Source organism: Aptenodytes patagonicus, chromosome 1 (assembly GCF_965638725.1).
Source record: "Aptenodytes patagonicus chromosome 1, bAptPat1.pri.cur, whole genome shotgun sequence".
Taxonomy (NCBI): domain Eukaryota; kingdom Metazoa; phylum Chordata; class Aves; order Sphenisciformes; family Spheniscidae; genus Aptenodytes; species Aptenodytes patagonicus.
The window spans coordinates 225244698-225531743 of record NC_134949.1 but is presented as its reverse complement, the minus strand read 5'-3'; the positions used below and the strand labels follow the sequence as shown (position 1 = coordinate 225531743).

At 46.7% G+C, this 287046-nt stretch overlaps 4 protein-coding genes across 4 annotated transcripts; 3 read left to right on the top strand and 1 right to left on the bottom strand.

Annotated features, from left to right (window-relative positions):
- Positions 1-7364: 7364 nt before the first annotated feature.
- MAP6 (microtubule associated protein 6) lies at positions 7365-54562 on the bottom strand. Its single transcript, XM_076328492.1, has 4 exons — positions 53803-54562; positions 22546-22759; positions 20637-20833; positions 7365-7640 (listed from the first exon to the last, which is right to left on the bottom strand). Exons 1-4 carry the CDS (start codon positions 54525-54527, stop codon positions 7571-7573), a joined length of 1206 nt encoding a protein of 401 aa, XP_076184607.1. The 5' UTR covers positions 54528-54562; the 3' UTR covers positions 7365-7570.
- Positions 54563-67183: 12621 nt separating this feature from the next.
- On the top strand, positions 67184-95563 carry MOGAT2 (monoacylglycerol O-acyltransferase 2). Its single transcript, XM_076332181.1, has 6 exons — positions 67184-67277; positions 79474-79652; positions 91490-91694; positions 93186-93360; positions 93519-93718; positions 95232-95563. The coding sequence occupies exons 1-6, from the start codon at positions 67184-67186 to the stop codon at positions 95384-95386; spliced, it is 1008 nt and encodes a 335-aa protein (XP_076188296.1). The 3' UTR covers positions 95387-95563.
- Positions 95564-118603: 23040 nt separating this feature from the next.
- DGAT2 (diacylglycerol O-acyltransferase 2) lies at positions 118604-145192 on the top strand. Its single transcript, XM_076328491.1, has 8 exons — positions 118604-118734; positions 127153-127272; positions 129185-129292; positions 130166-130236; positions 137094-137298; positions 141401-141575; positions 142745-142947; positions 143769-145192. Exons 1-8 carry the CDS (start codon positions 118695-118697, stop codon positions 143921-143923), a joined length of 1077 nt encoding a protein of 358 aa, XP_076184606.1. The 5' UTR covers positions 118604-118694; the 3' UTR covers positions 143924-145192.
- A 16870-nt stretch (positions 145193-162062) lies between these two features.
- On the top strand, positions 162063-261827 carry UVRAG (UV radiation resistance associated). Its single transcript, XM_076328490.1, has 15 exons — positions 162063-162158; positions 178593-178710; positions 180166-180200; positions 182551-182712; positions 184531-184605; positions 190544-190629; positions 204270-204375; positions 207255-207381; positions 208336-208420; positions 208901-208988; positions 209576-209636; positions 211775-211940; positions 228083-228161; positions 245578-245669; positions 258120-261827. Exons 1-15 carry the CDS (start codon positions 162078-162080, stop codon positions 258820-258822), a joined length of 2064 nt encoding a protein of 687 aa, XP_076184605.1. The 5' UTR covers positions 162063-162077; the 3' UTR covers positions 258823-261827.
- The last annotated feature ends 25219 nt before the right edge of the window (positions 261828-287046 follow it).

Below are 287046 nucleotides of genomic sequence, written 5' to 3'. Positions count from 1 at the left end.
CCTCAGCAGACTTGTTCTCCAGACCCCTCACCAGCCTCGTTGCCCTTCTCTGGACACGCTCCAGCACCTCGACGTCCTTCTTGGAGTGAGGGGCCCAAAACTGAACACAGTATTCGAGGTGCGGCCTCACCAGGGCCGAGTACAGGGGCACGATCACTTCCCTACTCCTGCTGGCCACACCATTTCTGATCCAGGCCAGGATGCCATTGGCCTTCTTGGCCGCCTGGGCACACTGCCGGCTCATGTTCAGCCGGCTGTCGACCAGCACCCCCAGGTCCTTCTCTGCTGGGCAGCTTTCCAGCCACTCTTCCCCAAGCCTGTAGCACTGCGTGGGGTTGTTGTGGCCGAAGTGCAGGACCCGGCACTTGGCCTTGTTGAACCTCATACAGTTGGCCTGGGCCCATCCATCCAGCCTGTCCAGGTCCCTCTGCAGAGCCTTCCTACCCTCGAGCAGATCAACACTCCCACCCAACTTGGTGTCGTCTGCAAACTTACTGAGGGTGCACTCAATCCCCTCATCCAGATCATTGATAAAGATATTAAACAAGACCGGCCCCAGTACTGAGCCCTGGGGAACACCGCTCGTGACCGGCCGCCAACTGGATTGAACTCCATTCACCACAACTCTCTGGGCCCGGCCGTCCAGCCAGTTTTTGACCCAGCGCAGAGTCCACCTGTCTAAGCCGTGAGCCGCCAGCTTCTCGAGGAGAATGCTGTGGGAGACGGTGCCAAAGGCCTTGCTGAAGTCCAGGTAGACCACATCCACAGCCTTTCCCTCATCCACTAGGCGGGTCACCTGGTCATAGAAGGAGATCAGTCATCCCTGATGATGGTCATCCCTGGTTCGGCTCTCTGGAACGTGATTCATCCAAGCTATTTTTACCATATCCCTTAGGACGAGATGTGTTGTCTACTGGAAGTGTCCATTTCTCTTTCTTTGGCTGTGAAGGCGACTGGAGTGAACATCTCAGATGGTGAGGGCTCGTGTGCTTCGATAAATCCCTCCTTGCAATTTCAAGCCTTCTGCCCTTCCCTTCTGCTGCCTGTCTCCCAGGTCACCACCTGGACCAGTGCCTGGGCCTGCTGGGCTGTCTGTCTCTCTTTCCACCTCCTAGGGGAAGGTTGGACCGGTCACCCTTTCAGGATGTCCCCAGTCACACTAATTCCGTGAGGTTCAACAGAGGCATTTGTTGTAAACCTAGAAGAAGAACCTGAATAAAACCTGGCTTTTGGTGATGGTCTCACCTCCTGGCTGCATCTACTCGTGCATGGGGGATGGAGACCAAAGCCCACGTGTAAGTGGGGAAATGTGGGCTAGAGGGTAGCGTGCAGGGGAAAAGGCCATTCAAACACTTCCCTGAGGACCATCTTCAAAATTGATTTAGGAGCCTACACGCCCCTGAAAGCAGTGCGATTAGCACTTGAAGACCAATGGAGATTTTAGCTCTGTTCATATGACCGTGGCCCAGAAAAGACAATTCCTTGTCATACACATCTCCTGTGACAACCCGTGAGGGTACTTACAGTTAAGCCGGATTTCTGGAGAACCTCCTTCTCCTAAAATGCACCCAATCTAAACACCTTGCCGTGAACTTTGTTTGCGTTTTATTAGCTTGCCTTGTTTTGAGAAGCTTTCTGTTTTGTCACTGCTTTGGCTTTTGTTTCCTGGGTTGAATAGCTGGTTTATCATATTTCTGCTAGACATGAATGAATAACTGAGTTCTTCTGTAATGATGCTAACTCCTACTGGACAATAATGGCTATCCTCAGTGCCCTGTGTAATACATTAATGCTTAATATAAAAATAGCTCACCCTTCGAAAATGTGCTGTTCTGGGAGTTGTGATTGTGCAGTTTCATAAATATATATTCATCTTTCTTCCTGAGGAAATATAAACAAGGAATAGTTAATCAGAAATGCGCTACGCAGAGGACAGAAGAAAATCAATTATGTTTTCTTGAGCTGCTTTATTCAATCACTTCTATGAAGATTGATATATTCACACGATAAATACTGAGGAACCAGGCAAAAAAGAGTCATTCCTTTCATGTTTACTTCCATGCAAAAATATTCCTTTATGTTTTTCTCTTAGGGTAATTTAGGAAATTATTTTTAAAGGAACGTTTATTTTTGCAGCTGCTAGACACAGTTGGATTGGTAAATACCTCTGCTTCCATTGGTTTTAAAAAAAAAAGTCATTACAGAGAAAAGCTTAAAGAGATGACTGGAGAATAAAGGATGAAAATACAAAAAATAAGCCAATGTCAGCTTTAATTTAATTATTTTTTAATACCTTGTGAACTCTGTGTGCATGAGATAAAACGTTTAAATATTTGGGGATTTGGTACTTCTTTGAATGAGGCCCTCCTGACGGATGGGCTCCAGCTGCCGAGCCTGGATCCAAGGCTACGTTATTCCATTGGACAGGAGAGCTGGGATCTGGCAGTTTGGTTTTGCTGAATGTTAGGAAGGAACAGGCTGCACCCTTTGGATCTGAGGTCTGACATCCCCAGATCCTCTGCTGTGTTAAGTCATCCGCACTCCTCCAAAGCCAAGGTTCAAAGCAATGTAACGGTGCCGGTTTACACCAGGATTTGGCCCGCGCACTTCCCTGTCATGTCATCTGAAAATTAAGAGGATTTTGGTTGTACCTTATAATTGATCGTGCCTATTAATTACTGCATGTATGCATTTGACTTCTTAATTAACCCATCCTAGGGCACTGCAAGGATCTGGACCAACAGCCTCAACCTGATTTGGAGCAGCAGTTGTGATCTCGAGAAAACGTCCTCTCAAACCCTTGTTCCTCTTCCAATAAAGGATAACACAGCTACCAACCTTGCCTCACAGGTATCCCCAGATCACCAGGACTACAGCAGCCCTCCCACCACCATGAATTCATGATGTGGTGAGGGCCATAAGCCTCAGTTACGCCTTGTGATCCATTTTGGACCACAGCGGGGAAATCTGCAGCTCAGGGAAGGTAAGTGATGGAGTGGTTTTGGTATCCCGAGGTGTGTGAATACGACTTTCTGGGAAGGATATTTTGGGTCTTGCTGGTTTTGGTGGTTCATCTCCATGCTGGTTAGCTCTGAGCTAAAGGCCACCAGTGAGAGTATCACGATGGTTCATGTGACTCCTGCCGTTTTGCACTATAGGCAAAGACAGGTCCATTCCTTTCTCTTCTGATCCGGACCCCAAATAATAGCATCTTCTCAGCTATTTCAGCTTTCTCCTTCCCCTGAAACTTGTGGCTTATCTTGCACCAAAATACCATCTGGGGACAGTACCTTCCAGCCCGTCCCTGTTCCATCACCCCATCGCGGAAAAGCCATTTCAGGATGGTGATTTCATTATACATCATTGATGGGGGATAAATTATTAAAGCAGATTCATAAAAAATGAAAGACATTTTACACAGAGAAGGAGTCTTGACAGTAACCTAGATATGTCACAAAAACTGATTGCCACCACATAGGAAAACCTGCCCCTCTCCAGAGCAAAGAGGGGTAAACTATGAAAGATGCATGAGGGTAGAAGGAGACATGAAGTGACTGGAATGACGGAGTGGGAGATAAACACATCAAGGCAAAGGAAACAAAAGAGAAAAGACAACGGAGGAAAGGGGGAGTCAGTAGAGGTTAAATAATTCAGGTCAGGATTTTTAAGAGCCTTGAAGAAACAAGGGAGCGTAAGTCATCTAGGAATCACTGGGGGGAGGAGGGAAACAACCAAACCAACGTGCTATTCACAGCATGAAAAAGAGCTGTTGGATTTTCTGTGCCTTTTGGACAGACCTTGGCTGGTGTAAATCAGCAAGGAGTCAATTCAGTTGCGGGTATTTACACCCTTCCAAGGAAGTGGCCCGTAAATCAGAAGGGCAAATCCAACACGTGCAATTCCAGCAGTTTTGGCCACTTTACACCATGGATGCTGTTGCCCTCAAATCCTAATTGAATCCCTCCTCAGTTCTGCCCTGGTCCTCGGTGGATCTGTCTGGGAGCCCTCCCCAGCCACCAAGCTCCTTCAGTCACTGCCTCGTTTAATGGAAATAGCCCATCAGATAAGGAGTTTTGCAGCATTAATCCATGTTCATGCTGCCAGTGCTGCTGGTGGGCAAAGCATCTGCTGTGAACTTTACACGTTTCCTCAGCCCTGGGCAATGCTTCTCCCTGAAAATCAGCAAAAGTCCTCAAAGCTGTGAAGCCCGGAACCTACAAAGGGTGAAATCTGGTCTGAAACACCCTCCTGAACACTTTCCTCTTCTTTTCCAGTCCTGCTGCTCCTCTTCTTTAGGGGATACATCCTCCCTGGACCAGTTTTATTACCCAGATCCTGGAGGGGGGAACAGAAAACTTTGCCTCCTGCCTCTATCTGCCTCCATTGCATTTAATTTCTGATCTGGAAATATTCCTTTTCTTTCCTTGCTCTAATTTCTGGTCTCCTGTGTCGCTCCGATTTTAGCCTTGGCTTCGCTTGCTTGGGGGATTCCCTTCTCAGCCTTACAGATTTGCCCCACTGCTGATACAAAGCACAGCCAAAGCTGTAAGGCTGTACCGAGTACACGGCAGATAAAAGCAGTCATGCAAAATTCAGCTGCATTGAATTAGTCTTGCTGGTGGGAGGATAATTCCTATTAACCACGTCTATTACAGTAATACCTCAGGATAAGCGAAAGACAGGCAAAGCAGTGAATAGCACAAAATGAGGGAAACTCCCAGCCCTGAATGCTATGTAATCTGAAAAGAGAAGCACGGTAGGAAATATATAATGCATCGGGTGGGCAATACAACAGTTGGTAACTCAATTATTTTTGAGAGTGCGTGGAACCTGAGTGGGACATATTATGTAGAGGAAGAAAGGCTAAATGGAAAGAGAAGTGGAAGGAAGCAAAAGTCTGAGGATAGCAGTTGACACCAGGAGGAAGGGGAGGGAAATATTAGCAATGGAGAACAGAATCTGTCAGGATATAGAAATTATTACCATCTCTTAACAAACAGTAAATATTCCAGCTTGTGGCAAAGCGAATATTTTGGGATGACAAGGGGGAGATGCTGAGTTAAATCAGACCATTGCATTTCTATATGGGATGAAATTTGAATTTTTTTTTTTTTTTGGTAGGTCTGAAATATCGTACCCAGTCTGGTGGAAAAATATGTGGTTATTTATGAGCTGCATAAACATTTTCTAAAGTGGGCATCTTCTGCCTTGATTTGGGTCAGCGTTTCAATCGACTCCGCCATTTCAAAACCTACCTCTGTGAAATTTCACCTTCCTCCTTTGGACCCATTTCCCCGCAGTTTCCACAGGTGAAATGAAAGTTGGTGGCCACTTGTTCCTGCTCTCACCTTGTGCTGAGCTGCTTCAGGGAGCTGAAGAGGCAGAAAAAATGTCTGTATTTTGGTGAATGTTAGGGTTGGCTTTTCTGCCCCTCCAAGCCAGCTCCCTGAAGATCGGATACTGATGGGAGAACAAGGATTTTTTCTCATGTTTTCCACCACGGATGTCTGGGTTACCACAAATAATTGTGTATAGATAAGATCCTTGGCTGAGTGGATCTATGCTGCCTTTTTTCCTTGGGTGCATCTGATTCAGAGACAAGCGATGGGCCCCGAGACATGAGAGAGCAACAGCCAGGGGCCTGCCAGGTCCTGCTTCCCCGGGACTCCAGCAGCTCCAGGGATCTGGAGCAAAACCTCCTGCAGGCCACCGACGTCTGGCGCTGGAGCTGTGGACTGGGTTCCTCTCTAAAAATTGTGCAATCGTGGTAATTATACACAAAAAAAGTTAATTACTTAATCATGTGTAACAAGGACCCTTCAGCTACTGAGCGAGGCACACGCTCGGCACAATTATTCACAGGCATGTAATCTACTTCCCTTTGTATTGAATATTTCATTAGTTACTATTCACATCTTCTCGGAGGTGCTTTGCAATGGCTCAGTGATTGGATTTACTCTAATTTCTTCTTGGCTTGTACAAACGCTGTCGCTACAAATATTCCTCTGTATTTTATCCCTGTAACAAGGATGTTCTTTCCAACCTTCCTGTTGCCAAAGAGAACTCACCACAATGTGAACATCAGGAGCTTGAGGCAATTTTAGGTTCCTGCTTTGCCTTCAAGGTCCTTTGGGTGGATCCCCATGTTTCTGTCCCGTGTCTGTACCGCTCTTGGCACCCTTGGGATTTTGGCCATCACAGGGTGCCTTAGCAGCGGTACAATATGAATAACAAGTAGCAGTAGTAACCAAGGGTCTCTGCAAGTGAAGGAGATTGGCTCTTCTAAAACATTCACTCATTTTAAAGTCGGTCCAGCCATTGCTGGAATCACTCTTAATTTACTCCTGCACAGAACAGGGGTCTGCATAGGAGGAGTACTTATATAGGAGGAGGTGTATCATGGACTTGCATTTTCACTTTGAAATATTTGGATGACTTCTCCAAGCCCAAAGCAGTTTCCTTCTGAACCAGACCCAGCAAACCAGACCCTCTGGTTTTGGAGGGCTTTGGAGCTTCATGGAAGCTGCCCAGCTCTCCCCACCTCTGATGAAGTAGCTGCCTTGCATAATTAATTTGGGAGGGAAGAGCAGCCTTCTCTTAAAGTTAGCGCTTGTGGAAAGTAAAGCAAATCCCGGCTCTCAGTGTTACAACAATTCAGCCTAAACCTAGAGGTATTTATTGGAGCGTGCTGGGCCAGTGCCTTGCTGGAACTGCAGTCTGGGTACTTCATGCACTTGGCCATCTACAGGGGACAGGCTGTAGGGCTGGCCTACATCTCCCATCATGTGCTGCATATGACATACGGATATAGGGAGCCTCGCTCAGAGAAGATGGGCATAGAGAACAACCAGACCTGCTAATCCCGTGAACCAGCTGCATTCCTCCTACAACATTTCCAGTTTGTGCTTTACAATTTTGCAATGAAACATTTTTTGAAAAGTGCTGAGAAGAAATACTCATTCGCCAGCATTGTCTTGTCCAGCATTTGCCCTAAATGGCAAATTGAACAAATTGAATGTTAACAGCCTCAGAAGAAGGTCTGAGATGTTCTTGGCTAACAACGCAATGACAAGAGGATCTGCCAGATGTTGCACAAGGTGTGCTTCACCTGGCGACATCCAAATGTGAGTTCCTGACAGTGGTTAAGAATTTATAGTGCATTGAATCTTCCAAGGATTTTTGAAAAGAGCTGCTGATCCTATCAGCTAGGCTTCCAGGATAATCTCTGAAATCCAGTGTGATGCTTCCATGAGTTATGGATGTGAATCTGATCTCTCCGTTGCCCGTGTAAACTAGAGAGACCACTGAAACCAGTGCCGTTTCACAGCTATGAATAAAGGGAGAATTGGACCCATTTTCTTTCTCTGACTTTACTGAATATAAATCAAGGCACAGACATGCTAACTGCATTACACAGATCCTGGTGACAGTAACTTCTCAGTGCTTGAGAGACAAGAGAAATTGTCGTTCAACTCTGATCATCAGCTTTATTGTATGCCAGCCAGACGATACACATTTCATGCAGACTATACGTTTGCTCCAATCGCCGCTCAGAAGAAAGTGCTCGACTTCATGTGCGTTGGTCCTGCACTAAGGTACTTGGTTCTTGGTCTGTAGCACCAGTGTTTTTGTCAGGGGTCCTGGAAGCAGAGAAAGAGCATCATTGCAAAGCTGTCAGAGCCATCGGCTGGAGCACGACAACAAAATGCCACCCCCCAAGTTGGAATTTACCCCATGACAAGTGGCTCTGCAGAGCGCTCCCCAAGCAGCCCGCACATGTTGGGTATGTCCTCAGGCTGGTTGGTGAGCCTGGTCCTGGTCCAAAACCCATGGATGTCCACAGAATTGGGAGGGCTGGAGCTCTTGACTTTTTGACCAGCCCCTGGTTCAACGGTGACCAGGATCAGGCCCACCCATCAGCTATGAAAAATGCTTGCCAATTGATTATAACCTGCATCGAACGAGCACCTCGCTGTAAAATTGTCTCACAAAGAAGCAGTTTGTTTCCCTCAAGGCGGATGGTGAAAGCCCTATAACGCAGGGGAGCCGAGCTCTTGTGCTGCTCAGGAAGTACCCGGTGCCTGTTAAAACAACCGACAGGAGAGCAAGCCCAGCTAACACCTGCTAACCCCCGTTTGAGAGCACCCCTCCTCCTCAGTGCCCCCAGGAGACACCAGGAGGTGATGGCGGCACTGAGGCGTTGGATCCCTGTTGGGATGAGCTCTGGGGCCAGCTCTGTCCCTGGGGTAAAACAGCAGAGGTGCATCAGCCTAAGCACCAAGTTTTGATTATGCTTCCCGTGTTACGGGCAAACTATAGCTCCTGTAGAGTGGATTTGGGGTAGTCTTGGATGGGAGCATAAGAGAACAAAGCCCTGGAGTGAGGGTAGATGCTGCCAGGAGAAGCTCTGGACAGGTGCTGGAGGGAAGGTCGGGTCTTGCTGAAGCGCAGAGGGAGATATGGGGAAGGAAAGACCTGTAGGGAACGAGGGAATCAACCCTCATTAGGAGACAGAAAAAGAAGGAGGATCTCCAGGGATGAGGAGAGATGCGTGATGGATGGGGAGGGATCTGTGAGGCTGCAGAAAGCAGATGGAGAGGCAGGAGAAACCTGCTCAGCTTTAAAATGGGCAGCTTTGCACAGCGGTTGCATTAAGGGACTGTGGAAATCCCCTTTGTCCCCCAGCCTGACGTTGGCTTTGCGTAGGGAATGGTTCCAGCCCGCAGGTTAAAGGAGGGAAGGAGAGGCTGACACCAGGGCTAGGAGGAGAGGTGCTAGTTACCATCTCCTTGGTCCATGAAACCAGCCCAACCCGGACACGTGAGACTAACTGTCCCTGCGTGAGAGGCTCATGGGGCAGGACCATGTGGAGAGCCCTGGCAGGACAGCTCTTGCTCAAATACTTACCCTCGGCCTGCCCTTCATGCTTACAGTAAAGAGACATTTGCTGCCAGAAGCTGTTGGCAGAGGTTGTCATGGCCTTTCCCCTGTGTCTCCAATGTAGGAAAACTGCCGAGTCCTTCCAACCTACCAGTTCCCATGGGAATGAGGTGAGCCCAGCATCGTAAGTCAAGGGTTTAGGGGAAAATGCAGGGCAGCTCCTCTTTGGAAAGATGCCCCACTGTCAGGTCAGACCAGGTCCATACTGCTGATGTACAGACATCTGCTAGGACAGGACCTGTTGCCTGGTCTCCAGAGAAGGCTGGAGATGTCTGCACTTCTTGCCAGCGAAGAGCGTGCCCAAGGCTGCCAGCAGCTACTCCAGATGCCAAGCCACCCCCTCTGAGCACGTCCTCACATCTGCTCTAGTAAGGGAGGATGCAGTAACTATGGAGCCCGAGCTCATGTCTTCTGTGCCAGTGTGCATGTGATGCTCCAGGTTGTAGGTGGGTCAATGCCAGACTAATCCCACCTCTTCCCTGGGCTTGGTGTCCAACCCTGCTCTTGCTGTTGCTCTGCATTTCAGAATAGCCAAATTTCAAATGCCAATTTGAATAGCCAATTTGAATGCCAAATTTCAATAGCCAATTTCAGAAAGCCAAAATAATCTCTCCCTGGAGGAACACAAACTGTTTGAAATCACCCTCCATCAACATTTCCCTTAGCCCCTGCTAGAGTCACCAGGGGAATTCACCCTTCTCAGCAGCCTTGGCGTGGTACCTCTCTGTTGGGGCAGCCATGAAAGCTGGTGCACGCGGTGCATGTTTGCGTGGTGGATACCTCCTTCATTTTAATCTGTTGGCTCTTTTCTCATGACTGTGTGCACCCTTCAGCCGTGTACCGCAGCCTGGCTAAGACCCAGCCTCTTGGAGGAGAAAGAGGCTGTGTCCCATCCCCATCCCCTGGCTTCCTCTTTGTTTGCATCGAATACAGATAATTGTGTGATTGTCCTTCCCAGTAAAGCTCATTCTGAACCTGTTTTAAACTGGAAGGAGTGTGAGGGGGAGGTAATCACATTATTTTCCCCAGGAATTGGTATCCCGGGACAACACAGCATTGCACAGCCTCTCACCAGGAGGAGAACACCCCTGGCTGCTCTCTACAGGGCTGCACAGCGAGGTCCAGCCCTGGGTACCAGCCCTGGGAAGGGAGGGTGAAAATCGGAGGGTTGAAAGGAAAGCCTGACCCTGAAAAGTAACGAGACCTAACACAGAAACAACAACATTTACAAATGATCTTTGTCTTAGCCAAGCGAGGAAAGGGTTGGGAGATCTTTGCCCTCACGAGGGCTGCTGGTGGCAAACCGTTGCCTGGTGAAACCCATGCGTGTAGGAGAGGTTAATTATGTGATTAAGGACAAGGTGAGAAATGGAGAAGAGATGGATTGGAGGCGACAGATCATTACTTGGGTTACGGCTGAGAGAGAGATGCAGAAAGGGTACGAAATTCAGCAGGGGTTCGTTTCCCAGAAGCAGCACCTGGTGTCTGGAAACAAAGGAAGGATGACCACCATGAGCACACGTAGCACGGTCTCCTCTTCGCTGGTCCTGGTGTAACAGCAGGCAGCACACTGGGATCAGCCAGTTCAGAGCAGTGCTGATGGGTGACATCCCATGCAAGGACTTTGCTCTTGAGACTTGGGGTCTGAACTTGCCTCTGATGCTGATGGGCTGCAGCAACGTCATCCCGTTCTTCACGGATGTGGAGGACCTGCTCACGGCTCATCCCCGTTCCTCTGTGGACTCGGGTCTTGGTATTTTGGTGGCCTCATATCAAACGAGAGCTGATATGGCCTTTCTTTCCCAGAGAATTCGGGTGAGGAGACAGCTCTCCTCTGTGGAGGAACCGATCTTTTGGTTAGGGCCCTCGCCCAGGAGGACAGTGGCAGGTTCAGGTTCCTCAGAAGATACAAACTCATTGATTCCTGGGCAAACTCAATTAACAATGAGGTTATAGGACATGGCGAATGACTCCTCTCTTCTGAATGCTGGATGGCCCTTTGTGCATTGAAGTTTGCTGTCTGTGCTAACAGTGACAAAAATACAAGTCGTCTTGTATTAAGGCCTGGAAAGTGGCCTTAACGTTGTACTCAATATCTGGTCTGTTACACCCCTTGGAAAAGGCAACAGCATCAAATGGTGGGGCTAAAGCTGCAAGTTGCAACAGGGGAATGAAGCATTTCAGCCGGGGCCTGTATCTAAGCAAGCAGAGGGGTTGCTATCGCTTGCGTTAAGTTGGGTGTGCCCTGGAAACGTGCACCAGTTTGGGACCAGCAGGGGCTGAGGGAGAAGAAGGTGTCTGGTTGTGAAATCTGACCTGATGTAGGTGTGAGGTGAGCAGCAAGGACCACATTTAAACACATGTCCACCTGCAAAGCAGCAGATATACATGCACTTACAAAGCCCTGCTAGCAGAAATTCAGATGTTAGAAGACTTCAATGTACCCCCAAGGTCAGCTAGGGACCTCAGTGGCACGCAGGAATATTGTCCTAAATGCCATTCAGTCCCTAAAACTGTGCAGCTGAGATTTTTGGCAGCTGTTTTAGGTTGTTCTAGAGCTTTTTCACTCTTGGAGTTTAGAGTTTGGAGGAGGAGGAGGCAGCAGCACTCTGAAAGCACGGCAGGTGGGCCATGGCGAGACACGGGAAAGGATGCAGGGCATTACCTACACCAAGGGATCTTCTTTCCCACTACCTCTTTCCAGTGTCTACACTGAAATCCCTAGAGCCTGGGGATGTCAAGCACAACCCAGCTGCAGGTCTCGCTTGTTCTAGATGTTCTCCTCACTGTTGTCCTCACTGATGAGGATTGGACGTCCCCACACATTTAATCTCTTCTGTCTGCTCTTGCACAGCATCACTGAAGGAAGCCCAGGGGACCGAGCACTGCTTGATCCTTCTTCCATCCATGTCCACCAACCAGCTTCGGTTTGGCCTTGAGTTAGGTCTTTAGACCTAACTTCTGCAGGTGGCCCATGAAACCAGACTGATGGCCATGCTGTGAGCTCAGCTCCTCACTCAGCATGATAAGGAGTCTCCTTTGCTTTCTGGCAGGGTGGTGTCACACTACCTGCAGTGAGGATGACAGTAAGGGTAGAGGAGCTGATCTGCTCCTGCATCTTTCCACGTGTGTGTGGAGCAGCTGGGAAGAAGCGCCATCTCCATGTGCACTGATAGCTCCAGCCAGCACAGACCAAACTAGCGCGTTCAGGCAATAAATTAGGACAAGGAGGGAGCAAGGAGCCACCTGGGACTCAGTCACAATTGGGTCCCTGCTGTACTCACAAGTTGAAGGGACCACGGGCAAGTCTAGTCCTAGCCTGGGGTGGAGGAAGCAGATGTTCTGGGCACCTTCTGAACCACAAGAAGCCTCCTGGGCATCCATCTCTGAAACATATCCTGCTGCTAAGCCAGATTCTGCTTCTTTCCCTGAGAGGTGCATCTGCTTGGATTCCCACCGACACACTTCTGTATTGCACCGGGAAATGAAGTTCCTTTAACATCGGCTGCTTCTGCTCTGGGCTACGAGATTTCTCCTTCATTCTCCTCAGTTGCTGCATTTGTTGAGCCACCTGGCAGCCCAGGACATCTCTGCACGAAGCTGGAGAAAGGCCAACCTCTTTATCAGGTGCACCAGAATTGCAAAGGACAGAAGGTCAGGCAGCTCTGAATACGCTGGGCTCCAACACAGACAACAGAGCCTGCCTCTGTGGCTGTGAAAAAGAAAGGAAGGTACCGTGGAACAAAAACACGAGCAGAGCCATCCCGAAAGGCTACGGATAGAGCTGTGGCAGCAAGACCGACTGCTGAACTGGCCACGAGGACAGACACACAGTGCACTGGCAGACACACCTACTGAAGCCACACCAAGAAACGAGAGAGAGAAAGGGCAGTCGGTAGGTGAGGTATTGTTTATTCTAAGCAGTGAGCGTTATCACACAGTACAGGCAAAGAAAAAGGCTTACAGTCCAAGAGAGACAAGACCGGACACGAGACAGTAACTCGGGGAGGACGGGAAGGAGAAGGTTCCTGGTAGAGTTGGGTATTTAGGAAGAGCTGGAGGGGAAAGGTGCTGGAGGGGGAGAGGTAGGAGAAAGCAAAGGGTTGGAGAAGCAGCTGTCGGACAGACACTGAAAAGCTGGCAGGGAAGATGGAGGGGAAACGATTTTGAAGGCAAGACGGAATAGCGGCGTGGCGGGTGGATGGGGTCTGGTGGGGTGGCGAGGGCATTGAAGGCTGCGTGGGAAGGAGCCAACAGGGACAGAGAAGTCTGATCAGCGGTAAGACTTGGGGAAAGGGGAGGGAGCAGGGGCAACGGGGGCAAGTCCGCTGCCCTGCGACTCCAAAGCACTATCTATTTCATTAAATTAAAGGTGCCTTGCTGGCTCGTGTCCCTGCTGATAAATCTCTTGGTTCCAAACAAGGCAGCCAGAGCTGAACTGGTCCTCAGTTGGGTACTAAATCCTGAACCAGGCCAAGGAGCAGGTCAGTACAATGACCAAGGACCATTCTCAGGATTTCCCTATCTTGACCATTGGGTACTGGCACCATGAGGTGCTCCTGGGTGCTGTTTAACTCATGAGGACAGACCCGCCTGCTTGGAGGGTCTGGAGCCTGGAGCTCCCCTCCACCACGCACCGTGGAGGGTGCTCCTCACCCTCTGCTGTGACCCAGCTCTCCAGACCTCTCCCAAAGCCAGGCAGGGCACGCAGACCTCTGGCTCCCCAAGGAGATATGGGAAGACCCAGCTTTTCTCAGGGGCTTGAGGATGCTGCATGTCTCAGGCTAGGGTGGGGCAGGAGGTGGGCAGATGACAACAAGGCGGGGGGCGTTCAGAAATGTTTCCCCCTTTCCATCTCTCACACCATTGAACTGCTGGCATTGAAGGAACGGTTATTGTTCCTCAGTGCTCTCACATATCGCCAAGATCTGTCACTACTCCTCATCCGTCATTTTTCCGGTGGCTGGTCCTTGCCGTTGGTTTCCGTGGAGCGGACTCCCTGCAGGGAAAGCTGGCATTTTAGAAAGCATAAAGATGCCTTCAATCCATTAGCGGGCTTTTCTTTTATCCTTGGGCTCACATCCCCTCCACATGACAGTCATGGTTAGGGAGCTGTTTCCAAGGCACCCTGCAACAGAAATTAAGACTGTTTTTGCAAGCAATCCATAGTTCACGATAAACCACCAGTCCTGAAGTACTCAGAGCTCTGTTACCCCTCATCGCAGACCTCTGAGCTTGTGAGTAGACCCAGTGGCATTAGTGGAATTGCTCCCAACCCAGAAAGCTCACGTGAATAAAGGCAAATGGAAGTGGGCTGTCAAATCCCCAACTGGATCAAACTTACCATGGCGCTGCTGGAAACAGGGAGAGCTGAAGCCCATGTCCGAACACCACAATATTTTCCAACTGTGCAAAAGATACTGTTCTTAGTGCTGAACATGGCCATGTCATCATGTTCATACTAGGGAATTTCTTCTTCCCGTACAGCTCCTCTTCTTTATTTGATGCTGCTGGTGCTGTTGGGGATGGTGGTTATTGCTTGGATGCTGGGAGGTACCAGCTATGACAGAGACATCTTCTTAAAAAGTCCCTTTCTCTCCTGCACTGGCACGTCTCTAAATAAACCCTAAATCCAAAGGATATTGCGACACAAGAGGCTGCATTCGTATGAGGGCTGGCATGTCAGCTGATGAAATATCCGTACTCATCCTTTGACCTTGCTTTACCAGTCAGGGATGTAATAATGATAACTGAGGTTTTCAAAGGAAACTGGGTAAAATCAGTAAATCTCAGTCCTGCGCCCAATGCACTTAAGCTCCCGTCTGATGCAGGGAACGGGACGGAGGGATGGAGAGCATCAGGCAGGAACCTCTTCATCCACCCATGCACAAGTCTTCGGGGGTGTGTGCCGAAGCCCTCAGCACACGACGCATTTGAAAGCAGCCGATTAAAACTGGAAACATGCCGGCCACCCGCCCCGGGGCTGCTGGCACCCTGTGCAGTCAAACCGACACCTCTGCAAAGCCGCACTCGGATGCTCTGTTAGAGTGTGAGAAGCAGACTTGACTCTTTAAATTCAACATGCCAGTATTTCCTCTCCCCTCCTTGTCCCCTCACCAGACACGGACAATTAGGACTATTTTTACTCCAGCCAGCGCCTCCACGCTCAATGCTCTTATAAGACAAAGCATTTCGTTTTTAGTAAGCCACCTCCAGTGCTTTGCACAGACATCGTTCTCACAGCAGCGCTTGGAACTAGGCGGGCAGTGCCAGTCACTAATGACTTGGCAAAGATTAAGGAGTGAGTCACTAGCAGCGGGTTGGGACAGCGATGGTTAAAGGCCAGTGAGTCCAGGTCCCCACGCCTGTCATCAGCCCAGTAGGTCCTACTGTCTCTTAGAAATGCATCCTGCCCCGTGGGGTGTTCAGGCTTTGCAATGCTGAGCAAGTTCAGAGCGCAATAGGGCAGCAAGGGCATGTTTTCCAGCACTGAGTGCGGGCAGCTGTGTGGGACCAGATGGATCACCCAGCCGTGCTGCAGCATGGAAAAGACCCCGCACCTTTGTGTCATGGGAGGAACATTGTGTTGGCCAACATGGATTGTCACAGATAAGCCCCATCAACGACCAGTCTTTCAAAAATGAACATTTTCTCCAGTGTGGAGGGGTGAAATGATAAATCCCCAGACCTACAGCTCAGCTGAAACGCTTTAAAGATCATATAGTTACGCGTGATCGATGAATGGATGAAGCTGGTGGGGAAGGGAGAGGGAAGGCAGGGTGATACGGCAGGACATCAGAAAGCAGCACTGTTATTAGCATGTAGTCACAGATGGAATAAATTCAGAAAGTCATTTGTAAACCAGGCAGGGATGAGAAATAGCACCCAGAAATAGTAAGGCAGAAAAGGGTCGGCGCTCCAGGGAAGCCAGCAGAGCTATGTTGGAGGAGAGATTGCAAAATACAACCCCAATGCAGGCAGTTTTCCCCAGGTTGGTGGGGATGTTACTGGAACATCCATTAAAAGAGAAAACATGATTAAAAATAAAAATTGCAGGTAGGAGCTTACAGGCTAATTAAAAGAAAAAAAGAGGTGAAACTAAGATTAGGGTTCACCATTTAAAATAAAATTGTGCCCTCAGCCCTGCTTTCTTCTCAACCGTCATTTTCTCCAGAGAGCAAACACTTTCATTAACATAAAATCAGTGCTTTGCACTTCCACAGACACTGCCAAATGCCTGTTCAACGGTGGCTAGGCTTGCAGCACGCTGGAAGTGCTCAACCCAAGAATTTGCCGCCTCCTTTCAATGAGGATTTATAGCCCCTTGACCCCTCTCATGGGCCTTTCAGGTGGTTTTGGGCCAAAGCAAGAGCTGTAGGCAGTTGGAAAAGGGTGTGTAATTAAGCAGCCTCATCCACAGCACCTCCCCTCCCTCCAGCTCTCGATGGGGCTCGGTTTCTGCTCCCTGATCCAGCGCAACGTGTGGACACGAGCAAGGCGCAGCAGCAGCCTGCGCGCAGGGCACTCACCGCACCAACCCTCTGCTCGACACGCCGTAGGTACAGAAAATAAAAGCAAACTACCTGCTCCGTCCACACGACTTCACTGGCCGTCTTCACATTTGCAAACGCTTAGCTCTCACGTCAGGCTAGTCTGAGGTTAGCAGCCATCTAAAGGGACTCAGACTGTGACAGCTCGGTTGTCCCTACGGCAGGCATGGAAGTGGCGGCTCTAAGCAACACAAACCTGATTACAGTTGGAAGGGCGTTTCTTTCACTTAACTGTGCTTCTTATCGAGAAAACAAGATCAAGGAGGTGGTATTCGTCTTTAGCATTTATTTATCATTGGAAAAAAAAAAAAAACCCTTTGAGCAAGCAAAGATCACAAGCACGTCACAATCAATTGGCTATACATTAATTTGTGTGTGTGTGTGTGTGTGTGTTTGTGTGTGTGTGTGTGTGTCACTCTCATTAGAACAGCAAGAATGAAAAAGCACCACGAGGAGGTGTGCTTAACACATTACAAGAGACAATCTGTGATATGCAACCAAACCCAGGCCACAAAATATTAATTAGACACTTCCTATCTGCCTCCAAGAGGCAAGAGTTTGTGGAATTCATGGGAGCCATGTTTTCACACCGGACGCGTTGCAAATGAAGAAGCAGGTGATCGGTGTGCAAAGCAGTCAGAAAACAGGAGCTCAGTCAGCAATTAGCACCATTTTTGCAGAAAGGAGTAACAGTACAATACAGGGAAAATGAGAAAGCAAGCAATAGACAGCACAGGAGCTTTCACAGGGTAAAAAGCAAAACATTTCTTTTTTTCTTTTTACAAGGAAGGCAAAACATACTACAAATGAGCGGTGAAACAGAATCAGCATTGCGGTAGCTGGAAACATGGAACAAGAGAGCACTCTTTCCCAGTGGGATCGACAAGCTCAGAGTCCAAAGAGAACTTGAAACGGCAGAGATTTGGTCTCCTTTCTGATAAACCTGAGTGGGTTGGATGGGCATAAAGTCTGTGGAAGGTAGAGCAATGCAGGATTTCACCCCGAGGCCTGACTCTGCTGCAGTTCCTGGCATTCAGTGCAGTGCTAAACTGTGTGCTTGGATGCATGCTGAGGACCTGGTGCACCTGGAGCAAAGGCCAGGATTTATATCCCTATTTTGTTGCTGCCTGAGAGGCAGGTCCCCAGGCCCTACCAGTCTCCCAGGCTCTTTCTGCAAAGATTTGAAACCTTCCAAGGATCATTCATCCCACCCAAAGAGAGGTGTCCAAAATAGGTAGCTCAATGGCCCTTGGAAAGTTCCTTCACTAGAGAGGGAATTTAGACCACTGGCTAGCACTTCATACTTAGCTTTGTAGTTAGATGCCACCGAAAACTTCATGTATTAAGGAAATCTAAGGCCATATTCTGACCAGTCACTGTGCATGTTTCATTCAAACAGTGACGGATGCTCTTCATTGAGAAGAAGCAACCCTGAAGCCCTAGGTGATGAGCGGCTGATCCAGAGCCATGGAGATGCTTGCATTAGGTGGTCTGAGCATCTCAATGATGTTCCTTGGGCAAAATTTGGTTACCCTTGAAGTCAAGGGCTAAATTCCCATTGAATTCAAGGTGAAATGGTGGCAAGCGTGCTGCCTCTTTGAATGTGAAGCTTTGGGCCAAAAAATAATTGGGAGAATTGTTTGGCATGGTCTCTTCTTATGTACAGTGGGATTGGTGTGTTGGGCTATCGGTAGCTGTCTGCGTGCCTTCCTGACATGTTCTGCCTGCTGTGACATGTCATCTTCACGGCTGTTGCTATGTCCTGCGATAGGAAAGGACATCACTGAGGAGTGTGAAGATGGATGAAGCATCTAAATGCCAAGGAATCACACCAAGTCTTGGAAGCTCAGGCTTCTCTGGCCAGTTGTCCCTTGTGCGACGGGGTGGGAAGAGCTGTGAGCGGCACTCCTCTCCACCAGCTCAACGCAAGCCTTTCGCCGAGCTGCTCTGGAGACAGAGCTGAGCTTTGCACTCGAGCGGTGCTGCAGGGGCTTCTGAGCACTCAGAAAAGCAATGGTCAATATGGACAGGTCAGCATCTCCATGGAGCATGCACATCAAAAAATGCACTACATTCGCAAAGATTTCCACAGTTTTACTTCCTGGAGGATTTCCCTGGTTTCCTCCTAAACATCGGAGGTTTAAATATATATATTTCTATATATGAATATATATTCTCCACATACACAACCTGACTAGCTCATAGCACACAGTTCTAACACAGCTAAGCTTGGAAATACACCACTGAATTCAGAACACTACACTTACTTATACTCAAAGCTTTAGGCTGTTAGCGCAAGGCAAACAGGACACATCACACAATACACTGAACTTGGCATTTATTCATTACTAAGGCCAGCAAATGTCACTATCTGTATACCACAGAGCTTTCCTCCTCTTTGGAAACTTTCTCTCAGCCTTGTAGCCCACCACTCATTTATGTTTCCAAAAGACCCCAATTCTAATGGGGTGAGACCCCAAGAAGGGGACTCCTCACCCTCCCGGCCCATCCCTTTTTGTGTTAGACAGTTTCACATCTCTAAAATATCCTAGCAGCAAGACTTTCCTCATTCAAACACCTCTACAGCAACACAGTTCTGGTACTCTCCTTCTACACCACCTCCCTACCCTACGTCACGTCTCTCTCTTCATTCTTCCCAATTGTCTGTTGTCTGAAAGTTTCACGCTGGGCTGCGTGTTAGGACAGAAATATTGAGCTGCAAAAATGAAGAAGAACCCTGCATCTTGACTTGCAGCTACTCTGCTACAGGAGCGTTTAACAGCTCAGTTTGGTGGGATCAAGATTAATCCTTACGTACTTAGGACCCAATCCAGGAGTTAGGCACGTAAATTCGGATTGGGACCATACGCCTCCCAGCTCCCATTGACTCAACGACCCAAATTTTGGGGTATGCAATGCCAGTCTGCTGGGCCAGTTCATACTTGCTGACAAACGGTCCCGCTGCGTTTACAGCTTCCAAACTGGTCTTGCTGGGCACAGGGATTTCCTAGAGTAAGCGCACAGTAAATAGGACTGAAACCCTGAGATCTTGCCTGGAGGGAGTCTGGGGATCCCAGCAACTGGTTTATGGCCCTCTTAGGATGCTTACGAGCCAACATGGACTCCAACAGCTGGTAGAGTCAAAACAACGGGGGCTGACAGCTCTAGCCAACCTTGGTCACTTATTTCTTTCTACCCCTTGGAAGGCCACGTCTGCAAACTAAACCTCTTTCTGAAATCTAGCTCTGTCTACTGACACCCCAGAAGTGAAGAAAGCAGACCAAGATGCAAACCAAACCAAGAATAACTAAAAAGATCCATAACCTAGGGAAAACAATAGGGAAGAACAGCCTGCTGATAACCTAGTCTGACCTGCCACATGCTTGGGAAGTCTTCACTGCTCTCTGCGCCTTCCCTCACTCCTTTTTTTTTTAATAAAGTCTTTTGTGTGGTGTTGATGGGTGAAGCTGCCTTGAGGCAGCTAGAACTATCCCCCAGCTACCCTGGGGGAAGATTTGGCCCTTTATTTGCACGGGATCTCCTCCCTTGTTGCTTCTTGGAGCAGAAATCCCACCGGTGTCACCAGGGGAAATCGCTCTTGGCCACACCACTGATTCCAGCGGATTTATGGCAGATCCATGGCACCACGAATGAATCTCTGATCCTCTCTGCCTCCAAAACCTTTCACCTGCTGACACCAGTGGGAGATGACCAAACAACGGCCAACCCCAAAAGGGCCTCATGGGATCAGAGCACAGCCCCTCCATGGCTCGACGGGCACTTCCACGCCATCAAAGCGTTGAAGGACCAAGCCCAAGGAAAGGGACAGGCTGTTGGACGCAATCACGGTTGATCCATCACCTTCATCTCCTACGACCCCACTTGTGCATTCCCACGTCCCTCACTCTGTGCAGAGCCGTGTTGTGCAGGCAAAGCAGAACAACCTGACTTCAGAAACAAGGATTCCCTAATCCTCCTTGGAAATAAAACAGAAAAGCTTCTAATACAATCAGAACAAAAAGCAGATTAGAAGCCTCTAATTAATTTTGTGGCCTTTATTTAATCAAAGAAAAAGAAAAAAAGGAAAGAAAGAGAGAAAGAAAAGGAAAAAAAACGAGAAAGAAAGGAAAGTGCAGTGACATTTACTCTTTTGCCTCAGCCAGTTTATTGTTCATCTCTTTACTTTTCTCCTTGTCCTCTGGCTTTGCTGTGTTGGAGGTGTCGGCGCTCTTTTTCTTGGCAGCCCGGCCAGATGCAATCTGCTTGTCTTTGGCCTTTTTCAGGGGTTTATGGCTTGTTGTGGTCTTTTTTGGTTTGGAAGGCTTTACGCTAGGCTTTTCCACCTGCATGGAGGGCGACATGCAAAACGACAACACAGACATGGAGAGAGAGAGAGAAAGAGAGACACAAGGACAGGTGGAAAACAGGATTTAGATCAGAAACGGCATGAATGTTACTTATCTACTCAGCTATGCCCTGCCCTCTGATTTCAAGAGGGGTTTTGCAAGCCCAGAGGGGATTGTCTCTCTCTGGATTCGAAGCAGAGAAATGATGCTCAGGACAACGAGGCTGGTACAAATCCCCACCTTTCTTGCAGGACGTGACTCCTCAGTCTGCTTGTCCCTAATAGATCGCTACAATAGATTGCTTGGGGTAGCTGGGGCGCAGGACACCGAATTGCACCTGAGCAAAGTCCACAACAATGTCTTGCATCCACTTGTTTCTACAGCTCCCAAAGTAGCGAGGACAGCTTCAAAACTAAGGAGGAACAGAAGCCTTCAGCTCCTCCATGCTGGCCCTGCCATCCCTCTGAGACCTCACAAATCTAAGCACTCACAAACTCTGGGAAGGACTAAAACTGCGCAGACTGACTCCATGTATAGGCAGATCCTCCGCTGCTCCTAGAAAACAGGGCTGGAAGACATTTCAGCCCAGGCCCTTCTCGACACATGTCCTCCATCGTCTGATCAAAGCCAAAACTGCTTACTGTCAAAATCTGTGGAGCGCTCTGAATTAATTGCAGATGAAGATCTGGCTCTTACCAAGTTGTTCCTGGGATAAAGTGTGATGTGGCGTGCCTATCGTTTTGGAGGGAGAAAGAGAAAGCTGTCTAGATAATCACCTGGGAAATGACAACGCAAAAACCTCTTCATCTGGGCCCTACCCTCACTTCTTTACAGTTTGGCGTAGGGCAGCATTGTGTCCAAATTGCATCAACCTGTATTAGAGCCCATAGACTCATAGAATGGTTTGGGTTGGAAGGGACCTCAAAGATCATCTAATTCCAACCCCTCTGCCATGGGCATCTAGTGGATACCTTCCACTAGATCAGGTTGCTCAGAGCCCCGTCCAACCTGGCCTTGAACACTGGAGGGGGCATCCACCACCTCTCTGGGCAACCTGGGCCAGTGCCTCACCACCCTCAGCGTAAAAAATTTCTTCCTTATGTCCAATCTAAATCTGCCCTCTTTCATTTTAAAACTGTTACCCCTCGTCCTATCACTACACTCCCTGATAAAGAGTCCCTCCCCATCTTTCCTGTAGGCCCCCTTTAAGTACTGACAGGCTGCAAGAAGGTCTCCCCGGAGCCTTCTCTTCTCCAGGCTGAACAACCCCAACTCTCTCAGCCTTTCTCCATAGCAGAGGTGTTCCAGCCCCCTGATCATTTTTGTGACCCTCCTCTGGACCCGCTCCAACAGGTCCATGTCTTTCTTATGCTGAGGGCTCCAGAGCTGGACGCAGTGCTCCAGGGGGGGTCTCACCAGAGCAGAGCAGAGGGGCAGAATCCCCTCCCTCGACCTGCTGGCCACGCTGCTTTGGATGCAGCCCAGGATACGGCTGGCTTTCTGGGCTGCGAGCACACACTGCTGGCTCATATTCAGTTTTTCATCCACCACCATCTCCAAGATGGATCCCCAGACGCACCCGCTGGACAGAAATGAAGATTCCCCATAAGGGGAATGACAGCAAGCAGTGTTCAGCCCAGCCTTACTCTGTTGGACACGTCCTGCCAGAGGCAGCGATGGCCCTAGGTCCCTTCTGCCGCATTTCTCACCTTTGGCGGTTCTTTATAGGGTTCGCTGTAGAGAGTGCGTATCCTTCTGCGCTCCAGGAATTTGTTATCAGCTGGAGCAGGCTTACTGGTTTCCCCCTTGAATTGAGCGCTGTAACTGGTTTCGTGGGTCATCTTCTCCTCTGGCGGCTTGTACTGGGCCTTCGCTTTTATAGCTTTCACAGGCTTGACATCTACCCAGGGTCTGAACTCGTTTCTGAAGATCAAAAAAGAAAGGGGTTCAGGAATTAAACCAACAGGAGAGTAATGGTAATGTGGAAACGAAATCCCTCATAGCTCAGCAAGGTCTACTTGGAAGGGCTTTTGCCTCCATCCAGTCAGGTTTACAAAGAAACTGACTCCCAACAGCTCGTTTTTGACCGCATCTAAAACCCCTTGACACATCAGGAGAAGTTCAAATGAAATTTGGTTTACTAAAATCAGGCAGTCCTGGGCACCAGACAACTTGCTACTTGTGTGACAATGGTCAGGTGCCCTCTGAAAAGCTGGCCTCAGATGTGACTGTGATCCTTTTTTTGAAAACATAGATGCTTTTTTGTCTCTACAGCTTCATCTCTGCACTGAAGCTACCTGCAAGCAGTTCCTGACTCTTGCAGTTAGGGTGGAAAAGAATATTTAGAAAGGAACGTCAAAATTCGTATTCTGCAACTCAACACAGGACACGCACTTCTCAGCAAACCTCCCTGCAGGCAAGCTAGCTGGGTGATTCAGAAATGTAAGGAGCCAAGATTTTCTACAGCCACCCCTCACCCATGCCTGTAAGTAGTGAATTGTATCATTTTGCCTATATTGCACCAAATTATGCACAACAGCTTTTGTTAATTCCATAAAGGAACAGTTTAAGATAAAGCTGCCTTGAGATGTAAACTCAAGCAGAGTAGGAAATGCACGGTTTATCAGGTATTGTGAGCTATGGCTTCTCTTTATTGGCTGATGGTGAATTCCCGAGTTACTGGAAAAAATAACACCATCTTTCATTTCTTTTGGACAGAGCTGTGACTTTCTGGAGAAAAAACCCAAACCCAAACACATTTCAAAGATTTTTAGCATCTGCTGGACACGTTCTGGTTCCCATCCACAGCCTCCTTCTCGTGCATTTTTTAGTTCTTCCCAATGCAGCGCCAACATCTTTCTAGTTTTGAAGCAAACCATTTCATTTTCTCTCTAAAAATTGCCATTCATCTGAGAATGGGGATGGAGAAACCACAAGTGTGTTGCTACCTTAGATGGTCATGCTCAGACATAGTCCCAGGCAGTGTTTAGATCCTTAAGGCTCCAGCGCAAGCCAGGAGCTATCCTAACGGTGGTGATACAAGCCCTCCAAAAGGGGTGAATTTTCCTTGGAAATCAAAGCCCTTGTCTTAATTTCGGCACCTCCAAGGCAATGGGACCTCTAAGTTGCAGACCCTGTCCCTCCTGCCCTGTTCCACTCAACCGCCTTTGGGTTGTGTTACTCGTTTTCAGCCTGGTTTATTAAGGAAATGAACTCTGTGTGAGGGTACTGCCAGTCAATCCCTTCCCATAATAGCTTTGAACATCTTAATCAGCTTCAACCAAATTTGGCAAATGGTCATGGAGATCTTCAGCTTTTACTTTTCTGAAGATAAGCAGTTGGACCGAGTCCAGAGGCTCGGGAAAGCTTCAGTATGGACATGCCCACTTCATCGGTCATCAGAGGACCCGCTTAGACAGGGAGGCTAGGCTGCAGAACTGCATCTGTTGTCCTCAGGGACGAGTAATAAACGATCCCTTCACCTGCAGGATCAGTGCAGCTCCCTGCCCGCCCAGTACTACATTTCCCATTCACATAAACCCACTGCAAAGACGGAAAAAAAAACCTTTCTCTTCCAAGATGACTGCTGGTTGCAACAGTCTCCTGGGTGTGGTTCTCCTCCTAAGACACCTATGTTAAGGTCTCACCACATCTGCAGGGTGACTGTGTCCTTGTGGTAGTCAAGGTGGACTGGCCAACACAGTCAGTGGAGCTTGGAGAGCCCTTCCCTATGCCAAAGGATGGGTGACTGCTTTAGGATGAGCTGAATGCCTCTTTGGGCTCTGTTAACTGACTAGATGTCCACTGATGGGAATACAAACATCTAGCACATGTGAAGACACTCACACATACACCCCTAAACGTAGGTATCTTAATCTATAAGCCAAATCCCATCTCCAACTCTCCATCCTTTCTTAGCGCTGATTCTACCTACATCTCTTTTTTATTTTCCCTGTATTTCTTCATTTCCCTCCCCCTCTTTTACTATTCAGCCCTTCTTGGGCTTGGATAATACTGCCAAAGGCCCAGGGACACTGCCTGTTTGAAGGATGCTGTTCTTCATGAAGCTGTTCCACTGAACGAGCAATAACATGAATGGGCTCATCTGTGTCCCCTTCTTTCCTGTTCAGTGAACGTCACCCATTTGTCCACAGGTATTTCTCTGCAGTCCATTGTTAAAATATCCCTCCTGCATGAAGAGTTGAGAGAAAGGAAGAGGAAACATCTTTGAAGAACTGGATTAAAGACATGAATACATTGCTGACAAACTCAAAGTTCATCATAAGCTCCTCAGAAGATAAGAGGCTTCTTCCTAGGATCCACTTTTGTTCCAAAGCAGACTATATATTTTCAACTGCTTTCCAAAAGGAAATAAAATCATGCACTAATTCTCTCTGCCCATGTCTATCTGTCACTCAGATTCCGTCCTAGCAACTTCTGCATCCATTAGCTATTTTCTATCGCATTTGTGGCAGGGGTAGAAATCTCAGAGGTGAAAATCGTAACACCTTTCCTCCAAATCAGTGAGTGGGCACAGGAGGATCATCCAAACGGTGTTCTTCAGCTGAGGGAAAGACAGGTAAAATGCATTTTCTCACTCATTCTAAGGCCAGCTGGACAACCAGCCCACATGGACCACCAGCAACCCAAGCACAGCTTGCGTCTACAGAACCAGAGACAAAGGATGGAGGCTGTAGTACTGTGCACACAGGGGCTGGACTTTAAAGACGGAACATAAACCAGGACTTACTCATTCTGCTGCTCATAAAACGCTGGTTTATATGGAGGTGAGCTTTGAAGCAGCGTGATCGTATTTGTTACCATAGTGCCTGGCAACCTCATTATGCACCGCATTATGCAAACCCACAGAAAGAGACGGGCTGCTCCCTGAAAAGCCTGTGATCTCTGTAGGCAAGGCAGACACACGAGGTGGGGAAAAGGGAGGAAAAAAGCCTCGTGCTACCTGTGGGCTGGCAGGGACTGCATTTCTGCACTCCCATGGGCTGGTTGCTGAAATGCTAAAGCAAGAGATCATGCAACAGAGCTGGGCTGTTAATGCAACAACCGATCTCATCTGACTGTTAAAAATGAGCATGAATGCCTCTGCTCTTCTCCATCCTTGCTTTGCTGGTCTTAATGCAGACGTAACAATTCTGTGAGTACTCAGCTCCGCTGTACTTGGCGACAGGACCCTTGACTACCCCGCGCCTCCCAAGATGAGCCTGGCTTTGCAAGCAAAGGATAGACCAATAGCCATTCTTAGGTGGATGCATGCTGATGCACTATGTCCACCAGCTCTGAAATAGCTCAGCCACGATCTTCTCTGGAAGTGGAGGATAGAAGGCTATTGATCCTGAAATATTTTACAGTGTTGACAAAGAAGTTGTAAATACCAGGTATGTCACACGGATTCAGTGCATATCTAGAAATAACAGGTTGCCCAGAGAGGTGGTGGATGCCCCATCCCCAGAAAGATTCCAGATCAGGCTGGATGGGGCTCTGAGCAACCTGATCTAGTTGAAGATGTCCCTGACCACGGCAGGGGGGTTGGACTAGATGACCTTTAGTGGTCCCTTCCAACCCAAACCATTCTATGATTCTATGGCTCTATTCTAAATCCTTTTCAGGCGAATTGTGCATGATTTCACATCACCAGCTATTACACTAGAGCCAGTCCCTTCAAGCATGTGCGAGAGCATGGGCCACGTTCGTATGGAGACCTACCACACCTGGGATGGACCAGCTACTCCCTGCTGTGACCACGCTCAAGCACCCAGCGTGCCCAGTTCTGCTTATCTGCTCTCCAGAGCTTGCAGAGGCAGAGGAAAGAGGAGAGGAACAGACCATTTACTACAGCTGTGTCTGGTGCAGCAAGCTGATCTCAGTGCCTATTTTTGATATTCAGGCAACACATAAACTGCAAAAAAGTGTTACTAGAATAGACACAGGCTATTCTGTGCCGGTTGCGTCAGTGCCCAGAAACTCAACTTACCATGGTTAATTAGCACAAAAGTACTAATTCCTAAATCTTTCTGTCTCCACCACAGATGAGTGAGGCAAAACAACCTGTTGGGAACTGCCCTTGGAATATGCCAGCTCCTGAACCCAGCCCAACAATTGCTTGGAAAAGTACGAGTTACCCTGGGCCAAAAACGTAGGCAGGAGTGCGCTAGCAACTTCACAGCCTGGATCACCACGTTTGAGTGCCAGACGCATCGAATTTACTAATGCAAAGGTACTAACGAGGAGACAGGTGCCCTACTTGGGGTCTGCATCTCTATTGATTGTAGGGATGGGGGAACGTCTCAGGAAGGTGTCATAAACCCCCTTTCTAGGTCTGGTGACTCTCCGTCAAATGTCTGTCTGATACGGTCCTATGTCACCATGAGCTCATGTTGTCCAAACGGTGCACGGCACGGCTACAACCTCTTAGGGCAGGAAGATGGAACTGGCCTGGTGCTCCAGGATATCAACGTCACCCAGAGACGCTGCTTTATAAATTTATACACTCCTTATGTGCAGCAAAGAAGCGAGACGAAAAGCAGCAGCTTTAAGAGTTGATTTTTTTTTTTGGCATTCCGGTACTAGGAAAAATATCCGTTCTCTAAGGTATCGGATCGGTTGCTCCTGTAACACTAAAACTAACCCTGGCTTGGGGAAAGCCCCTGCAGTTCTGAGACCTCCCTCACTACTATTTAACAGCCCAAGGCCAATTTGTGGGGAAGGTGCCCAAAAGTTACAAATTCTGGCTGCAATCTGAAAGGAGCCCTGAAAATGTTTTTTTTTCCCCTGTTTTGAGAACAACAGGTCATAGCGGTGTCTGGACCACCGCAGACCGCTCCACAGAAAATTAGCTCTGGAAGTATTTCAGGAGCGTGCTAGACCCCATCCTAAAAGAGCTCAGCCTCAAAGCTCACGTAAAACCTGAGCAAAAGCCTTTGCTCACGCTGCGAGGATGAGTCACGAGCATGGACTAGCACCAGTAGGGACATACCCAACAGGCACAGCTTAGTCCAGCTCCGTAATTCTTTATCTAAGGGGTTTTCACTGCTCTTAATTTTGCTGAGGAAGATTTTAAGAATTGCTATCTTGGAATGAAACGGAGGGGTTGAACTGAAATAGCAGCAAATCACGTCTCCTAATTTTCTGCCTAGCTCTGGTCCCAGCCTAACAAAGAATAATTAGAATCAATCGGGAACCCAGTGCTGACCTGAAATGGAAACTGAAATGAAACTCAACAAATAGGAGTATATAAGGTATCAGATGACCTTTTGCAAGCCAAGTCCAACAGGAAAAATTCCCAGTGAAGATAAAGGGGGTTTAGCCATCTACAGACCTGACGAGAACATAGAGCTGCATAGGATGGGGCTGACGTCTTGCAAATTAATAGGCAGCAGATCTTCTTGTAAGATGATCGCTCTCTACAACTCCCTGAAAGGAGGTTGTAGCGAGGTGGGGTCGGTCTCTTCTCCCAAGTAACAAGCTATAGGACGAGAGGAAACGGCCTCAAGTTGTGCCAGGGGAGGTTTAGATTGGACGTGAGGAAAAATGTCTGTACTGAAAGAGTGGTGAAACATTGGAACAGGCTGCCCAGGGAAGTGGTGGAGTCCCCATCCCTGGAAGTATTTAAAAGACGTTTAGATGAGGCACTTAGGGACATGGTTTAGTGGGCCTGGTGGTGTTGGGTCGACGGTTGGACTCGATGATCTTAGAGGTCTTTTCCAACCTCAGTGATTCTATGATTCTCTGATTCTATGACAGTGGCCTGGCAAAGCGGTGGCCTGATCTATATTCATTAAAGCCAAGAGTTGCTCTCCACGTATATCAGTGGATACCACACTGCCCTTGCGTGGGGCTTCATCCACCCTGGTTATTTTATTTTAATTGCATTTCCCCCTTGGCTGAGGATTGCTAAAGGTGGTTGCAGGTGAAGGTGACCTCAACGTCTTCCTCCACCCCAGCCAGGGGACATGGGTTGATGTGAGCTCCAAGCTATGGCACGCAGCCATCTCTGGGGATGCTCCCCAACACTCGCGTAGGCATTGATTGCCTTCATCTATTGATGCCAGAACAAAGCCAAGAGGCGGAAGGAGGGGGAGACGGGGCCAGGTTTAACCACTTTGAAGCTTCCACCTACTCTGAAGGACTTTAAAGAGAGGTTACGTTTGTTCAGAATCAGCACAGGATGTTAAACGTATTTGGCTGACAGCAGTTTTACCGGCACTGAGACAGCCCAATTCCCCCATCCTGATGTGGACATATGAAATAATGAATGGCACAGAAAAGGGAGACCAGGAACTTCATGGTGGAGTCCTGCACAGAAGGGATATTTCTAGCTTAATTTGAAAAACTATGGCTGAACCAAAAATGAAAAATATTCAGATTTTTCACCGGGAAAAAAAATCCTTTACAAAATGTTTGGCCTGAAATGCTTCATTCATTCTAAAATTAAAATTTATGTTTCTTTTTCACTTTCTTTAATTCTCTTCCATCCCATTTTTTCCTTATTCTACTCAGGACAACACAAAAGGACTATCAATCCCCTTATGAAGCAAAACGTCAAACTGCTTCACAAGGAATATTTCAGAACATCTCATTTCTCCTTAATATTCCTGTAAACAAAACAGCAATGAAAAACATTTACATTTTGGCCAAACTAAGTAGCAAATTTGTCTGGGATTTTCAAATTATTTTGCCTTTCTGAAATAGAGTAGTTATCATTTGCTCCCAAATATTCTCCAGCTCCCTTTTCCCTCCCAATGCAGGAAAAGAGGTGTTCAGTGAAATGAAACAGTGGGAAACCCAAAATCAATGATAATGCCTGGTCGCACTCTGGAACTCAATGCCGAAGGAGGTCACTGAAGTCCAGTATTTAATGAGATTTAATTAATGTTTAGATGGATATTGAGAATATTCAGAGGTATCAAAGGAAATTTCAGCAACACATGCTCGAGATAGTCATTAACACTGCTCTTCAGCATTTAGCTGTCCTCTACAAACTATGGGCTGAAGCAGGAGCTATTCCACGCTACAGGAATCTCCTCCAATCTCGCTCCAGTTGTCTGGTCCTGGCCACGATCAGCCAGAAGATATTGGACCAGCTGGACTGCGAGCAAATTCTGCTCACAAAGGATTGCTCATACGAGGAGCATGCACACGTTTTGATCCTAAAGCTGTTCTCTTTTCTAACGTGAACAGAAAAATTCCATTTGGACTCAGTATAAACAGGCTGTGTATCCTCCTGCAAACACGATTAATTTTAAAGGTAAGCCTGATCGATGGTTACTGTTCTGCAAGAGCCAAAACATGACTCCTAACACATTTTCAGCAATAAAGGAACACTGCCCCATGCTGAGGTCCCTCGTGCAATAGTGAACGGCACAACGTGTTCTTGCCTCCCAGACAAATAAGTCTAAAATCCCGGACCCGGATGATTCCTTGCTGCTTCTGACAGCCTGACATGTTACTGCAACACAATATGCCCCCTGCACCCCAAGACACTGGCTTCAACCATTTCACCCCATCTCCCACCCCAGCCCCCTTTGGTTAAAAGGTCAGTTCCAACCAACTCCTATTGCAATGGTCTTGTCAACATACAAAATTTGCCACCACAAGTGCAGGAACTACCCCCTCGTTCTCTGCTGCATCGAGTGCCCTGTCTCCAGCTCCTCCATGGATGCTTAATGACAGCTTTATCTTCTAATGCCCATGCTATTATCTTGTACACAATAATTTACTGTAAAGCTGCACTGAGACTGTGAATGGTATAATGAAGCTCCTGGTGCCCAAGATTATTTTTTCCCAAACATTAATAATCAACCTCTAAGACACGCACACACACACACACATATATACGTACACAGAGCAAGTCAGTTTGGACGAGCCAATATCTAATTGTGTACAAAGGCTAAAACAATGTGATATATGAATGCATGAATTTGAAACTTGGACAATGCACAATGGAGTCAGTGTGAGCAGGATGGGGAGGGACCAGTATCTGCGGGCATCCCTGGTTGGGGCCCATCAAGTACAGCACTGGCATAGAAGAGGAAGAAAGTGCTGAGCCTTCAACAAGGTGACTTTAGCACCGGCCGAAGCAGGCTATGAGCAAGATATGATTAATGTACGGAAAAGGATGAAGTCAAGCCATTTGGCAGAGCAGAACCATGCTGCGATCCATTTATAAAAGTTGCTTGAGTCAGCAGCCCACAAATCATGGATATTGCATTGCCTGAGGGCCATGGAGCATGGCCTTTCAAGGAGGCAGAATTATTGCCCATGCTGTCACGTCTAAAACGTCACAAACACATGACTGAAGGTGACGGTGAACACCGCAGAGGGCCAAGGAGCTCAGAGAGCAACGTAGTTGTGGGAGAGTAACCCCAAGAGTAACAGCCCTGCCACTGCTCATGTCTCAGCACAGAGAAGTAGGAGGGTTGAGGACCATCCGTGAGGAACAGCCAGCCACTGGGATACTGAGTGGCGTGGAGAGGTCCGCGTATGATAGGAAAGGGTGAGAAAAATCCCCACACTCAGACTATGTGGCGCATCTGGGCACCTCTGACACACAAAGTCCACTTTGTGGACCTCAGGGTAAACACCAGCACCCTCATGATCATCTCCTTCCTTCCACTGCTACCTTCACCTTAGCTCCACTCTTCAGCCTGCAGCGTTCACCCAAGTGCCTCTGCTCGGCCAGCCATGGGGAAAGCAGAGTCTGAGCCAGGTAAAGGATATCCATCAGCACCTGCTACAGCCCAGCAGCCCAAGGCCCTCCCTACCTCCTGGTGGCTAAATACCCACCAAAGGGAAAAGCGTGGACTCTGGGGAAGATAACACTGGGACATCCCACTGCAGAAATGCCAGAAACCAGGGAAAGGTCCATCTGGAGATATAAAAAGAGGTTAAACCCAACGGCAGTGAGACCTCAGGAACCCTCCTGGTGTGAATCACAACCCCATGGAGGTTTGCCAGTTTATACTTCTCTGAATTTCCCTTGGTGTTATAAGCTTATGGGCCCTGCTGATGAAGGGACACACGTTGGCCATTCCATACAGAAGCTGCTGTGGTATCTTCGTACATGCTCAAGCCTGTAAAGTGGGTGAATTCAGTGTTGGTGTCACCAATGAAGCCAGTCGATGCAGCCTGTTAGGAAAGCTCCCAGGGTGATCACAACCTGACATTTCTGAGCATGCTTGCAGAAACAACCCATCTGTAAATGTCATGTTCACCCCTGGAAAATGGGTCAGGGCCAGGCCGAAGCTCTGCTAACATCCCATTTAATGGCCTGTATGTCTATTCTCCAGTTTGTTGGAGCAAGAGCAGTGTCTCATTCCCCTTGTCCTCCAAACAGGCAGATGACTAAAATTTGCCACAAGGTTAAACAAACAAAGCAGCTCGTGGCATGGATGCTTTGACACAAAAGCATCTTCATCGACAGGGTGCTGTAGCAAGGTTAGGATTGGGAAGAGTGCTGCCACAGGCAGGTCTGGATGGGCTGCAGAAACCTGAAGAGCATGAGGAGAGCCAAAGTGCTCCTGTGAGAGTTTGCTGGGCCAAAGAGCACCACCTATCTGACTCCCTTGCAAGACAACGTGCACAACCGCACAGCTACATCAAGGTATGGAAGACATGAATTATCTAGGTTCATCCATTAAAGTCCCAGGGGAAAAAAAATGTTGAGAAGAAACCTTCGTATTAGGAAAAGTGGAAGAACTTGCAAAGACAACACAGCGTTGTAAATTCCACTCTTCTTCAAGTGCAAAGATTTTTCAGTGCAATTCATGCGGAGTGCAATGAACTCATTCAAATATCTGATGGGATACAGAGAAACCGGCAGCTGCCTGAGGCGACACTGCGTGCCGGGTCTGCCTCCGGCTAAAGTCTGCCTGCCTCTGCCCATCCCCATGCAAAACAGCACACTGAAGCTGTGCTCGGGTGGTGGCCTCGTGAGCCTTTGGCTCTAGTGGGATTCTTGGTGGAGAGAGGTTTTCAGCACCTCGTTTCAAGTGTCTGAAGACACAAACAAGAGACGAATTAAAAATGCATTATTTCAGTTCAGCAAAACACTTCAGCACATGCACAGTGGCTCTTAGCTGCTCCTTACATGTAAATATGGGCATAAATGACTTCCTGAATCAGAGCTTGGTGGACCACACTGCAAAAGCTGTATGTGAATCCATGACCATAGAATCATAGAATCATAGAATCATTAAGGTTGGAAAAGACCTCTAAGATCATCGAGTCCAACCATCGACCCAACACCACCACCCACTAAACCACGTCCCTAAGCGCCTCATCTACTCGTCTTTTAAATACTTCCAGGGATGAGGACTCAACCACTTCCCTGGTGTCCTGGTTTCGGCAGGGATAGAGTTAATTTCCTTCCTAGTAGCTGGTACAGTGCTGTGGTTTGGATTTAGGAGGAGAACAAAGTTGATAATGCACCGATGTTTTAGTTGTTGCTGAGCAGTGCTTACACTAGTCAAGGACTTTTCAGCTTCCCATGTTCTACCGACTGAGAAGGCTGGAGGGGCACAAGAAGCTGGGAGGGGGCACAGCCAAACTGGCCAAAGGGACATTCCATACCATGGGACGTCACGCTCAGTACATAAACTGGGGAAAGCTGGCCGGGGGGGCCGCTGCTCGGGGACTGGCTGGGCATTGGTCGGCGGGTGGTGAGCAATTGCATTGTGCATCACTTGCTTTGTGTATTATTATTATTATTATCATATTATTATTATTATTATTTTATTTCAATTATTAAACTGTTTTTATCTCAACCCACGAGTTTTTCTAACTTGTGCTCTTCCAATTCTCTCCCCCATCCCACCGGGTGGGGGGGAGTGAGCGAGCGGCTGCGTGGTGCTTAGTTGCCAACTGAGGTTAAACCATGACACCTGGGCAGCCTGTTCCAATGTTTAACCACTCTTTCAGTACAGACATTTTTCCTTACATCCAATCTAAACCTCCCCTGGCACAACTTGAGGCCATTTCCTCTCGTCCTATCGCTTGTTACTTGGGAGAAGAGACCGACCCCACCTCGCTACAACCTCCTTTCAGGTGGTTGTAGAGAGCGATGAGGTCTCCCCTCAGCCTCCTCTTCTCCAGGCTGAACAACCCCAGTTCCCTCAGCCGCTCCTCATCAGACTTGTTCTCCAGACCCCTCACCAGCCTCGTTGCCCTTCTCTGGACACGCTCCAGCACCTCGACGTCCTTCTTGGAGTGAGGGGCCCAAAACTGAACACAGTCACACATGATGTGACTTGTAAGAGGGGAATCTGGTGCAGTAAGATGTGCTAAGGCTGGGGAAAATGAAATGAAAATGAAAATGAAGCTTTTTAGGTCAAATGAAGCAATTGCATTTCACAAACTCATAGTATGATCAGACCACCCCAGAGATCCAGCAGTGGGATGGGGGGGGGGAATCCAAAGGCATCACCTTTCAGCAGCGACAGGCCAGACGGTTACAGAACCGAAGAGCTGCTGCCCAAGCAGATGAAGGACGCTGCATCTCACTGTCCAGCGCTGCTGACAACAGCTCTGGTCCAAATTGCTCCATTCACACCGCGGGGGGTTTTCATGAAGACCATTTACCCTCGTAGTGCTGGGCAGGGACTGCTGGGGAAACCCTCCTGCCCTGACTTTCCTGGAAGCTCTGGTGTGAAGCCGCTTGAGCTCATCGCCAGCTCCTGTTCCCTGGATCCTGGCCCTTCTCCAACCTGGGGATGCTTTAGTGATACTGCAGTTCAGCTGCACAGGAACCGCAAGGTTTGCCCTTGAGGCAAAAGATGGAGACGGGTGATGCTGGGGACGACAGGTAAGATTTTGTCTGAATTTGTTCAATTATCCAAATCACGGATGCAGAAGGATGGGTCTCTCCAAAGGAAGGTCAGGACGTAGCTGTTTGACATGAAATAGCTCTTCTGTCGCAGCAATGTTATTCGACTAGCTGTATTTTTCTGCTTCCTTCGGGGAATCATTACTTCCCTTCTTTCTGTGTTTCTAATGCGGCTCAAAATTAGTGTTGCTCTTTGATTTCATTTCTAGTCTGCATGACAGTGTAATTGCTCATCCTGGCACGGGAGTAGAAATAGATTCAGCAGTAAAAGGGGTAAAGGAGGAAGATGGTGAAACTTAAATAGCAGCTATTGTTTTGCCACTGCATTGATGACCTGGGGCATTATTATTTGCTCCTCACTGTAGTAGCTACTACATGACTGTATCCGAATATCCTTCATACGCTGATTGGGCACCAGGTGTCCTAAAACTTAATTGCACACATGGAAAATGAAGAAACTAGTCACAGTCTGAGTTTCAGCTAATATATGAAAGCAATTCTGGTGTGGGCTTTAATAGAAGACCTAGTCGCCTGATTTCAAAAGGTTTACGTGTCCAAGATGGCAACAAGGCAAATGCTAGGAAAAGGGAGATCATGGATCAGGATCCCCATGAACATTCATGGAGGAGGCATTGAGGAACAAGGACCTTGGCCGCTAAGTAGGAGAACAGTAAACCAAGCCCCATGGCGAAGTTAGCGCCCAGAGTATGCGGTATTCAAGTTCTTCCCTTGCACTGGGCTGGAGCAGTAACATGCTGCTGAAAGCCCAGTGCAAAGAAAATCTTGAATACCACATATTTCTTCTGTACATACTGCCCATGGCAGGTAAGCACATGGTCTAACCCTATCGTCTCCTGGCAGCATCCCCCTTTCCCCCTTCAGTGCTTCTGCAGAGCCGATGGAGATACTGATGCAAGGTCACAGCCTCATTTGCTGCTCACACTGACGGGTATGTCTCCTAGACGCCTACAAGATAGAGAAGCCTGCAGGCCAGCTTAGAGGCCAAGCTGTAACCAGGATGGCCTCTTATTTTCTGTTAGACCGCTGAAATCTGAGTGGAGTAACAACCAAGTACCTCCTAAGTGATCTTACGCTTCAACAGCTCAGAGTCTCCAAGCTAAAATATTGCCTGTGAAAGCAAAGCACGCACATATGCCTAGGCTCCATAGACACCCATTATCCTATTTTAGCCTACAAAGTGAAATATAGAAAATAACATGTAATCCAAATGTCTTATATATACGTGCTTTGGGTGCATAATATCTTATTCTCAGAAAAGGAAAGAGAATTCAAATCCGTGACCTTTTATACATCGTCCATCCATAAGGCATGCCTGCGAGTGGCGTCCCCACTGCACACAGGTTTGTGGTTTCCCACCGACGGGTGCAGATATTTTTTGCCACAACTACTCGGGCAGAAATCCCTTGAATCTATCAGCTGGGGTACCAGATCCAACACGATGAATATTTCAGAGCAAACGGTTCTCTGGCTTGATGAGCTGCATTTCCACTGTGTCCCAAACGTGGAACACAAGCAGGTGAAGTCAGGCGTAGGGAGATGTGCCACACACGACACAGGCGGTGTGACAACCACACAGCCTCGAATAATGCAATACAGAACGTGGATGAATGCAAGGTTAACCTACATTTGGTCCAATTACCCGCCTCTGCTGCGCCTACGTGTGTGTATGTACTTGAGCTTGTGCTATTTCTTTACAAGATTTTATATATATATAATGAATCTAAAGTGTGTTCTTTAGCTCGCAAAAGTGACTAGCCTGTTGCTGGCTTTGACAGAGAGGGCTGAATTCTGCTTTCCATTTTATGCCTTCCTCTGCAATGTACCCATTGAGTCTTTCTTTAGTTGAAATTAAGAGGTCATAATTCTTTTTAACGGGAAGAACCATAATAGATCTGGGTGGGAACTAAGTAGATGAAGGAAGAGAGCTGAGGCTTGAGCGAGGATCTTAAGATAAAGGATTACTGGGCTAAGGGAAAGCAATGAAGGCCTGAGTCGGATTTCCCCCCCACCTTTACCCTTAATACTGTCTTATTTCAAGGGCTGCAAAATCTAGATGTAAATTTGACTTGTGCTGTGGATGGTAAGGCGTGGAGCTCCTGCTCCAGCGTTTGCATGACATATGTAGAATTACTGGGGAGGAAACATGGGGAAATTACACTGAAATTGCCCTGGGTGCTGTGGGGAAGGTTGCTTTGAAAGCATCACAGAAAGACGAAACTGGGCTGACAATTTAGGGGGACAGCGTGGGAGCACTGGGAGGTAGCTTCTTCGGGAAGAGGACAAAGCTTAATATGCCCACGCATCTTTTAAGGAAACCATAAAACACACCACCACAAGTCACCAGGGCTGCACGGGTGTACCGGGGAGCAGAATTAGGTCCATTCAAGCCTATCACTTTTAACAGTGCAATACTCAAGTCCATGCCACTTCCAGTCGACCCATCTTTCTTTAGAAGCTATCCCTGCCTGCAGGAGGCACAAAAGGAGATGAACTGTAGGAAATGAGAAAATGAGTGTAGAAAACACTCTCTGTTTCCCCACTCCCCCCTCTGCAAGCTTGGGAAACCATCAGCATCATTTGTGCATCAGGAACGATGTAATGGGGAGGACCAGCTGATGACTCCAGCTCCCCAACAACTGGATTAGTACCATGGTACCCTATCGGTAAATACTGGGACCATCAAAGCTGTCTCGGGGGAGTCTGGGAAAGAGACAGCACAAGGCACTGGAGCAGATGGCTGTACTGTGAAATCTCCTCCTAATTAGGTAAAACAAGGACCAACGTGAGTGAGCGAAGCAATTACTGGACACGGCTGGTACCACACTGTCCGCATGAAAGCTGTCATGAAATAAAAGAGGGTAAGGAGGACTGTTGGAAAGCTTCATATGGGAAATGGTGAGAAAGTAGGTTCTGGAAGAAGGTTATTTTATAAGTAACTGGCTGTTTTCAAGGCCTTCTCCAGTGTTTGCAAGGAGTTGAAAGCCCTGAAGGCGAAGCACAGACAAAATGGGTTGTGTCTTTACATGAAAGGTGCTCACATTCAGAGGCCCCTCTCTGTGCTTCATCAAAAGCATCGCTCTGAGCACACTGAATCAATCGGGGAAATACACCGTTCACAAGCGCGTGATGATGGCCCTGTGCTACCAAGGCTGGTGCTCTGCTCCGAAGGAGAGGCGTGAAGCCGAAAGGAGCCCTGAAATCAAGAGCGTCTGGAAACGAGAGGCATGGTGCTCAGCAATAAGCAACATGCAAAGTGTAGGATTTACTCCTTTTGGGGGAAAAAGTGAAGTAGAGACGTGGTTTTCCGTTTCCAGACGCAAGGAGCCTGTGTGTAACATGCACTGGGGAGCTAAAACCAAGAAGAGATGAAAGAAAATCCCAGGGTATGTGCACGGCTGCCTGTGCCAGCAAAGGGGATTTAGAAATGCTGTGTGCAGAAAACAAAGCCGAAGAGCTGCACAGGCTGGGACAAAACCCCAGAAGCCTGAGAGACCCAGAGACCGTTCCCGTTTTTGGAAGGATCTTGCATCAACACGGTTTTGGAAGCCGATGGGCTGTTACCACCCAGGGGTCTGATGTCCTGGGGTCTTTTGGCACCGCCAGACCCAGCCTAGAGCATTTGGAGGAGGTTGCAAATGGGCCACTTGCTTTGACACAGTGCTGCACCGATGCTCGTGTGTCCAGAGACACCCGGTCCAGAGGACGGTGCCATCGTAATGAGGCTGTGCAGCTCCCAGAGCCGCTCAGGCTTGTGCCCACTTGGCTAAAATAACCCTAAAAATACATCTGGATCATGGAAAGCCGCTTCCCAAAAAGGATATTGTTAATGTAGGACTGAATATAAAAATACACCCCCCCCCCCCCACTGCAACGCGCTCTGCAAGCATCTGCAATCACAGACCTACCTGCCAAAACCCAAACCCAGCTGCCAGCACACAAAAGCATGCACTGCAATCCCTTTCCTAAAGCAAAAAAAAAAAACCACCAAAACAAAGCTCCCAGGCAGTAAATTTGGGGACTAAAAATTAAAAGCACCGTTTTTTTTTTTTCTTTCTTCTTTCTTTTTTTTTTTTCTTCTGCAAAGAACTGGAAGGAGGATTTGTTATTACTAAGCACTTTTGTGCACGCAGCAAATGTTTACAGCCTCTCTGAGCCATTTGTATCTACTGGGTAAATAATGCGCATTTGGAAACAAGACGATCTGCAAATACTTCTTGCCTTTGGAGCTGCTCCAAGCTTAATCGAGAAATAAAACATGCTGGGGACAAACGTATTAAGCAGGTACTTAATTGAGAGACGAGACGAGAGAAGGCGGCATGGTCCTTGTCTCCCAGGCAGAGCATGCATGTTTTAAACACACTCCTAGATTGATATTTATTGCAACCGACAGAGCAGAAGGGCTCAGAAAAAGCACTCCTTCCCCTCCCATAAATAATTCACCCCTTGTAACAGTTCATAAAATGTTTATATTAAGTAATAATTAAATATTGCATTACGAAAAATAACTAGCATTCCAGCCAAGAGAAAAATCAGCCCGAAGGAGGGCGGGGAAAATGATTCCCTTGAAGCTCTCACATTGGGTTTTCTCTGCTGAGAGCAAAGCTGAAGCAGTTAAAAGGGGCGATTCTTGGCTGCGCTCGATGCTCCCTCTGCTCTGTCAGATCAAATCCTGATCCTGCCCTGAATGACAGGGATTTTTCCATCGGATCTCCATGGAGCCCGCTATCCTGTCCGTGCAAGCTCTCCCCATGCGGTGGTTCTCGGCCAGGCAGGGCAGGGTCAGCGGTCCCATGTTAACCTCTGCCGTCGAGCGATGATGCTTTTGACTTCAAACCATCAGCTATGCACGCATGTTAGCAGGCTTTGAGCCCGCTAACGGGTTATTGGGTCTTGGTTGCAAAGACGCACAAGGTCCAACATGGGATAAGGCTCCAACAGTCGGACCCCAACACAGGATAAAGGACCGGGAGCACGGCAGGGAGGAGAGAGGGTAGTGGGGTAATGACTGAGGATCAGCAGAAGCCATCAAGATAACATGAATCAAATGTCATCACGCATACACCCAGGCATCTTTTATTAAAACTGTAATTGCTTGATCCAACCTGTGCCCTGGGGAGCACAAAGAGAAGCAAGCAGCACCAAGGTCACTGCAGACGGAAAAAATCAATGCGGGGAATGAATGGTAATGACTTATTTTTTTCCTAGTTTCAAAGAGAGGGACTGTGGAGATCTCCCGCTGGCATCTCCAGAGATGCACCAGATCCCTCGGACTTGCTCCAGCAAAGCACTTAGTACATTTTTAACTTTCAACATCCAAGTCTTGCTCCTCTTGACAGTGACTACAGTGGGTTCGAACATCCCAATGGACCATTATATTTTACATATGCGAAGACAATTATCCATTTCTCTGTGGCGCTCTGTTCTCTATCCAAAACCATTCAATACCTTCCAGCTTTCTGCAACGGCCATGTCTTCTGCACCCCTGACCTCTCTAATGGGTGTCCTCAGGACTTCCTCTGGTCCAGAGCTATGCTGAAATACAAAGCCAAAACCTGAATAAAAGAGTCTACCTGAGGCTTTACTAATGCGGAAGGACGTCATATCTTACATGTCAAATTCCTCTACATACATGTCAGTACATTACTTGCCCAAAAGTATTTTTTTTTTATTTTTTGAGTGTTTTTGTTGCTTGATTTTTTTTTAATGAAATGACATTACTGACATGTGATTTGTGATTCACTGCAGAATTGCTCCTGCACTAGCTGTTCCCGTCCGCACCGGTACCACTGATGATTCCTACCCCTATGTCACGCCCCGCCCTCGCCTCTCCTGAACTGCTGCTTATTTATTTCAGGCTGTTTCTCCAATATGTCAAGATCTCTTTGAATTCCAATTCCAGCACGCAAAATGATTTAGCCAAACACAAGCGATGGACTCAGCACAAGATTACATGGATGAAGTACGGCACCGTACAGGCACTCAGACGGGATGGTCCTAATGCCCCTTTCTGCCCCCCCCCCAAATCTCTTAACTGCAATAAGGTATGAGTTACAGCTACAGGAGGAAAGTAGTGCTGTAAATTTAAATTGCCTGGGGGATATTTAAGGCAGGTTGCATCCTATACAGAAGGGACGAAACAGCTCCTTCTCTCCACTGCGCTGTGAGCTTGAGCAGACCTCAGCCCTTCTCTGACCCGGCAATGCTGGGTCCATGTGATGCAGGAGCTAAGTGAGTAGCATTGCTAGCTAAAACTGTGATGTGCATGCAGAACCAGATCCGTGCTCCAGGCTGAGTACAGGGTGGGGTTTTTTACCATTCACTCCACTGAGATTTGAATCAAGGTCTTGGGAGATGTCCCTAGAGCTCCAGAGAGTCCTATCAATGGGCTATCGAGGATGATGCTGAGATCAGTAACCCCTAAGTGATACAAAAGATCTGTCCAAAAATGAGTTTGTAGTCATCAGCTGAGAAAAACCCAGGAGGTGAAATGAGAACTCAAAAGCTGGTGCCCCTTAGCCTGTGCACTGCCCATCAGTGATCCTGGCCAGAGCACCTGAACACGGACATCTCTGCACCTGCGAGTACGGGGTGAGTGCAAACGAATGAAATCTATGAAAGGAAGAGGAAAAGTCAAGTTATTTATATATTTTGTAAATAAACGTCTTCTCCTTCCACACGGTCTTACGCTGAACACCATATATTAATTTCCTATGTTATCATATTTCATGAGCGTATGATCACCCGGGCGTGTTGCAAGCCAGGTGGTTGCAGCACAAGAGCTCTGCTTTTGCCCCGTGGTGCACTGAGGCGCGTTCGTTTGTCCCTGCAGAAGCTTTGAACACATCTGCAGCACCTCTGCAGCTTCCCAAGGGATGTCTCCACATCCGCCAATGCAGCAGAGCGGTGGATTGTGCACGGCAGTTGGGGTCACGGTGATTCCCCTCATTTCACCTTCTGCATAACACGTCCATGCAGTTTCTATACCAAGGGCACAGCCCCAAACCTGGACACTACCAGACTCTGGTCTTGCACCAAGCAATGCTCATATGGGCTGGAACATGGTGTCTGCTGAAATCCAGAATGGGGACCAGCTTAAATCAGACTTGTTCGCAAGCATTTTGAGATCTTAAAATAAAATACATCCTCTATTTCAGTGCTTATAGCTCCCCCTGACATGAGAGCAAAGAGGCCATGAAAGTGGCCCGTTCAGCAGCGCACCACCTTCAGACGTCCTTGCCCTTTCCATGCCATAATAACAACACAAGCCTCTGTTTCCCCCTATTTTGCATCATGTCGAAAGTCTTATGTGACAGCACCCCATCCTCGCTCCCTTCCACTTTTACCCATCACCCAGTTTGACTTCCCACCCAACTTCAGCTTCAAACATCAGTGTGACATGGCCAAAAGCCTGGTTTCCAGATCCCAGCGTTAACTTCTGGGAATATCCCTCCTCCCCAACAGGGTGCGAAGAAGATGATGATGTGTATGTCACCACCGAAAGACTACTAGAGATGCCTGAAGAGCCACTGGAAGACCGAACATTGAGATAGGAAGGGCTGGACAGGCACGCCTGGCTGCAACTCACAGCAACGGCGCGCTGAGTTTAAAGAAACATCTTCCAGTTGTTCACAACCAGCTTCGCACATCGCTCCACCCTGCAAGACCCTTGGTCTACACTGAACCTGAAGGCCTCCCATAACCACTTAACTCCAGGAGCTAGGCTTTGCAAAAGCTGACCAAAAGTGCTACCAAGACTTCAGATGTGTCCAGAGGTACCAGCAGAAGCCCAACCAGAAAACCATCCTCTAAGGCAACAGACGTGCCTGTCTTTTCTGAGGGTTTCCAGCTCTCAGAGCGGCCAAGGAGAGACAAATTGCAACTGGTCATAAAAGAGAAACCTCCTTTTCCTCCATGGACGGGGATCAGCATGTTAGTTAGCAGCCCTAGAACAAGCAAGCAGGAGAATCATGGCAAACGGGGCTGGGGAGAACCTCAAAAAACATCCAATTCAGCCCATGCTCTGGGGCAGGATCAAGCGATGGACCTTTGCATCTCCTCTGAAGCCTGGCTAGCTTTCTGGAGATGCTACAGCCAGTCGATGGCTGAAATAACCCGTTCTATGTCATCCCAGGAATCACACCGGCCGAACGCAGCAGACCCTTCCAGCCTTGTGGGTTATACCGAGCCGTGGGAGCATTTCTATGAGACACAATAAAATCACCTCTCCCCTTATAGCATCCTGCACCGAGCTTTGCTCCAACGCCACTGCAATGCCGCAGTGCTGCCAGAGGCTTTTACCCCACCGATGGGAGAAAAAGCACCACGACTTTCAACGACAGCATCTCCCCCGCTCTCTGCACGATGATGCTGCCAAAACCCGTCCCAGCTCCCTGGAGGGAACACGTGGTTTTCCTTGTGTCCTCCCTCCGCCAGGCTGCTTGCCAACACGTCCCTCTCCGGGAATCCTCCGCGCCAGTTGCCATAGCTACTGGCCGACACCGCGACAAGCTCTGCCGCTTGGCTGAGACCGGCGCGTTCGTCCCCTGGGTGTGCGGGGTACCTGGTGGGAGGCTGTCACCCAGCCATGGCACATCAGCCCCATGCAAACCCAACCCAGGGCTTTCCATACCTTCGTAGGATCTTGCATGGGCAACCTCCGATCTCCCCTTTCTTCCCTCACCTCAGACCTTCTGCACATGCATTTTTATATCCGAATAGCGAGAGCAAAAAGCATGGTCGAAGTCCTGATCTGCAACCCAGCGTGCTGGCCTCCACAAATCCAGCAAAGCGGAAAAAATCAGACCTTTGCATCTAATTCCCCCCTTAGTTTTAGGAACTCCACCGATAGAGAGTTTGCTCTGTTGCACTGGCAGTAAAGCGTGGCTCACGCTGCGAAAGACTTTGCAAGACACCGCGCACCCTTTCAACCTCCCGCTGGGGCTCAGGCTGATGGAGCTCCACAGTCGAAGTGGATGTGGGAAGGGAAAGGGACTCCCCTTCACAGCGAAATGGCACCCTGAAGGCACCTGCACTTCTCCTTGAAGGTCTCGGCCAATAAACCAACCATCAGCCCCATTGCTGCCCAAATCTGGGAATGGGAAAAGTCAGGATTCGTGCCCCTGCCTGTGTTTCCAGCCCATCTGAGCACGATGCACTGATTTTTTTTTAGGCAAAGCTGCCTGCCCAGGAGCAGATGGGCAGCCTCCTTCAAGGTGAAAGGCAAAGGGAAATGTGGGAGGAAGCCGGATGAAAATTCAGCAATCAGGGCTGATCCTGAAGGATTTCCTCCTCCTACGTCTGGAAAACCTCTCCCCTTGCCGTTCACCCAGACACAAAATTGAAGTTTCTTTACTGCAACCCACTGGCCGGGCCAGCTCCCGCCTTGCCAAAGCCAACTTTTTAGCTGATCTAACTGGATTTCTGGAAAACCCAAACTGTCCAGCTCCCCATAAATGTCTGCTTTCTAAGATGTCTGCTCATCTTTGCTGTGGAAGAAACAGATTGGATCCCCTTCTTTGGGAGATGAGCTACCTGCCCATCTTCCCTCCTTCCTATGTGGCCACGGTACCTTCTGTAGCTGATTTAACGTGAAGGAATCAGGAGAAAAAGGACAAAGTGGAGGAAAACATTAACTAATTCACCTAATAATTAATTGCACATAAGCATCATTTAATTGACAGCTAGTCCTTACACACAGGAGTCCCACAAGAAGCATATTGTTCATAACTTGTTCAAGGGGAGCAAGACTGGGATGAGCGTGGAAAAGGCAATCTGAGACATCAGCTCCAGGGCATGAGCTTTTAATCCTACAGGAGAGCAGGGATCCTGCAAGAGGACACGCTGGTCGTGCAGGGCTTTGGGGAGAGAAAGGAGATCTGGTCTGGGCTTTGGGCTAAGTTAAGACCCCAGTGCCAACGCCGGCACTCTTGGGAATAGCCCTATTGATTTCTACAAGCAGAATAACCTTGCCATTTGCAATTAATATATAGCTCCACTCCAGAAGGCCACTGTTTTCTTTAAACAACACCTACATTTTTTCCCCCTTTCTGAGCTAGATAAGCAGGGAAGCACCTGCACAGCCCCACATACCTTCAACCCTTTTAAAGAACGAGAAAAGAAAAGCAGCAAGCCAAGCAACGTCAGCAGGGAACCAGCGACCTTGCAAAGTATTTCAGTGAGAAATCTCTGGCCGCTTTCCAAGACGGCACCTGCGAGGCTGGGCGGATAAACGCGGTGCAAGAGCTACTTGACATGGGGAGGATGCTGCCACGCAGGAGAAAGCCGGCTGCAGTCAGTGGGAGTCCTATGGATGGATGCGGGGCTGCCGGGAGCCAGCCCGCGGCTCACAACGGCCTGGATTTCCTTGCCCGTACAGCGGAGATGGAGCAACCGATGCCGAAATGGTTTGTTTACAGCTCTGCGGTGGTATTTTTAGAGTTAAAGCCAGATGAATGTAAAGCCTGGTGTTAAGCAACCACGCACCAGCCAAACAGCAAGGTTTTACAAATCTGCTGGCAGCAAGGAGAAGCTGGGAGATGCTTCCACGATAATAAAATGTTAAATAGAAATCCCCGCCAGGGATATTATTTTGTGCTCCTGAATTGCAGCCTGGAAGAGGGACTACGGCAAGTCCCTGCAGATGGAGATGGATGGGGATGCTGGGGTCCCCGGGCTGTACCCCAACGCCAGCCCATCCCTGCGCGGGGCACGCTGCTCATCACCTGCTTGTTTTGCACCATGCAGCACCGTCCCCAGCCGCACATCCCAGGCGGGCCGTGAAGCAGGAATATTTGCTTCCCCGCTCCACTGCACAGCGGTGTAAAGTGCTTTCTGAAACAAGCTGCTCCCCTAAGACCACCGGTTAAATTCCCCTCTTCAAGGTGTCTTTTTGCGCAGCTGGCATTCTCACGGAGAGGGGCAGCTGCCCGAGGGCCATATCCTCACCCCCAGGCAATTCTGCTTGTCTTACAGGGGCTGAAGTGATTTTTACCGCTGGAGCCAGCCCCCTTCTTTCCAGGCATGAGCAGCACATCATTTCAGACAACCCCCCCATCAACCTGAGAACATCCCTCAAATGCATCCTCCTTTGCAAAACCGAGTTACAGCTCCACCAAAAAAAAAAAAAAATTAAAAAAAATAAAATTAAAGCATAGGAAAAAAAGCAGCCTCCCCACCTTCCCAGCACCAAAACACCCTGTTCTTGCAGCCAGGCCCCCAAAGCAGCGGGAGCCTCTCCGTATGCACACCGCGTTCGCAAAGTGCCACAGGGTCCTTTCAGGTGAAGGCACCGTTTGAGCAAAAGGAGTTATTAATAGAAAGCAAAATGTGTTTGCTATATAACACCCGCAACGTTGGGCTTGGGGAGGAGATACGAGTTGGAGGTTAAAGCAGTAACTTGGTGAACAGCTCGGTTTGTGTGTCTGCATATGTGTGTGTGTACATATATATATATATATAAAAAAATATATATATAAAGGGCATTGGAAGGATGACATTCTCATCAGAATGCTGAGTTATAAATCAAGAGAAATAAAACTTCCACCCTATAAAACTTTCCTAAAACTGCCTTTCCCCTCCTGGCTCCTGCTGCTGGTCATGCTAGCAGGAGAGCATCCATGCTCTCGCCCCGGCACGGCAAGGCTTAGCTGACGATATCAGCGTTGGTGCTACGAAGACATCCAGCTAAGGGCAAAGAAAAGCAAGATTGACACAGGATAGAGTGCAGAAGTACTGAGAAAGTGAAGGCTTTTTCAGCCAGTAGGAGACAGGAAAAGCAAAGGTCACGCTTTAAATGCGAGAGAAGACAAATTTACAACGGCTGTTTGTGATTTATTTGGCAAAGGAAGGACAGGGAAAGTCCTGCTGCCTAAATTAGCTGATCCCTCTCCTCTTTATTTATTGTTTGTGTTACAAATTGTTGAAGCCGCCAAGTGAAAGTGGGGTCTGCTCTACAGCATCTGCTCTTGCATCCAGGAGAAGCTGGTGGTCTAAAGAGACACGGCAGTGAGTGGAACGGGAGGGGGAGAGATGTTTGACATGTCCTTTGACACGATAACTGACTTAGCAGACAAAAGAAATGTGAAAATCTATCTGGTTTCAATAAAGCATTTGATACAGGGCCACGTGGGAAATTATTAATTAAGCCAGTGAACATGAACATCAGCAGAACGGGAAACCGGGCAAGGGAAATGACAATGGTGAGTGCTGGAAGGCTGAGCTGCAGCCTGGAAGGAGGTTACCAGTGTTTAACATTTTTAAGGTTGACTTTGGCACAAAAAAGTAGGGCAACGCTGATGAGACCTCCTAATGACACAACGTTGTAGGCAGCACCGGTACAAAGGAGGATTGGGCTATCACAGAGGAAGAAAGGGATTGACCTTGACTGCCGTGTTCAAAATGGGATGAAAATTATTAGTACTAAATTCTCGACTCAGTACTAATCACCAGGATTTTTTTGCTATAGGACGGGAGCTCCACGGCTGGAACTGCCTAAGGAGGAGAACAATGTGGAGGCCCTGGTTATCAAAGGGTAAGTGAGGGATTCATAATGCATCTGTGATGCCCACAAACATGACATGGGAGTCTCAGCAAGATGGGGACCTCATCTCCAATGGGCAACAATCTGCATCTGTGTTTAAGAAACAGTGATTTCATCTCGGAAGAGCTGGAGAGAAATGGTTGATGCAGGGAATAAAAAGGACACTAAAAAACTTTGACTTGCTTGCTACAGAGCCAAACGATGTGGATACTGTACTTGGAGACACTGAGCAGTGACCTCCAGATAGGAGAAAAGCACTGAGTAACCCAGTGCCAACGAAACAGCAAACTATAACCTGTCCATTGACTCAGACTGGAAATGAGATGATGGCTGCAAACCATCAGACGCTGAGGGTCTTGGCACACCCTTCCAGCTGGCATCGTGCAACTATAAATTCCCTATTTCTGAGACAGAGCCTCAGGTGTTACTTGTAAAGACTAGATAACAAACTAAATAATTGGACTTACTGGTGCAGAGGGTTCCATCCAGTCCCGTGTGCCTAACGGTCCCTGCTGAGGTGACACAGCTGAGCAGGAGCAGAGGAAAAATTGCTCAAGTACATTGACTCCATCACCTGAATGCCACCTCCACCTCTTCCTCCTGCTCAACCCCGTCCTACGGCACGCACAGCCCAGCTCCAGCTTGCACACAGTCGAATCAGCAAAATTCAGTATTGCCTACACTGCTGAGCAGCTCCCAGTTGGCTTTTGGGGCTGGATGTTGTCCACCTTAATGCGATTCTCTGAGGGGAGACCTCATCGCTCTCTACAACTCCCTGAAAGGAGGTTGTAGCGAGGTGGGGTCGGTCTCTTCTCCCAAGTAACAAGCGATAGGACGAGACGAAATGGCCTCAAGTTGCACCAGGGAAGGTTTAGATTGGATGTGAGGAAAAATTTCTGTACTGAAAGAGTGGTTAAAGATTGGAACAGGCTGCCCAGGGAAGCGATGGAGTCCCCATCCCTGGAGGTATTTAAAAGACGTGTAGATGCGGCACTTAGGGACATGGTTTAGTGAGCCTGGTGGTGTTGGGTTGACGGTTGGACTCGATGATCTTAGAGGTCTTTTCCAACCTTAATGATTCTATGGTTGCAGGGAATATGTTGGCAAATACTCCAACTTGGCGATACTACCAAGTATCTCCAACTTGGAGATGCTACCAGCCTTTCTCAGCTGGTGGACTATATCCAGAGGAGATCAAGACGCAGAGTGTGGCAGGATAGCTGCCTGTCTGCAACGCCCACCTCCATCCTCTTCATGTCTTAGTAAATACAAGGACCGGTCCTTGTGGTATCACCAGATGTCGTGTCTCCTCCTGCTGCTAAAGGTACGTATCGAGTAACTGCTGAGCCAGAGCTCAGCCTTAGCCAAAGCTGCCAAACATCTCTTTGAACAGCCTCTTCTGGATGGAAGAAAACATCCCGTCCCTTCCCTTCCAGCTGAGAGCAAAATTGGATCCATTTGCCTATATGGGTTACTTCAATGGCGCTCTCACCCAAATCGGGAGTTCGTAGCTGAAATGACACTGGGAAATGAAATCTGCCCAGGAATGTTCTCTGGCACTGAGGTCTGGGACAGCCCACACTCATACTGTTAGACCCCTTTAACCCCCAAAACAAGGTGGTTGCACCCAAGCTGCTCGTTGGGATCAGTTCTTGGCTCGTGCCCACTCCCAAACGAGCCTGGGGAGAGTGCTAGGGTCTGTTTCAACAACTGAAGAGTGTAGATGATCATGCCCCCATGTCCTGGGACTGTTTAATTTACTAGTGCAGACCCAGCCTATGGATCCGATCAGAAATTTCAGAAGGCAATGGAAAATTTCCCACCAAGTTTGGCACACCTGACAGCACAAGCAGCGTTACTGAGTGTCTCACCAAGACGGGACATGTCCTCCACCGGAGATTTTCAAGAATAGGTTAGGTAAAATCAACCTAGTGTGGTCTAGATGTATCATCCCCTTCCCCAGAAACGCGATGTGGACCAGATGACCTCGGGAGGTCCTTCCAGCCCTACGTTTCCACAACTATAACGACGGCGTACGAATCCCCCGCCCTCACGTGGCTTGCTCCAGCCCTCCTGCGCAGACATCCCTCCCTAAATTAGCTCCTCTCTATCTCAGAAAAATACACAGCAAGTCTCCAGCACTGACTCATTCATCTCCGTAGCTACTACAAATTCTCATTTGCTCCACATCTTTAGTACCTCCAGGGCTTGAGATGAATGACAATAACATTAGCAACAGGCAATTCATTAATACTAGAGGCAGTCCAAAATTTTCCATTGAAGCCTTTCTTGTTTCCTTTCCGCCGGTAGGGAAGGAAATTGGTGGGGGAAAAAAAAAATAATTGCTTTGATTAAAAAAAAAAAAAAAAAATCACCTCTTTTTGGTGAAGAACTTGAAACCTAGGTTTCACAATATTACTTCTCTGGGGAAAATTCATCACCTTACTACTCATTTCGACAGTCTGCAAAGGGGGTGAAATTTCCCCTTTCCCTTTTGTATCTTTTTTTCTTCAGGGAAAAAAGGTAACAAAAGGAGAAGAATGCAAGACAAAGAAGAAGGAGGAAAAAAAAAAAAACCCACCCAGGAAACACCTAATTCTAACATTTTTCCGTCGTTTTCAAACAAAAATGGAAAACATCCATTCTTCCTTGCATTTTTGCCAAATGTGCTTCTAATCGTTCCACTTCCACCAGCAAATGCCACTGTCTGCACATTTTGTCACCTATTCTCTCTGGTCCCAGACCCCCAGGGTCAACCCCAGCCCCCCCCATCCTTCGGTGCAGCAGGGAGAAGAGCTCTGCCCATCCCTTCCAGCAGTTCAGGGGGCAAAATCCCCTCCCAAGCACTCGAATACCGGGGTCACCAGGGCCACCTCTGTGCCCAATACAGATAAAGCCCTCAGTGATGCCACCAGATCCTCCTACGGGACATCAGAGAATTGAACAAAAAAAAAACCAAACAAAAGGCTCCATCCAGCAGCAACAGCTTTCCAAGGAGCTGAAAAGCCCCCCAGGCTGGGTCCTGACCCCTATCTACAAGTCAGGTGAGCCACATAAACCTAGTATTCCTACCCGCTGAAGGATGCCCTGGTCCTTACTTGGTCCCTCAGGGTCCACAGGCCACCACGAGAAGAAGGACTGCAGAGAAGAAGGGGGTGAAGGGAGATGCAACCTGCCCCTGCAGCGCTGCTTGGGCAGCACGTGCTTTGGGGAGGGAAACTGAGGCAAGAAACACCTCGGTGCTAGAACCTGTGTCACACCCGGTCACAGCGGTGGCTTCCAGCACACCTCGACCCCAGAAGAACAGCAGCAAACAGGAGAACGATGTCCCGGAGCTGCACTCTGACCCCAACCCCAGGCCCGATGCACTATGTAGGGCCTCAGGCAGGTCACGCAGCACCTCTGCCTCAGTTTCCCCACAGCCAAAGAGGAATAATCGCAGGGCACTAATTGGCAAGCAGATGCCGTCACGCACGACTGGATCACCTTCAAACCTACTTGCTATTGATGGCTTCAAACCAGGTCTTGCCATGGAAGTCACTTAACTTTTGGAAACCATTAGGAATGAGCATGTGCCCCCGCTGTTTCCCTCGGGACTTTATTTCGGCATAAGTACATAAATAAATCCTATATAAAAATGAATATTTAATAAATACATAAAAATATAAATACTATGAATAATAGAAATAAATAATACAAATAATATAAATAAATCCCAGTTATTCTGCAGGATCTCTGGGCACAGGCAGCCTCTTGCAGACACGCACAGCCCTGCCACTGCTGCGCCGGCCTCGCTGAAGGCTTCCGAGCTCAAACGCTAATGCAAACAAATCATCCATCCCTCGGGCCGGGAGTAGCCTCCATCCTCCATGGCCATCACCGCCAGGCATCGCCTCTGCTCCGTAGGTCCGGGCAGACCGGGGAGGAGGTCACAGGCACACGGTCTCTGCAATATTAATTTGTCTTGGTATAAAGAGGTTAGAAAAGGGAATTCCTCCCTTTAGCATGGACTTCCCCGACGACCTTGGGCTAGCTGCTTACTCTACCCCATGTTCCCTCACCTGTAAGTAACGCTCAGGGCGACAGAGCGAATTTAAAAACCATTACCAGTCAGCTCTTTGGTTTCACCGAGGAATCGTTTCCCAGCCTTGGAGCATCACATTACGCTGATTTGCGGCGGTGGCGGAGGACTGTAAGAAAATCTCCCCCCTGCTCTCTGCTGCTGGGGAGCCTTCACCCACGCACAAGCGCAGCAAAGGCCATGGAGGACAAGCCCCACGCGAGCCATCCTTGCTCCTGGCTGGCAAAAGGTCACTAGGCGACAATTTTGGCTGCTGTGGAGCAGCAAAATAAATTTGGCCCCAAAGGTTGCCCGTATAGGCTGTGGAGTCTCCATCCTTGGAGATGTTCGAAACCCACCCAGCAGGGACTCCTGAGAGCAGCAAGGTTCTTGATAGTAATAGGGATTTGGAGAATTTGGCTTTTAAAAAGAACCCAAACAAGAAACAACACTTAAAAGATGCCTAATTTGAACAGAAAATGAGAACAATTAGCCACAACATCACTTATGCATTAATGAAGAGGCGCTTATGTTCCAGGGCTGAGTGTCGGAGCAAACACTTCTCTTGCAGTATGCTGCAAGGAAGAAAAACGTGGAAGTGGGAGACCAGATGAGGACCCTGGGGGAAGGAGAAGCCCTAAGGATGTCCTGAAAGATGAGGAGCAACACAGGGAGGGCTGAAGCCTCTTGGGTTCAACATCTGAGCTGATCCAACCCCTTTGCTTGGGGAGGAAACCCAGCACAGCCCCAACGGCGGCCGTATGAATTTGCTGGAGCAGACAGGAGGGATGGTACGTGGAGGGATGGGAGGGTGAGCAATCTGCATTTAAATAAGCAAGTAAATAAGCCTAATTATCCTTTGCACCAGTGGGAGAGCGCAACACAACAGCTCTCCAGCTCCTAGGACAGCTTTCTGCTTTAGTCCTGCCATCACTGACGTGAGCCCAGACCTTGGAAGACCAGACAAAAAGCTGAGTCAAAAACCACGGCTGTCCGAAGCAGATTAAAGGACTGTGTCACTCTGGAAAACCCTTTCCCCGCACCCTCCAAAAATCCCTGGCCAGTTTCTCACGTCTCAGCCAACCACCACCGTCACGCCCGGATGCACCTGAGCCCACAGCATCCCCCGCACCCCCAGCAAGAGCCAGAGCCGACGCCGAACTACAGCAAAAAATCAAAACCTCGCTGCTCGAACCGTTTCCCACCCGGGGGCACGGGAAAGAAGACGATTGCCAGCTCTGCCGTGCCACACAGTCACCGGTGGGACAGGGGAGTCAAACCCCAGCTTCATTTTGGATCTGCGTGAATTTACTACCTGTTTGACGGCAGGGTGTCACCTCTAAATCTCCCTAGGGAAGCAAATCAATCATTCTTGTAGCGGCGTGAACACCTCGGCATTCACATGTACGGGGAGAAGCAAAAAGGCTGCGATTACACTTTTGTCACAACAAACCCCACCAGTTTTGCTCTCTGCCACCTCCACCCCGGCCTCGGCGGGCTCTGCCAAAGAAAGCTCTGGAAAACACAGTCGCAGCAAACCCTCCTTGCAAATGTACGTGCAGGGCAGCCACCCCGTCGCTTTTATTTTGCATTCCCAACACATCCAACCCTTTCACCCAGAGAGAAATAACAGCAGCATCTCGCGGCAAGGAGTTTCGCGCTCCGAATCCCAAACGGGGTCTCTTCCTGGGGTGAAATAAGGGCACCCCTTTCTAGCCCGGGGTGGAGGGATGACGGGGGACACACACACAGAGGGATGTGCCACCCCCCGCCGCGCTGCGTTAAACATGGCAGCATCCGAAGGCTGCCCCACCCAAGCGGCCTAGGACGCACGTCACCCGCATCCCGCCGCGTCCCCGGGACGCTTTGTCTCGGGGATGCTGCCGGCCTGGGATGCTGCGTGGGACCCTCCCGCGCGTGGGGTACCCCACTGGCGCGTGGGACCCCCGGGATGCGGTCGGGATGCTGGTCCTTCGGGTTCCTTGCACCGCGGGCGGGTTTCTGGGCTGCCAGGGATGCGCTTGGAAAGGACCGGCAGCGGCTTGCGCATCCCAGGAAAGCGACCCAAACCTCCCCCTGCCGAAAGCCAAGGCGGTGGGTGTCTCTGAATTTTGGGATGCGAGGCGGGGTGGGGGGGTGGGGGGAGCATCCGAACCTCCTCCAAACCCACTCGGCAGAAAGGACCCGTGGATTCACCACCTGCACAGCACCTACCCACGCCCCATCAACGACACCCAGCCAGCTGGGGAATTTTAAGGACACCACCACCACCACCCCCCCCCCGCCCTCCCGAGGAGGAGACCGACAAACACCCCCCCACCCCCCCTCCCCCGAAATGTTTCAAAGCCGCATTCACCCGACTCCCAGGGTGGGATGTCCCTCCCGGGGGTGGGCAAGAGGGGACCGGAGGAGGGCTGGCGGGGAGCCGGCGGGTTGGGGGTCGGGATGGGGTGGGTGTCTCTGTGTGTGTGTGTGTAGGGGGGGGGTGGGGGGGTGTCTTATCTTACCTGTAGGACGAGCTGACCCCCGCCGCCACCTCCTCCTTGATCTGCCTGTTGAGAGCATCGGCGGCCGCCCTGCCCCTGCCCGCGTCCGGCGGCTGCCCGCCCGCCTCCTCCGCCTTCTTCCGACCCTTCTCTCTCCCGTCCCCGGCTCGCACCGCTTTGGGATGCTCATCCTCCGCCTCGGGGTCTTCCTCCTTCTTCTCGGGACCGGGGAGCACCTTCCGTCGCTTCTCCTGAGCCGGTTTCTCCGGGGAACCGCGGTCCGGGGCGAGGACGGGGGAAGGTCCCGGTTTGGGGATCCAGGGATGGTCGCCCCGCTTGGGGATGGGCCAGGCGCGGAAATCCTTCTGGTACTGCGTCTCCTTCTCGAAGGGTGTATCCGAGGGCTGGTACTCGCTCTTGGGCTTGCAGCTCGGCTCCGGTCGCTGCACCTTCCAGGGCTTGTAGTCGTGTCGCATCACCGAATCGGCCGGGGGAGAGGCGTGCGGGGCCGGGCCGGGTCGGGTCGGACCGGGAGCCGGCTCCCCTCCCGCACCGCCCCCCGCCGCCTCGCCGCCGGGCTGGGTGTCGATGGGGGCGGCGGGGCGCGGGGGAGGCGCGGGGGCGGCGGGGTGCTCGGTGGCCTCCGAGTACTTGGTGAAGACGAGGGGGACGGCGATGTCCGCCTTGTCCAGCTGGTTCCAGAACCGAGCGATGCAGCAAGCGCGGGTGATGCAGGGCCACGCCATGGCGGCCCCGCGCAAGGAGCGCGCCCGCTCCGCGCCGCGCCGCGCCGCCGCCCGCAGGGAGGGCGGGGGGGCGGGGCTTCGCCGGGGTGGGGCGGGGCTTGCCTGGGAAGGGGCGGGGGCGCGTACGGGGGGGGGGGGCGCGCAGCGGCGCGCGCACGTGCGCGGGCACGCAGGCAGAGAGGCCCGCCGAGGGGCGGGCACGCGCGGCGGCGGGGCCGCCGCGCGCCGGCCGGCGTGAGCGCGCGCGCCCGCGCACCTACGCGGGCGCGCGCGCGCAGCCGGCCAGGGCTGCGCGCCCGCGCACCTGCACAAGCGCGCGCCTACACGGGCACAGACAGACCTGCCCACGCGAAGGCGCGCGCAGCAGGCACACGCGCCCGCACACGCGCGCCCGCGCGCGCCCACGCCCCCGCGCGCGCACTCACCCCCGCCCGCCCGTGCGCGCACACGAACGCGAACGCACGTGCGAGACGCAGCCGCGCGCAGACACCGGCACAACACGTATGTGCGCGTGCACACGCGTGTGCACGCCCCAGAGACGCGTGCGCGCGCGTTCGCACGCAGACGGACGCACATACACAAACACACGGGCACAAGGTTACGCGGAGACGTGCAGGCGCCCACGTAAGTGCAGGTGCGGACGCACGCTCGCACACACACCTGCGCACGGAGATGCACACGTACGTACGTGCACCCAGGAGTGCTCACGCGTGCACACGCAAACGCACGCCCGTACGCTCACACCTGTACACGCGCGCACAGATGCCTGCCCACGGACAGTCGTACAAACGCGCATGCGTGCGCGCAGACACGGGCACGCACATATGCACGCACACGTGCGCGCAGATGCAGGCGTGCACGCACGTGAAGACACACAACTGCGCCTGGCTATCCACACGCGCGGATGCACGCACACAGCTGTGCTCACACTTGCACGCACGCATGCGCACGCTGCATGTGCACACGTGCATACACAGACACATGCGCATGCATGCGTGCATATGCACACATCTGCGTGCGCGCACACGTGCACATGCACACACATGATGTGCACATGCAAGCACACGCATGCTGCACACATGCTTATGAACATATGCACACATGCACGCACACGCACATACGCACGCACATACATGCTCCCACACATGTGCACACACATGCACAATCACATGCACATCTATAGGCACAAATGTGGGCAGACACATGCACGCAAATGTATGCACGCAAGTGCACACGCGTGCACACGTGTGTGCACATGCATGTACATGCACACACATGCACGCAGAACTGCATACCTGCACACGTGTGCATGGACATTCACCCGCACGCACATATTCATGCACAGATATGCGCGCACACGCGCACACACACACGCATGCTAATACGTTCACACATGCACACACGAACACACATGCACACACTCACGCACACGTGCACACACATTTGCACACACACATGCACTCACACGTGCAAACAGGAACACAGGCAGGCCCACGGACACACATTCGCATGTACACCAGCACACACACGCGTGCAACATACCCATGCATACGCAGAGACATACATGTGCGCACACAACCACATCCGTGTGCGGGCGCACACGCATGCACACACGGACCTGCACACAGACGTGCCCTCAGATACACAGACACCCCCAGACACATGCATACACATACTTGCGCATAGATGGACGCACGTATGCACGGATACTTGCACACACACGTGTACACGCATGCGCACACATACGTTCTTGCATGCACATTTGTGCCCACGTACATAACACGCATGCATGCAGGTGTTTGCGCGCGCACACACACCTGTGTGCACAGATACACGTGCGTATACCCAGACATACAGATGTGCAAGCGCATACGTGCACACAGACCTAGACACCCAGCCAGCCCCACCCATACACACGTGCCCACGCGTGCACGCACGCGCGCGCACACGGATCTTTAAGGAGCTGTCGCACCGCCAGGCTGCCGAACCGCTTTCCCCTCCCTGGGGGGGGGGGGGTTTATGGGTAAAGCCAAGCACACACGCGCGTCACAGCCGTGCGCGTGCACTAACTTTTATTAATTTATTTGGGCGGGGGGGGTTTGTCGTATTTCATTGCAGCTGCAGAACCAAACCAAACCAACCCAAACCAACCCAAACCCCCCCAAAACCCACTTCTGCGGTGAGGCTGGCCGACGGCTGCCTCCTAATGCTCGTTCCCAGGGTGGATTCACACCCCAAATCCCACCCCACCCTCCTTTCCAGCCTTGCCTCCACCTTCTCTCCGCCCCCCCGACCTCCATCCCTCCGTCCCTCCCTCTCTGCCTGCACTTTCTCTTTATTCTCTTTCTGTATTACTGAGCCCAATAAAGCCCATTTTCAGCCTAATTGCATCCACCTCCTGGTCTAACCCCGTGAAGAAGACCCCGGACTTGAAGCTATCGGGTCTTTAACCAGGACGGCTGCACTGCCGGCGTTTCCACCGGGAACATAACTCCGATAAACCCAGGGATGCCGGCGCCTCCGAAATCCGCGCACTCAAATGCTGAATTACACCAAGAAAAAAAAAACAATTCCCAGCAGGCAGCGACTGCAGCTGCTGGGAGCGCAGTGGAAAGCAGGATTACTCCTGCCGGGATTGTTTCTTTAATCCAACGCTTTGCAACCCCTTATTGAGCCTTGGACCCTGAGGGTTTGGGGTTCGGTGGGTTTGGTTTTGGTTTTTTTTTTTTTGCTTGTCTTTGCCTTGATCGGCAGATCATTCTTGACTGCAGGTAAATTGTGGAAGCCCATTTTACAGATGGGATTGGAGCCCTCGCTGATAAGGATGGCTGAGTGAAAGAGCTGCCTTCGGGGGGGAAAAAAATAAGTTACAACTAGAGGTGTCTACACACAGGCGTTGCTTTGTCCACAAGGATGATATGGTCCCTGCTATTACGTCCACTGCGATTTAAAGGGGTGATTATAAGTAAAGATTTAGGGAGCTCCTCAGTATCTCCCAGGTTGGGACCAAGCCGTAGTTTTCTGGGGCCTCAATGCGCCGTGTATTGCTTTGGTAAGTACGGTGGGTGCTCCTTTGCACCCGTGAGAGATGTGCTCATCTCTGTTTAGGCTGATTTTCACCCTTACAACCGGTATTATAAAGGCGCGTGGCTCTTAGAATCATAGAATCATTGAGGTTGGAAAAGACCTCTAAGATCATCGAGTCCAACCGTCGACCCAACACCACCATGTCCACTAAACCATGTCCCTAAGTGCCTCATCTACATGTCTTTTAAATACCTCCAGGGATGGGGACTCCACCACTTCCCTGGGCAGCCTGGTCCAATGTTTCACCACTCTTTCAGTACAGAAATTTCTCCTCGTGTCCAAAATTTTTCCTCCTGTCTTGCTGCACTGCGCTTTCCTTTTGCAGAAGATGAAACCATCGGCTCATCCAGGTCATGCAGCAAAGGTGGGAGGGTCGTCCTGAAACTCCTGCTGTCAGACCCCAGCCCTGTGTTTTCACGCACGCTGCTTTCTGCACAGGACGGCGGCAAACAGCTTTCTGCAGCCGATGGACTGTGGTAATAAAAAAATAAACAGACAAACGTGGGAACAGCAACGAGGAGAACTGGAAAAGCATCGCCCTACGATGGTGACCCAAGGTCTGCGAGGAAGACGTGCAACCAAAAGATTGCAACGGGATCAAGCTTGTCGGCTGTTGAACCTCAAGGATGTGCTTATTTTTAAAAAGTCTCTGTAATTTCATTTCTCTCAAAGCCGCCACAGTGATTTTTGGGGGTGTAAAACCCATCTCGGTCTGAGATCTGATGCCCACAGAGGCCCCGCACGTGCTCGGGTGTTTCCTGCAGAAAACATTCTGAATTGCATCCGCGTTGCCGTTTCGGGGTTTGCTCCACTAAAAGCGATTAGTGTAATTAATTGCCCTTAATATAACGGGGAGGTAATATGTTAGCGTGCTCTTGGTGGGTGCAAGCCCATACGAACGCGTTGCAACAGCTCCCATTTTGGAGCTAAGGGGTGTCCCAGCTCTGCACCCAGCAGCGCCTTCGCGCCGGGGTTTGCACAGCACCTTGCACCCATTCGGGGACTGGGGATTTGCACGTGCACGAAGTGGTTTTGAACCTTTCCCTGAGCTTCCCTCATCTGCAACGAGCCTGGGCTCGTCTCGCACGAAAATGCTCGGTCACGCGCTACCCATTTTTTTTTTTTTTTTGGGTAAGAAAAGACACGGGCAGAACTGCTCCGTGAGGTTTTGCAGCGTCAGGACACTCTTCGCTGCTCTGCAGATACCAGGCAGACCTGGATGGAGTTAGAAGCTGCAGAATGAAAAAAATTGCTTAGCGTCTCCTGCGGTGAAATACAGAGTCGTATATAAATCCCGAAGCATGGCCGCTCATTCACTCTCAGGAATCAGCTATGGAAATAATTTAATCGCTTACGTCAAGTAAAATCCATTAGCTCTAATCAGCCGAATTGATTTGCTGGCTGCAAACCTCTCTCGGAGAGGGTGGGAGTTAAATAAATAAAAAAAGCCCCTGCGTTTAAATTACAGCTGCTGTGGCAGAAAGCAGGAATAGCTTTCTCCTTCCCCAGCCTCTTCTGGGAAAAGGCCACGGCTGAGGGTGACGCCACACGGTGGGATGTTGGTCTTGGGGATGGCCAAGGACATGGGTGTCACTCAGCATTGGATGGTGCCAGTCTGGGGCTCCATCCTGCCCAAAAGCTTGCATGATTGTGCCCCTGTACTCGGCCCTGGTGAGGCCGCACCTCGAACACTGTGTTCAGTTTTGGGCCCCTCACTCCAAGAAGGACGTTGAGGTGCTGGAGCGTGTCCAGAGAAGGGCAACGAGGCTGGTGAGGGGTCTGGAGAACAAGTCTGCTGAGGAGCAGCTGAGGGAACTGGGGTTGTTTAGCCTGGAGAAGAGGAGGCTGAGGGGAGACCTCATCGCTCTCTACAACCACCTGAAAGGAGGTTGTAGCGAGGTGGGGTCGGTCTCTTCTCCCAAGGAACAAGCGATAGGACGAGAGGAAACGGCCTCAAGTTGTGCCAGGGGAGGTTTAGATTGGACGTGAGGAAAAATGTCTGTACTGAAAGAGTGGTTAAAGATTGGACCAGGCTGCCCAGGGAAGTGGTGGAGTCCCCATCCCTGGAGGTATTTAAAAGACGAGTATATGCGGCGCTGAGGGACATGGTTTAGTGGACATGGTGGTGTTGGGTCAACGGTTGGACTCGATGATCTTAGAGGTCTTTTCCAACCTTAATGATTCTATGATTCTATGATTCTATGATTCTATGATGCTGAGGGCACCGTGGTGGGGTGCGAACCAGAGCAAGCCGGATATTTTGCAGCACCCAAAATCAGCACTGACTTTGGGTGGACCCCAGGCAGTGGTTGCTGGTCCCATCCATGCTGGGGTCTGCTGGTGTGGAGGCAGGGAATAGCTCCAGGCATCCCCCGTGCAATGATAACAGGGATATTTTGGGAGCTGATTAATAGGGGACCTGGTGAATCTTCTCCTGGCATCCTCAGATGAAGCCAGGATGCCCTTCAGTCAAACTTAAGCTACTGGAGACCACCCTGGGGCAGGTTTGATAGTCTCCCCTGCGTTTTGTGATGGCGTGTACAGCATGGTCACCGGCTAGACAATGCCGGCGGATGCTGCCGCTGTAAGAGCTTGCCCAGATTTACGTTTTTTGCTGCTGGACCTGATGATGAAGAGGGATCGGCTTGTTTTCTCGGATCACCAGCTGACATCTCCATCATGTGCTGTCCGTACACGTTTCCCCTCCCCCTGCCCCGTACACACATCTCCACCAATTTTTTGTAGGAAATCATGTTACGGCATTCTAGGAACAGCGAGGCAAAGCTCAGTGCAAGACCTTATAGGAGGGGAAGGTGGTACCCCTATACGGTGGTAGCCATCTCAAAGGGAGGAACCTGGCTCCTGGCTAATCACCGACCTCCCTGCAAGTGTCAGAGGAAGGGGATGGTGGCTCATCCCATTGCTCGCAGGAGATCACCGATAAGAGCTGTAATGAAGTGAAAATGAAACAAAAAAAAAAAGTCTTGACAAGGTGGGGGGAGTATAAGCCCCGTGTCTCCCTAGGAGCCTTTCTCCTCCACTATAGAGGGACCCTGCACATCAGCTTCATGGGCTAAAGGTAGGTGAGACTCCAGCTCCAAAGCTAGACGTGGACCACACCTGGAGACCCCCCCGGTGAAGTGTGTTCAAGTCCCCGCTACCCCCGGTTAGATGTAGGAAAGCTCTATTCACCTACATTTATCTTCAACGGCACTGCTGCCTCTGTGTCCCTGCCACGGCAGGGTTGTCCCAGGCACTCACACAGCTTTGCAGGCGCCATCTCTGCGCCAGTGATGCTTGGCTGAATTGCTCCTGTCCCCAACATGTACCGCCAGGGAGAAGGGGACATGGCAACACTGCGGGTGGCAACTTAACGGGGGATTTTTAGTGGCTCCTCACATCTTAAATCATTTTATAATCACACACAACTGCTGGGAACGAGGAGCTGCCTGGGGTGTTCTTGTTTTCCTTGTCAACTTTGTTTATGATTCATACGTGTTGGGAGGGTGCTTCAGGGCTGTCGTGGTTTAATTTCAGTCGGCAACTAAGCACCACGCAGCCGCTCGCTCACTCCCCCCCACCCGGTGGGATGGGGGAGAGAATTGGAAGAGCACAAGTGAGAAAAACTTGTGGGTTGAGATAAAAACAGTTTAATAATTGAAATAAAATGATAATAATAATAATATGATAATAATAATAATACACAAAGCAAGTGATGCACAGTACAATTGCTCACCACCCGCCGACCGATGCCCAGCCAGTCCCCGAGCAGCGGCCCCCCCGGCCAGCTTTCCCCAGTTTATGTACTGAGCATGACGTCCCATGGTGTGGAATGTCCCTTTGGCCAGTTTGGCTGTGCCCCCTCCCAGCTTCTTGTGCACCTCCAGCCTGCTCAGTCGGTAGAGCATGGGAAGCTGAAAAGTCCTTGGCTAGTGTAAGCATTACCTGGCAACAACTAAAACATCGGTGCATTATCAACTTTGTTCTCATCCTAAATCCAAAACACTGTACCAGCTACTAGAAAAGAAATTAACTCTATCCCTGCCGAAACCAGGACAAGGGCCGAACGGGATGGGAGCCAAAGAAAATCCCTATCGGAGTGCTGCATAAAGAGAATAATTCAAGTGCATGAAAAGAAGAATTCGACTGATAATTCAAGTGCTCAAAAGGACATGAAATTCTGTAACGAAAATCACTGGCGTAACGCAGCCAGATCTCAGAAGAAGTGATTTTGCAACAGGTAGAAGAGGGACTAAAATCTGAAAGACTGTATTGTGAAAGAATTTGCATTAAAAAAATAGCAGCAGGCAGCAGTGGGCCTCTCTCACGCCCATGCTCTTACCCAGAGCTGGGGACGGACAAAGATCGAGCTTGGTGCAATGGTATCAGGTAAGTTTGGTGTGATGGGAAGATCCCCAGCAAGGAGGACCTCACAGGGGAGATACGCTCACTGCTGGTGGAGCGATGGGACTCACAGAAACCACTGGACAACTACCAGAGAGAGACCTTCAGTTTCCTTCTGATAATTTTGCCCACTGGAGGGGAAGTTAGGTTGGTGGGAAGCTCTAGGAGTACATATGAATGGCTGAGAGGCTTTAGAGAAAAAAAGAGAGTTATCTGTGATTAGGAGAGGGGAGCAGTGATCTGGAGAGAGCTTCTAGCTCATCCGCTGGGACACTAAGTCCCATAGGGTCTGCGTGAGGTGGGGCTTCAACAAGGGACTCAACAAGGAACCATGACCAGCTTCTCCTGGCAGGGCAAAGCAGGACAGCTGCGCAGTGTCCTGGCTTCCCCTACGTGCCACTGCGTTGCCCCTTGCATGCATCCCTTCAGGTCCTCCGTCTTGGGCTTTCTCAGCCCTGATCCTGGAGCGCGGCCAGGTCTCCATGTGCAACCTGCTCCGCTCGTGAAGTCTCGCGGGCGCGCCCCACCGTGCTGACTTGCAAAGCTTGGTGACTTGCAAAGCCTACAGCTTGGCGAGCCAGGGCTTTATGGGTTCCTCCTCATACTCAGAGATGGCCATTGATCAACTGAGTCACAAGGGCTGCTGGTAAAGGGATTACAGAGGATGAGCTATTGAGGGATTGAAGGAACTTAATGTTCCCGGACTAAATGCAAGCCACAGGGGATCAGACAAATGACTATGAATACCTGAGAAGGAAAAAGCCAAGGAGAATGTAGTTGGAGGTACATCATGGGCCACATGTGTGCGAGTGCCTGAGTATGTTAGGAAATAAGGAGAAACGGTGAGAAACTTACAAAAAATGGGGAAAAGTGAGGTTTAAAAGCCATGGAGGTGAGAATTAGGCAATAAGGGTAAATTAAACAGCAGCAAAATTTCCCTGGAGGTGCTAACGTGGGACTTGTAGGGATTACTGACGATCAGGGCTGGGTGGTCCCAGAGGTTGCTGCTATGACTGCAGTCACAGCTCAGTGATGATCTCTCTCTGATGCTCCCAAGGAGAGCATCCACCCTGGCCTTCCCACAACTGAAACCCAAGTCGGCAAAGAGAACAAGGGAAGGAAAATGTAAAAGTGACCAGAGGAACATGCAGCTGCAGGAGAAATTAGGTGGGCCTTTTGGTGGGTAGGCCCTGCCATGGAGAGGTTCATCTAAGGGCCAGTGAAGTTTTCTCCATCATTATGATTGCTCTCAAATAGCAAATCATCACCCATGTCCAGACAAGGAGAGCTTGAATGACTTGCTGAAAGTTACACAGAAAGCCAGGGAATAAATCTGTATCTTCTCATTTCCCAGTAGAAATCCTTCCCATCCCATATAATCGCTTCCCCCAGAGCAGGGAAGGTGGGGATTGTGATACTGCAAGGACAGACGTGATGTAAGGTTATACCCATAGCGTGGCTCCTTTCTAGAAGAAGGACACTGCAAGGTGTGGTGGTACCGCACAGACAGAGCAGGATGACTCTTCGCCTCTCCATTTCCAACCCAGACCCGTGTGAAGTCACTCTAAAGCTAAAGTCCTTCTCCCTGTTTTGACCTGATGGGTTTTATACCAGTCTCGCTCCATCACAAGGTTGGGTTTTGGGTTTGGTTATATTTCCTTCCGGTCCTCAAAGACGATCCCATGGCTATTAAGAGTTGTGAAGGATGTTCCAACAGTAGCAAGACCCTTTAGTAAGGATGGGGTTGACCACGATGAGACCAGGACCTACCCGCAAAGCAGTGCCAGAGCTGATGGATGCACCATTTTTTGACAATCACCCACATCTGCAGTTCCCCTGCCAGAATGTAGACAGTGGCAGGAAGAGAGAGCAAGAAGAAAGGAGGAAAGCAGGACAATGTGACTGGCAAAGAGCAAGGTGAGACCTTTCTGCAAAGAAATGAGTGTCTGTCTGAGGCTTGGGTGTAGTCTGAGGTGCTAAGCTGGGCCAAAATAGGCCTTTCAAATTCCTGCTCCTCAACCCCTTCTGCTAGATTAAAGTCTTCCTTGGAGAGATCCCAACACCTGCAGAGAGCAATTTGCCTCTTTCTGAGTTAGACAGCTAAAATACGCCAGATAAATTCACTGTGAAGGTTTGTGTTCCCTGCTGTGACTCTGCAGGGATCCTGGGCTGCGTAACTTGGACTGCGGCATCCAACATCTAGATGCTGAAAGCCAGGTGAGATCATAGAGTGAGTTTGGATGGAAGGGGTCTCCGGGGTCGCTGCTCCAACACCCTGGTCAAAGCAAGGCCAACAAGATCAGGTTGCTCATGGTCACGTCCGGGTGAGGTTTGACTGTCTCCAAGGATGGAGATTCCCCCCTGCCCTCAGGCTCCTGTTCCAGGGTTTGACCACCCTCACAGGGAAAAACATGCTTCCTTGTATCTTGTAAGCATTTCTTTTTTGTCCTAGCTTGGGCTGTCATCTCTTGTCCCATCACTGGGCACCTCCGAGGAGAGCCCACCTCTGTCTTCTCTCCACCATCCCAGCCAGGAGCTGCAGACAGCTGTATAAACCCTCTTTGCCATCACTCCCACTGCACACACCCAGCTCTCAGCCTCTCCTTGCACAGCCCAAGCTCCAGCCCCGACCAGCTTGGTGGCCCCACTGGGCTCACTCCCGTCTGTCATGTTCTGCCTGATACTGAGGAGCCCAAATTGGATCCAGTGCCCAGAGAGGGGGAGGAATCACTGCCCTGGCCATACTGTGGGCATTTGTAAGGCGTGGGTGAAAACAAGCCCTGTCCCAAGCCTGGGAGGCCCACAAAGTTCTTGAGGACAAGAAATATGTTGACCATGGTTGCTTTCTTCATCATTTCCAAAGTATCAGAGGAGGCTGAGGGGGATATAGGGGCCCCGAACGCTTTCCAGGGGTGTGGAGGGAGCAGCTTGGGGCTGGATGGGGTCTGTAGAGCCTGAATGGTTTCAGGATATCTGGCAGCACTCAGTTTTACCTCTTGATTCAACCATCTGTTGGTAACCAAGACCGCTACGTGCGTAAGGCTGAGCTGCTCAGGACGTAGGCTTTAGAGATCAGGGCTCAGTGTTTGGGCTTGTCACCTACTGCTTAGCTACTTTAGTACTTCAGAGACACAGCTCTGCTCTTCCCTAAAAGAAGCCGCAGATTTTAATCTACACACAGTAAGGAGGTGCATCTCTCTCGGCTCCTCCTGACTGCCTAGAAATCTCTGATCCCTCTCTAATTTAAGCAGAAGATTTCAAAGCCCTCCATAAGTAGGTGTTTTTCTCTCCTGATTTAAGGAAGTAGAAAGACAAAAAGCAAATGACATATCCACAGCAGAGCAGGACATAACTATTTATTGCTCAGCTGAGCCTTGCTTCACTCCTTGGTCAGCTCTTCCAAGGAGCCGACTCATTCATAATAAATCCAGAACATGGGGCTTTCCTTGTCATAATAAGCCACAAGCAAAGAGCTGGGACTCTTTGCAATACAACTGCTTGGGCAACCAGCGATACAACTGCTCCAGGGCTTAGCCTGAAATTTCTGGGAGCAGAAAGTGTTTCCCATGTGTCTGGGTGTCCCCAGGGCTCAGGTGTGACCCTTTGCACTAACAAAAACCGAAAGAGCTCCCTGGCATGGGTGGGCTCCAACAAGGGCAAGACTGCAGGATGGAAAACACCTCGAAACATCATCTCTGGACCGGGGATGTCCCTGCAAGGAATTTCCCCTCCTTGGTCCCACCATGCCGCTCCCTGACTGTGCTGGGGGTTGCACAGCCCAGAAAGACCGGGAGCCCTGGACCTGCAGGTCTCCACACAGCATTTTGGAAATGGCTGGTGGTTTCTCACCAGGAAACATCTTGTCTCCAGGCAACAGAGCCGAAAGAGTTAAAAGCTTCCTTTGCTTTCCCAAAGCAGACAGGGTCCCGACATTTGCAGCAGAAGACAAAGGATGGGGGGAGATGCAAGTTGGGGTTTCACCAGAGCGGTGTTGTTTCTAGTGACGCTGGGAAATGGAGTCTGAGAGATGTAAATTCCTCATAGCCCGCCGTCTTCCTAGGGCCTGACAAAGAAGAGGGATTATTTTTCAGCTAACACCTCTGATTTGCTTTCGCCAAGGGTTGCTTTTAGTTTTGTTCTGTAATTCTTGGCCACGGTGGGCTTGGGGATTTGAAATGCCCCTTAGACAAGCAAGCGACGCCTTTGTATGCGCGCCGGTGCTTTAACAGTGGATCAGCTCACTGTTTAATTCAGTCTGTTATTGATATTATTCTGTATCCTGGTTACAACGAGACCTTTGATTTTCTCAGGCCTCCCCCGAGATGATTTCTTTGTTTACCTGAGCGGCTTGCCAGTTCCCTGAGGACTTTTTTCCCCAAATTTCTGAATTTTTTTTCCATCCAGTAAATTGCAGCTCTTTGCATGGGACTAGGCAGAGGTTCAGACCGTTCACTTGCTTGGAGGTAGAAATGCAAAAGGGAGGTAGTATTTCCTTTCTCATACACCCACATAAATGTGTGCAAGGATGCACATGGACACTTGTCTGCCCCATCCATCCATCCATCCATCCATCCATCCATCCATCCATCCATCTCCTGGCAGAGGCGTGAGGTCGCTCGTGTACCCCCGTGCTCAGCAGTGAAACACCCTTGCGTTGTTTGCCCACCTCCTTGGCTGAGACTGAGACCCATCCACACCCTATCACTTGCAAATACAAGTGACCTGCCCGTGCTTGTCCCTTCTGCTTGTCCCTTCCTGCCATGCACAGGGTGGTTTGTAAGGGGAATGGGGAAAATAAAGCCTGGCTCACACACACAAATGCCTCATCCTCTCTGCGAACATCCAAATATTGCAAAATTTGAAAGAGACAGGCACTTGAAGGCGGGATTGGGTCCTAAAGGGAGTTTACTTCCCAGATTTGGGTGGTAAAAGCATGAAATCCTCACCGTCTAACCACACGCTGGGTCAAGTTGGCATAAAGTCAGTGACACCTCCTGGCAGCATCCCTCTCCTCCCCTTACGGGAGGGTGGCTGCGGGCATTACACTGCACTGTACATTGCACAATCCCTTCTACTGTAAGACTGAGTAAATACTGACTTTGCACTTTGCATTTCCTACTTGCGGAGCTTCCTTCTCCTTTCGAGACGCGCGTGCAGAGCCCAAGATGAAGATTGAGTTTGCTCCACTCTTCGTGCCACTACAGAGAAGGCTTCAGACAGCATCGGTGGTTCAATGGGTCTTCAGCTTCCTAGGTCTAGGTAAGAGACATCTTCTTTTCCTTCTCTGAGAAGCCAGAGCAGCTTTTGCCCCAACCCCCTCTCCCCAACCCCAAGGAAGACCTGGGACTGAAGGTCTGGGACCAAAGGAAAGCGGCATTAAAGGCATCTTCTGGGAGCCTGCAGTGAATCCCAGGCCATGTTAGGACAAGTGATTAGCAGCAGCAGACGTTGCACTCGCATGTCTCCGATCATCTTGCTGTATGAAGAGCAGTGTGCGAGGTTCTGTCTCACTAAACCAGTTCTTTTTTTTCCTTTTTTTTTTTTTTTTTTGGTTTCTTCTCGCCTCCTGATCTGAGCACGGTGGCACTAGGGAAGCGCGTGGCTGCGTGGCTCTGCTTGGGAGCATCTACGGGTCTTACGCAGCAGCACACGGGTTTCCGTGTGGGGTTTCAGCTTCTCCTGCTCTTTAGGTTTAGTGTTTTCCCGCTCTAAGGTGCTGCCCTGCTCAGCGTTAGTCGTGAGAAATGGCATTCCCATGCCTGAGGGATGGTGGGATGGGAAGAGCATGGGTGACTCTGCTTTGCAACCCTGGGAACAGCCACTTCACTTTGTACGGATGCCCCTCCACGCCCCAAAAGGGCATTTTTCCAGGAAAACCCAAGCAGGCTGGGGAAGAGACACAGTAGCAAACTGCGACCCAGCACCTCACTACCAGGTGCTGATGAAAATGAGAGACAGTTTTGGATAGGACCCACTGGGCAATGAGGGGATGGGAGACCCAGAGGCGGGTTATCAGAGTGTAAACCGCCTGGGGCGATTTACAGCCCATCAGGAGCCAAGCTGGAAGGTGACTCCTAGAGTTTCCCATTGTCACGCCAATTCTTAATCTCAGATGGGATCTGTGTGAAGCTTCTGCTTTATTGCGGCAGGACAGTTGTTGACTAGTCCCGGTGCACAGAGGCAGCAGATCTTTGTGTATATAAGGGTTCTGGCACACAAGCATCTCCAAAACAATACCTGCAAAGAAAGCATAGGCTATGCTTCAGAGCCTCATTAAGTTTCCGAGATGGCTCCATCCAAACTCTGCTACAGACGTGGGGCTGAATGGCCACCTCTGCACCAGTATCTGGTGGGCTGGAGCACTGGGCCGTACTGGTTCAGACAGCGTAGCTGCTTGCATGCTTCTTGGCATAGGTTTGGCCCATGCTAAGTAACACTTTTCCAAACTACGTGTTGGCACGGTTCGGGCAATGACAGAGGCCAGGGACCATTGCTGGCAGCCAGGATGGGTGAGGCTGCCCTTTATTGGAAGAGAAGAGAATTAGCAACATGGACATGACCCGGCAATGCGGTTCACCCGCTGGGTCAGCAAACGGGCTCTGCCGAGTTGCTTTGGAGAGGTGTAACCAGCGTGGCCCCTTGGGTCGCTCTGGGACAAGCCAGCGGACACCCCTCTCCAGATGGAGGGGAAATCCTGGTGTGGCAGTGGTGGCACGGCCAGCTGAGCCGCCACAAAGCACGGTTACGGCACGGCAGAGTGCAGGGCACTTGGTGCCATTCTGTACTTGCGTTATAAACCCTGGGGCTCTTCTAGCGCAGAAGACGTCCCAGGTGTGATCAACCTTCCCCTGCGCACCGGAGACCACCTTGCAGGAGGAGGCATGGGTGTTGTTCACAGCGCAGGGGAGGGGAGATCTGGCAAAAGCCATGCAGCCTTGGACCCAGGCTGGTCCAAAATGGTTTGGACCCTGGTCCAAATGGCCAGACTGGGACATTTTGGTGTGCTCAGTAGCTCCCTCTCTGCCCCTGCGCCTGGATCTCCGTCCATGGTGCCTGGATGGGATGTGACATAGTAGAGATGTGGCCGCAATGTTAACAAGGGATACAACACATCCCCATTCCCAGCATGGATGCAGCTGGGGCTTACGGAGCTTTAACAGTGTTTTCCAGCAAAACAACTTGTACTTTAGGTTTTTCCCTTCTTGGTATCGGGAGCAAGCAGGCACTTGACTTTTCAGTGATGGAAATGACTTCTGGAGCCAGCAGAAAGCCAGAAAATGGTCAGGAGGGAGGAATCTTCCGCAGTCAGAGGGTAACGTGGAGCTACTCGAAATGCAGGCTCTGCCTCCTGCAGGGAAATGCAGCTTGCTCCGAATGAGGATGAGACCCAAACCCACACCTCCTCCATGGCTGGCCTTCCAGAGATTACTGTCTTTCCCCTGAACAGTTTTACTTTGATTTGGGGTTTTTTTGTGATACAATTTGGAACCAAAAGCAGTTAAGAAATGCTATAAGGAAGGCATTAGAAAGGTGATGACCAAACCTTGTGGAATGATTCCATCTGGTTTGATTCATTTTACAAAGTTTGTTTAAGCCTGGAGCTTTCCACCCAAAAGCTCCCAGTTTAACAACTGTGAAAGCTTAATGCTAAGGGATACCCTTAATTTCATCCCGCGAGCTGCCAAACACCCCGTGCTGCACTCAGTTATAACCCTCAGGCACAGAGATCAGACCTTCCGTGGGCAGGATTTGGCCGCTGGCTGCTCCTTTCTCTCTGAGACAGGCTTGTGCTTCTGCTGCCAGGAAAGGGCTCCCGAAAACACACGGTCAGCTGCTGCCAGACATTTGCACAGCCCTTTGGCTGGAGATCCCAGCAACTGCCGCTCGGCAGCACTGGTTGCAGGCAGCTGTTGCCATGGTTGTGCAAATGCATCCCCTGAGAAGCCAGGGGCTCATTCATTCTCCACAGGGCGCTGGATGAGTGCGGCAGCTCGACCCCGGCGCTGGCAGGGAGCTCTGCTGCAGCATCTCTTGCAACAGGCAGGCATTGTCCATGCTGCCGGTTTTCTTGGGGATGCTCCCGGCAAGGGCACCGAGACAAAAGGTGCCATTTGCTTCAGGTGCTGACAGCTGCTGGAAGGAGAGTGCACGGTACAAGAACGGGATGCAGGGCATGGAGTGAGGACCCCATTGCCTCCCCAGTACTGACCAGTGCCCCCTCCTAATGCAGTGGAGCCAGGCTTCTGCAGGGCACCGAAATCAGCAGGCTGGTGTCCAAACCTGCTGCACCGCTTCCCGCTGCCTCTCCCATTCCCAGTCTCCATGGGCTTGGGCATGGGCAGCCATCCAGACAGACCATGCAGAAGCATTAGTGTAGGGTTGAACCCATGCAAAAAAACCCAGGCCAACTCCTGCAGGGGCAGGAGACCTGTGCACGCTGCTTCTGCAGGTCCAGCGTACAACAGCCAGCCTTTGAACCCTTTCAATCAGCAGGGTTGGCTCAAAGGGCATGTGGTGCCAGCGTGAGTCAGGCTCCCTTGACAGCTGAGCATAGTCCACAGCCTGGGACAGCCTGGCAAGACTGCCAGGCTTGGCTGTGCCGAGGGGCACAGGATCCGTGCAGGCTGTCACTGTCAGGGACTCTAGGCTGGCATTGAGAACCTCAGCAATGTGCATCTTGCAAACCCTCCTGACGACTGCAATATGAGTCTGACTCACTCTGGGGCTGCTGTGATGCCAAAAATCATAGAATCATAGAATCATAGAATAGTTTGGGTTGGAAGGGACCCCTAAAGGTCATCTAGTCCAACCCCCCTGCCGTGGGCAGGGACATCTTCAACTAGATCAGGTTGCTCAGAGCCCCGTCCAGCCTGACCTGGAATGTTTCCAGGGATGGGGCATCCACCACCTCTCTGGGCAACCTGGGCCAGTGTTTCACCTCCCTCAGCGTAAAACATTTCTTCCTTAGATCTAGTCTGAATCTACCCCCCTTTAGTTTAAAGCCGTTTCCCCTTGTCCTGTCGCAACAGGCCCTGCTAAAGAGTTTGCCGTCATCTTTCTTATCAGCCCCCTTTAAGTACTGACAGGCTGCAATAAGGTCTCCCTGGAGCCTTCTCTTCTCCAGGCTGAACAACCCCAACTCTCTCAGCCTTTCTCCATAGCAGAGGTGTTCCAGCCCCCTGATCATTTTTGGGACCCTCCTCTGGACCCGCTCCAACAGGTCCGTGTCTTTCTTATGCTGAGGGCTCCAGAGCTGGACGCAGTGCTCCAGGGGGGTCTCACCAGAGCAGAGCAGAGGGGCAGAATCCCCTCCCTTGACCTGCTGGCCACGCTGCTTTGGATGCAGCCCAGGATAGGATTGGCCTTCTGGGCTGCGAGCGCACATTGCCGGCTCATGTCCAGCTTTTCACCCACCAGTACCCCCAAGTCCTTCTCGGCAGGGCTGCTCTCCATCCCTTCATCCCCCAGCCTGTATTGATACCGGGGATTGCCCTGACCCAGGGGCAGGACCTTGCACTTGGCCTTGTTCAACCTCATGACGTTCACACGGGCCCATTCTCGAGCCTGTCCAGGTCCCTCTGGATGGCATCCCGTCCCTCCGGCGTGTCGACCGCACCACTCAGCTTGGTGTCATCTGCAAACTTGCTGAGGGGGCACTCGATCCCACTGTCTGTGTCATTGATGAAGATGTTAAACAGTACCGGTCCCAATCTGGACCCCTGCAGGACGCCACTCATCACCAACCTCCATCTGGACATTGAGCCGTTGACCACTACCCTCTGGATGCGACCATCCAACCAACTCCTCACCCACCGGACAGTCCACCCATCAAATCTATACCTCTCCAGTTTAGAGAGAAGGATGTTGTGAGGGACCGTGTCAAAGGCCTTACAGAGGTCCAGACAGACGATGTCTGTAGCCCTTCCCGTGTCCACTGATGTAGTCACTCCATCATAGAAGGCCACTAGGTTGGTCAGGCAGGACTTGCCCTTGGTGAAGCCATGCTGGCTGTCTCGAATCACCTCCCTGTCCTCCATGTGCCTTAGCATAGCTTCCAGGAGGATCTGTTCCATGATCTTCCCAGGCACAGACGTGGGACTGACTGGCCTGGAGTTCCCCAGGTCTTCCTTTTTCCCCTTTTTAAAAAGGGGGGTTATGTTTCCCCTTTTCCAGTCAGTGGGATCTTCACCGGACTGCCACGACTTCTCCAATACGATGGATAGTGGCTTAGCAACTTCATCCGCCAGTTCCTTCAGGACCCGCGGATGGATCTCATCAGGTCCCATGGACTTGTGCACCTTCAGGTTCTTTAGATGGTCTCGAACCTGATGTTCTCCCACAGTGGGCAGCTCTTCATTCTCCCAGTCCCCACCTTTGCCTTCTGCAGCTCGGGCAGTGAGGCTCGGGCACTTGCCGGTGAAGACCGAGGCAAAAAAGTCATTGAGTACCTCCGCCTTCTCCGTGTCCCAGGTAACCAGGTCTTCCATTTCTTTCCAGAGAGGGCCCACATTTTCCCTCCTCTTCCTTTTATCCCCAATGTACCTATAGAATCTTTTCTTGTTGCCCTTGTTGTCCTGGCCAGATTTAATTCTCTCAGGGCTTTAGCTTTCCTAACCTGATCCCTGGCTGCTCGGACAGCTTCTCTGTGTTCCTCCCAGGCTACCTGTCCCTGCTTCCACCCTCTGTGGGCTTCCTTTTTGTGTTTGAGTTTGTCCAGGAGCTCCTTGTTCATCCATGCAGGCCTCCTGGCGTTCTTGCCTGACTTCCTCTTTGTTGGGATGCATCGCTCCTGAGCTTGGAGGAGGTGATCCTTGAATATTACCCAGCTCTCTTGGGCCCCTCTTCCCTCCAGGGCTTTGTCCCATGGCACTCTACCAAGCAGATCCCTGAAGAGGCCAAAGTCTGCTCTCCTGAAGTCCAGGGTAGTGAGCTTGCTCTGCACCTTCCTCGGTGCCCTAAGGACCTTGAACTCCACCATTTCATGGTCACTGTAGCCCAGGCTGCCCTTGAGCTTCACAGTCCCCACCAGCCCCTCCTTGCTGGTGAGAACAAGGTCCAGCATAGCACCTCTCCTCGTTGGCTCCTTTACCACTTGGAGAAGGAAGTTATCATCGACGTGGGCATTCCAGGAACCTCCTGGATTGCTTATGCCCTGCCGTGTTGTCCCTCCAACAGATGTCGGGGTGGTTGAAGTCCCCCATGAGGACCAGGGCTTGTGAGCGTGAGGCTGCTCCTATCTGTCTACAGAGGGCCTCATCTGCTTGGTCTTCCTGGTCAGGTGGCCTGTAGCAGACCCCCACCGTAATGTCACCTGTCCCTGCCTTCCTTTTAATCCTGACCCACAAGCTCTCAGTCAGCTCCTCATCCATCCCCAGGCAGAGCTCCACGCACTCCAGCTGGTCATTGACATAGAGGGCGACACCCCCTTCTCGTCTCCCCTGCCTGTCCTTCCTAAAGAGCCTGTATCCCTCCATCCCAACACTCCAATCATAGGAGCCATCCCACCACATCTCCGTGATGCCGATGAGGTTGTAGCCCTGCAGGCGTGCGCACGTCTCTAACTCCTCTTGGTTATTCCCCATGCTACGTGCGTTTGCATAGAGGCATTTAAGTTGGGCCCCCGATTAAGCTGTCTTACTGGCTGGCGTTCCTTTGTGCTGGTCTTCAGGCGCTCTCCTGCTGACCTGTGCTCCTTTTCCAGGCTCTGGGCATCTGTTGCTAGCCCTGGCATCAAACTGGTAGGAGTGGGATGGACTGAGGTTCCCCTCCCCCGGCATCTCTAGTTTAAAGCTCTCTTCACCAGCTTGGCAAGCCTATGACCGAAGATGCTCTTCCCCTCCTCTGACCGATGGACCCCGTCAGCCCCCAGTAGACCAGGTTTCTCAAAGCGAGTCCCATGGTCTAAGTAGCCGAACCCCTGGCTGTGGCACCAGTCCCGTAACCATTTGTTGACTCACCAGATTGGACTGGCCTTTTCAAACCCCTTCCCTTTGACCGGCAGGATTGATGGAAAAACTACCTGTGCTCCCGAGTCCCTTACCGCCGCTCCCAGGGCTCCGTAGTCCTTCTTGATAGTCCTCAGGCTGCTCCTGGCTGTGTCACTGGTGCCCACGTGAAACAGCAGCAGCGGATAATAGTGGACTGTATGAGCCTTGGTAGCCTCTCAGTGACATCCCTGATGCGAGCCCCCGGTAAGCAGCACACCTCTCAAGAGAGTGCGTCCAGTCGGCAAATGGGTGCCTCCATACCTCTCAGAAGGAGTTGCCTACTGCTATCACCCGTCGCCTTTTCTTAGTGGCGCTGGTTGTTGTACGGGGGGGCAGATCGGGCTGCACCACTCGGCTCCAGCGCTTCTCCTGCTGTGACAATCTCTTTCCAAAGGTTGCTGATTTTCCTCCTTCAGGTTGAGTGAGCAAATACTGGGTTAGCAACAACGCTGGGCCCAGCAGCACTGTGACGGGACATGGTCCCTGTTTTGACTTGGCCAGAAAAGTCATCCGTGTGCTTCTAGCCTGTGGCTCACTTGGAGCCCGTGGCATATACATGTGTGTTGTCTGTGATATGCCCATGTTTTCATCCACGGAGGGACTTGCAGCTCACAACAAAACTACTTAACACAAGATACCCGCCACCAAACACTTCATTTTTGCTCTGAGCTTCTTTGAGGGAGCCCAGCCCAGGAAACCACTTGGCCTGTGAGGGGATCCAAGAAAGCCATCGCATCCGCATGGATGTGTCTTCCTCTTTGCTGACTCCCATACGGTCATGGGGGTGTGAGGTGCTGGGTCCTGGATCATGAAGAGCTGCTTCAGGAGCACCCCTGGTCAACAGGCTGGGTGCAGACCTTTCTGGCCCTGCAGTCCAGGACCATCCTACACCTGCTTCACCCAGAGCCACATCTCACCACAGACAACCGCAGAAAAACCTCCCGGCATCTGGCCTGAACAGAAAGCTTAAGTTTTAGGGTCTGTATGGAGCTTTCCTTCTTGTCAAGGCCGCTTTGGTTTTGGTTTTGGTTTGAAGGGGTCTCTCTTCACTTTCCATGGCAGAGTAGGCAGTGCAGCAGATAGTCTCAGCCCAGCCTAGGATTCTCTGGCCATTTTCAGATAACTGAACTGGTGTGATTGCAAAGACATGCATGATGCCCTTAGACCTCCTCTTGCAGCCCATGGTGGTGTCTGCCTTGAAAGGGCTCCGTGTAAGGGCTTAAGCCATTTTATAGCAATTTAGCACGTGCAGTTGGGCTACCTCGCGAGAGTCCAGACCTGCAGAGGGAGGAGATGAGGATCACGTCTGTTTGCAACCGCACCCCCCAAACCTGCCTGTTCCTCCTGAGTGTGCAACCATGGCCTGAGAGGTTGCAGCCTGAGGCTGGGAATCAAGGGAGTTATGGGGGCAGAAAGGTGGAAGGTAGATATTGTAGTGGTGCTGTGGCTGAATACTAAAGGTAATTCTCCCCTCCTTTTCCTTAAAGAACGCTGTAAAGGCAGCGAGGCAGAGCCATGGTGTAATCACATCTCATTGCCATTTGTGTGCCTGATGCGCCTGCAGTCCCCATCCTCGCCAGAAAGCTTGCTCCCATGGGGAGCTTGACCAAGCTGGGGGTTGGAACTAGATGGTCTTTAAGGTCCCTTCCAACCCAAGCCACTCTGATTCTAAGCTGGAGAGCTTGGCTGGCTCTGCAGAGCCCTGGCAGCCGACGGGGTTCAAAGATGGGTTTCTAATGAATCGGGGACTTGCAGGTTTCCCCCCATCCCCACCATGACACAGACTGCCGTCTCTTCCAGCGGCGTTTCCAAGACCCGACAGCCCTTTGCAGGTTGCTTTGTGGGCACAGCGGGTTGTACATAGGCTGGAGTTTGGCCCGAGGAGGGAGGTATCTGCTAAGGTTCCCTGGCCAAGAGCCTAATGCCGTGTTCGTGAGATCCTTTAAAGTGTTTGCCTGGCAGGTAGCCCAGAAAATGACAGTTGTTTGTAGGAAAGCAGGCGCTGAGGGAAATACGGCTCTCATCTGGGTGGCTCTGAGGTGGTCCCCGGTCCAGGGAGGGACAGGCAAGAAACCCTCGTCGTTCCTCATTTTCCTCTTGGGATTCCCCTCAAGGGACGAAAGCAATGATTATGGGGAACAGCCTCACAACCAGCAAATATTCCTGTTTGCCACACATCCCTTCTGCCCTGTCCTGCAGAAAAGAAGCAGAAGGAGCAAGGAGGTGGCTTTAAGTTGTCCTTGCTGCTCTGCCTCTGGGAGGTGACCCGTGGAGGAAGGGGGAGTGTGTGTTCCCCTCCAGCGTGGATTCAGGAAAGACTCGGGATTTGCAGGTATAGAAATAGATCATGGCTCCTGGGGCACAGTCCTTCCCTCTGGCCCTTAGCTCAAATGGATGCAAGATTTGGCCTTTTCTTGGGTAGGGTGTTATTTTTCAGCGGCTTGGAGAACAAGGAGACTCTAAGATGTGAAGAGTCACCTGTGTAACCTAAAAGAGGCCGGGTCGGTGCTGGTGAAGGGATCCTGGAGCCAGGCTGAAGAGCATGAAGTCCTGGGCAGTGGGGCTGGTGGTGGACCCAGCCTGGGGACCTGACATAGTTTTCAGGAAGCAGCACTACCGCTCCGTGGCAAATATCTTCCCACTGGTGGTCCAGAAAGTCTCGGTGCCTAATCCATGGGATCGCACTGCCTTTGCTCTGTTTTCATTCAGAAGTTTGAGGACATGACACACAGCCATCTGCAAGAAAGCTGGAAGGGGGACAGCGATCTCCCTTGATCCAAGCAGCTACGGTGACTTCCCCTCGCACACCAGGCAGCGGTACAGAGTGCCTCCCTCTCGCACAAATACAGCCCACAAATAACCATGTGTCTGCCTAAGGCTGGGATTGGTTTGGATGCAGACAGTAGGATTTAACTGTACATTTTCTGGAACTTCCCTGTCTCTTTGGTCCCATCCACAGCAACTTTCAGACTGAGGGTCCATTCTGGGACAGGAATGGGCTCCTTTTCCACAGCAGCCAGGACACTGTAAGATTTTACAAGCACAGAAAAAAAAATAATCTTAAGATTAAGTGAAGGTCACTATGGGCAAATTCTGCTCTGCAAAACAAAAGTTGAATTGCAGATGAACTGAGGGAGAAATTAATAATTATATCATTGCAAGATAAAGCCTCATTTGGATGATAAGTGCGTGGATTTGGACCAGAGCAACTCCTTCATTTTGCAGAATGTACTTTGAGCTTTGCACGGTGTGATAAAAAGAGAATTGGGCATTGCACAGTTTTGCAGCAGACCTGATGACCTGGCTCCCAGGTGCAGTAGAATCACAGAATCATAAAAATCATTATTAAGGTTGGAAAAGACCTCTAAGATCATCGAGTCCAACCGTCGACCCAACACCACCATGCCCACTAAACCATGTCCCTAAGCGCCTCATCTACTCATCTTTTAAATACCTCCAGGGATGGGGACTCCACCACTTCCCTGGGCAGCCTGTTCCAATGTTTAACCGCTCATTAACATTAACCATTAATCATCACCCATTAACAGCAAAATTGCAACCTCCGCATTGTTCCTCAAGCAGCGTTTATGTGTCACGTGGACCCCGGAGCTTTGCTTCATGCTGGATGCTCTTTCCCTCGAGTTATAAAGACGGCGTCTGTGGCACTTGAAAGGAGTGGCGCCAGGCACGAGCAGTGGTTCGTTCTGACCTGGAGGATGCATCGCGGGTTGGACCTGTTGCTCTGCAGAGAGCTGCAGTATTTCCCCATGCACTCTATTAGTGCCTACCCAGGCACCTGCCTTGCTTTTCTGTTCAAATGCTGCTCGATGCAGTGTCTCTACCTATACGAGGACATAAGATCCCATTTCAGCTTTAAGGAGGTTTAGGATCCTGCTAATTTCCCTCCCCCCCCCCCCCATGGGAATTACCAGTACCATCATGCCAGTGTTTTAAAAAGGGGCGGGGATTTGTTTTTACAATCAAAGCTCTAGGATCAGGGTGACTTATCACAAAAAAACGCTACAAACCAGACCTACTTATTTGTCCTTACACTAATTTCTCCTTTCTACTTTCTCCTTTCTACTTATTTGCTGTTAAAGCAAACAGGAGGTACAAGGAGGTCTCAAATGAGAGCATCGTGTGCCTCTTCTTTGATAGGCCTTAGCTGAGATGAGATGGAGAGGGCAGGTGCCGGGTGACTCCCAAAGATGAAAATCCAGGTCTCAGAGGATGAGGGCATGGATGCATCTATCTCGCAGCTGAAGCTGAACAGGGCATCTCCATCCTCATGTCCTTCAGCCCTGGGTGCCGGATCTGTGATGAAGACCCAGAGAAGAACAAAACATACAGCCCGCCAAACATGATGTAACCCATGAGCTGGGTGAGGCAAAGGGCTTGGATAAATGGGTGGGGTTTTTTTAGCTCCATCTCCTCCTTCCCAGACAACACCAAGGCTTCCAGAGGGACAGATGAAGAGGACACAGCTCTTCCCAGGCACTTCTTAGGGCATCTGCTTCACCAGGTGGCAGCTTGGTGGCCATCAGCGCTTCCCAGTCTCTGTGCAGACAGACAACGTTGGGCTTGGGTGGGATTTGATGTACCAAGTGATGCTTGTTTTGCACACAGACTTTTCTTCTGTTGTTCCCATGCCAAAACACAGGGCATGAGGGAGGTGGGTGGTAGAGGGCAAAGCTGAGCACTGATTGGAAGCAGCTCAGAAAAGTCTTTAATGACTTGGGAAAGTCCCAAGTCATTAATGTCTTAGGGAATGAAATAGAGCATTCTTATAAAATCTGTGATGACACCGAGTTGAAAGGACTGAAAATCCTCTAGAGGCCAAGATTAGAGTTGAGAGTCAACCCGAGAAGTGGAGGAAAAGGTCCAAAATCAATAAGAAAAAAATCAATCTTATATATGGGAAGATAAAAAATTAAAAATCCAAGACACAATTAAAATGGGGAAGCGATAGCTCAGGACAAAGCTATTGAGGACTGTGCAGACAGGACGTAGTGCCCCACTTTGCTGCTGTTGCAAAATGCCAGGTGTCATCAGGGGGTATTAACAGGAGTTTTGGGGTAAAACACGGGCATTATCGTTGCAGAGGTCAGACTGACTCCAGAGAAAAGCCAGACAGCAAAGGGATAGAGATCTGATCCACGAGGACCCTCTGGATGCAGTGAGGTCCATCAGACTTGTGGGAAGAGGGGGACACGGTGGCCTTTGGAGAAATAGGTGGTTGCTGCAAGGATGGTGCTTGGTTGCTCTCTGGGTTCCTGGGGCAGACAGGAAAGAAACCACCGCTTTGCACCAAAGGTGCCTTCACAGTGATAAAATAATTCAGCAGCAAGCCCAGTGAAGGCTTGGGCTCCATCCCGGCTCCAAACAGACCGGGTCCCTTCAGGTGAATCATTCCTCTCCCAACGCCCACCTCACCCAACTGCCAACTCACTGTCTGGCTTTTCTCTCAGCACAGTGCTGCACCGCTGCCTTCATCGCCCTCTTCTTCACGCGTTTTTGGCTGGTCAGTGCCCTCTACGCTGCATGGTGGTTCATAGACAGGGAAAAACCCAGCAAGGGCGGGAGGCGGATCCACGCCATCCGGAACAGCGTCGTCTGGAGGTACATGAGGGACTATTTCCCCATCACGGTAAGTGCCACCGATCCCATCGGCTCGTAGGAGATTTGGGGACCAGCTTTATCTTTGGTGTTTGGAGGTGGGTCTGGGGCCAGCAGTCGTGGCATGAGGTGCTTGGAGGTCAGTGTTGAAGGATTGTCTTCCCACCTCCCAGATTACTGCAAGACCCAGAAAAAATGTAGACCACCGGTTTCACAACTGCATCCTTTAATCATCTGCCTTTTACGCACCCGTTCAACCTTGCTGCATTCCAGCAGTTAGGGAAATCTCCCCTTTCCTGTCTTCCATGTCTATATTGTGACACTCCTGCTCTTCAGGTTGTCCACCCAGTGGACACAGGTCCAAGTTTTGACCAAAATCCAAGAGGTCCCGGCGCCCTGCAAGGTCAGCGTCCCCTTCTGCTGGGGAAGAGGCTGGATGGGTAAAGCTGGGTGTGCACTGGGCAGTCTCACAGAGTCGCTGTTCCCCTGAGAGGAACTTCTGTGACATTTCCAGATTTACTTTAGTGCATGTGGCAGGCCTTTGCCCTTACTTTTTATCTGGTATCCCCTTGGCATGGCATGAATGCATGGACCAGCACGAAGTCCTGCCTCAGAGCCATCACAAGTCAGTACAAATCTGAGCAATGCAGCAGAAGAGTTCATGGGCCATGCAAGGGAGTGAGTTTCTAGGGTAGACCAAGCTATGGGAATTTGTAAGATGATTCCTTTAATGAAACACTGCCCGTTGAGGGAACTCAGGTGAGATACGGACAGCTGTGCCTCATGGTTAGACACAGCCTAGAGTCAGGATCTGGGTGCTGTAGTCCAGGTAAAATGAAGTGGGGAGCCCAAACAGCCAAAGGACTCATCAGCCCAAAGGAAAAACAAGAGCCCGGGTTGAGAGTCCGTCCTGAATAGAGTAGGGCCTGGGATAAGCATTAGGGGGAGCTGGAGCTAAGAGAGGACCAGAGATGACGTGCCCAAGGTCACCCACGCAGTTTGCTGCTCAACCAGAAATGAGAGCCAGCTCTTTCGAATCCCAGCCCTGCACTTCAACAGTAAAACATGAGGTTTCTCTCTTCAGTTTATCAGGGAGAAAAAACCACACATCCCCAGTAAAACACACCCGAAATTTTCAAGATCCTGGAGTGCAGACTGCAAGATTGGTGTGGAAGGAGATTAATTTAGGACAGAAGTCAGGGCTGGGCAAAAAATGAGAAGATGAGGTCTGTCTGGATCTCTCCTACCATTTCTGAGTAGATCTTACGCATACTTGTGTTATAACAACTCAGATGAGCACATCTGCCCCTAAAATGATGGTGCCTGAAATGTATCTTCTGATGTCACATCGTGCCCTTTTGCAGGCCACAACTCAGTACAACATTGACCCGAGTGCTGCAGGTAAAACGGGGGCTTTGCCAAGCCACAACCTGGTTACACAGACAGCGTGTCCCAGCAAACGTTCCTCCTTTTCATCAGAGTGGAAACATCACCTGATGTCAAGGCAAACCGCCTTGACTGCAACACCATGGATACACTTAGATCTGCCTGTAAAGGCAACACCTCCAGGATACCCCAAAAGCAAATGTTGCACGAGGAAAATCGGAGCTCTTTGATTTCCCCTGATTTCCCTTCCTCTCATTTCCATTTTCATCTCGTCCCAATGTGCTTCTTGGGTCGGTGAAGGAGCAAAGGGCAGTGCTGTCTGTGACCGTGTCCGGTTAGCGGCATACAGCACTGTGCAGGCTGGGATCGCCTCTCACCGGACCTGGGTGCAACTGGTAGAGATAGATGTGCTGGGCTGAACCAGGCCATCACCCTCCCTTTCCACTGCTGTGGACAGTTCAAGTAAATCCACTTAATTTTGTGCTGGAAGCTGGCATACGCCAGCCAAACTTCCCGTGTCTCAGCTGGGTGAACTGCATCCCCCTCAGCCTCTCCGGGACCATCGATGAGACTAAGTCTACCTCGCCCGTGTCCCACTGCCATTGAGTTTCTTTGCTCAAAGGCATGGCGGAAAGTGATGCTGAGGACCTGCAGTGAGTTATTTTATGGCTAACCTCAGAGCTTAACTTGTGATTTAAGGGCTTCTGGATGAGCTTCAAAGCAAGGCCCCAAAAAGGTATATCATAGTCTTCTGGGGAGGAATGGGAACGCATCCCAGGAAAGCTCGTGGTGAGTTTTACCATAAGGGACAGGTAATATTTTATGATGTTTAATAAGAAACACCAAAAGGGTTCCCAATAAATTATTCTCAAGGTTGCCTTAGAAAATGCTAGAATTGCCATGAGCTATTTATGTGGCTGTAATGACTGTATGCAATATATATTCTGTAAATTATTTGTGGCCATAAGCTTGGGCAGTGTTGTACCAACCTCCTTGCTAAAACTTAGCTGCCAGCTCAGCCCAGAGACACCTCTTCTCCTCTCCCTTTGTAAGGCCATGCAAACCTCCTCCTGAACACCACACTGCATTGTCCGTCTGTCCTTCCCTCCCTGGGTGCCACTGCCAGGCAGGGAGGACCTGGCAGGAGGACCGGTAAGACCAGTAGAGCTACTGGATTTGGCTGCAGCTCACTTGGTGGAGGCAGGGAGGGTTTGGTGGAGCCTTTCTCCCCGCTGGTCTGGGAGAAGTCAGAGCGGGCTCGGCAAAAGGACAGAGGAAAACAAAAATATAATAAAAAGGGTATTATAAGCGAGCAATCACATAATATTATTTCCTTAAAACATTTTCTCAGTCTTCCACACTTTCTTTGCTCAAGGACTTTCTAAGCCAGAATATAGGATTTAACAGTCCTTGCTGAATGCATCTGCTACTATTTGTCACTGCAAGAGCACGGAAAAACACTTGGCATCCCCAACATCCCACAGCAAGGAGCTCCCCAGGTGAACCACGCAGTGTGAAGGCTTCCCTGCTCCCTGCTTGTTTCATTGGAAACTCCCTGGTTAGCCCAAGCAAATCCTGTCCCACCTACCCAGGCCGCTCCTGGTTTTATACTCTGTTATATCCCCCATCTGCCAGCTTTTTTCCCACCTAAAAAACCCAAACGCGTTTGCTTCCTTGCGTGGAAGGTATTTCATTTCGTACCTCTGAGCACGGGCTGATTTGTTCCTAGCAGCGTGGAAGTTAAGCATCGTAAATATTGCTCTTGCCCTCCTGTATGCTGCTCTCATGAGGAGCTGAGCTGAGCTTTTGGTCCGAGCACGCGCAGCTGGATGCTCCCGTAGACCTCTGACTTGCCCAAAGCCCCAGCCACAACAGGGGCACAAGTGGAGTGGGATTTGGGGAGACGGACGGGTGGACACCCAGCACCCCGGGCCGTATTTATGTGTAGATTGAGTTCATTCATCCCTGGAGGATTAGTCATTCTGGGAAGATTAAATGTGGCTCCTAATCCTCCCAGGTCCTGGCAGCAAACTTAGCGTGGCCAAGCATCAGTGTCTGGAGGCAGGAAGAGCTGCCTGCTATTTTATTTTAGGAAGTGACATTAAATGCTGCCTTTGAAGGATCCCTGGGCATGTTTGCTGTCGCGGAAGCGAAGAAAGTTCGGGATGAGCATCTGTTTTCTGGGGATCTGGGCGGGGTGAATTTGCACTTTGCTGCAGCGAGCGTCTGGCACGTGGGAGCGTGCAGGCTCCGAGCTGTGCCTCCGCAGCGCATGCAAGGAGCACCCTCTGCTGATACCACCCTTGCACAAGTACCGCTTTGCTGCGCGGGTTATTCCCCTTGGAGCTAACTGTATTTTAGTTAGGGGTTTGGGAGCTATAGGGTGAGGCAGGACCTGAATGAGTTTGGGTGTTTTTAAAAGGGGGATGAGAAAAAAGGCACTGAGAATCCAAGGGGGGGTCCAGTGCATCGCCCAGGAAAGTTATTTCTGCTTCACCCCCCTGTATTTTAACCCTGTTCTAGTCCTTCTTTCTTATACGCCCTCATGATAGGCCTGCATTATACGGCTGAGCTCAGCTGGGTCTTAAACTTGCGGAAAATATACCAAGAGGTGTAAAATGAATCTGTTTGGGGCAGGCTACAGTTGAACAGATATCCAGTGATGCCTGCTGTGGGTTGATGTCGCCTCCAGAGAGATTTTGGATACCTTGGACTGCTCTACCTATGCTATGTTCAATAAGAAGCCAATGATCTGTCTGCCGCTGCCAGGTTTCTGCCCAAACCCTTATCTCCATTCGCACAGTCCCTTCCCCATCATTTATCAGCGCATTTTTATTATGAAGGATACGCCCAGCATTACAGTAAAAACAAATTTCTCCATCCCATGGCCAAGCGAACGCACATCTTCACTGCTGCTGCTCCCCATCCCCATCCCCTCCTGCCACTGTAAGACTGCTGTCACCAACCTCCCTCATACAGCCAAGGCGCTTTGGTAACCTCAGCTGAGGAGCACCATGGACGTGCAGAAGGTGAGGACGGGCGTGAAATGGGGAAAGCGTAAGCTTGACAAGACTCATGTCTACCGTAGTCCTCAAGCAGAAGTCACCATCTTTGTTGCTGACTATAAATTGAAGCTGGATGCTTGGCTTAGACAAGGCGTTTCACCTTTAGATCACACAATCTGGGCTACGAGTTAAATCTAGCGGCAGGAAGCTAAAATTAAGGTCTTAGAGGGACAAGTCTTGTCTTCAGGTGCTGCCATCATTCAGAGCAACCCCAGCAGGCATCATCTTACCAGCTTTATTCTGGGCAGCCTGAAAAGTGCCTGCTATGTGGAGGAGGTCCCTGTGGTCTTCACTGCACTGTTTTCCCCTCGTGAAGAGCCACAGGACGTATCTTACTAGCCTTGGGGTTACCTAAGTGCCAGTTGGACCTTATTATCTATAGCGACTGGCAGAGTCCCAACCTCTGTCGTTGTGCTTGGGGACTTGCTGGCGTTACTGTTTTTTTGTTAGCATAACTAAAATGAGTTATTGGAGAATTGACCCCTAGGAGCTATGATTTGGGATGGCTCCATCCCACAGCTCATTCATTCTCATAATTGCATAAACCGTGACGGGGGTTATTTGAGTGTGTTGCGGTTCTGGGGAAGTACGAAGCGTTGCAGAGGCGACAGCCCAAGTTCGCATGAACCAAGCCCTGCCAGGAATATTTTCTTTCTTTTCATAGAAGAGTGGTATCATTTGTAACTTGGGCTTTTGAGTTATGGCCCGTGACGTTAAATATAATTTCTGGTTTCCAGCAGTCTTGGCTGTTCACTTTGCTTCCTTCTGTTGGCTGGAGGAGAGAAGAGGGATTGTTAGGGCAAAAGCAAGACATGGCCAAATGGCCCAAAGCCATCTCTCTCTCCTTTTCTGAGGAACTTCTCTGTCGCATGTCTTGGCCCTCTCTTCTCTGCCCTCGGGTGACCTTAAGTAAGAGAGGGGCCACCACCGAGGTCAGGTCCACCAGAGGACTGTGTCCCACCATCTGCTCTGCCAAGCAACATGCTAAGCCACTGGATAAAGGAGGTCTTACAAGACCCCCAAAAGCAGCATCACGCAAGAGCAAGGGAGGACTTGGGCATTTTGGAGCTGCCGTCCTTACCCAGCTTTGGGAATGAGGGTGATGAAGTTCCATCCTAACTCAATTTAAACCCACCTGGCTGGTCAGACTCCCCGATTCTTGCTGCAAACACAGCTCTGACCTCGCATTGTGGCACCTGGAGAAAACCCCAGTGCCCAAAGCCCTCTTTCTCCAACTGTCCCTCTCAGACTCACACCATTGCTGGGACCTGAATCCCATCTTCCTCGGCAGCTGCTGGCAGTACTCAAATATTTGCCCTTCCTTTGGTCTTCCATCCAGACACCCTTGGGTGGGCTACCCGCTTCTCTTCGCCTTGGCACAATTTCTCCTTCTTCGGCTCTGGCTGGATTTCTGGTTTTCTCTGCTGGGTTTCATCCCACAGAGAAACTGGCTGCATGTTTCATCCTGCAAGAGATGCTCTTTGGAGGTGCATGGGTAGACAGCAAGGCACCTGAGGATTTGCTTAGGACAAAGTTGGAAGGAGGTTTATCCTACTTAAGAGCAGATTAATGAACACAACGTCCTTGGAAACAGAGTTTGGGGCCAGAGAAGAATAGACATACAATAGCAATTCAATTCGGGAGACTTTAAATGAAGAAGGCACAAGCTTGCCGACCAGCCTTCCCGACCACATCCTCCTCTGCTCTGCGAACAGCTGTGGGGGTAATGCCATGCTATTCCCTGTCTCCTACCCCACGTTCATCCATCCCTAAGGATGCAATGTCATGGCATGTCAGTGCTCTCTCTGTCTACCCGTCCCCCGGCACGGCAAGCACCATGCACTGCCCGTACTCATCTCCACTTGACTCGATCTAATTCCTCACTTAACAACTTTTTAATCCCCTCAGCCCTGCAAACAATGCCTGGGTACCGCTTCATCTCCAGGGCGTGCTGGAGCACCCAGCCCTCCAACCCTTTCGACTCAGGGAGTATTTTACTTTCCTCAAATATTAGTGCACCAGCCTTACACGGGGAATCGCCCATCCTTCCTCCTCCCGTGGTTTGGGGCAGGACAGTCCAGTCCGCAGAGGACAACCAGGAAACCCCAGCCACATCTCGAGGGGTGAATTAAAGCAGCCTTGTTAAACCAGTGCTGAACTCCTGTGCTGATACAGTGACTCAGAAGCCCTAATTCCAATTAGCTTAATTCCACTCCAAAATGAATTAAAAAAAAAACAAAACAAAACAAATACCAAACAAAAGCCACTTTAATTCCAGCTAAGAGCATCTGCTTGGGATGTTAATGCGGTTTAACTAATCCAGTTTAAAATTAATTTGCATTAATTTGCTTGAGATCCTGGCCAGTACGTGGCCTCTCATCAGAGCTCCTGAACGTCTGCGTATGCATTTCCCTCACACGGCTGACAGTGCATGGAGCAGGTCTCGCCATGTCTCTGCGGGAGCTGGGGGAACTGGGGCAGGGTTTCACCCATGTCTTGGACCCACATTTGAGTAGACAGAATAAAGGGGGGGGTTCTGCTACTGAGTGATCACTGTGAGCACTGAACAACTGTAGCTATCAAGATATTTCTCCATGAAGGAGAAGCATAAAGTAGACCTCATCCTCCAAAACACAAATTTAAGTTCATTTATTGGGAAGGCCAGGATCACCCCAGATCTGTGATCTGGAAGGACTCATAACACCTTTGACAAGGGGTCATTACCACTGTCAGCAGCCAAGAAACAAACCAGCATCCCGACCGTGCCGAGGGGAAGCTTGGGGAAGCCAGCAAACCCATGGCTCAGTTTGGAGAGCACAACCCTGAGCTGATAACAGCTCCTTGCCTTCGGACCACATTAATTTGGCATCCCTCAGATGCCTCTGAGATGAGAAACTGGTCTTACCAAGAAAACTTCGAGTCAAGCACTTGTCTCACTTAGATGTTTATGCACAGACCGGCTTGGCTGGACCCTTAAGTCCTTCGACAATTATTAAATGTTCAACTCACCCAGAAAGACCAGAGCAGCAAACGCCATCCGGCGGGTGTGGAAATGACAACCCGGCCAAGGCAGGAGGGAGGGGAGTCCCACCCCTCTGCACCTCAACCCCAGCCCCGTTAAGTACTTGGGGGCTGGGGTGCACGAGGGAGCTGGGCTGTGCGGTGTCAGGTATTAACTTTCCTGGCAGTTTGGAAACAGCCTGTCATACAGAGACTGACCTCTGGCAGGAGGAGGGGGAAGGAGTGAATCAACAGTGGGAAAAAACCAGATGGGAGGATCAAGTTTCTGCGTTAAAGAGTTTCCAGAAGGAGAAGGGTGGTTTAGAGTCCAGGGGCCTGACCGACAGCGTAAGAGACACTGCCCAAGCCTCTCCTCTGCTACAGATTTCCTTCTCACTCTTATTCAGGCACTTTGGTTTCTCTGTAATTTCTGGTGATCGTTTTTTTACGATGAGGGTGGTGAGACACTGGCCCAGGTTGCCCAGAGAGGTGGTGGATGCCCCATCCCTGGAAACATTCCAGGTCAGGCTGGACGGGGCTCTGAGCAACCTGTTCTAGTGGAAGATGTCCCTGCCCACGGCAGGGGGGTTGGACTAGATGGCCTTTAGAGGTCCCTTCCAACCCAAACCATTCTGATATTCTATAATCCTATGAAATCATCCAAAAGTGAGTAGACACTGTGATAACATGGGGACCTTCTCTCCCCTCCTTTTCTTATGCCATGGAAGAAGCCCAGTTTACAAAGCGGAAAGAGGCAAATAATTCAACTAAGTCACTAAGATGTGGTCAGTGCTACTGCAGGGGACAGCTCTTGCAGAAACATTGACCAGATCCACCAACTCTTGAATGACCAGACACCTACCTTCTAGCTGCCCATGGCTTAGAGCAGGGATTAAAAAATCACAGAATCACAGACTGGTTGAGGTTGGAAGGGAACTCTGGAGGTCATCTGGTCCAACCCCTTGTGCTCAAGCAGAGCCACCCAGAGCTGGTTGCCCAGACCGTGCCCAGGTGGTTTTTGAATATCTCCAAGGATGGAGACTCCACAACCTCTCCAGGCAACCTGTGCCAGTGCTCGGTCACCCTCACAGGGAAAAAGTGTTTCCTGATGTTCAGAGGGAACCTCCTGTGTTTCAGTTTGTGCCCATTGCCTCTGGTCCTGCCGCAGGGCACCATCGAACAGAGCCTGGCTCTGTCATCTTTGCACCCTCCCTTCAGGTACTTATATACATTGATGAGATCCCCCCCGAGCCTTCTCTTCTCCAGGATGAACTGTCCCAGCTCTTTCAGCCTCTCCTCACAGCAGAGATGCTCCAGTTCCTTTATCATCTTTGTGGCCCTTCGCTGGGCTCTCTCCAGTATGTCCATGTCTCCGTTGTACTGAGGAGCCCAAAACTGGACACAGTACTCCAGGTGTGGCCTCACCAGTGCTGAATAGAGGGGAATGACGACCTCCCTCCTCCTGCTGGCGATATATCTAATGCAGCCCAGGATACCATTCGCCTTCTTTGCTGCGGGGTCCCATTGCTGGCTCATATTCAACTTGGTGTCCACCAGGACACCCAGGCCCTTTTCTGCCAAGCTGGGTGGGCCCCAGCATGTACTGGTGCATGGGGTTGATCCTCCCCAGATGCAGGACTTTGTACTTCTCCTTGTTGAACTTCATGAGGTTCCTGTCATCCGGATGCATAGGATACATAGAGTTGGATATATAGATCATGATCAAGCTCCAAAATGCGTGTGTGGTTTAAAAGGCCCTATCCAGAAGCAACAATAGTTGGTAGGCATTGAGACTTTAGTGGCATTGAGGCCACTAGGGAGATGAGGAATCATTTATCAGTGACAGATGTGCCATCCAGGGGCATCATAAAACACCAGGGGTTGCGTTTGGCTTTGTCTGTAGCCAGAATTAGCCTTTAAAAAACAAAAAAAAAAACCAAACAAAAAAGCCCAGAAAATAATAGGATAATGCAGATCAAGATGAAAAATGCAGTAGCTGAAAATAGGTGTGCACTACAACAAATAAAATAAATCACAAGGTGATCTCAATGGAAAGTACCAAAAGAAGATATGATCAGCCAGAAATAGAGCTGGAAAAATTGCTGGTTGGTGGGTGTCTAGTTCTTTGTAAGGGGACATAACCTCCTTCTTCCCTCACTTCTTATCAGAGATTCATAGAATCACAGAATGTTTTGGGTTGGAAGGGACCTCTAAAGCTCATCTAGTCCAACCCCCCTGCCATGGGCAGGGACATCTTCAACTCGATCAGGTTGCTCAGAGCCCCGTCCAGCCTGACCTGGAATGTTTCCAGGGATGGGGCATCCACCACCTCTCTGGGCAACCTGGGCCAGTGCTTCACCACCCTCAGCGTAAAACATTTCTTCCTTAGATCTAGTCTGAATCTCCCCTCTTTTAGTTTAAAACCATTACCCCTTGTCCTATTGCTACCGGCCCTATTCTTCATTCTTTCCTCTCCTGTCCTCCCTCCCCTTTCATTGGGGTGACCACCAAGGCAGCAGCCGGATGTCTCCTAGGGAGGGTTTTTAAGGAAGTGAGGTGTCTTAGCACAGGAGAACTCTCCCGTTGAAGCATTTTGCACAGCTCAGTGGATACCCTGAGTTCGGCTCTTCATTAGCAAGGAGGGTGGTGTGAGCTTGGGGTGCAGCCAGGTGTTAAGCCTGCTGTCACCCACCTCTTCTTGCTGCCCCGCACACACACAGATGAAGATTTAGTGGTTTCCAACACACCTGAGCATCTCGCCTCCCTGCTTATAAATCACGCAGAGATGAAAGGCTGTTTGGAAGCCGAAGATGAATGCAGGAAACATTGATGCAAGCCGAGATTACTCAAAAATGAGCAAATGGTGGCAGGCGGCCCTGGGCACTTAGTCATTCAGCCATCTGCCCCTCTTCCTGCCTAGGCACCTCTGCGCCCGGGCAGCGGTGGGACTCTTGTTTGCCCGTTCCCCTCATTAGGAGCAGGCGCTTCAATGGGCACATGTGTAGAGTCAACAGTGCCTTAGGACAGATGGGAAATTAGCCACGACGTAAAAAAGTAAAATACACCCTCGTGATTAACCTGCGGCTCTGGCTGCTTCTAGGAAAACACATGCACCATTAGCTGCTCCCCGAGTGCGGATGGGACCGGGGTACTCGGAGGGGCGACGCGCTACAACGCACAGGGCTTTGGTTCTTCTTGAGCGCAAGTGCCTTTGAGCTGTTTGGAAATTCACGGTGGCTCTGTGATGGCTAACCTTGGAAAGGTTCATCCTCCCCCGGTGCTGTGAGCATCCTCGGCACGCACAGAAAGGGTGCAGAGGCATCAGCGTTCAGTTTCGACTGCTTCTGCCTGGGTTACGCACGTGCTGGCTGGTGTTGGCATGGCGGGGTCTTCTCTGTGGCGTAGCTCGAGGGTGGGTTTGTCACACCAGCCCCTCTCCTCTGGGCAGTCCACAGCAAGCGTAGCGCACATAGTCCAAACCCTGGTTGTCCCTTATCCCCCTTTAATCGTCCCCTCTTCTGCTGTGGCACCCGTTCTCCCATGTAGTATCTCCCAGGCTCCAAACCCACTTTCAGATTGGCCGAGTATTTCAGCTAGCTGCTTAGCCAGCCTTCAAGGGCTGGCCATGGGCTGCACTGTATCTGCAACCCATGCTGTCCATCTCTAGAGGCTGGGCATGGGCATTCCCCATTCCCTCCTCCCGGTAAAACTGCAGCAACCTTGGGCAGACACCCATTGCTCTTTGATGGATTACCTGGACACCTAACACGGGCACAGGCGGCTGGGTTCTTGCAGGCTTTCCCCAGTGGAAAGAAAACCATCAACTTGTTCTCTGTTAGATGTCTGGGAGCTGGATCTCACCTTACCAAGTACAAAAGCATCCTTGAATCACCCGACATGTACTTCAGGACAGGACAAACCTTGGGTCCACACTGTGTTGTTGAGCAGGGACGTGTCCCTGCGCCAGGTAGCAGCTTTACGTGGATCATCGCCAGAGGGATTCTGCGCTCCCTTTGCTGTTCTGGTTGTGGGGTGGAGGGGTGGTGGTGGAAATAATCACCCTTTTCTCACTTTTTAGCTTTTTTTCCCCATATTAGAAAATGTATCGGAGGACATTTTAAACAAAGTAGGTTCCCAACAGCATCTGGGCCAGCTCGGGGCAACATGAGGAACTGCGCCATTGGAAATGTCATTTTGGGCCAGTGGGTGGGAGGGGATGGAAATACAGGCAAGGAAATACATCTCAGTGAAAAATGATTGAGTTGTTCCAGTTGACCTCTTCCAACAGAAGGCACGGTGGGTGCTAGGGACCCCCCTCCAGAAATCTCCTATCTGCTCTCCATAGCCAATGCTCCATCCCCCCCAAGGTGACAGCACTAACTCATGGCCCCCTTTTTTGCTCCATCCCTGTGTCCAGCTGGTGAAGACGGCAGAGCTGGACCCTAGGCAGAACTACCTGGTGGGGTTTCATCCCCACGGGATCCTGGCAGCAGGAGCCTTTCTCAATTTCTGCACAGAGGCATCGGGCTTCTCCACGCTCTTCCCAGGCATCACCCCACACCTGATGATGCTCTCCCTGTGGTTTCGCGTCCCCTTCTTGAGGGACTGCCTGATGAGCGCAGGTAAGCAGGGCGGCAGCATGGGCAAGTGGTGGGATGTGTGGGTGAGTCAGATGCTTTTTGGGGGACCAGAGAGTGAAAACACCAGGGAGGCTTGGGAAGAGGAGGCAAGGGTCTGTTTGTCCCCATCTGTGGCCGATCTGATCCCATGCAGGGACACAGCTGCTGGAGGTGGCATCCAAAAACTCTCTGAAGTTAAAAATTGCCCTCCTAGCTCCTATCTATGTTGTTCGACTTCACAGGCCACCGCTGAGCTCAGGGCACTGCCGTGCCAGGCGCTGTGTAACAGCACCATGCAGAGCAGATTGTGAGCAGAAACGCTGAGTCAGTAGAGACCAGCAGGACAGGGGGGTCCCGTATTTCTTTCTTCCCGTGCAAATAACATTCAGGCTGGAAATGGTGGTTGCCACTGAAAGAGGGAGAAAACCTATTTTTCCGAAGCTGCTGCTGCTGCTTGCCGGGAAGCAGCAGCCGGGGAGAGAGGATGCAAATAGCAGCTCGCGCTGTTGCAAAACCCCGTGGCAGGAGAGGAAGAAGAAATGAAAAGGAATAGGTAAGAATTAAATGGAGAGAGGGAAAAGGGAGTCTGGAGAGATTTCTGGAGACCGGCAGGAGATGACCTCCATCTCTCACCGGTGGTCTTGGGGAACGGCCACTTCTCCAGCCAAATGGGCTCATGTCGTAGGCAGGATTCAATAGACAAAACATAGGCATCCAGCTCCGTCCGAGATACCCCAGGGCATTCGTCACCCTGTTTTCCATGTAAACCCTGGCTCCTGCTGCTGAAAAAATATTTACACGGAGAGCGAGGAATCATAACAGTGAGATATGAGAGAGTTATGACCCAGGCGAAAGAAGGTTTAATCGCTGTAATGTGGGAGTTCGGTGCATAGCTCATTTTCAGGTCGATTGAATCCATTTGACAAAGAGGTTTTAATTTGCAAATTATTTCAGCCCCTGAAACAAGGATTTTTTTAAAAAATAAAAAAAACGTTGCTTTGTCATTTCTGAATTAAAGGTTTCTAACTTTTGTAAGTAAATAACAACAAGGGACCAAATTCTGCATTGAATTCCACTTTAAATTAGCAGCATCCACTGAAATTCGTGTGTGTTTTGACCTAAAGCAAATGTTTCACCACTTCTGGAATGGTTCAGGGTTGGACATGGTTTAATTTGACAACAAACTGAAACAGATTTTCCCTGGGGCTTAAGCGCAGCTAGTTCTCAGTTTACTTTTTTCCTCATTTTTTTCCCCGTTTCTCACTTCTGCCCGAGACAGCAAAGGGATAATTGTATATTCACACAGCGGAGCTATGCATGAATCCAGCACCTTTCAGAGGAGCTGGGCTGAGATCGCCAAAGTGTAGGAAAACTCTGAAAATAAAGTGCCTGGCACCCCTCCGGAGCTGGATAATGGGGAAAAAAGATACAGAGCGAACCACAGTCGTGTCGGTTTTACAGATGCTCGTTTTTTTCTTCCTCTCTGCCCCCCAGGCCTTGTCTCCTCCGACAAGGAGAGCGCATCCTACGTGCTGCAGAAGCTGGAGGGTGGGAACATGCTGGCCATCGTCGTCGGCGGGGCGCAGGAGGCGCTGGATGCCCGGCCGGGATCCTGCACCTTGCTGCTGAAGAATAGGAAGGGATTTGTCCGCCTGGCCATCGAGCACGGGTGATGCAGGGGATGGGGTCAAGGGGCGCTTGGGGAGGAATGCTCCGGTCTGTGGCTGGGTAATGGGGTGTTCCTGCTGATTTTGGAGAGTGGGGAAGGTGTTTTGGGGTGGGCTTTGCTAATCTTCATGCCCCTACATTGGGTTTGGCACCCCACAGCACCCCTCTGGTTCCCATCTTTTCCTTTGGGGAGAACGACCTCTTCGATCAGGTGAGAAACCCCAAGGGCTCCTGGCTGCGGCAGCTCCAGCACCGGCTCCAGCAGATCATGGGCATCTCCCTTCCCATATTCTACGCGCGAGGCATCTTCCAGTACAGCTTCGGGCTGGTACCCTACCGGCGGCCCATCTGCACCGTGGGTAAGTCCTTCCTCGGCACGCCGGCACAATGCCGGCCACACTCACCCTGGCCAAAGGGGGGAGCAGGGACGGTCCCTGGGTTGTGTCATCCTCCTGCCGGGCTGGAGCATCATGGCAGAGAGCACGAGATGCGGTGGGCTAGAAATGTGCTGGCAAAGGAGCATCCCCAACTGCTCACGTGTCACGCTAGTTTGGGACCCTGGCTTGGTCTTACGGCAGAGCCCAGGTCATCTGGGCTGTGCTGAGAAAGCCGCAGAGCAAACATGGCCACCCCATCACCCCTGTGGGGTGCAGCCAACCCCAACCCCAGCGCAACCCGATGGTACAAACCACTGCAGTAGCGTTGGGTTAAAGCTAATTTCACAAACACAAGTAGGACAAAACCTACACGGTTTGCAGGTTTGCTCGGTGTCCCGTGCAGACAGCCACAAAACCCAACCTGTTTGCACGTGAACGAGTCACGCTGTTTCGACTTGAGACCATGCCCACAGGAGACTAAATTTCAAGAAAGTCTTTGGTTTTGAAGAAGTTTTGCCTGGTTTCAACAACTCCATGCTTGGCCCACCGGCATGACTGATGCTCTGTGAATTAGTCTAATTAAAGAGGCTGTTTGGAAAGGTCAGAGCTCACCCCACTGATTAGGTTTGACAGCCAGCAATTACTTCTAATTGTTTTACAACCTGTTTGGATTGTCTCAATGGGTTTACGAGCTGTGCAGTATCACAAGGGCTCTTCATTAGTCCGATGAGGAGCAGCGTTACACGATGATGAAACCCTCCGTCACTTGACAAACACAATTTGAGTAAGAGACCAGAGCAAGAGAGGTATCTCATGGACTTCCCTGTCCCCTGCAAGCACCTGGTCCTGCTGCTGGTTGCTCTGGGAGATGGGAGGGGGCTTCTTCTAGTGCTGGGAATCAAATTATTTAGATTTGCCCTTGAAAAAAGCATGATTTTCTAAAGATGAGTGGGTACTTGCTTCCTAATAAAAATCAGGCTGAGGCTGATGGCTGGGGCTTTGATCTGAGCAAAGTGGAAGAACCCCAATCGCTTGTGTATTCAGATAGCCTTGGGCTCCCCCGTGCCTCAGTTTCCCCATTTGCAATGCAGTTTCCCAGGGCCATGTGGGAACAGCTTGGAAAGCCCAACCCAAATATTAGGATGACGTTGTCTTTGTCTGCAGCACATCTGAGATGTTAGGAGCAGCTGTAGGGACTGCACTGGGATGCGGTACTTTTTACTTCAGAGAGCTACACAGAGGGTCTTCGGCATTAACCAACTTTGCAGATGGGGAAACTGAGGCAAGGAGCGATGTGACCTAGGAGGCCAGGATCTGAACCTCCATCTCCCTACCTCCCGGGCTGTGCTGCCTCCCAAACCCCAGGACATGACTGGTCATATGAACCCATCCACCGCGCCTTTGGAGAGGTGGACCCCAGCTCTGTGCTAAGAAGTGTGAAGTGTCCAGAGGGACCTGACACTGGCTCCTCCTAACGCCTGTGCTTGTTTTCCAGTTGGGAAGCCAATTCCAGTGCAGAGGAAGCACAGACCCTCTGAGGAAGAGGTTGATCAAGTCCATCAGAAATACCTAAACGAATTGTGCAAGCTCTTTGAGGAGCACAAAGCTAAATATAACATCCCGGAAGACAGACACCTGGAATTTATATAGAGCTCCTCAAGCAAGGTGAAACCATGGAGATCAAGCTTCAAGTTTTTCCCCACCTCTGGAACGATTTCACAACCTCACCTTAGTCACAGTTAACGTGGTGCGTACAGTGCAGGGAGAAGGACTTGATTTTCCCAGGGTTTGGGGCCAGAGTTTTCATTTTTTCTCCCTGCAGGACACATAAAGAAGAAGGAAAAGAAAAATATATATCTCACCAACCCAGCACTGTTGAAAGCCCCCAACAGAAAACTCACACTTCCCACTCTGGCTTGGAGGCCAGTTTTTCAAGATATTTCCAGGCAAAGACGAATTATTGAAAGTTTCCTTTGCATTATTTTCATTCAGAAATGGGATGATGAGCCATAATTTCTGCTGAATGCGTATGTTTTTTAAATTATAATTTGTCTAGATCAGCAAATGATCATTGTTTGCTTGGTGCTCTTCATGTCTTTGATTGCTCCGGGCTCTTTCCTCTCCACCTGAAACACTGTTTATCAGAAAGCTCATACTCGCAGCACGGTGCCGCGCACCCTCGGTACCAACACGACGCCGTACCCCACTGGGGCGAAAGAAATAAAACCTTTATAAAGGGCAAGGGCTCATCCAGAGGGTTCACCCTACCTGGACTCCAGGAGTCCTGCTTATAATTGTATTAATTTAACCCCGGACACCCCTGCATGGGAACACCTTGGACTGGGCACCAGCTATGGCAGCACCGTCGCTGGGCATTTCATTTTACAAAGGAGGCCAGAGGGGGAAGCACGGCCAGGAGATGAGAGAAGAGAGAAGTGATCTGGGACAGGAAATATGGCCCATAAAGCCACGTTTGGCAGGTGATCAAGGCTTTAAATAGCTGCTTCTTCTTGATATCCAGAACTTTATTAAACTCTGCGCTTAATGGGATTTCACGACGTGGAAGTTTTAGGTGGCAGGAAGCCATCTGCTCGGATCAGCTTTGCATCGCCCCTATAGAGCCCTTATACCGTCGCCGCCTTCTCTCTCTCCCTTCGTTTCTCTCTCTCTTGCCCACGGCCCATTCCCCACCTGCAAGGAGCCACCAGAAATCCTGCAGAGCACATGCCCTTCATTGCACCCGGGATTTTTGTTACTGCAGCTGCAAGAATTGCATTTACCAAGGAAAACACACAGACCTGTTTCTAAACTGACAGTACCAGGGCCATCATTGTGTTTTGTTTTCTTGTCCCTTTCCTCCTGCCCTGATCAAATTACTCCACTGGATTCTTCACCTGAACGACCCGCTGCAAATCCCTCCTACTCCCAGAAAACAAGCAGCAACAGGGAAGAATTTGATGGAGCCCTTATCGACATTTCTAAACACTCCTGTAATCCCACACTTAATCCACTCAAATAAAGCAGGTCACCCGCTATGATTTCTTGCTTGCTTTCTATTAATAGACTTTTTCTTTTGTCCTTAATTAAGGACAGAGGTGCCTAAGCAGGAGGAAGATTTATGCACCAGGAAAATAAAAATAATTATCTCCCACCCTTTTCTTTTGGTGCTCATCACCATCCAAGCTTTACCATAACTCCAGTTGTTTTTTTCCTATCCTTTCCTCTGCCTTCCCTGCTATTCGCCGTGCCACCCGCAGATCCCAGGAACGTCGCCATGACCTTCTGCAAACATCCTGATGGGGATCAGTGCTGGAGGGGAGCGACGGGGATGTCCCCAGGGACACAGCACGGGGTGCTGTGGGGATGGGGGAGGTCTCTAGGGGTGAGGACAAGGAGCTGAGATCTTGATGCAATGGGAAGAGGAGCAAAGGTGCTGCTGTTGGGGTGGAAATCAGCAGTGCGCGAGGGAGAGGATTTGGGGAGATGTCGGATGGGTGGTTGGATGCGGTGATATTGTGGGGACGTAGGAAACGGGGAGGGAGCAGGACGCAAGGTCCAGTCCACGGCATGGACAAGGATGGCAAGTGTTGGTACAGACAAGAGGGGTTGTGTCTGTGGGAGTGACGTGACTCTGCCCCAACCTGATGGAGAAACCACATTAGAAGGTGTGCTCCCCAGTTGTCCATTGGAGGCCTCAGTCTTCCCCTTTGGGGACCTGGCGTGGTGGTGCCTCCGACGCCAGAGACATACCTACTTGGGAGGTGGGATGGTCCATCAACTTCCTGACCAATGATGCCATCCTGAAAGAAAGAAAAGGCAGAAAATGGGTGGTCAGGAAGAAGTCCCAGGGAGGAATGGGGAGGAGGATGCTGGAGCTGTCTGAGGGCTGATGGGGTGGTCAAGGGCATGCAAGACCCGAAGGCAAAGGAAGACCGCCGTGCTGGAGAAGAAGGGTCAGAGGAGGGCGTTGGCTATATATAGTTGGCTTCCTTCGAGGTCAGTTTTATCTCACAGGCTGGAACATGTCCTCGATCCCTCAGGGACCTGTATAACCCAGGAGAGGTCAGTGCCTGGGCTTGTGTTAAATATAACATTAAGAATAATAATTCATAGGTGTCCTTGCAGCTGGGGCTATTCAGGGGGCTCAGCTCGATGAGAGGTCTCATCTTCTCGAGAGGCCAGAGCTGTCTCCGAGCGAAACGCCGTAAGACGAGAAGCTTTTGTGCTATTTCAGTCTCGTGCAGAGCTGTCTGGAGGATTAAAACTCCTCCGATGCAACACAAGGCAGGAGAAACCTTAAGAAAAGAGGAGTGCCCGGATCAGCCAGTCAAACCGAACTACGTTTGGGTTTGGACTCTCTAGCTCGGAGCTGGCTCAGTTGGAGGCACGAATGCTAGGGCTGGGGGACATCCAAGCTGTCGCCTCAAAATAAGGACCATTTAAACCTAAAATGACACGGTATGTTTCCTTCCAGCATGTCCACTCCCTACTTCTGTGACTGGCTTTGATTTGAGAAACAAGCCCCAAGAGAAGTGATAAATTCATTGCCTGTCTTGCAGAAATTTCCAATTTCAGCTTTTTTGGGACTTCTGTGGAAATTCCAAATTGGAAAAGAGGGTAAAAAATAAAAGCGTAGTGATTCGATATTCTCCTCCTGCCCGTCTTCTTCCTCCGACCACTTCCCTCATGATGTCTCCAGTATTTCTGTTGCGAGAGGCTCTAATCTGGATTTGCTTTACTTAGTGGGCTCAGATCATGAGGCTCAGAAGAAAACCTCCGATGACTGATGAATAGAAAATATGGACTAACTCCCCAGGAGGAGGAAAGCCAAGCAAAATGCTTTTTTTGCCCTTCTGTAGCTGTAGTCCCGCAAAATTGTTTTACTGCCCTGGGAATGGGGTTAAAAGGTTGTTTGCTGTTGCAGCAAACAACTAGAAAAATGTGTGGTTTTCTGCTCGGGGAAAGATTTGCTGCTTTTAATTCAATAAAGTCCAAAAATGTGGTATGTTAAACATCCCTCCCTCACGCCGCAGAGCCTTCTCCTTTTCAAGAAAAGAAATAAAATTGCAATTGCATCTGAAACCCATCACTTTGCTTTCAAAACTATTTAAAGCGTTTAAAAAACACAGGTCTCCCCAGGAATATGGGCACTTTTGTTTGGTAATCTTTTAGTTCTCTCTGATTTGAACTCAGTGAGCCACTTTTCTGCATCTCCCATCACCTGAGCTCACCTCTTGACGCAGCCTTTCTGGGAGGAACCATCTGATACAGGATTTTGGCAGACCGCCTTGTTCAGGTTATAAAAACCCACCAGCGGAGAAATAACCTGCAATGACCAACGTGCAGCAGGAGGCAGGAGGGTATATATTGGATTTAAGGAAATACTGGGTATGGTTGATCCATTTTTCAAGCTTGTGCCTACTCTTACTCCTGCCCACGTCCCATCCCCAGCCCACTCAGAGATGCTAAGCCATTAACTCTGTGCCTGCAACCTGCTGAGCCACCACATCTCTGGGGCACGGGGGTCTCGTGCTTCAGACAGCATAAGACCTTCAAAATGCAGCACGCACTTATCGGGAGGGGAAACTTCTGTAAAATCAGGTAGTCATGAGCCAGCATTTTGGATGTCAGGGTACAAAATAGTGCCTGTGAGCTAAATGGATTCACATTTTATTAGATCATATGAGGTCAACAAAAAGCAGCTGAAATCTGTTTTCAACGAGCGACTCAAGTTGCACTGAAAACTACATACGGAAAGCTCTACAAAAATGACTTGAAAACACTTGGATTTATGAAAGGCTTGCAGAAAATGCAGGTGCAGAAAATCATGCACGCACAGAAAAAACTATATGCATAGAAAAAAAAAATAATGCACAGGAAAAAATGCACGCCTCATTCTTGGAGAAGACAGTTTTCTGGGTTACTGATCTGTTCTGATCACCTAAAATTGAAGGGGAACAAACGCAAGCAAGCCGTGCTCTTATCTTCACCACCATCAGCAAGCACAGAACTTGGTTGCTTATTGCAAACAAACGATTCATGGCCAAGGGTACGTGTGGATGCCGGAGGAATTCCCCTCCACATCACGGAGTACTTTGAACTGGGAGAACAACGCTGCATTGCCAAGAGCACGTAAACACCACTATAGGATTCTTCCACCGAGGGGATACCGTAAGGTCAGGATTTTCAGAAGTGTTTACAAAGTGCTTAGCTTCTACCTTCTGAAAAGGAGATCCTTTAAGCTGCTGCACGGCGGGATCTCCTAGCAAGGCTAAGCACCTCATTTTACTCATCAGCAACCCAAAATCTTGACTTGAGAGACTCGGTATCACTACGTGCTCACTCGCTGGAGTCACAGTGTGTCGCTCAGATGAGGGAATGAGCTGCGTTACGGGTTTTTCCGTGCTGTATTTTATATCAGTCCCATGACATTACCTACAAATCCCACGGTGTGCTTTGCTTCCAAGAACTGCCAAGCACTTTACAAGTAAATACGATCCATAATCCCCGGAGAGGTGGAGCGGGAGCTCCTTTAACCCCTCTGTTGATGCTGGGCTGCTGTCAACCTGAGACCGTGAGTGTCACAGGGCCAGAGAGCAAGAATAAGCATCACGCTGTGGCCCAAATCCCCAGTGCATCTAGACCCAACTGATCTGCTGCAGGTAGCAGGAATTCTGTAGCAAAGCTGAGACCTGAATCCCCCATCCCGTGTCCCGGGGTCTTAACCGCGGCACTGCCTTTCCCCTTACAGTTAAGCCCCGAAGACAAGATTTGGGGCAGATATCTGACCCATTTCAACCACCTTTTGCAACCACCAAGGCATCCTTTTACATGTCCTCTGCTCGCTGCTTGCAGAGGGGGAGGTTTAGATTGGATGTAAGGAAAAATTTCTGTACTGAAAGAGTGGTTAAACACTGGAACAGGCTGCCCAGGGAAGTGGTGGAGTCCCCATCCCTGGAGGTATTTAGAAGACGTGTAGATGAGGCGCTTAGGGACATGGTTTAGTGGGCCTGGTGGTGTTGGGTCGACGGTTGGACTCGATGATCTTAGAGGTCTTTTCCAACCTTAATGATTGTATGATTCTGTGATGCTGCTCCTGCCCAACTACTGTTTTAAGGTCTCATCCTGGCAACAGCCGGACAGCCTGGCTCCCATCATTGCCAAAGGATTTGCAGGATTCAGGGGTATCCAAGCTGCAAAGCCCTGACAAATAAACCAGAGGGGTGGGATGAACACTTTTCCAGGTCCTCTGGGTCTCTGGATCTCACCCCCGTACAGGGAGGAGCCCTGAAAGAGACAGAGAGAGGTTTTCTTTTTCAAGCACTCAAGCCAGTGATGGTGCGTCCCAGCACCAGTCACACCGGCACCACCAGCTCCTCCATCTATTAATTATCCGTGGCCAATGCCAGGAACATCCTGGGTGTTTGCCTGTAGAAGTGATGAGTAACCCCTAGTGATAGGAGGAGCTAATCGAATCAGAGGAGCCATCCCGTCCTCTGTACTTGCCTTTAGGACTGAAGGGCACAACACGCACTTTTGCTCTATCTTCACATCGTCGTCGTATCAGCAAGAAGGGGCGTCTGTATGAACACAGCCAGACATGGATTATTTTACACGTGAACCCAGAAGATGTCTTGGTTCTTCTTAAGTCATTATGAGACATCCTGTGGCTCTACAGGTCACACATTGTGGTTAAAGATGGGATGGAAATTCAGACCGTATTTTGAAATTGGGGTTTGTATAATTATTCTGAGTAGAGAGAAGATTCCATACCAAATAATCCTGTGGAGAAAGTATCCCAGAGGCATTTATGTAAGTCCTATAAAAAGGCACGTTCCTGGGTGTAAAGCTGGTTAGAGCAGGATCAGCAAATCCCCTTCTCCCATGGGAGCAGCGCTGTCCTCCGAGGACGTCTTTGCTCCTCACGTGGGGACAGCTATTTTGGCCAAGCTGCACTTGACCGCTCCGAGGACTTGCCCACAGAGGCAGGGAATCTGTAGGGTGCTTCATCCCAGCCTGGTGGGGAACAAGTGTGGTCTGATGTTCTCCCTGGGTGACTTTGGTGCTTCAGGGCTTGGTGTCCTCTCCTGGCTCTTCTTTCTGTCTCGTTTTGTCACTGATGTTGGTTTGCTCCTGGTTTAGATTCCCATTTCCAGTCTCAGCTTGAGTCCTGCTTCAAGTCTTGGCTACAGGGCTCTAACCATTGAGCCAGATGATCATCCAGCCCCAAGACATTAAGAAATCACTCCTCCAGAGCAAAATGAGCTTCTTCCAGAAAAGCATAATAAAGTAGTGTCTGCACACAGGGCTTGCTCAGCCCTGGAAAGTTTGGGTTACTCACCACCTCTCGTCTACAGACAAATCCAGAGGAGGCTCCTGGCACTGGCCTTGGGGCAATCAGCCATTGCGCTACAAATCCTCCAAGGACAGAGACCATCCCACTAGAAAACAGAGGGGCTGCACATTATATATTATTGACTAAACGTGAGTTGCAGTCACTCCAAGGTAGCCAGGATGGAGGTTAATCTATGGTAATTTGCTGAATAATGAGGTCTCCTCTACTTGTGGTAGGCTATCCCCTGGGGTGGAACGCACTCACAGCTGGAGCAGCCTGTAATTCAGATGTTCTCCACTTTCCCAGCGCTGGAAGAGACCTTGGGAGAACGGGCTGGAACTCAGAGCAACCTAAGGGCTGCTCCAAGTGAGGATGGGGATGGATTTGGTTCACAAACACATATGAAGGAAAGCAGCAGCAAAGTAACTTGTGCACCCTCGTGATCCTTTCCTGATCGCTTCCCGAATCTGCCATCTGCACTTCATGTTGCAGGTCTTTTCGGTGATCTGCCACATGAGAAATTTCTTGGCCGAAAACGGACCAGTGTTTCGGGATGCCCAAGAACGGACCAACGGCTTTGGGGTACAAATGGGAAGAGGGAAATACTCCTCCCACAGGCCAACTTCCAACAGCTCTTTTCTGTTGGAATCACTTTGAGATTCATGGCAGTCCTGATAACCCCATGTTCTCTAACTTCCGAAACTGAGATGATCATCAAAATACAGATACATGCACACACATACACATGTATGTACAAGCACCGATACTAGTATAGGTGATTATAGAGGTTTTGCTGGATCCAAATGAAGAAATTAATATAATATTGTCTGCAGAAGTGTGGATTGAGAAGAGGCATGATAATAGAAGACAGCTACAGAGAAGGGAATAATCTTGTCTTCATGTCCACAGTGGATGGGAAAAAAAGCAATGGGCCTAATTACAGTCAGGAAGATTTGGGTTAGGAGCAGATTGGATGGAAAGGTTGTGAGGTCTTCATCATAGAGGATCTTTAAGAGCACGTTAACGCCGTGTCTGCCTGGTGACGTATGACATGGATGGACTTGATCCTCCCTTGAGATAAAGGGCATGGCCCCGCCAACCTCTTAATATCCCTTCCCAGCCCTATTTCTCTATGATTGCAATGCTGGGAACAGTAATATCATCTGCATTCTCATCTCCACTGCTCTAAGAGGATTTCCCCTAGGATGTGCCTTAGCTAATAGGCTTCGGCAGATCTTTCGTGAGGCCAGCTTTAGTCTGACCTGCTAGGAAGTGATCAATACCTCTTCCTTCTTACTGACACCAGCGTCCAATGTTTTTGCCCGTTACTGCGTTTCGTTGCTTCTACTGCTCTGTGCCAGTCGATACAAAAGAAAGTGAGATGGTAGGAGGCCTCCTCACCAAAATAAAGCTTTCAGTGAAGATTAAAAGTTTATTTCTGGACTGAGGTCCAGAATGCAGGCCCTCAGTGCAGGAGGTGAAGGCAGTTGGCTTTGAGGACTTACTGCTGTCTTCATTTCTCCAGCTCTTGGCCCTAAGATTTGGTTGTCTTAGGGCTTTCAAAGCTGTGTTCTGGGCTCCAGCTCTCTGAAGACCACAGAGAAAGTGTCTGGGGTCCAGATCTCTTTTCTCCCCACACTGATGAGCTGTGGGTAGGCCACATTGACTCAAATGCTACTTCTCCAGCACATGCAGAGCATTTCCAGCTTCAACTCTGTCCTCACAAATCTCCTCCCAACCACAAGTTAAGAAGATAGAATAGTTTTATTGGTTCAGAGCAAAGGTCCAGCTTTGCTACTTCAGTAGCATTTCTCCATTGGTGACCAACAGCAGATGCCTGGGAAGAATGGGACGAGCACAATGCAAAGGTCCTCCATAACACTTTCCCAGCTCCCAGCAGTTTGCAGTCTGGGTCTTCCTGACTAGGTGGTATCTTTGTATTTAACAGTAAATCCCATGAATGTTTTTGCCCAGTTCCCTTAGAAGATTTTTTCCAAACCTTTCACCTTCACAGCTGATATTATTTCCAAAGTTAGAAACTTTCACACATCTGGACTTTAAATTTCTTTCACCACATGGGAAAGAGATCTTGGAGTCCTTGTGGGTAGTCCTCTGAAAAGGTTGGCTCTTTCTTAGCACTAGCTAAAACAAGCAAATAGGGTGACATGGATTATTAGGAAAGGAATAAAGAATGAAAAAGAAAGCATCTCTGTACAACAGAATAAACTGTTGATGTGAGTTAATATTCAAACAATGAGTGAAGTTCTGGTCTGAGGAGGACAAAAAAGGACAATCAGAGCTACAAACCTCTTCCATAGATGGAGGCACAGGATAGAAGTCCTCAACTTGGGAAAGAAATGATGGAGGGGATGGCAGCAGCAGTCTGTGAAACTCTGAGTGGAGAGCAGAAGGTGGTGAAGCAATTGTTTCTTGGAGCTCAGGAAATGGGGAACATCCACGGAAATCTTTGGGCAGACAGTTTGGAGCAAACCAAAAGAAGTTTTGCTTTGTTTTCCCTTTTTCCAGAGCATGCTGTCAGCAGAAACTGAGGTGGCCAAAAGTATGCAGGTTCAAGAAGAAAAAATTGTGGAAGGTAAGTCCACTGGACTCCTAAATGCAATACCTGAAATGCCATCTCCTGCTCTCCTGGGAGAGAAAATTACAGCAATGCCAGTCTTCCTCTGTTTTGTAAGTCCCACTGTTGACCATAAGTAGAGACAGGACATGGGTTGACGGACCACCAGGCTGACCCAAAACCTATGTGAGCTCCCATGTCCTTCAAAACACTGAAGCAAACATACCAGCTCCCTCCTCAGGACCCATCACCACTTGGCTGCTTGGGCTATGCAGAAATATGTGAACAAAGAAACATCCTTACATTTGTAGGTTTTCTAAAAAGTAGCTTAAACCCCTTCCCAAGAGCAGTAGATGAAATCAAATAGAGATGATCTAGCATCAAAACAATCCCTTAGAATCGGGGTGCAGTATGTGCAATCCCTGCACAACTGCATCAATATAAATTCCCAGTTTCTAGTCATCTGTCCTCTTTCTTACCCATGCAAGAGCAAACAGTTTCTTCATACATACATGACCTCAAAATGGGTAGCCTGACAACCCACCCAAATAATGAGAAGTGGAAGAGAAGCAGCCAAATAAAATTTTAAATCCCCATAGCAGAGCAAAGGGGAAAGAAAATACCTGGGAAATGTCATGAAATCCACAGGCTTTATGATCTTCCACATCTCACAGGCCTTTACCTTTCACTCAGTTGCCCCGTATTTAAACTTATAATGTGTATTTGTCCCTGAAGACCTTCCAGAAAGGTTTGGAAATGCCAGGGGAGAGCTGCTCCCTGTGGGAACTGTACCAAGTGGTTCATCCTATGGCTGGATACTGGTCTAGCTGGGACCCGGTGGGAAGCAGCGGAAAGCCCTGGGTCAGGCTGGAAAACGTGGCTTTTGGGGGTTGCCATGAAGGAGAGCATTTTCTGACTGGGAGGGAGAAGGAAGCCATGGCCAGGATAGAGTGGGAAGGATCTGGTGCTGGAGAAGGAAATGTTTTCAGCAGAAAAGTCCTTTCTACTGACCCCAGCAGGGACTAGATCTGGTCTGAGATATACGGGTGGCCACACTCTTCCTTGTTTTACTGCTGTGCCACCTCTCCCGCTGCTGCTCCAGCCATGCCCGGCCCTAGAGTTTGGCGAGGGAGAACCAGCAGCACGTCCTGGCATCGTTAGTGTCGCGTACCAGGGCAGCAGTGACCTCTGTGCTGCACACATGCTCTCAGCTAGACGTGAAATCCGTCCCGTCTCAGTCCTCGGCCGAAGGGTGTGGACAAAAGGACATCCTGGACAAAAGGAAGTCTGATACAACAGGATTGCAAGTGTTTCTACACTTGCTGATGCCAACTAGACTGGCAGGTTAAGGAGGAACAAGAGGGGAAACAGAGACTAACAGAGATGGCCACCGAAAGAGGAGACGAGGCTGCGGGGGCTGCTGAGCCACGGGGCTACCATGGAGAGGACTCTTGCTTTATCTCTGTTATTTACACTTTCTGAGGAAGGGAACAAGTTTTATACGAAATATCTGTCAAATCTGGTTATCACCTCTTTACTTCTCATTTTTAAGTAAGAATTTAGCAATTCTGCTTGCTTGCTTTAAAATAATCAGTAATTGCAACTTGTTTGGCCTATTTCTTTCTAGGTTGATATTCCTCCTTCTCCCTTTCTCTATATATCTATACGTATTCATAGAAACCCTTCTTAGACACCCCAGCATCACGGGGTGAGTCGAAGAGCCATTCAGAGGCTCTGTAGAGCGTAAAGACAACCTTAAGGTGACCAGGTCAGGTTTTGTCCTTCAGCTTGTAGATGCCACCAACGAGTACCACCCTTACACTGCATTTCCTGGCCTGATCCTGCAGCTGCGGGGTGCGCAGAGAGCATTTGCAGAAGCAGTCTTGCTGCAGTCAGCGTGACTCCCTGGGTGAGTAAAGGGTTGCAGGACTGGGTCTGTCGGGTGCCTGCTGCCCACATGCATCTGTGGAACGACTCCGCTGGGACCCGCAGGAGTTGTGAAACAAGGCTGGTACCTTTTCCCTGCAGACTTTGTTAATTCCGAGTCGTTTTATATTTGGCTGTGATGCAACCCCCGAAATTTAATACCACGGGGGACTGAGGAACCTCTGGTCCATTGATCCATCACACGTGATCTCTACATGGAGCCCTGCAATTGCAGGGCTGTAAAAAATATTGCAGAAATGATGTGCTTTTCATAGCACATGAACTGCAAGCTATTCTAACACCGTGGGAAGGCTCAGGTTATTGCTCAGATTGCCTGAGCCAGGAGCAATCGAAAGACAACCTCCTGCGGGATGTCCACAAACCCTTTCTGCTGTACGACTTGCAGAGGGCAGTGGGGACGGTTTGTCAGCTGGCTTCCCAAGGGAAGGAGATGAATTTCTATTCCAAGATCCCTCTTCATTCATCAGAGGGAGGCATTTTCAACCCTGCATGGATTCTGGAGACGTGCTTTGAAATTCAAGAGCCAATATAAAATATCCAAGCATGCATGAGAGTCAAAGTCCCAGAGACAAATGCATCTTAGTAGCAGAGCCCTGCCGAGCAGGGTCTTCTGCTGTCTCAGTAATAAGTGCCTAAGCAGAAATCCCAGTAGCAGGACGAGCATGAGGAGAAATGTCAGGTAGGTCCAAGGTCTTTGCTCTAGTGGTTTTATGCTTTTCTCTTTGCAGCTGCATTTCGCATTTTGTACTCGAGAAACTCTTTTCCTTGCTAAAATAACCCTCAGTTTTAATTGGTGCTTACTGTTAATTCACATAAAACTGGTGGCTGGTGAGCACACCTGCTCTAACACAGCAAACTGAGACATTGGTAACAACCCCTAAACTTCCCTTCAGCTATTTCTGTAGCGTAGAATCATAGAATCATAGAATCATTGAGGTTGGAAAAGACCTCTAAGATCATCAAGTCCAACCGTCAACCCAACACCACCATGTCCACTAAACCATGTCCCTAAGCGCCTCATCTACTCGTCTTTTAAATACCTCCAGGGATGGGGACTCCACCACTTCCCTGGGCAGCCTGTTCCAATGTTTCACCACTCTTTCAGTACAGAAATTTTTCCTCACATCCAATCTAAACCTCCCCTGGCGCAACTTGAGGCTGTTTCCTCTCGTCCTATCGCTTGTTACTTGGGAGAAGAGACCGACCCCACCTCGCTACAACCTCCTTTCAGGGAGTTGTAGAGAGCGATGAGGTCTCCCCTCAGCCTCCTCTTCTCCAGGCTAAACAACCCCAGTTCCCTCAGCCGCTCCTCATCAGACTTGTTCTCCAGACCCCTCACCAGCCTCGTTGCCCTTCTCTGGACACGCTCCAGCACCTCGACGTCCTTCTTGGAGTGAGGGGCCCAAAACTGAACACAGTATTGGAGGTGCGGCCTCACCAGTGCCGAGTACAGGGGCACGATCACTTCCCTACTCCTGCTGGCCACACCATTTCTGATACAGGCCAGGATGCCATTGGCCTTCTTGGCCGCCTGGGCACACTGCCGGCTCATGTTCAGCCGGCTGTCGACCAGCACCCCCGGGTCCTTTTCCGCCAGGCAGCTTTCCAGCCCCTCTTCCCCAAGCCTGTAGCGCTGCACGGGGTTGTTGTGGCCGAAGTGCAGGACCCGGCACTTGGCCTTGTTGAACCTCATACAGTTGGCCTCAGCCCATCGATCCAGCCTGTCCAGGTCCCTCTGCAGAGCCTTCCTACCCTCGAGCAGATCAACACTCCCGCCCAACTTGGTGTCGCCTGCAAACTGACTGAGGGTGCACTCGATCCCCTCATCCAGATCATCGATAAAGATATTGAACAGAACTGGCCCCAGTACTGAGCCCTGGGGAACACCGCTCGTGACCGGCCGCCAACTGGATGTAACTCCATTCACCACAACTCTCTGGGCCCGGCCGTCCAGCCAGTTTTTGACCCAGCGCAGAGTCCACCTGTCTAAGCCGTGAGCCGCCAGCTTCTCTAGGAGAATGCTGTGGGAGACGGTGTCAAAGGCCTTGCTGAAGTCCAGGTAGACCACATCCACAGCCTTTCCCTCATCCACTCGGCGGGTCACCTGGTCATAGAAGGAGATCAGGTTGGTCAAGCAGGACCTGCCTCTCATGAACCCGTGCTGGCTGGGCCTGATCCCCTGGTTGTCCCGCTCATGCCTTGTGAGCGCCCTCAAGATGAACCGCTCCATAATCTTCCCCGGCACCGAGGTCAGGCTGACAGGCCTGTAGTTCCCCGGATCCTCCTTCCGGCCCTTCTTGTAGATGGGCGTCACATTGGCAAGCCTCCAGTCGTCCGGGACCTCCCCCGTTAACCAGGACTGCTGATAAATGATGGAGAGCGGCTTGACGATCTCCTCCGCCAGCTCCCTCAGCACTCTCGGGTGGATCCCATCTGGCCCCATAGACCTGTGAGTGTCCAGGTGGCATAGCAGGTCGTTGACTGCTTCCTCTTGGATTATGGGGGGTTCATCCTGCTCGCCATCCCTGTCTTCCAGCTCGGGGGGCCGAGTACCCTGAGGATAACTGGTCTGACCGTTAAAGACTGAGGCAAAGAAGGCATTGAGTACCTCAGCCTTTTCCTCATCCTCGGTGACAATGTTCCCCCCCACATCCAATAAGGGATGGAGATTCTCCTTGGCTCTCTTCTTGTCATTAATATATTTGTAAAAACATTTTTTGTTGTCTTTAACGACAGCGGCCAGATTGCGTTCTAGCTGGGCTTTTGCCTTTCTCATTTCCTCTCTGCACGACCTAACGAGATCCCTGTACTCTTCTTGAGTCGCCTGCCCCTTCTTCCACAAGTGGTAAACCCTCCTTTTTTTCCTGAGTCCCTTTGGTTGGCTCCCAACCCCTCATCTGCAGAAACCATTTGGTCCAAGACCTCAAGGGGCAGCTTGGACAGACTAACTTGGGCCTCTGAGCTACACAAAAAACACAGGTAGGTGGGTGACAGTGTGTCCCTAATCCTGTGGGCAGACTCATACCCTGTGCAATGGGGAAAATGGTACAGCAGATGCCAGGTATTTCTCCTCTTGCACCTTTCCCCGTTGCAAAGCGGCTCACACCAGCTCTGCTTCCACAGACCAAGGATGGGCTGGGGCAGCTCAAGCTGGAAGAAATTCCAGCTGCAGCATTTCGGGGCTGGGATCCCTGCGCTCTCAGGCACATCCCCTTGCTCTTTTCCTTTGAGAGCCACATGCTTGGGGTCATCCACGTGCAGTCTTCATCTCCTCTCCTCCCGCTGAGACAAATCCCTGGATGGGTATACGTACATAGTCTTAACATCAAGGCAACGCTTGTTGCCTCCAAACTGACATCTCCCAGCTTGCAATCCTAAGAAGCTTTTCTTATGTCTTAGAAAGATCACAAGTATCCTCCCAATTTTTAAGAAGCACCAGCTTTTCTCCAGCCAAGGGAAGAGACAAGCAGCAGATAACACGGAGCAGAGACCCACCGGCTGGAGGAAGACAATCTCCAAGGAAACAACCCAAAACCTCTTCTCGTAGAGCAGAGGTACCCAGGATATATTATGGCTAAGCCTTGAGAAACCAAATACCCACGCAGCAGTGGTTAACTCGCCTCTCTGCCCTGTAGAAAGGTGGTCCCTTCTCACCAGGCTACTGCGCAAGGACAGGGCGCATCTTTCCTTCTTCCCTGCTCCCCTAGTAGAAGTCATCCCTTGCTCTGTGTGGGGCTGAAACCCTAAGGGAGGGTTGCAGGAGTCTGGGGCAAAGGGAGGATTTCCCCAGCCTCTGCTTTTCTCTGCGTGAAGCACACGGGTGCTGCTGCCCAAATGTCCCCAAAGGGCTCGGGGAGGTTTGCTACGGTTGGTAAAGCCCTTTGAAGATTGAAAGAACCAGAAATGGGCAAATCCCATGGGGCGACTCTTGGTTACGTCGATGCAAACTGAAGGTGGTTCATAGGGTCAATTTCTCCTGTTTTCATCCATTTTTCCTTATCGTTTTGGGACTGATAGATCCTGCACAGGATTTGGGGCCGGAGCTGTCCTGCCCAGGGTGGTGGAGAGCCCTCCAGAGGTCGGGCTGCCTGGAAAGTCAGGGGGGACAGACGGCCTCAGCTAATAGCATTACAGCCTTCCTCACTGGCCCTGTACGAGCCCGGGGGATGGAGGGTGTAAGAGGCTTTCAACGGGGATTCGCCTGGCGTGAGAACTGATATCGAGGCAGGGAGGCGAGGAGGAGCACTTGCCTTGGTTTCATCAGAAATGCATGGTCTGGGTTTGGATGGTCACCCCTCGAGGCTTTGTGCCTCAGTTTCCCCACCTGTGCTTGGAGGCGGGTGCTGTCCCAGGGCTGTCTGGTTGCAAACACAGAGGTCTGAGGAGTTCACAGGGAAGCCTTTAGGAAAAGGCAGTCTTCGTCACGGGGGAGAGCTGAAAATGGTCATTGTTTTGAGAAATATAACACAAGATGAACGTGATGCTTCCTAAAAGAACATGGAAGTCTCCCACCTTTCAACAAAGGGAAACTATTTTTTCCCTGTTACATTTAACCAGTTTCCCATGCCTCATTCCCCCACACCCTTCTTAACGAAGGAAGCAAACATAATTGAGAAAAGCACTGAAGTCACCTTCTTTTTTTTTTGTGTGTGCCAATTCTTGTTTTGCAGAAACCTTCCAATTGGATAAAAAGTGGAGCTGGTTAACTGTCTATTACTAATTCTCCAGTGCTCGTTCAGCACAGGGACCAAAGTTCTTTAGCCATACAGTTAATTTTTAGGTGCTCTAATTTTAGCCTGTAGCTAAGCAGCTATACCCTGACTTTCTGCCAACAGCCAAAATCTGGCTTTGCTCAGTGACTTGCATAAATCTTCCTATCAGTCTGGTGGGGAAAAGTGAGGGTGGGGCTTTTTAAAAATTTATTTATACGTTTTATTTTGATCTTAATGCCCTCCAGCACAAAGCTCACTGTGAAGTCTCTCTTGCAGTTTTGGCCTGAACTTTGCTTCCACTTGTGAAAAAAGAGGCGCAAGTGCAGCTTAAAAGAACAAGAAATGGCTACATTTCAAAACCTCTGTAATGTTAAATAACTTTTAACTCCGTGAACAAAAAAGCAAGTGCTATGAAAATAGCTGATTCCAGCTTTGGGCTCCAAAGTGGTTGTGTAATTAACCAGTGAGCTGCGGAGGACATGCTCTTTGCCTCAATGCTACCAAAATTAGCGGCTGTGTCTACAGCGAGCATGAGATGGGGGTCTGCAGCATTGGTGCTCCTGCCCCAGACTGCACCCAATATACGGTGAGCCATCAGAAAGGATACAGGGCCAGCGTCCTACAGGTGGACAGAAAAACTGTGGGATGCACACTGGGGTTTGACCCTCTGCTCTTCCCTTCCCTGCACCCGTGGGCTGCTCTTCAGTCAAATTTGCTTTTAACACAGTCTGGATGAATGCACGCTTTGCCACGCTGGCTGAATGCTTGTTCTTTCTTTGCTTCTTTCCTGGGGATGTCCAGATGAAAAACTCCCGGGGACATGTTGATGCATGCCCGAGGTGCCCATAGTACATGCAGAAATCCCTCTGGAGGAAAGGCTTTGCAAAGCTCTGTCTTGCAAACATCCCCTTCCTAAGCAAATTCTTTGAAGGACAAACCTGATAAATGCCTGCGAGATAACAGCTCGGTGTGACACCGAGGTCTGGGGAGGGGAGGTTGTAAAGCACGACTTGGCTGAAAAATGAAGCTGTGGGGTGGGGGCTTGGACAAGTCTTTGGCCACATGAGGTGGATCCAGCTCCAGGTGTAAGGGCCAACCGGTGCAATGACCATGGTGGCGCTCAGATGTCTGCAGGTATCTCAGTATGGGCTCTGCTGAGCTCTCCAGGAGAGGGAGACGTTGCTCCCTGCTCACTCAGCTCTTTCTGGCTCTGGACGTGGTGGTGGATGTCTTTGCACCCTGGCAAAATATGAGCCGGCGTCACTGGACCGTGCAGATGGCCTTGCCCAGAGTGACTTTATGCCTCTGTAACACATTGTACTGTTATGCTCCAGTTAGGAGGCCTATGATCCGTGGTTGTTGTCTGTGCAGTGAAGGATGGGCCGTGAAGAGTTTGTTGGTGGGTTCAGAGGTACCCCAGTCCACACTCATTCTGCATGTCTGAAATGTGGCTGGTACCTGCCCATACGGAAAAGACTTGTCTGGGGATGGAGCATTGGAAAAGACCAGTCTGGGCTCCTAAAATCGTAACACCTAACTCAAAGGCATGGACAGAAAATAGAGTCCAGGCACTGTTGTGCACCCGGGGTGAAAAAACATTCCCCCCCCCCCACATTAACGAACAGGACCTGCAGGATCCCACCAGAAGCCATAGCCAGGAAGCAGGAGAGACCAAGGGGAGCTTTGAAGCTGATGAATTCAAGACTAAGGAAAGGGGTGAACCACCAAACGTGAAACTCTTACAACCACCTAAATCTGCAATGCTTCTCCAGAAGGATACGGCAGCTCAGTTCCCCAGCAAGCTTGTGCCTCAGTTTCCCTCTCCATACCCAGGGCTTACACAGCTTTTGGGTCTATTTGAAGCTCTGTAGAGAAGCAGGTGATGTGTGGGGATGTGGGAACACACCTCTTCTCCCTTAGCTCAAAATTCAGGTCCATCGCTCGGGCAATGCATGAGCCAACAGCACACTTCCATAAATATTACCTGGACGGCAAACTGTTCCCATCGAGGCAGGAAAAAGGATGGAGGGACAGACGAACCCCCCCCTGTGACTTTCTGCTACGTCTGTACAAAATGCTGAAAATACCCTCGGGGAGGTGATGGATGGACCATCGTCAAGGCGGGCACAGATGACCGGGCAATGTTTCGCCACCATCGCTGCGTCTGAGTGCCTCCTACGTGGCACCTTGAGGCTCAGGTTACATTTTGGGCTCATGTGAGGAGTTCCTGGGCTCCCTGGGCTGAATGAACTGGCAAAGGAAGAGGACACAAGGCCTTGGAGGGAGAGCGGAGAGGCCCAGAAGTGAACACCGTAGGCGATACACAATGCAACGTAAGCTGGGCCAAAGTCGCATTTACGGCAGGTAGAAAAATAACGGCTGCAGGAGTGAGAAAGGGTCTTGTCGCTGTTTTGCCTGCTTGGCAATTTGACAAAGCAAATCTTGCTGGCTGGCTGACTCGGGTTCAAACTCCTCGTTAAATCCCAGCTCTTATCGTCTGGTTTGTCGTTTACATATCTCATGATAAGACTTCCATCGCTGCCGGTGAGGGGGTGATTACGGCTCAGAGGAAGATGCGGGGATGAAAGCAGAAGCGATCTGGAGGTCCCTGTGGTCTGGTGAGAGGTCTTCGGTGGGGCACAATTTGGCGGCACGAACTTTGTGTGCTTGCAAAGACCTCCCGCTCAACAGAAGGCTTTCCCTTTCCATGAGGATGCTCCTCACGCACCACAAGTGGTCTGCAATGAGAGCAGACCTTGTTTGCAACCTGAATTCATCGCGCTGCAGACATCCGAAGAAATACACAGTGAGCTCGACCTGATCGCGGTACCCGAGCTATAGTCTCTGCCACAGAGATGGCTCCACCATGTTCTTAGTGGGCTCAGGAGGAGAAACTGGGGAGAAAAGGCCCTTTTCAAATGCTGTCGTTGCAGCCTGTGCAGACAGAGATGGTTGGATTAATAGACAACCCTGGCAGCTGTAAACCCCCTGTGTTTAAGGCTTGTATCAGCCCTGGAAACAAAAATCTACTAAAAATAATACTGCCCGGAAAGAGAAAACTTAAAAATCCATAAACAGAGGGTTAACCACAGGCAGGGAAATGACTCTACATTTTTAAGTCAGAGAAGGAGAATTACAAAGACAGATAAGCTCAACTTGAGTGCATGTGTCCCGACATGCCAAACACAGGCAGTTTCATACACGCATCCAAACATCTGGCCCCTGGGTGAGGACGCTGAACACTGATGCTTTGACAACAGGGCATTTTCTGCTGCTAAATAACCGTATAGAAGCAAAGCTACAGAGCTGTACACCAACGGCTGGCTCAAACTACTGCAAACCCGCCCCACACCTTACAAACTGTTCTCAAGTCCCTGAATAGAAGCGGGAAGAGAAAAATAAATGTGTCCTCAAAAGCTCCATTCGATAGGCATCGCCCTAAAAATTCAGTACGTGCATTAAAAAAAAAAAAAGTGACTGCGTAAGCGTGTGTTGCTGCTTTGCTGTGAGATTCAGCTGCTGCTAAAAAAACAGAAATAAAGGAGTCTAAAACCATTGTGAATTGTTCTTGACTGCGGAGAGCTGGAAGACTGGCTCCTGCCCATGTTACTCCATCCACAACCCATGTTTTTCAGGCTCAGGTGAAGTAATAGTAGGGTATTTGAAAGGATGTTATTGTTCAAGAACAATCGTGCCAGACACGCGGGTTAATAATAGACAGGGTCATATATCTCCTGCGCCAACGTAAGCACCGAGCAAAGCAAACCACAGGCATTTCCAAAACCATCTATTGAACTAGCACCGCAGTGCGTGGCTTCTCGGTGGGAAGAAATATCCTTGCGGGGAACAGAGCCAAGATATTTCTAATCTATTATTCGGGACTGTTTTCTGATTTTCAGTGAGCTGAACGGGAGAGGGAAAAAAAAAAAAAAAGCTGCAGGGCAAGTATCGGTAAAACAAGTGGGACGGGAGCTGGGCGGCAGCCAGTTCCCTGCCGCTGCTCAGGTCGCGTGAAGGCAGAGGCTGTCCCGGGGCTCAGCCGTGTCGTCACGGATCTGGGCTCAAATTTTCCTTCCTCCCAAGAAACGTGGTGTCACAGTTTGCACCTGCAAGTCGCGCGTTCAAGCTGCTGCTCACCCTTGGGCTACAGTGGCAGTGGTTTTACTCCTGCGTGTTGTAATACTCCATTAAGCACTGAGGGGTTTTTTTACAATTAATTTTTTAAAATTTATTCTATTAATGCGTCCTTCCAGGCTGGAACCCCACTGCAGCATACGGAGCAAGGAGATGATCAGGTTTCAGAGAATTTGCACCCAAAATGTATGAAAAGGTGGGTGCAGGTCAATAGAATCATAGAATCACAGAATCATTGAGGTTGGAAAAGACCTCTAAGATCATCGAGTCCAACCGTCGACCCAACACCACCAGGCCCACTAAACCATGTCCCTCAGCGCCTCATCTACTCGTCTTTTAAATACTTCCAGGGATGGGGACTCCACCACTTCCCTGGGCAGCCTGGTCCAATGTTTCACCACTCTTTCAGTACAGAAATTTTTCCTCACGTCCAATCTAAACCTCCCCTGGCACAACTTGAGGCCATTGCCTCTCGTCCTGTTGTTTGTCACTTGGGAGAAGAGTCACTTTGTCACTTTGTGGCCAGCAGGAGCAGGGCAGTGATCGTGCCCCTGTACTCGGCCCTGGTGAGGCCGCACCTCGAATACTGTGTTCAGTTTTGGGCCCCTCACTACAAGAAGGACGTCGAGGTGCTGGAGCGTGTCCAGAGAAGGGCAACGAGGCTGGTGAGGGGTCTGGAGAACAAGTCTGATGAGGAGCGGCTGAGGGAACTGGGGTTGTTTAGCCTGGAGAAAAGGAGGCTGAGGGGAGACCTCATCACTCTCTACAACCACCTGAAAGGAGGTTGTAGCGAGGTGGGGTCGGTCTCTTCTCCCAAGTAACAAGCGATAGGACGAGAGGAAACGGCCTCAAGTTGTGCCAGGGGAGGTTTAGGTTGGACGTGAGGAAAAATTTCTGTACTGAAAGAGTGGTTAAACATTGGAACAGGCTGCCCAGGGAAGTGGTGGAGTCCCCATCCCTGGAGGTATTTAAAAGACGAGTAGATGAGGCGCTGAGGGACATGGTTTAGTGGGTGGTGGTGTTGGGTCGATGGTTGGATTCGATGATCTTAGAGGTCTTTTCCAACCTCAATGATTCTATGATTCTATGATTCTATGATTCTAAGAGACCGACCCCACCTCGCTACAACCTCCTTTCAGGTGGTTGTAGAGAGCGATGAGGTCTCCCCTCAGCCTCCTCTTCTCCAGGCTAAACAACCCCAGTTCCCTCAGCCGCTCCTCAGCAGACTTGTTCTCCAGACCCCTCACCAGCCTCGTTGCCCTTCTCTGGACACGCTCCAGCACCTCGACGTCCTTCTTGGAGTGAGGGGCCCAAAACTGAACACAGTATTCGAGGTGCGGCCTCACCAGGGCCGAGTACAGGGGCACCATCACTTCCCTACTCCTGCTGGCCACACCATTTCTGATCCAGGCCAGGATGCCATTGGCCTTCTTGGCCGCCTGGGCACACTGCCGGCTCATGTTCAGCCGGCTGTCGACCAGCACCCCCAGGTCCTTCTCCGACAGGCCAATAGAAAGATGATGGATCTGGACAAATAATGGTCCCAGCACACTAACATTTTCTATCTACCTATCTCATGCTGTCCCAACCTGGCCGTATAATTGTTTGCAGGTTTTTATTCTGGTTACGATAAGAAAAGCTACCTCAGTCCTTCCTTTGCTTGCAGGTAACTATTTAAGTCAACAGGGGCCACAGACAGGCAGGAGACCGTGCTCCTTTCACTCAGCAGTATTTTAGTGGTGATTTATTTCTGTTCTGGGCTCCCTTTTGGAGGTCTTATCCACGAGCTGTTAGGCAAGACCCTTTCTTCAGGCAGACTCTTGCAATTTTCCATTTTTATATGTATTTCAAGAGGCCATTACAACTGTTGGAAGACGGCCATTTGGCCAAACGGGGAGCGAACAAGTCCTGGTGCCAGTTTGTCTCAGAAAGATGGGTATGGGAATGCCTCAGGGGACTGAGAAAAAAATTAAATCACCCTTTCACCTCTGAATCTCTGATGTAAGCTCTCCACAGCTGAAAATATGACTTTTTTTGTGAAACCCGCTGGTAGGCACGTCTCTCTGGGCCAAAAAGTGGATGTTGCGGCGGCATCCCCAGGAGCAACAGGGAAAAACTGCTGGCTCAGCAAGGCACGATCCTGCTCCCTCCCTAAAAGCCACGCAGAAGTTGAAGAGTTTTTGGGGGTGTTGCGGTGGTGATTGCTACCTGTCCCCTGCATACGGGGAGCTCTGCATGCTTGTTGCTTTCAACGGGATTTTCCTTGAGGGATCTCGAAGTGCTTCTCAGATGCAGATTCTTTTTATTTTCTCCAAATTACAGAAGACGAAACAGATTAGGAAAGGTGTAGAGGCCTGATCCTTTGCCCAGGGATGTAGCAAAATCCCCCCTTTAACCACAGGGCCAGACATGACCCCATTCTAAAGAATCTGGTTTAATGTCACGGCGGCTGGGACAGACCCATCTGTCCCCATCTGTAAAAATTTATAGAAATCTCTTGGCAAGTGCAGCTACGTTAAAACCTTGATACAAACCTAAATGACACCTCGTTTCTTATGGATCACCCGAGTAGGTCCATAAAGATCTTGTTAGAAGAAAATGAGGCTTGGTCAGTGGTTTGGGCATACCTGCAGGCTGCCTTAACGAAACTTAATGAAACCATTAAAGCTTCTGTTAATGAAATTTCTAAAATTTTCTCTTTTCTACCTTTTGTCTTAATTTCGTGATGCTTTTAGGAACCCGGATCTCCCAAATCCCGCTGGGGAAGCTAAAATCAGCCAAGAGTGGGCTGGGAGAGCATCTGAGCAAGAAGGGGACCACCGTGTCTTGAAATGCCCATCACTAGCGGGGGCCTTGGGGGGATTTACCCCCACCCTGCAATGGGGGGAAGGACAAAAGAGGGAGGGAAACACCTTGCAGAGGGTGCGTGGGTGCCCCCCCTGCCTTGCCCTCCCTCCCCCCACCCCCCCCCAAAAAAAAAAATCCCCATCCCATGCAGCAAGCTGCATCACCGGGGCCAAGAGCTTCGCCCCCACCCCGCGGGCTGAGGGACCCAGGCGTCCCGCCGGTGCCCGCCCCTCCCCGCCCCCCTCCTCCTCCTCCTCCTCCTCCTCCTCCTCCCCCTCCTCCTCCTCCCGGGGCTATATAGGGATGCGGGGCCGGTGCTTCTCCCACTCGCCGGCTGCACCGGGGCTGCGGAGCCGGGTGCCTTTCTCCATCCCATGGCCCTGGCCGGGACCTGACCACCCCTCCGCAATGAAGACCATCATCGCTGCCTACTCCGGGGTGCTGCGAGGTACCGGGAGGGGTGGGGTGGGGGTTAGAGGCGGGTCCCGGCACCGGGAGGATGCTGCGGTGGGGGAGCAGCATCCCGGCGGTACAAGGTGCAGGGTGGGGTGGAAGCAGCACCGAAACGCTCAGCTTCATTTATTACATTCCCCTTTTCCCTCCTGCCTGCAGGAGTGATTGTTTAAGAGGGGGAAGGACGGGGAAAAGCAGTACGCAATGGCGGGGAGGCTGGCCGCAGCTTTTCTCAGGGGTGAGGATTAGAGCTCTCCGTGCAAGGTTTTGCTTTTTAGCGAGCTTGGAGGGTCCGGCTGCTTTCCTGGAGCTGTTGCAAACGGCTCTGGTTTATCTAAGAAAGTTTGCACCCTGGCAAAATGTGGGGGTGTGGCATTTGCTTAAAAAATGAGCCTTCCCCTCCCCCCCCCACCTTGTGATGGTAGGAAGGAAAGTATAATAGTTTTATTAACACTGCGTGACTGGTAAAATTCACTGTTTGCAGCCCTGTTTTGTAACATTGCGTTCCCCCCACCTCCATCAACAGGGGAAGAAAAAAAAGCATTGCTATTTATTGTTGCTTCGTAATGGGAAGTTGAAGATTCAGTGCGAAAGCAAGGTTTTATGTTAGGAAGTACAGCAAAGAGTTCGCTTTTACAACCTTCTGTGCTGGCAAGTCACTTCCTCGGCAAGAGGAGCAGGTTGGGTGTCTGTGGCTGACACCCATCACGGGCAGAGCTGCTGCAGACACTGAAAGCTTCCTGCTGCAGGCTGAAACATGTAGGTTAAAGGTGTTGGAGAGACAATATGGGAAATCCCAAACTGCAAGCTCCCTTGCGTGCTTGTAAAATCAGCTCTAGGGATCTCGCAGGAATCAATTCAAGTCTAAATATTTGCGTGATAGAGCCTTCCTGCAAGGGCGCTTGTCTAGAGCGGTGTCAGGACTTGCAAACAGTAGGGGTTTGGCAGGAAAATGCACTTGGACAACAACTTACCCTGTGCCTTGTGGAGGGTCCTTGAGTGATCGCTCTGTCTGTGTTGCAAAAGGCTTTCTGCCCTGAAAAAGCAAACTGATAATTCCTCCTGGGATGAAGCGACCTGTGAAATGGCTTGTTGATTAAGCAAATCTTTAGCAGAGCTAAGAGGACCTGAACCTGGTGAATGAACCCCTAAGCTCTTGCTTTCGCACAGTGTCCTGCCCAGTCCTGCATGTAGAGCTGCTGGTGCTCATCTCTGTCAGAAAGACGTGGCACCTGCCGATACTGGATGGATCTATAGGATCGGTTGTGAACCGATTGGGGAAGAGATCTGCATGCGTTTCCCACGCTCAGCTCCGGTCCTTAAAGTACATTGGCTTGTTTGTACAGCTAGCGAGATGCCAAGCGATGTTTTGAGTTGAGAGAGGTCATTTAAATTAACAGCATGTGAACTATTAAATTGAGAGTTAACTGTAAGCCAAGTACAGAGAATAAATCATTCAGGAGACCTATAAAATATGTAGGGCTGACCCGAGACCTCAGTGGCCACCTTGTTGGTGCTGACATGTTAAGAATGGATCTAGGACACGTGCATAATTCAAAATGGAGTGTGGTTTAGGGACAGTGATTGGCCTCATCTCTAGATAATCCTGCTTAGCGATGGAAAGCTGTCTTAACTCTCCTCAGGTCAGTTTTCCTCTGAGGCACCTCGTGGGGGTCCTGCAGTGATATTTGTGCTTCCTTACTCATTTCTTCATGTGCTTCTGCCTGGGGAGACGGGAGATGTTGCCTTGGCGACTGCAGCATCCACCAACGCAACCCCTTGCCAGTTCCATAGCCTGTCACGGGCAACAAAATGCAGGACCAGCTTCAGAGCCTGCCTGTTCAAAGCAAAAGCCGGGTGCCTGCCAGAGGAGCTCAGACTCGGTCTGGGCTTTGGGGATGATGACGTGGGACCCTGCAGATCAAAGATGGGCAGGGGCGATGTGGTGCATCGCCGGTGGTGGTCATGCACGGGACCTCACATGCTGCTTGGTCATGTCAGATAACTTCCCCCACTACATGGGATATTTAGAACAGACCCACTAGGCTTTTCTACCTCCCCGACAGTCTTTTCCAAGTATCTTGCCTGTGCAAAGGGCTGACTGTTGTGGGGTGAGAGTCTGAATGGCTCATACTGTCCTTTAGTCTCCTAAAGGAGACTAAAGTCTTGTTTGCCTGGCGTCTGGCTTTGTCCCAGTGCTTGTGAATTTGGCTGAATTTGGCTGAAAGTCTGATCCTATTTGAAAACAAGCAAAAAAAAAGAAAAGGTGCAGGCATCTGCCTCTCTATCCATCCCTGTGCGTATGCAGGGGAGCTTCCTTGGACACCAACCCAGCATTGCAAAAATCAGAGCAGACCTTGGACCGATGCCTAGGATTGGATGATGCTTTGAGACACTTTGGTTGGGTAGGAAGGGTTGTTGTCTCCTCATCTTGACCTGACCCGTTTTGGCCGTAGGCTGTCCGGGTGCTCTCCTCCTTGTGTTTGGCAGAGCAGCAAGGAGGTGCTCCACGCTCCCGAGGAAGGGTGCTGGCGTGGTCAGAGCATTTAAGGGCTGTCCTTTGAAGTCTCTTTTCTCATCTCGTTTCATCTTACAGAAGCTCCTTCTCTCCTTTGTTTTGGCTGGACTGTGGCTAAAAGCTTGAGGCAATATTGAACTTTCGCAACGTGCGACAAAATTGTAGAATAGTTTGGGGCGAGGAAGATGATTTCACTCGGCTTTACCTTGGAGTTAATATTATGCCGCACCTGAGGTTTGGCAGACCTCACTTCTGCTTTGCGGGGGACGTGGGGGCTCCTGTGTCGGGAGTACGGCATCACTGCTAGCTGTGTTGTAGTGTCTCCTCTTGACAAAACTGCCTGGGAGGTGTGGTCTGGGCTTGCTTATGACTGAGCCCTTCTTTTAGAGCTCCTACACTCCTCCCCTGGGCACACCGATGAGATATAGTAAGATGGTTCCCCTAGAGCTATTAAGTCTTGCTGACTTAAATCTAAAATTGTTGACTGGTGGGTCTACCCTCATGGTTACCTCTCTTTAACCCACATACAGCTGTGACCGTTGAGGCCGAAGGCCAAGTTCAGCGCTGTGGGTAAATGCAGATCTACCACAAGATAAATGTCATAACAAATTTGTTTATTTGCTAAGCAGAATCCCAGCTCCTTTCTAAGGGGGCTGAAATAAATGTTGTTGTCCCATGTCCCTGTTAACTATGTTGTTGACCTCCAGTCGTAGGCATTCTTTACTGCAGATAATACGGGATTATTAAGTAGTCTCCTGGGGCATGAGCAAACTGCTATACAGCCGTGTACAGGGCAGGATAACTATACCCCACACTGGTAATGAGTTATTCTCTAACAAATGATCCGCTATCTAGTACACTAACAAAGCTGGAAGTGGAGAGAGCTTGTGCACTCCGGCTAGGGCATCTGAGTAAAGCTAGGCACAGAGTAACTTGGGTTGCTCAAGGGGTTTTACAGATGTCACATTTAATGTAGCAGCTTGCCATGCAGACTCCTGCTCTTGGCTGGGAGGCTGGGTCCTCACAAGTATCCTAGTATTGGTCTGTTTAATCTAGTTTTGTTATGCCTCCAGTGTCAGCTTCTCTGCCAAATACGTAGCTCAAAAGGTCCATTTGCACCTTATGCTTTGGAGGGGCTTAGCTATGCTACATCTAATTCGGTTTTCATCTAAATAAGCTGTGTGATGCAGTATAATTCTTGGCCAAGAATTAATACGCTAATTGTCTCGAAAAGGTAGCGGATGAAGCTTGGCTTTAACAAGCTTTCAGTGTATTTTTAACTGTCTGTAACACTTGTGCTTCCTCTCAGCTAATTTATTTGACTGCTTTTTAATTAAGTGCTGCGGATTGGGTTTTCTGGTGTCCAAATGTGAAGTCCCGTTTCCTTCCTCTTCTGGGACCTTTGGGCCTGCCTGGGTAAATCATGGTGTTTGAGCACTTTATCTGAAATAAACTGTGCTGGAAGCGCACCAGATGCTGTCCCTAGCTGAGTCTGTTGCAGGCGTGAGTCAGATGCTTGGTCAAACCCTTCATTGATCACAGGATCTCCTTGGTAGCATCTCTTGCGCTTGACTCTGATGGCTGCTGGAGTTAAAATAGTGTACTAAGCCCATCGCCAGTTGGGGGACAGCTGGCTAATGTCACTGAGCTTCCTTGGAAGGCTGCAGATGGCTGCTATCACTGAGCAGCAGTGAGGTCTCCTGGAGAAGTCCCTCTCTGTCTTGGCAAGTTGCATCCTTGAGAGCCACGCATGGCTTAGTGCAGGCGGTATCCCATCAATACTCCAGGGCATGAGCTGCAGTGTGAGCTGAGGCGCTCAGGATCTCATCTCAGACCAGGAAAGCTGTTGCTAAGATCTCTACTGTGTAGACATGGGTTGCGAAGGCTGTGACCCCAAACAGCCAGGCTGTCCAGTTCTGGAACAGGTGCCCCGGAAAACCGAGCAACTGGAAAACACTGCAGGGGCTGCGCTGGGTGGGCAGCACGTGACAAGCAACTGTCTTCAGCAGTAGAAGGAGGCTTGTGTTTCTCCAGGATTCAGAGTATTTCCTTGAGAAAAGACTGATACAAATGGGTACCAAAGGCTGGGGTGTGCAGTATCCTTCGCCTCAAAGTTAATCGTAGGTATGTCTAATGGGCCTTATTAAACTTGGCTATTAGGCTAATGTATTCCCTGAAAGTTAGCGAAATTGCCTTTCCTATGCTTAATTCTCCTTTAGGTTTTTAATACGTGAACGATGCTTGGTGTGGGCCCACAGGTGAGCCCTTAAAAGGAAGGGTTTTCTTTAAAGAACTGAACCCAGTATCAGCGTCGGGTTATTGTTGTGGCTGAGTCCCCCCCAAAAAAGCATTTCTGTTGACTTGTCAAAGCCCTTCTGCTCTGTCACCAGTAACTGGCCTGGTTCTCCAGAGCATGGAGGGTCTTCCCAAAAATGCCTCCTGGCTACTACAGCTGAAGGAGAAAGGCAAGGCTTGCACGGAGGGTTGAATGCACGGTCTGACATGATGAACAGCAAGCTCAGGACTGGCTGGAAATGGCTGTCTCAGCACTAAAATCTGTAATTGCCCAGCCTGCAGTTGATGCTCTGGGTCTGTCTGGAGTGTGCAGGCTGTGGGTGCAAAGGTAGACCATGCACAGGCAGATGCACTTGCCAGGTGACACCTCTGCCCTTTCCCACAGTCCTTTCCGTTGCCACTGGACTTCTTTTGTGTCCTTAACTGGGAATTAAATGTTAAGATTATTCAGCCCATGGTAACTACTGGCTTTTCGGGTGTTGGGAATCTTGATCTCTGTGAAGGATGTTTTTGCTTTCAGCAAATAACTGACCCAGGACACCACTTGTCCAAGGGCAGGTGCTCAGCTGTCTGCTCAGAGCTGCCTGCCAAACCTGGGCCTTCCCTCTGTCTGCAAGAGTTGAACGTTGCCACAAAAAAAGCTTAAGGCAGTTTGGGAAACAAGTTGACAGGTTGACTTGTGCTACCCAATACTGGTCTATTTACAGGGCTAGCAATGCCTACGATTTGTTAAAGCATCTAGAAAATGCTGAAGTACAAATTCTCATCTGGAGGGTTAAACAGTTGTTCTCTTTGGGGAAGAGGTTGGGGATTTAGCTGATCCAAGGCTGGAGTGTTGGATTCATCAATCCAAAGATGTTTTTCTAGTGTAACTACAGGTGCTGGAAGGATAAATTACATGGGGCTGGACTTTTATTATGGATCACAAATAATCTCTAAGACTGTTGGCTTATTTTGAGGGCATAGAGATATGGCCAGTGACACCACTATTGCTAAAAGCTTCCTTTAAACTAGTATCTAGCAGTCCTCAGGCCGCGTGAGGTCTGTCCATGTGCAATTTTGTAAACCAGGTTTTTGGGACAGCAAGTTTCTGCTACAGTAGAGGCTGCCCTTAGGCTGTGGCCCCTCAGCAGGAAGGACAGATTTCTCTTACCCTTGGTCAGGTGACTCAGAGGCTTTAAAAAAATGGGGTGGAGTTTATCACTCACCCCAAATTCGGGCATTTACTGTCAAATGTGAAGAGCTGCAGCACGGGATTTCTGACTCTTCCTGCTTAGGTACTCCAGTGTTCCAAATCAGTGGTGGTTTAACTCATCAGCATGTTGTCCTGTCTCCTCTCAGAAACTGGAGAGATGCTTAGAGTATTAACATAGTACTTGCTGAATTCACTCTTATCTTGCGAAGACCTGCCTTCAACTTGAGCTGCTGCTTCAGACTGGATTAGGGCTGTAGGTTTCAGTTTACCGGCAGTTGCAGTGACATAGAATCACAGAATGGTTTGGGTTGGAAGGGACCTCTAAAGGTCATCTAGTCCAACCCCCCTGCTGTGGGCAAGGACATCTTCCACTAGATCAGGTTGCTCAGAGCCCCGTCCAGCCTGACCTGGAATGTTTCCAGGGATGGGGCATCCACCACCTCTCTGGGCAACCTGGGCCAGTGTTTCACCACCCTCAGCGTAAAACATTTCTTCCTTATGTCCAATCTAAATCTCCCCTCTTTTAGTTTAAAGCTATTCCCCCTTGTCCTGTCGCAACAGGCCCTGCTAAAGTGTTTGCCCCCATCTTTTTTATCAGCCCCCTTTAAGTACTGACAGGCTGCAGTAAGGTCTCCCCGCAGCCTTCTCTTCTCCAGGCTGAACAACCCCAACTCTCTCAGCCTTTCTCCATAGCAGAGCTGTTCCAGCCCCCTGATCATTTTTGTGACCCTCCTCTGGACCCGCTCCAACAGGTCCGTGTCTGTCTTATGCTGAGGGCTCCAGAGCTGGACGCAGTGCTCCAGGGGGGTCTCAGCAGAGCAGAGGGGCAGAATCCCCTCCCTTGACCTGCTGGCCACGCTGCTTTGGATGTGCTATGATCTATCATGATCTATCCTTGACCAAAACTTGTTCTGCTTGGAGTAGTTAATGCCCAACCCATTGTGAGGATTGTTCATTCAACATAGACTAAGCAGAGCCAAGGGTCTAGGCTGGGTGGGCTGGCTCTAGATTTAGGCTGCAGGGTCTGGTTTGGCTCCTGGCTGATGTTCTTTACTAGCAGAAATGCTCAGGAAGGCGTGTAGCTGTCGGTCCTAGGGACCATGCACCGGCTTAACATTAAATGGCATTTAAAGAGGGGCAGCAAAGAAGCTGCAAAACTAATAAACAGTTCTGCAGGTGCAGCTGCTGTGCGTTAATCCTATTGCCTAGACTATCAGCAAGGGCAAGAGCTAGTAAAGACTGCAAAGGTGCTTTGCATATTTAAAGGATGCATTAGTGAAACCTGCTTTGTGGAAACTACCAAAACTCTAGTACCTGCCTATATCTAGAGAAGAGGCTCTTCTCCATCAGACTTTCATTCGACTAAGCATGAGCACTTGCAATGGTATCACCACTAGCAGTGTCACGTCTTGCCAGCAACAGCAAGGACTGACCTCATTCAATAATAGCTGCTTAGCAGCATCGCATCCCTTCTAATAACAGGCTGATCCTCAAACAGAAAAGGAAATATGTAAACACACCTCCCGGTTTGTTCATAGGCCAGCAGCTTGATTTGCATTTTAGCCAGTTGTTATGGTGCTTGTGAAATAAAGCAATGAAGAGAAGTGATGGAAAATGCACTTGCAAGTGCTTCTTTCTTGAGGTTGTGGAGCGTACCAGCAAATGCTGCAGTGAGTGGTTCCTCATATAGAAATCAAGCCTTTCACTTCAGTATTTTACTTGGGTCTCTCCCCACTTGAATAGCTTAAGCTTCTAAGGGTGGCTTTCAACTCCTTCCTTCCTTCCTCATTTATTACTTTAGAAACACTGTGATGGTTTTTCCTTACCCTTGGAGCTGTGGATCCCTGGGGTGGTGGGTTGAGGTGTTGTTCAACCAGCCCTCAGGCTGTGCTGCGTAAGGCCGGAGTGCAGAGCTTTCCTCGGACACGCACCTGGGAGCTGTGCGAGGTGACCCGGTGAAGGGTGGATGAGCAGCAGTGCAGACCACAGCCTGGCGTGTGCTTGCCTGTGGTTTGGGACAGCTCATCTTTACCTTACGGCGAGCTCATGGGTTTCCCTGTTATCAAACACCGCTTCCAGGAATTGGCAGTTTGAAGCCGGGGGGGGTGTGTTAGGACCACGTGTTAACGTCCTCTGCACTTTTACGGTCAAGTGAACAGAGGCTTGCTCAGGCGGGAACTGACGTTACCCACCAGTCCCCTCCAGCATCCCCCAAAGAGCTGGATGTTTGCAGATGGCAACCCTTCCCCTTCAGGGATGCCGAAACTCCATGGGAAATATTAGCCTTTGACAAGCCTTGCTGTAAAAACAAACTGCACGAACATTGATTTAAAACCATTTCTCTGAAAGGAAAATCTTTGCTCAGTGTGCAAATGTAACTTTATTTCTATTTTTTTTTTCCTTAGGCACAGGATCGAGCATTCTTTCTGCTCTGCAGGATTTGTTCTGGCTATCTAAATCCAAAGTAGAGAAACAACTCCAGATCATCTCTGTGCTGCAATGGGTTCTCACTTTCCTTATCATGGGTAAGTAACCCCTTTTGGCCGAAAGCAAAGCTTTTTTTTTCTTCATTCTGGAAGATTTTAATGCAAAATGTTAATTTTACATAAGCATTAATTACTGGATGTGCACTGCAGCAGGACAGTTCCTGGGGTGTGTGGATATTATAAAGCACACTTGCACATTTTGACATTTTGGCAATAAATGACTTTACCTGGCTCTAGAAAAACATAGGAGCTATGGAAAGACCTACTGGTGTTTGGTGTTTAGCTCATGTCTGTGTCTACCATACAAATAAGACCGAAGCAATTGGAAATCTCTCACCTGCCTTACTCATGGGAATGTCCACAGAGAAGAAATTTCTTAGAAGCAATTGGTAACTGATGCAATTGATTGCAACAGGAGTGCCTTCCTCTTGGCTTGGTCTCCTTCCAAGAGGTGCCAGAGATGGGCAAGAAATGTTTGTGTTACACCAGTAAAACAGCAAAGACTGTTTGTCTCTGGGTGCTTCTGTCATGTGAATCATAGAATAGTTTGGCTTGGAAGGGACCTCTAAAGCTCATCTAGTCCAACCCCCCTGCTGTGGGCAGGGACATCTTCAACTAGATCAGGTTGCTCAGAGCCCCGTCCAGCCTGACCTGGAATGTTTCCAGGGATGGGGCATCCACCACCTCTCTGGGCAACCTGGGCCAGTGTCTCACCACCCTCAGCGTAAAACATTTCTTCCTTAGATCTAGTCTAAATCTACCCTGTTTTAGTTTAAAGCCATCCCCCCTTGTCCTGTCGCAACAGGCCCTGCTAAAAAGTCTGCCCCCATCTTTCCTGTAGGCCCCCTTTAAGTACTGATAGGCTGCAATAAGGTCTCCCTGGAGCCTTCTCTTCTCCAGGCTGAACAACCCCAACTCTCTCAGCCTTTCTCCATAGCAGAGGTGTTCCAGCCCCCTGATCATTTTTGTGACCCTCCTCTGGACCCGCTCCAACAGGTCCGTGTCTTTCTTATGCTGAGGGCTCCAGAGCTGGACGCAGTGCTCCAGGGGGGTCTCACCAGAGCAGAGGAGAGGGGCAGAATCCCCTCCCTCGACCTGCTGGCCACGCTGCTTTGGATGCAGCCCAGGATAGGATTGGCCTTCTGGGCTGCAAGCGCACATTGCCGGCTCATGTCCAGCTTTTCATCCCCCAGTACCCCCAAGTCCTTCTCGGCAGGGCTGCTCTCCATCCCTTCATCCCCCAGCCTGTACTGATACCGGGGGTTGCCCCGACCCAGGTTGCAGGACCTTGCACTTGACCTTGTTCAACCTCATGAGGTTCACAGGGGCCCACTTCTGGAGCCTGTCCAGGTCCCTCTGGATGGCATCCCGTCCCTCTGGCGTGTCGACGGGAATGTGAAGCCTCAGGCTGCTCTGCTCCATAGTATTGTTGATAATTAAACTGGAGAAAGATGCTGATTTCAGTCAGTCAAGCAGGTCTCGCTGTTCCTTCCCAGTTTAGTTTGTGCTAAAATGGCAACATCATTTGTGGGTGGGACCTCTGGCACCCTGGTGGGATGGCTGGCATAGAGCTGGTTTAACGAGTGGAAGACATGTGTAGCTGCAGAAGAAACCCCCTTGGTGTGGGCCACAAAGCAATCTTGATGCTCATGAAGTCTTGCTCTTGCCTGGTGAAGCAGCTGCCCTACCTGGAGATATTACAGAAGAGACCTGGAGAAACCATGAAGGGTAGGTTGAGGTACTTCAAAGCAGGTAGCTTTGGAGGAAGCTGTTTCAGTCCTACATAAGGGGTTTTTAGCTAAATCCGATTTGATTGAGGATTAATGACATCAGATTGAGACTAAGACTTCAGTATAGAAGGGTCAAAAGGCAAGGGGCTCTTAACGCAAGTGTAAATGCAGACCAAAACCTGATGCAACCTTGTTTTCTTCTCTTTCTTGGACCTATCCAGGTGTTGCTTGCACTTTAATCCTCATGTACATACTGTGCACAGATTGCTGGGCGATTGCTGCTCTATATTTAGCCTGGCTGGTATTTGACTGGAATACACCAAAGAAAGGTAAATATTGCAGCATAGATCCTTGCTGTTTAAGTGTCTCTGTCCTCATATTTGGACAACAAAGCACTTCCTTATAATGGGTGACTTCCCTTCTTAGTGGGACTTGGCTGAATCACTGACCAAAAGCATTATTCAGTGAAGCATACAAATGTCAGCCCTCGGCATAAGCAGTGACTGCAGGTTTTATTGATGCTGAGGGTAATACAAGATAACATTCACTAATATCGTGCCATTGCTGGCTTTTAGCAACATATTTATAAGGCTTAGGCTCTTCCTGTAGGTCAGAAAGATCTACGTAAAGATTCAAGATCTTGCTGTCCTCTCCAGCTCTCGCAAGGTTCAGATTATGGCGTGACTATTAAGATGTGGCTCCCCTACGGAGTCAGTGTTGCTGTGAATAAAGCAGAAAACCTTATTTCAGAGAACACCCCGTAGAAACCAGCTCTGAGAACCCACTACAGCAATGGCAACAAGCTTTGATGGCAACTCCTTTCGCAGCCAGATTAGCGCAATTCTCCATTGCTTCAAGACCACTGAAATCATCCAGGATCTTGGCCTTTCCCAACGGATGAATCTGAGGTTAACATCGAGCTGTTTCTAGCTTGAATTGTTCATTGCCCAACTACAACAGATTATCAAGTCGGACCCTACCCTGAATTTGTAGTCAGGCCTTAATTAGCTTGAAGTACCCTGAAGTGCTGAGCATGGATGGTTTCACCGGATTTTAGTGAAAGATGCAGGTGTCCCACTTAGAGGAATGAAATTGTTGATTCCTCTAGTGAGACAGCAAACTATCTGGAGTCCTCTAGGCTTCTTGGTGGGCACCCATGTGGAAAGAGCTCTAAAAACATGATGATTTCTTTTTCTCTTCAGGTGGAAGAAGATCTCAATGGGTGAGAAACTGGGCTATATGGAGGTACTTCAGGGATTATTTTCCAATAAGAGTGAGTAACAGTTTAACACTATGCATTGGGACTTAACTGTTTTAGACTGACTTGTAATAACTGCTGTGGAGATGATGTTGTGCCTACACTAGTCTATCCATGAACCGTAAGCAGGATCTGGCTTACTTACCATTGCCTACTACTGTTTGGAGCAGCTGTGGCTATAAAATCTGAAATGCATCACCAGTGATGGTATCATGATTTGTAGAAGCTGCTGCTCCTGATGGTCTTATCACCAGACTTCTTGAGGCAGTCTGCCCTGTTCGTCTCTCCAACTTCTCTTCTGTGCTGCAGCAGTCCTGTGTTGTGCCGAGCCCTACCTCTGTTCCTCCCTTGTAAATCTAGCTCAGTTTTGGTCTGTTTTCCAGTTACGCCCTAGGGCAGCAGTGTATTTAGCTGCGAACCCTGTGCACCAAAAGTCCTACCACTTCACAGGGAGCGGTGAAATCGGCTCTGAAGTCTAGCTGCTTTGGGGAAGGGGGGTTTCCAGCAGTGGGAATAGCTCCAGTTCTCCAGCTTTTAACTTGCGCACCTTCTGCTTGTATCTTCCCTGCTAGTTCAGATGTCTTGCAGACAGAGGACGGGGCTGCCAGTCTGCTCTGGGGACTGCAGAATTAGCTGAAGGACTTGGAAGGGAGCAGGGGCCAAATTCAGCTAGGAGGGAACTCGATCCTCTTTGGAAGGACACGCAGCTGAAAGGACTATTATGTAAGGCTGTTGGCAAGTTTTATTCAGCCTGAGCAAAAGGCAGGGACCTTGCCATGGCTTTTGATGAACCACCCTGCCCTAAGATAGTCCAGCCTCAGAAGGCAGTAGGGAATCCAATTCCAGGAGGAAGCCAAAGTGGCGTAGACTGGATTCCTCCTTTGCAAAGTCACTCGAACTCTCCGGGTGCCTGAACATGCTGCTGGTGAACTCTCTTGCCACATTCTTGCTGCTGTTAACAGGTAATTCTTGGCAAATGTAGGTGTACGTGGAAAAATACACTACAACTGCACAGGCTGCAAGTGGCTGGTCAACCCAGGACTCGTAGCTAATGGAGAACAGAGCATGCTCTAGTGTTGAAGGGTCTCAGATAGGTTGTCCTCTAGTACCAAGTCCTCAGTACTGCAATAAACCCTGCCTTCTTGATATTGCTGAAGGCTAAAATGGGCTAGTTTCTCCTGGGGACTTGATTCAAGAGGGTCACCAGTAATGGCTGGTCCCCTTGTTTCACCTCTCCTTTCCCTGTCTTCATGGAAACGTGCTCCGCACCAGCCATGCGAGTCAGATCTGCTGTAGATATTAAAGCTTGTCAAACAGGTGGGTTGTTCAAGTAGGTTTGGAGACAAGATCGGGTAAATAAACTGAACTTCTCTGCTGTTCTAGGCGAATACTTGCTAGCTCCCGCAGTCCATTTGTGAGAACCCCTTATGGCTGTAATTCCTTTGTCACTGAAGGGGTGGAGCTGCGCAAGGTTTACGGAGCCCACTGGTAGATGGTACGCAAAGGGCAGCAGATGAGAGTTGACAGCTGTGGGGTAACTCCTGCACCTGCTATGGGGGAACAGCCAGCTGGCTGCGTGTTTGTTAAAAGCTGCTACAGGGATCATGGTGCTGTGAGGTGCTAGAGGTGGTTGTCTGCAGTTATGGGCATGAATATTATCTCTTGTAAGGAGAGGTGCCAACCACTGGAACAGCTTGGGCTTGAACTTGCTAAAGGGGATGGGAACTCCTTGGATAAGCTATCTACCTGTCTCCAGTCAAGAGGGAGACTGGTCTAGAGATGGCCACTTGTTTAAATCTTCTGTCTGCAAAATTCACCTTAACTGGATCCTGAACTGTCTGTGTAATGGCTTAGCAGAGGTCGGTTTGTCTCCCTGGCTCGTGGTTTGTTGGGGCGGTCACCTGCTGCACCTCATCCTGTGCCATGTGTTCACTGAGCACTGCAAGGGCAGATCACACCAGTGATAATCTCACCAGTGGCACCTGTAAAGCTAAACTCAGTTTTTGCAAACTGCACCTAGAGCTGTGCTAGCTGCATGCATAGCACCATAGGTACCACCTGCATTAGGATATTAGCTCAGGTTTTACTCCTATTCCAGGCAATAAATAGGAAGCAGTTTTGCAGATTTCTTTTTTTCCCCAAGATCATAAGGCCACCTCCCCAGGATTAGGGAGCTGACTCCCAGTGCGTGACAGTTGTAGCACTAAAGACTTTGGAGGGGAGGCCTCTTAGTATGCTGTCCTCAGTGGCTGCAGATCTGAAGGCCAGGGTTTCCTCGTACCAAGCTGGTGTGAGCTCGATCTTGAGGATGCGGGCTGGATCTGGCCAGACTGAAACGCCACCAGTATCAACCTCTGACAAAGCTGTACGTTAGAACTTGTGGCTAGATCTGCTGCATCCCTCCACAGCTCTACCTGCTGGCATCAGGCTTGCCTTATCAAGAGTAGCTGCATGAGAAGCAGGCTCTGCTCTGATATTTATGATGATTAGGCTTGGTCTCCACCAGCAGTGCCTCCCATCCTGAAACACCAGTAGGACTATTGTACCTGTATCTAGAGATACCAGGTCATGTTTTGTAATACCAGGTGGATTTGGGAACCAGCCTGGATCTGGTTCAATTCCTCAGCATGAGCAGAGGTTGTCCACGTTCACTGGGGCTTCATGCAGCTGCTCTGACAGTAATAAGCTATTTTAGGGCACTAGAAGCTTAAGTTTGCTGCTTAGTGGCTGGCCTTGCAAATAGTGCTTTAAGCTGAGAGTGCATGAAGCAGCTGAGGAAGCTGCCAGTGAGCTAAATCCTGGTGCTGAACTGCCAGGTAAGGCCTGAGCTCTTGCAGGTGTGAGCATGGTGCTGTGTGCCTGGCTGGACTCAACCCTGCCGCTGCAAAGGCAGGCAAGGTCCCAGCAGCCTCCCGAGCACATCCTCCTGACCTGAGGATGTCACGTTGGGAGTGCCACAATCTAAAGTCTTGTTCAGGTAAAGAAGCCATCACCTGAGCATGCGAGCACAGCTACTGCTTATCTCCATAGGCAATAGCACTTCAGATAGCAAGGGCTTGCAGACCTTTGGCTCACCTTTGTCAAGGAGCGAGCATTTCAGATGTGTGCTGTGAGATGTTCTCAGTCTCCTGCTGAGATGGGAGGGTCAGCCGTGTGCCAGAGCAGGGACTGTTGCAAGACAGTGACTTTTTTTGCAGTGTTTGTCTTGCACTGTGTGGCTTGGCTGGCTGCCTGGAAAAGCTGCTTCTTAGTTGTTGTTGTAGATGACTTACAGAATGGAAATGGAGGCTTTTGCTTCCTATGTGTGATGTAGTGTAGTGGCAATACTGAGAGCCTAGAGGGGTCTTCAGGTCCTGGCCTGCATTGCTGGGAAGGTGAGATAATTTCTTCCATTGTGCCTCTGGGTGTGATGCTACTAATTGCAGTTGTTTGGTGTTTTGCAAGCTTATACGCTCACTCCTGCTGCTTGGATCCTGCAGGATGAGCTCTGATTTTCTGCTTTCTGCATGCTTCTGTGGTCACCGTGCTGCTCAGCTTGCAGGTAGGCTGAGCACCCACGTAGACCACTCATTTTCACCCTGCTCTTTGCTGGCTCCTGGTGCTGAGCAGCAGTGTCTCTGCAGTCCCCTTTCTCCGCACTTGAATGTGCTACTTACTCATCCTGTTCCTACAAATAAAATTGGCAATACTGTTCTTCGGGCGTATCTGGCACTGAAATGTTAACACTAGTTTTTACTGTAATTGCACTGCTTTATTGCTTTTGTAGGCAGGCTTAGATCTGTTTAAAGAAGTCTGTTATTACTAGAGCAGATGGGTGGACCTTTGCTCCCATTGAAACAGGTTTGGTCTCAGACAGCAGCTGGGAAACAGGCGTGTTCATGCAGTGGGGTGAAGGTCCAGCTTCAGGCCCAGCACTGCAATCATCCAGCTGGGATGCAGCAAGGACACGCTGCTCCTGTCTCATCATGGGAACACCGAGGCCTCAAGGAGCCGAGGGCTGTGTGGGACTGGAGAAGACCCTGAAGGCAAAAGGGAAAACCTGTTGGAGGTTCAGAAAAGAGTTGCAAAAGCGTTGTCAAATGACAGCTACAGCAATTCCTTAGGCCAACCTGATAAGGCAGCCCAGCAGCTCAGTATTTGCTTGTCAAGGGGAAAGGCGCAAGAAAACTAGTAGTGAGTGATCAGCCTCCTAAGGAAAGCTTCAGTCTTGCTTGAGACTAGAAATAAGTGATTACAGCACTTCAAAAACTCCTGCTTCTAGATTAAATTTAGGGAGACATGAAGGCTCTGCCTTTGGTGTTGGCAGGCCAGACCCTGGGCTGAGTTTATGCATTAGCAGCTCTAAGACCTGCACCACTTGCAGATAAGTGCACAAACCTGTCTGATGCCTGGCAGTCTTTGGTTGCCCTGGCTTGGCTTGGGTGGAGGAAGACACGTTCACCTTCTGTGAACCCATCTGTTGCGGGACAACGTGTGGAGGGCAGTGGCAGCCTGCATGGCACAAACTGGGGAAAAGCGCGTATATATGAATGCCGGGCTGACTCTCAGACCTGTAAATCCCCGTTGTGAGCATCTGATCCTCAATGAGTCTCCAGTGCTGCTCAGATATTCCCCTCCTGCCTTGCCGTGGGTGGGGTGTGCAGGTGAGTTGGTTCCCTGCATACCCCTTGCCTTGCGCCTGCACGACTTGTGCAAGTGGTGTGGGTGAGCGCGGTGGGTGTCACCAACCCTATGCCTCCATAACGGGAGGTCTTGGAAAGCAAACACAGAGCGATAAGGCCGCAGCTTGGCTGGGGCTCGTACAAGGTATGCAAGCAACGGGCTCCACTGGGAACTGGGTGTCCTTGCACGTGGTGGAGGGGCTGGAGCAGGGTGCTTGCCACGGCTGGCAGCAGGAGAACCGCATGTTTTCTGTATGAGAGCAGATGTGTGGCTCTGCCAAGCTCAGCTCACAAATGCCTCACGCTCCAGAGCGACAAGGACAAACCCTCCGTTTCAACCGGCTTCCTTTTAAAGCAGCTGTGCTTGGTGCAGGTGAGGGATGAGGCTTGGAGCCTGGAAACCACCACCCTGCTCTGACAAGAGCTCTAAGGAGGAGTGTCTGCCACTCGTCCAACCAAGCCATGTGTGTCTGTAGCCACCAAGCCTCGAGCATCTCCTACAACTGAGCAAGAGCTGACAGATGGAGGGGTGGCTTACCACATCATTGCTTTTTTTTCCCCCTCCAGTCTTTCCTGGAGAGTGGTTTCCAGTCTGTAGTCTGGGAGCCCTGTTTGTCCTAACTGGTCAAGGGACAGCCCTCCCACCCTGAGGAGTCAAAGCAAAGTCATCTACTAATTGGGCAAGAAAGGGAAGGGGAGAAAGGATGACTTGGTGTGACACAGGCCATGGGGCTCTACAGAGCTGCCGCAACAAGCATCTGCACATGCTTCCCGGAGCCCTACGTGACCTCAAAGCTAGAGGAAAGCGTGGAGAGGGGTAATCAACTTGCTTAACCTGCTGCTGTGTCATGCGTGTATTGCAGCTGCTGTCTTAAATAGCACAAGTGCTGTAGACTCATCCAGAGACAGTGGTGGGAACGTGGGGAGGAGGGAATCGAATTTCTGGGCACGCTGCTTCAGTGTGTCGCAATGGCACTTCAGCTCCCTGTAGCATGATTCAACAAAACGGACTCGCTCGCTTACTGCCAAAGCACTTCTTGGCCAAGACGGCGGGGTATGTAATGCTGGTGTGACGTCTTGGAAACATGCGCTTTTTCCTATAGGAGCTGACACAGTGACCTTTGCGTATACAATTTGAGGGATGGGGTGCAGCTGTTTAACACCTCATGCTGAAGGTGCAACTGGGGCTTGTAGGTCCTGTCCTGGTCTGAGAGCTGCTGGGGTGTTGCAGTCAGCAAAAACTCGCACCGTTGCGGCCTGAAAAAAATTAAATTTGATCCCTACTTCTGTAGGGCGATGCAGCAGTCCTGTTGTATGCTTACTCCGACCGCCTGTGTACTGCCAGGGGAACATGCTCTGATGCATGGGACGCTGCTGCTACTTACAGCATCAAGAAAATCCGCTGGCAGTAGTGGTACCAGGGCATGGGTTGTGCTGTGCATGGCTAAGACAGCTTTGGAGTGTCCATGCTGTGCAAACAGATGAGTAAATGGTTGGGAATATCGCACAACCCCAAACCAATACGATCACGGTTCCTGGAGCACGTCCTGCAGAAATCGGAGCACTGCTGTGGATGGCTTGAGGTGTCTTGTTGGCCCTTTGGTATGTAGGCCAGAGCAAAACCTCTTGAAAGGAGGGCTAGTTTCCAGTGTAAGCCACCCTTCTGCACATTTTCCCTCTTGGAGGGCGGCCAGCAGGCATATTAAGTGGTTGGGTCTTTTTTCAGGTATTAAGCAAACTTGCTTCTGTTATGGGACACTGATTTTTATTTTTTTTTCCCCCTCCTCATACTGGGACGCGAGCCACTAATGTGCTGAGAGAGGGCCTGGAAGGAGGCGTAGCTGTGGCTACAGGGCCATGAAGAACTTGGTTGGTTTGGGCAAGAGGCTTGCAAGAATACCTTTGGGAGGAGTAGAGAAACAAAGGGCACAGGCTACGGCAACCCAAACCCTATTCCTGCTTGGCTGGCAGTCGTCTTGTGTGTAAGATCAGCCTGTTCATTGGGCTCCCTCTGCTTGGGGAATTGAAGTCTAAGTGCCTGCTCTTACCGCAGCCTCTGAATCCAGGATAGTCCATACTTTGGCTCTTAGGCTGTTCTCCCTGGTGGGAAGAGAGACAAAAGCTGGGGACTCTGACTTCTTTTCTCCATTTTTTTTTTCTTATTACCTGAAAATATCTGTCTTCATGTGAGCTCACTCTTTTCTTTCCTAGCTGGTTAAAACCCACAATCTGCTGACCACCAGGAATTACATTTTTGGGTACCATCCTCATGGCATCATGGGCTTGGGTGCCTTTTGCAACTTCAGCACCGAGGCCACGGGTGTCAGCCAGAAATTCCCTGGCATCCGACCGTACCTTGCTACCCTGGCTGGGAACTTCAGGATGCCCATTTTGAGGGACTACTTAATGTCTGGCGGTAAGTGCAAGAGCACTTTGTTCCTCCTACTCATGCTGTTGCCTCTGAGCTGTCTTCCCCTCTTTCAAGTGAAAAGATGTGGCAGAAGCTCACGTAACCACGTCTCTCTGGTAGCATCACACAAACATTGCTTTCATATAGTTGTCAAGGAGAAGCTGTGAATAAATGTGACTAGCTTGGGCTGCGGAGACGGCTGCTCCTCTGCATTCATCCTTAACTCAAGGATACTCTTGTCCAAAGGCATAGTAAAGATATCTGGCATCTGTAGTTGTGGGTGAGGAAGATGGAGACATGGGAGCAAGTTGTCCTAGCTATCATTAGGAGGTACTGGTAGATGAAGAAGTCATGCTAACTGAAAAATATAAAGTATTCATTAGCTTTTGAAATGTGAATACCACGGCTAGCTCTGCTCCTGGGCTCGTTACCACATGAGCTGCCACGCATCTAGGTCTTACGGTGATGACAGATGCCCTCTTCACCCAACCACATTTTTAGGTGCCTGCCAGTAGTAAAGAGTCTGGGGTATTGCGTTGTTTCATCTATTCAGAAGCGCCCCTTCCCTGAAAAGATGGGTCACAGGGAATAGGCAGTGATATAAGTTTGCTGAATGACATTAATAGGTCTGTTCTAATGGATTGCAGTATTTTAATGACGGAGGGTTTGTAGGTTATGACTGGGCAGAGGAAGCAGTGTTGGCAACCTCAAGAAACGGTGTTCTTGCACGGCCTGAGCTTCCTTTTCAGAGTGAGGATGCCCGTCGGTTAGGTAGAGATGAGGGAGTAACGTTTAAAGACCACGAATTGAACGGTCCAGTATCCTGTTTGCTGTTCCTGGCACAGATTCACCAATAAATGACTTTAAAACAGGTATCAATATAGTATTTTGGCTGAATCTTGACTCGTGGCTGGGGAGAGGGTAGGAGTAGCTGTACTTGGCTCTGACTCACTAGGTTTGACTGTTTCCAAGATTACTGCCTTAATTTGGTGAGCGAGAGGAAAACTTAACTGGATCCGGTGCAGAAAAGGGGTTTGTCCCTGCCTAGGAAGGGCAGTATTTCAAGCTGGTTTCTATCTTCTTGCACCAGATGGAAGTTGCTGTATGAAGTCTGTAATTCCCATAATTTGGGAATTCCACAAGACAGCAGTACCCGAGAAGCTGGGATCGGCTTTCCAGTCTACCGTGTCTGTAAACTTAGTTCATGTGTTGCTTAAGTTTCCACGCAGCATCAGCCTCTATATTTAAAAAAAAACATGTTCAATCTGCTCAAGATGACTGGTAGATAAATCTTGGAGCCAGCCAGAGCTGCTTCCCTCTTTTTGGAAGGAAGGTGGGAGTAGACATGAGCAAGATTATTGCTGACAGGGCTGGCTTGGCTATCCCTGAGCATTACAGGTAAATCAGTGGGAAATTCTGCTTCCTCTGTACTTAGGATTTAAGCAAGACTATAGGTGTGAGCTCTTGGACAGAGTTAACTTTCTGAAAGCCATAATTTGTCTTCACTTTCCTATAGTGGAACTTAAGGTGTCACTGCAAAGGCTTTAACATCACTTGGAATGATGTTCCCTGATAGTTCCCTCAATCCTTTGTTTTGTGGATGAACCATTTCAAGTGAAATCCTAACAAATATTACTGTACCAATACACATACTTCGTTGGTTTAGAACCAACTGTTGCATATAACAATGTTTCATAGCCTACTAGAGATTAGAGCTACAGCAGGGATCCTCTAAGGCATGAGGAGATGGCCAGAAAATTCTATATACTGTGTAAAGGTGCTAAAGAGCACAATTCAGCAATTGCCACTTGTCTGCATGTCTCATTGCATTTTCTGGAGGAAGGATTTCAGTGCTGTGGGCAGTAGTAATCTTCTGCTAACAAGTGTTAAACGGCCAGGGCTGTGTAGTCATAGCGAGTGAGCCTTGGTGTGGAGAATGGGAGAAGCACGAAGGCTTCTGTCTGTCCTACGGAGCAGCAAGCATAGCCTGAGCCTTTCAAAGGAAACACGGTCAGGGAGAGACGTAGCTGTGCTGAAAGAAATGAGTTTTTCATCTTCAAATCCAGCTGATCTGTCTCAAGTGAGGTCTGCTCCCCTGTCGTCTGGAGCTGGGATAAGGTGGTGACCTTGATGCCCGCATACACATGAAGGCTTGCAGACTTGCCCTGTATAATCCTGTGGGACCCATTCATCATTTAGTTCTTGGTTTAAGTGATGACTACTATGAAATGTGCAGAATCAGCTTCTAAAATTAAATTGTGTAATACTGCCCTTCCTAGTGCAATGACCTTAAGTACTCGGCACAGCTCAGACGTGTGGATGGGAATGTAAATGATGGCATCTCACTTCTTGGCTTATCCTGGCCAAAAATGTGAGGCATGAGCAAGCTCTGACAATAACTGTAGGATAAAAGCATGAGTTTCAGGAGCAGAGGATCAAACTTCTTTGCATTTTTAGAGCAATAGAGTAGAAATTAAAAGGTGCCTCTTCCATTGAGCTGAATGGTAAGATCCCTGGAGTGGGGCCTGATGCTTTGGAGCAGGGATTGGGTCAGGACCCTTTATGATGGGTCCTGTCATCTTGTGGGAAAGCATCGGAGGTGGAAAGCTGTTGTATGGAGTCCTATGCAACAAGTTGTAGAAACTGCTGAAGGAGAAGGTGAATCGAGCCACTTTGCAGAAGTAAAGGCCATCCAGCTGGCTTTAGACATTGCTGACCGAGAAAAGTGGCCAGTGCTCTGTCTAAAGCTGGAGTGCTGTGACTGGTAGTACGGTCCTGCCCCTTCCAGTGTGGGGTAGAGAGAAAGACCTTCCCAGACACTCATCTCAGACTATGGACTTACCTAAGCACTCTGTCCCATACATCTCTTCCTTCCCAGGAGAGCGAAGGATTGCACTCTCACCATGCAAGAGCTTGAGATGTTAGTTCAGAAAAACTATTTTTTAAATTAATCCATAATAGATCTGCTTCTGGAAGGCCTGCAGACTTACTTGGTTTTTAGCACTAAACCAGCCTCCTAAAGGAAGATCTATTCCACTACCTGGTTTTGCTGAGGAACTGGTCAAATTCAGACTCTCATGCATCAAAATAACACAATTGCTTTGCTTCTCCCCTAAGGATAAACCAGCTCCGACTGCAACCTTTATTTGGAGGTGTTACCGTAAATCGGCAGATGAAGAACTCTCTAAGACTCAATTTGGAGTTTTAGAAAGCAGGCATTCTTTATTGCAGCGCTGGGTGCAAGGTGGAATTTCCACAAATCAAGCACACCTAAGGCTAGATCACCGTTACATTTATACACAAAAATTATAAGGTAGTACACTCCCAGTTACAATGATTGGTTAGTGATTTACATATAATTATAATATCGGTTATGTCATTCTCTTCTGTTACTACGCTTGCGCAGGGGAAGGGTCTTCACCTGGGCAGGGGTCTTCTTGACCTGTGGGTGTGTTTTTTAGTATTATAATGAGGACAGTTCACTTCAGGACACCTTAAAAGTAGGTTTTGTTGCCAAGTTGGCCAGCTAGATATCTACCTTGCCAGGTTGTCAAATAACTCATCCCCTATACAATAGAACCCAGGGGCTCTGGTTATGGTCTGGAGAGTCCAGAGAATAGGGAATAGGGACTTCAAGCAACACAGCCTCAAATAATAAGTAACACAGCATCCTATACATAACGCTACCATAGGGGCTAACTTATTAGAATCAAAATGTTCTTATAGTTGATTATTTCATAACCTAAAGATTCAGTAATACTTAAGATCATCTTCAACAGAGGGAGGATGTCTTAAACAATTGCCTTTGGCATCACTAAGAGCAGAAGAAAATCCTTGCTGAAGTCTTTTGTGTTAAGGCAACTTTTTGAGAGATGGTGTTGGTAAAACTTGTCTGTGACCAAGTCTAGTGCTATCCAGGTCTATTAAGTGCTTGTTTAGCTGAGGAACGGGTTGCCTGATAATATGCCCAATCCTCTATGACCACAGGGAAGTTGGACAACTCACCTTGAGATCAAGGCACAAACTTTTTGCTACAAGTATGGCTGGTGTCTTCAGGATCATCTTAATCTTGCAGCTTGATGCTTATGTCTGTCTCTTGGATATGCAGGTATATGTCCTGTGAACCGTGACAGCATAGACTACATCTTGTCCAAGAATGGCAGTGGCAATGCCATCATCATCGTGGTCGGAGGGGCAGCGGAGTCCCTGAACTGCACCCCAGGGAAGAACTCTGTGACACTGAAAAACCGGAAAGGATTTGTGAAACTGGCTTTACGGCACGGGTAAGAGGTGACCTCAATGCTAGAGCAGTACTGCTAGCATATGAAAGGTGCTCTTATCCCCTGAGGCAGCTGATGTCTTGGGTGGATTCTCCTTTCTGCAGTCTTGCTGTGTTGTGTGGATGTATGCCCAGAGCATCAGACACATGAGCCTGTCCTCTGGCTTCTGGGGATCACTTCAGGGAAGTGATCGTGCCCCTGTACTCAGCACTGGTGAGGCCGCATCTCGAATACTGTGTTCAGTTTTGGGCCCCTCACTACAAGAAGGACGTCGAGGTGCTGGAGCGTGTCCAGAGAAGGGCAACGAGGCTGGTGAGGGGTCTGGAGAACAAGTCTGCTGAGGAGCGGCTGAGGGAACTGGGGTTGTTCAGCCTGGAGAAAAGGAGGCTGAGGGGAGACCTCATCGCTCTCTACAACTCTCTGAAAGGAGGTTGTAGCGAGGTGGGGTCGGTCTCTTCTCCCAAGTAACAAGTGATAGGACGAGAGGAAACGGCCTCAAGTTGTGCCAGGGGAGGTTTAGATTGGACGTGAGGAAAAATTTCTGTACTGAAAGAGTGGTTAAAGATTGGGACAGGCTGCCCAGGGAAGTGGTGGAGTCCCCATCCCTGGAGGTATTTAAAAGACGTGTAGATGAGGTGCTGAGGGACATGGTTTAGTGGGCCTGGTGGTGTTGGGTTGACGGTTGGACTCGATGATCTTAGAGGTCTTTTCCAACCTCAATGATTCTATGATTCTGCCCCTGAAGCAGGGCACAGGCGTAGGAAGATGCCTAGACCAGCAGGAGGCTTCCAGGACAAGGAGAGGCAGGTGTCAGTAACCTGCATGGGGCATCACCTATGCAGCCCCTGTGATCTCCAGGGATCCCATGTGTCTGAAACGGGATGTCCATCAAAAATCAGAGATGAGAATATATGGAAGCATATTCAATGCCTGACTGGGTAGTGTTTCATGGGCCCATTGCCAGTACAATTCTCTTGCATGCCTTGAAAGTATATCTACTATATCACGTCAAGTCTGGCTGACTTATGTCAGTGCCTTGTGCTGCAAACAAAGCTCTGGCCAATAAAATCTGCAAATGTGCAGCCTGAAAGAGTACGTGGCAGTGGGTGTGGTGCTGTAGTATTGACTGCAGACCAGGGGTGCAGGGTCCTAACATCTTTCCCTCTTTCTAGTGCGGACTTGGTTCCTGTCTACTCCTTTGGGGAGAATGAAGTGTACAAGCAGGTGATCTTCGAGGAGGGTTCCTGGGGAAGATGGGTTCAGAAGAAGTTTCAGAAGCACATTGGCTTCGCTCCATGCATCTTTCATGGCCGTGGCCTCTTCTCCTCCAACACCTGGGGGTTGTTACCTTACTCCAAGCCCATCACTACTGTCGGTAAGGCCTTGGTATAAACACGCTAGGTGCTTCACTAGGTAGCAGAATACTTGAATCTATGCCATACCCCTACTCTAGCTTGGTCTTGGACTCTTGACTATAAAACTCTTTTCCCTTCTATATAAAACCTTCTAGCACAGCTGAGAATGAGCTAGAATAGTTTCCATGGGCTACAAGCCTCCCATCACGCTCTACTGCCAGCCAGTTTTGCAAGTGAGCTCAAAAAAAGGGGAAAAAATGCTGTAGCTGCTACCTTCTCTGGTCTTGGATGGCTAAAGTCGGAAGCAGCCTGTCCCTCCTACTCCTAGGACTGGCAGTGTGATGCTGTCTGGTAGCTGAATCTTAAAGCCAACCCTAAAATTAGCCTTTGAGTCTTCCAACCCAAAGCAGCACAGCTTTGAGGGAGAGAAAAAAGTGCTGCTTTGCTTTTGCAGTGTGTATAGGGGAATACACAAGAACTGCAGCTTTTAGTCTTGCTTCTGTTAGTTGAGGAGGGATTTACCACTCCGCTGTAAACAGAAGCAAGTGGGACTTTCCAACCACCTTGCACGGTAGAGGCTCTGCACTGCTGGCATTTGTGTGGCTAAAATGGGTCTGGGTATCGCTGCAGATGTGATGAGGGCCCTGGCGGTGGGACAGCTGTGCGTGCTTCAGAGCCTAGCAAAACTGGGAGGAATCAGGCAAACCTCTGCTATAATGGCAAGCTGTGCGATGCCAGGGTGGACATGCTGAGCTACCATAGTTGTGGCCATAGAGGACAAATCTCCAGGCTGTACAGGAGCATTCAACCTAACATGTGGATCTTTCCCTCTTTTTATCAGTTGGGGAGCCCATCACCATCCCCAAAATCGATAACCCATCCCAGAGGGAAGTGGACTTCTACCACAGCATATATGTGGACTCCCTGATCAAACTCTTTGACAAGTATAAGAGCAAATTTGGCCTGCCAGAGACTGAGGTCTTGGAAGTCAACTGAAGGGACTGGCTCAGCAGCACCTCCTTCTCTCAGAATCAACACATCTTCTCCAGCAGTCCAAGCTGTCATCGTGTACTTGAAAGCATGTGTGGGTGTATGTGTCTTTCAAAGAAAGTGTTTAAAGTGTTGCTAGACCACTTTTAAAAATAAAAAAAGGCTTTACATTGGATAAATCCCATTACAAACGTCTTTCTATCCAAAAAAGCACAACTCCCCATTGCTGTGAGGATTTGGATGGGGGAAATGATTGCCTTTGTAATCTGCTATATAATGCTGTTGGATTGACAGCGATGGATTAGAAGCATTCCTACAGCTACTGTACCCACTAGCACAAGCTATTTTGGGAGAGTAGGATCCATCTGGTTTTCAGTCAGAAAAGCAGCAGGTTGATTTGACCGGGATGGCGGTATTACAGGAGTGTTGCACAAGAGGCATGTTGAGACATGCTTATGTAGCAGAAGGGCATTTCTGCATTGGAAAAACCCTTTCTGAAAGCACAAACAGGCTGCCAAATCCCCTGGTGTGGCTCCTACTGCGTGCAGCGCAGGAAACGAAAGGCTGTGAGTCTGGTGGACCTCGATCCATACAGTGTGGGGGATACTTTGGTGGCTGGAATTTCACCGCTTGTATTTTGAATGTCGTTTTAGAAGCAGGTCTGTCCCAGGTGCTGCTTGCACAGAGGCACGTAGCTGGAAATATGGGACTCCTTCATAGCCACAAAACTCCAAGGACAAGTTCTAGGAGCGGTGGGATGGTGCAATCACGTGGCCCCGGTGTTGCAGACCCTTAGGGTAGCCTGTAGGGGTAAATGCAGTGGGACTATTCATGAAAGTGTTTTGGATCCCAAAAGCATTTGGGGAAAGCTAGGAGTAACTTCTGCCCAAATATGGCTTTTAAATATTCTGTCCAGTGAATGTAAAGGAGTAGCCTTTTCACGCATAGGATCTAAAGTGAGTGACTTTTTAAAGTGTTTATAAAATGTTTACGTGGATGTTAACACTGCTTGTAGTGAGATTTCTTCAGAGTACAACGTGTTTATACATATAAACCTGAAACATTGCACTACTTGCATGTCTGACCTGCCTTTTCAATGGTCGAGTGTATTTTGAGCTCCAAAATGTGCCTTTCTTCCACGCAAGAGGACGATACTTCACATTCCTGGAATCTTGCCTCTAAAGACAAATGTTCATCTGTCATATTTGATAGACTATTGTATTACAGAGCATCAATTTTTGTACAAATTTCTAGAAATAAACTTGGGCAAAAATAGTGGGTTGCTTTGGTCTCTGTTGCAGTGGCACGGGGCTGGGTTCATGTTATAGCAATTGTTTGTGCAATGGCAGCTGTGCCTTGGCTTTTATGGGGAGAAAACTGGTCTGTCTGTCCAAAAGCAGACGCACACTAATCTGTGGTGTCCCTGCATGGGACACCCAGGATAGGGTAAGCAAATCTTTGTGGTTTTAGGGTGGGGTTTTGCCTGTTAGTGTATAAGGAGCTAAGGCAGCCTACATCCATGGACCTCCTTTACTGAGCAGATTCAGGAATTTCATGTCCTGTTGCTCCTTTCAGCAAATTACTTTGGGTTTTGTTGCTGCCTAGCACACGAAGAGCTGGACTGCATCCCCGGTCCGCAGCTGAGGAAATCCTTCCAGCTCCTGTCGGAGCCCCCTAGCCTTCCACCACTGGAGGTGCAAAGTGCTCCAAGAAATAGCACACACCGCAGTGAAGTTCACGTGGGCTCTTCTCGTAACAAGTAAGGGTTTAACCTGTTGGGCTGGGGCTGGCCTATGAGCCATGGAAGTGGTCCATCAATGCTGGCTGACTTTCACAGGCTGACACTGCTGCCCTTCAACATGAAAGCTAAACTTATTCTTTCCCCTTCTCAGGTTTGGGCAATGGACTTTGGAAGCCGCCTGCTTTAGAAGATAAACCTGGTGTGTTGCTAACCTCCCCTTCTCACCCCTAGTAAAATTATAGAATCATAGAATCATTGAGGTTGGAAAAGACCTCTAAGATCATTGAGTCCAACTGTCAACCCAACACCACCAGGCCCACTAAACCATGTCCCTAAGCGCCTCATCTACTCGTCTTTTAAATACCTCCAGGGATGGGGACTCCACCACTTCCCTGGGCAGCCTGTCCCAATGTTTAACCACTCTTTCAGTACAGAAATTTTTCCTCACGTCCAATCTAAACCTCCCCTGGCACAACTTGAGGCCATTTCCTCTCATCCTATCGCTTGTTCCTTGGGAGAAGAGACCGACCCCACCTCGCTACAACCTCCTTTCAGGTGGTTGTAGAGAGCGATGAGGTCTCCCCTCAGCCTCCTCTTCTCCAGGCTAAACAACCCCAGTTCCCTCAGCCGCTCCTCAGCAGACTTGTTCTCCAGACCCCTCACCAGCCTCGTTGCCCTTCTCTGGACACGCTCCAGCACCTCGACGTCCTTCTTGGAGTGAGGGGCCCAAAACTGAACACAGTATTGGAGGTGCGGCCTCACCAGGGCCGAGTACAGGGGCACGATCACTTCCCTACTCCTGCTGGCCACACCATTTCTGATCCAGGCCAGGATGCCATTGGCCTTCTTGGCCGCCTGGGCACACTGCCGGCTCATGTTCAGCCGGCTGTCGACCAGCACCCCCGGGTCCTTTTCCGACAGGCAGCTTTCCAGCCCCTCTTCCCCAAGCCTGTAGCGCTGCATGGGGTTGTTGTGGCCGAAGTGCAGGACCCGGCACTTGGCCTTGTTGAACCTCATACAGTTGGCCTCGGCCCATGGATCCAGCCTGTCCAGGTCCCTCTGCAGAGCCTTCCTACCCTCGAGCAGATCAACACTCCCGCCCAACTTGGTGTCGTCTGCAAACTTACTGAGGGAGCACTCGATCCCCTCATCCAGATCATTGATAAAGATATTGAACAAGACCGGCCCCAGTACTGAGCCCTGGGGAACACCGCTCGTGACCGGCCGCCAACTGGATGTAACTCCATTCACCACAACTCTCTGGGCCCGGCCGTCCAGCCAGTTTTTGACCCAGCGCAGAGTCCACCTGTCTAAGCCGTGAGCCACCAGCTTCTCCAGGAGAATGCTGTGGGAGACGGTGTCAAAGGCCTTGCTGAAGTCCAGGTAGACCACATCCACAGCCTTTCCCTCATCCACTAGGCGGGTCACCTGGTCATAGAAGGAGATCAGGTTGGTCAAGCAGGACCTGCCTCTCATGAACCCGTGCTGGCTGGGCCTGACCCCCTGCTTGTCCCGCTAATTGATCTGGTCTTCATGTTTTCTGCTAGCAAACATTTAAGGCTGGGTTTCCAGTGACTTGGCTGGAAATGCACAGCAAGGAAAGCCATGAATGCTCTGTTCTAAAGCCTTGGCACAAACTGGAGGAGGTCAGTTCTTGCAGAGCTTTTTCCAAGCAATGTGTTCCATTATTGAGTTTTGTATCAAAGCACAGCTGCTGCTTGCAAATCCTCCTAAAGCAGATGAGCAAGGGAGCTATTGCAAATTAAAGATCCACTCCTGCAAAGGCCTGCACTAATAAATGTCCTGCAATTGTCCATACTGCAAGGTGGGACCAGCTCTGGCCAAAACTCTTGGCTGTGCTGGAAGTCCCGTTAATTAAGGTCTAACATGAGGTTGCCACTGAATATTGTTCTTTTCTACCCATTTGCCACCAGTCTATAAAACTGGAATTTTCCTTTGATCTCATCTTGTGCCCAAGGTACCAGCCCAGGACATGCTAGTCTCATCCAAGTTTCAAGCACCCTTCTGAGCTGAGCTCATGGACAAATGACTCCTTCCGAGCTGTTTTTCTGCAGTTGGTTTTCCCTTCTCTTGCCAATCTTAGGAGTGCAGGGGTAAGAGCCTTGCCTAAAATTCATCTCTGGTTTGTGGTGTGTTTAATGATTTTGACTGATTTAGCAGAAAACTCACTGGGGGTGTCGTGGTACTGTAGGTACCTTCTCCTGTGCCTACATTTTCCTACTTACGCCCTTGCCTATGTAACATAGAGACTTCTTGGGGAGGGGCTGCCTTTGATGTACACAGCATCCAGAACAAAAGAGATCGTATTGTAAAATAACCTAAATGTTAATAGAAATTAAAGTTAGCACCTCTGACTGAGTGGTGACCAGGCTACAGGTTGCTGGGGCAGTGTCAGCATGGTATCACTATGTTCTTGCCTTGTTGTCCAGGCATCTTATAGAATCATAGAATAGTTTGGGTTGGAAGGGACCTCTAAAGGTCATCTAGTCCAACCCCCCTGCCGTGGGCAGGGACATCTTCCACTAGATCAGGTTGCTCAGAGCCCTGTCCAACCTGACCTGGAATGTTTCCAGGGATGGGGCATCCACCACCTCTCTGGGCAACCTGGGCCAGTGCTTCACCACCCTCAGCGTAAAACATTTCTTCCCTAGATCTAGTCTGAATCTACCCCCCTTTAGTTTAAAGCCATTCCCCCTTGTCCTGTCGCAACAGGCCCTGCTAAAAAGTCTGTCCCCATCTTTCTTATCAGCCCCCTTTAAGTACTGATAGTCTTCCTTTGGCCGTAACAAGAGGTAGGCTCCTGCCCATGATAGACCAGCTCTTATAAAACTGTTCTCACAGTCTTTTTTGAGAAATGGGCATCTTTGCTTTCCTGTGGACCTGTCTTGCCTTTAGCTCAGCAACCTTCCCTTCCTCTGCTGTTGTTTAGCTTGATCTTAAAGTGCATTTGCACTTCTCCAGTGCTTTAAGACCTCCCTGCCCTCCTCACATTCCTCATTACACCTGCAAGAGTCCCGATAACCCTGTCCTTTCCTCTGCACAGGGCTCTATCAGCCCTTTCTGGTTTCAGTCGTCTTGCACTCTTATATTTGCCCCTTCCTGACAGATGCATCTCTCCTCCTTTCTGGCTGGGAGTGGGCTCATAAACTTGCCTGTTAAAAGGGGAAGGAAAGTAGCTGGGGGACTTTCAATGTGTTTTTGTACCTGTTTGTGCCCCCTTACAGGCTGGGAGAGGGGACTTTCCACTGTCACCTCTTCTTCCTCCTGCATATACATAGTTTATGTCCTGTTTTATCCCCTTTGCCTCAAATCAGAGCTCTCCCTCTGGCAAACAGAACTGGAGCAAAAGGGTACATGACTAAATTTATGGAAAAAGCATGGCAATTGGGTGCAGGCCACCTGCGATGATTTATGCCTTCCTCGACTGCCAGCCATAGGGCATCCTAAGCACGTTACACGGGTTTACTTAGCTGCTTTTTCCCTATCTGCAAAGCAGGGCAGCACTATTTTCTATAGCACCAGCGTGTCATGAGGTGGGATGTCACCAGCTTGCTTCGAGACCCTCATTAATTCAAGCCGCATAAGCAGAATAGTGTCGTCTGTAGTGTGTACAGAGCTTTTTTTTTGCTTCGGTCTGGAAGCAGAGCAGGGTCAAATGAAAGGTGGAAAAAAGAAAAGCGGGGACATGCTGCCCTCATGAGGTGCCTGTCAGTAACTCCACGATAAGAAAAAACCGAAAGCCTTTTGGGGAAATGCCAGGTAGCAATGCCGAGAAACCACTAACCCAGACTGGAACGGCCTTGTACGAGGAGGAGGCACAGAGCAGAAATGGATGCGTTACCCTCTGGATAAATATTTTGTCAATTTAGCCCAAGCAGCAGTACCACATGGAACAACAAATGAATTCCTACGGTGCAAATCCTTCTAAGCTTCATGCTGTAAAATGATCCTCGGGAAAATGGTGCTGTTTGGCAACAGCTCAGCTAAATGCGTTTTTTTTCCCTCTGAAGGAAAATCTGGACCATCACAAAAACAGCAATTTCTTGCCTACTCCTGCCAGGGGTTCAAGGGACCACCTTTTGCAGCTGAAAGGGCAGGAATAAAAAAGCCGATGCAGAGCTTTCTCTACTCTGCTTTGTGGTTATCTTTTCTTCTTCTGGGCAGGGGGACTTGGGGGTGAGGATGTTTTAACAGGCTACAAAAGGCTATAAGAGAAGCCTGGTGGGAATTCGAACTCCATCCATGGTCTGATCATTTACTGGTCCCCCTGGTTTCTCCCGGATCTGATCCACCCTTGCTAGCTGATCACACATCGGGAGTTTTTCCCGGAATAGCTCCTGGCTTTGCTCTGCGCTTTCTGTTGTGCTTTGATTGAGGTTACACAGTGCAGGGTGGCCTTCCTGTTGTGTTTGACCGAGCCAAATATTAGCCTCTGTGCCAAGATCTCATATTCCCATTGCCCGGCATCCCAAAAACACTCTTATTGTGGATTCCTTAATACAAACATTGCTGTCTAATAACCTTCTCCAAGTCAGGCAGCAGGAAGAACTGGACTGACGTTTATTTCTGTTCTCCCACCCTGAGAGTGTGAGTTTTGGGGAAATTAGCTCAGTTCTCCAAACATTAAGTTCTCTGACTAGAGTTTGCCATAGACACCAATAGCTGCCATCAAGCTGTTGCCCATTTTCTCTACTGTCAGATGAGCTTTTCTGCCTCAAGCCCGTAATGCCAACAGAGCACGAAGAGACGTCGATGTCCATCCTGACCACAGGCTTATCCCTGACAAAGTGACTGGGCTGCTGAATGTCTTGAGACACGGCTTGTTCAATGAACTAACGGGAAGGTTAGGAAGTAGTCTATAGCTGACCTGTATGACCGGTTGGAAGTAGTGGATGGCAGATATCTTATCCAAATAGTCTGTATAGCAGCAGCAACCATACTACCCATCCATTCTCCCTCCTTGTCACATCAGAGGGTGTGGATGTGCCTTCCAACAAATTCTTTCTAAAGGGATGTACAGGTTTCATCAGTGAAGATTCAGTCAAAATGTTACGACCTGCAAATGATACCAAATAAGTCAAAGATCAAGAAAGCCTTGATGGCTTGGTGTAACGGCACTATATTGTCCTGGAGGTGCTTACAGCCAATAAGAGTACAAGCTTTTGGTGCAAATGCTGTCCTGGGGAGGCTTCACAGCCAGCGGGCTCCCAGCCGATGTGTATATCGATATTTTTTTCTCCTTACGTATGCTTAGGTTTCATACTCATTAACAGATCATCCTGCAGAGGCTTTCCATTCAAAGGGCGTTAAAGAGCTCTATAAATATTCCACAGAAGGATTTACTTTGCCCGTTGGCAAAATGCAACCACTTCTGGGGTGCAAAGTACAACCATTTCACATCAGATGAAGTGAGGAAATCAAAATACCACCTCTGCAAGATGAAAATGCAGGTGCAGTAAAGGGAGGGACTTTAATTCAAGCAGAATTCAGAGATAAATTTCGTTTGGGGACTCCTGGCAATGTGGCAGGGGATATTTCATGACCATACCTATACAGGACCTTAGGATTTTTGCATCTTGCTTGGAAGACAGTGCTGGCAGCAACCTGCAGACCCAGTGCTTATTCAGTGATGAACCACCAGCCTTTGGCCTTGGTATACGGTCCACCGAAATCAGAAAGCATCTTCTGGTTGATTTACATGGGCTTTCAATGTAGTCTCCAGTGAGAGTAAGTGACTGGTGACGACCACTTTGAGGTGGGTGGGTATGATGGACCCCATGTGCTAAAAGGTCACTGAGCTGCTTTGGTGGATGGCCCTGTGCAGAGTCAGTGTCTTGTGAGCAAGCAGAAAGCTGCAACTGATTTAATTTTTCTGACATAAAAGATGCTTTATTGGCTGATCTGAGGTTGTAGAATTACTTTCAGAGCAAAGAAGTTGCTTGTTAGTTCCTTCTCCAGAGCAATCGCGTGTCTTCCTTTGACGTTAGATACACTGAAACTTTCTATTAAAGAATAATGATCCCAAGGGAAAATAGCATTTGAGCTATTTCTGTGCCATGCACTTAAGCTATCGGAGGCTAACACTTCAGCTCAATGAATGATCCTATAACAGTTTTTCTAATTTCTTTTCCAACTCCTATAATTTAAAAAAAAAAAAACCAAACACAGAAGATGTAGACATGTTGTCATCAGTCCAAGAAGCATCATCAACAGCAGACAAAGCATGTGTGTTAGAACAGGGAGTTTCAGAGGTAGCCTGCTTTTATCAGCACACCCCTAGGACAGTCCCCAGAATGATCAACACTGTAGTACATAAGCTAAGACCCGTAACATTTATATCTGGTGTATAGAATCATAGAATCATTAAGGTAAGAAAAGACCTCTAAGATCATCGAGTCCAACCGTCGACCCAACACCACCAGGCCCACTAAACCATGTCCCTAAGCGCCTCATCTACACGTCTTTTAAATACCTCCAGGGATGGGGACTCCACCACTTCCCTGGGCAGCCTGTTCCAATGTTTAACCACTCTTTCAGTACAGACATTTTTCCTCACGTCCAATCTAAACCTCCCCTGGCACAACTTGAGGCCGTTTCCTCTCGTCCTGTCGCTTGTTACTTGGGAGAAGAGACCGACCCCACCTCGCTACAACCTCCTTTCAGGTGGTTGTAGAGAGCGATGAGGTCTCCCCTCAGCCTCCTCTTCTCCAGGCTAAACAACCCCAGTTCCCTCAGCCGCTCCTCAGCAGACTTGTTCTCCAGACCCCTCACCAGCCTCGTTGCCCTTCTCTGGACACGCTCCAGCACCTCGACGTCCTTCTTGGAGTGAGGGGCCCAAAACTGAACACAGTATTCGAGGTGCGGCCTCACCAGGGCCGAGTACAGGGGCACGATCACTTCCCTGCTCCTGCTGGCCACGCTATTTCTGATACAGGCCAGGATGCCGTTGGCCTTCTTGACCGCCTGGGCACACTGCCGGCTCATGTTCAGCCGGCTGTCGACCAGCACCCCCAGGTCCTTTTCCGCCAGGCAGCTTTGTGTAATCCCAAAGCAGCAAATACTGATATGGCTTTCTTCTATGACCAGCTGAAAACTCGGGGAAAAAAATATTGGAAAATACTATTCCTTATCCCATGCTGATTAATCCTCCTTTTTTTTTTTTCCCTGCTCTGCCTTTTAGTTCATTGTCTGTATGGTTAAATAAATTTCAGCTGCCTCTGTTCGCTCATGAAGCACATTCAGTAATTACGTATATTTGTACAGCATCTTCCATTCTAGAGCACATTTAATGACCCGGGGTGTTGGTTTTATATCAGATCCAAAATAACATTGTCCCAACTATTGCAGCAGCAATTCAAAGGGCAAAACAGCACCTTGCTAAGCCTTGACTAAGCAGGATGCAAGCACTCCCTCGCTCGACGCTCACGTGTAGTCCCCACAAAGCCCAAAACTCCTGTGTTTAATGCAGACTTGTCCCTGAGTAAGCACACCGCGGGCTCATGGCTTTAATCCCAAAGGCCATTTCCAGGAGGCCTTTTAAAACATCCTCATCCCAAACTGCCTGGGCCAGATTCTGCCTGGCTTGTGAAACCTGGGAAGATCACAGCGCGACTTCGCATGGCAGCAATTCTCTTTTACCACGCTGAGAACGTAACGCGGCAAGAAATGGCTCACGTCGTTTCCAAACCGAGAAGCTTTTTGTGAGGTTCTTTGAACATTTATTGGACTTGTTAAACTTTTTCTGGTGAAAGCTGTTCTTTATGGCCACAGTGATGAGGTAATAACATCCTTCTGAAGGCAGTTTTTACAACCCCCTGCCACTTGACCCCCCTCCAGCTCTTTTGGACAATAAGCTTTTGTTTGGATTTTTCAACAAGCTAATTCAAACAACTTCTAAACTAATTGGCAACCCCCTCGCAGGAGTAAACATGCCGAAATATCTTTTCCAAAGAAAAAAATTCAGGTTCATGTACTCAGGTTACACTATAACCGGGGGGAGGAGAGATTCCTGTAGCAAAACTGAGTGCAATATCCCTAAAGTTTGCCAGTATCTTAGATCCACGCATCCATCATTCCCTGAAAATAAGGCAAATAACAACAGATTTTAAAGGCAGCAGAAAAAAAATTTGCATTTGCTATTGAAGAAAAACTTTCTAGGATAGTTAAGAAGGTTGGAACAGATTGCCTCCATCACAGGTTGGTGAGAAAAGGTTGGGAAAACAGTGTGTCAGGGCTAATTCAGGTACAACTACTGCTGCGGCATTCATCGCTGAACTGACTTGCATCATGATGTCTTGGCCATTTGGTGAACCTCATCCCAAGCCGGCATGACTTGACGAGGGGTTTTTTTTTGCAAACCCTCACCACAAACTTGATCAGAACGCCACCAAAGACGCTTAAATTTAATCTGTTGACTTCAGTGGGTTTAAAATCAGCCTATCTTGGTCGGATTACTTCAGTTTACCAACATGTTTCTCAAGCTACCCAAAAAACCAGCAAAACAAACCACACCCTTTCCCCCAAACCACAATGTTTTAGTATACTGAAGGCTTCAAAGAAATAATACACACGTGGTTTTAAAGCAATATGGTTTAAAGCAAGAAGTGTTTTCCCAGAAATTAGGTTTGTTTTATGGGCTGGTGCTCCATATTTTGCAATTGTGCTGTGAAGACTCTGACGAGGGTAGAGCCCAGGTGACAAATGCTAAAGTCCACACAGCAAAAAAGCACTCGGTGCCTAAAGAAATTACCAGAACTACCAATTACTTCTTGTACAACCTAGTCGGTATGGGAATGACGCTGGTTTGTAAAGGTTGATGTGGGCATCACCTTGTTCTGAGATAGTGCTGCTTTTCTCCTTCATGACTCTCTCTCATTTACAAGATATTTTTTTCCCTATCTCATTTAAAATACATATTTGAGTCCGAGAAGGAAGTTTTTCCATGAAAATAATATCTCTTCTAAGCACCAGGATAATAATAGATACTCTAAGCATCATTTGCACTCCAAAGCACCAAGAATCCCCTTCCATGTCCTCCATGGAAATTGTCTCTGATGGTCGTGAGCTGACTTGAAGATTTCTTCTACTGAACGGGGATTTCCTCTGTGCGCATAATGTGACCAGAATATGGTGTATCAAAAATACAACGAGGTCTCTCTATCTGAGGTAGGGTTTATCTATATTGGGACATTCAGGAAACACAATAAATTAATGAAATCGATTAACAAAACCATTTATGCAGCTGACAGCAATGAAGTGCAAACGTTGGCCAATTTACTTGCAAATTAATAAACACCCCTTGGAGTTTAATGTGGTATAACTTGAGCACAGATTTTCAGCGTTTTTCTGCATATCTTCATGTAGACCAGTACTTTTTTAGTACCAGCTCATATCTTAATGGCTCTTCAGCTGATGCTCACAGACATACATCGCTTTTAATTGAAAGCCAAGGGCCTCTATAGGAAAAAGATCTGATCTTTGTCCTGCTTTTCACTGTGAGCCTCTGATCTATTGCATAGGGATGACTAGAAAGTCTTAGGTAGCCGCAAGTGTCTTACAGCAGTTTAAAACAACCTCTGGGGATAGAGCAAACATACTCGCCTTCAACTAGAAATACAGACACTCAGAAATACCTTGGATATAAAGGGGTCCGGGGTTTAGTGCCCACAAACCCAGTCTCTGATGTTAGTCTCTGTTGTTTGGGCTTGATCTCTCCAAAGGCAAAGCTAAACAAGCTCTTTTAACCACACATCTGCGGCTCTAAATGACATTATTTAATAGGCACTCAGTGGCAAAACGTAAGCTTTTTCCTCTTCTTTAAATAGATGGCAAACTTGAAGTAATTTGCTCTGCACTTGGAATCCTTTCATCCGTCACTGAAGCACGTTTGCTCATTTGAGTGATTTTGCAATGATCTCATACCCCAATAAGAAGCATATTTGACCTGATCTGCGGCAGAAGTAGGAATTACCCTTAGCCACACGGTCATTGCTTCCTTTCCCAAAGCTTCTAGCATGACAAAACTTGCAATAAAGTCTATTAAATAATCTCTGTAATGACCTGCAGGCAGCGTCTCTCCACCACGTGTCATTTGAAAGGACACTAGCCCGTGTGTCTCCAATTCAGCGCCACCAAGCAAAAAGAGCACTGACATAGTAGTGCTTCAAGAAATGTCACTTAAGTTTTCAAACGGCATTTCTGACAATTCCTGAGTGCTATTTCATCCAGCCTTCTCCAGAGGGTTTTCGAAAATATGCTTTATTCTGCAAGATTGTTTACCCTATCTTGTTAAAATTGCATTTTGAAATTCTGTTAATAATAATTTTAATTATTTTCTGGCTTTGCTTTCCACAAAAAATGTCCAGAAGAAACTGCTTCTGGCTTTCTGTAAGGTCAAAGCGAGGAGCTGCTGGTGTGAGTTTAGACCACGTGAACAAAAGACGTGCTCGGTAATCAGATGATGTTTTTGAAAACTCTTTTTTTGCCTGTTTGCCTGTTGGATTAACTTGAAGAAAACTGAAGATCACAGAATCATAGAATATCAGAACGGTTTGGGTTGGAAGGGACCTTTAACGATCTAGTCCAACCCCCTGCCGTGGGCAGGGACATCTTCAACTAGATCAGGTTGCTCAGAGCCCCGTCCAGCCTGACCGGGAATGTTTCCAGGGATGGGGCATCCACCACCTCTCTGGGCAACCTGGGCCAGTGCTTCACCACCCTCAGCGTAAAACATTTCTTCCTTAGATCTAGTCTAAATCTACCCCCCTTTAGTTTAAAGCCATTCCCCCTTGTCCTGTCGCAACAGGCCCTGCTAAAAAGTTTGCCGCCATCTTTTTTATCAGCCCCCTTTAAGTACTGACAGGCTGAAGTAAGGTCTCCCCGAAGCCTTCTCTTCTCCAGGCTGAACAACCCCAACTCTCTCAGCCTTTCTTCACAGCAGAGGTGTTCCAGCCCCCTGATCATCTTTGTGACCCTCCTCTGGACCTGCTCCAACAGGTCCGTGTCTTTCTTATGCTGAGGGCTCCAGAGCTGGACGCAGTGCTCCAGGGGGGTCTCAGCAGAGCAGAGCAGAGGGGCAGAATCCCCTCCCTCGACCTGCTGGCCACGCTGCTTTGGATGCAGCCCAGGATACGATTGGCCTTCTGGGCTGCGAGCGCACATTGCCGGCTCATGTCCAGCTTTTCATCCACCAGTACCCCCAAGTCCTTCTCGGCAGGGCTGCTCTCCATCCCTTCATCCCCCAGCCTGTAGTGATACCGGGGCTTGCCCCGACCCAGGTTGCAGGACCTTGCACTTGACCTTGTTCAACCTCATGAGGTTCACACGGGCCCACTTCTCGAGCCTGTCCAGGTCCCTCTGGATGGCATCCCATCCCTCCGGCGTGTCGATCGCACCACTCAGCTTGGGCAGATGGGCAGGTCATGGAGGTGGGAGCGCTGCGTGCATCCACGCACTGGCTGCAGCCACAGGAATTTTATCTTCTATGATCATCAGCCGCAGGAACATCTACTGGGACGTAATAAAGGTCACGCTGTGATCTTCAAAACGATGCAGACAGATAACGCCGGCGTTTTTATGTGGTTAAAAAATTCAAATGCCGATTTCCTAGGGCGTCAGTAAATGACATAGGGTCCTACGTAATGCCACGTATACAGCTGAGATCAGCAGTATCGCTCCAGCATTACTGCTCCGAGTGACTGCTCATAATCCAGGGATAAAAGAAGCCACAGTCCTCCCCGGCTGCAGCTTGCAAATACTCTGGTTAAAATAATCCACAAATCCTTATTAATTAACTAATTATTTTAAGCCCAAGAGGGTTGATTATTTTGTTCAAATTCAGGCACAATCTGGGTTATTAAATGACTCTTAATCGTGTGGAATGGTCACTGTAGTGAACTATGCGAGGGACGGACTTAACCTCTGAAAGCTGGTGAAAATCAAATGTAAAACTGAAACCTTATCCCTAGAAACTCCTCAGTACTACGACGGGACGGCGTCGTGTCTAACGAGCATTTTATAATGCCCTTGCGAACAGCTCCTTGTCACGCTAAGAGAGCAAGAACTAAAGATAAGTGCGAAATGCAGAATATGAGGCCAAAACCTTAGCTAGCATGAGCTGGAAATCTGCAGGGACTTCTTTGGAGCTGTATCAGTTCCACCGCTACAAAATCATTAATAAATCAACATGGGATTTGGGGTCATATTTGAATTTTCCTCTGGGGGAAATTTTGCTTTTTAGACCCTGAATTATGGGTTAGAGCTCTCAGTCTGCATTAAGCAGCAAATTAAATGCAATCTCCATATACAGAGCGTGCGGGCTGCTACGTTAAGTAACTCATTTGACTTTTCTAAACATCAGTATTTTAAGAAGGTTTTGTGATAGTCTTCTGCTCCTGTGGAAATGAAGAAAAAGAGGAAAATCCTGCTACAGTAGTGTCGTATGGACTTTAAATTCACCAAATCAGCATAAGTTAGTCACAGAAAAGTCACGTATCATCCGAGGATTGATTTTTTTTTTTTTTTTTAATTCCTTTGCTGTTTTGGGCAAACAAGCAGCGGCATCTTCACGCTGTTTCCATAAACTGTTTTTAGTGAGTTATCTCAGGAATAACTGTTCTTACAACTGTGATCCTCTCTGATTTTATATATAAGTTTGAGCTAGAATTAGTTTTGCTCACTGGAGGAAGCATATGTAAAGAGTTTCAAATTCATAAAGCATTCCCAAATCTCTTGATTTTATGATCATTTTTGTCATTCCAACTGCATTTTTCACACCTTGGGCAAAAAAACCCCCGAATTTCATCTTAAAAAGCAAGTTTCGATCCTGCAAGGTGAAGATGGAAAGTTCAAAGGGACGGAGCACGTGTATTGTAATGAACCAGCAACCAGGAGGTGAATCAAGTTGATACAACAGGTCTGAAATTACTATGTTTAAACCTCCTGATCTCCACGGCGTGGCTCAGGAGCCTGGATGCCTGAAAAAGAGCACTTTACTGAAAATACTGAAATAGTAGGGTTTTTTCATCAGAAGGAAAAAATGGAGATGCACTGGTTCCCAGAAGATCTTCCAACAAAAGGTCACTGTGTTGAAATAATTCCTAATCAGAGGCAGCAAGATGCAGAGCTCAAGCACAACTCCAGGCTCACGATGCCTGAAACTTAAGCTCGAGGTATCGAACTTAGTGGGCACCCACACACAGAAGCACACAGTTTGGTAAAAAAAGTCCACGCCGACGTGTCGCTCTGTGGTGAAACGGGGAATTACAGAGGGGAAAAGTTTGGCAGCTCCGTTTTCAACTCCTAGGAAGTCCTCTGGGGAAAGGCAGACCATGGCGAGCGGCCGCAAGGGAGGGTGAGGATGGAAAAGGATGGAAGAGGATGACTTCTGCAAGGATGACCATCAAACTCCAGAAAACTTGACTTTCCACTCCACTTTTCACTATTCTTCCTCTTTTTTTTTTATTTTATTTTTAATGAGTTCACCATTGAATACCCAAGATGAAAACGCCGGTACAACGCACGTCAACGCAGCATGAATATTCCAAAACCTGCAGGTGAACGAAGGCTTGGTGGGCTTCCAGCGGAGAAGGTCACCCTGGTGTGGGAGCTGCACGGAGCTGAGGACAGGAGAACAAGAGGAGAAGAGGAGAGGAGGAGAGGAAGACAGGAGAACAGGAGGACAGGACTTTCCAGCACTGCACGCCACGCTCAACCTTTCCAGAGCCGCCCGGCCCGGCGGGAACAGGCATTTCCAGTGCCGCGGCGCACACCAGGGACAGGCATTCCCAGTGTTGCTGCCGGGGTGGTGGGACGGGCGTTCCTGGCAGTGTGGGGACGGGTGTTTCGGCACAGCCCGTGCTGGTCCCCAGCAGTGCGATGGGGACGAGCGTCTCCAGCGCGGACGCCTACGCCGGGCAGGTGCTGCAGGGCACCGTGGGGACGGGCGGCCCCTGCGGGGCGCGGGGAGAGGACTGGCGCTCCCGGTGCTGCGTGGTACGTGGGGATGGTGCCGCCCCGGTGGGGATGGTGCTTCTGGCCAGGATGGGTGATGCCTGGGTGGGGTGGGATGGAGGTGGGTGCTGGGGGGACGGCTGTGTTGGGCCGCGGCGTGTGTTGGCATCAGGGTTGGCCTGATGTGGGGTGAGTTGGCCTGATGTGGGGTGGGCTGGTGTGAAGTGGGATGGGTTGGAGCGATGTTGGGTTGGTTGGCATGATGTGGGAAAGGTTTGCCCGTTATGGGGCAGGTTGGTCATTTGTGGGGCTGGTTGGTGTGACGTGGGGCAGGTTGGGGTGATGTGGGGCAGGTTGGGGTGATGTGGGGCAAGTTGGGGTGAGGTGAGGCAGTTTGGGGTGATGTGAGGCAGGTGGATGTAGTGTGAGGCAGGTTGGGGTGATGTGGGGCAGGTTGGGGTGAGGTGGGGCAGGTGGAGATAGCGTGAGACAGGTTGGGGTGAGGTGGGGCAGGTTGGGGTGAGGTGGGACAGGCTGGGGTGAGGTGGTACAGGTTGGGGTGAGGTGGGACAGGTTGGGGTGAGGTGGGGCAGGCTGGGGTGAGGTGGGACAGGTTGGGGTGAGGTGGGACAGGTTGGGGTGATGTGAGGCAGGTTGGGGTGATGTGGGGCAGGTTGGGTGAGGTGAGGCAGTTTGGGGTGATGTGGGGCAGGTGGATGTAGTGTGAGGCAGGTTGGGGTGAGGTGGGACAGGTTGGGGTGATGTGAGGCAGGTTGGGGTGATGTGGGGCAGGTTGGGGTGAGGTGGGGCAGGTTGGGGTGATGTGGGGCAGGTTGGGGTGAGGTGGGGCAGGTTGGGGTGATGTGGGGCAGGCTGGGGTGAGGTGGGACAGGTTGGGGTGAGGTGGGGCAGGTTGGGGTGATGTGGGGCAGGTTGGGGTGAGGTGGGACAGGTTGGGGTGATGTGGGGCAGGTGGATGTAGTGTGAGGCAGGTTGGGGTGATGTGAGGCAGGTTGGGGTGATGTGGGGCAGGTTGGGGTGATGTGGGGCAGGTTGGGGTGAGGTGGGGCAGGTTGGGGTGATGTGGGGCAGGTTGGGGTGAGGTGGGACAGGTTGGGGTGATGTGGGGCAGGTGGATGTAGTGTGAGGCAGGTTGGGGTGATGTGGGGCAGGTTGGGGTGAGGTGGGACAGGTTGGGGTGATGTGAGGCAGGTTGGGGTGATGTGGGGCAGGTTGGGGTGATGTGAGGCAGGTTGGGGTGATGTGGGGCAGGTTGGGTGAGGTGAGGCAGGTTGGGGTGATGTGGGGCAAGTTGGGGTGAGGTGAGGCAGTTTGGGGTGATGTGGGGCAGGTGGATGTAGTGTGAGGCAGGTTGGGGTGATGTGGGGGAGGTTGGGGTGAGGTGGGGCAGGTTGGGGTGATGTGGGGCAGGTTGGGGTGAGGTGGGACAGGTTGGGGTGATGTGGGGCAGGTGGATGTAGTGTGAGGCAGGTTGGGGTGAGGTGGGGCAGGTTGGGGTGAGGTGAGGCAGGTTGGGGTGATGTGGGGCAGGTTGGGGTGAGGTGAGGCAGTTTGGGGTGATGTGGGGCAGGTGGATGTAGTGTGAGGCAGGTTGGGGTGATGTGGGGCAGGTTGGGGTGAGGTGGGGCAGGTTGGGGTGAGGTGGGGCAGGTGGATGTAGTGTGAGGCAGGCTGGGGTGAGGTGGGGCAGGTTGGCCTATAGGCAGGGCAGGCTGGCCTGATGAGGGGCAAGCTGGCGTGATGTGGGGCCGGTTGGCGTGCCAAGAGGGTCCAGCCGAGGGACCGCACCCGCTCGGGGACCCCGGTCCCGGGACCCCGGTCCCGGCCGCCCGCCCCCGGCCGCCCCCAGCACGGCGCCGCCGGCCCCTCAGCGAGGCCCGGGCCGCGGCGGGCCCAGGCCGCTCCCCGTTGCCATGGCGACAGCGCCCCCCCCCCCCCCGCGCACACACCCAGCAAAATATTTTCGTCCCACCACGTGATAAAAACAGCTCCCCCCACACGTGACGGAGGACGAGCGATGTCAATCAAAACCTCTTTCCTCCAATCGTCAGCCGCTCCTTCGGGCGCCGTTCCGCCTTCCGGAAGTCGGCGCTCCAATCGGCGCCGGCTCCCCTTCCAACGGTTTGACAGAGGCCGCGGAGAGGAGCGTCGATTGGCGTTCCTTTCAGCCAGTAGCGTCTCAAGGACGCGCCCGGGCTCCCGCCTCGGTGGAGCGCGGGCCAATGAGCGAGCGGGACGCTCCTTCCCTCCCGCCCCCCGCCGCCCGCCCCCCAGCACTGCGGTAATATGGCTCCGTAGCGAGCGGCCCGGGCCGGTGCTGCTGCCGCCATTAACCCCTGGGTGCCCGGCGGTGGCGGCGGGGGAGCGGCCCGCGCGGCTCATGCGCAGGCGCTGCAGCCGTTGCCCGGCCGTTGCTCCGCCGTGAGGATGAGCTCGGCCGCCGGCCCCGCCGCCTTACCCCCGGGCTCCGCCACCCGGGCCTTGCATGTGGAGCTGCCCTCGCAGCAGGTACGGCGGGCCTCAGCTGGGGGGTGCCCTGAGGTGAAGGGGGCTGCCCTGAGGTGTGTGTGAGGGGTGCTCCCCGAGGTGGGGGGTGCTCCCTGAGGTGAAGGGGGATGCGCCCTGAAGTGTGGGGTGCCCTGAGGAGAAGGGGGGGGTTGCTCCCTGAGGTGTGGGGTGCCCTGAGGAGAAGGAGGGATGCTCCCCGAGGTGTGGGGTGCCCTGAGGTGAAGGGGGGGACGCTCCCTGAGGTGGTGGTGGGGTGCTCCTCGAGGTGTGTGGGTGCCCCTCGAGGTGTGTGGGTGCCCTGAGGTGAAGGGGGGGTGTTCCCTGAAGTGTGGGGTGCCCTGAGGAGAAGGGGGATGCTCCCCGAGGTGTGAGGTGCCCTGAGGAGAAAGGGGGGGTGCTCCCTGAGGAGAAGGGGTGGAGAGGTACTCCCTGAGGTGTAAGGGGGGGTTCTCCGAGGTATGGGGATGCCTGAGGCAGAGTCCCCGAGCTGATGGAAGGAGGGTCCCTGAAGGCAAGGGGTTTTGAGCACCTTCTCTTGGGCTGGTAGGAAGATGAGAGGGTGAGGTCCCCTTTGCATGGGCGCAGGGGTCTGCGCCCCTCTCCTGCCAGTACTGGAGAGTCAAGGGGGGGGTTCCCTCACCCTGAGAGGCTGCTTCTGTGCCCACAGAGGTGCTGGGTGCAAACTAAAGCTGGGAGTTGCAGCATAGATAACACCCAGAGAAATTGGCTTTAAGCATGGGTAACTGATGAGGCGGGAGCAGCTGAGGTGCCCTCTTCTCTCCTGCGGTGTCTCTTAATGGGGTGGGGGATGAGCATGGATAAAATGTACGGTGTATTCCGAAAAGTGGTGAAATGTTCCCTCCCCATCACATCCTTCCTTCGGCTAAGTCTGTTTTTCCTGTTTGCTGATAGTTGGCTTTTGGTTTACTGGGCAACTGTCCCACGTTTTAATTTTGGAGAGCATTACGAGCAAGGTTAAGTGAGGAAGTCTAGGCTCTGCATGAGGGTTTAGCAATCGGTGTCAACCTAAGCCTGTGCCCTTTCCCCTCTTGCATGCAGTGACTTCTATTGTACAGGAGCTTAAGCAGTAGTGGTGGAGGGGGGAATAATTACTTGGCAACGGCATGCTGTTCTTTAGAAATACTGTAAGATGTGAGTCGGCACTTGAAGTTTTGGTTCACTGCCTCGGTGCAGTCGGCGTTATTAAGAAGTAGGCACACGATCCGAGTTACTTGAGCTACGTGTTACCAGGTGTGAAAATGAAGAGTTACTAGAGAAAAATCAATAGATGTCAACTTGAAATGAAGATGTAACTGTTCCTCGGATAAACATGATTTACCAGACATCCACTTAGGGGCAAAGGGAGGGAATGGCGATGACTCTTGGCTACCGGAGCTGTACAAGTATTGACCCTAATTTGAGAGCAAGTACTTATTCTAAAATGCGGGCCTGTTCTATGTTAATGAACATAAACATGAGCACTGCTTTGGATGAACTTTACAGAGAGCAGTGGATCGCTCGGGAGATTAAGTATGGCCTTCTCCCTGCTGAATTTTTGGTTTTATTCTTTCCCAGGCTTGTGCAAGAACCAAGTGAATGCTGCAGGGAGAAGCCTCAGTTATTAGTCATTTGACTTCATTTGTGAAAGTGAGACCAAAACACAGTCTTTTTTCTAGGAGCAGAAACTTTTGTAGGAGTTTGTAGGAGCAGAAACTGAATCATCAATTATGGGATGTTCCAGTCGAGTAAATATTTAGTTTAAGCCACGCAGGATGCTTGTATGGGTGCTGAAGAAATGTTAATTGTAAGAAGTGTAAGGCTATGACAAAGTCTGAGGTATTGTTTTGCTGCGTGCTCTGCAAATATAAGGACCATGTGCTGAGGTATCTGTATGCTGTGTCAGTGCTTGCTATCAAATCAAGAAGTTCTGAAACTACAGTCGGATACACTGATAGCAAATCATCCTCTTTCACTGTATTATCTGAACTTAAAAGTCTGTTACTGAATTGCAAGATACCTTACCTTGAAGGGGCTATCACCCTGGAGATGTTTTACTGCAGAATCATGAAAAAGAATGGAAAAGTCATTCCAGTCTATTTTACCACTTCTGCAACGCAGAAATCTGGCTGATCCGAGTGTGGTGCTACGTAACGCAAGGTAATTGTTTTCTACCTGCCAGCACAGAAATCAACTTGGTGATTTGTTTTAGTAGGCAATTTTCTCTAGAACACCCAGTGCTGCGTTTTTTGACTATAAGGATGAGAGTAAGATGGTCTGAGTCATGGCTATAAATCTCTCTAAAGAACAAATTCTCAAATGTGAACTTAAGGTGAGTGCTTTTAATGACTAAGGTGACTTTTTAATGACTGAAGTGTTGAAGGTTTAATTTGGGTTTAGTCTAGATTTAATTGTGCCAGTGAAATTCATGTTGGTTAGAAAACAAAGCTCCTTCTACTGACACATTTGCAGGAGTGAAAAGTCATGTTCAAAACCTTTTGCCAGTATGACCGCGCTTGTGTCAGACTAATCTTTAATTTGTTCATTGGTGGCAGGATGACCTTTTGCTGTTGTATTCTACGCTTTACATGGGAGAAACAGAGGATGTGGCTGTAAAGAAATGCATCTGGTTAAGTATAAAATTCCAATTTGTATCCCTAAGTAATTGTGCCAGGGTGTCGTTTTCTTTTGCTGGAAGAGTGAGTCTAACAGAACTGAAAATGTGTCGTGAAATAATTACACTTTAAAAGCAGAGATTCTTTAGCATTATCTCTTCCTAGCTGCTCAATGCAAGAAAGCCAGGAGCGTCATGATAACTTACTGATTTCTAAACGCTCAAAACAAACTTTTTAGTCCTGTTGTTATAAGCAGTTCAAAGCAATGGGGGGTGGGGGACCCAAACCTTTCAGACTCTTATATTCTAGATGGAAGGGATTGGACAAAAAATGCAGTCTTAACCTAGAGAGCCGGTCATGCTGCAGTGAAATGATTTGTTGAATGTTACTGTGCTAAGTGCTGACCAAAACAGATGTCATGTGTGGTTGTCTAGAGACAGGAAAGCACATCTTCGTGGACCAGTGCCTCCAGCGCTTCAGACTTTTCCTTCATGCTGAAACTGATAAGCTTTTGCTGTCAATTCCAACATTAGAGAGTCTGAAGCTCTTGATGAACTGTGAGATAGTGTTTGAAGACCTGCAAACTTGAACTGTATGTATTGTTGTACAAACAGCTGTACTGGTGCACAGTTTGTAGTGAATGATTAGGGAGTTGTAAGGAAGAAAAAGAACCCACACTTTTTCTTAAACAAAAGATTTCCAGTCAGTCTGTGGTTCAGGCATTCAGTCAGAACCATGTCCATAGACTGAAGTGTCTCTCTTGGTTAGATGGCTAACCAGGGCATGAGTAAACTATAGGTATAATTGGTTTTGGCTTTGGGTGGAGCAGAGGAGGATCCCTCAGAACTAATGGCTAGAACCATTTTAGAAAATGACAAAAATGTCCCCTACTACTTTATTGTGGTAAAGACAGATGACAGAAGAAAAGTGAACAAAACCCAACGTGGATTCCGGTGTAGCAGGTGAGTACTAAGTCATACGTGTAACAGCTTAGAGCTTCTGTGACTTGGCTGACTGTAAAGTATTTCAACAGCTCGTTCCCAAGTGGTTTGACTGTACACCAACCGCAGGGAAAACGCTCATCAGCCGGTTGCTTCTCTGCCACCGGTACTTGCCAGTTGTAAGCTAAAAAGTTTGGTCTGCTCATGTTGCTAATTTCCACTGGCCTGACTGATCATCTTCTTCTGATCATCTATGGCTTACTTCCAAATTATAGGGGGAAAACAATACGTGATGTTTAGGCTGTGCATAAGGCAGTCCTATAATGGGACCACAGATCACCTCCATCTATATCTGCTTTTTTCCCCAGGAAACTGTTCAACTCTTGGACCCTTATCATTGATACCTTGATGTAAGCAATTTTCTGCTCACTGGAGGTAGCCTGGGTAACAGGGGGGAAAAGCTAGATATTACAGGTACTAGGGGTTACACTAGGAGCTGTACAGAGTTAGGTCTTTTCCATCAGAAGTTTTAGTTCCAGTTCAGTGTCGGTCAATCATGTTTCAGTATGCCCTGTGTAGTGATGTCCAAGGTGGGTTTCCAACTCAAAGACTTTGGATGTGTTGCGTGGGAGGGTGCATGTGAGGGAGTTAGATATGCTCTGGTGAATAAGGACACGGTGCACAGCTGTGAATAGTGTTGGACCAAAGTCCAGGTCGCCCAGTATCTTCTATATCTTTCAGTTCACAGACATCTCTTGTCCGATGGTGAAAGTTTCTGTGGAAAGGAGCAGTGATGAGCTTTTGGCCACAGATGTCAGAAGTAGGTGTTTAGGGCAGAGCAAAACAGAGCAAACATTTCGTGAAACTTCCCAAGGACACTCTGTAGCCTCCATTCACTTTCAAACTGGGATTCATGAAGAACCAGTTGGAGTTTGGATTTCTAGGAGCCCGAGAGCAACGCTTAGCAAATGTGACTCCTGTGCCTTCTGTACTAGCTTAACTCTGGGAGCAGTTTAGCTCACATAGTGTGGGACAGAGGTTTGAGATGATAAGGGCAAGGAACCGAAACTGGTTCCATGACGAGCCATGCAAGGCTTCCTTGCACTCTGAACTTCATCAAACTGCGGAACATCGTATTTGTTTATACTCAGTACTGATACAGACCTGTCAGACTAGATGCATGTTGGTTTCATGAAATGCGTGTTGGCATTTCCAGTAGCCGGGTAAAACTATCATGTGGCCAGGATATGTTTTCTCTCATCCCACCACTGCTCAAACAGCAATGGGTTATCCCCGTCATAAACCTGTTTGGCAGGGAAGGGTCCTTTGTTTCGAATACTGAAGATGAAAATCTTATTTAGGAATTGAAAAACTTCTTTCAGCCAAACAAAGCTCTGGAGCAGACCCCTAAGTGGTGGGAAGAAAATCCCTCAAAATCTACTTTGAACATGAAACCAGGCTGTAATGTTTACCTTCCGTGAGCTGGTTGACTGTAATAAAGGGATTGAATTCAAAGAGTGTGGATGTCCTTTTGAGGTTTATACTCTTATTCCATGATCCTTCCTGTAAAGGAATGGGAAGTTGATGACTAGATGTGGATATCTCATTGACGACCACGGAAGTGAAGATTCTATCCATTCTGTAAAATTTCTTGTGCAGGAAATCGTTCCATTGAGCTACATTTAAAGAAATGATATATACTAAATGTTTAACAGTCTTTGAGCTTTTGGGATTTTAGTAATTGCACAAGCTTAACGTACACGCTTCAGAAACTTGTATTGCTACTCTGTTTGAAGGCAGGATGCAAAGGAATGGAAGTCATGAGTGAAGTGAAGCAGAAGATGTTCTTTCCAGAAGTACTTTCAAAAGAAAAAACTTCCCAGGAAAAAAAGAAAAAGTACTTCTGGGTTGCAGGTACTTCTGGATTCCAATAATAAATAAAACCACGTTTTCAGCAGTTGAAGGTGACAGTCCAGTGTGATCCAGTACCTCGGGTATATGTTTAGATACTTGAGGTGATCCAAGTGAGTAGAGGTAAAGCAAGATGAGAAGAATATGGGTGAATTAGAACAGGGTTAAAATTTCATCGCTACTTTCTTTAAAGATGTATGCAACAACTTGGGTAACATGGCAGAAATGGGTGATTCAAAGTGTGCTGACAAATGGGTTTGAGAGGTCTTGTATGTGGGAGAAGTGAAGAAAGCTACTGTATGGGCTCAGGGCTGCACATGAACTAGTTTTTCAACTAAAAGTGTGAAAAGAGCATCTTTGAACTAGTTTTATATAGCTATTGCTATATATTCCACTGAGTAATATGAAAACAAAGACTGAGTCTTAAATACTTTACTTCCTCTTTCCTACTAAATATGCTGGGGGAAATCAGAATAGCGGATGGAAAGTGTCGTATTTGACTATTGCTTTCACTTCTCTTAGACACGCGCTGTCTTTGAATGCCGAGTGGGGAGGGAAGTGCTGCTCCAGTAAAACACCACAATGTGAGTGTTGATCTAGTGATCCTAGACAGTTGTATCCCTGTCCAGCTGTATCAATGTCTAGTGTTTGTTAGAGACAACTAGGAGGAAGTAGTTTGTTAAAGTTACTGTAAAATTGTAATTGTAGCCCAAAAGGTTGGCTGTTAATCTGGGGATAGATTTTTGCTATCTGCAGTGTACTTCCCCCCCCCCCCCCCTAAGGAATGCAAGTGTGTTTTGCAGACTGAATGATCTGTTGATAAGTTAGAGACTGTTCTGTCAGAAAGCTGTAGTAAATCAGTTTTGATGCTTTATTCGGGAGATTTGTGGGGGATTAGGGAATATTCTTAATTGAGTGAAGGAAAGGTCTTGGTAGCTGGTAACTAGACTCGTTCCTTATTTATGAAGAGAGGCTTACTGGTCTGCCCTTGGTTTGTCATCCAGTTACATGATAAACGGTAATATGCTTCAGGTTATTAATCAGCGTATGCTGTTTGCTTGTGCAACTTGGTGCATACTTAAAATCAAGTGGTTCTTTAAGGTCAAAAGTGCCTTTGCTTTGATATTGTTGATGCTTTATTCCATAAGGCCCTGCTTACTTTTTGGGTCCTTCCTTCTGAGCATCATCTTGTTTTCCATTGCTTAATTGGTATTCCCAGGTCATTCCCACAGCTAATATGGACTAATGCTCTCTTGCCTAAGGTGATGTTAAGAGGCTTGAGAGACTTCTCTGAACTGCTACTGTGTGTTACTAACGAGGTGGGACTTGCACCCTGATGTTCTCTTTTCTACCCCATGGCATAGTTCCCATGCTGTGTCAAAGAAGCAGTTATAGTTTTGGTCTTTCATCTTGCAAATGAGTAAGTATTTATTTAGACAAACTCGGAGGAAAACATCAATAAGGAAAGATGGTATTTCTAGCTGCTGCTTCTTAAAGGTCTTGGTTAAGGATGGGAAGACTGTATATTTAGTTCCTTGTTATTCCTATCTTTTATAAACACCTAGCAAGAGGTGCTTTGTCTGGCCAGTGGTCAGTGCTTATAAGATTTTCTTAACTCCGGTTTAGAGCAATTTTTTAGGGTGTGCTGACAGATTTTATTCTTCAGAGTTGTGGTGGTTGCCAGCTTGCTTGGTCTGTCGCTCTTGCTGTTATAGTGACCATAACCAAACACAGCTGTTGAAACAGTACACAGAAAGAACTTCATTTGCCTAAGTCCCTGCACGGGCATACGATTTTTTTTCTTTTGAACCCTTCCTGCTAACATTACATTTAAGTAAATTCTATGTTTTGAGTCTCGTTTTGTCACACCTAACGAGCTGTCCTGTTTGTATCCTAAGACTGAATACCCGTGTCTTCTGTACCTGTCCCTACCTTATGTTTTAAATAACAGGCTCTTTCAGTCTTTCTGCAGAGATGAGCACAAATTCTGGATCTGGAAAGAAGGGCGAGAATGCAGAAAACTCGTGAAGAGTGTGAAAACTGTGGGCTTGCACTGAACATCGTTTTTGGTCTTGGTTGTCTCATTGGTTCTGAGCTCTAAAAAAGCGGTGTAGATCTTCTACATGTAATTACGGTGTACAAAGAGAAGATTTCTCGTGCCTGCTGAACAGTTACCAGCTGTTTACGTCATTGCTTTGAGGTGGAAGTTGAGTTCTGAGTTGATCCCCAGTGTAAATTCAGTTATTTAGTGAGGAAAGAGTGTAGTGGGCTAGCTAGTAAGAGAGGGTGCAAGGGAGGATAGACCAAAGGACATAGCTACCTTTTAAGAGTAATATATAGCCGTGTTAATTTTTTTCAGTTATTGTGTAATTAGGTATCTTAATTATTTTCTGATACTACTGTTGCTGTTTTAATTAGCATTAAAGGAGCAGGTTGTGCCATAGACTGACAAATTTTGTTAGATATAACATTGACTTCACACATTGCATTCTTTAGCTCTGGGTTGAGCTAATGAAGGGTTCTTTTGCACTCAAGTAGCTGGAGAATAATTCTACTTCTGCACGGGCCATGTCAAATACAGAGATGTTCCTTAGTCTTCCTCTTTCACTTTCTCCCTATATGAATTAGGGAAGACTCGATGCCTTTTGGACAACATCTTCCATTTGCTGACTGTCCTTTTTGAAACTCTCAGCGCAGTACAGAAGCAGGAGTAGTTGTGGCGGAGTATGGATGATTAGAAGCTTGTATTGAGCCTTAATGTGTTCAGGTGAAAGCTTCATGGGGGTTTTCTGTCTAAAGCGAACCTTTCAAAAGCCTTCCAGATGCCCATAAGCGTAAAGGAAAGGAAGCGCCTTGATTGAAGGAACTGTAAACTAAAATCCACAATTGCACGTCTGTGAAAACTTTGAGCCCGTGTTGGTGAAAGTAGTTTTGACTTTTCTTGTGGTCACTCAGTCTGGGTAAATCACACAGATTCAGTGTGTCGCATTCCTTTTATCAAATCTTTAGGAATGTGAGGGAAGAAAATGTTGTATGTGTACACGTTGCATCTTCACAGGAAAAAAATGTGGTTACATTCCTACCGTGCATCTTTGAACTGGTGTTGGCCTCGGGTACGATTCATAGCAGGCATAACTTTTTGAAGACTGTTGCCGGAAAGTAGCTAAGTCTTAGAAAGGGAAATGAGTTACTGAACTGCTGTTGAACCCCATCATTTGACATGAGGAAACTGGGATATGAAGGGGGTGCAATTATAAGGATTCATTGAGCTAATGATGGTTGTGTAGCCTTGAGGGCCTTGCTATCTTCAAGTGTGTGCTGGAAGGACCTTAAAATAGAATTCCAAAAATTCCTTATGGTGTGTCCTACAAAATTGCATATCAAATGCTTCTGCTTTGCTTCTGAAGTAGATCTGAAATCACGTGTGATTCTCTTGACTCTGAGCTGTTGAAAGCTGAACTGTGGAGAACTGTTTAGTTACAAAACTTATAAATCAATCTTCCTAGCAAGCATGTAAATTGGAGTACAAGCATTTTATTGTCCTTCCTGTGGTTTTAAGTAACAACACATCTGAACAGTATCTAAACTTCGCACTGTATGTCCCTTTGATATTAAAACCTTTGCATACTGCAGCAGACTTGACCCAAACCTTCTGTCAGGTACCTTTTTTTTTTTGTAGTGGAGTATATCAAACTGGAAAACAAGGCAGCTTGAAAACTTATATAAAATGAAATTAAGTATGAATCTTTATCTACCATTCGACTTCCAAGAACTGAGATCACATGATTGTTACTTAATAGTGAAACTGGTATGGATAGGTAAAAGCAAGAAGTTAGTGAAAATCTGAGGAAGTAGGAAGCTGTAATAACAAAGTGTAGAGCAGCGCTGTGATAATAAATAATGCTCATGTTGGCTCAATACAGTTCATATTTTGATAGATTTTTTTTTTAGAGCTAGAGCTTTTATGCTTTTTAAGAAAACAAACAAACCAACCCTCAACCTGACTGTTGTCAACTACAAAGCACACAGAGCCCTGTGTTTTTCTGTGACTTAATTATGACAAGTATTCAGAGACCCAAATAGCTGACCTTGCAAGCTCAGTTTTGTTAGGTTCGAAACAACTGGATTTGCTGTAGTAACGTTTGTGTTGCTAACTAATCTTTGCACCCTGCTTTAATGCTAAAATAATTGGAAGGATTTTGCTTGAATTCTTCCAGAGCTACTGTGGGTCATAAAGCAAGCAAGCTAGGAAGCTCATGTGAAAGCCAGGTAAAACCAGAATACGTACCAGCTTGTCCAGAGGTCAGAGCTGATCCTGACCTGAAAATAAATTATGGAATATTCTCCCTTGAAACAATCAGGAGGAGGGCAGCAGTCTGAAAATCAGAGGTGAAGACTGTGTCTCGGTGTTTGTTAAAACCTCTCTGATAGGTAGGATACTCCCTTAAAGGCTAAGTAAGGAGAATTGGTGCTGAAATTGTAGCCAGTGTTGAAAGTCCTGTACAGTATGTCTTCTGGAGAAAAAACGATTGCTTTTCAGGTAATCACACCTCTGTGAGAACCCTCAGTGGTGATTTACTTTTGGCAACTTTGGGCTTTTTAAGTAATTTCTGTAAATTTCGACTTTGCTTGTACAAGATGGTTTCCCAGCCTTCTTACACTGGTTTTACCCTCGTATTTACACTTCAGGCAAAAAAGCAAGGTTGTTTTGTTTCTTCCCCCCTGGCCCCCTACTCGTTCTTTGTTGAATCAGAAACGCTCTCTTGAGCCTGTATGATGCTTTGCACTTTACATGGGTTACATGGGATGTCACCAGGAATGCGGGGCTGGTGGGGTGGGGGGGGAAAAAAGCCTTTTTCCAATCCAGCCATGGATTTATAAGAATTTCCTCCTGGTCAATTGAATTTAAACTTCATTCTGGAAAATGTATTCAAATTTACTAAGTTCTTTATAAATCAGACTATTCCAACAGAATTTCTGAAACTTGCTCATGGGCATGGATGCAGTAGGCCCACTGTCATTCTTTTATTAACATCTAGAAGAGTTTTCAGCCTAACCCTCCTTTCACAGAGGGGGCTATTTGACAGCATCTTGGATGGCTGTTGCTGGAAGAAACAAAACTGCCTGCCTTGCTTAAGTTTAGATGCTCCTTTGACACCTTTGCACATCAATTTGATGTGTCAAAGTGCTAGCATTTCTGCTGGGAGCAAGAATTCATGAATAGTTTCGCTGAAAGAGCTGGTGCTAAAGAGGGCAGACCATGCAACTGGGAGAGAGGGCAGGAGGAGGCAGGTGTGGGCCAGAAAGAAGACAGACCTCCCCCTTTTCCCAGCAGTGAGCCATCAGATTATCTCAGCTGCTAATAAAATGATAGGCTGCATGAGATAAAGAATAAGACTTAGCTGTTGCCCATATTAATGACCCGAGCTTCACAATTCATACTTGGAGCCTGAGCTAGTAAGTGTGGTAGATCAGTAGCGAAGATAGAAAAATGGTGTTTGGCTGTGTTCTCATCCAGCTTGGATATACTTACATTATTATTTTTTTTCCCAGGGTCATCAGATTCTTGTAAGAGAATAATAAAGTGTTAATAATAAGGTTAAGGTGGAAGAGGAGTCAAGAACTCTCCGTGCTTGTTTTTGCTACCCATTTGGTGACCTTGGACAAGTAATTATGAAATTCCATGAATACTTCAGGCTGTTGTAGGTAGTCGCTGTTCTCCTTGTGGTTCCATGAACAGTCCAGACCTTTTGTTAACAACAGTGTACTTCTCTCTCTTGTTTTGACTTATTGTTTGACTTATGCCCTTTTCTTCCCTTCCTCCCCACCCCCCATCTCTGCAGTGATTTTTATTAATGGTACCAGATTGTTAGACTTAACCCAACAAAAAACCCAAGTGAATAGCTTTGTCACTTCAGTTTCTCAGGCCCAGAGGGAAGCAGGGTGTGGTGTCTGGATCAGTTTAAGCCATCAAGAAGCTGCAGTGTTAAAAAAACCCCTGCCGCCTTCTACTCCTGCCTGCTCTGCCCTGCTTTTGTGGTGGGCACATCTGTGTAGCTGCAGTGAGCTAAATTGGAGGAACTTATACTTAAATTAACTTCTTTTTTTGCCAGTTGTGGCTTGGATAAATTCTCTGACCCTCACCATGAGACTGCACAAATGCACAAGAAAACATTGGTAGTGAAAGATTATGGTACCTTAGTGTTGAGGGAACTTAAAGCATGAAGGGACTGGGCAGTTTCGGTCCTTTAAACCTCAGAAGACTTCGTAAACTGAAGAGTTCTGGGATCATCTGATGAAAAAGCAAAGTATTAACAAGGGTGTTGATGAAAATACTTTATTCTGCAGCAGCCTGACTTGTTTATGGCCTGCGGTAAATCTGGAGAGATTCCCAGAAAGTCATTGAATGGGAAAACTAGATACATTAAACAACTGATAATAGTTCTTCAGAATGATGAAAACTGAGTGCTTTTCTTAAACAAGAAAAAAGACCCCTGACCTTTGAGAGAAGCTGGTCATGGCTGAGCACGGATGGTCTCGCTCCACTCCGTAGCAGCTCTGTCAAGATGCTGCTGTTGGAATCCGGGGAGCTGGTTTTGCAGGCATGAGAGATGAAACCTGGTGGTAGGCTCTGCTCTTCTGATCTCATCTAAAGCTTTCGTGATCAGCCTTTCTATATATCTTTGGGATAGCTGAATGCTTATAATCTGTGATATCTTTACCTCCAGCAGTGTTTTTAAAATACAAGCTGCTACTCAGGATTTCTTCTAAGGGAAAATTAGTGGATCTCTTCTGGTTTGTAGTCATTTATTTTCAAGGTAGAAGGAAGCACTAATTTCTTTTATGTAGGGCAGAGTTGCTGTGTAGCAGTTGCTTTTACTCAATTGCAACTTCGACTGGCAATTAAATCAAATGATAACAAGGCCTACCATGTAATTTCACTGCTCCATTGAATTTCTTGGGAAGTGCGAAGGACTAGGACAGCTGTGGCAATCAAAACTTGTGTGTCACAAACCCCCTAGAATGAGCTGTTAAACCTGCTCCACTACTCTGCTGAGCAATGATCCAGATACACCATCATCGTTCAAGGCTGCGTGCACTAAATTCAGAGCTGTTGGAAAAGTTAAATACCCTTTTTAATGATGTCAGTTCTGCTTGTCAGAGCTCACCTAAATCAGTGCTCTGCTGAAAAATAACTTTTTTTGCAGTAGGACATCTTACGAAGATGCCTGGTGTTGTGCCTGAACTCTTCAGTACTGTGTTGCTGATAGGCTGTCAACTGTTTGAGGAGATAGTGGCGAGAATTATCTGAGCTCATCTGCATATTTTGCTTATCATCTTTATGAAAGCAGATCCTGCACTATCAGCTTGCAAACACAGCTGGCCTGTTTTAAGTTATGCGACTCATGAGGCTGCCAAAGCACTTACGTTTTTTAGCACTTGTATTTTGATTTTTAAACTGGGCTTTTTGGAACGGCTGTTCTAGTTGCACAGCATCTCATCTGTGGGGATCGATCCTTGTGATGAAGATAGCTAGAACTTTTCTCTGATGAGAAGTCACTAATTTTTCCCCACTTCATCTGAAACAAAAAGGAAATGAAAGAACTCGGGATTATTTGCAGCTACTGTATTCAGTGTGAAGTGTGATGGGTCACTTCTCCATAAAGGGCTGCTTCTGCAGTTTGAAATGCACTGATACCTCGTTGTGACCCGCTTTTCACTTTGCTCGTAGAAGTGCCAGGCTGTATGTAGCTCCGCACGTGTTTTAAGCTGGCGGTTTCGTTTGAGGACTCCTGTCTGCCTTTGGCTGCTTGTTGCCGCGCTGTCCCCTCTCTCGTCAGCACAGCTGCTTGTACAGCCACATTGTGAACCATATTGAGGAACTGATCGGGTGAAGCTAACCCAGCGAGAGAGAGGTGGTTAGTTTTCATGCGGATCGGTTCCCCAGTGCGATTCACTGAGCAGCTGCACAAGTGCTTGTTTGTGGCGGTACGAATGAGGAGGGCGATGCAGCAGCGCGAATAAGCAGCGGGGGTTGGCAGCAGGGCGGTTTGGCTGGTGCTGGCTGAACCACACCACAGTGGGGTGTTTTGTTTTGCGTATTCTAACATCTCGAGCAAAAACGACATGAAACCCATAGGAGGTAACACTTAACAGAGATTTGAAAATTCCCTCAAAATAATACTTGTTGTTTGTCACAGAACAGCTGCAAGCCCTTGATGAAGAATTTTAGAGCCTATTTGAATTGTCTTTTGGATATGTCTTCATAGCTGATGGTCTCCTGGCTAAAGCTAATTATCTTTGGTCAGGAGAGGTTAATTAGCTCTGAACGCTGCCTCTGTAGAGTCCTGAGGAAATCTGAATAATACAATATAATATCAGCGACACTGTAGCGGGCAAACTGGAAGGTTTATTTTCAGGATCCAAGTCCCTCTGTCATCATGACCTCATACTAAAGAATGTGAATAAGAAAATTGTCCATGTAATTGGAAACTTGTTCCCTATCAGCTAGGCTAAATGGACAAGTAATGGGACAGGAAGGAGGAGGAGAGTGATGACCGAGTTGGTGATTTAAATAGACATTCATTACCTGTTGCATGTTGAGTCCTCAACTGTGGTGTGGTCTCACAGCCCCAGATTTAATGTCCTTCTTCCAGCTGGTTTGGGAGAAGTGAGGCTTCAGACTTTGGGATAAATTTGAGACTTTGAAGGGTGCAAAGAAGTCACAAACCGTGGAGATGCACCTGTAGGTTATGACACTCTACACCTTTTTCCAAACCTCATTGCATATAGTGAAAGACGAGAAACTTGTTTGGCTTTGCTTGAGGGCTGCTTCATTGTAACATACTACTTAAACCAGTCACACAATTAGTTTGCAATCCTAAAATGACCTGGAGAAAGTTACCCTCTTTGTGAGATGCTATGTGGGCTATTCTTAGGTTGTAAGGGATTTAAAAAAAAAAACAACAAACAAACCAAAAAAACAAAAATGAAGGGAGGAATGAGCATGGTAGATGATTGATTTGTCTGCTACTGAAGTTAATTAAAGGAGAGATATGGCACATAAAACCCTTGAGTCATTTTTATAGGGAGTGCAATGTATGTTCAAAGCCGCCACTTAAGGAGTGTTTAAGTTGCTCATAAAAATGGCCAGCAAAACTACACAGCTCTAAGGTTAGATTTGAAATAATGTACAAGGTCCATATAGTTTTCTTTAAGTGAGGCTTAATCTTTCTGTTGACGTTCTTGATACCAATTTCTAATAAAATAAGACCATGTAGTTCTGCAATTAAGCAGCTTAGAAGGTTATTACTTCATTTTTTAAATTTTGTAGTGTATGTATATGCTAGAGGTATCTGGGCATCCTATCTCAGGCTCTGTTTTTAGTCTAACTCATAAATAGACTTTGCAGGAATGAATCCAGTGGTGGTTTTGAGTCTGTCACATGAACAGAAATTTAATATTCTTATATATTTCCAGGAAGGAAAACTAATATATCACTTAAGTGATATTAAGTGATATAAAGTGTCATATTGTCATTCCAAAATGGATGATGGATTTTTCAATTCATGTTAAAAGCCTTTCAGGATAAGCTGCAAACAGAAAAGTTGTCTTTTGGTTTCGAAAGCATTTTAAATCCGCTTTTGGTCAAGGCGAGAGTGTTTCTTTTAAGGTGGATCCAGACTTACAAATTAACAAGCTTTGGGGAAAAAGAAGTATGCTGTAAAATGAAATCTGTGGTAAAAGGAGGCACTAAACCAGTTGTTTGAGGCTTGTAGGTGGTTTGTGGTGATCCAAAAAGGATAGGGAGCCATTTGTCAACACCCCCGTGGTAGATGGGTGAGACTCTGGTAGGTTGACAGATTGATTGGGAGAATATGATACCGAAGGATTTGGTGAGAACTTTATATATTTGAAGTGGCAGTTTGCCGAGTGCTAAGTTCGTGGTAGTCTGTTTTAAGCATGCAGGGGTTTTCAAAGTTAAAATGAGAACCACAGCGAAACAATGATTTAAGAGTGACTGGACAGTCCTACAAAATTGCTTTGTTAACTAGTTAAATTTAACAATAAGCTAGTAATGTTAAATATTTGTCAAAGATGAGGGGTGTAGTATGCTTTGAAGCTGAGGATTTTAGCCACAACTATTAAAGCTATTTGGCATTTGGGGGGGGGGGCGGGGATTGGTTCAATCTGATGATTTTTGTTCGAGATACAGTACTGTAGCAAACTAACATAGTGTTGGAGTTGGATGAAATCACTTAAACTAAAGATTTTAGTGATATATTCTGGTGTATTCAATCCAAGAGAAAAGGACTCGGTTATCCAAGCAGAAGGTAGCTGACAGACATCACAAATTTGACTATGCCCTTAATTTTTCCTGAAAATCTGGATGTGTCTTTCTGATGTATTTTACTTTTATTTAAGGTTGTTACAGCAGTTTCCAGGATTGCTGTGAATTCAGGAAGCTTTGTCAGCCGGTTACTTACGGCTCTGGATTAGGTGGTGGTTTGTGTTGGAGCTCTTTGTCCGCTAGTGCTTGTTGAAAATAGCTTTGGCTAGGAAGTGTTTCCAATGTGATGATGCAGAACACCTGGGTGATACTGCTGCTGTTTGATGCTAATGGTGTCACGTATTTGCTTGAATCTGCTCGAATAGTTGAGGTGACTCAGACATGTGGAATAAAAATTACATATAGGAGAGGAGTAAGAACAGCTTGTCTTGTATATCAGTGTTGCTTAATCTGAGCTCGTAGGTGCTGGCTGTTGCTTGTCCAGTCGGTTTCCTATGGCTTTGAATGCTTATTGTTCACACTAGCTTTCTGCCAAAGAAAACTTGAGTGTTTGGTGGGAATTTTTTTTTTGACAACAGTGCTTTGGAAATCATTAAAATGCTTTAATACAAAAAAATGAAAGGGTTCAATTTCAATCTAAGAAAGTTCTTTAACTATTTAGGTTTTTTCTCATTTTTAGCGCCGGCTTCGTCATCTTCGTAACATCGCTGCACGTAACATTATCAATAAGAATGGTTATCGCCTCTTGGATACGTACTTCACTCTTCACTTGTGTGATAACACGAAGATATACAAAGGTAAACGAGGCTTGCTATCAACTTTTTTACTAATCTTTGAATTCTTATGATACAAATTCTGTGTTCTTTTTTTGCCTTGACAACCTGCTGCCATTATTTGCATCGCATACGCTAACAGTGGAAAAGAGTTCTTTAGTTTCCTGAACTTCATAAAAGCTTTCAGTGTTAGCAGCCAAGGAAGCAAATCAGATGACAGATTTGGTAGTCTCTTAAATCAGCCTATTTTTGTTGTTGCTCTCCTCTCCCCCCACCAATAATATAAGAAACTTGGGAACTTCCCAGAGCACAGAAAAGTTAAAGCTTTTGGAGCCTCAGTTGCTTTGTGTGGGGGAGAGAGTGTTCCACTCTGTGCGTACCAGTTATTTTACGGAGCATAAACCAGCACTTACTATTATCAAAGTTTTCCAAAAATAGAATTGTCAGCCAATGACACGAAGCATCCAGGCATCTGTTCTGCTTTTGATAACTGTGTTTGAGCGTTAGATCTTATTTCTCTTTAATGCTGTGCTTTCCGCTACAGTGTATAGCTCTTCATTGTGGAGAGTTGTTATTAAAAAAATATTTTTATGCTCCTTTTGATATGATTGACAGTGGGAGCTTTGCAGGCAAATTTTGGTTTTCTCTTAATTTTTATTTTCAGCTAGCGTAGTTGAACCTTGCTCTTCCCCCCCCCCCCCCCCCCCCCCGCAAGGTCGCTGTTTTATTAGGATAAGAATACATAACTTGAGCTTGCTACCTGGACTTTCTTGTGGTGGTTGGTTGAACCTGTAACTGATCACTGTTTCTACAGTGTTTGGTGTACGGGACTGTTTTGCACTCCATCAAAGCTTTATCCTTGGACTCCAGTGGACTGAGGGATATTGTACAAAATCTGTATTCCAGCCTCCGGAGCTGTCTGCCTAAAGGCTTTAAGCTCTCATTTTGGCTGGGAAAGCCAAGGCCCATGTGTCAGCAGTTGCTTATTTCCATTTAAATACAGGGTTCTTGGCACCTCTGTGAGGTAATTTGGCCATTCACTTTCTAAGCATCTGGAACAGGTCACCCTTGCTCTTCAGGAAAGCAGCGCAATTAGTTTATCTGTGCTGCACTCCTCCAGGAAGATGTCGTATGACAAACTAGTCACTTTGCAAATGTCATCCAAATATTGTAAAGTACTGGGGCACGTTCTTTCCCCAGAAACCAAAGCCTCAGTAAATCTTGAGGATTATCTTGGGTATAAAGATGAAATGCTAAATCTAAATAATGACTTCTAATAATTAAGTGTGAATGAGTACTGTTAGTCAAAAGCATGACTGCATTTTAAAGTCTTTCTCGGGAATCTGTTACTGATAAACTAGACCCACTAGCATTTCTTTCATGAGCGTTACTTATTTTAGCTTTTTGTATTTCAAATACTAAGATTTGTATCAGTGTTTAAGCTAATCTAAAGGTGCTTTTTTACTCATTTTTCTTTAGAATTTTATAAGAGTGAGGTGATCAAGAATTCTCTGGTAAGTTATTTCAATACGGAAAAACTTTCTTTTTAAAATTGTGTTGTTACTCCAGTATATTGATTTCTCTGCTGAATACCGTAACTGTTGAATGTGTATTTCCACTCCTCAGTTCTGTGAGGAGCATCACGTTCTCCTGCTTTTCAGGTTCTTTTCACGAGGGTTGGAATAGTGAGATATTGAATAGTAGAAACGCGAGTTCATTTTAACAGCTGTGGAGCTCTAATCTGTTGGTACTTCTGCAGACAGGACTAAACACTCCAAGGGCAGGGCATTTTCATGTGAAAACTGTTCAGTGCTCAGGTTAAGCTTTACAATATATATCCATTTTAAATACTGAGAACACCAAATAGACAAAGTAGGGTTAGCTGGATTTTTACTGGTTTAACTTCTTTCAGTATCTGAGAATTGTATGCATCATAACTCAGGTTTGTTTACGGTTCATCTTTTTTTTCGCTTTTTTTTTCTGTTCTTGCTGGTATTAGCAACAGAATTAGCTGCTTTTATTTAAACGCCTGCAAATTGCTTATTCAAGGAGCACTTGTATATTACTTTGCTGGGTGTACAGATTCATTAGAAGCTCATGCTGTGCAGTATAGCAACCTTCGTGTAGAAGCAGAGGCCCTGCTTGCAACACCCCAAATAAAGGGAGAGTCAAACGGTGTTGCAGCATATACCACCGATTTCTTTGAACATCTTTTTGTTGTATAGGTGAACAGTAAGGAACATGTACCTGCATATATAAACATGTATATTCTTTGAAGAGCTACTAGCTTTAAGAAACTGAAGTTTGAAAACGCCTTAGAGTTTCTAAACTTTCCAGTTCAGATCAGTGAAGGGACCAGAACTGAACAGTTTATTACCACTGAGAAGGGGTAGGTCTCTTTTGTGGGAGTAGGATGTTGCAAGCGTTGGGTAAGGGAGTTTGAAAACCTGCTAAACAGAGTTTTTAATGTCTGCATTAACACGGTAAAACTGCACCATTTATAGCACACTGGGCTGTAAATGCTTTGAAAACCTCCTGAACGGAGGAAAAGCTGTCTACAGCCACAAGGCTGTTAACTTGTCCAAGAGACAAGTTCCTTGAGACTCTAGGGTTTTGAGTTCTGCCTATTCTAAATCAGGAAAAAGAATAACAAAAAGGGAATCTAACCAAAGGAAATACGAGATGGAATGACAAAAATCTAAACAAAAGATGTCTTGAGCAAATCCCGTACATCATCTATGGGTATTTTAATGGCCTGTTATTCTTGTGTCTGAATAGCTACCAAATATCCCTTCTCCTTAGGAAAACTTGATTAATGCATTCCTTCTGTAATACTTACTGGGTGGCTTTGCCCCTCCCTTCTTTTCAGAGGCATCTTATTCTAAATTGCCTAATACCAATTCAGAGATGCTTGGCCCGTTCCAAACTGCTTAAGCGCTAGAAGGAAAGGCTTTTTTTTTTTTTTCATGGGATGGTGGGTTCCTACCTTTTGTTTTGGAGGAGCTACCATTTCTGTGTGCAGCAGAGGAGGGAGATACATATAAAAAGCACTTTCCCATTTCTGCATTTGGACACCCTGTGATTTATGGCCTGTGGAAGTCCTAAAGTTGGTATCTGGCTCTTGGCACTAGTAGTGTTGGATTGACTTGGTTTGGTTGCAGCTTGGGCCAATTACAACAGTTTCCATCAATTTTTAATTTAAATGTTATCAGAGGTGAGTCCAAGTTCTTGGAATGCCTTGTGTTTGCAAAACTGAGTTCTGGTGGAGTAGATGTTTGCAGTTTAGCTTAACGCATGCTGCTTCTGTAAAGCTTGCGATGCAAGTCTGATCTCTGGGAGTGAAGAGGAGCTCTTAGTGACAACATTTGAAGATTGCCATCTGCATCAGTCAAGGAGGAGAAGAATGTGAACAAACCTGTCAATAAATTATGCAAACTTAATTATTGGGGAATAGAATTTAACTTTTGCAATGTCAGCTATACCCTAGTTTTCAGAAGCTGAATTATAACTTGGAAAGGAATGTTACTTCCACTCTTAAAGTTCCTGATTTGGCTAAACTGAATTAGTAAATTCTGAAGTGAATTCTTCAACATCTTGTAACGGAAGGAAGCAGAGCCGGCTCTGAGTTTCTAAAGTACTTTACAGCATGTAGCTTTTAACTCAGGAATTCTCTCTAGAAAACAGAATAAGGAAGCAGCAGAGCCTGTTGGCTTCAACTCCGTGTAAACCTTGAAATGGCTGGTGTTCGTTATTCGTAAGGTTTTTTTAATCTTTGACGTGGGCTTTGCTACTTTCTGAATTGTCAATTTTAGGACTACTTTCAGCTTGTTTGAGTGAGTGTTTTTTTTCTTTGAACACCTGTAGAATCCGACATGGCGGAGTCTGGACTTTGGAATAATGCCTGATCGTCTTGATACCTCTGTCTCTTGTTTTGTGGTGAGGATCTGGGGTGGCAAGAAGGAGCACTTTCAGCTTTTGATTGAATGGAAGGTCAATCTAGATGGGTTAAAGTACTTGGGCCAGCAGGTAATGTGGAAACGGTTTTTCTCAACTTTTTACTTATGGAAACAAAGCATCTGGATGAACAAATATATAGAATGCTAAGAAAGGAAATGAATGCATTTGAAGGGCGTATTTTAAAGTTTGATTGCAGAGATTCATGTTAGCTTTCTTCAGAGCTTTAAATCTTGACTAGCTGAATATTTTAAGCTACTGTTTGCTCACTGAGCCTCTTAAATGACACTGCTAGCACTTGGTGCTTTAAATTGCAATGCCTCAATTCAAGGAAACAGCAGTATAATTGTACGTATAGTTAAATGAACATAGATCATGATGTTTGTGTATCTTACGGTTTTAATCCATTCTCATGGTAGTGACATCCCATCAAAGATCTTCAGTCCAAGGAGCTTACTGTATAAGATCTGTTTTAATTCTGGTATTTGTCTCTTACTAGCAGGCTTTTGAAAGAGGTGAGTAGCAAGGTGTTTTCTGTATCGTGGAGCTTATAGTGAAAGTGGCTCAAAAAGAAACCCATATCACATAAATAACAAAAACACCAAAAAATACGGTGCCTTTTGAATCAAATAGATGGTCCTAATTCCAATGGGCACTTTTTGATTGATTAATTGATAGGATCTATGTAGAATAGGTCATAGTTTATGTCTCACTTTAAATCTACTTTTTTTTTTATTTTTTTAAATTGGGATGTTTCAAAGCCTGGGAAGAAAGCTTTATAGGGAATGACTGCTCTAGCTTCACATGGTGGATTGATCCTGGCCAGCATTCCCTGCACTGGTGGGCTGGGAAAGAGTCAGAGGAGCAAAAGTGAGGAAAAACTCGTGGGTTGAGATAAAGACAGTTGAATAACTGAAAGAAAAAAAAAAAATATTAAAAAAATAAAAGCGTGCGTGTGTGGGGAGAACAACAGACAAGTGATGCAAAGGTAGTCACTCACCACCTCCCACCAACGGACCAAAGCCTGGCTAATCCCCGAGCAATAGCTCCCTCGCAAAGACTGACCCCTCTTTTTTTTTTACTGCTAAGCGTGATGTGGAATATCCCTTCGGTCAGTTCAGGTCGGCTGTCCCAGCTGTGTCCCCTCCCAAGCTTTCGCACCCCCCCAGCCTACTCGCTGTGGGGGCAGAGTGAGAAACAGAGGAGGCCTTGATGCTGTGCAAGCACTGTTGAGCAATAGCTAAAACACTGGTGTGTTACTAACACTGTTTTAGTCGCAGATCTAAAACACAGCACCATACGGACCGCTATGAAGAAAATTAACTCCATGGCAGCCAAACCCAGTACCCTTCATATTGTAGCATTCTTTCCATTTGTTATTACTGGACAGGGAGCCATTTCTTCTAAATAATATGCTCTAGCGCATGGTTTTATTTGAAATAATGTTCTTTACATTAATAGCAGGATATTAGCTATAATACTGAACGCTAATGTTGTGTCTGCTATGACCACAAAAGCCTAATTTTGAGTATCATTTTAGGTAATATCATGTGAAAGCCAATTACTCTTGAGACTTATCTCTTTGATTAGTTTCCTGATCTCTTAGTTATTTTTGTCAGCTGGAAATGCAACAATAAGAAAGATGCTCTGGCCAGTGTTTCTGATTTCAAGGTAGAATGGCTGAACGTACTCGGTGACTGTTACTAAAGCTGTGAAGCAAATGCATTTTCTATGGCTAAATTAAATTTTCTCTGGAGTTTCACGTGCTTCTGGAATTACAGGTGCTGAAAAACTGCATTTGACCATCAAACAGAGCAATTTATGCTCGTTTGCAGTGTAAAGTCATAGTAAGCTGACCATAAAATGATTTGTTTTCTTCTCTTCTTACAGATACATGCAAGAAACCCCAATGAGATTATCTTTGGTCTCAATGATGGTTATTACGGAGCTTCATTTGAACAGAAGGTAAGGGTACCTCGTATTTGTTCTGGCTTGTTAGTACTGGTGACAAGCTGAAATTCAACTTCTAAACTTCAATTTTCACCCTTGGATGCTCAGAACATTAAAATGCTTCTTTCTGGGAAGAAACACTTTTTTTGACGTGACAGATAGGAACTGTTATCTTACCTTTGTTGCATGGACATCTGAGCTGTTCTGGGAAGACTTAAAGCATAGCATTTTCAGTCCAAAAAAAGTCTGGTTACTGAAAATAAGCCTTGACTTTATTCTTTGAGGCCGATGCTTCATTCAAACGTAGAACATTTTTGAAAATGGTGTGGCTGTTGAGACTCATTTTCCTGGCAAATATAAAAGCACATTAAGTTTTGGTTCTCACTCTTAAAATCAGAGTTTGTAGCTTTTAAATGGAAGCTATTTATTTGCTCTGTCTTGCAACTGTTTCACCCCATGGTTTGTTTGGTTTTTTTCCCCCCCCCAAGGCTCCACTGTAGTGTTTGTGCTTGATAGTCAACAGCACGGGTAACCGTTCGTACGTGGGGAGAGTGGAGCAAGGGACAAGGCGGCCATGTGTGCAAAACTCTCTGGCTGTACGCAAGCCTCCAAACTGTGTTTGGTATTGTGACGGTTATCCTTCAAATTGCAGATGGTTTGGTACACAGCTCAGATTCTGCTTCCTGGTGCTGTTAACGCAGTTTTCCTGAAGCAGGATGCAGTTCTAGTTTTTCCTGATTTCACTATTAATAATCTGGACCTGAATTCAATGATGGTAACGCTATCCTTTTTCCTGATTGTTTGTTGTCAGGACTTGCTTCCTAGCTCATAAGGTTTAAAAGTACATCTCCGTTTTGGTTCTTGTACGTGCTCTGTCGCTGAGTTGCAAATACAGTCGTAGCCGATGTAGAACACAAATAATCTCCTTCTTTGTCCTTCCCTATAATTTATTCAGCTCTTTCTGGCTGCTAGAGCTAGAAATTTACTTTGTTGCCCTGCTCTGTAGCTTCATAGAATCATAGAATCATTGAGGTTGGAAAAGACCTCTAAGATCATCGAGTCCAACCGTCAACCCAACACCACCATGCCCACTAAACCATGTCCCTCAGCACCTCATCTACACGTCTTTTAAATACCTCCAGGGATGGGGACTCCACCACTTCCCTGGGCAGCCTGTTCCAATGTTTAACCACTCTTTCAGTAAAGACATTTTTCCTTACATCCAATCTAAACCTCCCCTGGCACAACTTGAGGCCGTTTCCTCTCGTCCTATCGCTTGTTACTTGGGAGAAGAGACCGACCCCACCTCGCTACAACCTCCTTTCAGGGAGTTGTAGAGAGCGATGAGGTCTCCCCTCAGCCTCCTCTTCTCCAGGCTGAACAACCCCAGTTCCCTCAGCCGCTCCTCATAAGACTTGTTCTCCAGACCCCTCACCAGCCTCGTTGCCCTTCTCTGGACACGCTCCAGCACCTCGACGTCCTTCTTGGAGTGAGGGGCCCAAAACTGAACACAGTATTCGAGGTGCGGCCTCACCAGTGCCGAGTACAGGGGCACGATCACTGCCCTGCTCCTGCTGGCCACACTATTGCTGATACAGGCCAGGAGGCCATTGGCCGCCTTGGCCGCCTGGGCACACTTCCGATTGCTTTCTTTGTCAGTTCCTTGACCTAAATCTCTTCTTGTATGGTACATACCTCCTGTATTTAAGTGACTTGTCTGCCGTTTAAGCCAAACTAGTTGGCACAAGCAAACTCTTCCTGTAACCCTCAGAAGCTGTGTGCACCTAAGGGGTATTTCTGCTGTTAGTTGGTGTTGCTTTATAATTTTCACATCAGTGCTGGATATTCTAATTATACAGCCTCACTTTGGTGGCTATACTAAATATTATTTATGAAGTGCCACCTGGAATCTTCTGTAGGAAGGGATTTTTGGTGTCAGGTGTATGGCTCTGATCCTGTGGAAACTGCAGTACACTTTTGTGCTTGGTTGTGTGGGTATTTTCTGATCTCTTGGGGTGCTTTTTTCTTTGTGGTGGTGGTGACGGGTCTTCATAATACTTCAAGAATAAGCCTCAATTTTTGAGATAATACATGGGTGGAACAGCCGTTTTAGTTTCTTGCATTGACACATGAAACCTCGTTATGGAACTAGATGCTTACAAATGTCATTTTGCAAGTCTAATGAAAACCTTGTGCACAAAGACACCTCAGTCAATGTTGGAAGTGTCCTCTATTTTTGCACGTCTCGGTATGGACAAAGTTAAGGTATGATACTCTTTTTTTTTTTTCCTTCCCCATTGCTCAAAAAACCCCTTGTTACTTTAATCTTTGGACTATGAATTAATTGCCAAAGTAGATTTATGGAGTCTCACAATAAAGTGCATTCTATTAGTGTATTAAATGTCTTTGTCATTAATTAAGACCACTTATGAGCCAAAATAAGAAAATTGTTGGAAGCTGACTAAACCATTCTGGCGATATTTCATGAACTCAAGAGTTTCAAAACACACTGTAGATGTACTTCTGAGCATTGCTTGATCCATCTGGAACTAAATGCAAACTCCCATTCTCTGTCCTGTGAACTTACCTGTGATAAGAGAGGTGGGAGCCTAAAAGCTGTTGTAGCAGAGTGAGCTGAAGTAGGGCAGGAACATTAGGGACTGTCACAACTGTTGTTTTTATTGATGACAATTGCAGATTTATTGATTAAATACATATCTCCCTGGTAAACAAAACCAGCAAGAGCAACATGCTCAAATAGGAATATTCTAATTGCTGAATTGTTTAATTTAAAATCAAAGCACTGGAAGCTTACAGCTTCACCAGGTAATGCACTTTAGCTGCTGTTTTAGAACCTTCAAGCACACTTGCATATAAGGTAACATTCAAAATGTGGGTTTGTGCTCAAAATGCTTGCTTTGTAGGAAGCTCCTGTCATATAAAGGAGCAGAGTAGAAAACTCTAGCAGCAATACTGATGGAGAAATTCTAGGTAAAGCAGACAATTGTAGTATAGCAATTATTGTCTTAACAAAATAAAAAACCCATATCCATGGCCTCTTTATCGTTGTTAAAGTGAAGAGTCAGTGGTGATATTTTTCCTACTGAAGTAAAAAAGCCTTTAAATTCTGTATCCTTGACAACGTATCGGTCTTGGGAATTCTGCCTTTCTTCCATCTCTTCTGTCCAGCAGCAACTTGACTGTTGCTGATATACAATGAAAAAACTGAATGTTTTCTTTGGGTAATGTTCTTATTCAAGTTGCAGTTTTCTTGCTGCAATGGATACTTAGCTCATGGCAAGAAAAAAGTTGGGAAATAAGTTTTCGAAAGCCTTTGTGCATGCCTTCTGAGCCCTGAAGGGTATTACTGCTTTACTGTAGGTGTCTGACAGTGCTCATGTAACTCCTCTTCTAGAGTTTACAGCTTTTCTCCTCAGTGTAAATACAAATGTGTGCCACCAATATAGCTGCTTTGTTCATAACCACATTTGACTTTCACATAGTTGTACCTCCAACTTCTCTTTTTGTTCAAGCTTTTTTATTATTATTTTGTAGTAAATTATGCACCAATTTTGCTGGAAGATTTCAGCAGGATTCTGCTGCTTGCATCACAACCATGTCCAATTTATTGTCCTGTTTCCTTTCTGGCATGGGACCGCTGAAGCATTTGTTCTTCTTAGTTTCATCTTCTCTAGTAATCATACACTGAAACTCTATTTGGATTTGCTTGAACTGGACCTATGTTTGAATAAGATAGATGTGAGCTTTAGAGATTTTTTTTTAAGCTGTCAACCTGGACTTAAAGTATTCCTGATCCTTTAGCAGTTTTCTGAATCTGCTTGGTTTTGTCCAAGACTGCATGCTTGTGTGTAAAACCACTTTTTACCCAGGTTCATCAAAATCAGTTCTGGGTGCTATACTGGCTTTCCTAAAACCAGGTTTCTCCTTCTCTGGTTTCCTCAATGCCTTCCTGGCTTTCAGATTTTCTTTCAACCATTTTATGCTTGCTGCTAGTAACAGATAAGACTTGCCCTTGCTCTTGCAGTGGTATCTTTTCAGAAAGTGCGTTTAGGGAAGCAAGTATAGCTTTTAGTTGATGGCTAGCTTTCTCTTGTCTCCTTAAAGAAATAAAAACAGAACTAGTCTATACGGTTCTCCATAACTCAAAGCGTTCGGCTGTGGTCAGGGGCACGGGGGAACAGAAGAATAAGTTAGATTCTTCAGGGATACTGAATTGTAGCTACTTTTTCAACCGTTAAGCAGGAAAGACCCTTATCTTTGGAAAGCTGCATCTCTCTCTCTACAGTACGTGGTCTCCATCAATGCAGGTAGAGTCTTTCCCCGCATACGCTTTTTTTTTTTTAGCAGCTAGATCCTGGCCTCTTCACACAAGCAAAGCCTTTTTGTGTGTTTACAAATACACGTGCCTGTATCTAATAAATGCTGTGGCAGAGAAGTAGACAAACTCCCCTTTCAAAGGGCAGACTTCTTTAAGTCTGAAACCCTTCCATTGCATGCTCTGCGAGTTTCCTCAGGGCAGGACAGTTTGTATAGACCGCTTGGTGTCTGACTCTTTGGGGATTTACTTTCAGCATACTGTAGTACAGGCGAAAAAGAAAAGGCTAAAATATGTTGCTGCTCCGAATTCTTCCCCTCCTGAAACTAGTTATTCTAGGCCACTCCACTTGTTCTCTGAAAAATTTTGCATTTTGCTTTCTGAAGGCAGTGCTTTTTGAAACGAGATCAATGGTGATGCTGGTAGTTGTGCATTTTTTCAGTTTTCCACCATCCTAGTTCATTCAAGCATTAAGATGTCTTTATGCTGGTATTTTTTCAGGCGATATATGTATGGATTTCAGCATGTAGGATCCGACATCTTGAGAATGGAAATGAGGAGCTGAGACAGCTGCTGATACGGTGCCTCTATTGCAATATGATGCATAATGTAGCCTGTAGGTCTCACGATTATTTAGGTGGAACCTTATTTTTGATGGAAGGGAATGTCTGCTGCACTGCTTGTGGCTAACAGTTGTGTCAGTAGATGCTGACATGTAACTGCATTTCAACGTCTTTCATGTGGAAACAGCCTGTTGAGGCAGGAAAGAATACGTAGGCAGGGATTGTGGTACCAAGTACATCTGTATCACTGTTAGAAAATTGGCTGGTCACGTGTACCAGCTGGGGCTACTTCATACACTAAAACAAATGCCTTTTTTCCTACAATCCATAAACTTTCTGACAATGCCGCCAGGCGGTTTGACCTACTTAGAATTCACTTTATCGCGTGGAGAAACAGTTCTGAGTTTGTGGTGTTTCTAGGAATTTGTGTGAATATGCCTGATCCAGAAAAGCTTGGTATCTGACCTTTGCAGCATGAAGAATTGCTGTTCGTCTGTTACTATTTGATAGTACATTCTGTCTCTTGTGCAGAATGTACGCTTTGGTCTCTTAAGAATGACATACATTTTTTTGTAACTTCCAGAAACTTGTTCACATCATTCAAAAGTAAGATTGCTTTGATCTTTTAAACGTGTTACAGCATGGATAAAGAATAGAGCTTGGTCTCGTGGTCTTGTAGATCTCTGGTACGTTACTGAACAGGCTCTCAGATATGAAACCGAAGACTGGCAGTACTGTAAATTGCATCCTTCAGTATTTCTGTGCATAAAATTTGTGCAGTAATGGATTATAAAGTTCAAGAAAACACACTTCATGTCTAGAACACAGATAAAGTGTCATGAACATCTTTATAGGTAAGTGCTGTTGTAGGCCAGACTTGAACTTGCTGTTATTGCCACCTTAAATTGTTTCTACCTACTGTACATAAAACTGTATGAAGACGGATTTAAAATACAAAATGCAAAATCATTTGTTCTCCTACCAAAAGTGCATGCTTTTAGTCAAGATGGAAAAATTTTTGATTCTTAAATTAACATTCTTTCTTTGCCTTAAGGATCACTCAGGTACCCTGAAGAATAGTCTTCTCCAGGTGGATCAGAACTGTGTTCGTAACTCTTACGATGTCTTCTCTTTGCTTAGGTAAGGTTTTTGAGAATATTCTGTGTAGCTATTGTAACGTCTTTAGCATGTGTGGAAAGAGACTTTCCAAAGAGAAAAAAACCTTCTGGACTGGAATGTGCAAAGGAGATATCTAGGTAGTGCTGATTTACCGCTGGTAGCAAGGAGATGGGCCTTGATGTACGTTCCTTGGTGGTCTCTAGGCTTCTGCCATGTGGGTGCTGGAGCACTCTGAACTAGAGCTGGCTGTGGAGCTACCCCATGGACTTGCCTTGTGGATGTTGAAATCATGGAGCTTCTCTGTTGGAGAGCTTCTGTGGAAAGCCTCCACTCTGTTCTTCTCAACAACAATAAAATTTATTTAAATTAGAACAATGGGGGGGGGGGGAAAGCAACTTGCCAGAACTTAACTTGGTAGAATGATGCTGTAGTTGAAACAAAACAGCTACACACCTAAGCGCGTGTGTGTGTGTTTTGTGTTTTTTTTAATGTTGCACCACTGAATTGCATTTGCCTTTCGCATAATTCTCCCTTGTAATCCAGAAAAGAGGCACTGCATAGTCAGGACCCAGTTACTCCAACACATCTATGGCATGAGAAAGGTATGGCAACTGCACTTTTGGGTGGTTACTTAGGTGTCTTTGGTGGTGAAAAACACAAAAGCTATTACAAAGGTAAACAAGAAGGCCTTTTTCAGATCTGCTTTAATTATAATAGTTCAAGAATGTTAGCTGTGGGGGAAATACAATAGAGGTTTTAAACACTGTCAGGAGGTTGGTTTTGAGGAATTTGTATTTAAAAGGCACTTTACGAGACGGGTTGATAACTTCGGTTCTGCAGTAATAGCAATAGATGTGCTACATAGGAAACCCTTGAAAAGGAAATGTTTAGTATGCTTTCAGAAGTTTGGAAAAACGCATTTGGTTTTATCGCTTGTAAAAGTTGAATCCATTCGATAGTGTTAACAGTAGGTGTCACTGTTGCCTGTATGAAGCATTGGCTCTATATTCTATAGTGAAGAAAGTGGTAGGAAAAGTTAACTCTAGGTTGCTTATTCAGAAGTCTTTATTTTATAAGCTGTCTTAAAATTTAAATGTGCTGTTTCTTGATTCGGTAAAGCATATTTAAACTAAAGGCTGCTTTCTAAATGTCTGTCTTCTGTACTTTTAGTGGAAAACAGCCAGGGGGCACGTTGTGAAGTTCTGGTTACATTCTGGCATAGTCTATTAGAAAAGAACTCTTATACTACTTAACATTAAGTCTTTGTTAAATAGAAAGAAGAAAATATGTGCCGGTCATCCTGATTTGCTTTGTTCATATGGTTTTTGTCACATTTCCTTTGCACTTCTTTGTAGTATGAAGCACACTTCAGAAAAAACACTCACTGTTATACCAGCTGGTCATGAACTTGACTAACTGGAGCCCTGTCTAATCTGAAATGTGGTCCTTCTTCTGAAAGTGTCTGACCGTCTGTCATAAAGCTAACAAGAAATGAAGGTGTCAGCTTTGATAAAGCTCCCCCAGCGCTGTTTTGAAACCTGATTACTGAATCATAGAATCACTGAGGTTGGAAAAGACCTCTAAGATCATTGAGTCCAACCGTCGACCCAGCACCACCACCCACTAAACCATGTCCCTCAGCGCCTCATCTACACGTCTTTTAAATACCTCCAGGGATGGGGACTCAACCACTTCCCTGAAGCCACATGCTTTGCTCTGTCTTGGGAAGGTGAGAGTCCAGGCACTGTTTCTTAGAGTTTCTAGGCATGCTGTTGGGTGTAGCTCCTGTTTAGCCCTGCCTCTGAGCTAAGGCGTCCTCCTTTCTTTTTGCTTTGTCCTAAAAGGAACAGTTTTTTCCAGTCCTCAGCACCAGGCCTGCTGCTGATTATATTTCAGTGGATTCTACATACCCTATTAAGGAGTATATATTGCACTGTCTAGTTCCAGCAAAAGTTAGAAGTTATAATTTGTGACCATACCTAGGTGCAATTTTTACCTGTTTCCTTCCTAGCTAGGAAAGTTCTTTGGGAACTGAGGCAGAGTCCTCCATGTTAGTCCTGGATCCTTTCTATTCCCTTTCACGTTAACTCCGCTTTTTTACAGGCAAACTTTCTCTACTGCTGCTTACCTTTGATATCTAGCTCAAAAGACTGGTGATAGTGTTTATTTCTTTTAAAGTAATCTGTAGTCTCTTTTTGTCAGGTGTCCCTTTTTCTCCTACCAAGCAGTCTGGTCTGCCACCTCCTCCAGGAGTCCAGGCTTGAGTAACTAGCCCGTGAACTCTTTCTGAAGATAGTTTTTGTGAGAGCATGTTCCACTTACAACCGAAAGAGAGAGATGGGCATAATTTGAGTTGCGATTCATTTGACAGGACATGTACTTTGGGAGGAGATGAATCGCTGTCTGCCTGCTTCTGTCCATTGGCTATAAAGAGAATAGGGAGGTGTCTACACTGTAAAGGTTTGCATCTGGTCACATAAATCCCACATTTTGAAGACTTTCTCATGATACGATATTTGTCTGTAGTAAAAATTCACAAGCTGCACATGTGGTTTCCTAATGTTTTCACGAGACGTGTGAATATGAAGAGCTTGTAATGGCTTTGTTTAAACTTCTAAAAAAAAAAAGCAGGTCCTGGTGATGGTGGTATCTGCATCCCACTTATTCTGATGGTACCGTGCTGCCAGGTGGGGCATAGCCACTGATCAGCTGTACAGTGTGAAAATCGATTGAGAGAGCAGGTTCTAGCTCAACCCTTAACTCTTGAAAAACTGCAAAATGAGAACTTCTATGATTGATCTCTGTCTGCTATCAAAACTGCTTTTGGGAGAAGAAATGATTTAATTTTTTTTTTGTTACTTCTCAGAAGTGACTAGCTAAAACTTACGAAGCTTGTGAATAGGCCTTAATGAAAAGCATGTGCTTGGCTCAAATTATGTTGATTAAAAAAAATAATTAGGAATGCCAGAGTGTGTGTGAATGGTAGAAAATTTTTTGAGTGTTGGATTAAAATAGTGCCTGTGTGCTTAGATGCTTAATTACATGGATTTACCAGTTAATTAAGCAGGAGGAAAAGTTTAAGTACCCAGACAGCTTAGCTTTACACAAGGAAGTTCTCAGCACCTCTGCAGCTCATGAACCTTCTTGTTTTGGGGCAGGGACAAGATCCTCAGGCAAACATAGTGCTGCTAATAAGTTGTTCATGCCATATGGAAATGACGAATGTTCTTCCAGCCATTTGTTTTAAAAAGGCTAACTAACAACCACCTCAACTGGAAAGCTAAAATTTTGAGGTTTTTGTCCCTTGGCCATATTGTCAGATTTCCTGAAAAGAGGTCGCTTAAAGGCTTTCTAAATACTTCGTAGCTGGTAATAATAGGTTATGCAGTAACACGTTTCACCTTTCACTTAACATTCAGGATGGGCCAAATTCATCTGAGGTCATGTTCTGGACATGTCTCCATAATCAAGCTCTTGGCATGTTTGCAGCACTAATGGGAATAGGTTTATATTTAGTATTCTCTTAGTTTTCTATCCTTTCTTTTCTTTAAACTTTGAAAAATAGACCTTTCAGTACTAAGTGGTGTTGGGAAGATGAGATATGCTGGCAATCACTAAAGAAAGGGCTTAAAATCCTGTATGTTAAAATTTTACTTTGGTTCCTGAATACAAACAGTAATATCTTGTATTCTGCAATAGCTTTTCATGGTATTGTGACACTTAGAGCAATTGGCCTGCTAATACCTTTTGTGCCTCTATGTACGTGAGTGCCAGAAATCCTCCCAGATTTTGCCTGGAGACAAAAAGTGCTCTAAGAACTAGTGAAACCTGCCCCTTTGAAGTTTTGCTTCCTATATCTTTATCTCTCCAGTCAAAACGGCTTTCTCTATGGTTTAACCATTCCTTTGGCAGATGGGATGGCACGTTTGTGCTGTTTAGTCAGCCAGTCAGTGCAAATTGAAAGCATTTCAGTTGTATTTTTGTTTAAAAAAACCCCAAACCTGTTTTCTAACAACAACGAAATCTGGTATTTGTACAGCTTGAGTGCTGGAGATGAGTAAAAGACCAGCTCCAGGCAACTGCTGTAATATTGCTAATATCTAATCTGTCTGAAGTTGATTTAAATAATACTTCTAGGTGTTAAAGGGCTTCCTCTGCTACTGCCACATGTCCATCTGATCCTAGTGGATTAAATCTTGAAAACTAGAGCAACTCCAGAGACCATGCAGGCTGTGCCTTCATTAAAAACAACAGGTTTTTGCAGTTCTGGTGATAAGCAAAGAAATCTGGCTGCAGTGCTCTGGACAAGTAAACATGACTTTTCGAACCAAATTGTAACACTAAGCGAACAATTTCCCTGTATTTCACATCACAGCAATGATGGCCCAGGTTCGGAGGCCTTAAATGGTCCAAGATTGCCAGTGACAAGACACGGCTCTGAGGAGGACCAGAGCTCAACTTCTGAACTAGCAACTAATTACTACTTTCTAGGTTAACTAATTACTGCTTTCTAGGTTAGGGGCTCAAAGAAACGTGCGGTGCACTGTTGAACATTGGGCATGTTGATACGTGACGAGTAGAAATATAAGTTACTAGAAACTGTCTGAAGTCCCAGTGCCTTGAGTATGCCCGTCATCTTCAGATTTCACAATCTGTCATAGGGGTATGCTTCAAGTGACAGGCTTTGTTTCAGGATTTGCCATTTGTAGTACAACTGTTCATTTAAAGAAGAGCGCATGTCTTGTCACTGAAGAGGTATTATTTAAGAATACAAATGTAGGTAGTGCTTGTCTGCAGTCTGAAACCTTGGGATGTTGGTAAAATCAACTCTCTTAAGTGACCAAGACTAAAACATGGGGATACAATATAAAATCGGCTTTTGTTTAGCTCTACCTATCTTAGGAAAGAAGCTTTTTAACAGATACATTGCTTGTGTGTTTAAATTCTTCCATCTTTGCTAGCAGTCTTGTCGAACGAACAGAACTTACACAAGTTGATCTCTGAAACTAGAAATAGAGACAAAAGTACACGGTCAACATAAGCAGTTGTACTGTTGAAAAACTCATTAGTAGCTCAGAGTAGTTTCTCTGAGACTACAGAGTCGGTGGAATTGCACGTGCCAAATGTAGTAACTGCCTTTGGGCAGCTATTTTTAACACATGGAAATTAATGCTAAACCTGAAGCTGTTTTTCATGAGCTTTCTGAGTGGGGAATGATGGAGTGAGCAAGGTCTTCATGGGCTTAAACTGCTTTGTGCTAAGGTGTGTCTCAGGGGTACACTGACCTCTTTACAGCCAAGGAGAAGCACAAGACAAGTCGGTCTTGAACAATATCAGTGTCCCGTCCTGACAGCCAGTAGCTCAGTCAGACTTTGCTATTGTATAGTTGCTATAAGCAGCAGTTCCAAACTTTAGGCTTCCAGATGTTTGGTGGGGTGAAAAGGAGGGAAAGCAGGAAGAAAACATGCTATCAGCTGCTCTCTGACTTTGGAGGGTTGTACAGCATTTGATAACAAACCCAGAGGTGAGCCACGCAAAGCTGTACTGTCTTTTGAACTTCCCTTAGGTTCCTCTACTTCCACCCTCATCTCCATGAAAGAAGTGAACCCAATGGAGCTGTGCAGTAAGTAGGATTCAGTCTCTAGCCTCTGCAGTTCTGACTGCATGGAAATAGAGTTGTTCTTTGCTACCCTCTTCCCTTTAGGATGCTGGTAGATGCATATTTAGAGATAAGGGGAGGTACGAAAGATTTTTTTCATTTTAAAATATGCACTGACAGTTAAGTCTTTTGTTTCTAGCTTTTTCCTTTGCTGTTTTTTCCTCAGAGAAGTATCCCAACTCATAGCCGTGACCAAAGCCATTCTAAATGTTGTAGTTATGGATGTTCACGCAGTAGGAACAGTGCTGCATTCTGAGAAGGTGTCGAGTGTGTGGCAGGAAAAGGCTGTCGCTAATAGTCTGATGCTCTTGCAGTGCCTTGTTCTAGCTTTTCTTGTGAGCATCTTGGTAATCAAATTGCTGGCTCATGTTGCAGACTTTCAGACTTTAATGTTGCTGCTGCTGCTGCCATCACCCCCTGCTGGGAGCAGATGTGGAAATACACTGTCTCAAGTGTGGAGTGGGTAGTAGGATTCCTCTTAGCCTGACTCGTGCTCTTAAATCAGTAAGTTCCTCTGCTAACACTTCCCTTTGCTAGTGATAAGTGTGGTTGTTTTTCTGTGATGGCTGAGCTTGATGTTTCTAACTAGGAAAGATTTCCACCTGGAAGACTTGGCTCTCCGTAGTGTATAGGCAGCCAAGACAGGGCAGGCATCCCCTTGGCTTTGGACATGAAAACCCTGGTGGCCTAAGGCCAGCATAAATAAATATGAACTGTAATCAGACCTCTTGGGTGCCTCTGTATACTTTAATAAGCAGTACTGAAATGGATGAACAGTATAACAAGTGTCATCTCTCTTGGCCTAAAAACCATGTGGGTTGGAATTGTGGGGTGGTGTCTTCCTGGGAAGTAGCGATGGAGATGGAAACTGGGATCTGAATTTTTTTTTTTGAGAGGTTCCTTAGGGATTTTGATCTCTGGAATCAGACTTTCGGACAAATCTGTTCCCAAGCATTTTACTTGTGTGGTGCTAAGCTATATGGAAACTGAGGCTAATCAGTCATCAGAAGAATCAATTTACAAGCCTGACTTTTGCCAAAATCTGTAGAAGAGAGCAGCATGGGTCATAGCAAGTTGAAACAGCCCATGAAGCATGAGAGAGGTGGGGGCTTTTTTGTATTTTAACTGAACTGCAGGGTTGGTAGTCTGCTGCTGCTGCTCCTCTTATCTTCAGCTTTCCTAATATGCCATGTGGAATAGAACACCCCTACAGTGGCAGATTTTTAGCGTAAGCATGATGGGCATGTTGCTAGCTCTTGATCAAATTTGGTTTCAGAGCACTGTTTAGAAGAGAGATTACACAGAGCTGTGTAGAACTTCAAAAATAGCTTTCTTCTTCTTTGTTTGTGATGGCATGTAAAAGACCGTACTGATGGAAAAAATGTTCAATTAGATTAGAAGTCATAACCCAGTCCTTCTCCTTTTTCTGGCTTTATTAGAGTTGACGAAAACCAGAGCATGTCACTTAACTAAATAATTCTCTAACAGATACCTGAAAGTGTTTAAGAAGGAGGATTTTGTGATCAATGGCATTGGGGGACTTTATTTTTGTTACGACTTTGTCCTGGATATGGCCATGAGAATAGTGCAGCTAATTGCTTTATCTTTCAGCCTGGGCAAAGATTTTGGTGAATGCAGTCATGCCTCCAAAATGCTTAGAAATACCTAACCACATCAGGGAAAGTCAATACCGCATTTTGACTGAGAACAAATACAATGGATTAAAGGTCTCGCATCGAAGGGGAAAATGCTCTAATCTCTTTGATAATTAAAAACAGGGCAGGGTGGGGAATGCACCTATGACTGAGAAGCTGCAGAATACTTCTGTAAGCGTTACGATCATCCCTTTGTCTGGTGGGAGATCTCGCTTTTCTACTTCAGCTGCGGAATTCTGCTTCTCTTGGAAGTAAACTTTGATTTGAGTTTGGGGATGGCTTCCAGGAAAAAGTGCAGCAGTATGCAGCTTGAAAAAATGAGTCACCTGAATATTGACTGGTGTTTCTCCTTCTCCCTCCTGTGCTCAGTTGTCACAAACACCTTATCAGTTGTGTGGACTGCAATTGGAAGAACACAATCAACTTGAGAGCAGCTGTTTCCCTTTTGGGGTGGAGCCTGTAACCCATTCAACCTGAATTTATGCATCTTCCTTTTCAGTTGTGCAGTGAACTCCAGTTTTAGCCTCGCTCACTGTCTTGGAGAGAGAATTGAATCTTATATTAAGATTTGTTGGCAAGTTGCATGTCAGCAAAAAGCTGTTGGATTATACCAGTGTCACTGTCCTGGTAGGAGTCATCTTTACATCCTTGTGCCCTTCAGAAATTTGTATTTGCATATAATTTACCTTTCTGGTATATACAACATCTTGAATGTGATTGTTACCCTGGCAGCAAGGTTTCTGTAATCACAAACTGATAAGCACTGGTATAAAGAACAAAAAAAACCCCAACCCTTTCTCTGTTATTTGCCACAAATACATTTGTTCTTTGAATAAAAAAATCAAGCTGTAAATCCATCCCAATGCTGGAGTGGAATCTATGAATTGGAGTAAGAGGACTAGGGACATCTCAGGTTTTGTGACTTCATTTCTGGAAAAAATTGTTTGTGCTTCATGTTAAGACTCTCCTCTTCCCGTTCGTGCCCTGTGTATTGAAGGTGATCTGTATACTAGCTAGCTCCTTTAAATGTTCCTCACACTGGAGGCCAGCACCTTCCCCTGCTGCCAGTCTGATAGACATATTTTTTCCTTTTCTTCTCCATTTGCAAATAGCTCAAAGCATCCAGTGTTGCAGTCTCCACATGGACTTGATTATTCGGAAACTTAATTTGAGTCTTACACGTGTAAGTCAATTCAAAACTGAAAGAAAGATGGAAAGTATCTGTGCTTCAACAGCGCTGTCTTGTTTGAGTTTCTTACGGCACTGGTTCTTGTAGAGGCTTAATGCCATAAATGAACAAGTCAGCCTTGCATTTTATTCTCTTCTTACTCCCTACTGTCTTCTCTCGCCCTACATCTGCTTTTGACAAATTGTAGGTATAGGTTTCCGAGGAAATTGGGAAAGGGAGTGTATGGATTATAAATTAGAAAAATTTTTCTTGTGGGAAAGCAGATGTAGCAAATGATGGTTTAAGGGGCTATGTAAAAAATATGTTATAGCTGGCTGGCACTCTCCATAATCTAATTTCTGGACTGATATAAAGAAGTGTGCGTTCCATTTCTTGTATTTAATAGGAAAGTAATTGGATTTTTTTTTTCTTTAATAGTAGGTTTGGGTATTTTACTTCCAGGATCCTACATCTCACTTATTGCCAGAAGTGTTCTGTTCTATTTTCTAAATCCCTGGTAGTAATTCTCAGTTTAAATTTAGTCTCATTGTAAACTAAGGTTGTTCTGGCAAATAAGACCATAGGCATTTATTGCTCTTGTGAGAAGTAGCTGTAGTGTGTGACTGCTGTAATTAATTGATGTATTTATGGCTTAGAATTCTGTGCATGAAAAATCCAGATGTGTCTGATAGAAGCAAATACATATTTGGAGTGTATGACAGAACTACAAAATCATGTGTCAAACATCTAATAAAGTGGAGACTCTTTCGTTAATGTAAATATAAGCATATCTTAGCTTAAGAGGCACAACTGTCACAACACTCCAGCTTTCCGTTTTTTAAAGATTGCAGTCAGGAATGAACTTGCTATATAAACTAGTAAATCACTAGGCTAATTCATGACCAAGAGGGATATCTCAGTTGCAGGATGCCGCAACGTGTCTTAAAGGAAAGTGCTTCAGCTGAACCTTCAAACACTGCCTCAAACTTACTGCAAGCTGAAAGAGAGCAAATGTGTTGTTACAGCACATTCCCGAGTTGTAAAGTCAAGTTATGGTGGACCACTGCATTGTGCAGTCTTTGGGATGTCAGGAAAACTGCTTGATCCTGCAAACAAGACAAGGATGTTACTGCAAAGAAATCCTGTAACGGTGAAGTCCAAAATTTGGCAACTTTTTTTTTTTTCCCTCCAAGTCAGTACCCACGTTGAATTGATCAGCAGAACGTTGTATGCTAGAATTGTTTCAAATCTTACAGCCAAGGTAGAAAGTAGGGAGTTTTTGTGGAGAAGAGGAAACGATTTTATTTCAGACTTGAAAAGCCTTGAAGAAATACCCCAAATAGCCCGTATTTCAGGAACTTGGGAACTAGCAAGTGAAGAGGAGAGATGTTGAATTTTTGCCTGCTGGCTCTTCCTAGATCGATTAGGGATGCAGCTTTTGTTGGTTTTAGCTTACAGTACATGGCTAATGTTTTTGTATCTATCCCACTGTCTTTTAAACTTCCAAAGGAAGGGAGAGTGTTTTGTTTCCTCTTAGTCTCCCCCATCTCAGAAAGCAGGTGATAGGAGCATGGAAGTAGAACAGCTTCGTGGATCTCCCCCTCCAAACTATATTAGGGTGGTAAGGAATTTTAACGTCTGCTTTGCTTTTCAGTTCTTTCCCAGGCAGCAGCATGTAACTCACCTGATGTTGGACAATTGTACAGCAGCTCTCAGGGCCCCAAGCAACAGCAGTAAATCCGTCACACTTAACGTTCGTATTACTCTGCTGCTGGCTGACAATGGCTGCGAGCTGCCGCAGAGACACCAGAACGGCCTGCAGACACAGGATGACGACACTGTTGGCTAAGCTATCTCTTTAAAAAGGCTTGAGTTTCGGCCGTAACTGGCTTGGCTTTCCTGACTGCCGAAGGAAATTTGGTAGCAGGCCAGCGGCCTCGTGAAGCCCTGAATTAGCCCTTAAATTAGCACTTCCATAGCACTTTTTAATAATAAATAATAAAAAACTTTCTTGAACAATCTAGGAAGTATCCTGCGGTGGCTGATAGCACATAGATTATGCCATCAGTTGGCTCATCGTTGTCAATTACTAAATTAAGCCGGCTTGTACTCAAAGCACAAATTGTGCTAACTTTAAGCTGTAGTGTTGGACTTGCATTCATACTAGAAATGGAAACAATATGCGGTGAATTAGTGTTGAAGCTTCTCTCCATTCATTATATATAAACTTTAATCCAGATTTATGGCCTCAACTTGCTGATCTCCATTCATTGGTGCAATCATAATTGCTTCCACAAAAGTCTGTCTTGTGCATGCAGAAATTATGGACAAAATTTCCCTGCTGATGTTCTATTGTATTCCCGTTGTTGGATGACCAAAGATTTCCGTGTGGGTGCAGTGGGGGCTTTTTTGGCTGTAGAAAGGAGATTTCTGTTGATAGTTGCTGCTTTTGTGACATGAAGTCCCTAAAATTTTCATCTTGGAAGGCTTAACTTTGGACGTGGTCATGATCTTACTGTTACCACTTTAAAGTTCTCGGAACGACAGTGAACATACTGGGATTGCAAGAAAGAAAACTTACTGATATTGGTTGGCTCAATGTAAATGGGCACTATTTGGCATCAAGGCAGCCAAGTTTAACTGTAGGGTTGTTTCATATTGCAAGAAATGCCTGGATGATGTTTGGCTGAAAAAGAAAACCCTTTCTTATTAAAAACAGACTTTATTGCTGAATTATTCTGTATAGCAGTCTTTATAGGTTGGGAATTTACCTTTAGGTGTAGATTCACCAAATAGCTTGAGAAGTTAGTCTGAGTAGATGGTTGTTCCTTATACTCGGGCACGGGCAGAAGAACTTGAAGCTGTTATAAAATTTGTAGGCTGTTAGCTGAGTATCGCTGTGAGGAACTCGCATGGCAAATGACCCTTCTAACAATTTCTCCGTTTCATAAATACATTGTCAAAGAGTAAAACACTCTTCAGCAGTCAGATTTTGCTACCTGCGTGGTGTGATGTGAAGACTTGTAGAATTTCTTTCTTAATCCCCTAGCAGACTAAATCAAGAAAGTTCTTCCAGTATAAAATTAGATGAAGGTGAGAGAAAGAGAAAAGGAAATGTCACTCTGTCATTACTCTTTACCTGTAAGTTTTAGCTTTGGGTAAGGCTTTCTTATGTCTGGAAAGAAAACGTTCCACCGTTTTGGAAAGGGACAGGCTGGAAACTGTTGAAGTAGGAAACTTAGACCCTGCTGTACGATGTGACAGTAGAGATCTAAATGACATTCAGGATGGTCAGCAAACCTTGGCTTTGACCTGCGTAACCATATGTTACTTAGCCAACAGCCTCAAGATGTATTTGGCAAGGTAGGGGAGGTATAAGTAGTAATTCCCACTAGGAAATAAGTGTTTCCAGGAGGTCTCAGTACTCCATTAGGGATGTCGTAGCCCTTTTTCCACCCCCAGAAGTCTTTTGCAGCCAGCAGAGCCATGCTGCTTGATGTATGATTTAGATGGGCTACAGCTACCCCCAAAAAGCTCCTAGGCTGTGTGTGCCATGAGCAGCCCGAGGAGCTCTAAAGAAACCGAAGGGATCACTTAGTATAATTTCAAACAAAAATCTATTACAGAGAGTGTCATTTAGGAGAAGCGATAGTGTGAAGGAACTAAAGGTGTCTGATGACTTAAATGTATTCACTTAGAGTTATAACATCTTTAAAGTCCTAAATCCCAATGACCTTGTTTAATATTACTAGCACGGCCTGTTCCCTGTTGTATAATCTCCTCTCCGTGTATTTGTTTGCTGGGCTAGGTGGTTTAGGCACTGTCCTCACACTGAATAAACAAATACGTAATGCGTGCTGTTGGGTTGGGATGGGATGCTGAGGGGAGATGGGGTGAGGAGGAGGAGTAATGCTTTGTGGTTACTCATACTTGAAGCGTGTAACCTGGTTACCTTGGTCTAGCCGCATACAGACCATTAAAAACAGTTAGCCAAAAACTTTCAATAGTAATGCCTCAATTGCTTATAACTCTAGAAGAGATTAGAGAATGTAAAAGGCAGGAGCTGAGTAGCCTCTTCTATGTGCCATAGTGCTTTGGTCCGTGGCTCACAGCAAATTCACAGCCTTGCTTTGGTAAAATTAAGCATTCCTGTGAAGAGGCAGAGATTTTTTTCATTTTGGTGAAATGGAGATGATCATTAAAACATGCGTTGAAGCAGGCTTGGTCTTTTTGTTATGTTTGCCTGGGAAAGCACTAATGTCATACAGTAGGTTATCTGACCACGTTTTTGCTGTTCCAACTAGACCTTAGTTGAGTTGGGTGTTCCTTCAGGCAGCCTTGCTGCTGGGGTAATACCCTTAAAAATGGAGAAGCCCTTAGTAGCGAAACTATGAATGGTAAAAGTAAGCCTGGGTTTGCATGCCTTAAAAGACATAGTCCATGACTGCAGACCAACTCTAATTTTTTCTAATAAGTTAATTTCCACTCCATGTTAATTCTAAGAAAGATGTTAATGCCTCTCTCAGACCTGTTTTCGCCATTGCTTTCCTCTGCCTGATTTTTTTCCCAATAAATATGGCAAATAATCAGTTTTCCCTCTTCACCCTGAAGCCAGGACTAATGATCAGAAACACATCATCATCACCATCTTTTTCATGCTTCAAATGTGATTCAGTTAAGAAACCCATGTTTTTGTTACAGAAGGGCCCATAGCATATTTGGAGATACTAAAGGGTGGTTTGTGCTCTTGGCCTGGGCAGCTGCGTGTTATATAAAGGATACTTGCGCTTTTTTAAAGCTGCCTTATGTTAACAATGCTCACAGTAACTATCATGTGTGTATCTGTCTTGATGTTAAGTGTTATAACTTAATTGTTATGTGAGATCCCTGTAATTACCTGCTCTTTCGCCTACAGCTTTGCCTTATCGGCATCTATTGAATTTAACAAATGAAGAGGACATTTGATAGTTGATCGAATTTAGAGACTTGCTGGTTTGCTTTGGATACTCACTTATAAACTGTGCAAGTTATGATTCCTCTCCTAATGTTTCAGTTCGAAATAGAAGCTGACAATCTGAATTCATATTATCTCTGCTGGTTTTGAGACGGCTGGTGCATTCGTCATTAGGACACGTGTGGGGAACCTTCAGTACAGCTGTAACTTCTCTTCTCCTTGCAGGCTTCACAGAGCCCAGTGTGCAATTAAACAGACTCAGGTAACCGTTCAGAAAATAGGAAGGGAGATTGAAGAAAAGCTGAGATGTACATCTACAAGCAACGAACTGGTAAGTTTGATTATTTAAAACCTTTATTCTACAGGCTTGCTGAAGCATCTGGCTGATGTCTTGACCATATGCTTGTTTTCTTTTATCACTTGAACTTCAAATCTTTATTTAAGCCTGTCACTTCAAATGGGAACTCATCTCAGAAGTGTAATGTAATGGGTTTTAGATTTGTGTGTGTTACTCAGGTGGATTGGTAGATTGCTTATCCTATCTTTCCCTTTATTTTGTATAATTACTTTTATGCTATAAAAGCACAAACCATTGCACAGTGCATGAAAGAGATTTATCAGGAAAAACAAACTTTTAATGATTTAGATAAATCTTGACAGGAACCTCTGGTGGATTTAGAGTGGGGTGAGTCTACTAGCTGTATCTTCTTGCACCCTGCTCCGTTTTGGTGAATAGAATTCATGCAAAAGCTGTCACTCAAGTGACACATTAATTTTAAGCAGGAATTGTATTAGATTGTGCAGCAGCTTTTGACAGTTTGTTTTGCCTGTCCTCTTCCCCTCTCCAAAAAAGTGTACTGGCACTAGTCTCTACTTTCTGCCCAGAAAGGCTGAGCTCAGTTCAAAGCAGTGAGTTGACAGAACAAGAGTGGCTTGTGGTGACTTCATTATATTGGTAGTCACTGGCACGTGTCTGGTGCCTTGTATAGGAAAGGGCAAACTTGTGATGTGAAGTTACTTTATTACTTTAAGGTAGGTTCTGGGTTGAGAGTACTCAGCTAACTTCCAAAAGTGTCAAACTGGTTTGAGGGTTTGACAAAATGGAAAAATGGGAGTTTGTTTACCCGCTCTAATTACAGGGTCGCACTGTAGACAAAGAAGCAAAGTCGTCAGCTCCCTTAAGGGGCAATATAACATCTCCTGTGAGTGACTCCAACCCAGAGCGTCTTTGCCTTCTGCTGGTATCTTGGCTGTTAAAAGGTTTTTGACCATCTTTTTTTCAGTTATGGTTATCCTTGTCCCTCCATGCAAAGGCTTTTCCTTTATAAATGTGTGTGAGCAAAACTATGTGAAGAACACTAAAACCAAAAATGACAATGACAGTATACGTGATGCAACTTCTTAGCAACCATGGTCTATGGTATAAGGAAATTATTACTGTCGTGGTTTAATTTCAGTCGGCAACTAAGCACCACGCAGCCGCTCGCTCACTCCCCGCCACCCGGTGGGATGGGGGAGAGAATTGGAAGAGCACAAGTGAGAAAAACTCGTGGGTTGAGATAAAAACAGTTTAATAATTGAAATAAAATGATGATAATAATAATATGATAATAATAATAATACACAAAGCAAGTGATGCACAGTACAATTGCTCACCACCCGCCGACCGATGCCCAGCCAGTCCCCGAGCAGCGGCCCCCCCCCGGCCAGCTTTCCCCAGTTTATGTACTGAGCATGACGTCCCATGGTATGGAATGTCCCTTTGGCCAGTTTGGCTGTGCCCCCTCCCAGCTTCTTGTGCCCCTCCAGCCTTCTCAGTCGGTAGAACATGGGAAGCTGAAAAGTCCTTGGCTAGTGTAAGCATTACCTAGCAACAACTAAACCATCGGTGCGTTATCAACTTTGTTCTCATCCTAAATCCAAAACACTGTACCAGCTACTAGAAAGGAAATTAACTCTATCCCTGCCGAAACCAGGACAATTACCTATTTTTCTTTTTCTTTGTTTAATAGTGGAAACTCTTGTTGGGCTTCCATTCCCCTTTATAAGTGTGTGAACTATAGTTTCATTCCTTAATACTGAGTCATGTTTCCTGCTGGAGTCTTGAACCAGAAGGCTGAGCAGACACGTGTAATTGAAGCAAATATGAAGTGGAGGGAAGAGTTCAGCAAGAGCTGACTTTTTTTCAGGCGGCTAGTGTGGAAGTAGCGTTATCTCCATTAACTGCTTGAAAAAGTGAAAGCTGGCTGAGATATACAAAGTGACGGTATCTGGTAGTACTCACACAAGACTTGCTCACAAGTATGCCTGACTACCCCTTCAGGTTTTGAACTCTATCGGGGGTATGACTGGACTGAAGGGGTGCAACTTCTCTTTTCCATTTTGAGTCTCTCTTCAGTTATTCTCAGCAAGTATCTATTAAACATGGTAGATGCTCCTTCTTTAAAACATAACCCCCCCCCCCCCACTTATAATAGAAACTTCTGCTTCAGTACGCGCATGGCAGCACAATTTCTTAGTGGAGACAGTCCATCAAAGGAAAAAACAGATTCTTTTCAAACACAGGAATAGATTCAGAGTAGGTACAGGACAGATCCTAAAACTTTTAAAGAAGGGATCCTTCAAATATAATTGTGTGTAATGATGTAATCTGCTCCCCGCTATGTGTTCTTTCCTTTTGTATCCTTTTTTTTTTTCTCATCACCCTGAAGCTGGGAATTGGATTTAATAGTGCAGCTCACACCTTTCCAACCTTTTTCCAGCCACCTGCCTCAATGTAGTATAGACTCCTCATTGCTCATCTTCCCTCTTGTTGCCGAACCCTTTGCCAGGGAATGAATGCTCGTCGTGCTGCTAGCGCTCTGCTATTAGTCTCTATGTACTTGTCCTGCAGAAGCTTCCTCCCACCTCTTCTTCCTCTCAATTTCTGCCCTGGGCCAGGTTGCATCACTGAGCACAGGAGAGGAGATGCGTCCCACAGGAGGAACAAGCACTGTGGGACACAGCTGAGCTTCTCTCCTTCCAAAGCAGCAAAATGATTAGGGTCTCTGGTAATCTATTGCCTGTCATAATCTATGAGCTCAGCTGTTAGGACAAGACTGATGTCTGCCAGACCTTTTCCCTTCCCTCCTATCACCCCTTTTATGGAACTGCTTGTGTGCAGAACAACTTTTAACTTTTTTTTTTCTAAATCTATTTTTCTTCCAATAGAAAAAGGAGAGTGAATGTTTACAGTTGAAGATCCTGGTGCTACGTAATGAACTGGAGAGGCAGAAGAAGGCCCTTGGTCAAGAAGTAGCCTTGTTGCATAAGGAGAAGAATACTTTGCATGACAGAGGTAAGTGTAGAATCGTTACTACTTCTATTGCAGATATTCATAATCTGCTGATCAGAAGAGTAGTTGACCAAAATGAAGGTGGCGTTTTGGTTTTTGGTCTGGCTCTATTAATGTTTGTGCTTTTCTTTATCTGAAGTTTGCAGCCAGATATAATCTCTTCACCATCTGTGTTATACTGAATTCTGGACAGCAGTTTCTGGTATCCTGTCTCTAAATAACTTCTTACTGTGACACCTCTCTAAAGCAACCTTAAATCTGTGCTTAATTAAAATTTTATGAGAAAATCGGAAGAGCTGCGCTGTAATGCAGTAAACAGTGCCTTGATGCAGGCACGTTATAATGTCATAAGGGATGTTGTTGTACCTGTGATGAGGATCTCATTTTAAGTGTTAGAAGACAAAAATCCCTCTTACTAGCTTATTACATAAGTGAAAGGTGAAATGCTCAGTCTTCTTGGTATTTTGTTTTACTGGGAAAGTGTCCTATAGTAAAATCCTCTATCACTGTCTCTCTGGAGCTCACCAGAGGCCGAGCTACACAGATGTTTGATCTTGTTGCTGGACTTTTTTCTTTTTTTTTTTTTTAATACTTAGTTGAGTCTAAAATTATTAGTCACTACTAAAAATGAGGGTTTGGCCTTTTACTTAATTCTGGTTATGCAAATATTGAGATGCTTTAACTGAATTACTGTGGACGTGAGGGGAACAGGTGTTAAAGGAGAATTGAGGTTTTGTTGGTTGTATTTGGCTGGTGAATGGTGTATAGTGCATGAAGACACGTGTTCCTCCTGCGCTGTCATTCCCCAGTTTGGCAGCATAACATGGAAAATGGGCATCTTGGGAGTAAGTGGAGGATTACTGCCGGCATTTGTGTCAGTATCTACTTTTAAAGCTTCAGATAACTAAGAAAATCTTTGATACTAATTTTTTTCCCCCGATTCCTCATGTTGTTTAGAAAATGCATTTGAGACTGAATACCAGAAACTTCAAGAGCATAACGAATCCCTGCATGAATTAAGAAAGGAATGCACTGCGAAGAGGTAAAAGGACCTATGCTCTTTCTGCAGTTGGAAAGGAAATACAGGCTTGAGAGTAGGCCATTTGAAGTGGGAGGACTCCTGGCACCAAATTCTTCCTAAAGTAGCCCCAAAACTTCTGTTGAGACATCTCTGCTATGATTTGTAGATATCTAAAGTGATAATTAACAGTGGCAAGTCTAGAAGAGAAGAAAACAGATGCTTGGTTGCATGTGTAGACTATGATAGGACTTTTAGCTCTGCTTTAGAGTAACACAGCTTTGTAATACTCAATTGTCATAGTCAAAATATGCTGATAACATGAGGTACAACTGAAAACGAAAAGTTAGCTTTGTCTTCTGTATTTTTTTTTTTGTGGAATTACCTAGCTTTTTGGGGGAGGGGAGGTGATACTTGGGAAGATGCAGAAAAGATACAAGGGCTTGATACCTTTACTTAAAGCTTTTGAAGATACTGATGGTTTTGGGATCTCTTTCCCCAAAGAGAACTGTTTTTGAAGACAAATGCCCAGCAGACTATTCGATGCAAGCAATTGCTGTCGGAGCTATCCTATATCTACCCTATTGATCTGGTATGTGTTTAACGTTCTGAAAATCTGCTTGATTTGAAACGAACTTCCTGTTTATTACACTGCGAGCAGTGTAATAACAAATATCTTGTTTTATTTGTGATGAAACTTGCTCTTCATTCATGCTGTTTTTTCCAGCTTTTTCTTGGATTTGGTCCTTAGATTGCAAACCTCATGGGGAGAGGATTTATGCCAGCATCTCTCAAATAGTCTCCACTATAAAAGTAGAATAGCTGTAGCTGTAATTTAATGGATACTTTCCATTTTGTTTACAATTATATAAAGTAACCCTGACAGTAGGCTAGCTGAACTTTAATGGAGTGCACATAAACAGATGTCAAAATATTGAGCTCCAAAACCTTTTATATAATGAATTAAGATGAAGCTCTTCCTTCTTTAAAAAAAGTTGCGTTTATTTCTGAATTATATGACGTGTGGACTAAAACAAGTCAAAGTCACTCTGGGTTTCATTGGATATTTAGTTTTTTCTTTACAAAAATGCTTTGTTGTCATCAGATTTTGTGCAGGTTTCTGTTTTCTGGATGTTATTGTTCCCTTCTCACTTTCCATTGTTGATTTTAAACTTGCAGAATGATCAAAAGGATTACTTTGTTTGTGGAGTCAAGCTTCCTAATTCTGAAGACTTTCAAGGTAGCTGGATATTCTTAATTTAGTTGTTACAGTTGACACTGCTTCTAAACTTCATAAAATTAAGTAAACTGATAGCAATGGCTTAGGATCCACATTTCTGACTGGAAAGGTCTAGACTAGAAGAAAACTTACGCATTATTTATTTATTCCTACTTCCTAGCTAGCACAAAGGAAGTTACTCTTGATTCTTAGAAAAGTACCTCTGTATTCTAAAACTCGATACTGAAATGCTGCAACAGGTTACCCAGAGAGGCTGTGGAGTCTCCATCCTTGGGGATGCTCAAAACCCAACTGGGCACAGTCCTGGGCGACCTGCTGTAGCTGACCCTGCTCTGAGCAGGGAGCTAGGACTACGCGATTTCCAGAGATGCCTTCCAAATGCAGTGATTCTGCAAAATATTCTGGAAAATATTTTGTCTGACCTAAAATTCCATTGCGGCTACTTTCAGTCCATAAATCATGATGGGGCAACATGCATGAATCCCCATTCAGTTTGCTGTAGTTGCTGGCGAACTTAGCAAATAAATATCTTGCATAAGTAAGACTTTAAAGCTGCCTGACAGTATGGAGTATTTTACAAGTCAGCTTCTACTTTGACTGTCTACAGTCATCCTATTGCAGAAGCAAATATATAATATGCCTGTCTGTATAACAGTCGTGCAGATAACTGCATGCATTCATCTACAAATGTTTGACATGAATTGGAACTTCATTAAAATCCCCTCGAGAACTTCTTGCTCCCAGTGCTTGCTCACTCTGCAAGGCATGTGGTTTCTTGGGGAAAAACCTCAATCAGTTGTCTAACTCTTTAAAGCTACCCCATAGGTATTAATTTGTGCTAACAACATGTATATTGGATGATAGAATAATGGAGGAATAAACTTTAAAACAAACTAATTTGTCAGTATGACAAAAATCAGTCTATTGCTTTGTTTTCCTGATTGCACTAAATGTGGTAATGAACTCGGTTTGGTAATTCTTGAGAAATCAATGGCATGCATCTCTTGGCCCATTTTCAGTTTACTGGTATTAAATCCTTATAAAAAAAATTCTTTATCAAAGTCTCTATAAATATTGTATTACGAGGAAGAACTATTAAGCATTAAACTCAGTGAAATATGCAGTTAAGTGAAAACCAGCTGTCGGACATGTATCTTATCTACTAAGAGTCTGAAATAATAATATTTAAAAAAAAATCAGGCATCTGAAGGATCAAAAAAATTTTATTCCCTAAAAAGCCAGTTTTGCTGCAAATGTTGAACACTTTTTACAAAATCCATTTTGAAAGGGGTGTAACTTTTAAATCCATATACCGTGTTGTGTTCTAGTAGAGCTCAGTATGATTTCATAGTTGTCTTTGAACATCATTATAAGCTTTCTTAGAAGGTCCTCTGTTCAGCTGATTTCACGGGACTCCCTTGTGCCTCAGAAGGGATGACTGTCATGTTGTTTGTATTGGTGTGTTCACTTACAAAGAAGAAAAATAGAGAAAACAGAAAGGAACAAGCCCTTATGTGGCTAAAGGACGTAATTTGAATCACAAGACCTGTGTGTATTCCGGGGAGGTGGAGCTTTAAGGTTGAAACCTTAAATGTCAAATTGAAAATGATACTTTAAAACAACGGGTTAATCTAAGTTCTTCCAGTTATTGGCAGAGAACAGAGTTCATACCCCGGGGTCGGTGTATCTCCAACTGATCTCGCTAATGAATAAAGTTACGGAGGAATGCGGCTTTTCCCTGACCCCGGTCATACATGTCAGCCTCATCTAGAGAGATGCAGAAAGTTTAAGACTTGAATTTTGTCTTGGGAATTTTGCTTCACTTTTCCATCTCTTCTTTACCCTCCCCCACCCAGCCAAATGTTGAGAAGAGTTAACTTTTAGCTTTGAAAGTGTAAAATTGGAAGGAGAACAAGCCATCACCCATTTTACATTGCCCTTTAATGAAAGAGGCAAATAGTGAACGGCAAACAATCGTAAAGCAGTCTAAATTTGTTTCAGACTTGCATCTATTCTGAAGTTATAACTTCTGGTAGCTTCATTAGTTGTGTCATTCCCTAAGCAATAAGGATGAACTTGTGCTGAGCCTGCAGTGAGATCCAATCGATGAAATAATGGAATCTTTTTGTTGTTGACAGCAAAAGATGACGGAAGCATTGCTGTTGCCCTGGGCTACACCGCTCACTTGGTTTCAATGATATCCTACTTCTTACAAGTGCCACTCAGGTATCCTATAATTCACAAGGGCTCCCGGTCTACAATCAAAGATAATATCAATGACAAACTGACGGAGAAAGAGCGAGAGTAAGTATGTCGTAAATATGCTTATGTACTTTCTTCAAAGCAACAGAAGAAACCTTGAACGGTTTTGAGTAGTCTGAAGTGACAGAGAGTTTGAAGTTATTTGTTACTCCTTTCAGTAGCCATGGGACAGTTGTTTGAGTTTCTCATGTTGGAATTCTGTGATCTAACAGAGTAGCTAGTCCAGCTTTGTCATTCTAGGCCTGTTGGCAGGCACATACCATTGATTAGGCTTCTAATAATGATAGAAAAATTTAAATAGTGTGTCTTCTAGGTAAGTTTCGGCTGCTGATTGGGAAAACTTGCCTTTCGTGTTTTGCTGCTGGCTCTGGGAATAGACTGCAGATAGCAAGTGTACCTTCACTGAAGAGTTACTGCCAGTGTTGTAGGTAGTGGTTGATGAATGTGACAAAATAAATAGCTTGCTTTAACGCAGAGGATTTTAACCAATTGAGAGAGCGCTGTAAACTTACTGTGAATCAAGTTAATATTCAATGAAGAGTTTTTCATCTGTTCTGTAATCATTGTCTTTCAACATGCAGCTACACTTTTGTTGTGTTATTAGGAAACTATCGTGCTGTCCTTAAATCTACTTTCTGAATGCCTTCGCCTGCATTTTGGCGCTTTGCCTGTTTTCCCGCTGTCTTTGCACCTGCGTGCTCTAATATGAAAATGGTGGCAATTACTGGTTAAGCTTCACTTTGTAGCCTGCAACCACAGAACTCAAAGGAATGCGACACTGACCAGCTGTGGGAGGCCAGCCGCTCTGCTCTGATCCTGCGCGTGTATGGGTGGCTGCAAAGTCAGGCTTGCAGCACCAGTAACTTTGTTTGTCCAAATGCAGGGTTTGAAAAGAGAGCAAAGAAAATGGCAAAGAGGAGAAATGTATTTGTGGAAAGTAGCTGTCTCTATTGACAGGAAGCCTGTAAAAAAAAAAACAAAAAAAACCCAAAAAACTCTTCTCTTTGGAAGTATGCAATCAAAGTATTATAACATTTTAACACTAATTCCTAATAGTCCAAATCAAGGTGGAAGGGTCTTATTGTGCATAGCTGATGATATTGGGATGCTTGGAAGTGTCTGATTTCTCTTTGAAGCTCAGTGACTTTTGGCAGGACAGCAGAGGTAACTTGCCTTAAGAGTTAAGACCTCACTGAGGTCTTCCTGTTTTGCCGCAATAAAATATGACTGTACAATTATGTCTTGCAAATTATCTTTGATACCATTTTAATAATTTGTCCAAACAGTTCCTGGGTAACTTCATAGAACATTAATCTGTTTTGCTTCAGTTTAGTTCTCCAAGTATATGATCATACTCCTTCCTGTACATCACTTTCAGAAGGGTAGCAAACTAGAACACTTATATCTGGAAAACAAATTTCTGAGGAGCAGAGCTGCCTGTGTGTGGGTGTATAAAGATTAAACCAATTTCCTGTTGTCTGAGACAGATTGGAAGGTTTAGTCCTTCAGGCTGTAGCCTTCCAAACCCTCATGACTTAATCCTTTCTTTCACAATAGATTTCTGAAAAGGAGAAAGTTTAGCTAAGTGTATGAATCCCTGTTGGGCCATTTACCTGTGTTCTGCAAGATCTTTGCAGGATTAGCTCCTGCCTGAGATCTTCTCTTCCCGGCTATTGGAGAGTCAATCCTACCGACTCTCAAAGGACTTCAGTTGCTATAGAAAACCTCAAATGTCTTAACTTGCAGTTTTCTTTCTAAACTAATAGCTCATGTTTCTCACCTGGTCCTAACTGAATTGAACATAGCAATTAACATGCATTATTAAATTTCTTTATTTCAGTCACCTGTCCTTTAGCAGCTTTTCAAACTCCAACATAAACTGTTGAGTAATTACAGTGAGGTTTCCTCTATACTCAGTCTTTACTATAACACATAGCATCATGATTATTGACTAGGTTAAACATTTTACTTGGCTTCATACTTTTTTTTTTTTGACTGCAGGGTTGCCCTGCAGAGAAGATTCATATTAAGAGCTTCTAAAAATCGTGCATTGGGGGAATAGCTGATGTTTTCACTCGAGAGCAATTTCATAAGTACATGTGTTTGTTTTTTAGTGTTATACTGTATAAATGTGTTACTTCACTTTCAAGTTTCTTTACCAGCTTTTTAAAGCCTTTATAGTAAGCTGGTTAAATATTTTGAGCGCTTTCAGAATGTAAGTTACGTTTGGGAAATACTTTATCTGCTTCAGATTTGTTTACTTGGATCATCCAGGTCACCTAAATCTCAAGGTTCTTGTAGAAGTATTCAATTTTGTCTGCTGCAATTACTGTTATATTGGAACTTAAGAACGTACAAAAGAAGTAGGAGGCTGTGGTGAGAACTTAGCACTTGTCTGGTCGCAATACTGACGGTAGAATGAGGTATAGAATACCTGCCAGTAGCATACAATATATGGTCAGCTTTGTAATTGTAGAGATGTTCGTGTTTACAATCTATTCAATAACTGTTCCCTTCTTGTACTGCATAAAATAGTTTTGGTACTACTAAAAGGCTGTAAGTTTTCTCCCAGAAATCTACTTTTATGACTTTCTGAACCACCAAGTTAAGGCAAGAATACGGTTTTCACTAAATATCTCATTCATGCACTTCTTCAGTGGTCCCTTTCAACATCTTCAGAGTGCATCGAATAGGTAGGAAGAGAGAGTACCATTCCTCAAAAGTTCTGGAGTCTGAAAGATTTCAAAGCAAATGATGGATATATAACTCCCAAATTTAAGCTACTTGGGACAGCAGCACGTTCCTCTCTCCAGTGACAAACATGTTTGCTGAATAAACCACCTAAATTCTTTGGCACTGTTCTCGCGGAGCTGAAGCCTAGCACTTCATCGTGTTCTCATAAACATAGTAAATCATTTAATCTCAGCATTCTTATGATATGTTCTGACGCTGTCTGTCAAGCCCTGCATTTAATGCTTCTGTTAGCCTGCTCCCAGATTTTTCATGAAGAATAGCTTCCAGTTTAGAGCAAAATAAGGATTGTTATGTCTGGAATGAGACACTTTGTGAAATCGCCTGGGTTGGTGTTGCTGCTATTGTATTTTTTTTATATAGTCTTCACTTCAGTTCTTTTCTTTCAGTGCCGATACAAGCTAAACATCTCGCAAAGTAAATGCCTGCATTTTGCTGGCTGGAAGCTACTGAATCTTTTGAAACCATACCTGTCTCCTTGTTAGTTTTAGAGTGAGTATAGCAAAGCACACTTATGCCATCTGTTTGGGAGTCTTCTGGCATCTCTGTTGACTCAAAGCTATGCTCAGTTGCTACTTTTTATAATTGAAACTTCATATGACACTTCTACAACCTGCCAGTTGGATATTTAAGAATAGAATACTCGTTTAATCAAATCATAGAATGATAGAATCATGGAATCATTAAGGTTGGAAGAGACCTCTAAGATCATCGAGTCCAACCGTCGACCCAACACCCCCATGTCCACTAAACCATGTCCCTCAGCGCCTCATCTACACGTCTTTTAAATACCTCCAGGGATGGGGACTCCACCACTTCCCTGGGCAGCCTGTTCCAATCTTTAACCACTCTTTCAGTACAGAAATTTTTCCTCATGTCCAATCTAAACCTCCCCTGGCACAACTTGAGGCCATTTCCTCTCGTCCTATCGCTTGTTACTTGGGAGAAGAGACCGACCCCACCTCACTACAACCTCCTTTCAGGTGGTTGTAGAGAGCGATGAGGTCTCCCCTCAGCCTCCTTTTCTCCAGGCTAAACAACCCCAGTTCCCTCAGCCGCTCCTCATCAGACTTGTTCTCCAGACCCCTCACCAGCCTCGTTGCCCTTCTCTGGACACGCTCCAGCACCTCGCCGTCCTTCTTGGAGTGAGGGGCCCAAAACTGAACACAGTATTCGAGGTGCGGCCTCACCAGGGCTGAGTACAGGGGCATGATCACTTCCCTAAATCACATTAGACAGCTTGGAAATATGTATACTCCCCTAAGAAAAATAACATTCTTTGGAGTTTAATGACCTTTCTGGTACCCTATGTGTGTCTGGACAAGTGAAATGCACGTTCAGAGGAATTATTTCTGTTGTATTTTTGCATTCTCATTCATATTGTGTCTTTTAAAAGATTTTCAAGAACTCTTACGTCCCTGCTAGGTAATTTGGAAATGAGAATGGTTTCAAGACCTAGTTTTGCTAACATTGTTTCTCTGTAGCGATAGTAAAGAGAACTCAAATAGTACATGCAGTCTTGTTCTGTGTCCTGCTATGCCTTCTTCCCACCACAATGTGTTAAGGGAGGATTAGAAAACTAGCAGTAATAAGAAAGTAACCACCTCAAAGTCATATTTCGGGTTAGGGGAAAATAAATGAGGGGGTAGAATACAGGATCTAAAAAGGTTTTGTATTTAAAAGGCAAAAAAACATAGTTTTCAAGCATAGCTACTGGAGTACCTACAGGCATTTCAGAGTTGTCTCATCTCAAAGAAGTGTTCTTTTTTTTTTTTTCCTTCTGTTGTATGTTTAAATATTGAACTTGTTGCCACTTAATGTTATAAAGGTCAAAAAATATATATAAAGTTTAAAAATAAAATAAAATTAAAAACCCCAAACAGGCCCTAGACAGTCATGGAAGAAGCCTGGTCTAGTCTGGTGTATTTTTTTGCAGGAATTTTTGGCATTTGCTGATCTGAGATAACAGTAAACTACTGTAAAGGTTTCCTTGGCATTTTATAGTTTATAGAAAGATTTAAGGTCTTTTCTTCCACTCTGCTTGACAAATAGAGACACCAACAGGCCGAAGGGTACGCAAACAGCTGCGATGCAGTCTTGGGCATCTGCATTCAAAGGCATCTGACGTCTTTGCGGTTATGTTTTATGACTTTGATGTACCTCAGGAACCAAACAGTCGTATGAAATGGCATAAGGAGGAGAGAAATGGAGCGTGCTGCCATGGCTTTCTAAATTATGCTACTTCTTGTCCTGTCTGAACACCTTCTGTTGTCACTAAACATAGGAAATAGGTCTGTCTGTTGCGCTACTGTGTCCTCGTAGAAAACAGGATCAAAATTGTATACTGTGTTTGCAGCTAAAAGTGATAGGTCTGATCCTGAAGTAGTTTCTTGGAAACTATCTCTGTGATGCGGCGTCATACCTCAAAATTGTCTTCTTCTGGAGCTCAGCTTCATCATTTTTGAGAACTTCATGCCAAAAGATTGTAATTATTAGTCTGCTTTTTGTCTTGATGTTTAATTTAGGTAGGGGTTCTAGAAGTAGCTGTTCAGAGCCAGGGTTGTGAAGATCTGCTGGCATCAGACTTGATCTGGAAACAAAGTCTGAGTGCACCCGACCTCTTATATCACAGAGGCGCTGCAGCGCTCGAAACTAGCTGTAAGTCTCTGGGTGCCCAAAACTTAAAGGCCAGTTTCATTTCATTGCTGTAGCCCATGTGGGAAGTGAAAAGGTATGAATAATAAAAAAAACAGATCATCTTTCACGGGGATGAGGCAGTCTTGTAGCAACTGAAGAGCGTATCAAGCATAAAACGCAGCTGCCCTTGTTGGATCTTCAGGATATTTCTGGATTCCTTAAGGATGTAGAGCCATGAATGACTTTATCCTCATATAGCTTCTGCACCGTTAAAGCCGACATGCAAGTGCAGGGCCAAAGGGCTGCAGCGCTGTGTGTGGCGCATGTTAACATATCTGCATGGCTTCTTGACTGACTCTTGAATTCAAACCAGCAGGTTGGTTCACCCCAGTTTGGGATGCTTTTAATTAGTTTAGGGAGCCAAATGTCAGAGAAGTGGAAAAGTTAAGAGTAAGTCGGGCCAAGATGTACTTCTAATCTGCACGTGTTCAAGCAGTTAATTTGATATGTTGCTGTTGTATTTCTAGACGTACTCATCTGCACTGATAAAAAAACCTTCCATTATATTGTGTGTGGTTCACACAGTGTTAAGTCATGCAATATGAGTTACTGACAGCGTAAGGTCTGATGGAAAAAGTTTCACTTCTCAGGCCAGTGAGTGAAGCAAAGGTTGTATCAAAGCCGGTTCTGCTGCAAGACTGCTTCCAAATTAGCTTTCTCAATGTGTTGTCTTTCAATTCTTTTAAGCTTAATCAAGCTGGATTTGCAGATGAGTGGAGATGAGTGCTGCTGAGCAGGCATATGGATAATCTTGGAGCATTTGGAAACCACTTGTTGAATGAGCGTAGTCTAACAGCGGTCCTCACTGCTGTGGCCTTGCTCCTGTTTTGAAGAAGGGGAAAATCAGAGTTTCAGCTGTAGCAGACTTACTACAGCTGAAGGTGGTTATTGCTTTGTGCCTGGTAACAGATAAGCCACTTGCAACAAAGCAGTCTGAAAAATCGTGACACAAGCAAGTGAAGAATAATAACTTTTCACTGACATTAACATCTTCCAACTCAATCGAGAAGTCTTTAATCACATTTGGTACTTTGGCTGAGATGATAAAATGGCAGCTTTGGGAAGAAATCTTGGCAAACTTAAATCAGATGGAGGGAGATGGTTTGTTGAGAAATCTAATAGCTGTCAAAGCAAAGTTGATTCTTTGTGGTAGATTGAGTGTGTGTTAAGTGTTCAACTATATTGCTCAAAGAATGCTTTTTGCCATGAACTTATCTTGAACTGTATTTTTATGTTCCACATTCTTGAGGATATTTAGCTAGAACCCAGGGTTATTTTATTGTTGATCACCAAAATAAAGCTTTTGCCTTCATTGGGTCAGCAAATATTACTGTCCGTAGATTAAGAATCAGATCAGGTGTTCTTTAATAAATTTAGATACTGTTAATACTCTTTCTGGGAACTAGAAGCTTTTACATGCTCCTGGCTAGTCTGAGAAAGCAGATTTTGTTTACTGCAGTAGATGAGACCAGTGACCCCAGACATCTACAGCTGAGAAATGTTTCTGTGAAGACATACTAGTCTTAATTTACTCCCATTGGAACACTATACTCCTGATGAGATTATTTTTCAAAACATTACTTCATTTTTCAATAAGCAGGGACTTGACCTATATAAAGTGTCCTCTAGTTAAAAATGATCCTTCAGTGGCAGGGGGATTTAAAGTTCTGATAGCGAGGTTGTCTGCTCTGTCCTTACAGATAGTCCTTGCGTTGTGATATCCATCACGGTGTGTATGTAGCAAGCCTTGGATTCAAGCTGAAATATGTCACGGAAATGCACGATCTACAAAAAGCCATCAGTGTCGCTTGTTCCGTGGATTGCTAGCTGTGTTTTTGAGGCATTTGAAAGCGTTATTTGCTGAACTAGTAGAATGATACCCTCTCGTATAAATCGGTGACTGTCTTATCAAGAACTGCCTGACTTTCATAATCTGGGTCTTTGCTTTCTTTTCCTGTATACAGCCTGTACATATTGAAGCTATTGTGCATTCTCCAAGAGCAAGGTCACAGCAGTTACACTTCTTAATAGAAAGATGGCAGTGCTTCTGCTTTCGATTATCTTCTTGTTGAGCTATTCAGATAGGCATTTTGAAAATACATTTCTTAAAGTTAAACTGCCAATATGTTTTCCAGTAAACTAATTATCTTTGTATTGTGTAAAGCTTGAATGAGGATATGCTTTTTTCCCTTGGCAGTCTGTATTTTTGTCATCAAGTTTGTTTTACAAGTATAGCTTTTTCTCTCAAGTAGAAACTAAAAACCATAGAGTAATCAAATCTGAATTCACTTGTGATGTGTGATTCATGTTCATGTCTTAATCTCATCTGTAACAAAGCAAAGTGCACACTTGTAATCCTTTTTTCTGCCTTTTCCTTTGATTTCAGCGTTGCTCACCAGGTGGGGATCTTAGTTTTTCATTTAAAACTTTTCCAATCATGCTGATTGTTGGCAGACTACTTAGCTGTTCCTGGTAGGCTAGTAGTCACCCGAAGGTCAGTTTGTGGCCTCCACCATCAACTAACTGGTAGCTTGATCTAAAAAGGGTCTGAAGTGCTCTGTGTTGCATCTCTGTAATTGAGAAGTCTGGTGCTGAAGGCAGTTTCATACTATTGCATTTCAGTTGTGTTCCTTCCAGTGAGCACTCAGCTGCTTGGGTCTGCTACTTAAGATCTGTGCCACTCTCTGCTCTGAAGCAGATGTAACCGTGGTACAGCTTATCTGAGAAGGAAACAGGTTTTGAAGCTGTGCAGCCAAAGCTTCTTGTGCCTTGGTCTTCGTGGAGTGTTAAGAGGTTGGAAGTGCTAGGTATTTTGGTGCCTGTGGCTCTTTAGCAGTCTACTTTTCCTAATACTGGATTTGAAGTGTCCTGGGGAATAGTGATTTCAATTGAGCTGGCTGGAGGATGGTAGTCCTTCTCACTTAAAAGGCTTTCAAGGTTTGCTTTATTCTGGTTGAGAAAAGTCCCAGCACTTTTTAAATAGCGCAAGCTTTCTCCTCTGGATACAACATTCCTTTACAGTGAGCAAAGAGGATGTGGTTAGGTTGGAGGGAAAACACTAGTTCCTTCCTCCCCTGCCTGCCCCCCTCGCAGCCCCCCAAAAGGGGGTGAGGTTGAAATAACTCAAACTTCAGTAAATATTTAAACCTAGTTCTTGTACACTCCTCATACTTCAGTCATATCAAGGAAGAACTTATGACTTTTTCAGGTCATTATCTTATCTGGATTGGGCTATTTAGTTCTGTCCTTGTATAGGGTGTCCTATCCATGGGCTTAAGCTTGAAATTCATAATTTTCTAAAGTGCCCTATTTTTTGGTAGAGCCGTGTGAGGCACAGTTGTTCCCTGGATCTGATGGATGACTCTCTGTTATCGCACCAGTGACTGTTACGGTCACAGAAATTATATCAGTTCTTTATCTGTATAATAGTGAATAATTGGGTTTCAGCTGCATTCTGCCAAGTCTGCTCTACAGTCATGTCCCTGCAGCCATTCTGCTTACTGTCCTTGAAAATAAGAAGTGAAGGGAAAAGCCGTGTCAAGTTTGTTCTCTGACAAATTCGGTGGATGCAGTTGGGCAGGAAGTATCAAAGATACTGCAGATACGGTGATGTGAAAATACAGCGGTACCAGCTTCACTTAGTTGGTGGACTAAGTTTCTGATCTTCAGTTAACTACTGGATAATTTAGTGGTCTTAAAATGTAAATGTCCTTGCTGTTAATTTAGCTTGCAAAGCTACAAATATTAGCGGTCCTTGTACTTTTGCATCACTCTGTGTTAGATAACCTTAATTTTCAATTCCAAACTAGATTTGGAATTTTACCTACATTTTTTAAATGGGATGTAATACGCTATTTAAATTGTGTCACGCTTCAGCCTGTGGAAAACAGTTAGATGTGATGTGTAAAAAATCATTATTTTACTGACTTCTTCCTTAAAGAGCTTTCTGAAGTAGAGATTAAACTTTGAGACTTTAATATAATTTGGGATATGGCAGAAGTCTGACCAGAAGAGAGAATGAAAGATGTAAAACACATGGTGTAATACCAAAGCAGAAGCAGGTGAAAGCAGTTAAAAATGAAGCAATTCCTTAAGCTTTAAAAATAGTTTGTATTAAAGACAGGCGGTTATAGACAATAAAAATTGGCCACCAATATATTGGTACATATGTGATTTTTCTGGATACATAGAAGTTCATAAATCACAGAACACAACAGTAAATGTATTTGGACTTGAATTCATAAGAGATACTTGAGGTCTAAAATAAATGTATGGAATAAAGATTCTCTCAGCTTTTTTTAAGTTACCATCTGACTGAACCAAGAGTCCTGAGGTGATTTACTGCATGTTCATCAAATGCTGAAGTTGCTATGTAAAACAGCTAAAGATTAGCTGAGGGTTTAAAATTAAACGAGATCGTGATGGCTGCTAAGTACTTGTCTAAGGTCAGCTGAAAAAGGTGGGACAGTGAAGAGAAGTTCTTAGTGGTTTGAGTAGAATAATTAGGACAATACTTATGAGTTGTAAGAAGGGTGGTCCTAATGCTTAAAACGCTGAAATTAGGCTAATTCCAAATTTTTAGCTTTGAAAGAGACCTCTAGTTTTCCAGAATCAATATCTGTGGGCAACATAAGCAATCTTTAAAAGACCTTTTTTCTGTAGTCAGCTTTCTCACTTTTAAATACATCAGTATTAGCGAGCAGTTTTGGTTGGAGACACTGTAGTAGCAAAGTTCCTGCCCATGCTGTCTTATTGAAAACCAGTGGTTTAGTCCAAGTCAGTAAGAGATGGGTTAAAACCCTTTCTTTTATTAAGTAGTAACTAATACTTTTTATAGGGAAATAAACCACCAAACCTGATTAATCCAAACTGTAGGCATCTCGGCTTAAACTGTAAATAGGGGGGGGGGGGGGGGGGGAATCTTTGCAAGAGGCTTTTCTCTATCATCTCCCCCTGAAATTTCTCAGACTTGCTTTCAGCAGCGCATAAGCATAGTCTCCTTTGTTATGCCTTAATCATAGAAAATGAGGCTGAGATCAACACTGGAAAGTAATTTAGACAGTCTTCCTACCTCAAAGAGGGATGAAATTTCTTTAGAGGGAAGTGTTACCATAGCTGAGATACAGGGTGGTTTGAACTTGCCTTAGAGATGATACGTTAAGACTTCTTTGTGCCCGTAGCTTTATGATTATAAGATGATCTACTTGTGTCTGGATGAACAGGTAGTTTCAGCAACACGGAGCGATGGCTGGTGGTCTCATGCAGCACGCTGCGGCTTTTGGATGGGATTGCTGCAGAGATGTCGTAGAGCCCACAGAAATGTCTTCAGGCCCTTGGGCAGGTGGAGCTGGCAAAGGCAGTCATTGAAACGCCTGTCTGCTCATCCTATATTCCTCCCAGACAACAAATATTTCCAGACATATCTTGAACTGAAAATTGAAATTTGCCTTGGTTTAACACTGATATTTCTGTTTAGCTGTTTGCATCTTAATGATTCAGGTGGAGTGGAAATGATGGCAACCAGCCACCATTAGTTTTCCATATTGACTGGAAATGCATCTATTGAGTTTCTTTTTTTTAATAGAAAGACTTTTAAACCAGAGTTGACAATTTAGCGCTGTGTCTACATTCTTTGTAACCTTACAAATCTGATTTACTGTAGTAAGATTATGCTTTTCATTTCAGTTTGAGGTATAGCTGCATGCTTGTTATGCCTAAGATGTATGCTACTTGACTAAATAACATGTTAGAAAAAAATCTCATTAAAGACTGGCTCCAACATAACAGCTTCCTAAGAGTCCTGTTGATGGTGTAGTTGGGTACCTGTAAGCTTGATACCCATCAGAATGGTATTTCTTATGCAAATGTTCAAACTATTTTAAAACTTAGCATTTGTGAAGTGTTGCAAGAAGAACTCAACATTTAATTCCATTGTTGATGGTAGGGTGCTGGTTCTGTAGTTTTAACTTGGAGAAAAGGTAGACTTTTAGCCCTGTTTTTTATTTAAAAGGCTGACTTGGGATTACTTTTCCCCATCAGAGTTTCTGTGAACAAAGCATGTAACCTTCGCCTCGCTTCTTCCTTTTTCACAACTCTTTTGGGGGGCTTTAATGAGGCCTACTACTCTAGAAACTTTCACATAGAGTCTACAGCATAAAAATAACACCAATGTGGACACTTAGCCACGCCTTTTAGCTGCGATTTCTTCCTTTTCCACCCCTGCTTGCCTGGGCAGTTTACAAGGAAATCAAGAGATTCTTCCTCCTAGGCTTGCACTAACCTGTGTTCTGATACTTGAGTGCACGCTTTGATTTGTCGGTCTCACTTGAGTTCCTTACAAGTAGATACATTTGGTTATGCAGATCAGCAGTACTCCAAGCCTCGGCCTGCTCATACTTGTTTGCCTACTCATTGCCTATCAGCAAAACCTCCTTATGTGTAAATAGACTGCAACTAAGTTGCCCTATGTACTTCAAAAACACAACGGTTCTTTGTTCTTGGAACTGCTCAGCGGTTAGTGGCATCCAGTTGTGTTAAACACAAGATTTCAGTGCTAAGAATAGTATCTGATTTGAATATTAGGCGCCTTCGATGGCAGAGGAGAGTTTCTTGACTAGTTGTTAATAACGTGCTCCCTTCCGACTTCCATGCTGGTTTTTCTTGGACCAGGTTTAAGCTGAAGAGTTCTTTATCCAGCAGCTGACATCTGCTTAGGAAGTGTGGCAGTAATTAATAGGGGATAGGTTGGAATAAAGCAGTTGATGTTGACTTGTTGGAATTAAGATTGAAGGTAGAGAGGAGATGCTTATTCTTGGGAACTCTCCAAGCAAGAGAGATGGGAGAGAGGTAAGGTGGAGGCAGATGAGTTGCCATCTCTATTCTAATTATTCAGAGATGATTCAAAGGGCCTTGTAACTGCTTCTGTTTTTTTTTTTTTTAATATCCTGTCTCCCATGAGAAATGGCAATCAAACCCTCTTCTTGTGAGATTGAGAAAACTTGGGTCTTGAATGTATTAATGTTAGTAGAAGCCTTGTGTGTGCTTTGTGGCTCTAAGCATGATATTGTTCTAGTTCACTATGGAAAAAACTGTTCTGTCATTGTGGTATCATGAGTAGAAGAATCAAATTTTTGTCCAAAGCAACATGCTACGAAAGGGGAGGTGTCCAAAAACGTCGTGCATGTGTATGTTTAGCGGTTTATAATGGATTTGCCTCTGTTTCCGCAGTGTGGTACAGCTGGGTAACACGGGCCATCTGACTTGTATCCCAGTGAGTCCTATAAAACAGAACACATGACTCAAATTAATAAAAAACTTTGCATTTGTCACAGTCCTTCAGGATTAAATAAGCAAAACATAAAACTTCCAAAACAAACGTAAGCTTTTTAAGATCGAGAATCCTCTTTATGTTATCTTAGATCTTAAAGGCACATATTGACCATCTGGTTAAAATCAGTCTTGTGTGCAGTTTGGATCACTTTTATACAGTGTTCTCCACCTTCTGAATTCAGAGCGGGACTTGTTTAATTTCAGCATCTTTGGCACAATTGTCATAGATCCTAAAGCTGCCCTTCCATGTGCCTGCTAGCTTGTTATTCCCTTTATCACTACTAGTCCTTGTGCTTTTCCCCAGCACAGGCTCTTATCACTGCTGACATGTCAGATGTCTTAAGCGACGCAAGAATAGCCTTGAATACAGTGGAAACACGAGGTGCAGAAACAACTCCAAATTGGGGTTAACCTGCTATAAGTTACTAAATGTTGTGGTTTTTTCCTGCATCAAGTTAATGTTCTCTAAACTAAGATCATCTTTGTGAGTCACTGTTAAAATTATTACTGCTCCATGCCAGCTGAGCAGTGTGCTCTTTATATACAGGAATAGAATATCTACTGTAAACTCGGGGTGTATTAGGGCTGCGTTTTAAGAAGTCTACACGCTACTGAAAAGTAATATTCCGTAGTCATAAGATAAATATGAACGGATTTTTACAAGGGCACGCTTTGAACCTCACTGAGCAGAAGCTGTTTTGTTCATAATTACTGCCTGCTAGCACGGTAGGTGTATGGTTTCCTTACAGTGTGTAAGCGCACTGCTCTGAGGAGGACCAGAGCTCACCTTCTGAGTGTACTCAGAACAGGTTTCCTACTGCTTGATAACTTCTCTCAGATGATCTCTTCTGGTGATTACACAACAGACACCTGTAGCTTGGTTTTTTTTTTTCTTCTTTCCACTAAACATATCACACTTATTCCTTTGGATTTGTCATCTTAGAGTTAAGTATCTGTGTTCTGCTTTGAAGGAGCTTAAAATGATTTTTTCCCCAAACATATCGGCGGGAATGGAAACAAGGAAGGTACATGTTGGAGTAGAGTGGGCGGGCGGATGCCATTTTGCATTTTATTGAGTGCTTTGTGATTATAAAAATACTAATAAAATAGTAGTTTTCAATTTTTTTTTTTGAGCAAGTATAACTAAAACCTTACACAGCAGACTTAACTTTTTTGCAGCGTGCCAAAGTGAGAGGTTTAGCTTACAGTCGTGCTTTTCTAAGGAGCAGGCAAGAAGAATTTCATGTAGCGAGCCAGCAGTTAAAGTTGCATTCAATTATACTCAATGAAGCACTATATAAAATGTTGTGGTTCCTCTTCCTTAAGTTTATTGCTTGTGACCAGGCTTAATGGGCAAGCAAGATAACACAGAAAGAAAGAGACATAAAAATTGGTAATATTTTTCTCTGAGTCATAAATGTGCATACACAAAGACATCCACTGACGTTTTTCAAGACTTTCATGTAAGTGATTGTGTTATGAAAGCTGACACGAGGATGTATGCAGTTTAGAGTCTTTCAAGATTAATTATTGGAAGTTAGAGGACAGAAATGTGAATATTAACAAAAAAGCAGGACCAATGTGATAAACAGAAAAGCTTAATCTTTATCACTTGAAAGAAACTGTGTGTGGGAGATCGTAGCGAGCACTGTAAAGCAGTTTTTTTTCCTCTTTTTCTATACTGCATGTATCAGAGCTCTGTGTCTAATAATAGAATATGTGGTTCCCATTACTAGTGACTTAATGAAATACTATCTTCTAGTGAAACATGGCTTGTGTTCCTAATGGTGCCTTTATTGTCAAGCTTGAGTGAGTTTTATACTGTTAATTGTAAAGGTATCCTTTAAATCTAAATCCTGCTCTATTTGGGTAGTGTAATTGTAGATATTGAAATGAATTCCTCTTGATTTGTATTTTACACTTCGGATAATGCGTCGTGGAATTTTTGTAGTGTGTGTCACTTTGAAAGGTTTTATTTTCTTGCATGGGGAACTAGTTGGATTTATAGATCTATTAAGGTGAGCTAGATATATTCTAGTCACGGTGATTTTATTATTCCTCAACTTGAAGTGACCTAGCGAGTTTGAAAGTAGCATAAAACTTGAAGCTGACGTCTTAATATTTGATCTGCTGTGATCATGACCTGTTAACCTTTAGCTTTAATGGCCCTATATAATTCTCCTTAAAGGTTCCAAATGTACTCTACTGTGGGACTGATTGATGATAACATACGCTTTGCGTAATCACCCCTCTAGAATGTGTGTTGTTTCTAGTAGATATTGATCTCCTATATTTGTTATCTTATAGTTGAGAGAGACTTAGCTTTCTGATGTAATGTGGGTTTTGTGCGGATAATATGCTCAGCATCTTGATTAGGAGCTACAGAACATACGGTTCTTGAAAAGGCAACAGCTCATTTCATGATGTAGTACCCATAAACATAAATTTTAGATTGTACTAAGATTACTGTCTTGACCGTAATGACCTCATAACCTCTGGTGGTAAGGAAGAGTCAAAATCCTACGAAATGCAGTGTACAAATATTAGAACTCTTTGAGAACTGTTTCACTTAAGCAAATATTTCTAGAACATATGCATAAAATTAGTCTTTAATGCAGACTGTCAAACAGTTTCAATACTTTAGGGACTAAAGTTTTGGTTCTCTGATCTCATGCAGCAGTTAAGACAGAAATAAGCTGTGCTACTTTCTTACAAGCGATTTGCTGCATCTAGGTATTTAAAATTGTGAAAAATGCTTTATTTATTAAATAGGAGAAATAAACATTAGGAATATAATATTTGCAAGGGCTGTAGTGACCCATGATGCTGTAACTGACGTGAGCCTTTGGTGCGTGCGTGAAGCTTGTTGAAAGGAATTACGTGTATTCTTTAAGTCGCCTTCTGGGGTGTTGGTAAGTGAGCCTGCAAATGGCTTCTGTGCGTGAAGAGATTTGCGCTCTTTCAATCGCAAAATAACAATGAAAAGAGAACACCTTTCTTAAAAGATTAGTTCTATTTGGAAATGAGCTAACCAAATGCGAATGGCTGGATACAAAGGGGTAAGGTAGGATCCGGTATTATGCTGCATGCTGCTTAAAACATGCCTCACTTAGTGAGAGGAATGTTGCAGCACTGAGTGAGTCATAAAGCATCTTTTAAACCTGAAATACTTTAGAAAATGTAATTCACTAGCTGAATTCTGACATCAGTTTTTTAAAGGCTGATTGACTGGAGTTGCAGAGGGTTCCGAAGTACATCCCGTGGAGGGGGTTCCTGGGAGAAGTCAGCAAGGGAGGCTTTTTAAATCTTTACCTTCTCGGGAAAAGAGTCTGTGGCTTTTTAAAGTTTACTTAAGCACCTGAATAATTTCACCTTAAATGCTTTTTTCTTTTTTTCTTTCCCATCAGATTTCCTTTATATCCAAAAGGAGGGGAGAAGCTTCAGTTTGAATATGGAGTATATCTTCTCAACAAAAATATAGCACAGGTTGGTACGCTGAGGGTTTTATTTTTTCTGAGTATCTAAGTTCTGCTTAGTGTCAGTATGGCATGAGTGTGCATCTACTGTCTTGTGATGCTATTCTCTATGGCGAGCATCTGTGAACTAGTGGAGGCATTCTTCAAATCATTGTCTTCGCTTACCTTACTGCTTTGTGTTCAAGACTTTCTCTTGTGGTGCTTGGAGAAGGGCTTGCCAGCTAATAATGCATCTTTTCCTTTTCAAATAAATACTATGAGTCTGTACACACTGTTTTGAAAATTGTAAATGTTTTCTGGGTTTTTTTTATTCTGTCATACTTGAAGATCCATGTGTGTCATTCTCATTGCTGCTTTAATTTTGCTGTATTATTACTTTAGTATTCAACTCTTACGATAAGAAAACACAACAAGCTGGAAAACCTTAAGTCTTGCCAATGCATGACTTGTTTGGGTTTTTTTTTGTTTTGTTTTTAAATATAAAGTTCACAAACTTGTATTTGAGATGATACTAATACCTGCTGCTAACTCATTTGGTATGGAATTCAGAAAATGTTCAAAAAGCTGGTCTGAAAGGGACCTGGGGAGGCCATTTAGACTGTTGCCTAGTCCTAGGGCAGGGTCAGCTGCTCTTACACCAGCCCTGGTAGACATTTGTATAACTTTCCCTGAAGGAAAGCCTGTGATCTAAGTAGTCTCTTCCAGTGATTGGCTGTCCTGGCCATTAAAGTCTTTTCTGGCATCTAATCCAAATCTGTCTTGCTTCTGTTTAACCGCATAATCACTTACTGTAATAATCTGTTCATTTAATTCTCTTCCTCTTTGCAAACTTTTATGCATTGAAAGGCAACTTCTCCTTTCTCAAGTGTAATCTCATGGGTCAAGTCTCTTAATTTCTGAGCATTCTTATTGTCTCCTATTCTCCATCTGAATCCACATCTTTCTTGAAGTGCAGTGCCCAAAGCTGGATACACTATGCAGCTATTGCCTTCAAAACAGTGAGAAGGATGGGAGAAATGCTTCACAGGTCTTGCAATTTTTGTTCAGTTCATTATGTTCCAATAGGTTTGTACTCTTAACAGCCTAACACGGTGAATTTCATGATTCAGTGCAACCTGCAGCCTCAAGTCTCTTCTGCACAGCAACAAAACAGTCCATTCTGAATTTGTGCAGGTGACTCATTTAATTCAAGGTACAGCATGTAAAACGTGAATGTACCTTAGATGCCTCTTTTTCTTCTTAATCGTGTCTCTGATTTGGTGACGTAACTCTAGAAGATGGGGAAAGGTAGGTTGAGAACTCAATCTCAGCTTTGTGCTATCTGCATCTGAGCCTATTCTCTATCCAGCTCACCTAATTAAAATATTGAATAGAACTGGGGTAAAGCCTAAACCCACGTGGAGCCCTGCTTCACTAGCACTTCCATTTACAGCAGTGAACCATTGTTTACACCCAAAGAGTACTAACTTGCTCTGTATTCATTCCTACTTCATCAATAGCCCATTTCCCCAGCATGCTTGCGAGCATATTACACCATAAAGTGCCAAAAGATTTATTTAAATTCCAACAGAAATATGACGTTTCAGTTTCTAACCTGTTTGTAAGGCTTGAAATTAGATTGGTCTGACAGTTTTCTTCTTGAAAAATCTGATCTTTTTTTATGTTTAGTTTCTAGTTGTTTGGTTTGTTTTTCCAGTTCTCTCTTCCACCACTTTCTCCCCACTCTCTACCCCAAATTGAAGTAAAGCTTCTGGGTCTTTTTGCGTTGTTTGTTTTTTAAGCTTGGATTGCATTTACCATTTTCCAGACTTCTGGTATCTTGCCCGTGCTTAGTGTATTTTGGAAGATAACCTCCAATGGCTCTGAAATTACTTAAAGGCTAAAATATCTTAAGATGAAGTTAATCAAGCCCTGCTAATCTTGGAAATTCACTTAACCAAGCTGTTAATATAACTTAGACTATGACTCTTTGTTGCTGGTATTAATAATGGCAGCCAGCTGTTCACACCTGACTTTCATAGGGAAGACTAGTGAGAAAAAGGGATTAAATACTCTTTCCTTCAAATGCTTTGATAGCTTTCTCTCTCCATTACTATCAAATCAATGCTTTCCTTAATCTCTACTTATGTAAATACATTAGTTCATTCTGTAACTTGTGAGTCACGATGCTGCTTGCTTTCTTTTTCAGCCTTTCATGTTTGTCCTCCCCCCCGTCCTCCCCCCATTCTGGAGTTTGCCATTCAGTTATGTGATGCAAGTGCTCTGTGCTTCTTTCTTGACTGAAATTATGAACTCTTCCTTGAGCCCAAGTTGGTAGTCTTCCCATTTCCTGTAGTCTGGGTTAGTTGGCACTTGTGCCTGTAGTATCTTTTTTTATAGGAGCTGTCACCACTTCACTTGTTTTCCTGTTTTTCTTAGACGTGTCTCCTCTGAGACGTTACCACCGTTGAACCTACTGAAATCTCTCGTTCTTTGTTCTTGTCCTATTTCTAAAGGACTGTGAACAGTTGAACACATGGTCACTCACCCATGTTGCCTTCCAAGTCCTTGCAGTTGGTTTCTGAAATCCCTGGCATGTGTTTAAACTCATAAAAGTAAATGAAGACTTTAAGTATGTATTTGTGTAAAAAAAAGTTTCCAAATTTACATGAGGTCACTGGTGTTGGTACAAGCTAGAGTAGTCAGTGGCCAAACTTTGAAGTGGTTTGTGCAACACCAGTGGTTCACATGTTAATGCTTGAGATTGTATGCTGTTGAATATAAAAACATAATAAAAGTAAATTGGAATTTTTTGGGGGCTTCTACTACTTATTTAATCAGGAAAGTGTTACTGAAGTCTGTATAAACTGTTGTAGTCACCTTTTGTTTTGGTATCCTTGGTCAAATATTGCGGCTCTTTATAGTTCTGCCAAGGGGAAATTCCATTGTGAAAGCAGTGTGAAAGCAGAACAGGTAGATTACATGTAGAAATACATCACAAAACATCTGTACTCAGGGGCTGACTTGATCTAGAAACCCGAGATTGTTTGAATCCCTTGTGTGTTCCATTGGAGGCTGGAACTGTTGAATTTAAGTAGCTTTTAGAAGATCTTACGGCTTCTTTGAGAGAGGCTTCCAGATATGCTTAGTTTATGTGAATGTGTAAAAATAATTAAGTTTGGATGGAGAGTAAGGAGCTGCCTCCTATTTCTAGACCATCACAACCTGTGAGGGAATCCTTTTAAGGCCCAAAGGTGTTGGCCTTAATTCAAGGAACCAGGCCTCCAAATTATTCTGTTGTGAATAAATGCTTAATACCCTCTGGCTGCTGTGGGAAGATGGGAGGTGTCTAGGAGGAACAGTGCTGACTCTACTGGAGCATTGAGAGAACGCTCAACGCTTGGGTCTCCCATCACCTTAATTGAATCATTCGTGCAAGTCTTGATCACTGTGGGTGAGAAGCAAAGAGCCCAGAAAAACTTGTATCAACTTAAAGAAATACTTGAAAGGATTTGTATAAGCTTCCCTGGTTTCACAGATGTATTTTCTTTTTTTCCTTTCACAATTACCTGGAGTTCTGGTGGCAAGGAGAAACGTGAGTGGGGAAGAATTGAGACTGGGTTGATATTAAGTAAAATTACTGAAATAAAAACTCTTCTAGGGATAAAGTGGTACTGTTTTGTAAAACAGCAGGATAACAACGATGAAAACCACATCTTGCACTCGGGAGAATTCAGCTGGAATTAGAAGCAGCTCAGTGCTAGCTTGGTAGAGCATTTATTTGGAGAAACTTGCTTTGCTGTTACATTCCGAAGTCAAAACAATGTGTGTTAATTCCGAGAGTTCATAATAACTTCCATCTGTACTTGAGCACAAATTGTTTCAATCCCCATATTTTCTGTTTGTAAAATTGAATCCCTCACGAAGTTCACAGAGTAGCTTTTTATGTTGGATAATATTAGGTAAGACTATAAATTTCCCGTTAAGTTTTCAGCTCTTTGACTCTAATGAGCATACAGATACGTTATTTTTTTCAAAGGGAAATTAGTGACTTATGTCTAATAATATCAACCAAAAAAAAAAAAAATCACTGTCATTCCACAGCACTGTCAAAGGTGAAGCACAGTACAGCTGCTAAAAATGGGAGTGAAGTGCTCAGCTCTCAAAAGCGTTAGGCACTGGGAGATCATTCAGTAGGTAACTGGCCCCGCAAACTCTGCAGCTCCTAAGTTATGGATGTGTGTGGAATATCTGAGGGAGGCGAGGGTGTAGCAGGAAAATGAAATGAACTCTTGCGTTGGTTCTCACAGTAGCGGAGTTGAGATTACACCGTGAAAACCTCCTGTTATAGCGGATGAATATTAGGAACTCACGGAAGCGTTGTGAGGGTTTTTGTGGGCGATAACGCGCAGCACGGGCAGGCTAGCATCTCTGAGTTCTCATCCCTCTGAACATAACGCATGTGGCGCACAGCTCAGCTAGGGCATAGATGTGGTCCATGCTAAGCTGAGCTCTCGCCAGTCCTTGAGCAGTGGTCTTGGCGCTCCAGGTTTTTTCCTCTCAGCTCTTTAAAAAATTTTTTTTTAACCTGGGGTGGGGTGTGTGTGTGTGAGAACGCAGTGGCTTTGAGTTTCAAATCTCAGGCCTGTAGAAAGAAAGAAGCTTTATTGCTGCTTTACTGGCTGTTTTTGCTATCTCTTTCCTTCATTCCCAGAGCCTTGGTTGCTTGGGCTTGATTTTAGTGTATGTTCTTCATTACATATGAAGAGATGATCTTATTTTAGTGACCATCCTTCTTGAGGTGAGTCCTTAGTGAGCACGCACGGTGTCACTACTAGAGAATACCTGGCCCAAAGTTGTCTACAAGATGATATTACAAGGTTTCTTTCCTGCATTGGTCGTTATTTCTAACCCATGCATATAAGATGTGTAGCCATTGAAGAGAGCGTGACCATCTTGTTCATTAAACTCCCAATTCCTTTAGGTATTGAAGAGGTTGTCTCTTGCATGATACTTGACAGTCACTATTCCTCGTCTGGTTGCAAGATTGCTTGGAGAGGAGATAATTGCTTTGTAGCTGTAGAGTTAGTTTCTTCTGGTCCTGGTCACAAGGGGATTTACTGCAGCATTTTCTTGCATGGGACAATCAACTTATTTGCAACTCTTGAGTATCAAATGATGACTTAGTATTTCGGACAGCCACCGAAGGGGGTGGAAGTTAATTTGTCTCTTGATCTTCTGGATTTCTTATTCTGAGTCTCATCCCAGCTTCCCTATAGAACTATAGACCAGAACTATGATCGCTGTGAGACCCCTTTGAGTCTTGTGGCGGCTGTGACCTTGGTCACTACCTCCATCTGGCTTTAGTGGACGTGGCCCCAGAAATGGTGGTGTTCTGTCCTTGCCTAAACTACTGGCTCTTGAAAGGAGACTCGCAAAACAGGGTGTCAAATGAATTTGGACTGTTCTGCAACTCTTTAACTCCCTAGGGCCAAGCTAAGGAGTGAATGTGTCTAGTCTTACCCCAGTTCATCACTGGGGTTTGTCAGGGAGGCTCTGCAGCTGGTGGCAGTCAGAGCATACCTTCCCAGGCATCGCATCCAGGTTTTGTGAAATTTTTGATTTGTTACGCTGCATGAGTTGAGGTTTTTTCTGTTCATGTTGAACGTGTGCTCACAATTGCCTCACAAGGCAAGGCTTCTCTTCTGATCCAGCCTTGATTTGTTTTGTCAGACAGCCGTTGAGTGATGTTAGTCTGATTTTCCTATTCACACTGGCATGATTTGCTCAGCCCTGGCCAAAGAATAGTTCTGCTTTCATCTGACAGTCATTAGCAACAGACAAACTTTGCTATTTGACATGAAAAAAATGGCTCAATCTTTTGTCAGTTCCCCCAAGGATGTTTGTTTTCACATCAGTGCAATACAGATCCAAGCAAGTAACTTGTGTCTAGCCCTCCTTTCGTGTGTCCAGCGTCGCTGTGTCCACATGGTGGCAGGCAATGTTTATGTGCTTTGTGTAACCTGCTAGAGATGTTCATCAGCCAATGCTGCTCTCCTGGGAATGGCGCTTTTTGTTTCAGTTACTTGTCTAATGCACGAGGTAGGTAACATTCACAGAAGCGTAGAAGGAAAGCAAAATACTTCTTGACGTATTTTAGTTGCAGTCAAACTGATATCTTTCTAATAGCTGCATGGAATAAAAGTTGAATGCTTATATACTAGTGCCATATGTAAGAAACTGAACTGAAATTCAGCTCTTAAATGTGAAATGAGGCAAGATGTTCAGTTTCTGGCTCTATTAGACTATCAAACATGTGAGAAAATCAACTTTATAATAGAAACTATTAAACTTTTCCATGGGAAGTTGAACGGCAGAAATGTTAGGACTAGAAATTTGTTTTGGCAATAAACACTACCGAGCAGAAGTGTCTTTAAGAGTTCTGTGGGTATCGGTGTAGATGCAGTGGTTATGACCCTTTGAGTGTAGGATACTGTGACTCGCACACTACATCTTTTATGAGGCCCCTAAACTAAGATCATAAAACATGCAGCTCAGAAAGAATGCACTGTCTGAATTTGTGGCCAATTTAACTGCATTGGGAAAAGTGTTCTTGAAAGAGCACAGGTTGAAGCCGGAGTTGAGTCCTCATCTTGTAAAGTGCCAAGCATTCATTTTAATGTTAAGAGGAAGGGACTGCACCTGAAAAACCACAAAGTACCTTCTCCAGCTGCATAGAGCCAAAAGCTTTTAGGAGAGGTTTCATTCCTGAAAGTCTCCTAGGGTAGCAATGGGCTGATACCTAGCCAGATCATTTAGAATTGGGGAATTTACATACGTTTTTTGCAAACTTGTTGGAAGGCTTTCTTTTTTTTCCTTTCCTATCACCCATGCCAAGATAAAACAGGTTGAAATGAGACTGGATTAGCTGTAGCAACAGTCACCCTTTCATTCAGATGAAAGCCTGCCTAGCCTTGCCCGTAGGCAATCCGTACTGATCAGCAAAGGCCAATGTTAACTCGCCCTGGAGGAACAGGTCTTGGCTCTCCAACCTGTACTGATCACCGCATCTGCAGCCTGAGCCCAGGCAGCGCTGGAGGCTGTGCTGCTTGTTCTGGGTGCAGAGGGTACAGAGCAGATGAGCTGGGGTGAACAACGTGGTTGGGTGGCATCACCGGCTGTGCCTAGAGTCACTTCCCCAAAATAATTTTGGGGACCACCCCCTGCAAGCATGCTCTGTGTGTTAGATCACTTGTGTACTATGTAGCTGTCATCGTCTCTGTGCGTTAACTCTTCAGTCTGCTAAGTTTTTTTTTTTTTTTTAAAATGAGTATGTGTTTAAAAGAGAATCAAAATTTAGTAATCAAAAGGAAAATGGACTCCTGATATAGTTAAGCTGACATAAACACGTGTGATTTGCCAAGTTAAACTGCTTTGTGGTATATATAAGCACTACATTTTGAAATTGAAAGAGAGGAAAGTGGGAAGTCTGTTATCAAGCCATGGCACAATGTGTTAGTGTAGGAAAAATATGTAGTGTGTAATTTTGCCTAATGAGTAGGGTGTGTGCTCTGGAGAGAAAGCTTGACTTTCAGATATGAAGTGTTAACACCTGTGGAATTCATGGACCTCATTTGTGAACCCTTCTCTTCCTTCAGGAGCCTTCTCGCTTTCTGCCATGTTGCCGTCTCTTAATGGGGGGAAAAAAAAATCATGTTAAAATGCACAGCATTTCCTGGAACCTCGCTTGCTTTAATGCATAAAAATTGCTCTTATCTGTCATTAGCAAGCAAGTGACAAGCTGTGACTTTTTTTTTTCCCCTGAGCCTCTGTTATTTTCACTTCTCCATCCACCCACATCCTTTGTTCTTCTGTTGTATAGTTTAATATGTATGTTTTGTGCTCCGTGAGGCAGGGTTTATCTCATACTTCTATGCATAGGATTTGGCACATCAGGGCACAAATCCTGTTTTGAAAGCTTTGGGTATGACAGCTACTTAATCATCCATAAATGCCTTTTAGGCTTATTATATACTGCGGTTGAAGTTTAGAGCAAGTTGTTCTCCAGCAAAAGGAATAGAAGTGTCTGATATGTATTGGCTCATTTATTTTTTGATCAGTCCAGAACGCTTGGAAATCCAGAGCTTTAAAGTATTTTGTTTTTCAAGAGACTGGAAATACTAAAGGGGCTAATGTATCTTTCTTTGCTGGCCTTGTGCATAATTCATGTGAATAATTCTCAAGTTAATATTGTGTAAATAGAAAAAAACACCTCTGGTTCAATTTAGCAAATATAAGTTGCTACTTGTTTTCAGGAAGGCCATTGCTGAACAGACCTTGGTTTAATGCTCCCTGACCTCAGCTTTTAAGTTTGAAATATCTTCCATCATATGAGAAAAGATTTCCAGTATTGGTGTGTCTTTGTGCCATTTGGTGTTCACTGAATGATGGTGTTATCCTGATAGGAAGCAAGCCTTACACAGGTTAAACTATTGATTCTATACTCCTCAAATGAGAGGTTTTCCCATTTGATTTAAAATCTAATCTTTTTTTTAGAAGTCAATCTCCTTTGCCCGTTAAAAGTAGCATAATGGATACTTGGGAAGCAGTTCAGCGTAGGTGATCGTGGGGCTGGGAGCTGAGAATCCCCAAATTCTTCCTATATTTAGGCTCTGTGGCATGGGCCGAATCACTTGCTCTTTGAGTAATGCTTTCTCAAAGCAAGAGACTTTTTTACTTGAAGCAGCGGGTTTCACAAACCTGGATGAATGCTTTAAAAAAAACTGCCAAAAGCTCAGTTGTACCCATTTTAAAGTAAGGGCTTTCCCAACATAGCATAAAAGAACAAATAGCTGAAAGACTTTGTGTTTGCAGTACCTAATGGAGCGCATTGTTCGTGCGCTCTGAAACAATTCTGCAGGTTCCTTTCCTGTAACATCTAAAGGTACAAGGTAAAGCTAGACTGATGCCAAATGGGAAAATTGCTTGGTATTGGAGGGGATTTATCAAAATAGGAAGGTAATGAATAAATGTAGGAGGAGCGAGTAGGACCATATGCAAATTTCCCAAAACTCATTTGGAGACTTTATTATATCGCTCTGAACTGTCATTTGAGGGATCATAGAAACACAGAATGGTTTGGGTTGGAAGGGACCGCTGAAGGTCATCTAGTCCAACCCCCCTGCCGTGAGCAGGGACATCTTCAACTAGAGCAGGTTGCTCAGAGCCCCGTCCAGCCTGACCTGGAATGTTTCCAGGGATGGGGCATCCACCACCTCTCTGGGCAACCTGGGCCAGTGCTTCACCACCCTCAGCATAAAACATTTCTTCCTTATATCTAGTCTGGAACCTCATTGCTAGCAGAGAGAAGTTCACAGGCTTGGGTGCAGATGTTCATCTGCCTCCCGAGCTGATGGCATAGCACTGGTGCAGCCATGCAGCCTTTCGGCCTGGCTGATGAGTTTGGGCTCTGTCCTATATTCACTCGGATTTCCAGCCAGGACAAGGTGGGTGAATTCACTGTACCTACCTGTGCACTCCTGAGACTGTTGCCCTTTTGGTGTTTGTAGGTAAAAAGCAACCTTCAGATGTTCTCGTGCAGTGCAAAAATTACACTTGGGGAGCTAAATGCATAAAGAAAACGTCATATTTAAGATGTAGGTACAAGATGTTACTTGTCTTGCTCCTTCTGGCTTTTGCACATCTGACCTTTTGTTCTCTGCCTGATGTAATGATTTTTAATACAAAAGTTCAGGATGAATGAGGTCATAGGGTAAGTGTGCCCATGTCTTATAATCCAATAAACATCACTTTGTGATACCGAGGCGTTTTAAGAAGTTCTGACCTGAACCTGGAAAGGTTATGCTGTATAGTTTCATCTCATCAAGCTATAATGCAGCAAGACTACAGCCGAACAGTCAACATGGTTTTAGTTATTTGAGTGCTTCACTGGGGAAGGGGGGAAGCTTTTCCGAGGCCAGTAATTGCTCTGTCTTCTCAATTGCTCTTTTTTTAATGTTCTTTCTGTAAAACGGTCATGGTATACGAGAGGCACCTTTATGGGCAAGGGGGCCCATATATGTTATTTTTATGACGAGCCCACTAACCACCAAATTTTACAGGACTAGTTTACTTATGTAAGTGGCTGTTTCCCCCAGCCTGTCTTTGCCGATGGTTTCCCATATCCTTGCTGGGACACCAGACTCGAACCATGAAGGCTAATGTTTGAGGCCTCTCTGGAGGGGTATTGTGTTTACTCTCAGGAAGGGTTTCACGAATACGAGCGAGAGAGTCCTGGAGGAAACGCGGCTTTTGGCTCATCTAAATGTTTAGTTCTACAGTGTGTTCTGCATGTACTCAAACACGTACTCCTATTTCCTTATTTTCTTGTGGTCTACCTCCAATAAACACTATTGCTGTGAAACCAAAATCCAGTATTAAACATTGCCTATTATCACATTTCAGTTTTAAAAATTAGAAGAAAACTACTTCATAAGCGTTTGGCAGAATATTACAAGTTGCTGAGCATTAGCGTCCAGGCTGCTGCTGTGTTTGAATAATGATCAGACTTTGTATTTGGGTGGATGTGAGGGGAAGAAGCAGCTTAATATAATTCTAAGGCAAATCAAAGAAGGTAGAAGGGAATTTGATCCGTTATCAGATGAGAATGTAGTTTCCCTGCTCGCTGCTGAATCACTCCTGTACTTAGATTTCATGCATGAATTTCCCCTGCCTTTCAGATGGAAGCGAATTAAAATTCTCTAGCCGGCGAGGAGAGGAAAGGAAGACAGGCTGTTCTTGGGCTAGCAAGAACCAGTGGGTGAGGAAAAGCTGCCATCTGAATTTGATGCAGTTAGTAAGAACGGAATCAGTTAGAGCTCCATGCTAACCTAATGTGTGTAGACACTTAACCATAACGTAGGGATCAAAATTTCCTAACTGTAGCATTGACTGTCTTGGACCAGTGACTTTGCAGCATCTCGACTGCTAGTTATCACTGTTACAGATCAAAGTAAGAGAAGAGGAGAGTATCTTATTGATAGCAGCCTCTGCCTTGTAAATGGGGGGGAAATCAGGCTAGTTTAGACTAAGCCTGTTTTAAAAATAACAGTGTGATTGCAAGCAGCCTTTGAAGGGACAGCATAAAATGGAATTGTTATCTCCCGTTACTGCTTTGATTGCTGTTTGTATGCCTTATTTGTTATTGCTAAATCAAAATTGTGATGGGAGTCCTTTAAGATGGCTTTCATGAAGGCTTTTTTAAGTACGCTGGGTCAGCTTGAGGAACTTTAAAGCGTGTGCCCAATGGATTAATGAAGGACATGGGTCTTCAAGGATGTTGATGTAACTTGTTTTTCTTGTTAGTTTAGTACTCTTAGAGGAATTGCAAGTTAAACATCTGCTTTTCAGGGTGCACCTCTGAACAGCATTGAAATCCACTTGGGAGGAGGAGGCAGGCGTTGGCATATCAAGATACGAGTCAGCATTTCCATAAAAATAGCTGTGTATTTGAGCACTTCCTCTTGTTTGGATGAGGGCTGTCACTACTGTGGCAGTCTTCTATTTGCTCCTTCTGAAAGCAAGATCGAGGACTTAAAGACTTGTTATAATCACAGTAGTCGCTATGTTGCTTTTTTCCCCTCTCCTACTTCCCCAAGAAGCTTAAAAAAAAAAAGCCTTGGTTAGATTTACTTCCAAACTGTGATAGATGTGTACTGACAGTCTTTTAAATATGAAAAATAAAAATGAATTTTAAATGTTTAGTTTTGAGATACGCTATCTAAAGAGCTGATTGATATCAGAACAAGTTGCGCTAATGTTGCAGCTTAAGGGTTTTTCGGTAAACCCACATAGCTGTTCAGAGCTAGAACTAGCTAGATTTAATAAAACAAAGGCAAGCAACATGGTAAGAGTGCAAATAATCTAAAATTTTATAATTCCCCCAAAAGGTATAAACACATACAACTGTTTATATAGCAGCAGGCATTATTTCACTGATCCCCCAAGGTTGTTTATATAGCAACAGGCATTATAACAACGCTTTCTGTTTTCATTATTGCAGTGCTTAGTCATCTGAATCCCAGCCAGTGCTCCTTCATACTCTGAAAAGTCATCCAGGATCTTGTAAAACAATTAACTATGTCATTTTATTAAAACTTGCATTTTATATTTAAGTCCCAGCATTTGACATCCTCTGAAAACCTTATGTAAATGCTTGGCTTCTAACCAATACTGCAAACTTGATTGAAAGTACGCTTTTGCTTCTATTTTTGTTTGTGGGTTTTCACACTTGTGGAGTGGATGTCCTTTTAAATGCTTGATGCTATCAGGAAAAACTCCTCATTTAACTGAAAATAATTCATAAATGGCCCTTGACTGCCCTAACGGTACATGAGCTCGCACAGTGTAGTAGTGGGCTGGGTCCACCTCTTGTGTAGGTACAGACGGTGCTACGACATCAAGGACCAGTTGCCTGCAGTGGAGACTAAGGGAAGCGCAAAACTGCTGGGGGTTTCAGTGCAGACTCGAGTATTATGCATGACATGTACTGAAGTGGCTGGTATTTTGAACTTTATTAACATAGTCTGAGCTGTAAGAGTGCTTCCACATGTCTTAGAACAAGATGGAGATGGCTGGGGAAACAATATGGTAAATGATGAACAGATGAGTTCAGAATTGGAGTCATTCTGTGCTCCCAAAAAAGGATATTCCAGTCAAGGTACTCCATGGTTTCTGGCTGGAAGCAAATATATACGCTTGTATACCATTAGTCATTAAATACTGTTACAGGAATTAGTATAGGAAATGGGCTATTTTTCTTTGCACATAAATGCAGGTTATTGTTATTTTTCTTAAGAGGCAGCCCCTTAGTGGCAAAAGCCCCAATTTTGATCTTGGGTGCAATCTGATATTACCCAGAAATAGGAAGATGGCTAAATGGTTTCTTTTTAAGCCAACTTATTTGAAAAACTTTAATAGTTCTAGTACTTCTTATCCTATGGACTTTATAGGAGAGTAACTGAACCTTTGCAGGTTTGTATTTTAATTAGTTAACAAATGAGGTAGCTACACTTGTCATGATTTGATGAATGAGTGTTGTTATCGTGGGATTGTTATCTCTAGGAAGGTGGCAAGCTTTTATGTTGTCTGACATGATTTTAGTTAAGTATAACAGTCTAGTTGACAAAATAAATTACTTGGAAGACGCTTGGATGGCAGGAGCGCTGTAGAGATGCTCGGGGTGGAGCTGATTCACTGCTGAGGGCAGACAGCTTCCTTCCAGTAGAAGCTCAAACCGTTGCACAGAAGGAAATGCAGGTAGAAACTGGAGCAACTGAATATTAATTCTTTTTTTTTTCCCTCTTCCTAAAGTATCTAAACCAATTGTGCCCGGCTTGTTATGAGTTAACTTTAATTTGTTTGTCGTGCCTCACCTACAGCTAATACTGTGGTTGTGTTAGCTGGAACAATTTTCATAATGTTGGATGGAAATTAAGTGTTTAAACATTTTATTAGAAAACTAATGCAAGTTTTAAGAATAAATCTATCTTTCATTCTGAGAACCGTTGTTTTAAGTGCAGCTTATTTCAATGTTTATGGTTTTCTGTGATGTTGGAATAATTAGCAAGTGTAATACAAAATACCCACTAGTATGATAGGCTGGTCTCCTATAGAGGTAGTCGACCTTAATATAAATTGAATCTCCTCTTTCTTCAGATTCTTCCGTACAGGTACTTCCTGAAATTGTCTTAGGACAAACAAAAAACTCAGATTTTACAAAAGCAGTCTAGGCAGTTACCTGCTGACAGTGATAAATACTGTCTGTCCTCTTTTCAAAGTCTTTTCATAATGCTGAAATTCTTAAGTTTATCACACTGGATTTGTAGTGTCAGAGGTTGGGATACAAGTTTTCTGAGAAAGAAATCAAGTCGGATGAACTGAGCTTTGTTTTCTACAAGCCTGTAGAAACATGAATATGTAATACATATTTTTTTTTCCAGTTACAGTTTACTAGCCACTTCTTTACATCTCCAATTAAATAGCTTGGAATGATGTCAGTTAACACAGAAGCCAAAGCAACAAAGTACAATAAAATGTTGAAACTTTCCTCTTTTGGGGATGAGTAAAAGGAATAAATCTGTGTAATTGAAAGAAATTACAAAGTGAGATTTTTTTTTTCCTCTTAAATGTCAGTACCCTTAAGTTATTCTGTCTTCAGCTGTTCATAAAATACGATGCATCTCATCTGCTACGCTTGTTTCTGTGGAGTAAGTGTTGCTAGTGACTGGTACGAGAGCAGACTCGGAGTCCTGTCTGACGTGTCTGATGTCTTTAGCTTACTTGTTTTCCAGTTCGTGTTTGCTACGTGGTTTTGTTCAATCAAGTAACGTTTCACACAGCACTTGGGAAAACAAAGCTGTATATGGGAGCTAAATGTTTGTAAGGAAATAGCAATTAATATTTTATTACTCGAACATCATTAATGATTTACTCACAGTCCCATGGAGAACACACGGTCATAAATGTGAACGCAAGTCTCGGACACTTGTTCACTCAAATTAAAACAGGCGCATTTTCTTTGGGTGGCCGGGTCTGTAATATCCTGAAGGAACAATCTAATCTTTAAATAAAATGCTGCTTTTGCAAATGATACTTGTTTCCTTTGGAAGCTTAGTGTGGGGCGGGTGGAGATGGGTGATGTTTAATAGCAACAATTGAAATGTGAACTCGGTTTCTTAGGAGAATCAAGACGGCACACTGTCACCTCTTTCCGCTTTTGTTTTCCTACCCGGACATCACGTTTCACTGCTCTTTCTTGCCTCTTTTCTCTTTACGTCTTCCATAATGCTGAGCTCTATCTTTAAGTTCCTTTTAATTCTCATGGGCAAAGCAGCTGTCCTCTCCCTACATTCTTCTCTCTTTAAAATCGATTTTGATGTTAAAGGGTACTTGTGTGAATCCTGTTGTAACAGGTCACAGGTGATGGTTATTACTGTTGTTCAGTGTCTTGCTATTTATTGGATGAGGTGGAGTAACTATCCCAGTGTGTGTGGTGGTGGCTGTTAAAAAAATATTAAACTTAAGGAAAGGTGTATGAGAAATGCTTGGTTTGGGGGAAAAAAACCCAGTCCTTACTAATGGTGCAGCGTTGTCAGAGGGTAAGAGCAGGAGGAGGAAGAGTTCAAGTTAAAGAGAAATCTCTCCCCCCCCCCCCGTGCTCCCGTTTGCTGTGTGCTGTACGTGCAGTGGGTTCTCTCATTCAACAGAGGTAGAGAGATTTCTTTTTGGGGGGTACGTGAAACTGCTGCAGACCACTGCGAAGTAGGAGTTAACCTTGTTGCATTAATGCGGGGGTGATTTTGGAACCAGACTAAAACCTGGGAAGTAACTCATGGCTCTGATGCTTTGACTGATTTTTTTTTTTAATTTTTTTTTTTTTTCTTTTCCTGTCACTAGAAGGCAGGTGAGTTTTTCAGTGGCTTTTGGGAGCACTTGTAGGTTTGTTTTGTAAATACATTGTTGTCAGCTTGTATTGATACAGACACATAAGGCAATAGTGCTTTGTTTTTAAGCTATTACAAAGCCAAAATAGAATGCAGTTTATAAAGTTAAATTGTATTTTTTTTTTTCCTAGAGGTTTCACAAAACTTACATCCTAACTTTACTTACTCTGCATCTCTCCTATTTGCAATATGAAAATGTGTTTTAGCAGAAACAGTGGTTTTGCTCATATTTTGATACAAGAGTGTCTCGCATTCTTCTGATCGTGGCTTTTGGAAATAGAGAGATCCCTTAATCCAATTCTTTTCATGCTCTGAAACTTTAGAATTTTAGGATGACTATAAAAAGGGGTATTCTATGAACATTTGATTGTAGTAGGAGGAATAAACATAATGTGTTTGGTTTTTTCCTTTTTTTTCCTCTTCATTTCTTTTGCCCCAGGCTAGTTCTTTGGTTAACCGAATCCACTGTAATCCCATCAGGAGAATGTGGTGATCGTTTAGTAATTTATATTGTATGGTTGTCTTAATCCAGGTTCTGTCATTGTAGCAGAAAATATGAATCCGAGCCCACCATATGACTTGACTGTGTCCATATGGAAATAATAAACTGTGTAATAAATGGCCTCCTGTTGTACAGTGCAGTACTGAGGATGATTTTCTTCCAAAGCAATTTTTCTTTCTAAATCTCGGACAAGCATAGAAATAATTCCCAATTTCAAGAGTCGTCTTCTGTGAAAAACTGATTGGTCCATTGTTTGGGAGAAGTCAGAAATCTTTCCAACTTAGAGGATACTTGCCTATACCTTACTTTCATGAATTATGGAAACAGGTGTGTAATTCTAAAAAAACGAATTTAACTTTGAGTGGGATTGTTCCGTGTTTCAGCAAGTAGCTCTATCAGTATGGAATTTGTGCAGTTACTGTATGTGTATATTGGAGGCCAGCTGTGACTTCTAGAGAGTGTTAACATCCACTGACAGCTGCGTATCACGTTGATATTGCTTCATTCCAGTAGTCTTAAAGATTTTGGAATTTAGGGATTTTTTTTTTTCATATTTTAACCACACAAGGGATAAATTTCCCTGCAAAGTTTCCCGGAAGTTTTGAGATTGAAACCTGAAGGAAAGACTTTTTCCCTTCCGTGTGCCATTTTCTTCGGAGGTATTTTTAGTTTGGGGACTTCTTAAATAAGTGGTTTATAATTACCAGCAGTGACAGTTATGTCACGTGTACCTCATTTGATAATCTGAGGGTAAAAGCAAGTTGCGGTTTGCGTGGAGTCAGTGTATTGAATCTTTTCATTTATGTTTGCACCCACATAGGAGTTAATACTTGGGTTAAAGTAGGTCAGTGCTTGAAGCCTTTCTCTTAGCTACACGGCATTGTATTTGAATGCTGGGTTTAATTATGAGAATAATAGCAGCAGTTTAAACGTTGATGTAAACTGTAAAAGGAACACAGATTTAGATGGGTTGTGTGACAGTGTGTATTTTTACTAGTTGATATTGCTGTAATAATTCCACTCCTGATTCCAGCGTCCATTGATACGTTCAGGATGACACATGACCCTTGTGCACAAATAGATGTTTTGCATCGGTGAATATAGAACACTGCGTTGAAATTTGGTCTTTTCACTTAATGGCTGTATTCTTACTAAGCTGTGCGGCTGCTCTCCTGTTACAGATTGGAAACGGAAAAAGTGTAATGAGGTTTAACAGTCAGATTGACGGATTATTTTGCCACTGTTCTTGGGTGGGTTTTGCTAATAGGAGGTTATGAGTATTAAATGGAACATTTCCTTAAGGTGAATAGATCTCTTGAAACTGCTTGATTATCGTACATTTTCTTTGAAAACCTAGTAAATTAACTGACCATAATGTTATATTCATTGGAATCTGGGATTTGGAAAGCTGTGCTAATTTTAGGTTTTTTCTGTTCTTGTAGCTTAGATATCAACATGGGCTGAGTACTCCAGATCTAAGGCAAACTCTTCCTAACCTGAAAAACTTCATGGAGCTTGGGCTAATGGTTAGATGGTAAGTATTTTTTTGTAATTAAAAAGAGGTGGATGCTACAAAAAAGTTAGCTGTAAAAACTTTTCAGAAACAAGCAGCTCCTCTTCATAAGAGTTAAGCGTGCTTGGTGAAGATTGAGACTTCCCCAAAATACGGGCCATGTAAGGTGTCCGCAATTTCCTTCTGCTCTTTTAATATCATCCATGTGATGGGCCCACAACCCTTCTTGTGGGAGTGAGGGGGCGGGGGAAGACTGAAAAGCAATGTTCTTCGCTAAAGGGAGGTGAATTAATCATTCCTTTAAGACTGTATCTAAGGGTTGGTAGCAGATGCACCTTCTGTATTACGATAGTCCAGGAGGGTAGAAAGGTGTAACAACCTTAGCAGAACAGGTCTTAGCCTGGTCAGTACCTGGCTTCCCATTTGCTTTGAATGTGTAATTCAGGTGAGCTGCATGGGAATCTGTGAATTATAATCAGCACAATTTGTGTTGAGTATAATTGCTGCTAATGAAAATAGCTGTTGCATTTTGAGTGTTGTTGCTAAATGGGAAGCTACGTTAATGAGTAACTGAAGGTTATAGTAACCTTCCAGGGAAATTCTTGATGCTTCTGCTCTGATGCACTCTGGAGGATTCAGACTCACTCTCTGCTGTCTGTGTAGAAAATCAAAGCAGACTGGTTTCTATGTTATAAGACTAAAGTTAGCGTAGGCTTATCTTGCAGCAGTTGTTTGAGCATGAGGCTTGACCGATTCTTCTTAAACCCACTGAGATGAACTTTAGAAATGTGGAAGGTGATTCACTAGCAAGTGTAATTCTGCAGGTGTTAGATGCTTTGTATTCTCATTTTTTATGTTGAGTTGTGTGCGCTCATGCAGCCTTACCAGTTAAACAGCAGCCTTGCCTTAAACAGTTACTTTGTCCTGCGTTCTCACCTCCATTCTTCGGGTGCCTGAATCCCACCCAAACATAGCGTTGTGCCGTTTCAGGATCCCTAGGTTAGTTATTCACTGCCCCAAAGTTGCACGGGTCTTGTGTGGTCCCTGTGTCATACCTGGCCCCGTGCAGATGCCCTGGATACTCCAAGGTATTGAAAATACCATCCAGTGTGACCTAACCCCAGCAGGTTTTGCTGCCAGATGCTCTGGTGATGGATATGGACTCCCTTGCTGCTTCAGTTGATCTAGGAAATAATTACTTTTGGCACATATTATGCTAAATTGAGATGAAAGAGTGCTTCCAGTCTTCCTAAAGGAAACTAGTTCTTCCTAATAAGATAATGAACTACAAAGCACTAATAGCCAAACCTCAATATTTTTGGACTAGTATATGGCTTTTAGGGGAGACTCAAAACGAAGCTTGAGCTAGTTTTTAAATCTGATGTGAAATGACACTAAATATTGTGGCACTGGCCCTTCTTTAACAGTGGAGTTAAAGCTTTCTAGCGCTATTCATATTATATCTGAATTCCCTTCATGTTAAACCAGCAGAAGTAGCAAAACCTCTCTTAGTGTAATGCAGACTAGCCTCTTGTCATGTTCTGCATGACAGGTAGAGAGGCAGCGTAGCACAAAGTGAATTTTTCTGGTGATGGAAATACTTTTCTGAAATTAATGCAGCAAAAGCGTTATGTGATAAATAGTCTCAGGCTGAATAACAGCAGGCAAACTCTGCTCTGATTTTAGTATTCCAACAGGGTTCTTATTGCTGTAGGGTCCTAAATTATTATTATACTATTATAGACCCTACTTATTATAGTAGGGTCCTAAAATGTTGCTAAGCTCTGAAAGTCTCTTTCCCCCCCGCCCCTGCAATATGTAGAACAGGGGAAGAACAACACATCAGTTCTAAAGACAGTGTGTGACCACACATCCTTTTATGCAAAAAAAAAAACCCAAGCTTTTTGTTATTGCTCCATTTGAAAAGCAGGCTTCAAACGGGGTTAGTGCCTCAGAGTAGCACAGCTCAATATATCGGACCTTTGGGACAAAAGTCATACTGCAGCGGGTAACAGTGATGGAAAATCCTATGGGACGTTGTCCTGCCACGGCTATTTCCAGCCCTTATTTCTGTGTCACTCTTTGCCTTTGTTACCTTCCATTCCTATCACAGAAATGCTGATCAATGTGAACACTAAGGTAGTTTCCAAATTACTTACTTTGGGAGGAGAGTCTTGGCAAAGGAAAACAAATACAGGAGTAGTAAAAAGTATCATCTTTGAGCAATACTGTAAAAAGTGTTTCTTGATGGAAATTCAACTCTGCCAACAAAACAGTGGAAGTAAACAGGCCCTGAGAAAAGGAAGCTCAGTCCCTTGTGCAGTTTTATTCTGTCAGTAATTTCAAGCACGGCTGAAAAGATTCTCCCTGCTTTTCTTCTTATCCTTTAGCAAGAGGCATAAAGAAAAGCTTTCTTCATCAGGGAAAATATTATCGTGCGTTTTCATAGAATAGAATCATAGAATCATTGAGGTTGGAAGAGACCTCTAAGATCATCGAGTCCAACCGTCGACCCAACACCACCATGCCTACTAAACCATGTCCCTAAGCGCCTCATCTACACGTCTTTTAAATACTTCCAGGGATGGGGACTCCACCACTTCCCTGGGCAGCCTGTTCCAAGGTTTAACCACTCAATGGGTATTTTAATGGTTTTCATGGGGTATCCATCACCGTGATGTAAAAGTCCTAAGGTGACGTGTGGTCCCCTAAGCAAAGCTGAAAATGAAGGGCCAAAATACCTAAACCGTGACTTCTGTAGCACTTGTGTGTACTCACCAGTAGAGTGGGAGGGGTACAGGTCGTGGATGTCTCCTTCAGTCTTGAGTAAGCAGAGGTGAATGACTCTGGCACACGTTAAATGGGAATCGTTTTCAAAGCGTAGGTATCTGTTCTTACCTTCTGGTGTGTGCTGGCTTTGAACTGATAATGGAACCTTTAGTTATGCCTTAGAGGTTTTGCCATCATACAACCAGCATGGTTTTTTTTTCCCTGTAGGTGATACACAGTCATTAGCAAGACAAAACACATTTTTTGGCTGGATAATATTTCAAAACATGTAGGAATATTAAGCATAGTTCTCCGGGAGTATCACGTTCCCTCCTTCCCCCCCATGAACGTCTATGCCTCATTTCCTTCTCACCTCCAAAACTTGTGTGAATAGTTGTTCATTTTTAACTTTTATTTTTAAGGCTAATGATTCTAAACAATGCTGCTTAGTACTTCCTAATAATATAAATGGAAATGAGGCTTTACAGGGAGTCTAGCTCAAGGGGAAAACTGGCTAGACTTTCATAATTGGGCATTGCAGTTGAGCACATACATAGCAGAGTACAGATGCCCACTGTCTTGTGGATAATATCTGATTACATATATTTAAACAAGCATAAAAGCCACCAGCTGTTAAAATGAAGATTTGAAGGAATTTTTTGTTTTCAGGATACCGTAGGTGAGTCATCTGATACCTTCTGCCACAAACCGTAGTCAGTAAAGTATTTCCAGGTTATCCTTCATTTGCAGGATGAGAGCGGGAACATATGAGGCAATGATGGGTTTTTCTCTACCTACAGATTCACTTGCACTGCCTGGTTTGTTTGGTTTTCTTGTTGCTGGTCTTCAGTTTCCTTTCTTAGCACTGTAGCTGGGTTTTGCTGAATTTAAGTTCTGTCCAATCATAATCACACTGGTAAAAAACAATACTTACACTGTACGTCGTTTCTCTTTGAACAGGACTGGTTTTAACTCCTAGCCCGTGCGTTGTCCTCATATTTGCTTTCATTTAGAGACACCTGTATTTCTCTGCAGTCTGGAATAACCCTAGTTATTCAGGGTAACTGAAATACATAGTTGTTTCATGCTTAACCTCTTTCTCTGATAAGCATCTATTTAGATTTGCGTACAAAATAGTTTCTTTACCCCTTCAGATTAAAAACAAACAAACAGAAAAAGCCCCCACAGCTTTTGTAGAAGAGCCCACCTATTTCATACTTCTATCAGAGCAATTTTGGCAGTTGTCTTTCAAGTCTCAGCTTTGGGCTTTCATGAACTCGGTTGTTCTGCCTGGAGCAGCCCTTGGCCCTGTTGAAGGTCTGTGGAGTCCAGTGCCTTTGCATCAAGGTTTAATTGTGTTGCTGCTGGATACCTCTGCCTGGTGAGATTTGTGTTGTTTTGGTTTCTCAGGCATGACGCTTAAATGATTAATACGTGTTTTCACATCCCAACACACGTGATTTATTGCAGCGAGCTTGCAGGTCTACAAGCTCTGCTTCTCTCTTCATATCTCTCCTGGCACCTATATTCTGCTGCGTTTACTTTTCTTCCCCCTTACCCCCGCTGCAAAATATTATTTGTACTGTATGTAGATGAAATCAAGACAGATCTGTTGGTTCCCGCACACACTGTTATGGAGGCTACAGAACTGCAAAAACTTATTTTTTCTAATATCAAATCTGGACATTGACTCTTAAGGTGAAAGATGATGAGCCAAACTTGTTGTTGATTTAGACCATCCCAGTTGTGGTCCCCCAAATCTTTTCTGTTTGCTTTTGGGAATAATTCTCTCCGTTTCCAGCTCTTTAGTCCTGGAGTCTCACTAGCTTCCGGAAAAGCAGCTCATTTTTAAGATTAGCTTTTGCTGATGCGGAAGGCCCTATGCAGTTTTTCTCTTAAATTCTTTTTCTTTTGAGTATGCAGTTTATTCCAGCTTTTGAGAGACACCAAATCTTTACTTACGCGTAGTCTGTACATTTTGAACATTGTTTTATTCCTTTTTGCATGTGCAGATTTATCTTTCACAAGTCAGGCTCTTTAGATCACGGTTGCATTAAATCAAGAGACTCTCTTTCATTTTCTCTCCTATTCTTCAGCTTAATTTACTCTGTGTAACTTTTGAGGGATAGTATTTGTGATTATTAATGGCAAGTAAAGAGCACACTGCAAACTTGAGCAGTCCAGTGAGAAGGAGATTTTTTTTTTCCCTAGTGAATAGATTAGACAATAGGCTTATCTAATGCTGGCAAATATGAGATACTCCTTTTGAAAGTCTTGTCTGTAGTCAGGGAGATGTCCTTTTGAGCCTGCATTTAAAAGCTTTACCCGAAAATACTTGCATGCCAAGGCTTAAATTTGTGTTTCGAAGGTATGTCTTGATTCATACACTGCTAGATTCAAGAGGAGGCTACAACTTCATGTTTGAGTTAAGAAAACTCTGGTAGCTTAATTTATGAAGGTTTTTTTTTTTTAAAGCATATGTCAGAATTTCTTAGCTGCCAAAAGATGCAATTTCACCTTAACTTCATATTGGCAGCCTCCCTTTGCAGCCCTGTCACTATTGTGCGTTATTTAACCAGTAATCTCTAAGAAGGTGAGAAACTATTATTGCTTTTTAGCACAGTTGACATGATATTGGCTTGGAGCTGCTCTTGGAGCTTCAAACATTTCAGATGGCTATAAACCAACTTAAACACCTTCGTTTAGCGTTCTTACTGCCATGAGGTCATAGTTTGCAACAAAAAAGATCAAATGGTGTTTAAGTTATTTTTTTTTTTTAAAGTATTCTCATACCAAAGAGCTGTAGCTGTGGATTTTGGCTTTCGGCCAGACAATCAAGATTTAGTATTTTGACCAGCTGTGATCCAGTAATGTTCCTCAGAGGAAACATTTTGTGGGGAGGAAAAGATACATATTTGAGCCTGTGAATTGTATTCTGTCTCTCATACTGCTTTACAGTTTCTCTGAGCCCCTTGCAGACGGATTAAATAATCACAAGTGAATCTGACTGAAGAAACTTTTTATCAAAACTGCAAATGGATTACAACCAGAATCTGTTCACTAAGAAAATAACTTTAGAAATGTTTGTGTCCTACTTCGATCGCTTTATCTCGCCTGTTTACAGCACGGAGTCTGTGTCTTGAGCCTTAGGTCTGTAGGAATGCCCAAATGGACTAATTATTGACTAGTGAGAACTCGTATTTTGGGGAGAAAACAGCTACTTTGTAGTTTTACTGCCAGCAAAACTGCAAGCTGAAGTTAGACTATTATGAATTGGCTTTTGAGATTTAGATGCAATTGAAACATTGAGATTGGTGATGATGTAATTGTCTTATCTATAATGTCCAATAAATCTGAGATTTCTCTTCTTTTTTTTTTTTAAATTTGGAAATCCTGCTTCCTGATAGCAATTCAGGGTACGCCTATATGTAACCAGTTCTAGTCTGGTCCAACTTGATGACTAAAAGTCATTAAGGCCTGATGACAGTTCATCAGATCAGGTTTTATACTCCACTAGTTGCAGGCTGTTCTCTTTGGACAGGTGTCCACATCTGTTTGCTGTCTCAGAAGATTGAAGTAATTGTGGCTGGAAGCTGAACCAGCTCGACCCTAGTGATTCAGGTCAAGGTTGTACCTTAGAGTAACGGGCTACGTTCCTGCAAGCCAAACTCTTTTCACTAGTGACGATACCTTACAGTCTGTAAAGTTTCTGGGCAACTGGATGTTATTTTTCTGAAGTGACTTGCTTTTTTTATGTATTTTATTAGTTCCATGAGCTGTGAAGCTGATGAAGCATCTTTCTTTGGACTTTGCCATGACGCAATGCTATGAATTCTGGTAACAGTACAGCCTTTTCCTCAAGGAAAATGCAAATGGAATAGAGACCCTCCATCAGCTGCTTGTTTTCAGGAAGATTAATAGCAACCTTGTATTTCTGAGCTCTGTGCCTCTCCGTAAACGTTACTTTTGAACCAAAACCTCAGTTTGACTTCTCATCCTCACCTAGAGGGAGGTGATGGAACCGGAAAAGATCCCTTGAATTAACCTCTTAATCCACTGTACCTACAGACATTTTGTTTATGTTACTTGCCTGCAAGACTATGACCATCATTCTACTTAAAAGTATACAGAGAGCTATTCATCTTCTCATGTTTGCCTTCTAGACACTCATCACTCAGCCTAAACTAGTTGCCTAGGCTGCCCCTGTGGTCAAGAAGAGGCGTCTTGAGAGGGTGATTGTCGCACAGATCATAAATGGCTCTCAACAGGGCGTTACCCACCCTTCTCTCCAGTGCTCCTTTTCTTTCTCCAGTGACTGTGGAAGGAGCCTAGGCAATGACCTCTTAGATGGCTGATCTCCGAAGTCCTTCATGCATATTTAATTTTATCTAAATGCCTTAGATAATATTTGATAAGCAGTTAAGCCGTTCTTTTGACTTCATTCCTGCTTTCTCAGATTTGGGCTGTTATCCTTGTATTTATTCCTGACTGAAGCTAAACCCCTCTGTCATGGTTTAACCCCAGTCGGCAACCAAGCCCCACCCAGCCGCTCGCTCACTCCCCCCCAGTGGGATGGGGAAGAGAATCGAAAGAGTAAAACTGAGAAAACTCGTGGGTTGAGATAAAGACAGTTTAATAGGTAAAGCAAAAGCCGTGCACGCAAGCAAAGCCAAACAAGGGATTCATTCACTGCTTCCCATCGGCAGGCAGGTGTTCAGCCATCTCCAGGAAAGCAGGGCTCCATCACGTGGAACGGTGACTTGGGAAGACAAACGCCATCGCTCTGAACGTCCCCCCCTTCCTCCTTCTTCCCCCAGCTTTATATGCTGAGCATGACGTCATATGGTGTGGGATATCCCTTGGGTCAGTTGGGGTCAGCTGTCCCGGCCGTGTCCCCTCCCAACTTCTTGTGCCCCCCCAGCCTGCTCGCTGGTGGGGTGGGGTGAGGAGCAGAGAAGGCCTTGACTCTGTGTCAGCACTGCTCAGCAATAGCTAAAACATCCCTGAATTATCGACACTGTTTCCAGCACAAATCCAAAGCACAGACCCATACCAGCTACTGTGAAGAAAATTATCTCTACCCCAGCCAAAACCGGCACACCATCCTATTCATATTTATTGGCAGCAATGGGCGGTTTCAGAAATCTGCCTACATATGTCTCCAGCAGCTTAAAACCTGGATTTGCAGTCTTAGGCAAGGTCCATTTCATTGCATGTAGTTTAAGGAACCTGGCTGCATGTGCTTTTTGTTCTAATTCATTAGTTTGAATGCTTGTATGATAAATGAAGATCAGTCCTGCTTTACTGCCCTATGGGGCAGCCCTTAGGTACTCTGTTGACTGGGAAGTTATTTTGTAGATGAGGGAGATTAGCTTTGTATTGCTGCTACGTTTAGGCTGTTAGATCACTTAGTATAGATCACTCTGCCAGTTCAACTTACTAAGGAAGGGAAGAGGTTTTTTGGCTGCTGGACTAAAGAGGTGTTGTTCAGGCATACATAACGTGTTAGCTTGAATAGCCTTGTCATAACAAGCTCTTTAAAAATTCTCCTGGTCCTGCAAACTAATTAATTTCTCACTTGTTTGCCTGTAAGGCCTAGATTTACAAAGGAATTTAGGCATGTTTCTTTTTAGGAGGAACTTAAACTTACATGCCCACTGGAACAGCTTGCAAAGCTGCTTCTCTCGAGCTGATTAGACACCACAGTTTTCATGTTGGTTTACTCAGACACTTAAATTTCTGCTGCTGCTGCTTCTCTTTTCTGCTGCATAGAAAAGGTGCTGTTGTGCCTAAATTGGGCTGCTCAGTACTTGCTGAAGGTAATTTGGGGTTTGCCAATTAGGCAGTCTTATGCCATACTTAAGTCTTTGCCCTCTAAAGAGTCTGATCTAAGAGAAATGAATTTGAGCAAGTTTGAAGCACAGTCCAGCACAAGAAGTAACAGTAGCGGGTATTACTCATTCAGATGGTGAAGAGGTTTTGCCTTGGGTTTGATCTCTCCAAGAATTACTTGCATTTTGCACAGCGGTGTGCCTCTGCAGCTTCAGGAGCTAGGATTAAACCTGGGATTGCTTTCTGCTCTTCTTTCCCTACGCATCCTCCTCATCTGAGATAGCTGTTACTCTTGTGAGATCTTGCCTCTCGTGCTGCAAGGTGATATGTTCAACAGGCGGACCCACTCCAAACCTGTCTGTAGCTGGTGTTCAGGCCACTGTGTTTGTAACTTGTCTGGACCCTCTTCTGACTGCTTACATTTCAGGCAAGAGCTTTTATCACTAAAATATTGTGTAAAGAGTAGATATCCTTGTGATTGTTTTGAGAAACACTCATCTGGACTTAGATCCACAAGGTACAGCTTGAATTTTTTCCTGGATTAGATTTTAATCTCTTAAATGCCTGTCCCAGGGCTGTGGGTGGCTGAATAAAATCCAGAGAAATGGCAGAATTTCCTATTGTGCCTAGATCAGGAGATAGGAAGCCCTCACTGCTATACTGGGTGTCGCAGATCTGATGCTTTGGCGTCAAACTCTTCCCTCTGCAAAGGATACTCTACAGAACAGCTAACGTGCTGCGTCTGTGCATCTGCCATCTGTTGTACATGGGGAGAAAAAAGTTACCCTTTTTTGTCTGTGCATCTTGCATTATTCTATCTGTTCCTAGTCTTGCTTTCTATTTCAAATGTGTGGGGCTCTTTCTCTGGAGTCTGCAGCCCTTCTGGGTTCCAGTTCAGCAGGAGTACATTCCTGTTTGACTCATCCCTGACGTCTTGATAGAAACCAAGAAGAATGATCTTTATCTTTATTGTTGCGGGGGATGTAATACTGGGATCCGTTCTGGGAATAGCCCTTTTCTTTTGGAAGGGGACGGCAATAAGTGGCCTTTGAGTTCGAAAAGGAGCTTGTATGAGAATGGTGTTCTCATACACCCCATCTTCTTCTTGAAATCCATATATGCTCACTATTTTAAATGGTATTAGACAACTGATTTGTCAAATAGGTCCAGACTTAAGAACACATCTTAGGCAGCTCATTCCAGAGCTGCCAAAAGCAAGTGTGTTGCCCTTTGGATCTTGAATTGACAATACAGTACAAACAGAATAAAGCAAACTTCAGCAACAGGGTGTGTTTTCTTCCAACCTAAAATACTAGACTGAGCACAGAACCCGTCTCTCTGCCTATCTCTTTCTTCTTGAGCCTCCTGCCTTTAGAGCCACGAGGTGATGGATCAGCACAGTGCACATATCCAAACTCTTGTAGCACCGAGCTCATAGTTCTCCTGCCTTGAGGCTCCCCCTTGTACTCCTCGAGACTTATGGCAGACTTAGGCTCCTCTTAGCAGCAAGACTGGTCCTAGCCTGTGCTTTGGGCTCAGTTTTGTAAGGAAGAGGGGAGGAGGGAGGCCTTTCCTGCCCAGTTCCACAACACACAGCCGCTGCTTGGCCTTGGGACGTGCATCTTGCCATATCTCTTTGGTAAGGCAAGCAAATCACCATGTTGCATGCGATCTCATCCAAGTAGAAGGGAGATAATTCAGCTCTGCAACATCTCTATATCTGGAATGGGAAAGGCAGCAAAACCTTAGATATCTTGCACTGAAAAGCACCATCTACTTAATTGCACAGTGTCTTGTAAGTTGAACAGTGATCTGTAGTAATCAGTTATCACTTGTCTGTGAGGAATTAGTTCACATAAACATAGGATGATGCGCCCTTGGACCCAGAGAAGTGTCTTGGGCATTTTCTGGCTTTGTGAATATATGTGCGTCTTGGAATTTGGGTAAACTCCTGAAACTTACCATTTAATTGTAAAGTTTCTGATAACTCGATACAGAGCAAAATACCTTGTTTTGCTGTTGAAGCTGAAAACATAGCACTCTATTTTATTTCCTGTGCTTTTTCTTACGGAAGATTCAGCAAACCTAGAGGTAATATGAAAAAGTTTCTTATCTAAGATTTAAGGTAGACAGAATCTAGTCAAATAAATAATACCGAGTATTCATTTATTTTCTGAATTGAAGCTGAAAGCAGTAAGCTGGGGGAAGGGGAGGGGAAAACAGACCATCCCCAATATGTCTGCAGTGCACGTTCCCTAAGTAAAGTTCACGAGTGTCCTGCCTCGGATTCTTGTGTTTGCCGTATTACATCATTTTAAAAATGAATGGTCGATTGTGTAGGGGTTGGTTAAAGTCTTTTAAAGTCTCTGGTCAGTAAGGGACTGAGGGCTAGTCTCCAAGACCACATATACAGCGCTTATTAGCATCTGTGGCACATACTGCTTTCTGTTTTACCACCTCCATTAAGAATGCTCCAAACAAAGCTGCGAATGCTATGCAGAGTTTGCCTTAAAAAGGTCTGAAACAGCAGTTGAAATCGAAGAAGAAAGTTGATGTTTTTGCTGCTAGCTGCATGTGTGGAGCTTATCTCTCTGCTTCACTGTCTGCAACTGTAAATTCTGAAAAGCAACTTTTCCTTAAGGTAACTTGAGGTTTTTATGGAAGAGTAGGAAGCCCTACACATGTATTAAGGGGCAGCCTGGGAGGAGGTAGGACGGGAGAGGAAATTAAAGAGCAGTAGTACTCCGCACTGCCCTCCCGTGGGGATGCTTATTTTTCACAGAGGGACTTTTTGCAATCTAGCTTATCCTATTTACCAAGGGGAGCAAAAAAAAAAGAAAAATAACGTGGAAAAGGATCCACGCTAGGGGCTACTCATAACTGCTATTCCAAGTTTTTCCCCTGCAAGACAGATCCCACAATGTATCAGGCCTTGAGTAGAAGGAGTTTCTTTTAAATTGAGTTAATGAAGGAGACTCATACTGACAGCAGTTGAATCTTGGAGTTATATATTCAGCAGATCAGTAATAGCTGTATTTTTTTTTTTTAATTTGGAAGGAAAATGAACCGGTTGCATAAGTTAATGTACAACATACTATTTGCATATAGGATGGTGATTATATTTGGGTAGGGATTAAGCCGATGAAGGAAAATTCACGTAACACACCCCAGATGACGCAAAGTGGATGTTCCAAATTATAGACCCTGAGACAGTGTAAGTGGTCTGTGGAACTGTATTAGATAGTAAAATCAAACTCATAAATTAAGCTTGATCAGTTCATGTTCCTCAAGAAACCGAGGTTGACGTTTGCCCAAAAAGTTTTGGAATGATTGGCACAAAAGCAGAAGATCTGGCAAAGAGAGTCCTCTGCAAATAGCAAAGTTAGTGTGTTTTTTCTCCTTTGTGCAGCTGTCAGGAAAGGCCACTGTTGGAAGAAGTCGCCTTTAGAGGATTCGGCCATTATTACTCACTTTTGAAGAGTTTATGATGGCCCAGTACAGGCCATAAATACATAAATATACGGTCAACAGTAATAATTCATAAAGTACAGTTTGGTCCTATAAAATGGTGTTAACAGTACGAATTAACATAATGTGGTGGTTTCTTGGGTGATTGACTCTTCAAACCATGGAGCTTTGTAAATGTTCCTACACGATCTTACCGGTTTTCAGTAAAGCTGTCCTCTGGGGTGTCTTCTCTAGTTCATACAGCATTAAACACATTTGGGGTTTTAGCACTTTAGGATACAAGTAGTCGGCCAAACGGAGCCCGGAGTTGTGATAAAATAATTGCTTCAGCCTTCGGTTAAACATCTGTATTGCTCGTGAGCATGCCTGGCAGCTGTGATTTTTCCTTTCCTTCTTTTATAGTGATCGACACCATACATCCAGTGCAATTCCCGTTCCAAAGAGACAGAGCTCAAGCTTCGGCAGATTGGATATTGGCTTTTCCAGTGGGCTTCCTTCTCCAGATAAAGGACTCCGAAAACGAGCCAGCACGGGAAACGAAAGACTACAGTACAAAACTCCTCCTCCTAGTTACAACTCTGCTTTAACACAGCCTGTTGCCATCACAGCCCCCGTAGGAGAGTTAGATAAAAAACCCGGATCGATATCTTCCTCCTTGGATACCTCTATGGACTCCTCGAAAGGAAATACCAAGAAAGGCGAGGACTTGTGCGGCAGTTTAAATGGAGAAAACGGGAGCCTAAACAATCCCCAAGACCGGCAGGAGTCTTTCCTAGGACATACTAGTGCAATAAATGGGGCGTTTCTGCCTGGTGAGTGCTCTGGCACTGCAAGCAACGAGCAGCCCTGTGAGTTTCGTCCCTCCCTCGGCCCTGTCCTTTGCTGCACCGTAGAGCAAGCGGAGGAGATCATGGGGATGGAAGCAACGGGGTTCAGCACGGGAGATCAGCTAGAAGACTTTAACTCCATCCCGGTGGAGCACGCCGTGGCGGTGGAGTGTGATGAACAAGTCCTAGGGGAGTTTGAGGAGTTCTCTCGAAGGATCTATGCACTGAATGAAAACATGTCCAGCTTCCGCAGACCGCGTAAAAGCTCGGACAAGTGAGCTTGGACAGGGATTTGATAGCAGACATTGAGGTGAAATCAGTGATCTGGAATAGAGATAAAATTGCACTTATTCTTTATATTAATTATAAAAAAAAAAATAAAAAAGCTAAAGCTATTCCAATGGTGTTAGACAAACGGACTTAAGCACGATAACACAGGACCATGGTATATTCACAGCCCAGGTAAATTTTGATTCTGCTTCCAGTCCTCTTATGTCTGGTATTTATAATCTGTTGGAATGGTTTTTTTTTTTTTAGGCATTGGAATCCATTTATAAAAGACCTTCCTGGAAACAACTTCTAGTGTTGATCAGGCCCTTCTGTGACTATTTGTTAAGTTCTTAATTATTACTTAGAGTTAAATTTATTTTAATCTCTTCAGAAGAAAAAAAAAGTTAATTTAAAAATACATTTATGGTAAGACCTCTTTACCTTTTCCCATGTACTCCTGTGTTTTCTTGAGCAATGTAGTCAGTGTTACAGAAATACCATGAATTTGTTATAATTGGACAGCTTTCTCTTGGCTGTGCTCTGTAGCCTTTGAAGTTCTGGTTTGCACTGATGAGTCTTCAGTTGGTGGTGTAAACTTGCCAGAGAATGAGCACCTGTGTGATATCTGCAGTTTCCTTGCACCTGATTAATCAGAAATGACATTTCCCCCCCCCCCCCCTTCTTCTGTATTCACTGTTCCTACCAGAAGAAGCCTTGAGGACTAAATCCCCTCTAAGGTTTCTTACAAAAACCTCAGCCTGACCATTCCCCGCTTCAGCTGGGCACAGACCTCATCAGTAGAGACCTAATGAGTGCACTACCTAAGTGGGGCTCAGCTGCCACCCTCCGAGGAGGTGTCTAACGGGGACAGCGTGCCGCGAGGCACTTCGCAGACGTCTTCATAAAAACCCAGACTGAAAAAGCAGTCAGCACTTTGGAATTAGGCGAATTTGTGGAGTCGCTCCACCCTCTGTAGAAAGGAGGCACCTAACGCTGTTCATCTAAATTAATATCCTTTTAACCGTCTGTACTTTAAACGAAGAAACTTCAGCGGTTCGCTGGAGGTGTGGTTTGCTGTTAGGTAGGTCACCACTGGCACGTGTGTTCAGCTGCACTAACGGGAAAGCAATTTGCAGCCTGCTTTGTGATTCCTGGTATTTGTTTCAGTTTGGGTTTCATTGCTCTTGCTTTCTATATTGTATACCCAAGAATTTGGGCTCGGTTGTGAGCTCTCAAATATAAAAATATATAGCAGAATAAAAACACTTCATCATGCCTGGCTTTTTTTTCCTCCCTGGTCTATGCTTTCTTTTGAACCAATGACCTAGTCTTTTTCCTAACTTCACCATAAGGCTAGCCTAAATTAACTTTTTAAAATGTGGATATGTATAATCTCAACTATCTGTTGTCAAAACGAGACGTGTATGTGAGAACCAATATACATAATAGCACTGTTCTAGAATATGCATTTTTCCAGGTAACACCTTAATGATTGTATTAAAACTATATTCACATTTCTTCTGTTAGCTTTTAACGGTTGTGTCTGCAATTGAGCTGTTGGATCGAGCCTTTCTACAGTGATTTCATTATCTTTGGTCTGTCCCAGTACGATGTGCTAGATGGAAGCACTCGGAAGCAGAGACCTCGATTCTGTAAGGCATGGAACGTGGTTCCAGGTGCAAACTTGGGCTTGAAGTTGGACACATTCATGAGCATCCTCCCCCCCCCGCCCCCGAATAAGCTCCTCTGTTCCAACCTCATGAAAAGCTTCCCTGAAGGAAACGCTGCAGCAGCTTAAAGCACTGCCATCGTCTTTGAGAAGAGATAGGTAGGAAATTCTCACTGTGTTTTGGCATCCTGAGAGTCAGAAACAAACACCTGAAAGCATAGCACTTATTATTGAAGTGGGCATAAGATACTCTGTCCTGTGACTATATCTTCCCATCTTCTGGTAGCAGTACAATTTTAGGTGAAATTCGGTAACGCTGGGTCAGTCGTGCACCCTGCGGGATGGGACCTGGCACGCTCAAAGCAGCATGGACCTCCTGTTTGTAGGCACGCCCGTTTTCCTCTGTAACGGGAAGGCATTAGCTCGTGCGTGGTGGTGACTTTTCAAAGCAACCCAAAGAGTAGTTGTGAAGTCGCTATGTTTCCTAGGCAAACACGGAGCGTCTCAGTGCAATTAAGCAACGTGAAATTAGGTTTGTAGTGCATCAGCGGGACTTTGGATTTCTTTTTTTTTCATTAGTAGCGCATTTTCTCAGGTTGCACCCGACCAAATGAAGTCTAGTTTTCCTCCCTGATGTTGTGTTGCTGTTCCTGTTTGAGCCCTGTAATTATTAATGTGTCAAACACGATGGTTGATTTCTGCGTCTGTCGCCCAAAGCTTCTTTGACGGGTTTTCTATGGATGTATCTGTAGTAGGCCTTAAATTGTCCCCGCGTTTCTCTTCCACTTTCATGGCTTTCTGTATAGAAGGTGGTGTGAAGGGGGACAGCGTCGCAGGGCTAATTAAAGCATTGGCAAACTTCTCGTGGCTGTGAGGATGGGGGATTGTACAGACTGCAGCCACCTCATGGCTTTCTCTTTTGTGACTGTTTTCCCCCCCCGTAAATTACTTTGAAAACAGCATAGTGGGAGAGAAACAAATAGTAGGTTTGAAGGTGAGATGATATATCACAGTGTGCTTTAAACTGTCAAGAGCCTTTCAGTTCCTGCACAGCTGTGACACTGTTAAATGTCTGCAAATGTCTTCAAGTGGAGAAAACATTTCGTTGCGATCTTTTCCCCTCACTAGGAATTCCTTAGATTTTTGAGAATATTAGTTTTGGAAGATCATATCCCACTCTATTTTTCTAGCAAGCACAACAGCATTGGCTTATCCTTGCTTGACCAGGTATTTAAAATAAGCAAAACCAGAATATCCCATAGTAAATGACACATTAAAACTATGTTGGTAATTGCGGGAAAGCTCATCTGTATTTATAAAATAAAACTGATCAGTATCTCTCAACTTGTGTGTCTTCTCTTAATGGCTCCTTTGCGTTTGGTTTTCTTTACAAGCCTGATTTGAACCACAGTGTCCTCCCCAGCTCCCCCCTCCCCGCCAAACTCTTTGTTTTATTGTTCATCAAGCCCATATTGATCAAAATGTCAATATTTGGGCAAGAGGGTTTGCTAGAAGAGCTGGCTGCCTTCTTGGCTCCAAATCCTATTTCATGCAAGATGGTACCGCAGTTGTGTTTTCACGCTCCTTCCAAAACGATGGCACGCAGCTGGAAAAACAGCGTACGGTGGGGCTGGGAGACAGCTGGGTTCGCAAAACTCTTATGGATAGTGGAAACGCCGTGTTCCCTCATCAGGGAGGCATTGCTACTCATCCAGCACCTTCTGTGATCCGAGCTAATAAGCAACATATGTCTGCCTAAAATGCTTATGTTCCCCTTGAACAGGAGTCTTGCCGCACAAGTCTTGGGAGGAGGCTGGCCACGACACGGAGTCGCTGGTGGGAAGCAGTGTAATGTGAAGAGCTGCAGGGACTCTCCAGGCATCATCAGTGCACCAGGTTTTTTTTTAGTTTGTTTGTGTGTTTTTGGTTTTGTGTGGGGTGGTGGTTTTTTTTTTCTCCCACCCAATCTGTCTGTCAGCAGAGAGTAAAAATGCCAAGACGCCAGTTGCATAGTCCTGCAGCTGAAGTGGGAAGATACAGGAGAGAAATTTTACTTGAAGCTGTTGTGCAACGTTGAACGGCTTTACTGAAATGTAGTTGCATTAAAGTGAGTAATAAACTATGAACGGAAAAGGTTTTTGAAATATAACCGGAGGTGCTGCTTGAGAGTGGACTTGTTCTAGATAAACCTTGGGCTCTTCTCTGCCTCATTTTGTCACCTTTCGAATGGCCGACGAGGCTATTTCTCCTTGGTTTCTGGGTTTTGACCTTTTTCAGGTGGAAGTGTTCGCACGTGCTCTGTCTCCCCAGAATTGGTCTGGTTTAGCTGGTATCTTTGGGCAGCCATGAGCCCCTCCTGTCTGCAGGCAAGGTGGTCTCAACCCCAGGGGAAAAAAGGACTGTAATTTTCCAGGAGGGGGAAAACAAATCCTCTAACTAAGACTTCTTTTAATTGCTGGTTGTTTTGATATCAGCTTATTTTGTATATGGCACAATGTTATATAACACAACATTGTTTTACAATTTTTCATTAAATAGTATGAAAACTTTTTTTCCACTAAGTGGTTGTCAGACGTCAGCTCTGCTGCTGATGAAATTTGTCCTGAACGTATTGCATTGACTAGCTTGACATTTAATCTGTCGGTCTCTTCAATCTAACTTTATGATGTTCCGTTTAATGGGGGGTTTTGATAAAACCACATTTGAAATTCTGAATTTCCGACCTCTAGAACAGCCGTATCCGTTCTGGTCTGGATTGTCTTGGTTTTAGCAAGGACAAAAAGTCCCTTTCTGCGTTGCACTGACTCGTTAACCTAAAGCGCTGGCCATCAAAAAATTAAAAAAAAATTAAAAAATTAAAGAAAAAAATGCTTTCTGGTAGTCAGGTATTACAAGGGTTTCATTGACACAGGTCCATTAAGCCTTGAACTGGCGCGAGTAACCCATGTGAACTGGCGCTGCTTTCCCCAGCTACAGCAGGCAGGCGCTTTCTGCTCTTGCACGGGGGAAGCGTTCTCCCGAGAACGTCAGCGGAGGAGAATGTAACCTGTGTTTTCTGCTGCGCCTCCCAGCCTGGACAGCCAGCCAGCTCTTGAAGGAGAGGCGGGCAGCAGCTCTCAGCCTGATCCTGAGCGCCTGTATTGATTACCCATGGTAACCGAAACGAGTTCAGGCTGTTTATTTAGGCAAAACTAAATGTAGTTTCCTTGGCTGGGCAGAGGTGAGAGAGGGAATAAATCTAACGCTTGCTCTAATTATTGATTTTTTTTTGGCCTTTTGGCAGCAGCGCTCTGGCTTTCCGTCATGTGTCCACCTGCCAGCAGTGGCACACGGTCTGCGTGCCGGTGCCAGAGGTGTCATGTAATTGCGGCAACCAGCCCTCGGCTCCTGCGAGGTACCTGTCAGAAGGGGCTTGTGCTGTTTAAGCTCAGTTGCGGGCAGTGCCAGCAAGACCTTCATCCCGGTTTTGTGAGAGGGATAACGCTCTTCGAGTATCGCTGAAAGCAGCTAATGCCTTTTGGTGATTGAAACGTGAGCTGAGCCCAAGCTGCTCGAGTCAATCTTGTCAGCTCTCTTACGTGGTGTGTTTTTCATGTCTCTGTTAAAGTGTTTGCAGATCAGGTTGCGTGGTCACGTCGCAAGTGTTAAACTGAAATCATGGACAACTCCTAACGGGCAACTCCTGAAGTGCTGTAGCACGTTAGTGCCGGTATAAACAGATCTATAAACGTACAACGGTCCCAGCTGCCTAAAAATTCCATATAAAATGCCCGTATTTTTTAAATAGCATTATAAGGTAGTTCAGTCAATTAAGCTGCATATGCACAAGCTGTTAAGCTTGAACGCGCAGTTGGTACAGGTGGAAAACCTGCCCGCCCAGCCGTCATGCTTCTGCCAGGCACGTTGGCCTGGCTGTGGGGACTGCGCCCCGTGGCCAGGACGGGCAGAAGAAATCCAGCCGTTGAGCAGAAGTTTCGCTCTTCATCTTCCTTCTGACAGACGGTGGCAGATCAGGGCAGCATGGTGCGATGGGTGGGTTACCCATGCCTACCCAGACTTGAACCCCAGCTCTGCCTCCCAGCATCTGTTCTGCATGTGAGTCTCCTTGGGCTTCTCCGCTCGGGAGGGCAATATCCCTCCAGCCGGCCGGTTTGTGGCTGCCGATGCTGCCGGTGCCGAGTGCTTCTGTTTTCAGCTGAGGCTTGCACATGCTACAAGCAAGTGAGGCACTTTTTGGGAAGAAAATCTCCTCTTCCTTGCAGGGTTGTCTCCTGATGGAGGTCATGCGTGGACTTCCTTGCCCTTCCTCGGTGAAGCTCTGCAGCAGAAACCTGTCTCTTCTTTTCAGCCCTTGCTTTTCTGGTTTTGCTTTCAGGAGGCTGGTTTCGGTCATGGGTCTGAAATTAGAAAGAGTCTTGGCGGAGTTTGGGGTTGTCTTCTGCGGTTTCGTCTGACCTGGCTAGCACTGCTCAGGACGTGGCTCCTGGGCTTGGAAATCATTTTCTCATATTAATCTTCTCCCTGCAGATTTGCAATGATGGTGAAATTTCACTGCAACCCGCTAACATCCTCGATGGTTTAATTGGAGACATGAGCGTGCTGGCAGAAAGACAGAGGACCCTTATGTATGTCTGTTTTCTATGGCTTCGGTTCTGCGTGCCCTATCCTGTGTGCCTGAGAGGGAACGATTCCTCGAGGGGAGATTGGGCATCTGGCAGACACAGTGCAGATGCTTTGGTAACATCTCAGCTTTACGGTACTCTCGCAGAGTTCCTCCTTTCTTTCACCGATAACTAAACCGATGCTGGAAGGAGTGGCGATAAACCAAGTTCACCTCTGTCGAACTTGGTCCCTACAAAGTTCCCCCCTCTCTTGATGCCTGATCTGAAAGACGATGAGGATCACTGTTAATGGGACCACTGTTCTCCTGGCCACAGCTTACCACCTGTCCCTTAGAGAGCTGAAATCGAATATGCCTGGCTTTAAAAGATCTCTGGGCAGCTGCAGCCTTGGGTCTGGAGGAGTCTGGGCTTTTAGCACTGCGATTGCTAGTCTTACTCAGCTCCAGAAGTGCGTCGGGGTTCCTCTGTATCAGCAATAGTGTGGCCAGCAGGAGTAGGGAAGTGATCGTGCCCCTGTACTCGGCACTGGTGAGGCCGCACCTCGAATACTGTGTTCAGTTTTGGGCCCCTCACTACAAGAAGGACGTCGAGGTGCTGGAGCGTGTCCAGAGAAGGGCAACGAGGCTGGTGAGGGGTCTGGAGAACAAGTCTGCTGAGGAGCGGCTGAGGGAACTGGGGTTGTTTAGCCTGGAGAAAAGGAGGCTGAGGGGAGACCTCATCGCTCTCTACAACTCCCTGAAAGGAGGTTGTAGCGAGGTGGGGTCGGTCTCTTCTCCCAAGTAACAAGCGATAGGATGAGAGGAAACGGCCTCAAGTTGTGCCAGGGGAGGTTTAGATTGGACATGAGGAAAAATGTCTGTACTGAAAGAGTGGTTAAACATTGGACCAGGCTGCCCAGGGAAGTGGTGGAGTCCCCATCCCTGGAGGTATTTAAAAGCCGTGTAGATGAGGCGCTGAGGGACATGGTTTAGTGGGCCTGGTGGTGTTGGGTTGACGGTTGGACTCAATGATCTTAGAGGTCTTTTCCAACCTTAATGATTCTATGATTCTCTGAAATGCCGAACGCCAGTCCTTTGCAGCAGGCAGAGATGCTCTCTGCTATATCGCAATATCTGCACAGCATCAGTGTCCTGTTCCTTCACCTCAAAAACAAAACACCGGTTGCAACGCTGCTTTGTGGGGTTTTTTTGTTTTCACATGTTCACTACAGATAACGCTCCAGCAGTGAACGCAGAGCTGAGCAGCTACAGAGGAGCTACAGGTCCCTCCGTACGACCCGGCTGCGATTGCCTTGGGGGTGGGCGTCGCGTTGGAGGAGCGTGTGTGGGGAGATGGGTTAACAGGAGGAATTCCGGCTGCCGTGCTGGAATTAAAAAGCGCCTTTCCGGAAGCAAATAAAGGTAATGCCACGCTGGTTGTAAGGGCAAGCGGGGCAGTGCACAAGCGGGGCAGCTCTCCCGGTGATCAGAAACACAGGACTGTGATTCTGGCTACAAGGTATTTGGTTTTAAGGGTAGGATCATGGCTCTCCCTTGGCGATGGGCTGTTCCTCCTCCGTCGTGGGTTGTGTTGTGTGTTCAGGCTGGACACCTTCAGTTCCCGTGCGAGAGAAGGACAAAAGCAACAGGATGGTGGTTTCCTGCAGTCCGGGAACCCCTTGTTTAAAACAGTATTGGCAGGCTGGGGATCTCTGAAAACATTCCCTGTTTTCTGTTTCTCAGTAACATTTGTAACAAAAAAAAAAAAAATTGAATTTTTTTCAAAAAGAGGTTAATTTACTTCATGTATCTTCAGATGGCCTTCAAAGGAGAGAGTGCCCTATGGATTCTGTAGGGCTTCTCTACCCGTTGATGTCTGTAACCTCTCCCTTTTTTCCTGTCATTAGCACTATTTTATAATAGGCGTTTGCAACCCAATTAATTACAAGCTCCACGGTTGCTGGGCTCTACCAGCAACTCTTAATAACAGATCTACCTGGCTATTTCTCTCCTCGGACGTTTGCCAAACCACAAGCCATCAGCAAGGTTTAAGCATGTTCCCGTTAGCTGAAACCGTAGTGAAAAATGGTGTATCGCGTTGCTGGAGTGAAAAATGAGTATCGCGGTTGTGAAGAGCTGGTCATACACGTGTAGAGCAACTGCTAAACGAGGAGATCCAGCTGCATGTGGATAAAGGGCGAGAGGCACCGAGATGTTCCGCTCCATAGATCTTCTGTGGAAGGGGTGCTTAATGTCCATGTTACATGACACGCGTTTCCACTTCCCATCTGCATTTGGCTAGAAGAGCGTGTGCCAACGGGCCAGGCTGAGTTTTTAGGCTGGTCTAATAATAACTGCCTACCCCGTTACTCGGTATGGGCCACAGAGTTTCACCTAGATTTTTCAGTGTATTTTTTGCAATATAAGCCACAGTATTTCAGAAAAGCGTGGAAATCATAGCAGACGGTGAGGAAGAGACAAGGACTGTTCAGAGCATTAACTTGGGCAGCTAAAAACTCTTTACTGGCAACCGCAGCATCTTCTCATTTAATTCCCAGTTGAGCTTAAGCACGTTCAACCATATTCCTGTTGCACCTTTTTATCACCTACCTAGTCTGGTTTTAACATCTAGCCTTTGCATTTCATGCTCGTCATCTACCAGATGGAGCCCTCCTTTTACAGATCGCCTTTCTCAGACCCTGAACGCTGATATACGGCAAGTGCAGCTCCACAACCTGCGGCAGCAGTCTTTACCTTTGCCTCCACGGGTATCTTTAATAACCTTTTCCCCTGCACTAGCAGGAACTGCTCTCACGCTGGAGTAGGTGGAGGGCCCCGGTTGGCTTGGCTCCGGCTTGTTTTTATAGCGATAACTTTGTCAACAGCGCGTGGTGTGACAACACGAAGCGGTTGTTTGGCTACCCCTTGGTCCACGGAGGAGGCTTGCTAAATCGGGGTAGGATTTGTCCTGGGTGAGAAGTCCAAGATGCTGTCAGCTTTGCTGGGAACTGCAGACGGACGAAGAGGGAAGCTTTAATCCTCCCTGCCCTGACGTTAGCCAGATATCAGGCACTGGAGTACGTGGGCTGATTAGTGTGGGCTCGCTCTGTGCAGCAAAGCTTCCAGCGTTAACGGAAGGCGTTGCTGCCTCAAGTGAGTATTTGTCAAGTTGGGAACCAGCGGAGTAGAGCAGTATTTTTCACGCTCTTTGGCCGAGCATCTCTGAACCTCCGCCTCTGCTGTGATCTTCAGCATAAGATGAACGAGTAAAACAGATGCCATCGACCCTTCCCTACCTGCCAAAGCAAAGGAGACCCAAGGCTTCTCATCATTTTCATTAAAGGGTGGTCAAGCACTGGAACAGGCTGCCCAGGGGAGTGGTGGAGTCGCCATCCCCGGAGTTATTGAAAAGACGTGTAGAGGTGGCGCTTAGGGACATGGTTTAGTGGTGGGCTCGGTAGTGCTAGATTAATGGTTGGACTCGATGATCTTAAAGGTCTTTTCCAACCTAAAGGTCTTTTCCAACCTAAATGATTCTATGATCTACCTTCTTCCCTGACAAAACCAGTGTAAAACGGGTGCTGGCCTTTGTCTGACCCAGTATCCCTGACTTTCATTTTGGTACTGGTGTAGTTGGTGAGAGCGGAGTGAATTAGAGGCTCAGGAATACAAACCATGCAAGCGGTCACCGAGACGGAGGAGGGAAGGGAGAGCACGCAGTCTCCAAGGGGGATTCTCGGTTACTTGGCTGGGGCAAATGCTTCCACCCTGAGCTGTTCCCAGTGACTGGAAGCCAGAGGGATGGATGGACGGAAGGGATGGAGGTGACCGGCTCCTCATGTGGCTGAACGTTTGCAGGGAGGAAAAGAGGCTGCAGGTGCCCTGCCAACCCCACCCCTGACCTCGGTAACTGCACCGGGGCCCGTGGCCACGGTCCCCCAGATGACTCTGTGTGCGCACATGCAAGGGAGAGGAACCTCAACGTTTCCTCAAAGCAAATAAAGGTCTAATCTCATTGCCAGCTTCACAATAAACTGGTTAGAGAATTATGGGGGAGAGAGGGGAGACCTGGGTTTATGAATGAAGATTTTTTTAATTTTTTTTTTTTAAGACTCCAGTCCCACGACCTTCGGTTGGAGGAACCAAATTTCACCTTCCTTTTCTCCAAGTATCTTCTCCATCCAGCTAACCATAAGAGACTACAGAGTCTCCAGGAGAAAGATTTAGGAGGAAATCTCAGGGACTGTGACGTTAATTGGGGAGAACACCAAGGTTGCAGATAATAACATTAGCAACTAGCTCATAAAACTTCAGCGAAGCCATTTATTTAGAGAAGGTGTGTATTTGCATCTGATTCTTGTCTTCTGTTTTGGAATGACTTTAAAATCCAGAACGTGACTTGTACCTGGGATTTAAACTTCCACTTGGCATCCCCTTGGTAGGGTACCTTTTCTCGTCCCTCTGTGATGGTATTACCCCTTCTGCGGAGGCGAGCCCCCTCTGCACGCCCCGTGGGTGCTGCTCCGTGGTTGCAGTGAGCAATGGGCGGCAGAAGAGGGTCAGCTCTCACCCCAGAGTGCTTGGGATGGAGCGTGAGAAATGAACGGAGATCCCCCAGCTTTCCGGTCCAGCCTCCCTGCCTCCGGGCTGCGGAGAATAAGGGGATGGATGGAAAGACAGGCACAAGCTGCCTGCAGCCCCTGAACAGGGGCAGGGCTGTGGCCACGTGCCTGGAGAGGAAGGTGTAAATTATCCCTCCTGCCCCCTACGCACCTCTCCTCTTGCATCCCATGCTCCGGATGAATTCCTGTGTGTCTTTAGCCCAAGGCCGGGGAGCAAGAGCTTGTCTTCACCTGTGCGTGCTGAGTGTCTGGGAGGATGGGAATCCTGATTGTGCCTGGGACTTTGGGATCCCAGAATGACACAAGTGGCAGTGATTTAGACATGCAGTAATAGAGGGATTTAGCCTCCCGACGCATCTGACTAGTCCTGAGCTCTTTGGGCAGCCTCTAATGAAGCATCCCCAGCCAAGGAAGCCCCGTGCGAAGTGGAAGGCGGCGCTGGGGAGAGGAGGAGGGGGCTCATCTCCAAGATGCAGTAGGTTCGTTCAGTCTTAGCTGTTGTATTTGCACAGGAAAAAATATAAATCAAGGCTGCGCTGGTCTAAATCTGGCCAATTTCAGTCTGGAGTTCCTGACAGGTGACCCCAGGGTACGGTTGCATGTTCTCAGTGCTTATTTTTGACATTGTAATCCAAATTGACATTCAGTGCTTGAATATACAATAAGTTCATTACAGCTAAACCCTCCGGCTCAGGGATTTCCTGTTGGTAAGTCTTGGAAAAATCAGGATTCCCAGTGGTATCGGGCTGAAAACGTTTGCAGATAAAATTCAAGTTAGCAAGTTATGCCAAAATGTTTTTGGAGCCGAAGTGGAGCTGTATTTTCTGTCCAGCGCAGTGATGCCTTATCCCTCCTTGTTGCTTGGGACTGGAGGTGGAGGCCCCTGCCCTGCACAGCTCCCAAAGAGGGTCTCAGTGCTGCTGTCAAGGGGAGCTCATTAAAAAGCAGTGGATGAATCCACAATCCTATGGCTAAGCACGTGTCTGAGTATTTTTTTTGGAACCTAAACTGTTGCCTTTCATCCCATTTTCTAAAGGGCAAGAGAAGAATCTCTATGGCATCTTACCACAACAGCCTGTGATCAGCCACGAGAAACTCCACAAGCAGATAAGACTTTAGATATCCCCGTTACCTCCACGAGCGGGACGTATCTCCCAATCTTCCCATGTCTACATGAGGGTTGCAACACAGTGGGGTTACTGCTCAAGCCCTTGACCTGCTGGTTAATAAGCTGTTATGATGAGGTGTGAACTTGGCCCGGGACTTGTCCATGCCCGTCTGGCACATAGACAGCACCTCTTCTGCTTCCACCTCCTCCTTTCGATGAAACTGATATCTTATAAAAACAGATACAGCTCTCTCCATCCGATGGGTCTCAGCTGGGATTTTCAAACGACCAGTGGAATTTGAAGCTGGTTTTCTAGTAAGACGAGGGGAAAACGTTGCTGTGTCCTAAAGGGGAAATGTGAAGTGGCTCCGTGTGGGGCTTGGGTGGTGGGACAGGAGCTGAAAGGGTCCCCATCACAGGTGGAGCAAGAGCCAGAGGTGATCCTGTTCCAAATAAAAAAGATGCGTCTCTTGCAAGGCGCCAACAAGATGGGATGTGAAGAAGGGAGTAGGAAAGGTCTCGTTTCTACACATCCCCTGCCATGTGGCGAGAAATGCGTGCACACACAGCAAATGTGCACTTGGTATATTTTAGGAAAAATTTTAGAACTGTAGAAGTAGAAAATATTAGAGGAGGTGATCCAAGGAAACTGTAATCCCTGCCTCTGGAGGGGGCGAGAACAGACAAAGGCATTTAGAGTAACCAGGACTGGAGAGGCCGGCTTTGAAGTTTGATCTGAGGTTGCCGAGGGGGTTTTTTGGGGAGAGTTTTGAGTATCTTCAAAGATGGAGATCCCCCAACCTGGACCCCTGTTCCAGCGTTTGACCACCTTCATGGGGAAAAGTATTTTCTTAATGGGAATTTCTTATGTTTTAACTTGGGCTGTTGACTTACTTTCCATCACTGAGCATCTCCCAGAAGAACCTGTCTCTCATCTCCACACTGTCCCAGCTGGGAGTTGCAGACAGTGATAAAATCCCCCCTTTGCCTTCTACTCTCATTGCACACCCAGCTCTCAGCCTCTCCTCGCGTGCCCTGAGCTCCAGCCCCAACCAGCTTGGTGGCTTCACCGGGTTCTGTCACCATCTGCCTGGTACTGGGGAGCCCAAACTGGTCCCAGTGCCCTGTTTGACAAGTGCTAAACGGAGAGGGACAATCACTTCCCTGGCCCTGCTGGCTCCGCTCCGGCCAGCACCACCCCCGGCATGGTTGGTCTTCATTGTCCCAGGTCCTTTCCCCAAAAGCTGTTCTCCAGCCCATCAGACCCCAGCCTGTGCTACACCATCCCTGAGAGATGTCCCATACCGATGTGGTCCCGTCTCAGCAACTGAGGGTGGTCTACACAGGCTCGCGAACTCCCTTCCAGCTCCGTGTTTTTCTTCATCCAAATTGCATGTATCCATAATTCCCTATGAATTCAATAAAAAGCTTGGGAAAAGGTTGCTATTCTTTCCTCCCCCAGTGGTTTTTAAATTTTACACATCTTAAACCCAATTAATTTGCTAGTCACTGGAAGCGTAGCATCCTATATGGCTCCTGTGAGGAGAACACACGATAAAAGTAGGATTATCACTTGCAAGAGCAGCACAATGGCCCAAGAACAAATGTGGTAACGTTTCCTTCTGAAGTGTGGGACCTGCTGTGGAGGATCAGCCACGAGCTCTGCAAAGAAAGCTATTAACCACTGGACTTGAAAACAATTCCTCACTGTGGTCTGCTGTCTGCTGCTCTTGATAGCTTCTTGTTATGACAAATGACACACGATTGCTTTTCCTACAGGCTTGTGTTCGTGTTGCAAAAGTGTCTAGAAGCAGCAGCTGAGGTGGAGAGCCCCGTTCCTCCAGGGGCTGCCTGGTCACCTAGAAAGAGTGGAGAAAAGGGGGCTGAGGGAAGACCTCATCGCTCTCTACAACCACCTGAAAGGAGGTTGTAGCGAGGTGGGGTCGGTCTCTTCTCCCAAGTAACAAGCGACAGGACGAGAGGAAACGGCCTCAAGTTGTGCCAGGGGAGGTTTAGATTGGACGTGAGGAAAAATGTCTGTACTGAAAGAGTGGTGAAACATTGGACCAGGCTGCCCAGGGAAGTGGTGGAGTCCCCATCCCTGGAGGTATTTAAAAGACGTGTAGATGCGGCGCTGAGGGACATGGTTTAGTGGGCCTGGTGGTGTTGGGTCGACGGTTGGACTCGATGATCTTAGAGGTCTTTTCCAACCTTAATGATTCTATGATTTTAAGGGGATGGGGCTCTTCCTGGTGGCCACATCTAGCCTTCTCCTAGGATTTAGGGAGCAGAGGCTGCTGTGGGGTTTGGCAAGGGATGGATCCATAGGTGAGAGAGCCCTGCAAAGATTGCTTTTTAAAAGTGTCCTAAAGGAAGGAACAGAAACCTGCTCAACCTAGAGGCCTAGACCTTCCCAGTCCAGACTATTTCTGATGACTCAGATTAGATCTAGGTTTTAAAATCTCACGTTTCTAGGACTCGTACATTCCCAAATTGTTCCTTCTCCCCGCCCCTGTGTCCTTCCTCCTCCTCTTCCCCAGCCATGTGAGGGGAAGAGGCTGCCGCTGCCAGGAAGGGAGCACCGGACTGCTGGTCCCCGTAGCTTGGTGTGATGGCCAGTTGCTGTTGCAGCTATCGCCTTTGCTGGAGCAGGGGCAGAGCGGAACCCTCTGTCCCCATCCGTGGTGGGACTGTGGAGGTTCCTCCTGGGTGGCACTCACTGCCCGAGGAGCCGCTGCTCACCTCTGAGGAGGGGGTGAGTTGAATGGGGGGTCTGGTGTGCCAGAGGGTGGCAGTGATCCAGGTGCTGGGTCCCTCCCCGTCTTGCACCTCTCAGCCTAGGTGGAAAGCCAGCTGTCGAGGTTAGCTGCAACCTTGCAGGGTTTTTGGTTCTGGGGAGCGGGAGCATCCCTCCCACATAACCAGCACGTTGCTCTTACTGGCTGCCTTCCCTGTGGCTCTAGGGGAGAAAAAATAAGGGTAAGTGCCCACCCCGTCATGTTCCTCAGCAAAATGCTTGGAGCCCTTCGCAGGGCAGAGCTCTTCCCAACAGGATCAGCCAGGCTTTCTGCTTGTATGCACCACACGCTAACATCTGCACCTTTCTGAGGACCGCCATCCACGTACCGTGGGGAATCCAGGACCTACTTTTCATCTGAGGGGTGCAGCTTGCGCACTCAGCTGTAATTTAAACCCTGATCCTGGGGAAGTCAGAGCCAAGGACACTGGCTGGTGCCACACTGCTCAGGTGACAGGCTGTGGGGAGAGGGACGGGTTGGAAACAGGAATTTGGTTCAGCTCCACCGTGTTTCCATCGGGTCTCAGTTTATAAATAGTACAGGTCAACCATGTGCCTCTTGCTTTGACACTTTTGCGAGGCTGAGCACGCTTTGGGTTTTATACTTAGAAACTTTCCTTTCCTGGCTGCCCCCGTCTCCCTGCCTGCCAGGAAAGTCCAGCACAAGAGTCAAAAAGGTGCCTGTCTGGATTAACCAGGAGCCTGCCACAGCCAGCGCTGAGCTTTGCCTAGGGCATGGCCTGGATGATACCGAGGAGCCGGTAAAGCGACGCGGGTCCTGGGTGCTGAGCTGCTCTCAGGGCTGGTTCCTAAATGAGGGAGAGGATGGGAGTGGGGTGTCTCCCCCGTCCTCAGCAGTGGAGAAGCAAGCTGGGAAGTCACGTAGGAGTGGTGCCTGCGACGGATAGTTAAACGTATGGAAATTATTAGCTGCAAAGTCACCAAAGCGTGCAGAACTATCTTCCTTTGCTGAAAATAAATTTTTGCCTTCTGTCCTTGTGCGTTTCTGCTGAGCAGACAGGCGTTGCAACGCCCACCCGGCTGGATGGCGGCTGCATGGCCAGAGCCTGGGGCTGGGGAGTGATATTTGCTCCAAGAGCTCTCTTCCAGCGGTGTTTGGGACGGTGAGCAACCGATGTGCTTTTTGCCATTGGCTGGGTGAAACGAGCATCACGGCAGCCGTCTCCTGAGGATGGGTGAGGACAGTAAGGCTGGAGGGAAAGAGCTTGCTTGCAGAGATGTTTGCACTGCAGATCGCTGCAGTTTAACTGGTTACTCTGGGCTCCCGTTAGAGCCAATGAAGAGAAGTGAGCACGGGGTCCCGTTCTTGGGATGCCTGCTTTGGGATGTAGCTTTATTTTTCCCTATCAGCCATAGAAAGAGCTTGGGAGGAGCAGCACACACAGAGCCATTCCTGCAGAGCTGCATCCCTAGCCAGACCTACAGGTCACACTTTTCTTAGGGGACTGGTTTTCCTTCTTTCTCCGGGATTACACTCTGACTTCACAACTCAGATGGCTCCCCCAAACCAGCCTCCAAATCCCGATGCAAGCAATGCACGGGCAGAACTTGGGAGACAGGGTTTGATAGCTCATACACTTACCTCCAGCAGTGATGCCTTTGATTTCTTATTCTGAATGGCATGAGAGCTAAAAACACTTGGAAATACTTCATGGTCTTTGCGTTGTACATACCACTCGCTCGTGCGTGGAATGAACCTTCTTGCAAGTGCTGAAGAACAAGTGAGAACGCAAGCTGGAACACGTCTGGAAACCCAGAGGCTGAAGCATCCTCTCCACAAATTACAGCAGCTGAAGTAATTTTGTTGAGTTGTGGGTTCTAATTCTTCTGTTAATTGCACAATGGTTGGGTGTAATTTCTTACCACCATCCAAGTCCTCCCAGAAATTGGTCTGTTTGCTGCTGGCGGTGATGGGGAAAGAGAGAAGGCACGTTGCTTTCCTCAAACCAGGTAGAGCAGCAGGATCAGCTTTGGGTTTTTTTCAAGCCCAACAGGTCTGAAGGGTTTAGGTCAGGGATCTGCGATCTACAACATGGCCCTCAAAGGTGAAACGTGGGGGATTTGCAATGGCTTGCTGGAAACCTCCAGAACTTCACAGAGGCAACAGGCAGCACCTCCTGGTGCTTGGGTCCCTCTGAGGTCTGAACACCAAGAAGCTGGGGCCTCCTGATCAGAGAGGTCTGAGCTGAGCCGCAGTCCATCAGCTAACTTAGGAGGCACTGTCCTCCAGTTCCTTTGCTTTTCTCTTGGTGTGTTGAGTTTCGGACGTGGCAGGAGAAAGCGTGGTCTGACAGAGCGCTCCTGAAAGCCTGCTGAGCTGTTGTGTGGGCAGAGCATGGCCGTCCCTCGTTGAGCAGTACATCAGTCCACAGCTGCTGCAGGGAGAAGGTGGGGGAAGAGAAAAAGAGAGACTCCTGTCAGCGAGATCCTCTTCCTACCCTTTCTGGTGTTGGAAATGGATGCGACCTTTGAGTCGCAGTTCGTCCCAGGCTCAAGTTAATTAGTCTGGATAGGTGCCGAGGTTGACAAATTTATGCTGTTGGCTTGTTCCAGGCTTGTTTCTGTTCATTGTGCCGTTTAGAGGCAGTGCGTGATCATCTCTGCTGAGCACAAGGTTGCGCGATTCAGTGTTTCATGCTTGCCAGTCACGTGCATCTCCAAAATCTGCATGGCTTATTCAGCCAAAACAAGGATGGTGGGACAGCGAGATCGAGTCCTTTTCTTACAATAGATATCCATACACAGTCCCATCTTCAAGGTCGTTTCAGGGACAGTCATAGCGTTGGTGGTCTGCTGAAACTCCCTCCAGCTCATCGACTCTCACCCGCGTTGAGCTGGGAGTCCCGAAGCAGAGGTTGTCCTGCCTTTGTTAAAACCAAAAATCCAGCCTGGCTCCTCAGCAGGGTGATGCGTTGGTCAGAAAAGTTCTAGAGGGCTTTAATGGAACCGGCAGATGGAGTTTTTCCTGAGTGCATCACGTCTTTCTTCAAGTGGAAAGGTTATATTCAGCCGCGCGGAGACTTTGGCATAGATGAGCAGAGTAAAAGAAACCCCTGCCCCAAAGAGCTTGAAGTCTAAATGTGAAAGAAGAAAGAGAAAGAGGATGCAGGTGACTGAGGAAGTGATGCAACGGAGTAAATTAGCGAGAAGGAAAGTGTTCTCCGTACTTCAGATCCTTTATCAAATCCTTCGCAAGTATCTCGATGAATGAGAGGGTTTTTTTGCAGCCCTGGATCTGCGGTTGGGGGTTACCCTTGAATTCAGGAGCACTGGAACAGCCCTGGGAATGTTCTCCTCATTTCTGTTTAAAAATCAGGGATCCTCGCGTCTCCTGGGATATCAATCTGTCGGGCCGCAGAGATTATTAGTACATTAAAATCACGCACGGAGAACCTGCAGCCTTGGCTCGCTATTATTACAGATGTGCCTCTGCACGCGGGAAGAATTTAGGAATTAAAGAGGGTAACGTTACTGAACAACCTGGGAAGAGTGGAGCAAGCTGATTGAACAGTAGGTTTAGCCACAGAGCATGTGGTAGAGCGGTATGTCCTTTCCCTGCCTTCACAGCTCGGGGCTAGGAGGTATGGGGTGATCTGCCATTTGGGGGCACGCTTTGCTGCGGAGGTCACAGTTTGCTCTCTCCAAATGAAAGCAGGGAGAACAGCAGCATTTTGCGTGAGAGCAAGGCTGAGCTGAACTTGCAGGATAAAGGTAAGGCTGAGCAACATGATCTGGCAGTGGACCTGATCCTGTTGTGAGCAGAGATTGGACCACAACCTCCAGAGATCCTTCCAGCCTCAGTCATTGTGTGATTCTGGTTCTCACCGCAATGATGACGGGAGCCATGAGTAACTAGCTCTGGTGCAAACATCTCAGAGGGTTATGATAAGAGGTGCAAAGTCCACCTGGCAGCCAATAACTAGTGGCATCCCTCAGTAATCAATACTGGCATTGATAATGTTGAATGTCTTCACTGATAACCTGGATGGAGTCATAGAATCATAGAATCATAGAATCATTGAGGTTGGAAAAGACCTCTAAGATCATCGAGTCCAACCGTCAACCCAACACCACCAGGCCCACTAAACCATGTCCCTAAGCACCTCATCTACACGTCTTTTAAATACCTCCAGGGATGGGGACTCCACCACTGCCCTGGGCAGCCTGTTCCAATGTTTCACCACTCTTTCAGTAAAGACATTTTTCCTCATGTCCAATCTAAACCTCCCCTGGCACAACTTGAGGCCGTTTCCTCTCGTCCTATCGCTTGTTACTTGGGAGAAGAGACCGACCCCACCTCGCTACAACCTCCTTTCAGGGAGTTGTAGAGAGCGATGAGGTCTCCCCTCAGCCTCCTCTTCTCCAGGCTGAACAACCCCAGTTCCCTCAGCCGCTCCTCATCAGACTTGTTCTCCAGACCCCTCACCAGCCTCGTTGCCCTTCTCTGGACACGCTCCAGCACCTCGACGTCCTTCTTGGAGTGAGGGGCCCAAAACTGAACACAGTATTCGAGGTGCGGCCTCACCAGTGCTGAGTACAGGGGCACGATCACTGCCCTGCTCCTGCTGGCCACACCATTTCTGATACAGGCCAGGATGCCATTGGCCTTCTTGGCCGCCTGGGCACACTGCCGGCTCATGTTCAGCCGGCTGTTGACCAGCACCCCCAGGTCCTTTTCCGCCAGGCAGCTTTCCAGCCCCTCTTCCCCAAGCCTGTAGCGCTGCATGGGGTTGTTGTGGCCGAAGTGCAGGACCCGGCACTTGGCCTTGTTGAACCTCATACAGTTGGCCTCGGCCCATCGATCCAGCCTGTCCAGGTCCCTCTGCAGAGCCTTCCTACCCTCGAGCAGATCAACACTCCTGCCCAACTTGGGGTCGTCTGCAAACTGACTGAGGGTGCACTCGATCCCCTCATCCAGATCATTGATAAAGGTATTAAACAAGACCGGCCCCAAAACTGAGCCCTGGGGAACACCGCTCGTGACCGGCCGCCAACTGGATGTAACTCCATTCACCACAACTCTCTGGGCCCGGCCGTCCAGCCAGTTTTTGACCCAGCGCAGAGTCCACCTGTCTAAGCCGTGAGCCGCCAGCTTCTCTAGGAGAATGCTGTGGGAGACGGTGTCAAAGGCCTTGCTGAAGTCCAGGTAGACCACATCCACAGCCTTTCCCTCGTCCACTAGGCGGGTCACCTGGTCATAGAAGGAGATCAGGTTGGTCAAGCAGGACCTGCCTCTCATGAATCCGTGCTGGCTAGGCCGGATCCCCTGGTTGTCCCGCTCATGCCTTGTGAGCGCCCTCAAGATGATCCACGCTCAGCAAGCTCGTGGATGGCACCAGACTTGGGTAGGGGAGTGGCCAGTGTGCTGGAGGGCATGGCTGCTACTCAGGAGAGGGTCCTGGGCAGGCTGGAGAAATGGGCTGACAGGAACCCGACAAAGTTCAACAAGGGCACGTGGGAGTTCTTACGTCTGGGATGGAATAACCCCATGCAACTCTAGGGATGGGGAGCTAAACCCTAGGAGACAGCTCTGCAGGAAAGGAAGGACAAGGCTCTGTCCTCATCATCATCATCTTGTGCGGAGAGCTGAGCATTGCAGACTCTTCCTGCCACAAAGAAGGGGTGCAGTTCACCAGGTAGAAGTTTGAAGGCTGTCCTGGATAAAATACCAAGAAACGTGCCATGGGGAGCTACTGCACAGCCAAGGAGAACTGGCCTTTTCCCATCTGTCCAGCATGTCCTGGAGCTTTCCCCAAGAATTGCATCTTCCAACCCCTGCCTTTCCACCCACAAAAACAACAAAATGATGCACTTAGCCAGGAGAGGAGGCTCTTCACTCAACATGTTGGTCTTTGTCTTTCATTATTCCTCTTAAATGATGAAGGAAGAAGACAAAGCTTGGTGGACACTCGCAAGTCCTGCGTTCGTATTAGTGCTCTGCCGCAAAGCTCCCCTCTATTAACTCTCCCCATTCAGGGGTGTCTGTAGGAGTCCTTCTCAGGGGTGTTGTGGTCCAGATCCATCAGAGAGGTGTCAAAGCATGGAGGTATTCCAGGGATGGGGGTGCTCACACTCAATCAACCGTGGTGGGGCAAGGTGTGTTATGTCCAAAACCAGGACAAACACATGCATCTGGGTTGCTGCTAACCTTCGGAGGCGGCAGGGGTGTCCTCCAGCCTTCACCGCACTGCCGGGATGCTGCTGAGGGGTCGGCTGGAGATGTTGTGTTGCTGAAACGCCCAGCTTGCCTTCCCGGTGCCAGTCAAAATAAAGAGCTTGGCTTCTTTTCTGCGTTGGCTGCTGGCGCTGAGACCTCTCTGGGGATGGCGCTGGAAGGGCCGGCGTGCAACTGCCCACCGATGACGGGCCCAGCGAACACCTCCTCGGGCTGAAGAAGTGAAAAATGACAGTAATTTCCTGACCGTGCCAACCAAGCAGAAACGTTCTCCCGTGAAGTTTTATGAGGCTGCAGAGCCTGGAAATGTATGAAAGGCAGAAAGGACCCATCAGCGGAGAGGGAAAAACTGATTGAAAGGAAATGAATGTTGTTGAAACCTTGTGGAAAAGTTAGAAACTCCTCTGGCGACCTGGGGCCTGATTCTAACCCGACCCAGCGAGGCTGCAAAACCTCACCAAATACCAGCGCCGCAGGTTTGCAGAGCCCCTCACAGACACTTCAAGATGCTAAAAGTGTGCAGGAACTGGTGTAAAGCGTGGACATGAAGTAGGTGGGTGCCTAGAGGCTGGCGTTTCCCTGCCCTGATGCTAGAAGGGGTCTGTCATAGATATCACGAGTTTTGTGGGGTCTCACGGTGTCTTCAGGAGCGACCCAGCCACCAGTGCTCCATGAGGGCTCCCTATATGCCCTGCTCGTTGGTGAGTCCTTTAGGGGACGGCATGGGAAGGGATACCTCACCCAGCCCCAGGACGCATGCACTTATAGGCATCTTTTTTCAGATGTCCTGGCTCCGACCCCCGAGGTTGAGGCGCATGTGGGGACACCTCCAAGCCCTGGCTGCTTCTTACACCTTCCATCCCCACCAGCCAAAGCCGATGGCTTTCCAGGGGCTGGGTCTTTTTCCAGCCATTCAAGGCATCACGACCCAGCTTTTCCAACGCCAGCCCCTTTCCAGAGCCCCGTGGCCACGCTGCAGAGCCAGGAACAGGAGGTCTTGGCTTGGTGTGGCCTTGACGCACCAGATGCTTCCCATGGGCTGGACAGGATGGGCTGAAGCAGCATCCTCTGTGCAAGAGCCACTGGAGAAACGCTTGCTCTGGGGGGTAGCTCTGTTGCGTCCTTGTTCTGCTCTTGCACCGTGAGGGATTTCATTGATGCCGGGGAGTCCAAGGCAGAGAGGAAAGGGAGAATGTAAATGTGAAAAAAATCGCAAAATGAAAAAAAAAAAAAGGAAATATTCTAATTCGCATGTGGGTTTTGGTATTTGTTGCATTCAACTTGCCAAAATGCTGGAAAATGCGGTAATTGCACTGAGTGCCATCATGCAATTTTTGTGAGGTATCGAATGGGCGGCTTTTAGAAATAACCACCTCTCTTCTTCAATGTTTCACTGGAAAATTACTGAGTTCTGATAGGAAAAAAAATGCTTTTTGAAGGATCCTGTTTGAGCTAGGGGAAGAATACAGACATGATGGTGGTGTTGGGTCGACGGTTGGACTCGATGATCTTAGAGGTCTTTTCCAACCTCAATGATTCTATGATTCTATGATTTTCCAGCCGGAGGGCAGCCTGGCTTTCTGCAATCCCACAGCAAGTTTTATATATGAACTCATTGCTAACCGTGTTGTCAACCTTATTGTTGCTGTTTCAGAGGCAACATCCCTATGTCGGGAGTACCTTTCCCCTCTGGATCTCCAAGTACTTTTGAGACAAAGGCAGGTTTATTATCTCTGCTTTAGAGATGGAGAAAACAAGACATATAGATGGGATTGGCCTGGCATCCAGTTTTTTTACACCTGAACTAATTGCTTGAGACTCTCTTTATTGTTGCTGGAGACGAACAGACACTTCTATTCATTTCATCCTGATACAGATGATTAAAATAGGTCAGATGACCGGCTTCAATGTATTTGTGCAGTGTTTGTGATGGGCACCTACGGGGAGAGGAGGGGGGAAGTAGAGACAGCCGTGCATCTATACGTGTATTTTTTCTCTTTACACATGCAAGATATAAATATCTAAATACTCACAAGCTTTTTCCTGTACTGGTATGTGATGATGGATGGATAGATAACCTTTCTCTATAAAAATATACATAGTTAAGCGTAAATTTTTCATTGTCATCTCCAGCTTGTGTTTAACAATTTCTTTTCCTCATTTTTTTTTTTTTTTCCCTTGGAATATTGTTGTGGGTGGAGAAATCTGACTTGTGTCTAACATAATATTCTTGGATGGGTTTTTTGAGTAATGGCACCGTTATTGTACAACCTCCAAGCAAGAACAATTTGCAAAGTGTTGCAAACTTTGCAAAATGACCTGACAACAGCTCTCCAACCGAAATGGTTTTACAGGGATCTGTTCCAGCACTGCAGGGCTTGGAAAGAGGGAGGCAAAAAAGGCATCGGAGGTCTGCGCAAGCTGCCCTTCGCTTCAGGTTTGTAACGGTGGTAAAGGGGCTTGAGGTCTGATGCTGCAACCCCCACGTAGAGGAGTCACTCCCTTTGGGGCACCAGCAGCTCAATGTGCTGAATGCTTCTGGAATAGCCTAGACCTGGAGTTATAAGGTCACCTTTATGATTATCTCAGGGGGTTTCTCTTCACCCATGGCCACCTACATGAGTGCAGAGTAGGGGTGTGAACGTGGAGCCGGCAGACTTGTGCTCAGACCCTGCGGGGACCCTACAAATAAGAAGCCAGTCACACGAATGTAGATGTCGATGCCTCCCTTGCGGACACATGGTTCCCCTGGGCTACCAGCCAGCCCTGCCGCCGGGACTTCACCCCAGTCTACTTTCTTCAGACCTGCTCATGCTAAAATACAGGTCCAATTGCCATGAAATTAGGGAGAAACTGTACCTAGCCCTGGCTGCTTCTTACACCTTCCCTCCCCACCAGCCAAAGCCGATGGCTTTCCAGGGGCTGGGTCTTTTTCCAGCCATTCAAGGCATCACGACCCAGCTTTTCCAATGCCAGCCCCTTTCCAGAGCCCTGTGGCCACGCTGCAGAGCTGGAAACAGGAGGTCTTGGCTTGGTGTGGCCTTGACGCACCAGATGCTTCCCATGGGCTGGACAGAATGGGCTGAAGCAGCATCGGGACCCCGATGAAAGTTGCTGCTGTAGGAACCGAGGTCTTCATGATGTAGCATGGGCTGGTCTGATGCATCCAGAAGCCCCGGGTGTTATTTTTGCTATCTAAGATTTTTAGAAATTAATTTCTTCCTCCCTATGGGGTTTGGGTCCCCCGAGGGGCTGAAGGGAGAAGGTGAATGTTCACAGCCAGGCTTTAAATCTGCTGAAAGCCAATTGTCTGCCAAGATTTATTGCACGAGCCCGTGGCAGACAGGTTTAATGTGGGACTCCCGTGCCGTCACGCCAATACTCACAGCAACGAGAGAAATAGGATACGGTGTCTGGGTCAGATGGGGTGGGACCCTAACGTTATATTGAGGTGCTTTGATGGTTATCGAAGGATTTAAGAGGGGTTTTGCTGTGTGGGTGGGATGAGGAGACCGCGGGGGAGGGGAAGAGCAGGTTCGTGGTGTAGAGAAACCTCCAGAGTCATGGTGGGACCTACAGTGTCAGGACAGCTGATGGCACCCTGCGAATAGCAGTGGGGTGATGATGGATGGATTTGCTATCTGTAACGAAGCAGTGCCTGAAAGCATCAGCTGGGGACCCGTGCCTGCATGTGCTAGGCGCTGTACAAACATCCTTTGGTGTGTGCCACAGCTCTCGGGCCCCGAGGGAGGCCAGCATCTTTCCCCTGATGTCGATGGATGCTGTGGGTCCCTCACTGTGCCGGTTAGCAGGATCTGGTCACCTCTCCCACCTCACCCCTTCCAGTAGCAAGCGTCTCTCTTCAGTGTGACAAGTGTGTGGAGTCTCAGCCAGACTCTGTGGCCAGAGCGCCGGGCGCTGCACAAACACAGCAAAGCTGAGACAGCCGTAATGAGGGAAAAAAGGCTGCCTTATTAATTGCAGATAGGGAATCAAGGGCGGGGATGAAGCATGCCATCTGGGCTGGAGGACTAGCTGGTTGGAAATCTCCCCAAATTGCCTGAAACCTCCTAACCGTGTTTTAACCGTGGGACCCCCGCGCTGATGTCCCGCTCGCAGCAATTTCTGCCCATGACATTGCTCCACCCAGCCAGACTGAAAGCAGGGGTGCGAGCGAGACGCCAGATTTACCTGGACCCCCAAAGATGCGTGACCAACACCCCCTTGCTCCCCACCGAACAAAACCGCGGGCAGCCGATCTCCTGCCCGCCTTCCCTGGCAATGAGCCCTTCCTCCTCTGTGCTAACGGGCTCCTCTGGAAGCAGTAAAGTTGGCTTGAACCATTATTAAAATAATAGAGAGACCCCAGAGGATCTTTAACCAGGAGATCTTTAATAATTACTACCTCCAAAACTCTTGCTACTCCGTTTGAACCAGGGTTTCTCATGCTATCCGAGTCCTGGAGCAGAGCTCAAGCCCGTTCCCACAGGGCTACGAGTGCCATGTGACTTAATTGTCCTCGATATTTTTCTAGTCACGTCAAGGGCTTCCTTGGAAATGTTATATAGCTGAGAAAGAGTTTATTATTTGCTGTCAGGGGGCAAATAATACCGGGGCATCTCTGAAGACGTCTATAACGTATCTGCGTAATGTGAAGGTTAAAATAAATCAGTAAAAAGAGCCGCTCTCCTGGGGGCAATATACTGTAAAATATTTCATCAGAAGGCCTGGATATTATTGCGCTTGTAATTAATCTTCCTGGTAATAGCACGGCTTGTTTTCTCCTGCCGCGTTATCTCGCTCAGTGTTTTCGCTGGCCGCTAGATGTCGGGGAAAACCCTTTCGGCATCGGTTTTGAGGAAATTTCTCCCAAAGTTGGGAGTTGCTGAGTTTCTTCGTTCGTCTGAGGTCCAGGAAATTGCCTGGTGCGGTTGGGAAGTGGAGATGCCTCGGCTGCTGCTTTCAGCTGCCAGCATATGAACTGCAAAGCTGACCTGTTCCCCAGCTTCTCCCCTCTAACCCTAACCCTAAGCGTTTGCAGCCACGGATCACTTTGTACAACTGAAGAGGCTTAGCGCTGGTGAAATTATACCCACAGCACTGACAATCTTTCACCTGCTGCATGCAAATCATCTATATTTTTATCATTACCCCTCCTGAACTTTACCTGGATTTTAAACCCAGGCTTTCCCGACCATTTGTAACACTTCTGTTCTCAGATCATCATGTCGCAAGCGTTCCGTGACTTGATTTTTATGACCAGAGGGAGTAGTTTGTGTCTGTAAGATGAGTGATGGAGACAAATCTGGTGCAACAAATACACGCCTGCAAGGAGCCACGACTCACAGTGGACTTTGGGAGTCCGTGGCTGGGGAAAGGTGATGGGAGAAGACACTTTGTGGGTGGTTCTTGCACGCAAGGAGGCCGTCTTGGTGCAGATGTTCCCCTCCTATCATGCACACGCAGCTGAGGCGTGAACCTCCTCTCCGGGAAGGGTCAGACTCCTTCACCGAAAGAATTCAGCGGGAAGGTGCCAGAGATCCACATGTCACTCCCTGTCTCCGAGAGTCATTGCAACACATTTTTTTTTTTCTTCACACGGGGGAAAAGGGGGAGCAAACGCAAACCGCGAGTCCCACGAAACGGAAATGCTATTGAAATGTTTTCTTGTTAATTAGCCGCCTCAGCCGTGCGCTTCCTGACCCTTGAGCAAGAGCTGATTGCTGCAAATAGCTCTGCCGCTCAAAGCAATGACCTGCTGGAGAGGGCTAGCGCTCTCGAGAAGGGTCACGTTTGGGAAGAGGATGCTCGGAGGTAAAAGGTTAGTGCAGGAGGAGGGAGAGGGGCTCTCTGACATTTGGAGGCGATATAAGTGCTTCTGCCTGTCGTGTCTCCTGGGAGCTCCCCCTGCCCTTGGTCTGCCTTTGCTTTTTAGTCCAGCCTGCTGCAACTTGAAAGTGAGCTTTGTTCCCTGTGCTAGAAAACAGCAGGTTAGGGAAATCTTCTCCCTGGGTCGTGGTGTATTTTGATTCATAAGTTTCCACCTAATGTGCATGGCCTTTCCCTGGGAGGCTGAGAAATGTGTGGCTGGGTCTTCTTTGGAGTGTACATGTTTGAATCGATGCGGTGCGTACGAGTTTTGCTGTGATCGAGAGAGGCTGCAGCCGTGGCCATGGTGCTGGGAGCCAGAGATGCTTTTTAGAAACATGAATTACAAGTGTGACCCATGTTTCTTTCTTGCCAGGGTATTTGCTGCAGGCAGACACCCCGATGCATCCTACCCCAGCTCAGGCAACGCTCATCTGTCCAGCTGGGAGTGTTTCAACGTATTCCAATACTGTGAAATGCTGAACATTTGCCACAAATGAAACAAAAAAAAAATCTTTGCTCTTTTCTGTCTTCTTTTCTACCGGTCTTACTGGAATTTCCTCTCAAGGACAAAATCTCATGTAAGCTGCTTGCAGAAAGACTTTATACTTAGCGCTACTGAGAACAGGATTTGATTCATCACCTCCACGCTCAACCTGTGGAGCTCAATCTCTCTAACCATAACCAGTCCTTGTAAACTGTGGTGCTCAGAGGTAGGATGTATGTGGGTGAACGGATGTCTCTGGCCACCAGCGCTGGTCTTGAAGACAAGACGAACGTTCCCCTGCTACTCTGCTTTCCCTTGTGGTGTAAGTCTGGGTGGTGAAGCTACAGAGACTCCTTTTTTATGGGACGTATATAGCAGAGCCTGTGGAGTTTCACGATCTTGGGCATGGAGGAAGTTTTGGGACGGAAGAAAGCTCAAGACACCACCTAGTCCAAACGCCTACACCAAGGACCATGCTGCCAGTTCATAAAAACCCACAGCAGAAATGAGTCCAGACTTTTTCAGTGTTTCTCTTCCATCGACTTAGTAGGTTTCCTTTGGAGCCAACCTAAATTTGCTTTGCTGCAAATGATGCCAAGACAGTGATCACGTTCCCTCCACGGGCTTCCTTTCTCTAGGCTGAGGAGTCTTTCTTCATAAGTCATATTTCCTCCAGTTTCTTATCATCCTGGTTCTTCTGTCAGCTTTTCCTGTGTTTGCTCAGCATTTGACTGCCTTTTTTCACAGTGTTGATGGTGTTTAAAAATGTTAAGTCTCATATCTATGGTTGGATCCTTAAGATGAATCTAAGATGAAAAGAGAGTGGGTAAAGATGACTGAAAAAAGGCTTTCTCTTTCTAAGTGCTGATCTAATTCATGTCTGTC

Coding starts and splice junctions, on each gene's coding strand:
- MOGAT2 (XM_076332181.1), top strand. CDS start 67,184: ATGAAGATTGAGTTTGCTCCACTCTTCGTGCCACTACAGAGAAGGCTT. Junction 79,653..91,489: donor GGGACTATTTCCCCATCACG/GTAAGTGCCACC, acceptor CCCTGTGTCCAG/CTGGTGAAGACGGCAGAGCT. Junction 91,695..93,185: donor GGACTGCCTGATGAGCGCAG/GTAAGCAGGGCG, acceptor TCTGCCCCCCAG/GCCTTGTCTCCTCCGACAAG.
- MAP6 (XM_076328492.1), bottom strand. CDS start 54,527: ATGGCGTGGCCCTGCATCACCCGCGCTTGCTGCATCGCTCGGTTCTGG. Junction 22,760..53,802: donor GGGGTCAGCTCGTCCTACAG/GTAAGATAAGAC, acceptor TTTGATCTTCAG/AAACGAGTTCAGACCCTGGG. Junction 7,641..20,636: donor AAACTGGCTGAGGCAAAAGA/GTAAATGTCACT, acceptor CTCTGCTTCCAG/GACCCCTGACAAAAACACTG.
- DGAT2 (XM_076328491.1), top strand. CDS start 118,695: ATGAAGACCATCATCGCTGCCTACTCCGGGGTGCTGCGAG. Junction 118,735..127,152: donor CTACTCCGGGGTGCTGCGAG/GTACCGGGAGGG, acceptor TTTTTTCCTTAG/GCACAGGATCGAGCATTCTT. Junction 129,293..130,165: donor CTGGAATACACCAAAGAAAG/GTAAATATTGCA, acceptor TTTTCTCTTCAG/GTGGAAGAAGATCTCAATGG.
- UVRAG (XM_076328490.1), top strand. CDS start 162,078: ATGAGCTCGGCCGCCGGCCCCGCCGCCTTACCCCCGGGCTCCGCCACC. Junction 180,201..182,550: donor AGGTGATCAAGAATTCTCTG/GTAAGTTATTTC, acceptor GAACACCTGTAG/AATCCGACATGGCGGAGTCT. Junction 204,376..207,254: donor CATCTACAAGCAACGAACTG/GTAAGTTTGATT, acceptor TTCTTCCAATAG/AAAAAGGAGAGTGAATGTTT.